The sequence below is a fragment of the Sporobolomyces salmoneus genome (assembly GCF_050403485.1).
Source record: "Sporobolomyces salmoneus JCM6883 DNA, S_salmoneus_JCM6883_v1_ctg30, whole genome shotgun sequence".
In the NCBI taxonomy this organism is placed as follows: Eukaryota; Fungi; Basidiomycota; class Microbotryomycetes; order Sporidiobolales; family Sporidiobolaceae; genus Sporobolomyces; species Sporobolomyces salmoneus.
Genome location: NW_027481133.1, coordinates 1 through 240,989, shown reverse-complemented (window position 1 = coordinate 240,989; position 240,989 = coordinate 1). Strand labels below are relative to the sequence as shown.

At 51.4% G+C, this 240,989-nt stretch overlaps 92 protein-coding genes across 92 annotated transcripts; 50 read left to right on the top strand and 42 right to left on the bottom strand.

Moving 5' to 3' along the window:
• Positions 1-982: 982 nt before the first annotated feature.
• JCM6883_001246 (uncharacterized protein) lies at positions 983-2,316 on the top strand (the record flags this gene model as incomplete). Its single annotated transcript, XM_076632831.1, has 2 exons — positions 983-1,052; positions 1,121-2,316. The coding sequence occupies 2 exons, from the start codon at positions 983-985 to the stop codon at positions 2,314-2,316; spliced, it is 1,266 nt and encodes a 421-aa protein (XP_076487277.1).
• A 986-nt stretch (positions 2,317-3,302) lies between these two features.
• On the bottom strand, positions 3,303-5,083 carry JCM6883_001245 (uncharacterized protein; the record flags this gene model as incomplete). Its single annotated transcript, XM_076632830.1, has 4 exons — positions 3,303-3,596; positions 3,662-4,531; positions 4,602-4,979; positions 5,051-5,083. 4 exons carry the CDS (start codon positions 5,081-5,083, stop codon positions 3,303-3,305), a joined length of 1,575 nt encoding a protein of 524 aa, XP_076487276.1.
• Positions 5,084-5,287: 204 nt separating this feature from the next.
• On the top strand, positions 5,288-10,282 carry PMC1 (calcium-transporting ATPase PMC1; the record flags this gene model as incomplete). The annotated part of the gene is made up of 12 exons (XM_076632829.1): positions 5,288-5,563; positions 5,714-6,555; positions 6,629-6,975; positions 7,045-7,297; positions 7,363-7,453; positions 7,522-8,420; positions 8,484-8,750; positions 8,823-9,343; positions 9,410-9,502; positions 9,565-9,942; positions 10,009-10,142; positions 10,205-10,282. The coding sequence occupies 12 exons, from the start codon at positions 5,288-5,290 to the stop codon at positions 10,280-10,282; spliced, it is 4,179 nt and encodes a 1,392-aa protein (XP_076487275.1).
• Positions 10,283-11,442: 1,160 nt separating this feature from the next.
• Positions 11,443-13,140, bottom strand: JCM6883_001243 (type-X family DNA polymerase; the record flags this gene model as incomplete). The annotated part of the gene is made up of 9 exons (XM_076632828.1): positions 11,443-11,471; positions 11,545-11,651; positions 11,713-11,980; positions 12,038-12,153; positions 12,220-12,424; positions 12,489-12,551; positions 12,607-12,670; positions 12,742-12,842; positions 12,909-13,140. 9 exons carry the CDS (start codon positions 13,138-13,140, stop codon positions 11,443-11,445), a joined length of 1,185 nt encoding a protein of 394 aa, XP_076487274.1.
• Positions 13,141-13,449: 309 nt separating this feature from the next.
• JCM6883_001242 (DUF1764 domain-containing protein) lies at positions 13,450-14,223 on the bottom strand (the record flags this gene model as incomplete). Its single annotated transcript, XM_076632827.1, has 4 exons — positions 13,450-13,457; positions 13,547-13,579; positions 13,651-13,716; positions 13,803-14,223. The coding sequence occupies 4 exons, from the start codon at positions 14,221-14,223 to the stop codon at positions 13,450-13,452; spliced, it is 528 nt and encodes a 175-aa protein (XP_076487273.1).
• Positions 14,224-14,705: 482 nt separating this feature from the next.
• JCM6883_001241 (uncharacterized protein) lies at positions 14,706-17,978 on the top strand (the record flags this gene model as incomplete). The annotated part of the gene is made up of 5 exons (XM_076632826.1): positions 14,706-15,007; positions 15,080-15,182; positions 15,245-16,779; positions 16,845-16,911; positions 16,980-17,978. 5 exons carry the CDS (start codon positions 14,706-14,708, stop codon positions 17,976-17,978), a joined length of 3,006 nt encoding a protein of 1,001 aa, XP_076487272.1.
• Positions 17,979-19,913: 1,935 nt separating this feature from the next.
• Positions 19,914-22,041, top strand: JCM6883_001240 (uncharacterized protein; the record flags this gene model as incomplete). Its single annotated transcript, XM_076632825.1, has 4 exons — positions 19,914-19,949; positions 20,041-21,602; positions 21,669-21,775; positions 21,839-22,041. The coding sequence occupies 4 exons, from the start codon at positions 19,914-19,916 to the stop codon at positions 22,039-22,041; spliced, it is 1,908 nt and encodes a 635-aa protein (XP_076487271.1).
• Positions 22,042-22,411: 370 nt separating this feature from the next.
• Positions 22,412-23,791, top strand: JCM6883_001239 (uncharacterized protein; the record flags this gene model as incomplete). Its single annotated transcript, XM_076632824.1, has 6 exons — positions 22,412-22,583; positions 22,675-22,770; positions 22,826-22,874; positions 22,949-23,439; positions 23,540-23,643; positions 23,726-23,791. The coding sequence occupies 6 exons, from the start codon at positions 22,412-22,414 to the stop codon at positions 23,789-23,791; spliced, it is 978 nt and encodes a 325-aa protein (XP_076487270.1).
• Positions 23,792-24,292: 501 nt separating this feature from the next.
• Positions 24,293-25,333, top strand: JCM6883_001238 (uncharacterized protein; the record flags this gene model as incomplete). Its single annotated transcript, XM_076632823.1, has 4 exons — positions 24,293-24,442; positions 24,595-24,927; positions 24,992-25,119; positions 25,189-25,333. 4 exons carry the CDS (start codon positions 24,293-24,295, stop codon positions 25,331-25,333), a joined length of 756 nt encoding a protein of 251 aa, XP_076487269.1.
• A 603-nt stretch (positions 25,334-25,936) lies between these two features.
• JCM6883_001237 (uncharacterized protein) lies at positions 25,937-29,002 on the top strand (the record flags this gene model as incomplete). The annotated part of the gene is made up of 5 exons (XM_076632822.1): positions 25,937-26,119; positions 26,201-26,209; positions 26,266-27,232; positions 27,289-27,860; positions 27,929-29,002. 5 exons carry the CDS (start codon positions 25,937-25,939, stop codon positions 29,000-29,002), a joined length of 2,805 nt encoding a protein of 934 aa, XP_076487268.1.
• Positions 29,003-30,165: 1,163 nt separating this feature from the next.
• JCM6883_001236 (uncharacterized protein) lies at positions 30,166-32,267 on the top strand (the record flags this gene model as incomplete). Its single annotated transcript, XM_076632821.1, has 2 exons — positions 30,166-31,363; positions 31,429-32,267. 2 exons carry the CDS (start codon positions 30,166-30,168, stop codon positions 32,265-32,267), a joined length of 2,037 nt encoding a protein of 678 aa, XP_076487267.1.
• A 454-nt stretch (positions 32,268-32,721) lies between these two features.
• JCM6883_001235 (DNA-directed RNA polymerase III subunit RPC4) lies at positions 32,722-35,032 on the top strand (the record flags this gene model as incomplete). Its single annotated transcript, XM_076632820.1, has 6 exons — positions 32,722-33,179; positions 33,260-33,272; positions 33,341-33,446; positions 33,515-33,835; positions 33,926-34,173; positions 34,241-35,032. The coding sequence occupies 6 exons, from the start codon at positions 32,722-32,724 to the stop codon at positions 35,030-35,032; spliced, it is 1,938 nt and encodes a 645-aa protein (XP_076487266.1).
• A 208-nt stretch (positions 35,033-35,240) lies between these two features.
• TAF10 (Taf10p) lies at positions 35,241-35,966 on the bottom strand (the record flags this gene model as incomplete). The annotated part of the gene is made up of 4 exons (XM_076632819.1): positions 35,241-35,333; positions 35,414-35,549; positions 35,620-35,684; positions 35,748-35,966. 4 exons carry the CDS (start codon positions 35,964-35,966, stop codon positions 35,241-35,243), a joined length of 513 nt encoding a protein of 170 aa, XP_076487265.1.
• Positions 35,967-36,320: 354 nt separating this feature from the next.
• On the top strand, positions 36,321-36,880 carry RPL30 (60S ribosomal protein eL30 RPL30; the record flags this gene model as incomplete). The annotated part of the gene is made up of 3 exons (XM_076632818.1): positions 36,321-36,597; positions 36,671-36,736; positions 36,807-36,880. 3 exons carry the CDS (start codon positions 36,321-36,323, stop codon positions 36,878-36,880), a joined length of 417 nt encoding a protein of 138 aa, XP_076487264.1.
• A 1,093-nt stretch (positions 36,881-37,973) lies between these two features.
• Positions 37,974-42,951, top strand: JCM6883_001232 (uncharacterized protein; the record flags this gene model as incomplete). Its single annotated transcript, XM_076632817.1, has 6 exons — positions 37,974-38,351; positions 38,425-38,491; positions 38,562-38,895; positions 38,957-41,082; positions 41,153-41,819; positions 41,877-42,951. 6 exons carry the CDS (start codon positions 37,974-37,976, stop codon positions 42,949-42,951), a joined length of 4,647 nt encoding a protein of 1,548 aa, XP_076487263.1.
• A 692-nt stretch (positions 42,952-43,643) lies between these two features.
• RRP4 (exosome non-catalytic core subunit RRP4) lies at positions 43,644-45,081 on the bottom strand (the record flags this gene model as incomplete). Its single annotated transcript, XM_076632816.1, has 7 exons — positions 43,644-43,862; positions 43,929-44,141; positions 44,214-44,348; positions 44,427-44,516; positions 44,594-44,639; positions 44,709-44,810; positions 44,885-45,081. The coding sequence occupies 7 exons, from the start codon at positions 45,079-45,081 to the stop codon at positions 43,644-43,646; spliced, it is 1,002 nt and encodes a 333-aa protein (XP_076487262.1).
• Positions 45,082-45,431: 350 nt separating this feature from the next.
• On the bottom strand, positions 45,432-46,609 carry JCM6883_001230 (wax synthase family protein; the record flags this gene model as incomplete). The annotated part of the gene is made up of 2 exons (XM_076632815.1): positions 45,432-45,795; positions 45,864-46,609. 2 exons carry the CDS (start codon positions 46,607-46,609, stop codon positions 45,432-45,434), a joined length of 1,110 nt encoding a protein of 369 aa, XP_076487261.1.
• A 138-nt stretch (positions 46,610-46,747) lies between these two features.
• On the top strand, positions 46,748-48,789 carry JCM6883_001229 (uridine kinase family protein; the record flags this gene model as incomplete). The annotated part of the gene is made up of 7 exons (XM_076632814.1): positions 46,748-46,815; positions 46,884-46,906; positions 46,977-47,035; positions 47,119-47,398; positions 47,464-47,987; positions 48,044-48,649; positions 48,730-48,789. The coding sequence occupies 7 exons, from the start codon at positions 46,748-46,750 to the stop codon at positions 48,787-48,789; spliced, it is 1,620 nt and encodes a 539-aa protein (XP_076487260.1).
• Positions 48,790-49,036: 247 nt separating this feature from the next.
• JCM6883_001228 (uncharacterized protein) lies at positions 49,037-49,635 on the bottom strand (the record flags this gene model as incomplete). The annotated part of the gene is made up of 3 exons (XM_076632813.1): positions 49,037-49,134; positions 49,208-49,502; positions 49,609-49,635. 3 exons carry the CDS (start codon positions 49,633-49,635, stop codon positions 49,037-49,039), a joined length of 420 nt encoding a protein of 139 aa, XP_076487259.1.
• A 271-nt stretch (positions 49,636-49,906) lies between these two features.
• JCM6883_001227 (uncharacterized protein) lies at positions 49,907-51,355 on the bottom strand (the record flags this gene model as incomplete). The annotated part of the gene is made up of 7 exons (XM_076632812.1): positions 49,907-50,053; positions 50,156-50,251; positions 50,322-50,519; positions 50,602-50,663; positions 50,729-50,880; positions 50,971-51,110; positions 51,236-51,355. The coding sequence occupies 7 exons, from the start codon at positions 51,353-51,355 to the stop codon at positions 49,907-49,909; spliced, it is 915 nt and encodes a 304-aa protein (XP_076487258.1).
• A 1,509-nt stretch (positions 51,356-52,864) lies between these two features.
• JCM6883_001226 (cyclin family protein) lies at positions 52,865-54,526 on the bottom strand (the record flags this gene model as incomplete). Its single annotated transcript, XM_076632811.1, has 4 exons — positions 52,865-53,413; positions 53,475-53,573; positions 53,645-54,193; positions 54,293-54,526. The coding sequence occupies 4 exons, from the start codon at positions 54,524-54,526 to the stop codon at positions 52,865-52,867; spliced, it is 1,431 nt and encodes a 476-aa protein (XP_076487257.1).
• Positions 54,527-56,927: 2,401 nt separating this feature from the next.
• On the bottom strand, positions 56,928-58,755 carry THR1 (homoserine kinase; the record flags this gene model as incomplete). Its single annotated transcript, XM_076632810.1, has 4 exons — positions 56,928-57,248; positions 57,729-57,848; positions 57,943-58,650; positions 58,720-58,755. 4 exons carry the CDS (start codon positions 58,753-58,755, stop codon positions 56,928-56,930), a joined length of 1,185 nt encoding a protein of 394 aa, XP_076487256.1.
• Positions 58,756-59,327: 572 nt separating this feature from the next.
• On the top strand, positions 59,328-60,989 carry JCM6883_001224 (uncharacterized protein; the record flags this gene model as incomplete). The annotated part of the gene is made up of 4 exons (XM_076632809.1): positions 59,328-59,505; positions 59,562-60,002; positions 60,066-60,173; positions 60,256-60,989. The coding sequence occupies 4 exons, from the start codon at positions 59,328-59,330 to the stop codon at positions 60,987-60,989; spliced, it is 1,461 nt and encodes a 486-aa protein (XP_076487255.1).
• A 196-nt stretch (positions 60,990-61,185) lies between these two features.
• Positions 61,186-64,372, top strand: JCM6883_001223 (GRAM and VASt domain-containing protein; the record flags this gene model as incomplete). Its single annotated transcript, XM_076632808.1, has 10 exons — positions 61,186-61,634; positions 61,720-62,009; positions 62,088-62,413; positions 62,678-62,718; positions 62,790-63,328; positions 63,394-63,545; positions 63,604-63,623; positions 63,724-63,751; positions 63,810-64,055; positions 64,106-64,372. The coding sequence occupies 10 exons, from the start codon at positions 61,186-61,188 to the stop codon at positions 64,370-64,372; spliced, it is 2,358 nt and encodes a 785-aa protein (XP_076487254.1).
• Positions 64,373-64,860: 488 nt separating this feature from the next.
• JCM6883_001222 (histone H3) lies at positions 64,861-65,409 on the bottom strand (the record flags this gene model as incomplete). The annotated part of the gene is made up of 3 exons (XM_076632807.1): positions 64,861-64,904; positions 64,975-65,141; positions 65,210-65,409. The coding sequence occupies 3 exons, from the start codon at positions 65,407-65,409 to the stop codon at positions 64,861-64,863; spliced, it is 411 nt and encodes a 136-aa protein (XP_076487253.1).
• A 354-nt stretch (positions 65,410-65,763) lies between these two features.
• JCM6883_001221 (histone H4) lies at positions 65,764-66,265 on the top strand (the record flags this gene model as incomplete). Its single annotated transcript, XM_076632806.1, has 4 exons — positions 65,764-65,829; positions 65,892-66,018; positions 66,085-66,183; positions 66,246-66,265. 4 exons carry the CDS (start codon positions 65,764-65,766, stop codon positions 66,263-66,265), a joined length of 312 nt encoding a protein of 103 aa, XP_076487252.1.
• Positions 66,266-66,949: 684 nt separating this feature from the next.
• Positions 66,950-68,102, top strand: JCM6883_001220 (uncharacterized protein; the record flags this gene model as incomplete). The annotated part of the gene is made up of 2 exons (XM_076632805.1): positions 66,950-67,343; positions 67,420-68,102. The coding sequence occupies 2 exons, from the start codon at positions 66,950-66,952 to the stop codon at positions 68,100-68,102; spliced, it is 1,077 nt and encodes a 358-aa protein (XP_076487251.1).
• A 2,846-nt stretch (positions 68,103-70,948) lies between these two features.
• Positions 70,949-75,591, bottom strand: JCM6883_001219 (uncharacterized protein; the record flags this gene model as incomplete). Its single annotated transcript, XM_076632804.1, has 14 exons — positions 70,949-71,296; positions 71,369-71,698; positions 71,795-72,030; positions 72,094-72,190; positions 72,264-72,389; positions 72,466-72,610; positions 72,695-72,900; positions 73,003-73,229; positions 73,304-73,541; positions 73,611-74,279; positions 74,348-74,688; positions 74,761-74,881; positions 74,947-75,499; positions 75,569-75,591. The coding sequence occupies 14 exons, from the start codon at positions 75,589-75,591 to the stop codon at positions 70,949-70,951; spliced, it is 3,660 nt and encodes a 1,219-aa protein (XP_076487250.1).
• Positions 75,592-75,777: 186 nt separating this feature from the next.
• UBC7 (E2 ubiquitin-conjugating protein UBC7) lies at positions 75,778-76,733 on the bottom strand (the record flags this gene model as incomplete). The annotated part of the gene is made up of 6 exons (XM_076632803.1): positions 75,778-75,852; positions 75,930-76,108; positions 76,212-76,322; positions 76,401-76,454; positions 76,544-76,592; positions 76,686-76,733. The coding sequence occupies 6 exons, from the start codon at positions 76,731-76,733 to the stop codon at positions 75,778-75,780; spliced, it is 516 nt and encodes a 171-aa protein (XP_076487249.1).
• Positions 76,734-76,836: 103 nt separating this feature from the next.
• Positions 76,837-81,297, top strand: MET18 (Met18p; the record flags this gene model as incomplete). Its single annotated transcript, XM_076632802.1, has 15 exons — positions 76,837-76,936; positions 77,016-77,105; positions 77,175-77,237; positions 77,307-77,439; positions 77,501-77,735; positions 77,837-77,937; positions 78,002-78,089; positions 78,159-78,510; positions 78,588-79,584; positions 79,667-79,787; positions 79,881-80,219; positions 80,310-80,483; positions 80,568-80,762; positions 80,847-81,041; positions 81,118-81,297. 15 exons carry the CDS (start codon positions 76,837-76,839, stop codon positions 81,295-81,297), a joined length of 3,363 nt encoding a protein of 1,120 aa, XP_076487248.1.
• A 3,106-nt stretch (positions 81,298-84,403) lies between these two features.
• On the bottom strand, positions 84,404-85,539 carry JCM6883_001216 (uncharacterized protein; the record flags this gene model as incomplete). Its single annotated transcript, XM_076632801.1, has 3 exons — positions 84,404-84,548; positions 84,627-85,089; positions 85,161-85,539. 3 exons carry the CDS (start codon positions 85,537-85,539, stop codon positions 84,404-84,406), a joined length of 987 nt encoding a protein of 328 aa, XP_076487247.1.
• A 416-nt stretch (positions 85,540-85,955) lies between these two features.
• On the bottom strand, positions 85,956-89,013 carry JCM6883_001215 (uncharacterized protein; the record flags this gene model as incomplete). Its single annotated transcript, XM_076632800.1, has 2 exons — positions 85,956-87,503; positions 87,592-89,013. The coding sequence occupies 2 exons, from the start codon at positions 89,011-89,013 to the stop codon at positions 85,956-85,958; spliced, it is 2,970 nt and encodes a 989-aa protein (XP_076487246.1).
• A 338-nt stretch (positions 89,014-89,351) lies between these two features.
• JCM6883_001214 (uncharacterized protein) lies at positions 89,352-90,254 on the top strand (the record flags this gene model as incomplete). The annotated part of the gene is made up of 3 exons (XM_076632799.1): positions 89,352-89,433; positions 89,507-89,986; positions 90,043-90,254. 3 exons carry the CDS (start codon positions 89,352-89,354, stop codon positions 90,252-90,254), a joined length of 774 nt encoding a protein of 257 aa, XP_076487245.1.
• Positions 90,255-90,777: 523 nt separating this feature from the next.
• JCM6883_001213 (uncharacterized protein) lies at positions 90,778-92,272 on the bottom strand (the record flags this gene model as incomplete). Its single annotated transcript, XM_076632798.1, has 4 exons — positions 90,778-91,406; positions 91,485-91,833; positions 91,891-92,010; positions 92,087-92,272. The coding sequence occupies 4 exons, from the start codon at positions 92,270-92,272 to the stop codon at positions 90,778-90,780; spliced, it is 1,284 nt and encodes a 427-aa protein (XP_076487244.1).
• A 279-nt stretch (positions 92,273-92,551) lies between these two features.
• On the top strand, positions 92,552-94,592 carry JCM6883_001212 (type-X family DNA polymerase; the record flags this gene model as incomplete). Its single annotated transcript, XM_076632797.1, has 11 exons — positions 92,552-92,774; positions 92,855-92,955; positions 93,034-93,097; positions 93,181-93,243; positions 93,317-93,428; positions 93,502-93,600; positions 93,709-93,768; positions 93,912-93,967; positions 94,031-94,292; positions 94,386-94,492; positions 94,564-94,592. 11 exons carry the CDS (start codon positions 92,552-92,554, stop codon positions 94,590-94,592), a joined length of 1,176 nt encoding a protein of 391 aa, XP_076487243.1.
• Positions 94,593-94,938: 346 nt separating this feature from the next.
• JCM6883_001211 (PX and BAR domain-containing protein) lies at positions 94,939-97,113 on the top strand (the record flags this gene model as incomplete). The annotated part of the gene is made up of 6 exons (XM_076632796.1): positions 94,939-95,310; positions 95,440-95,508; positions 95,572-96,249; positions 96,319-96,768; positions 96,842-96,994; positions 97,057-97,113. 6 exons carry the CDS (start codon positions 94,939-94,941, stop codon positions 97,111-97,113), a joined length of 1,779 nt encoding a protein of 592 aa, XP_076487242.1.
• Positions 97,114-97,632: 519 nt separating this feature from the next.
• On the top strand, positions 97,633-98,784 carry JCM6883_001210 (F-box protein; the record flags this gene model as incomplete). The annotated part of the gene is made up of 2 exons (XM_076632795.1): positions 97,633-98,038; positions 98,099-98,784. 2 exons carry the CDS (start codon positions 97,633-97,635, stop codon positions 98,782-98,784), a joined length of 1,092 nt encoding a protein of 363 aa, XP_076487241.1.
• Positions 98,785-99,296: 512 nt separating this feature from the next.
• On the top strand, positions 99,297-101,959 carry JCM6883_001209 (uncharacterized protein; the record flags this gene model as incomplete). Its single annotated transcript, XM_076632794.1, has 5 exons — positions 99,297-100,361; positions 100,431-100,593; positions 100,660-101,511; positions 101,584-101,844; positions 101,907-101,959. 5 exons carry the CDS (start codon positions 99,297-99,299, stop codon positions 101,957-101,959), a joined length of 2,394 nt encoding a protein of 797 aa, XP_076487240.1.
• An 833-nt stretch (positions 101,960-102,792) lies between these two features.
• Positions 102,793-104,885, top strand: JCM6883_001208 (NUDIX hydrolase; the record flags this gene model as incomplete). Its single annotated transcript, XM_076632793.1, has 8 exons — positions 102,793-102,931; positions 103,055-103,403; positions 103,519-103,610; positions 103,687-103,797; positions 103,866-104,070; positions 104,139-104,233; positions 104,301-104,500; positions 104,586-104,885. The coding sequence occupies 8 exons, from the start codon at positions 102,793-102,795 to the stop codon at positions 104,883-104,885; spliced, it is 1,491 nt and encodes a 496-aa protein (XP_076487239.1).
• A 326-nt stretch (positions 104,886-105,211) lies between these two features.
• Positions 105,212-106,538, bottom strand: JCM6883_001207 (uncharacterized protein; the record flags this gene model as incomplete). The annotated part of the gene is made up of 5 exons (XM_076632792.1): positions 105,212-105,507; positions 105,572-105,716; positions 105,793-106,133; positions 106,197-106,392; positions 106,482-106,538. 5 exons carry the CDS (start codon positions 106,536-106,538, stop codon positions 105,212-105,214), a joined length of 1,035 nt encoding a protein of 344 aa, XP_076487238.1.
• A 438-nt stretch (positions 106,539-106,976) lies between these two features.
• JCM6883_001206 (uncharacterized protein) lies at positions 106,977-109,464 on the bottom strand (the record flags this gene model as incomplete). The annotated part of the gene is made up of 2 exons (XM_076632791.1): positions 106,977-109,042; positions 109,122-109,464. The coding sequence occupies 2 exons, from the start codon at positions 109,462-109,464 to the stop codon at positions 106,977-106,979; spliced, it is 2,409 nt and encodes an 802-aa protein (XP_076487237.1).
• A 265-nt stretch (positions 109,465-109,729) lies between these two features.
• Positions 109,730-110,463, top strand: RPB4 (DNA-directed RNA polymerase II subunit RPB4; the record flags this gene model as incomplete). The annotated part of the gene is made up of 5 exons (XM_076632790.1): positions 109,730-109,796; positions 109,866-109,962; positions 110,059-110,136; positions 110,206-110,301; positions 110,391-110,463. 5 exons carry the CDS (start codon positions 109,730-109,732, stop codon positions 110,461-110,463), a joined length of 411 nt encoding a protein of 136 aa, XP_076487236.1.
• Positions 110,464-110,664: 201 nt separating this feature from the next.
• Positions 110,665-111,700, bottom strand: JCM6883_001204 (TMEM199/VMA12 family protein; the record flags this gene model as incomplete). Its single annotated transcript, XM_076632789.1, has 4 exons — positions 110,665-110,832; positions 110,905-111,168; positions 111,297-111,367; positions 111,442-111,700. 4 exons carry the CDS (start codon positions 111,698-111,700, stop codon positions 110,665-110,667), a joined length of 762 nt encoding a protein of 253 aa, XP_076487235.1.
• Positions 111,701-111,865: 165 nt separating this feature from the next.
• JCM6883_001203 (uncharacterized protein) lies at positions 111,866-113,451 on the top strand (the record flags this gene model as incomplete). The annotated part of the gene is made up of 3 exons (XM_076632788.1): positions 111,866-111,929; positions 112,113-112,184; positions 112,253-113,451. The coding sequence occupies 3 exons, from the start codon at positions 111,866-111,868 to the stop codon at positions 113,449-113,451; spliced, it is 1,335 nt and encodes a 444-aa protein (XP_076487234.1).
• A 496-nt stretch (positions 113,452-113,947) lies between these two features.
• Positions 113,948-115,196, bottom strand: JCM6883_001202 (uncharacterized protein; the record flags this gene model as incomplete). Its single annotated transcript, XM_076632787.1, has 6 exons — positions 113,948-114,062; positions 114,142-114,312; positions 114,399-114,677; positions 114,751-114,942; positions 115,010-115,066; positions 115,138-115,196. The coding sequence occupies 6 exons, from the start codon at positions 115,194-115,196 to the stop codon at positions 113,948-113,950; spliced, it is 873 nt and encodes a 290-aa protein (XP_076487233.1).
• Positions 115,197-115,684: 488 nt separating this feature from the next.
• On the bottom strand, positions 115,685-116,314 carry JCM6883_001201 (uncharacterized protein; the record flags this gene model as incomplete). The annotated part of the gene is made up of 4 exons (XM_076632786.1): positions 115,685-115,787; positions 115,926-116,100; positions 116,172-116,232; positions 116,297-116,314. 4 exons carry the CDS (start codon positions 116,312-116,314, stop codon positions 115,685-115,687), a joined length of 357 nt encoding a protein of 118 aa, XP_076487232.1.
• Positions 116,315-117,208: 894 nt separating this feature from the next.
• On the top strand, positions 117,209-119,069 carry VMA5 (H(+)-transporting V1 sector ATPase subunit C; the record flags this gene model as incomplete). Its single annotated transcript, XM_076632785.1, has 8 exons — positions 117,209-117,343; positions 117,530-117,966; positions 118,043-118,147; positions 118,208-118,276; positions 118,342-118,434; positions 118,497-118,590; positions 118,659-118,796; positions 118,872-119,069. The coding sequence occupies 8 exons, from the start codon at positions 117,209-117,211 to the stop codon at positions 119,067-119,069; spliced, it is 1,269 nt and encodes a 422-aa protein (XP_076487231.1).
• A 328-nt stretch (positions 119,070-119,397) lies between these two features.
• JCM6883_001199 (uncharacterized protein) lies at positions 119,398-123,816 on the bottom strand (the record flags this gene model as incomplete). The annotated part of the gene is made up of 12 exons (XM_076632784.1): positions 119,398-119,494; positions 119,554-119,822; positions 119,885-120,150; positions 120,229-120,428; positions 120,490-120,668; positions 120,733-120,858; positions 120,926-121,066; positions 121,134-121,210; positions 121,279-121,438; positions 121,502-123,047; positions 123,109-123,473; positions 123,532-123,816. The coding sequence occupies 12 exons, from the start codon at positions 123,814-123,816 to the stop codon at positions 119,398-119,400; spliced, it is 3,711 nt and encodes a 1,236-aa protein (XP_076487230.1).
• A 362-nt stretch (positions 123,817-124,178) lies between these two features.
• On the top strand, positions 124,179-125,718 carry CYT1 (ubiquinol--cytochrome-c reductase catalytic subunit CYT1; the record flags this gene model as incomplete). Its single annotated transcript, XM_076632783.1, has 6 exons — positions 124,179-124,271; positions 124,552-124,757; positions 124,829-125,126; positions 125,194-125,470; positions 125,548-125,607; positions 125,693-125,718. The coding sequence occupies 6 exons, from the start codon at positions 124,179-124,181 to the stop codon at positions 125,716-125,718; spliced, it is 960 nt and encodes a 319-aa protein (XP_076487229.1).
• Positions 125,719-126,179: 461 nt separating this feature from the next.
• Positions 126,180-131,071, top strand: JCM6883_001197 (uncharacterized protein; the record flags this gene model as incomplete). The annotated part of the gene is made up of 14 exons (XM_076632782.1): positions 126,180-126,693; positions 126,753-126,914; positions 127,030-127,298; positions 127,356-127,764; positions 127,827-128,445; positions 128,509-128,967; positions 129,043-129,112; positions 129,179-129,350; positions 129,423-129,693; positions 129,760-129,911; positions 129,981-130,430; positions 130,553-130,770; positions 130,836-130,853; positions 130,928-131,071. The coding sequence occupies 14 exons, from the start codon at positions 126,180-126,182 to the stop codon at positions 131,069-131,071; spliced, it is 3,927 nt and encodes a 1,308-aa protein (XP_076487228.1).
• Positions 131,072-131,213: 142 nt separating this feature from the next.
• Positions 131,214-133,059, bottom strand: JCM6883_001196 (uncharacterized protein; the record flags this gene model as incomplete). Its single annotated transcript, XM_076632781.1, has 9 exons — positions 131,214-131,526; positions 131,617-131,661; positions 131,729-131,927; positions 132,006-132,032; positions 132,094-132,233; positions 132,301-132,340; positions 132,432-132,449; positions 132,518-132,627; positions 132,704-133,059. The coding sequence occupies 9 exons, from the start codon at positions 133,057-133,059 to the stop codon at positions 131,214-131,216; spliced, it is 1,248 nt and encodes a 415-aa protein (XP_076487227.1).
• Positions 133,060-134,635: 1,576 nt separating this feature from the next.
• BUD20 (Bud20p) lies at positions 134,636-135,213 on the bottom strand (the record flags this gene model as incomplete). Its single annotated transcript, XM_076632780.1, has 3 exons — positions 134,636-134,886; positions 134,957-135,093; positions 135,176-135,213. The coding sequence occupies 3 exons, from the start codon at positions 135,211-135,213 to the stop codon at positions 134,636-134,638; spliced, it is 426 nt and encodes a 141-aa protein (XP_076487226.1).
• A 136-nt stretch (positions 135,214-135,349) lies between these two features.
• On the top strand, positions 135,350-136,368 carry JCM6883_001194 (uncharacterized protein; the record flags this gene model as incomplete). Its single annotated transcript, XM_076632779.1, has 5 exons — positions 135,350-135,388; positions 135,598-135,620; positions 135,724-135,760; positions 135,930-136,002; positions 136,085-136,368. The coding sequence occupies 5 exons, from the start codon at positions 135,350-135,352 to the stop codon at positions 136,366-136,368; spliced, it is 456 nt and encodes a 151-aa protein (XP_076487225.1).
• A 494-nt stretch (positions 136,369-136,862) lies between these two features.
• Positions 136,863-138,326, top strand: JCM6883_001193 (uncharacterized protein; the record flags this gene model as incomplete). The annotated part of the gene is made up of 3 exons (XM_076632778.1): positions 136,863-136,930; positions 137,025-137,104; positions 137,167-138,326. 3 exons carry the CDS (start codon positions 136,863-136,865, stop codon positions 138,324-138,326), a joined length of 1,308 nt encoding a protein of 435 aa, XP_076487224.1.
• A 384-nt stretch (positions 138,327-138,710) lies between these two features.
• On the bottom strand, positions 138,711-139,262 carry JCM6883_001192 (uncharacterized protein; the record flags this gene model as incomplete). The annotated part of the gene is made up of 4 exons (XM_076632777.1): positions 138,711-138,736; positions 138,817-139,011; positions 139,075-139,135; positions 139,215-139,262. The coding sequence occupies 4 exons, from the start codon at positions 139,260-139,262 to the stop codon at positions 138,711-138,713; spliced, it is 330 nt and encodes a 109-aa protein (XP_076487223.1).
• A 391-nt stretch (positions 139,263-139,653) lies between these two features.
• On the top strand, positions 139,654-142,230 carry JCM6883_001191 (uncharacterized protein; the record flags this gene model as incomplete). The annotated part of the gene is made up of 11 exons (XM_076632776.1): positions 139,654-140,223; positions 140,290-140,431; positions 140,495-140,716; positions 140,779-140,852; positions 140,914-140,971; positions 141,036-141,463; positions 141,528-141,649; positions 141,729-141,788; positions 141,862-141,937; positions 141,995-142,119; positions 142,185-142,230. 11 exons carry the CDS (start codon positions 139,654-139,656, stop codon positions 142,228-142,230), a joined length of 1,923 nt encoding a protein of 640 aa, XP_076487222.1.
• Positions 142,231-142,490: 260 nt separating this feature from the next.
• Positions 142,491-144,744, bottom strand: JCM6883_001190 (MDR family MFS transporter; the record flags this gene model as incomplete). Its single annotated transcript, XM_076632775.1, has 7 exons — positions 142,491-142,686; positions 142,760-142,926; positions 143,034-143,127; positions 143,185-143,422; positions 143,487-143,734; positions 143,798-144,302; positions 144,366-144,744. The coding sequence occupies 7 exons, from the start codon at positions 144,742-144,744 to the stop codon at positions 142,491-142,493; spliced, it is 1,827 nt and encodes a 608-aa protein (XP_076487221.1).
• Positions 144,745-145,233: 489 nt separating this feature from the next.
• Positions 145,234-146,723, bottom strand: DCC1 (Dcc1p; the record flags this gene model as incomplete). Its single annotated transcript, XM_076632774.1, has 4 exons — positions 145,234-145,491; positions 145,552-145,641; positions 145,708-146,148; positions 146,214-146,723. The coding sequence occupies 4 exons, from the start codon at positions 146,721-146,723 to the stop codon at positions 145,234-145,236; spliced, it is 1,299 nt and encodes a 432-aa protein (XP_076487220.1).
• A 511-nt stretch (positions 146,724-147,234) lies between these two features.
• On the top strand, positions 147,235-148,592 carry JCM6883_001188 (uncharacterized protein; the record flags this gene model as incomplete). The annotated part of the gene is made up of 2 exons (XM_076632773.1): positions 147,235-147,322; positions 147,394-148,592. 2 exons carry the CDS (start codon positions 147,235-147,237, stop codon positions 148,590-148,592), a joined length of 1,287 nt encoding a protein of 428 aa, XP_076487219.1.
• A 309-nt stretch (positions 148,593-148,901) lies between these two features.
• Positions 148,902-150,849, bottom strand: JCM6883_001187 (uncharacterized protein; the record flags this gene model as incomplete). Its single annotated transcript, XM_076632772.1, has 6 exons — positions 148,902-148,964; positions 149,042-149,077; positions 149,151-149,344; positions 149,417-150,417; positions 150,478-150,674; positions 150,751-150,849. The coding sequence occupies 6 exons, from the start codon at positions 150,847-150,849 to the stop codon at positions 148,902-148,904; spliced, it is 1,590 nt and encodes a 529-aa protein (XP_076487218.1).
• Positions 150,850-151,015: 166 nt separating this feature from the next.
• Positions 151,016-154,241, top strand: ERG7 (lanosterol synthase ERG7; the record flags this gene model as incomplete). The annotated part of the gene is made up of 16 exons (XM_076632771.1): positions 151,016-151,286; positions 151,345-151,404; positions 151,480-151,624; positions 151,693-151,814; positions 151,872-151,893; positions 151,960-152,170; positions 152,230-152,480; positions 152,545-152,615; positions 152,689-152,995; positions 153,058-153,206; positions 153,291-153,335; positions 153,397-153,536; positions 153,611-153,754; positions 153,821-153,881; positions 153,945-154,064; positions 154,138-154,241. 16 exons carry the CDS (start codon positions 151,016-151,018, stop codon positions 154,239-154,241), a joined length of 2,223 nt encoding a protein of 740 aa, XP_076487217.1.
• Positions 154,242-154,421: 180 nt separating this feature from the next.
• SEC53 (phosphomannomutase SEC53) lies at positions 154,422-155,748 on the top strand (the record flags this gene model as incomplete). Its single annotated transcript, XM_076632770.1, has 9 exons — positions 154,422-154,476; positions 154,555-154,586; positions 154,684-154,804; positions 154,872-155,040; positions 155,098-155,133; positions 155,195-155,221; positions 155,288-155,324; positions 155,385-155,485; positions 155,553-155,748. The coding sequence occupies 9 exons, from the start codon at positions 154,422-154,424 to the stop codon at positions 155,746-155,748; spliced, it is 774 nt and encodes a 257-aa protein (XP_076487216.1).
• A 394-nt stretch (positions 155,749-156,142) lies between these two features.
• JCM6883_001184 (tetratricopeptide repeat protein) lies at positions 156,143-157,273 on the bottom strand (the record flags this gene model as incomplete). The annotated part of the gene is made up of 6 exons (XM_076632769.1): positions 156,143-156,205; positions 156,303-156,419; positions 156,509-156,758; positions 156,825-156,849; positions 156,921-157,082; positions 157,156-157,273. The coding sequence occupies 6 exons, from the start codon at positions 157,271-157,273 to the stop codon at positions 156,143-156,145; spliced, it is 735 nt and encodes a 244-aa protein (XP_076487215.1).
• A 99-nt stretch (positions 157,274-157,372) lies between these two features.
• GRX5 (monothiol glutaredoxin GRX5) lies at positions 157,373-158,061 on the top strand (the record flags this gene model as incomplete). The annotated part of the gene is made up of 3 exons (XM_076632768.1): positions 157,373-157,534; positions 157,645-157,820; positions 157,914-158,061. 3 exons carry the CDS (start codon positions 157,373-157,375, stop codon positions 158,059-158,061), a joined length of 486 nt encoding a protein of 161 aa, XP_076487214.1.
• Positions 158,062-158,198: 137 nt separating this feature from the next.
• JCM6883_001182 (uncharacterized protein) lies at positions 158,199-159,387 on the bottom strand (the record flags this gene model as incomplete). Its single annotated transcript, XM_076632767.1, has 6 exons — positions 158,199-158,240; positions 158,314-158,349; positions 158,409-158,664; positions 158,732-158,823; positions 158,891-159,167; positions 159,242-159,387. 6 exons carry the CDS (start codon positions 159,385-159,387, stop codon positions 158,199-158,201), a joined length of 849 nt encoding a protein of 282 aa, XP_076487213.1.
• Positions 159,388-160,087: 700 nt separating this feature from the next.
• Positions 160,088-161,236, top strand: JCM6883_001181 (uncharacterized protein; the record flags this gene model as incomplete). The annotated part of the gene is made up of 2 exons (XM_076632766.1): positions 160,088-160,548; positions 160,624-161,236. The coding sequence occupies 2 exons, from the start codon at positions 160,088-160,090 to the stop codon at positions 161,234-161,236; spliced, it is 1,074 nt and encodes a 357-aa protein (XP_076487212.1).
• A 1,750-nt stretch (positions 161,237-162,986) lies between these two features.
• Positions 162,987-165,050, top strand: JCM6883_001180 (uncharacterized protein; the record flags this gene model as incomplete). The annotated part of the gene is made up of 1 exon (XM_076632765.1): positions 162,987-165,050. One exon carries the CDS (start codon positions 162,987-162,989, stop codon positions 165,048-165,050), a length of 2,064 nt encoding a protein of 687 aa, XP_076487211.1.
• A 532-nt stretch (positions 165,051-165,582) lies between these two features.
• JCM6883_001179 (uncharacterized protein) lies at positions 165,583-167,455 on the bottom strand (the record flags this gene model as incomplete). Its single annotated transcript, XM_076632764.1, has 5 exons — positions 165,583-166,008; positions 166,078-166,620; positions 166,691-166,786; positions 166,847-166,912; positions 166,973-167,455. 5 exons carry the CDS (start codon positions 167,453-167,455, stop codon positions 165,583-165,585), a joined length of 1,614 nt encoding a protein of 537 aa, XP_076487210.1.
• Positions 167,456-168,625: 1,170 nt separating this feature from the next.
• Positions 168,626-171,798, bottom strand: JCM6883_001178 (cation diffusion facilitator family transporter; the record flags this gene model as incomplete). Its single annotated transcript, XM_076632763.1, has 13 exons — positions 168,626-168,880; positions 168,939-169,154; positions 169,218-169,433; positions 169,503-169,577; positions 169,632-169,887; positions 169,948-170,041; positions 170,105-170,365; positions 170,431-170,716; positions 170,783-170,964; positions 171,029-171,183; positions 171,241-171,326; positions 171,430-171,640; positions 171,713-171,798. 13 exons carry the CDS (start codon positions 171,796-171,798, stop codon positions 168,626-168,628), a joined length of 2,379 nt encoding a protein of 792 aa, XP_076487209.1.
• Positions 171,799-172,099: 301 nt separating this feature from the next.
• On the bottom strand, positions 172,100-176,259 carry JCM6883_001177 (uncharacterized protein; the record flags this gene model as incomplete). Its single annotated transcript, XM_076632762.1, has 14 exons — positions 172,100-172,214; positions 172,282-172,904; positions 172,970-173,233; positions 173,295-173,417; positions 173,478-173,563; positions 173,630-173,870; positions 173,931-174,005; positions 174,066-174,380; positions 174,448-174,722; positions 174,783-174,827; positions 174,890-175,019; positions 175,082-175,531; positions 175,586-175,681; positions 175,738-176,259. The coding sequence occupies 14 exons, from the start codon at positions 176,257-176,259 to the stop codon at positions 172,100-172,102; spliced, it is 3,360 nt and encodes a 1,119-aa protein (XP_076487208.1).
• A 276-nt stretch (positions 176,260-176,535) lies between these two features.
• On the bottom strand, positions 176,536-178,206 carry TSR4 (small subunit rRNA maturation protein TSR4; the record flags this gene model as incomplete). The annotated part of the gene is made up of 3 exons (XM_076632761.1): positions 176,536-176,911; positions 176,988-177,820; positions 177,985-178,206. 3 exons carry the CDS (start codon positions 178,204-178,206, stop codon positions 176,536-176,538), a joined length of 1,431 nt encoding a protein of 476 aa, XP_076487207.1.
• Positions 178,207-178,761: 555 nt separating this feature from the next.
• Positions 178,762-181,576, top strand: CDC45 (DNA replication initiation factor CDC45; the record flags this gene model as incomplete). Its single annotated transcript, XM_076632760.1, has 9 exons — positions 178,762-179,001; positions 179,091-179,465; positions 179,530-179,652; positions 179,715-179,863; positions 179,926-180,246; positions 180,332-180,865; positions 180,927-181,271; positions 181,342-181,456; positions 181,562-181,576. 9 exons carry the CDS (start codon positions 178,762-178,764, stop codon positions 181,574-181,576), a joined length of 2,217 nt encoding a protein of 738 aa, XP_076487206.1.
• A 226-nt stretch (positions 181,577-181,802) lies between these two features.
• JCM6883_001174 (uncharacterized protein) lies at positions 181,803-183,083 on the top strand (the record flags this gene model as incomplete). Its single annotated transcript, XM_076632759.1, has 4 exons — positions 181,803-181,908; positions 181,988-182,100; positions 182,163-182,347; positions 182,432-183,083. 4 exons carry the CDS (start codon positions 181,803-181,805, stop codon positions 183,081-183,083), a joined length of 1,056 nt encoding a protein of 351 aa, XP_076487205.1.
• Positions 183,084-183,379: 296 nt separating this feature from the next.
• On the top strand, positions 183,380-184,347 carry JCM6883_001173 (zinc finger HIT domain-containing protein; the record flags this gene model as incomplete). Its single annotated transcript, XM_076632758.1, has 4 exons — positions 183,380-183,465; positions 183,558-183,658; positions 183,727-183,873; positions 183,959-184,347. 4 exons carry the CDS (start codon positions 183,380-183,382, stop codon positions 184,345-184,347), a joined length of 723 nt encoding a protein of 240 aa, XP_076487204.1.
• Positions 184,348-184,600: 253 nt separating this feature from the next.
• On the bottom strand, positions 184,601-187,145 carry JCM6883_001172 (uncharacterized protein; the record flags this gene model as incomplete). Its single annotated transcript, XM_076632757.1, has 7 exons — positions 184,601-185,190; positions 185,277-185,392; positions 185,470-185,671; positions 185,761-186,018; positions 186,090-186,245; positions 186,321-186,610; positions 186,703-187,145. 7 exons carry the CDS (start codon positions 187,143-187,145, stop codon positions 184,601-184,603), a joined length of 2,055 nt encoding a protein of 684 aa, XP_076487203.1.
• Positions 187,146-187,598: 453 nt separating this feature from the next.
• Positions 187,599-191,073, bottom strand: JCM6883_001171 (uncharacterized protein; the record flags this gene model as incomplete). The annotated part of the gene is made up of 8 exons (XM_076632756.1): positions 187,599-188,251; positions 188,312-188,589; positions 188,692-188,787; positions 188,857-189,245; positions 189,349-189,702; positions 189,773-190,248; positions 190,325-190,805; positions 190,873-191,073. The coding sequence occupies 8 exons, from the start codon at positions 191,071-191,073 to the stop codon at positions 187,599-187,601; spliced, it is 2,928 nt and encodes a 975-aa protein (XP_076487202.1).
• Positions 191,074-191,224: 151 nt separating this feature from the next.
• On the top strand, positions 191,225-193,872 carry JCM6883_001170 (uncharacterized protein; the record flags this gene model as incomplete). The annotated part of the gene is made up of 6 exons (XM_076632755.1): positions 191,225-192,106; positions 192,183-192,469; positions 192,553-192,759; positions 192,831-192,853; positions 192,940-192,960; positions 193,034-193,872. The coding sequence occupies 6 exons, from the start codon at positions 191,225-191,227 to the stop codon at positions 193,870-193,872; spliced, it is 2,259 nt and encodes a 752-aa protein (XP_076487201.1).
• Positions 193,873-194,870: 998 nt separating this feature from the next.
• Positions 194,871-197,869, bottom strand: JCM6883_001169 (uncharacterized protein; the record flags this gene model as incomplete). Its single annotated transcript, XM_076632754.1, has 12 exons — positions 194,871-195,506; positions 195,583-195,857; positions 195,916-196,014; positions 196,127-196,199; positions 196,281-196,490; positions 196,580-196,915; positions 196,983-197,032; positions 197,100-197,220; positions 197,297-197,395; positions 197,470-197,545; positions 197,648-197,735; positions 197,830-197,869. 12 exons carry the CDS (start codon positions 197,867-197,869, stop codon positions 194,871-194,873), a joined length of 2,103 nt encoding a protein of 700 aa, XP_076487200.1.
• Positions 197,870-198,296: 427 nt separating this feature from the next.
• JCM6883_001168 (uncharacterized protein) lies at positions 198,297-202,437 on the top strand (the record flags this gene model as incomplete). The annotated part of the gene is made up of 14 exons (XM_076632753.1): positions 198,297-198,583; positions 198,669-198,743; positions 198,819-198,960; positions 199,041-199,103; positions 199,189-199,275; positions 199,339-199,430; positions 199,505-199,538; positions 199,618-199,716; positions 199,778-199,874; positions 199,948-201,950; positions 202,030-202,116; positions 202,190-202,254; positions 202,338-202,347; positions 202,426-202,437. 14 exons carry the CDS (start codon positions 198,297-198,299, stop codon positions 202,435-202,437), a joined length of 3,153 nt encoding a protein of 1,050 aa, XP_076487199.1.
• A 357-nt stretch (positions 202,438-202,794) lies between these two features.
• On the top strand, positions 202,795-212,214 carry JCM6883_001167 (SGNH/GDSL hydrolase family protein; the record flags this gene model as incomplete). The annotated part of the gene is made up of 18 exons (XM_076632752.1): positions 202,795-203,266; positions 203,347-203,542; positions 203,619-203,789; positions 203,856-203,943; positions 204,012-204,197; positions 204,263-204,675; positions 204,742-204,780; positions 204,842-204,912; positions 206,099-206,111; positions 206,197-206,399; positions 208,437-209,274; positions 209,339-210,062; positions 210,127-210,253; positions 210,327-211,138; positions 211,210-211,317; positions 211,391-211,606; positions 211,673-211,895; positions 211,958-212,214. 18 exons carry the CDS (start codon positions 202,795-202,797, stop codon positions 212,212-212,214), a joined length of 5,157 nt encoding a protein of 1,718 aa, XP_076487198.1.
• Positions 212,215-212,629: 415 nt separating this feature from the next.
• JCM6883_001166 (uncharacterized protein) lies at positions 212,630-213,844 on the top strand (the record flags this gene model as incomplete). The annotated part of the gene is made up of 2 exons (XM_076632751.1): positions 212,630-212,777; positions 212,853-213,844. 2 exons carry the CDS (start codon positions 212,630-212,632, stop codon positions 213,842-213,844), a joined length of 1,140 nt encoding a protein of 379 aa, XP_076487197.1.
• A 371-nt stretch (positions 213,845-214,215) lies between these two features.
• Positions 214,216-215,849, bottom strand: JCM6883_001165 (cation diffusion facilitator family transporter; the record flags this gene model as incomplete). Its single annotated transcript, XM_076632750.1, has 5 exons — positions 214,216-214,625; positions 214,700-214,915; positions 214,981-215,190; positions 215,250-215,312; positions 215,381-215,849. The coding sequence occupies 5 exons, from the start codon at positions 215,847-215,849 to the stop codon at positions 214,216-214,218; spliced, it is 1,368 nt and encodes a 455-aa protein (XP_076487196.1).
• A 258-nt stretch (positions 215,850-216,107) lies between these two features.
• Positions 216,108-218,767, top strand: SEC6 (SNARE-binding exocyst subunit SEC6; the record flags this gene model as incomplete). The annotated part of the gene is made up of 5 exons (XM_076632749.1): positions 216,108-216,305; positions 216,379-217,158; positions 217,231-217,244; positions 217,398-218,508; positions 218,573-218,767. 5 exons carry the CDS (start codon positions 216,108-216,110, stop codon positions 218,765-218,767), a joined length of 2,298 nt encoding a protein of 765 aa, XP_076487195.1.
• Positions 218,768-219,035: 268 nt separating this feature from the next.
• JCM6883_001163 (PQ-loop repeat-containing protein) lies at positions 219,036-220,568 on the top strand (the record flags this gene model as incomplete). The annotated part of the gene is made up of 9 exons (XM_076632748.1): positions 219,036-219,087; positions 219,160-219,225; positions 219,287-219,413; positions 219,481-219,702; positions 219,771-219,891; positions 219,952-220,096; positions 220,166-220,275; positions 220,346-220,442; positions 220,507-220,568. 9 exons carry the CDS (start codon positions 219,036-219,038, stop codon positions 220,566-220,568), a joined length of 1,002 nt encoding a protein of 333 aa, XP_076487194.1.
• An 847-nt stretch (positions 220,569-221,415) lies between these two features.
• SSN3 (cyclin-dependent serine/threonine protein kinase SSN3) lies at positions 221,416-223,257 on the bottom strand (the record flags this gene model as incomplete). The annotated part of the gene is made up of 8 exons (XM_076632747.1): positions 221,416-221,578; positions 221,646-221,819; positions 221,885-221,945; positions 222,008-222,236; positions 222,308-222,541; positions 222,610-222,714; positions 222,781-223,045; positions 223,169-223,257. The coding sequence occupies 8 exons, from the start codon at positions 223,255-223,257 to the stop codon at positions 221,416-221,418; spliced, it is 1,320 nt and encodes a 439-aa protein (XP_076487193.1).
• A 767-nt stretch (positions 223,258-224,024) lies between these two features.
• Positions 224,025-226,525, bottom strand: MET13 (methylenetetrahydrofolate reductase (NAD(P)H) MET13; the record flags this gene model as incomplete). The annotated part of the gene is made up of 11 exons (XM_076632746.1): positions 224,025-224,161; positions 224,236-224,554; positions 224,615-224,701; positions 224,763-225,023; positions 225,086-225,197; positions 225,267-225,345; positions 225,409-225,669; positions 225,734-226,013; positions 226,079-226,214; positions 226,285-226,368; positions 226,452-226,525. 11 exons carry the CDS (start codon positions 226,523-226,525, stop codon positions 224,025-224,027), a joined length of 1,830 nt encoding a protein of 609 aa, XP_076487192.1.
• Positions 226,526-227,018: 493 nt separating this feature from the next.
• Positions 227,019-229,704, top strand: JCM6883_001160 (uncharacterized protein; the record flags this gene model as incomplete). The annotated part of the gene is made up of 7 exons (XM_076632745.1): positions 227,019-227,275; positions 227,342-227,444; positions 227,507-227,810; positions 227,877-228,946; positions 229,011-229,159; positions 229,221-229,376; positions 229,434-229,704. The coding sequence occupies 7 exons, from the start codon at positions 227,019-227,021 to the stop codon at positions 229,702-229,704; spliced, it is 2,310 nt and encodes a 769-aa protein (XP_076487191.1).
• Positions 229,705-229,880: 176 nt separating this feature from the next.
• On the bottom strand, positions 229,881-231,874 carry JCM6883_001159 (T6SS phospholipase effector Tle1-like catalytic domain-containing protein; the record flags this gene model as incomplete). Its single annotated transcript, XM_076632744.1, has 7 exons — positions 229,881-230,076; positions 230,150-230,686; positions 230,748-230,978; positions 231,100-231,260; positions 231,315-231,401; positions 231,463-231,654; positions 231,728-231,874. 7 exons carry the CDS (start codon positions 231,872-231,874, stop codon positions 229,881-229,883), a joined length of 1,551 nt encoding a protein of 516 aa, XP_076487190.1.
• A 179-nt stretch (positions 231,875-232,053) lies between these two features.
• On the bottom strand, positions 232,054-234,115 carry JCM6883_001158 (uncharacterized protein; the record flags this gene model as incomplete). Its single annotated transcript, XM_076632743.1, has 5 exons — positions 232,054-232,651; positions 232,723-232,796; positions 232,862-233,701; positions 233,769-233,922; positions 234,075-234,115. 5 exons carry the CDS (start codon positions 234,113-234,115, stop codon positions 232,054-232,056), a joined length of 1,707 nt encoding a protein of 568 aa, XP_076487189.1.
• A 401-nt stretch (positions 234,116-234,516) lies between these two features.
• On the top strand, positions 234,517-235,739 carry JCM6883_001157 (uncharacterized protein; the record flags this gene model as incomplete). The annotated part of the gene is made up of 5 exons (XM_076632742.1): positions 234,517-234,882; positions 234,968-235,097; positions 235,171-235,397; positions 235,467-235,567; positions 235,631-235,739. The coding sequence occupies 5 exons, from the start codon at positions 234,517-234,519 to the stop codon at positions 235,737-235,739; spliced, it is 933 nt and encodes a 310-aa protein (XP_076487188.1).
• A 528-nt stretch (positions 235,740-236,267) lies between these two features.
• JCM6883_001156 (uncharacterized protein) lies at positions 236,268-238,861 on the top strand (the record flags this gene model as incomplete). Its single annotated transcript, XM_076632741.1, has 14 exons — positions 236,268-236,580; positions 236,651-236,910; positions 236,971-237,037; positions 237,108-237,122; positions 237,182-237,308; positions 237,378-237,498; positions 237,570-237,651; positions 237,722-237,921; positions 238,004-238,140; positions 238,206-238,281; positions 238,343-238,400; positions 238,464-238,529; positions 238,586-238,747; positions 238,815-238,861. 14 exons carry the CDS (start codon positions 236,268-236,270, stop codon positions 238,859-238,861), a joined length of 1,731 nt encoding a protein of 576 aa, XP_076487187.1.
• Positions 238,862-239,135: 274 nt separating this feature from the next.
• Positions 239,136-240,989, top strand: JCM6883_001155 (carbonic anhydrase; the record flags this gene model as incomplete). The annotated part of the gene is made up of 5 exons (XM_076632740.1): positions 239,136-239,393; positions 239,457-240,101; positions 240,162-240,296; positions 240,355-240,543; positions 240,611-240,989. Coding segments are annotated over 5 exons (1,606 nt in total), but the record flags the coding sequence as incomplete, so codon positions are not given.

Below are 240,989 nucleotides of genomic sequence, written 5' to 3'. Positions count from 1 at the left end.
CCCCCCCCCCCCCCCCCCCCCCCCCCCCCCCCCCCCCCCCCCCCCCCCCCCCCCCCCCCCCCCCCCCCCCCCCCCCCCCCCCCCCCCCCCCCCCCCCCCCCCCCCCCCCCCCCCCCCGGAGTAGCAGAAAGGAAGGGAGAGACAGAAAGAGTGGTTGATGCTCACCTTTTCGCAAGGTTTTAACGGCAGGGCATGGACTTGGGTTAGCTTCAGTAGGCTTGCGAGACGGTACTGGTCTGTATCAAACGGATAGGTTCCATGTCAGCTTCTCACAGACCAGGAACAGCGGCAGAAAGGGGAAAGAACGAACCTCTACAAACATTCGACTTCTCCTCAACTCGGCTTCCATTCTCTCGGACCCACTGAGCTACTTTGACTAGTACTCTATGATCCACTATCTTCTCCTCTTTAAAAGGCCCGTTCTCCTTCGAGCTGGATCGTTCTTTCTTCTCCAGTGACGACGCCGAGTCCGAATGAAAGTCGATAAGCTGCAGTAGCTCGGAAGGCAAAAGAGACTTCAGCGATTCGAGTCTCGTCGATAATGCTGGCGTAAAAGATAGTAGGACCATCGTTGGAGTGAATGATTCGAATGAGAAAGTTGTATGAACTCTTTCCTTCCTCACCCTCACTTGGACTAGCTATTTCCGCTCGATCCGACTGAACAAGTCAAACAGCAACCCACAAGATCGCGAGGTGAGTCTTCTGCCGCCTTGGGCTCGTGAAGGGCAGGGAAACAACCGGAAGAGATGAAACGCCGCAACTCCATCAATTTCAGGACAAGATGGCTTAAAGAGCTTGTAGGTATCAGTGAGAGTATCTACAATGACTGATAGGGCAGAAGAGGCGAGAGGAGCGGCGTGACGAATAGAACGGGTTATCTCACCTCTGACGGTCTCTCTCGCACGGCGGTGGGAGCTTCATCCAGCTGTTGACCTCACAAAGATCAAGATAGCTCACCACTCAATGTATCGCTCGTGCAGTGATGCATCTTCCCGACGAATTACTCGAATCGATTTTCTCCTACATTCACGAGAAGAGTGCCGAGCCTAGTCGTAAGTTCTCCCTCTGTTCCTCTGCGATGTTCGCAAGCAGCTGATCATCACGACTCACTCCCCTGCAGCCGAATCGCAACAAACTTTCGCCGCTCTTGCTCTCACTTCGAAACGATTCCTCCCCCTCGCGCGCTCCTATCTCTACTATCGTCCCGTTCCTAAAGCCTCGACGGCAACTTGGGATCAAGCTCTAGCTCTCTACTCAGCCTTATCATCACATCTCGGTCAACTCGTCGTCTCGCTCGAAGGAATCGTCGAATACACCGCGAAAATCGGGACCTTCGAAGAACCTGGTCCGCTGTCCTTCCAGCTTCGAGGATTCACCAAGACGTTCTCTTTCTATCACGCGATCGTTGATCAGTGTCCGCGCCTCGTCATCATCGAACTCTCGTTCAAATCGAGACAGAATGGGAGGAAGCTCTTCAAAGCTGTCGCCAAGTCGAAATCGACACTAGAGACTGTCGTGTTCGAGGACGCGAGTACGAAGAGCCACGATCTCATCGCCCCAGAACTCATCGTATGGGCTTTAGAGCAGGATGCGCTTCAGCGAGTCGAAAATGTCATCGTTGGCAACGTCGAATTTGGACTTCAAAGTTATCGACCACCATCGACGGGTCTCGATGTCAAGTCTTTCATCAGCACCTACACCTTCCTCGATAATCTCACGGAGTTTCTCCCACGAGATCCGACTTCTCTAAGGGACGTCTCGATTGAAAGCGAAGTGCTCGATCAGGATGATGTAGAGTGGATCCTCCGCTACATTCCGAACGCGCTCAAGAAGCTACGCCTTCATTCCAGTGCTTACGATGGAGCGCACCCGTCCAGCTTTGACAAGTACCTCGGAACCTTTTACGCCTCCATTCCACCCTCCGATTTCGTCCGCTTCACTTCTCTCACGCATCTCTCGCTCCGATACTTCGAGGGTCCATCTCTCGACCTCCTCGATGTTCTTTCCTCGTCCTGCGGCTCTACTCTCCTCCTCCTCGATCTCTCGCATTGCAAGTGGATTCCGTCTCGAATCGCTACAAGCGCCGTTCCTATCGTCAAAACATCCTTGATCTCCTGCATCGTCGATCCGGACGACCTCCTCGACCGCTTGCGCGAATTCCAGAAACTTCTACGTGTTCATTTGGGTTTCTTACCCACTTTGGAGAGGGAAACTTATGCGAACTTGAACGTTCTAACGGAGGAAAAGGGAATTGAATTGGAGTGGGATTTATGCACGAGGTATGGAGTCTGTCCTGATTGTGGCGGGACGCATTAGAAGATCAGGGTCAAACAAGACGGAAAAAGAGAGGCGGATCCGGCAGAAGAGAAAGGGAATTAGGAAAAGAAGTGAACAAGGTAGAAATTGATGCGTGATCTCGAACGGCAAAAGAGAGGAGGAGAGAATTCGCACAAGTTTCGCACAAGTTTTGCAATTGTACACTCTGTAGTAATCTCAGTGATTCCTCGCGAGGACGAGAGAATGCACAGTCTCTTGTTTCTTTGGGCGGAGACTGCACTTTGTGCTTGTACAACAACAGACGAGTTGACGACAAAGCCTAGTAGCCCCTCGTGAAGTGCCGAATCGGTGACTTGCGGCAGAAATCAGGTCCGAACGAAACACTCAGTTTCGAGCTATAATTCTTATCCTTTGCTCCTCTCTCCGTATCTCTTTCGAGCTCTCGCATGTTTTCCGTCATTTCTCAAATTTTGACCCTGACGGGAGCTCGTTGCCGTAAGATTGTGCTCGGAGGACTGAGAGATAACGATGGACAGCAATCCATTTCTAAGACGAATCTAAAACTGCTGACGAGAGACGAGGACCCGGAGAGCGACGATGCCGCGAAAGAAGGCAGGCGAGGCTGAGTGATCGAAAGAGGGAGTGTTGGTGTTGGCGAAGAGAAGAAAACGAGTTGGTCCGAAGTGACTCGCACCTTTCTTCACTGTTAAGCGCGTGCGAAGCGGTTCGTATAGCGTCTGAGATTGCAAGAGTGGACCTCAGGACGCTTAGTGCGCATATCACACGAAGACGGCTGCGTCAGGAGCCCTCGCCGGGAGGAGATGATTAAGTTCGGATTTGGTTCGGAAATTGCCCACTGGACTGGTTCATGCATTGGCCATCGCGACCAGAGCCACAAAGCATCATCTCTGAGCCTACAATAGGTTCAGACACAGCGAGAGGGACCCCACGGGCTTCGAGCTTTCGTCTACGAAGTCACTGGTACTCGAGATGTTTTCAGAGGTCAAAGCTCATACTCTTCCCGTCTACTCCAATTCTCCGACTTGCCAACTCTCAATCCCCTTCTCTGCTGGCCAAACCGCGTCGACCTTATCGACTCCGAGCAACTCTTGCAACCCGCACGGGCGATATATCCAAATCTCTCCCGTCGAAAACGCTGAGAGATCATAGGTTCGTTGGGTTGGTGCTTGTCCCAGTGACTGCTCGACGACGGTAAGGGATTCGAGAGAGGTCGGAGAGTACGTAGCTGGCGACGATAACGAGTGTGAGGGTTCGGGGAGCGATGAAGGAGTGCCAGTTCCGACGAAAATGGCCGTATGCTATAAGGAGACATAGACGATGATCAGTTCAGGTCAATGCTGCGAGGACGAGACAAACGGCTCACATCAGGATCTCCCAACATCGAATAAGAATTCCGATCCATTCCCACCTCCCGAATCTTGACCGATCTCCATTCGACAACGTCTCCTTCACGCACGTATAAGTCACCTCCATACCATTTCCCATTCTCCCTATCCTCCGCATTCGCCCAGAAGAGCAACTGACCATGAGTCCTTCCGATCGAGATGAAAGGTTTCTCATGACTCGATGCGTTCGAGATCTCCGCTAACCCCTCATGCGCCAAATCCCAACATTCTCCTCTCCCAATCGGTCTTCCTCCCTCGACAGCTCGACGAGCGTACTCTGCGAGTCTCGGTCCATACCTCGAATGAGCTTCATACAATTTCTGACCATCCCAAGGACTCGGTCTTGGTCTATACCGAGCTTCCCGTTGGATCCGTTCGAGTAAGAGAGAAGGGTTCGATTCGAGCGAAACGTCCCACGAAATTCGATACCACACGACCGAGGCGTCGCCGAAAACACTCATTCCGATGAACTGTTTCGACGAGTTACGCTGTTGCCACGAGAAGGAAGATTGGTGGTCTGAACGAGATTGGAGCGGAGGAGGCATTGGATTCGAAGGGTTCGAGAACCAGGGAGTTGTGAATGAGTCGGAGAGGATGTAGTGGGAAATCGTGAGAGCTGAGGAAGAATAGGGTTCGGGAGGAGGATAAGATGCACCAGGGGAGGTTCGAGATTGGATGTAAGAGGACGTAGACGAGGGTAGTTGAGGTCGAGTCGAGAGAGGCGCTGAAGGGGGGATTGGAGCAGCGACAGGCGAATTCGAGATTGATGGAGGCTGCGGCGAGCTCGTTGCACGATACGATGGTTCTACAGCTCGAGTGGCTGTTGTCGGGATACGAGAGCCGAAGAACTGTTCGAGGAACGCAGACGAATTGAGCTTTCCAGAAACGAAAACGAAAATTGCGAACGACGTTACTCACCAGATCGAGTGCGGCAAACATGTTCTGCTTGTCATCTGCATCATACTGACTGAAAGGCTTCTCTGACCTCGATTGTGCTGTCGCACGAGTAGACCAAGAGGGATTGCGAGAGCTGGAGATTGGCAGAGAGGGAGGTGGTGGAGTCGCTCGAACGGTTGACTGATACGGCGGTGCAGGTACATGTACAGCCCTCGACGTGCTTGACGACGCAGAGGAGCTCGAAACGTTGCGGCTAGGAGGGGGAGGAGGCCTGATCGAAGTGGTAGAAAGCGAAGGAGGTTTCGTGGCAGGGGATGGTGACGGTCTAGCAGGGGCGTACTTGGTCGAGGATTGTGAGAATGACTGAGTCTTTTCCTTTGCCGTCGAGGCAGCTGCTTCCTGTGAGAATGCGGTGAAGCTGAGTTCAGTGAATGAGCAAGGGCGAAGCGAGAGGGGGAAGAGGGGCGCACCGCTTTCGCTCGAAGTTCGGCGAACGTAGGCATCGTTGAGAGCTGTTTCGAGTTGAGTGAGTGAGTGCTGACGACAATCGAGAATGAATTTCGAAAGAGTGCACCGCCCTCTTTCGAGAACCCAAGACTTTCTCCGGCCTCGCCTCGTCGACCGTTCGCTCCTCTCTTCTCCTTCCTTCCTTCCACCGCTTTCTCTCTTCCCTTCAATCTCTATACGAAGTTAGAACAGAGAGGAACATGGACCACAACCATCTACCGCCGCCGATCCCTTCGATCAATTTCAGTCCCGCCGACTCTTCAAATACACGATCGGATTCAACTACTCTCGACTCTCGCCACCCTTCAGAAGTAGCCCCTACTCCTTCGAGACAGACTACGACACAGACGTTCCTCACTTCCTACTCTACCCAACCTCCAGTCGATTCGAACGAAGCTAGTCCGCCTTCTCCCGCTCCTTCGACTCAACCACTCGTCGGGAACAAGACCTCGACCGCCCTACGAGACAACCTCGATGTAAGTCACTCACTTTCCCGTGCCATTCCTCCTACAAAGACGGGCCTATCTGTTAGCCCACGCGGATACACCAATCTAGCTTTCCTTGGCGTTTTATAAACCCCCTTTCGAAATTCATACTGATTGTACCGTTTTGTTTGTGCTCTATAGCCCGAAGGAACTCGCAAAGAGATGGAACGACGACATGGCAGGAGGCCCTCGCAATCCCCTTCGTTCGCCTCGACGATCCCCGATTCCTCATCTTCTTCAGACTCTTCGAACGATCAGCACGCAACGACAAGAGCCCCGATCGACCTCGAAAAGGGTATCAGGTCACCCGGAGAGAACCGCAAAGAGGAGAAAGAAGCCGGTATCACGGAAACTGAAGTCGACCTCAACCTCGCCGGTCAACGCAAGAAGTTCCTCGGGATCCCCCTACCATGGACCGGCAAGAACAAGGGTTCATCGGAAGAAGACGATGCAGCGCAGGCCGCCGCATCGATGAAGATTATCGACCCTTCTCCTGAACAAATGGCTCCTTTCTCCTCTGCATTCGTCCCTTCCTCCCTCTACAACCTCATCGACCCTAAATCCCTCTCCCACTTGGAATCCCTCGGTGGAACTTCGGGTCTCTTGGAAGGATTACGTACGAACCCGAAGACTGGATTAGACGGAAGTGACGAAGCTGATCGCAAACGAGCGTTCGGAGAGAACCGAGTTCCAACCAAGAAACCGAAATCGTTCCTTCAACTCTGTTGGGCCGCCTACACCGACAAAGTCCTCATCATTCTATCCGTCGCCGCTGTCGTTTCCCTCGCTCTCGGTCTCTATCAAGATCTCGGTACTCCTCCTCACACTTTCCCTTCGAACTCGTGTCCCGAAACTCCTGGAGTCTGCACCCTCCCTCAAGTCGATTGGGTCGAAGGTGTCGCTATTACTATCGCTATTCTCGTCGTCGTCCTCATCGGTTCCCTCAATGATTGGCAAAAAGAACGTCAGTTCCAGAAACTAAAGTGAGTGTCAGCGGGACGACTACTCACTCAGGGCGAAACCACTGACACGTTAGCTGTTCTTCCTTTCTCACAGCGCTCAAAAAGAAGCACGTAACGTCAAGGTCATTCGCGATGGTTCCGAGAAGCTCATGTCAGTTTACGATGTTCTCGTCGGAGACATTCTCTCGCTCGAACCTGGAGAAATCATTCCCGTCGATGGAGTCTACCTCTCGGGTCACAATATCCGCTGCGACGAATCTGGAGCGACTGGAGAGTCCGACGCCGTCAGGAAGGCCTCCTTCGAAGAGATTCGTGAAGGTGGAGAGAGCATGAAGAAAGTCGATCCGTTCCTCATTTCGGGAAGTAAAGTTCTCGAGGGAGTCGGAAAATACGTCGTTACTTGTGTCGGAAGGAACTCGTTCCATGGTCGAATCATGATGTGTCAGTCTTCTCTCTCTCTCGCAGTCTCCTCTCTTTCCCTTGCTGACTTTCTCGCCTCTCGACGGATAGCTCTCCAAGGAGACGCTCAAGATACTCCTCTCCAGATCAAGCTCAACCATCTCGCGGAACTCATCGCGAAACTCGGTTCAGCGGCTGGTCTCGTCCTCTTCGCTGCCCTCATGATTCGATTCTTCGTTGGACTTCGACAAGACCCTGATCGCACCCCGAACGACAAGGCACAAAACTTCATCCAGATCCTCATTATCTCGGTTACCGTTGTTGTCGTCGCTGTTCCCGAAGGTCTTCCCCTCGCCGTCACTCTGTCAGTGCTCCCTCTTCGCCCGCTTCTCTCCGGAATTTTTCAACTGACCTGATTCTCACTCACAGTGCACTTGCGTTCGCGACTCGTCGTATGACTAAGATGAACCTCCTCGTTCGTGTCCTCGGAGCCTGTGAAACGATGGCAAATGCTACTTGCGTGAGTTTTCTTCTCCTTCTTCCGCCGAATCCGGCAGAGTTCTGACGCTTCTCCGATCCGCCTTTCAGGTCTGCACGGACAAGACCGGTACTCTTACGACAAACAAGATGACCGTTGTCGCCGGTTCAATCGGAGTTCACCTCAAATTCGCCGATCGTCTCGCCGAAAACTCGAAGCGCACGAACGCGAACGACGACCGAGATCCCGAAACGATTACGAACGGAGACGATTCCGACACTACGGTTAACGCTCCTCAACCTACTTCTTCCCGCAAAGGCCGACTCGACTTCTCCACCGAAATGAACGACATCAACTCTCACCTCACTCCTTCCCTCGTCAAGCTCCTCAACGACTCGATCGTGATCAACTCGACCGCTTTCGAAGGTACGGACGAAACTGGCGCCGAAGGAGGTTTCGTCGGATCCAAGACTGAAACGGCTCTCATGGCATTTGGACAAAAGATGGAATGGGCTCACTACAAGGAGGTTCGAGAGAACGCCAAGATCGTACAAATGATCCCGTTCTCGTCGGAACGTAAATCGATGGGAGTCGTCGTCGAACTCGAAGGTGGAAAAGGTTACCGATTGATGCTCAAGGGAGCTTCCGAAGTTCTCGCGAAAGCGTCTACTCGTCACGTCGTCGTTGAAGAGAATGGTTCCTCCGCCTCGAACTCGACTGAAATCGCCACGGCCGACTTCAACGACGAAACTCGATCGAACATCTCTCGCACCATCATCTTCTACGCCTGTCAATCTCTCCGTACGATCGCTCTCTGCTCGAAAGATTTCCCCTCTTGGCCTCCCAAGGGAGCTTCGCTCAACGAAGATGGAGAAGTTGAATTCGACGATCTTTTCCACGATTTGACTTTGATCGCCATCACCGCCATCGAGGATCCTCTTCGTGAGGGAGTAGCTCAAGCCGTCGCGACGTGCCAAAAGGCTGGTGTGATGGTCAAGATGTGCACTGGGTAAGTTCAGTCCCCTCTGTTCTCGATTGAAAGTCGCTAACTCTTTCTTTCTCTTCCTAACAGTGACAACGTTCTCACTGCTCGATCGATTGCTACTCAATGTGGTATCTTCTCGAAAGGAGGAATCATCATGGAAGGACCGGTCTTCCGGAAATTGACTCAACAACAACGTCTCGAAATCGTTCAAAACCTTCAAGTTCTCGCTCGTTCCTCGCCCGAAGACAAGAAAGTTCTCGTTGAAACCCTTCAGAGTCTCGGGGAAGTCGTCGGTGTTACTGGTGACGGTACGAACGACGGACCTGCTCTCAAAACTGCCAACGTCGGATTCTCGTGAGTTTTCCTTCTCCTTCTTCAGTCACGACCGCTTTGGCTTCAGCTCATCGCTCTTGTTCTTTTCGACAGGATGGGTATCGCTGGTACCGAAGTCGCAAAGGAGGCGTCCGACATTATCGTCATGGACGACAACTTCGCTTCGCTCGTTTCCGCTATCATGTGGGGACGATGTGTCAACGACGCCGTTCGCAAGTTCCTTCAATTCCAACTTTCGGTCAACATTTGCGCCGTCGTCATCACCTTCGTTACCGCCGTCGCCTCTTCCGACGAATCTTCGGTTCTCACCGCCGTTCAACTTCTCTGGGTCAACCTTATCATGGATACCTTCGCCGCTCTCGCTCTCGCTACCGACCCTGCCGATCCCGAATCCCTCGACCGCAAGCCCGATCGCAAGAGTGCACCTTTGATCAACATGGAAATGTGGAAAATGATCATCGGTCAAGCGATTTACAAGACGGTTCCCGCTCTTGTCCTTCACTTTGCCGGTCACAAGATCCTCGGTTTGAACGCGACCGACGAGGCTACTCAAATCGAACAGACGAACGAGTTGAACACTCTCGTCTTTAATGCTTTCGTTTTCTCGCAAATCTGTGAGTGTTTCCTCTCTTCGCTTTCGTACGGAGAATTCTGACTGACCTCGTGTTGTGCCGCTATAGTCAACATGATCAATTGTCGTCGTCTTGACCGTCACTTTAACATCTTTACTCGAATGTGGCGCAACCCTTACCTTCTCGTCATTCTCGCCATCAGTGAGTCTCTCCTTCGTGTCTGATACCCCGAATGTCCGCTGATCATCCCCTTTGCTCGACAGTGATCGGAGGTCAAGCGATTATCATCAACTTCGGAGGTGCCGCGTTCCAAGTTACTCGAATCAACGGACGTGACTGGGCGATCAGTATCATCATCGGTTTGATCGCGATTCCATGGGGAGCGTTGATCCGTTGCATCCCTACCGAACCTCTCGAACGTTGGGCGATCAAGGCTCGAATCTACCCCGATCCCAACCGAGAACTTCCCGTCGTACTTACCCCTGCCGAAGAGAAGAAATGGGGAGGAGGAATTCAAAAGACGATCGACAACTTGCAAACCTACTCGACGATTCGTGGTGGACGTCTTCGCGCTTCTTCGATCATTCGTAAATCCCGAACTCGTCAACTTCGCGATGCTAACATCTCACCGACTCATCTCAGTAAGCTATTCACTCTTCTATGCGTCTTCTGCATTAGTACTGATTCGTTCTCGTTTCTTCTCGTAGTGGCCATGGTTCCTTCCCTCGTTCTCGGATCTGTCGGAGGTGGATGGAGACCCGAAGGTTCGCTCAACGATCCCGCCGCTCACGATCCGAGTGCCTCGTCGATGCACCTCTACGAGAATGGTCAAGGTCAAATGGTGAGCCCCGCTTTTCCCAATTCAACTTCGGACTCGATAACTGACCTTGTTTCGTCTCTCAGGCCGCGAGTCACTCTCGCTCGCCATCTATGACCAAATCCCTTCCCACGATCACGCAAGGCCAGGAGCTGAAGCAATAGAAATCGAAAAACTCAATCTCTCAACCTTTTCCCTCTCTTCATTCCCCCATCGTTTCAATGAACTGTCTCTACTATCCTCTCCACCTCAGTCGTGATCTGTATGACTATCACCCACATCTCGTAGCTGTTCTGTTTCTGGCAGCTGTTGTTTTCACTATCTCGATTCGTTTTCTTCGTCAATCGTTCTTTCTTCTCTCTTTTTTGTCAACTACTACTCCTATCCCTCTAGTCCCCTTTTCTGTCAATAATGAGCATCTGTCTCTTGCGGTAGGAACTGAACTACCACGACAATCGTACTTCAGCTCGGTTTTCATTGGAGAGCTTATTGAGTTTCTCAATACCCACGTTTCGTGTTTGGGCCCATTTGCCTCCAGTCCATGACGCATCGCAGGTCTGAGCGAATGAACTGAGAGTCAAGACCATTGTTCGCACGAGTTGATGCTCTTTCCCTTTCTTTCACTTTCGTCTTCCTCCGCTTTCTCACACATCAACAAACATGCCCAGTAAGCTTCCCACCGTCTCAGAACCGTCGTCTGACACCGACTAACGATGTCCTCGCAGCCGACAACTACGGACAAAAGTACGAGTACACCTCCTCCGGCGAGAACTCGTAAGGGAACCACTACTGTTCCCGCGACTACGGATCCGATGCTTCGAACTCGAACTCGTACCACTGTAAGCTGGACCTCATCGCGCCTAGTCCTCGCGTGCACGTTCCCGCTGACGCTGATCAAGACGAACTTCGTTGAACGATTCTCTTGTGGGAAGACTCGAACAACGATGGTTCGTACGACTACAGTAACCCTCACGGTAGCACTTGTGAGTATTGCCCCTCTCAATCGAGCCTAGCCCCGGAGAACGAACTCCTCACTCAATCGAATTCATGCAGACTACAACTCGGGAGACGGCTACGCGTCCTACACCAAGAGCGACGGAAGTGGCTGGACTGAGAACACCTCGTCGAAGTAGACTTCACGGTCGAAGGAGGTGAGTTGATCCAGCTAGCTCCTCGAGTCTTGTGTCGCACAAAGAGCTTGACTTAAAGTTGTTCGGTATTCCTCACAGAGTTGTCGAGGTCTACTCTGGCTAGAGTCGGATTGGTAGCGCGTAAGGTAGTGAATCGGTTGTGTACTCGCCGAACTGAAAGAAAGGATTGGTTTCTAGGGATCCGTGTTTCGACCCTCTGGTGCTGCGATACCGTGTTCCAGAGTGTCAACACAGCAGGTCGACGTTCTGAGAGGCTAACGAGAGCAGGCGCTTACGAATCCAATCGAGTTCGAGTGCTCGAAAGACGTCTTTCTCGGTCATCGTGCGCACAATCTCTCCTGTTGTGCGATTACGCAAGGCGCCCGAATCGAACTTGTAGCCACTACCGATCAGAAGTTGTCTCGATCAGTACGCGCAAACGAGGGAGAGAGCTATTGACTCACAGTCTCTCTGCATGGATTCGTAAATCTCGTTCAAACTGCGTTCCTCCGCTCCAACCGACCAACGCGGCGCCGTAATTCTCCCACGCCGCGACGATAAGATCAACACGACGATAGAAGTCTCGAGGTCGAGTCGTGCCATTTGCGGGGTGCTTGAAAATAACCAACGCCTTGTCGAGCGAATCGAACGACGATGCTCTTTTATTAGCTCGCGTTGTGCGGAGGGTCGCAGGTTGCGAGAATGATAAGACGCCATCAGGAGGTATCAGGCCTATGCAGATCTTTGTCAGTAATGGGGCAAATGCGAGGACCGAAATGAAAAACTCACCTTTCGCCTCCAATCTTAGCACGAGTTTGCGCAATATTCCCCGCTCCTTTCCATCTTGGTGCGGGTATGTGATAAGGACGTCGACATCGTTCGACATCGTCTTGCCTCGACGATAGCTATACGTGGTGTTATCAGCTAACGTCTCGCGGAAAAAGGTGCATCGGAGGGAACGGGACACTTACCCTCCGCAGAGGACAGTATGAGCACCTGGCTCGATCCGCGCCAATTGTATCCGTACGAACTCTTGGATACTTTCGACTTCGCTGCGAGGGATCTTCTCTTGGATATCTTCGTGATATTGAAACTCTTTATCCCATTGACCCGTCTTTCGCAAGTCTTCTGCCGAGCGATAGCCTTGCAAATACAGTTCTTTTGCTCGATGATGACCTAGAACAGCCCGAGTGATTTAGCGGCGACCGACGCTATGTCGAGGAAGAAGCCGCGCACGAACCTACTCCGTGGACGGTCATTAACGAAGAGAGCGCGATGAAGCGGTCGTTCTCGAGCACGTCGACTGTTAAGCAGAGAGTTAGTGAAACAGGAACGTCAAGCTCAAGAAGTAAACGCACCGGAATCTTGGATTTTGCCTGTGCGAACGAATTCGTCGATTTTAATAGCGAGCTTCTCTCCTATCTTTGGGACAAACGCAATCGCATCAGTATGTGTGACACATTGTGATACGTCCAAGCCGGTACCGGACTCACCTTATTGATCTTTCTCGCTTCCGCTCCTGATTCGATTTTGAACGGAGTACCGATAATCGCTGAGAGTGCCGTCGAGTACGAGATCGATTCGGGAGCGCCCGCTGTAACACGCATTGTTCGTGTCAGTAGGAACGTCAGGGAAGAGTGCATGTCAAAGAGGAACTCACAGCCAAATTCGGCGAATCGATAATCTCGAAGCGGTTTCAACGCGTCTACAAGAGCTTGATTGACGCAGGGTCGAGGAGAATATCTCATACATGACAGTGGTGGTACAGCGGGTCGCTCAACGGTACTTCCGGTCGAGTTCTCCTTCGATGGTGATCTAAATGTCACATGAGTCGGAGATCGAGTTTCCGATGCGAGCGAAGGTGAGGATGCTAGGGATTTGTGTTGATACATACATACATAAGCGAGAGCGACGAAGCGAACGGAGGAGTAGCGAAGGGGTGTTGGAAAGAGAAGAGCTCGAGAGAGCGACTCCGGCGCAATATCTAGTCATTTCGGGCCCTCACACACTCGTGTCTACTGCTGCACGCCGTCGTGTCACTTGTCGTATCTCCCCGACGGAGATTGAGGTCTCCGGAAAGCAGATCAACGCTTGGGAAACAGGAGAATGTAAAGAGTTTATTGCGAAATAGATACAACAAGCGGGATTGAAGCCGAGTACAACTCGACCGCAGACGAAGCGAGACATATGAGACGGAGAGATCAGAAGCCTGCGTGTGGCGTCAGTAGCACCCAACGTCAGCGAGATTTTCGGGCCCCGACAAGATCGGAAGCTATCGAGAGTGAAAGGGGAGCTTACAACACTCGCAATCGAATGGACAGAGTTCGGTGTCTAACTTAGCCAAGTCGAGACATTCAGTTTGCTTCCGAGAGGAAGAAGAGGCGTGAATAAGCAGTACTCACCTCCTCCAAGACCGATTTTGAGTTCTGAAGTATCGTAAATGGGCAGCCCGTCCTCAGTCTTCTTCCCTAGAGAGCATAGAGCAGGCCATGGGCGATGGTAGTCAGTATGCGAGACAACGGAACGAGACAATTAGACCGAAAGAACGACTGACTCGTTCCGCGACTATCCCTGAACCGCTGTTCTTCCTCTGCAGCTTTCTTCTCTTCCTCCGTCATATCTTTCGCCTTCTTCGTCGTTTGCGCAGCTGCAGGTTTATACGACTCGATCACCTTCGAAGTATCGACTACCGTCTCCGGAACCTTTTTCTGAGGTTGAGCGATCAAGTCCTCCTCTTTCGCTACCGGTTCTTGCGCCGCCTTGTCCTCTTGCTTCTTCTGTTTCTTCTTCTTCGTCGCTCCTCCAGTCGCAGCTACAGTGCCTTCGCCCGCAGTGGTCGACTTTGTCGAGGTTGTTCTTTTCGAAGCAAAGATGTCGTCGATCTCGCTAGCTGCCGGGCGCTTCTTTGTGTTGGGCGGATCGGATTTCGCTGAATCTCTGCGCGCGGCTGCGGCAGTTGAGGGTTTCGGTGCCATGTTGAACGAAAGAGGGAAAGCAGGAAACAGATCAAAAAAGGCTGGTCCACGACAACGACCTGCGGAAGCTGAAGCAGCTGCACAGCAAAATATACTATCCTGTCATACGCTGCCTCCTGGGGTGCCAGAATTCACTGTAAAAACATCCTTCGTTGAGGGGAAAGAGCGCTCTCCCACATTGGCCTCTCTCGAGCGTACCTCCATCCTGCCGACCCTAGACGACAGAGACCTATAGGAGCTATAGAGTGTATATAAAGGCGTAGCTAGACGGTCGAACGTCTTTATCGCTCCTTGTACAAGTCGGAGCTTGTAAGTTCGCTCCTCTTCCTTCATCTCCCCGAGATCGAGCTTAGCTGGGGACCCTGACCCTGTTGTGGGCATCAATAGCACCTGAACGGAAACCCCCACGACTGATCTCATCTCCCTCACCTCCCCATTGTCTTCTTTTCTGCGTCATTCTTCCCCTCTTTCCTCAAGAGACGATGAACAACTCTTACCCACACACCAGAGGTTTGCTCAACTACCTCTTCACAACTTATACCAAAGCGAAATCGACCAGTAGTCCCCCTCAACCTCTCCCGCCTTCGAGCTCGATCTCGCTCCTCGAATCAAGCGTTCGCAAATTAGCTCTCGCACAGAGTCGGGCCGCATCAGCTAGTTCTTCGTCAAAGGCACCAAGTGAAGTCAGTAGCTCGACGGATGATGAAGATGGAACCGGAGGAGGAGGGAGCAAGAGTGGAACGTCAACTTCGTCCGCTGCAGATGAGCTCTCCGACGACGAAAAGTGAGTTCGCATCGTCCTCTGTGTCAATGAAGACCCGAGGACGAGATCTGATCATCCTTCTTCTTCGCTCAGAACCCGCATCGTGTTGGAGAAGCTCGGAGATTCCGACATCGACGAGGACGACATGCCCGATGCTTTGAAGGAAACTCTCTCAGACTTGCTCTACCTTCCCGAAGTGAGTTTCGCATATGCTTTTACCCACTTGGACAGTCTCCTGATTAGGTTTCTCGCAAACAGAATGAACATGTGAACCTGGATTCCCACATTCTCAACCTCTTGCACCGATTCCGAGAAGACAATTATCCTTCCGGCAATCCACTCCCTCCTCTCCCGAATCACGGTTCGACAACACCTGGATCTCGACCCTCCGTTTCTCGCTCTTCCTCCTTCCGACGTCACGGCACACCCGGAGCTCTTACGCCTGGAAGTCGAACTCCCTCGAACAACCCGAACTTGTCGTCGGGAATCAGCAATACGTCGTCTCGCTCTCCTGCTGGATCCCCTTGGTCGTCACCGAAACCTGCATCGCTCGCACTCAATCCGAGCTCTTCCGCATTCAAATTCTCAGTCGGCGCTAGTGAATTCCGACCAGGAGGAGGAGGAAGTGTCGGAGGCGGTTCGGCGAGTGGACACGCTTCACCCTCGACTCCTGGAACACCCAATCGAATTCGCAGTCCGATGCCGATGACAGCTCAACAAGCTCAGCAAAATTGGGCACTTCACCACTCTCCTCTCGGTACTCCGAAACATTCGGTTCCTCCTTCGGCTCCCGGTTCCGCCGTCTCCTCTCCTAGCTACTTCCCTCGACAACTCGACGTCAAGGCCGCCCTCGCAGCGAACAAGACCAAGGCACCCCGTTTACCTTGGGGAGACGTCTCGGATTCGAGCGGTGCAGATCAAGAAGGATCGATCGATGAGGACTTCACCTCTTCGGCTCGAATCGATGAAGCTCCCCTCCCTCTCGACGTAAACGGCGGGTACGGGAGCGGGGCCGCAAGTCCCTTCTATCCTCCTCCTGCTCCACCAGGTCTCGGAGGCGAACCTCAATGGCCGCAAGAAAGTGCCTACCTTCCTCAACACCCTCAATACCCACCCGTTCACATCAATGAATATGGAGAATACGTTGGAGGATCAGGATACGAGTCGCCGTTTTACCCTCCTCAAGACGGAACTCACACTCCGACTCACGGAGGTCTTCGTCCAGTTCCTTCCGCACCTGGACCCGCGTTCATCACTCTCCCCGGTCCGGCGCCTGGCGAAATGCCCTCGATCGACTTTGCAAATCAATTGACGGGATCTTCGGGACTAGGCGAAATCGGAGCTTACGCCATGACTCCCTTCGACCACCTTCATTCGATCTTTGCCGATTCGGACGTATCGGAAGAGCTCCTCGAGGAAGCCCTCGCCGCAACTGGATTCGACGTCGACCAATCGATTGAATACATTATTGATCGACAAATCGGTAGTCGACCTCCTCCTCCTCCTCCCGGTCTCGTCATGCTCGATCCTTCAGCTTCACTCCTCGATGGACTTCCTCAGAACCGCATGATCGCGAGTTCAGGATCCCGACCCCTGGTTGTATCGCGGGATTCATTCGATGGATTCGGAAGAGGAGATGGCGGACGAGGTGTAGCAAGGTTCGGTTCGAGACCTCAGACTCCCACTGGAGATGGTCGCGGAGTTGGAGGAAGGGTCTGTCGGTTCTACCTCGCAGGGAACTGCTTGAGGAGTGATTGCAAGTTTTCGCACGATGTCGGAAAAGCCGTCTGCAAGTAAGTCATTCGTTCTTCTTTCTTCCCCGAAGCTATCCTATCACTGATACGAGTCGTCTCTACAGATTCTGGTTACGAGGTCACTGTTTGAAAGGCGACGGAAGATGTGACTTTTTGCATACGATCCCTCCGGTAAGTTCAGTTTCCGTGTGATCTCGCACGACTCTGACCACCGTGCTGACGAACATTCCCCGTCACAGGTCATGAGAGCCGACTACGAAGCTCGTACTCGAGAACGTCAACTTCAAATGCAAGGTCCTCCTCCCAGTGCACCCGACGAAGGTCCCGAGCTCGATTTCCCTACTCTCGGAGACGCTCCTCGTTCCTATCGACCCATCGGTGTTCCGACTACGAACCGTGTCGTACAACTTGATCCAGCTCGCACTCGATTTTCGGGAGCAGTCAAATTTGGTCAAAAAGTTCAAGTTCCCATCCCTACGAGTCGACCTCCTACTTCCGCCGCCGTCGAACGAAATGGACTCCCGCAAGCTCGGAAGTCCGCTCGAATCACTCTTCGTCCTCCCGCGCTTCTCCCGACTCTCCCTACTGGTCAATCTCTTGCGAATCTATACATTCGATACCGACAGACGTTCCTCGAACTCGGTGCAAACCGCAACAAGTGTCTCGCAAAGGCGGCGGAATGTTTCAAACGGGGAGATGGGGCGGGAGCTAGGAAATGGAGTCGAGAAGCGCAAGATTGGAGTCGACAGGTTGCGATCGAAGGGAGGGATTCGGCTCTACGAATTGTCGAAGAGAGGAAACGGGTACTTCAGGAGGCGATTGAACGAAACGAAGGAAGATCGGGATCGACAGACGACGTGCCAGATCGAAAAGCGAAAGGACAAGAACGAGGAGGAGGAATCTGTCTTGGAGTCGTCAGCTCCTCGATGTTGTCGAGCACCGATCGTCACGCTACCGAGGACGAACGAACCGAAGTCGCGCTCGATCTTCACGCGCTTCACACGGATGAGGCGATCAGTTTCATGGGCGATTTCCTCCTCAAACTCGAAGCTCAACAATTCCGCGGGATCGCCTACGTCGTTATCGGTCAACAGAGACACAGTGGATCTTCGGCACCCGATAAAGGAGAAGCTGCCGGTCGATTGAGGCTCGAACAAGCTACGACCGAATTCCTCTCGGATCAAGGGTGGGCTTGGCAGAATTATGGAGGTATCCTCGCGATCGATTGTCTGCGCTAGGTAGAAGGTGCGAGGCTAGAGGGGGGAGTAACTGGAATCAAGGAAACGGAAATGGAAACAGAAGTCTAAAGTATGAATAGAACAGTAAAATCAGTTATTAGCTGCAAAAGAACAGCCCTCCACCATCTCCACCCGTTCGTACGACTGTATCTCGTCTCTGCCCCCGAAAGATGTGAGTGTCTGCGTCGACATCCCTTCAAAGGAGGAAAGAAAATCAGCTGTGTTTTCCGTTTCGACTCGTTTTCTTTGTCTCTCTCGCGTCGAAAAGTGAGTGCTTGCCCGGTCGAAGCCCTCGTGGAGTAATAGCTGCGATAACGTCTATACTTTGCGCGGGATGCTTGTAGTCTATCAGATCTATAACGAGATTTTACAACAAAACGACTCTAAGGTGCTCGTCTATTCCTCCTGAACCCTCTTTCTCGTCCCCGCTTCTGTCATACTCCGATTTGAACTGCTTCGTCGTCCGGGATCCTCGAGTGCTTCTGTTCCTCCCAACGATATCGCGGGCCACCTTCCGGTTCAACAAATTGAGGTAGCGGAGTGTGAGGTGTGCAGGCGCAGAGTTCCTCGGCCGGTACTTCCCCGATAATCGCCTTAGTGTGTAAGCCGCATCCGAACTGTTCAGGAGGCAGAGGAGGGAGTGTCAGCGAAAAGTTGAGTGAAGGCGGTGCACTTTCGAGAGAAAAAGGTGCAGTTGTCGAGTCGAACCAATGGAGAGGCGCTGAGACTTGCCCAAGTTTTCCTTCGACAGCTAACCGACCGAGTAAGAGGTCAGTCAAGCCCGGAGAAAGAGGGGCAGAAGATAGTACTATTGCGTGCTGAAGAAAAGATGATGAAAGGTTTGGAGGAAGGAACTCACTCAAGGTTGGCGCAATAGGCTGTCCGACACATGTCCGCCTCTCCTTCCGTCACTGGCCCGCGGTTATGTGCGAGGCGAGGCGAGTGGTGAAGGGGAAGAGGCAACGAGCGAAGTCACACTTTCGGAGTCAAGTTGGGGTTCAAAAACGGGGCGAGGAGTGGCTAGAAGGGAGGCCTAGCGCAGTTGGAAGTACTGCATGTTCTCGCCGTCCAATGCAGGGCGGAGGAGAACGAATTTGTACGAGATTGACATTTCGCAAAGAGAATGACTTCGAAACCTTCGACAGATGCTTGAGTTCGCGTCGAGCAACGGCACCAACAGCTGGGCGCCTACGTGACGCTCTCGGCTCAATTCTGCAAACAATATAGGCTTACAACGACAACCCGATGGAATGCTCTCTACTACCCTCCGGATTACTCCTCTCCCGAGAATTCGCAACCTCGTTCGTCCTTCCTCCACCTCCGTCACAATAACCTCATCGTCGAGCGGCATTCAATCGAGTTTACCAAGGGAAAGGAGCTCCTCCTTCGGGTTCTTGGCCGGGAGTGAGAGCGTTGTGAGGGTCGCAAGTGCAAGCTTCCTTCTCGGGGACATCCGTCATGACGGAAGGAATGTGTTGTCCGCAACCCCACTGCAAACGCGACGACGAAACGAGTTAGCAAGAGAACGGAGGATTCGTGGAAACTACCTAGGGAGAGGCCCTGAGACTCGCCCATGTCTTTTTAGCGCAGCTGTACGGGGATCAACCGATGTCAGTTCACTTCTAAACTTCTATCCCACTCTGATATGTTCATTTCTATCCTCCGAAGGAGAAGGAGGCGAAAGCATGCCAAACAACGGGTCGAACGACCAAGAAGTTGAAGGAGGAAGAGGGGAGAGGGGAAATCACGAGGAAAGACTCACTCAGAGTTGGCACAGTAAGCGGGTTTGCACATCTTGAATAGCTTTGAGGTAGATTTTGCTGTTTGGGCGATGCGGGAGAAGGAAGAGGAGAGGGAACTCTCTCAGAACTTCTGAAGTTCTTTTGGCTCTCGAACCGTCTCATCATCCGACTCCTTCAGTACGAACGCGGAGAAATGGCTACCGAGCCTACTACGCAAGAAGTCATCCAAGTAGGTTCAGCTACATCTCCCGTCTTTCCCGCTCTCTTCTCCCTATGAGCTCATCGAACTTTATCTCGACCTTGTACTCCCTCTCGATCAGCGCGACTTCCCCCAATTAGACCCGGCATTAGTCTACGCCATTCTCTCCGACTTTTCCCTCCCTCTCTCTCGTCAAGATGAAGATTCGGTCAGGGAAACTTTGGAATCTCTCGCAAATTCGGCGGAAATCGAAGGAGACGCTCAAGATCGACCAGTCTCTACCAACACAGAAGAGGGAAGGAACGACGACGTGAGCGAAATGAGCAGCGCGCTCGAAGAATCGAACTTGACCGATGCTCGCGGATCGGAAAGTGATGCCATCGCTGGAATCGGCGAGGCTGGCAAGAGACGGGCAGGGCAAAGGTTCTGGGATCAGAGTGCAGCGAGTAACACGAGTGAAGAAGGAGGAGGAGGAGCTGCGGCTTCGCCAGACAACTGTTCACCTCAACCTCGCACGATCGATCCTTTCGACTTTGACCCTACGATCGATGGATTCGACGACCCTCTCGCCTTCTTGGCTTCAGTATTCCCCGACATTGATGTATCCGTTCTCGAATCGAAGATCTCGACAGCTCGTAGGCAATCGGATAGGAAAACACCCTTTCCATCTCAAGATCTCGAATCCCTCATCGAAGAACTCCTTTCCCAAGATCTTATCACTTCCCTCATCGATGACGACTCGAATGCAGCACTCCTCGCGAACCCTCCTCCCAATTTCGAAGCCGAAGCTCAAATGGTCCTCTCAAAGAATCAGAAACGTCGACTGAAACAAGAGCAGAAATCGAAAACTTCCTTCTCCCTCACGGCGAATCCTGGAATCCCTTCATCGCCGGCATATCAACAACTAGATCCCATGATCGCGGCAGCTCGAGGAGTGACGACCTCCGCTTTGTCGAAAGCGCCTTCGACTTCGAATGCCTGGGCTTCGATCTCCTCTCACGCTTCTCACCTCTCGTCCCTCCTTCATGTTCCCGCGACTCGAATTTCCTCTCTTTACTACAAAAATTCGGCCTCTCTACCACTCACCCTCGCCGTCCTCCTCAAACAACTCTCGCACGAACGACCGTTCGAAGCCATTCCTTTCTCGACCGAACTCAGCGCTCAATTTCGTCTCATCGTACCTCGCGCTACCTCGGAAGACGAGATTCAAGTACTCCTTTCGGCTACGGACGGAGACTTGAGTGACGCGATCGATCTGAAACGATTCATCTCCGACATCGAAGAGGATCAAGGCAAAGTTCTCGCTTACAACGAAATGGTCGCTCCTTTCGATCCCTCGTTGGCGCTCGCATCGGAAGGTGGACACTCTCGAAATTCTTCGGCTGGTTCAATCGAATTCTCTCTTGTCGGTACGAGCCGAAACGGAACCCCCGCTCTCGGCTCGAGGAACACCCCTTTGGCCTCTTCGACGAAACCTTACACGTCGGAGGAATGTTACGCTTTGTCGGACGAGTATCTCGAGAAGCGAAACAATGCGTTCAGAACCGCCGCGAGGTCTTTCCAGAGAGGAGGTGCTGGAGAACGAGGTGCAGCTGGCTATTGGGCCGAAGTCGGTCGGGAGCACGAGATTGAAAGGAGGAAATGGGCTGAAAGAGCCGCGAAAGCTGTTGTCACCGAGAGACGGTCAGTATTTTCATCTTTCCTTCTGTCTATTATGTATGGGGGACTGACAAGTCTCTCCCCGAACAGTGTCAAACACGACTCGAACACTGTCGATCTTCACGGTATGACTTTGGCGCATTCTCTCAAGATTGTCGACGAAAATGTAAATAGTTGGTGGGCCAACTCTCGAGATGGTGAGCTTCGCAGGTCTCTTTCGGACGTGCTGCCAGAGCTGACGATTGCTTCTTCGCTTGCAGTCATCTCCCCTGAACCTCTTCGAATCATCACGGGAATCGGTCGTCACTCTCGCAACCAGACTCCGATTCTACTTCCAGCTGTCACGAAGCACCTCGACAAGAATGGATGGAGATGGAAATACGACGACTCGCCTTACGTCGTCGGTGCGTTAGGTCCTTCGAAAGACGCTCGAGGTGCGGTAAAGGTTATCGGGGTCAAGTGAACGCCACGACGGAGCGAACGAAACTAGAGACCAGTCTTAGATAGCTCCCGGATTTGCCTCGTATAACCGGTTTTGTGCTTTTTATTTGTTGTTCAGCAATTACGCAACTTACGAAAGACCTTTGATCCCTTTTCGCGAGACTTTGAGCTTGGTGTGAGATGGGTTGTAAGCAAAAGAGTCCGATTCCAGATGATCGGCGAAGGAAAAACCTTGTTCGGTCGACGACTTGGGCGAGCGATCGATAGCGAGAAAAAGCTTTGACGTGTCGACCGTGTCGATGATGCAGTTTTCAGCGAGCAAACGAGAAAAGTTTCGTTTCTCACCGCCCTCGCTCTGGTTCTCTCTCTCTTCCTTCCTCTCTCACTACTTTATGCAATCAGCAGTCGACGCCCTCAAATCCGTCATGTCTACTTCAACTTCCTCCGACAACCAAAAGGCCCCGGCTCAATTCGAGAAGGGATGGCACCCCGATCCCGACGCAGGCAAAGAAGCTCAAGGTGGTGACGACTCCCGACCTCCCGGAAAGCAACACGTTATGCCTGGTGAGCTAGATTGTCTTTGGGGAGGTTTCCCGACAAAGTTGAATGAACGTCGCTGATGACATCTTTTGTCGTTGTTCGTCGCGCTTTATAGAAACTCCTATCGACGATATTTACGCCGATGGAACTCCCTACCGTGGGGCTGACAAACTCAAGGGAAAGGTCTGCTTGACGACCGGAGGTGACTCTGGTAAGTTCGGCCCCCTCTCATCTTGCGAGTGAGACTGACCTCATGTTCCGCATAGGTATCGGACGTGCCTTTGCTATCCTTGCGGCCATCGAAGGTGCCGAGAAGTGAGTTCTCGGAAGATCACAGCTCGTTTGAGACGATTTTTTGACCCGTCGTTTTTTAACTCATCTTTTTCCAGCGCGATCGTTTACCTCCCTCAAGAAGAAAAGGACGCCAAGGATACTCAAGCCTACATCAAGGAGAAGACCGGCAAAGAAATTCTCCTCCTCCCTTACGACATCAAGGTCGACGCGAACTGCAAGCAAGCCGTCGAGGACACCGTCGCCAAATTTGGACGTCTCGACGTCCTCTTCAACAACGCCGCCCAACAGCTACAGAACGACGACATCCTTACGCTCGACATGCAGCAAGTTCGAGATTGCTTCGCAGTAAACTATTTTGCGACCGTAGCTTTCTGTCAGGCGGCGATTCCGCATCTCAAGAAGAACAAGGGCTCTTCAATCGCTATTAACAGTTCGATCAACGCTTTTATCGGGCGACAAGATCTACTGGACTACACTTCCAGTAAGGGGGCGCTCGTGTCTTTCACTCGAGGACTTTCGAATCAAATCGTCGGCTCTACGGGAATTCGGGTGAATGCGGTCTGCCCTGGCCCGATTCTGACGCCATGTAAGTCCTCTGCTGATGTCGTCGAAGATTTAAAGCGTTTAGACGAGCAGAACTGACAAAATTTTGCTTTCTGTGATTTTCTCCCATTCCCGCGAGTTAGTGGTCACCTCGACATTCTCGAGGGAGAACATCGGACAGACGGATGGTACGCCTATCGGTCGAATTGGACAACCCATTGAAGTCGCGACCTGTGTCATCTTCCTCGTAAGAACGAGCCCGTTCTTCTCTCTTCCTGGTCCCTTTCGCTGACCCGGACTGTCTCTTCCTCTATCTCTCGCACGCGCAGGCTTCTCAAGACGCTTCTTTTGTCACTGGACAAATGATTCACTGCAATGGTGGAACTCCCTGTTAGATAGGGGAGGTGGAGAACTTCGCAGAGGGTCGGAGAAAGGTCATTGTTGTCTCATGTTGATGCAACTGAGGCTTTGTAAATAGTCTAGTACTCTCTTCAGTTACCCAGGAGTGCTTACTAAGAAAAGAGAGACGCAACGTGGTCGAACAGAGCTACGAAGCACCGGTTTTCACTTTTCGCAAGTCTGAGCGCAAACTCAGAAATGCTTCGAGGCCCGCGACGCAACGTCGACGCGCCCTCTGAACCATGAGCAGTGAGCTACAGTACTGACTGACCGGTATACGCAAAAAAGTCCGAGGGATTGAACTCGGTTAGTTCCCCTCGCGAGATTACCGGGTGAATTCGCAAACTCGTTCTTCCTTTCCTCCACCTCTCATCTCGGCTTCAAGTTCTCAACTCCAGAACCCTTCCGACACCTCTCCTCGACTCCTCCCGCCAGTTCGTTCCACGGCAACGACTCCCGCTCAACACACCCCACGTCCTGAATCTAGATCTATAAACATGACTGTCTCGCTCTCCTCGACGAAAGCTGCCAAGATTCCTCCCTACCTCCCCGATCGCAACAACTACAAAGCTACTCACCCCGGTCTCGTCCACGTAGAGTTTGGCAAAGAAGGGGAAGAGTTCAACTCTTGCTTGAAGACTGACCGAGTGAGTACTCCCTCCCCTCCATGTTCCTTCCGAGTACCCCGTCCCGCCCGAACGCTCGCAGTCTCGTTGGAGTAGCGGCGGCGAGGATGCCTCGACTCCCTTCCGCTTCCCCCACTTTACCTAAATCGATGACTGACTCCCTCTGTTGTTAGGCCTTCAAAGCAGGTGAAACACTCTGCACGATCTGCAACACCTTGTCAGGAGAAAAGGCATACTCCTCCGTACAAGTTCTACCTGATCCCGCCCTCCCTCAATCTTTCGCTCCTTCCTCCCCTTCGCTCCCTCCCACCTACTACTCGCAATCTCCCGAACCTCGCCGACACATCGAACTCAATTCCGACTTGCTCTACGTGAACCACTCCTGTGACCCGAATGTCATGTTTGACGTAAATGGTCGAGAGGCAGAAAAGGGAGAGGACGATGAAACAGGTCGATGGGAGGGTAGATGGAGGGTGAGGGCTATCAAGGATATCGCTGAAGGAGAGGTGAGTCTCTCAAGGGTCTCAGTCGCGACAGACTGCGGGAGCTGATCCAACTGATTTTGCCCAGATTCTCACTTTCGCATACTTCTCGACCGAATGGGACATGGATCAACCCTTCGCTTGCCTCTGCAACACCTCTAGGTGTCTTGGTACTATTCGAGGCGCAAAAGATATCCCTTCCGAGACACTGAACGGGTACGTTTCCCCTTTTTCGACGTCCTTTCCTCCTACGTCCTAAGGCCTGACGCTTTGCTCGCCGGTTAGATACTTTGTCAACGACCACATCAAAGCTATGAAAGCGCAGCAAAGTAGCGGCACGAAAAGCGGTCAAAAACTCGCAACGGGATCTACTAGCGTCTCTTCCCCTCCCTCGTCCGAAGCTCGATCACCTCAAGCGGTCAAAGCCTAGACAATATAATATTAAACGCATTTTTGCCATTGCAGTTCTTGTAGGGATTCGCTCGCCACGCTTGGCTTGTCACGACTCGAAGAAATAAAAACTTGTATCAACTTACAGAGGCCACTCTATCTCGTGCTGTTCGTGTGTTCGACCATGACGCGATATGGTACATCGGCGAGTGCGTCACTGGAGGTCAGAGAGTCCGTCAGAGAGCAGACCGTCGAGGATCGCAGGGAAATCTGTAACGGAAAAAATGCACACCTCGTCTTTGCCAATGACGATCTTGGATCCACCTCGGAGGTCGACCGCACACATCGCTTCTTCTCGACGATGACGATGAAGGTGAGCACGAGTGGTCTCCAAAGAGAGAAAGCCGGACAAATCAAATCTTGCGAAAGTTGTCCGCGTCGAACGAACGAAACTTTCTCGAAAATAACAAGCTCGGTAGAGTCATCGCTAGACGCTCGCCAGAGAGCTGGAATACGATCATCATATGTTAGAGAGTGCTCACCGCGAGGAAGTCATGACGCTCGAATCGCTCTCATCGCGAAAATCATTCCCATTCTCTCGCTCTGCTACGACCTCACCTTATCGCCGGCCATCCGACCAAGCATGCCGCCTCGCAAATCAACGGGCGGAAATTCCCCTGGGAAAGCTACCAAGGGAGCCGAACTAGATCAAAGTAGAGCGAGGTTTGATCTCCCACTCGAGGCGGACGACGAAAAGCTAGCTCTAGCACCGATAGATCAGAAGAAGAAGGATGCGTATCAACCTGGAGCACCTATCAAGTTCTATGTAAGCACATTCTCGTGCTCTACTGAAAGCGACCGTTGCAGAAACTGATCTCATCTCCCATCTCTCAACTCTCATCTCCAGGACGACGAGGTGAGCTCCGAGAAGACTCGTTCAATCCAGAACGAATACTGAATTAGATTGTACAGGTCAAACGAATGCATTCAGCCATCGACGAACAAGCAGAATCTGATCGTCGAACAGCTCGTCGTTCCCTCCGCCAACCTCCCCGACGTCGCAAAGGAGTAACGCTTACCGGTTTCGTCATGCGAGTTGGTCTCTTATACCTCGCCATCGCCTACTTCGTCGTGTGCCCGAACGATACTTCCCGAGAACGAGCTGTCTGTCGCAAAATCGACACTTTCTCCTCGACTCTTCGCTCCTATGAACCCTCTATTCGACCTTATTATCGCCGAGCACAGAGAAGGATTGATCCTTACGTTCGCCAAGGGAGGAGGATCGCTCAACCTTGGTTCGATCAGGCAAAACCGTACTACACTCCCGTCGAAAAGACCGTCTCTCCTCGGATCAAGCAAGTCTCCCGATTCTATTCCGAACGAATCTACCCGAAACTCGTATCGGCTGTCAAGACCGTTCGATCAAGGACGAGACCCTTCGCACTCAAGGTCGAGAGAGAATACAAGAAGACTCTCGCCCCCTCGGTCGATTGGTATTCAAAGTCACTCCGCAAATGGTACACCTCTCAAATCGAGCCCTCGACCAATCAGTTCGATCTCGCTACTCGAAGATACCTTAAAACGATTGTCGAAACCGTCTCACCTCTCTACACTCGAGGAGTTCCACTCGTCAAGCACCACTACCGCTCCCACCTCGTTCCCTTCACTCGTTCCACGTACTCGACTACTCACAGAGTCTACTTCTCTCACGTTCATCCTCAACTCGCGACCGTCTCATCCCATCTTCAAGGCTTCTACGCCTCGAAAATCTCCCCTTCGCTTCTTCGTTTCTGGAGCAAGTTCATCGCCCCTCAACTGGACAAGATTAGGGAAAGGATATTCGAGTTCAAGGCGAAAGAGGCTAGGGTTGCGGCGTTGAAACGAGTCGAAAAAGTTTCGGATGAAATCGCTCATCAGCATGGCGAAGAAGATTTCGAAGGTACGCTTTGCTCTTCTTGCTCTCTGGATCACAACTAACATGATTTCGCCATCTAGACTTCGTGAAGGAGCTACGGGACGACACCTACGTTGGAGAAACCGCCTCTCCCGTCGTGATCGAAGCCGAAGAAACCGAAGTTACCCCGCCGTCCTACTCTGCCTCCGTTCCTCCTCCGCCTCCCTCGCCCGAAGAACAAGCAGCGATTACTGCCGAGAAACGCACGGCCCTCGAACTTCTCCAGTCAACTTACGAACGAGAAATCGCTTCTCTTGGTCAAACCGAACAACGCTTGCTCATCGAACGACTTGCCGACATTCGTCAAAAAGCTCTCGACGACATCCCTTGTCGATTCGATAGCGTTCTCGAGACCCTCGACGAGGAAGGGGACAAGATGGTAGGGAAATTAGGCAAATACTTCAACAAGGTCTCGGGAGACGACAGTGCGAGCATCGAGAAGAAGGTGGATGACTCGGAGACACTGAGTTCGAAGGCTCTACGTCGGGTCGAGAAGATGAAACAAAAAGTCGATGCCGAGATCGAGCAGTACAGGCTCGATTTGGTTTCGAAGGAGGAGGCCGCTGTCGAAGAGGCAAAGAAGTCAATTACTACTCTGGTCGCGAAAGCGCAGGTGCGCCTCTATCCCTTCCTCTCATCGCCAAGAGTTAAGCTGACTCGAGACTTTTTCTGGTCGAACAGGAGGAACTCGGATTCGGTTGGACTTGGTTAGACGATGTTACGCACAAGGATTGGCAGAGGTATCACGGTCTACGTAAGGCGGAGGAGAACCTTCACACGAGCTTCTCGAATCTTCAAACCGGCGACATTCGTGACTCGACCCTTTCCACTCTCGATCCGAACACTCTCCTCGACAAATACGCCAAACAATCTGACGCTCTCGTCTCGGCGTTTACCTCAATCCTCGACAAGATCAAGATTAAAGGACAGCGGGAGATCAAGGGCGAATGGACTGGAGTCGCGAACGAGGCACAAAAAGCCTACGAGGTCGTCGGAGACAAGGTCGCGAACGTCGTCGATCACGTCAAGGACCAAGCAGCTTCAGCTATCGGAGTTGAACATGAAACGACGCCCACGAATATCCGACAATCGATGGCTTCTCTCGCATCTGCCGCTCAATCTTCCGCCAGTTCCCTCGTTAACGCTCTCCCTACCGTCAAGACTCCTCACTCGGCTTCAAATCTCCGACAATCCGCTGGATACGTCGTCAACGAGGTCCAGTATCGCGCCGCCGAGGCAATCGCTCGCGCATCCCAAGATGGACTTCGAGCTGTCGGAATCGAACCTTCACCGACCGATCTTCAACAATCGGCCACGAGTCTCGTCGGTTTCGTATCTAGCGCCCTTTCGAGTGTCGGCGATGTGGCTTCTTCCCTCGCTCAACCTCATACCGACTTTTCGAAGACGGTCTCGAAAGCCTTACCTACGGTCAGAGGAGGAGGAGGAGGAGGAGAAAGGATCAAAGCATCTCTCGACTCGCTCGCTCGTTCGGCTTCTTCAGCTCTTCATGACGCAACGAGAACGACGGCCGAAGGAATCGTGGAGACCGCTTCGTCGCTAGTCGAAGTCGCGAGAAACTCGCTCAATTCATTCGCCTCGCCTCATCCATCGTACTCGAAATCGACAGCAGCGGCATCAGTCAAAAGTATCGTCGACGAAGTAACCGGGTCTCTTGCGAGCGCGACGGTTAAGGTGAAGAGCGTCGCTCACGAAGCAACGGGAGGAATCAAAACTGCTCTTCACGTCGAGCTGTAAGGACTCGACTCCGACCTCTGAACCATTCATTCCTCCTCACTCGACATCACCTTCTCCTTCCGTTCGCCCTTCGCCCGACCCATATCCCCCTCTCCGTCATTCATCATCTCGAAACCCTTTAGAAAAAACCTCGCAAGTGTGTCTCGGAGCTCCATCACCGAAACGAGTTCTCCGAAACTGCATTCGCTTCCTCGCCTACAACTCGTCTGTCTCCTCTACAGTACCGACTTGACTGTCGAGTACGAGTTAACCTCAAAAGTCGCCGTCATCGTTTTCTCACCTTCCTTCTCGACGTTCTCTCCTCCTTCCTTTTTGGCTTTCGTTTCCCATCAGTTTTTTTCCCACTGCCTGTATACCCCCTCTTCGACCTTCTATTCTGTGTTCTTTGCCTTCTATACCCCCTTTTGTGTGCTGGTTTGGAATCACCCTTTCGACCTTTTTTTCATTAATAATAGCTGCTTAATGAATTTAATGTAACCTGACGATTAAACTTCGGACAGAAAGAAAGTCGAATGGTTTATCCGTGACCAACCCAGCTACGGTACAGTGCAATGCAGCGTAACCGGTGCGAAGGGAGGATGAGGCCAGCTGTGACAACCCAAAAGAGGGAAAATTATTTCGCTCGAAAGAAGAGATTCCGCGCTAGTGACTTCCTTTCACCCCCCCCGCTCTCGAGTGTACGACACATCCAAACGAGTCTAAGGATCAATCTTTTTCTCACGACATCAGGAACGGGGGAAACAACCTCTACCCGTGTTCCCATCGCTCTCGCCTTGTCTCCCCCACCAGCCTTCCGCGCAAAACGTTCTTCAATCTCGACACCTTTCGGACTCTATTCTCGGTAACTTACAGTAGCGCGAGACTTCGGCCAGATACACAAAGTTGCGCCATCGATTGACTCTAGCCTAGCACGTGAGTGACTTCTCTCTCTCTCTCTGAGTTCCCTCGCACACCAGTTCCGGATCGTTCCTTTCCCTCCCCTCTTCCTCCTTTGCCGACTCAACATCCGACTCGACCTTCTGAGTGCAGCTTTCAAGATCTGACACTGTCTCGTTCCACCTTCAATGACCAGCGTCGCCGAGTCTATTCATCTATTCGATTTCTCCGCTTCAAACAATCATTTCCTCCACTTTACCTCGTCTTCCGACTCTCCCTTACTGCACATGACCGACACCTTTGCGTACCATCCTCCTGGGTTGTCACCCGCTCGCTACCCTCCGACAGTTTCGAATCAATCTTCGACTTCTTCTACCCCTCATCCTCAAACTCACAGCCCTCTCTTCTCTCACTCTCGACCCTCATCTTCAGCGGGACCGTACGGTCTAGCCTCTCTTCAAGAACACCCGAATGACCACGAGGGAGACGGAGGACAGGATAGACCAAAGTTAGTTGGGTTTGAGCAACTCGCGGGAGAATCGGATGCCTCAGGTGGGCTAGACGATTCAGCGAGGAGGAGCACGAGTAGTCACGGAGGAGGAGGAGGAATCGTGAATTATGGGGGAGTAAATCCATCGCCCGCCTTTCACAACCCGTTTCAACGACCACTCTCGCCAACTTCGCAGAATCCCTCTTCCGCCACTTTCCCGTCTCATCCCTCGACGTTCCCCGTCGTTCCTCCTTCAGCCCATCATGCATTCTTCAATCCCCTTCCTACAGTCAACACCCGAAACACTCGTCCGATGACAGCTCCGTCAGGTCCAGGATATTTCCACAATTCGGCGGGTTACTCGGCTGCTCCTTCCGCATTCTACGCCCCTCAGCAACAAGCTTCGACGATCTACGATTCGCTGCACCACAGTCCGAATTTCCAGTATCACTACGACCCTCATACCGCCTCCGGTTCACAATTCCGCCCTGGAACAGCCGGAGAGGCTTCGTCGTTCGCGAGTGTCGATGGAGGAAGTCCTAGCAGTTCTACTCCATTCTTCTACGCCCCTCCCCCCGCAAGCACTTCGGCCGCGACGATCGGTCCTACTCAATTGATCGGAGCTGGAGCGATTCGAACGAATTCGGGAACTCAGTATTACCCAGCGGGAGCGATTCTCGACCCTTCCACTTCTCCAGGGCAGTCGGGCGCGATACCGGATTCGTTACATCGACCGAATACCGGAGACTCCTCTGTCGGACCGTTAGGGCTGAACTCGAACTCGACTCGACGAAGATCTTCGACCGGTTCGGGCAAAACTTACAACTTTGTACAACAAGCTGGTCAAACGACGAAACGACCGCGGCGGAGGTTTGACGAGATTGAGCGATTGTACAACTGCGATTATCCGGGATGTACGAAATCTTACGGAACTCTCAATCACCTCAACTCGCACAAGACGATGCAAAAACATGGTCCGAAATCGACCCCTGCTCGTGAGTTTTCTTCCCGATTTGACAGTGCCAATGCTCTTAGCTGACAATCTTTACGACGTTTGTAGAATTCAAGGAGATGAGGAAAGCATGGCGAGAGAGGAAAAAGGCCGAAGCGGCTGCAGCGGCGAAAGCTCGAGCTTCCGAACCTCCGAATCCAGCGAATCTCCCAACAACGACAGATCCGCTCGGTGGTGGTGCCGTACCGGGTTCAAGCAATTCCGATCGACCTAGACCGTCTACGAGCGCGGGCGAATACAGTTTCATCATGCCGGCTCCATTCGTCGTCCCGCCGTCATTTGGAGGAGCTCCTACGTCTCACTCCGGTCCAATTCCGACTGCACTCTCATCACACCCTTACGGCGCTCCCGATAACAATCCTTATCAAACTCATTTCCCTTCTCCGCTTCACAACGCTTTCACCGATCCTTACTCGACTCGCCCAGTTACGGCACCTTCTCACTTCTTTCCCCCCGTATTCGGTCAACCTCTCAACTCTGCTCCATTGAACGGCACAGGAGGAGGAGGAACAGGGATCGGACTCGGTTCTCCTCATACTTTCCACTCTCCTACTTTCAACTATCCTCAATCTTCACCTCGCTTCAACGGAGGAGGCGGAGGTCACGATCGAAGGTTCTCTCTTCCCGCTCCGACCCTTCAAAACTCCTTCCCGTCGCCAGAGTCCAAAATCCTCATGCCTCAACCAGTTCTCGGATACAATCCTTCCGCCCTCCTCAATGGATCGACTGGTTCTAACCCGCTCGGTTTCGGACTCGGACTCAACAACGGCAAATTGTCAAGTCATGGTGGAGCCGCCGAAGATGGAACGTTCGGAGCGATCAAGGAGGACGTTGAAGGGGAAGATCATCACTCGTCAAATCTCGACGACAAACAGCCGCATCTCTAGGATACCTTCATCTGTCTCGCATCTCGCATACTCCTGTTTTCCCATTCGTCATCGCATTACATTCTTTCTCTCTACGCACTCGATCGAAATCGACCAGAGCTCATACGTTGAAACGAAAACTTGTTTCCATTACTCATATCTTTTTCTCCTCTCTCGCTAGTCTCATACTCTCCTTGTATACTGCAGGACCTGCACTCTTCGTTCGGCCTTTCTACTCTCACTCTAGTTGTAGATTCATACTTCCATCCCTTCATTGTCGAATCGATCAATACTGTTTTTTCCGAGAATGCAAAATCGCTTTACGCTTTTTCCAGTGTCTTGCCCCGAAGAGTTGAATCTTGGAGTCAACGACTTGACTATTCACGTCTGACTGCGAGAGAGCGCAAAATAATGTAGAGCTGAGTTCGGCGAAAGTTGAGGGACTTTTTTCTCGTTTGCATACCAACAACTCGACATGTCGGATTCGACCGCACCTCGCGGGAGAGGTAGAGGACGAGGAAGGCGTGTGATCGGAGGCGTAGCTCTCACGACGACTAGCAACTCCCCTTCTCCGGCACCTTCGAACGGAACTGTCGAACCTACGAGTCGTTCTCGAACCACGACCGCCTCGGCAACTCCAGCTCCAGTAGATCAAGACCAAGATGTCGCTATGCAAGACGCACCTGAACAGCCTCGACCGGTTCAACGCTCGTCGAGTATTCGAAGAGTTCCTTCTGTCGGAGTCGCGAGCTCGAGGGCGCCCAGTATCGGCAGAGAGAGACAAGTAGGTGGATTACTAGGGAGTCAGAGTCAGTTCAAGGGAGCAAGTGGATCGGGATCAGCACCGGGAGGAAAACCGAAATTTCGACCAAACGTAGCTGCTGCTGCCGCGCGAAAGAAGGAGAAAGAACAGCAGTACAGTGACGATGAAGAGTGAGTCGAAGCCTCCCTTCAGCTATCTAGAATTCACAGCTAACAAGTCGCGGAACTTTTGAATCGAAAACTTTCTGTAGCGATGTCAAAATGGTGAGCTTTTCTTGCTTGATTCGCTGTCGGAGAGTCTGTCGTGCTGATCCATCCGAATCATACAATAGGAAGACGATGCGGCATGGAAGAAACGAGGTCCTCGACCAGCTCGAACTCGACAAGAACTTGAAATGACTGCGAGTGGACCGATGGCTCAAGGACCTGGAGGTGCTCGTACGCTTTGTCTCTCTTTCTAAACTTTATCCTAAGCTGGAGCTGACCTCTTTCCGTTTTGCCTTCAGCGCGAACTTGGGGAGCTCGACCTGCGACAGCGTCTGGAGCCGCAGTCATGGCCGCTTCTCGGGAAGGAACTCTCAACGCTCAATTAAACCAAGACGAAGATGCTTCGGACCTCGAAGGCGGAGACGATTCGGATGGAGGAGCAGAAAGGAGAATGAAAATTCGAGCGACGGATCTGAACGATATCGGGTTGAGCGACGGAGCGAGCGACGACGGGGAAGGTCGAGGCGTACCTCCTTTGGTACTACCGAGGGATCCGAAAGTGTTGAGGACAAAGATTAGGCGTTTGCAGGAGAGGAAAACGGAACGGCTCAAGAAAGAAGGTGAGTGGGCGATTCGGTTCTTTCTCGGTGCGTTGTCGAGTCCGAGAAACGCTGACACGTTGTCGATTGTACTACCTCGCGGCAATACAGCTCTCAAAGCTTCGTCGAACGGAGATCAAGCTCAGGTCAAAGCGGAACCGAGGGACGACTCGATGTCTATCGAGGGAACTCCGAATGCGACGCCCGGACCCAGTGAAGCGAGATCAGTCGCGACGTTCGATTCGAAAGAGAGCACGTTCGCAGGATTCGATGCGGACGAGAAGGAAGCGAAGGATCTGAAGGACCTTGAGGAAGAAGAGAAGAAGGAGATCAATCTGAGTGAGGCGTTTGATCTCAAGGTATGCCAAGCCCTCTCCTTACCTTCTGCGTCCTTCTGGATGCTCACATCTTTCCCGCTCGCAAAAGGACACGAACCGACTCGACCTGTACATGTTCCAGTTCCCTCGAAAGTTCCCGGCTTTCGTTCCGAAGCAAGCTGCGCCTCCCGACGAACTCAAGGATGAGGAAGCTGACGGAAACTCCGACTCGGACAAGAGGAAGAAGAAGACTAAGGAGAAGGCAATCAAAGCCGAAACCGACGACGCTGCTGGAGGAGGATCCCAGACCGCGACGGCGGCAGTACGAAAACCCGTTCCTCCCGATTGGGGTCGCAGTGGAACTCGAGTGCAGAAGGCGGCTAGGTGGAGCGAGGAAGCGGGAAAGATTGGGAAATTGAGGGTACACAAGAGTGGGAAAGTTACGTTGAAACTGCACGGCGATCTCAAGTACGAAGTTCTGCCGGCTGCGCAACCTTCGTTCTTACAAGAGATCGCAGTGTTGGATCATCCTATGAGGGTTAAGAAGAAGGAGGACGAGACGGACGGGAAGGGGAAGAGCAAGGGGAAGGCTTTCAAAAAGAAGAAATCGAAGAAGGCGAAAGCGGGTTCTTCCGACGACGACGACGATTCCTCCGACAGTTCAGGATCCGACTCGAACGAAAGCGGTAGCGAGTCTGACGATGACCAACCTCGATGGAACAAGAAGGATCCACCTCCCGAATCACTCGTTTGTATCGGTCAAACCTCGAAGAAGTTTATCGTCGTACCGGAGATCACGGATCTGCTGAAAAAGGTCGCGATGCAGGAAGATGCAGAGAAGAAAGCAGAAAGGCAGGCGAAGGGGATCAAGCCCAAAGCGGGAGTGAAGAAGGAGAAGTAGGTCGTGACTAGCTCGCAACTCGATTCGTTTGTACTCCCTTTGCAATATCGCACTTCAGCTCGTTCTCACACTCGATCTCGAGATTCGAAAGGAGAGTTGCAGAGAGAATCGAAAACCATGCGCGAGAAGTACAACTAGAGTGAGCACAACTGTACAAACTAAAATCGGAGGAGAGACACGAGATCGAGGAAGAGGTAGAAGACAGAATTCAGAGGTAGTAAGCGGCTCGGCCTGCGTCGACACCGTACTCCTTCAGCGCGGCCGATAGATCGTCCATTGTCAATACCGTTCGTTGTCGACCCTGTCGTTGCAAATCCGTCAGTCTCGTCAAGAACTACCTTGCAACATTTCAGAGCGAAGAAGAGGCCCTTCGACACTCACCTTGGCTGTAGTTGTATTCGAGGCTGTGGCAGAGTTCTTCGTGCTGTTGCCTCCAGTTCTCGCTCGAGCGTGCTGGAACGCATCTTGCGAGATTGAGGCGATGAACTTTTGTGCTGCGAGTGCTAGTAGTCGTTTACTGTTCGCAGGAAGGACAGAGTGAGCGATCAAGCAGAATCGCGAGAGGAAGAGGGAAAGGAGAAACGAACACTCTGACATCGTTCGTATCGAAACCGGATCGCTGCAAGTAATAGTCTGTCACTTCATCAGGAATCTGCATCGACAAGAGGGTCAGATGAGATCCGAGGGAGCCGAAGAGTGGGAGAGAGAAACTGACGACGGGTTTGTACTCGTCCATCTGTTCCAACAGTTGAGCGAGTTCGATGTCTCGCTGATCTTGTTCTGTTTCCTTCTTCGACTTGGGTGGATCCATAGCAGCTGAGGATGAGCCGGGGAACGCGGTTGGTTGAGATGAAGTTGCAGTCGAAGTCGATCGTTGCAACTGACTCGTCGAGGCGACTGGTTGTTGGGGTAGGTGTAAATCTTGAGGGTTCATCGCGTCTAGAGAGCTGAATAGAGATGGGATGAGGCGAGGTAGATCGGGAGAGATTCCCTCGCCGGCGATTCCTCCTCTCTCTCTTTTCTTCACCTTCGCGTCAACCCCTCAACTTCGACTCAGTAGAAAGTAAGCCCAAGTCGTCCATATACCTACCACTATCCCTCCAGTCTGCCTCCATTCCACCCGGCGCCCTCGTCCGCCCCGACTTCGGTTTTTTCACTTCATCGGAAAAACGCCCTCTCGCCCGCCTCATCCGTTGTAACCAGTATAGAAGTCGTCCGAGTTGCCAAGAGGGCATACGTGACGAAGTCGGAGGTATCAGGAGGAGAGCAGAGGCGGAATCGACGAGGAATGCAGGATGAATTTACGGGAACTACACCATCCTGCTTTGCAGCCATACTGACTCAAGCTTCCCTATCTTCATTGCTTGTAGTGGCCCCCGCTACCCAAAAGAAGGTCAAAAAGTCGGCTGACAACATCAACTCGAAGCTCGCGCTCGTCATCAAGTCGGGTAAATACGCTTTGGGATACAAGTCGACCCTCAAGGCCATGCGCGCTGGAAAGTCCAAGCTCGTCCTCATCTCCGGAAACACTCCCCCTCTCCGTCGTTCCGAGCTCGAGTACTACGGTGAGTTATCTCCCATTTGGAGATTTTCTCGCAATCTAGAAACTGATCGAGTTCTTCTTGCCCGCCGCTCCAGCCATGCTTTCCAAGACCCCCGTTCACCTTTACCAAGGATCGAACGTCGCTCTCGGAACTGCTGCCGGTAAGTCATCTGCAACTTATCTCCAAACGAGCGAAAATGAAAACTGACATTCTTTTCTCCTTCCCTTCAGGTAAACTTTTCCGTGTCGGTGTCCTCAGTATCCAAGATGCTGGTGACTCTGACCTCCTCTCCGTCACCAACTAAGCGGAGTGCGAGATCGAGTCGGGAAGAAGAAAGGGGTTATAAAACATGCAAAAAACCTGGGTCAAGGGAATTCAAGGGGAGAGGTGGACGGCTTAATTGAAATGGTTACACACCCCTTGGGACTTTGTTCCCCCAACCTCTGAGAAGGGCTTCAAGCCTGGAGAGATTGTGTTTGGTTTCGTGCTGGGTCTGTTCCCTTTTCGCTCCTGTATGCTTTTTTCACAGTTTTCTCGTTCTTTTCCTTCGAGGATTGCGCTGCACGACATCGCCGTCGCTTTTTCGAGGTTGGTTCAGCAAGTCTTTCACCGGTATATCGCCTCGTCGCATGTCGCCGACCTCACCAGCTCAGAACATTCGAATTTCTCGATATTTCTCAGCTTCCGTTCACTGTCGAGCACAGTGCCTTTTGCAGTATGTATGTAATCATTCCATTACACTGTCGTCTTTTCTGCGTGTGAATCCGAGAGCCGCAAGCGAGAACAAGCGATATTCGCGAAAGAGTTGAACTCGGATTGCGAAATCTCGATTTCGATTCACGCGCAACTTCTGGGGACCTGTGGTTCGCGAGAGCGGCATCCCTGCCGGAGTCAAACGCTGCACACGAAGGATCACTGTGCCGTTTGAACAATCGAACGTGAGAGAACGAAACGTTCCGAGGATTTTCACCTTTCGGTTCATCGCCACTGATCGCCTTCCTTCGCTTAACTCGATTCGCACCCGAAGAGCTCCCATAGATTCAGCAGCATCAATCTTGTCTAAGAGCCCCCGTCACCCAGCTGCAAACTTGGTTACCCTTCCGTCACTTCCTCGATCTCCTTTTCGATCAACCTCGACTCAAGCTACCCTTGGAGCCCCCGAAACCACATAGAACACTCAATACTCCTACTCAGATCTCTGCCACTTGAAAGGATTTCTATCAGACGACAACCGCCCACCCACGTTCTCACTCGACTCTCGATCTCCCTCGACTCCTCCCTACTCTCTCCTTCGTTGTCCTCGACCTTCTCTGCAAGTTCGAGCATTCAACGAAGAACGCTAGATAAGAGTACCCGATCCCGTCGGCACTCTTTTCCAGCGTAAACCTCTCCAGTTTATGAGCAACACCGACCTTCACGCTCTTTACTACTCAAGAGCGATCGCAAAGGCTCGCGCCTTTGTCAATCGAGGTGGAGCCGCGAGTTCCAGTGGGAACAACTCGAGCGCGAATGGAGCGGGAGGAGGAAATGGATTGTCGAAAAGTCCTGGAGCGGCCGGATTCGCAGTGGGAGGTAGTCTAGAGAAGCAGGCGGTTTACTCAGAGGTCAATAGGAGGGATTATCTTGGAAGGACGGTGCTGCATCTCGCAGTGATGGAAAAGGAGAGTTGGGCGTTGGATTGGGTCGAAATTCTCTTGAAAGTTCCGGGTTTGCAAGTCAACCTCCCAGATCTCGAGTCGGGATGGACTGCTTTACATCGAGCGTTGTATTCAGGCGTACGTAGACACCGTCTTTCTCGCTCCTTTAGCTCTACCGCGACTGACTTTTCCCTTGCACCCCTTTTTGCAGAATATCGCTGCGGCCAAGATGCTACTGGCTCGGGACGACATCGACAGCAGGGCGAAAGATAGCGAAGGTAAGTCGAGCGAGTGATCAGCAAGACGCTTTCGAATGCGAAAGCTGACTATCCTCTTTTCGGTTTGCAGGTCTCTCACCTTTCGACGTCTTCAACTCGACCGTCGATGGCACAAATCCGTCCGATCACTTCTCCGCCGCGTCTCACCCGAACCCAGGTCGTCTCGAGTTGTTCAGTTGGGGTTCAAACAGGAACTACGTGCTCGGATTCCCAAGCGATAGTGAACGGCAGTTTCCGGAACGAGTACAATTGAAACGGGAGGACCTCAAGAGGGACGAAGATGGTTTAGCGAGCTTCGAGCCGTGTAGGGTGAAAGATGTTAGCATGGCGAGGCTGCATACGGGAATCGTGACGGACGAGAAGAGAGGAAACGTCAAACTCTGTGGTTACGGTACTGGAGGACGGTGAGCTCTGAACGATAGTCTTCACTTTTGCCCTTCGCTGAATCGACTTGCCCGTCTTCAGACTCGGTCCGACTACACAAACTCAGTTCACTTTCGCTCCAATCAAAGATTTCGCTCATCAAGTATCGTCAATCGTTCTCTCTCCCGATCACACCGTTCTCGTCACAACAGCCGGAGATGTCTACACTTTCGGTCTCAATCGATTCCAGCAACTTGGTTACCCTCTCGATTCTGCCCCTCCGACAACACCGTCCTCTTCCTCGTTTAAGAACACTTCTTCCTCGGATGAACCGATTCAATCGAACCCTCGACGAGTCGTTGGCGCCTTGAAGAAGGAGGTTGTACTTGGAGCAGCCGCTTCTCGTACCCACACCGCCGTGTTCACCGCCGATTCTCTCTACACCTGGGGAACTAATCGAGGTCAGCTCGGTTATCCCGCCGCAGGCACTCCCGTTCAAGTCCTCCCTCGCAAGGTCACCCTCGTTAGTCAACCAGTCATTCAATTGACAGCGACAGAGAATGCGACCGCGTGTCTACTCGAGAGTAGAGACGTAGTCGTTCTCTATCACGAGGCTTACCTCAAGATCGCCTTTCCTCTCACGCCGTTCCCGTCGAAGATGCAAACCTATCGTCCCCCTCGAGTCGGTGCGAAACCCAACATTCGGAAAGTCGCTTCTTGTGGAAACACTTTCGCCGCCCTCAGTTCTCTCGGAGACGTCTTCACTTTTACTCTCGACTCTGGATCTTCGACATCTTCCGCCGCCAATACCTTTAACGGAGGAGGAGGCAGTTCTGTCCCTTTCTTCTCTTCTCCAGACGGCACCTCGTCTCCTGGCTCGGCCCTCGCTCGACTCACCCCGCGACCTCAGCGAATCTGGAACCTGAGGAGGAAGTTCACGGCGGTTACGGACGTTGGAGTGGGTCTCGACGGTTCAATCATCCTCTGCACCGTTTCGGGACACGTTTTCCTTCGATCGAAGAAGTACGAATCTAGCTCGACGAAAGCCTCAGGAGCGATGACACCTTCCGGTTCTTCGTCAGGAGGAGGAGGAGGTGGATACAAGTTCTCTCGAGTACCGTACCTTCAACGAGTCATCAAGGTGGCCGCGAACTCGACCGGAGGTTTCGCAGCCCTACGCGCCGATGTTCCGCTTCGATTCATCGAGATCGAGGGAGCGACACTCGCGAAGGACTTCCTCTCGATCCTGCCTCATTGGAAACGAATCGGGCCCGTTGCAATCGGAAGGAAACCGGAAAAGAAATTAACAGGCGGAGACGAGGATGGGGAGGGTTCAGACGGGGAAGAAGACTCGGATTTGGCCATTGAGCGAGATATCGAGGTAGCAAAGAAATTACTCGAAGTCTCGACGAAGTGGGATTTGACTTGGGAAGTTCTCTCGAACGGGACAGACGCTGTTGTCAAAGTCGGACTCAAATCGATCCCAGTGCATAAGGCCGTCGTTGCTTCTCGCTCTCGAGTCCTCGCGGACCACCTCTCGTCAAGCCGTACCCTCGACCTCGATTGCTCCGACTACACGGCTCTCCTCTTCGTCCATTACCTCTATTCGGACGAATTTCCGGCAATCTGGGACTCTCGGATAGGACTCCCTCTTCGCAGTCATCTCTCGTCGGAGCACAAGCTCGACTATGGTGTCATCAAGACGGAACTGCGACGACTCGCTCTCGACTTCGATCTGCGTGCTCTCGCCGAATCACTCGAACGACAAGTCAAGAACCCTCCTTCTCCGACTCTCGCATCTCACCTCGCATCTCTCCTTCAGGAATATCCGCCAGTCAAGTCGGTTACTCCCTCTCCCGCTCTGCGCCCCGACATTATCCTCGTTCTAGCCGACAGGGAGGTCACCGTCCATTCAGCCATCCTTCGTGCACGCTGTCCCTTCTTCTCGACCTTCTTCGACGATCCGGTTTGGAGCGAGAGGAGGAAGGAGGATGCGAAGATCTCTCGAACCGGAACTTTCGAGCTCAAACTCAAACACCTCGATGGAGAAGTGATGGATGTAGTTCTCGAACACATCTATCGAGATGCTGGGATGAGTTTATTCCAGTCTGTTCGTCGACCGACGACTGAGGAATTTATCGATTTCACTGTTCGAGTCCTCGCTGCTGCGAACGAGCTTCTGCTCGACAAGCTCAAGCAAGTCTGTTCGGCTGTTCTGCGCAGTTTCGGTAAGTCTTCGCCTCTCTGCACTCGCGATTGAACGGGATGGGCAACTGATCGTCCTCTCGAAATGCGTAGTAACACTCAACAACGTCTGTTCGATTCTCTGCGACGCCGCCTTCTACGAAGCCAACGACCTCGTCCGAGCATGCATGTACTTCCTGACGACATCGATGGAGACCGTCCTCGAGTCGTATCTCCTCGAAGACCTCCCGACCGATCTTCTCGTCGCCCTCACAGCCTTCGTTCAGGAGCGTCAAGGCGCAAAGTCTCCGATCTCGCGTTCCGGCCTCCTTCTACAAGAACTTCTTGCTAAGCACGCCGAGTATGTTAGCGATCTTGACGTCGGACGACCCACAGGTGGACATCGCAAATTCAGACCAAACATCCCGTCGTCGAACTCGAGACCTTCACCTTCACTCCTCTCTCCTGGTCCTTCTCCGCAACTTGCCCCGACTCTTTCGAAATCGCCGAGAATGCGACCGACAGGGTCGCCGAACGCAAGCCCGTCCCTCCCCGCCGTCCGAGAAGATGACGAGCCGTTCGCGCTCGACGAAGATTTCCTCCTCGATCAAACAACATCGCCGAAACCTGCTTCGTCCTCGACCTCTGTCTCTACAGCGAAGAGGCGACAGTCTTACGTACCCTTGTCCGCTTCTCCGTCTCAACCCTCGTTCATGCCTCTCGGTTCCCCTCCGCCCTCGAGATTGCAACCTTGGGCGCAAGTCACTCCTGAAGCAACTCGGTACGTTTTCTCTGCTCCTCATAATGCTATTGCTTGTCTGACTCGTAGCTTCCGCAGATCTCCCCTGGACCTCCGCAGCATTATGGCGAGCGAAAGTTCAGCAACACCGAAACGCTCCGCGACGGCGGCAAAGACTCCTCTCTCACCTCCATCGGTCACCTCGTCTCCCTTCCAGAGCAATCTTCCTTCGGCTTCCACCAGTAATTGGAGACCTGTAGCCGCAACTCGTGCTCCTTCCCTCGCCGAAATTCAACAGTCGCAGGCGGCCTCGACTCCTCGTCGCCCGTCGATCCCTCACAACTCTGCTTCGACGCCTCCTGTACCTTCAGTGAGTCGACCTGCTCGACCGTCCCCGTCTCCTTCGACGTCCTCGCCCGTCGCGCGTCCTTCGGATCCGGCAAACGCTTCTGGACCCGTCTACACCCCTTCTCGACTCGTTTCTCGCTCGTCCTCTTCCTCACAACGGCTTCCAAAGTCCAGCTTTGGTGGATCCGACACACCCTGGCAAAACTTCGATCGAATCACGACCTCTCCTCCGCCACCGATTCCTTCTCCTTCTTCCTCTTTCGATCCTTTCGCGCCAGCTCCAACTTTCTCTCTCGCTTCCATCATGTCGGAACAGAAAGCTCAAGTCGAAGCTGTCAAAGATCACAAGGCTCCACGAAGTTTCGCCGACGTGATGGCACAAGAACAAGCAGCGGCGAGAAGAAAGGAGGAGGAGGATCGTGAAGCGCGAGAATTCGAGAAGTGGTTCGCAGAGGAAGCGAAGCGCGTTCAAGCGGAGGAAGCCGCGATTCGAGCTGCCGTTACAGGTGGTTCTGGAGGAGGAGGAGGTAAAACGAAAAAAGGCGGGAAATCGTCGAAACCCTCGACAGGAGGAGGACCTGCGGGGCAGCAGAAAGGAGGCAAGAAACAAGCCGTGAACAATAATGGATCGCCTAGTATTCGTGGGACCTCGGGAGCAACGACGGCGGAAAAGGGCAAGAAGACTTCGAAAGGGGGAAAACCGAACGTCGCGGGAGTCGAGTCGAGAGCGCCGGTCGCCGGAGTCAACGGTGGACCGAAAGGTAAAGGAAAGAGTACGATCGGAGGAGCCGAGTCTGTGCCGTTCACTCCATCTTTCCCAGTGTAGCTTTATTAGATCATTCTCCTTCTCGTGGTAGTTCGTCTCATAAACTGGTTGTTGTCGGAAATAGAAGATTGCCTTATTGCACAAACAGTACGTACTACCCGCGAGATTATACGCTTTGGCGAACTCGACCGTCTCAGAACCACTTCAGCGAGAGACTCAGTCGAGTCGTTCGTTTTCTTTCCTCGCCAGCGTTTCTCGGATTCCTCGCTCGCAGAGTATTTCTCCGGGCCGCCCTGAGATGCTCGCGGCTCTGTAGGTAGCTGTCCTCGAACGGCATCGTGTGAACGTTTAGCAGAGGTCGAGCTCAGATGCTGGTGCGTTCGTTCATCCTGTTCGCTTCGGCACAGCCCGCTCTGTCAACCTTAATACGACTGGCCACGTCTTCTCGAGCGCAGAGCGAATACACCGTCTCACACCTGCAGGTTCTGCATCGTCAAGGCCGTTCACACATTGCGACCTCGAGCCGCTCGAAGCTTTGTGACAGCGAGCTGCAGTTTCATCAACCAGTCGAGGCTGTGACTACGCTTGTTACAGTTGCCGTATGGTTCACGAGCGTCCGAGATGAAAGTTCGTTCAATCTCGAGCCGAGTGTCGCCCGCTTGACTCGACTAGACTCGCATCGCGATTGGGCAAAGCCGCTCTCAATGTCTCGGAGTAGCGATAGGATGCTCGATAACATGTGAGAGCAGTTACTAGGCTTCTCTGCCCAAAGCGAGCGCTCTGAGGACTTCTACACCAACTTCCGGTCTCGATAGTTTCCTCAAGCCTTGTTGCCCATCTCCTGCGATCCGTAATGCTGTATCGTGAGCTTCTACGACGAGCTCTGCCGATATCGGGATACAGTGCTTCGCGAACAACGTAAGAAGCATTGATGTTCTCGTAATCGATTGTCGGATCTCAGCAGAGATGTCCTAGTTCAGGTTTCAAACGAGAGTCAATCCGATGTCGACACATATAGGGAAAGAGGTGAAATGTACCTCGTTCTCTCCAGAGTAGACTCCCTCTCCGCTCTCTTCCCCGAATCCAGCTTCTTCTCCATCCCGCCTCAATTCTTTCTTGATCGCTTTGCTCACCCAAATGTATCCGTTCAAACCGACGATGAGGTCGACTCCGTACGGTAGGGAATGGAAGTGAGACTTGGATCGGACAACGAGAGCTGGAGGAACTGTCACTAGTTGCCCATTTTTCAACTGAATTATGAAAGTCAAAGAGCGTTAGATTGAGCGCGAACGGAGGTTGCGTTGTGAGGAACGTCAACGTACCTTTCCGTATTTGAGAGACCGTGTATGTAAACTCATCGCGCCATCTGCAAAGAACGCTTGAACTTCTGCGACGAGAAGATCCCCTTCTTGGAAGAATGATCTCATCTGTAGCTCATCCGACTCGACTTTCCGTCTCTACATGATTTGAAGAACGAAAAATCAGCGTACTATTCACTGTCGCTGCACTCGGAGAAGGAAGGGAAAGAGACTAACTTGAACTCCTCCCGGCAAATTGATCGACGACAACATGAGTACTGCGTTCTGGGATGCATTGGTTTCGACCTTCCACCTTTTCGGACCACACTGTGAGCAGAGACAAGACCAGGTCAGCACGGAGACAAGCAGAGGAGGAAAGGGGAGGAAACGGCAAAGAGCCTCACCTCTACGATCCGGCCGACTACGAGATCTCCCACCTCTCCTCGGTATCTGACGAAGTAGACGATTCAGTTCAGACTCTCTCTGTAACGCCAGAGAGGGGCAAGGGAGAAGACTGACTTTGTGCGAAGAGGTTTGACGCTGACTAGCTTGTTAACCCGCTCTAACGTGCCTGCTACACTTGCCAATACTTCGTCATCCTGTACATATGTGCCGTGACCCCTATAGCAGCCACAAAGGAGGGGATAAGCGCTCAAGAGATCAAGGTCGAAAAGTCAATCGGATCTAGCACTGACCTCATCCATCGAGTAGCATCCGCGATGACCTCACCCGGTCCAGTCACTCGAGTAGAGTTGGCTTGGGCGAATGAACTAGCTTGTGTTGGGTCGTTGTCGGCGAGGAGGAGATCGATCTTCATGTCTTCATCCCCTTGTTTTGAAGGTCCAGGATCCGAATAGGCATCCTTGATTTGAGGTGTGATGATGCGGAACATGTGGCTGCGTGGCGAGACAGTCGAGGGAAAAGTAGAGGATTGAACAAGCTGAACCGAAAAGGCTGTGACTTCGTAAACTTCGCAATTCGCTTCTTTGGCCAAATTGACGTGTAACATGTAGCTAACTTGCATAGGTGCACAGGATTCGCGGTACAGAGAGCAAGAGCATAGTGAAGTTACAGAGCTCATCGTGACAGATTGTTTCTAAACCTGAAGCCATTGGCCTTTCCACAGCCCTCGGATCACACTCAGCGGCGCAGGATCCACCTCCCAAAGCCCTGCCTAGTTCATCGAGGGAGCGACAGCAAAGCGAGCGAATCAGCGACTTCCATGAGACGAGAAGACGAAAATTAGTTGCTCACTTGTACTGCCTCGTCAAAGAACCAAGGCCAAAACCAGAGTAGCCAACTCGCGGTCCAAACATATCCAACCATGATCTTCGTCCGTCTCCAGCCTATACCCTGTAGATTGCGGCACAAGTGACTAACGACCGTTTCGAAGACGATCCCGAAAGGTTGAACGAGGAAAAATCTGAGGGAGCCCGAACCAGTACGGGCCATTGCGAACGAGGAGAAGGCATGTACCAGGGCCGAGAGTGAGAAGGCCCCGAAGATGTTCAAGATTGGGCGGAGTGAAGAGCGAGGAGAGGAAGGGCATAGTTTTGCGACGACAAAGGTTGGGATCGAGGTGAACGGACGACGAAAAGATTGATGCCTAGAGACGACCCTCAACCGATACTCAGCTCGAGTAAACAGGCTAGACTGATTGCTGGGATGACTGACCAGGTTTTACCCCAAAATCCTGCGAGAGATTTAGCATCTCGTAAGCTACCGAACAAATCGACACACTCGTCGGGATGCCAAATATGTGAAGCCACACAGACGATACAGACTAGCTGATACGCTGTGTTCAGAGCCAGGGCGGCGGCGGCGCAGGCTGCTAGCATGTTGAAGATCGATTCAGTCGGAGGAAGACTCGAAAGCGGTACGGCACGGCGGAAGTAAGGCCGTGATTGCATATAAGTCGAAGTGACGTCCAATGCGAGGTATGTAAGACACAGTTTCGCCAATCTGCGCCGAAGGTACTGTTGTCGAGACAGCGAGTTTTGTCCTCCCGAGTCTTTCGGGATGACTTGCCATTCCCAACCTGCTCCTCTCATTGTCGTAATCCATTTCAGGGCCCATCCCAGTCGTTTCATGCTCCATGGCGTCGGCACCTCCTCCTCCTTTGATCGTTTGAAAGCGAGTTCGAACGAAGGTTTCGACAGGAGGAAAGCGTCGATTGCTCGGAGCACAAAGGTGAATGACAATGAGGCTCGCGCATAGTCGTCTGCAGCTGAACCGGTAGTGTATCGAAGGGAAGTAAAGATGGCAGAGAAGATGAAGAGAGGGAGGATGGTCGACTTAAGAAATCGAGACGGGTGTGAGAGGAGGAGAGTGAGGAGTAGTAGCGGGGGCGAGACAGCTGAAATGAGCCCAAGAGGTTCGAGTTGGTCCCTCGGAGGTATCAGCCGCTCCAGTGAAAGCATATGTCGAGTTGAGTTGAGTGAAGAGGAGAAACCAACCCAGCTTGTCTCCTCTTCCTCCCCTCGGAACCGATACTTCAGTCACGATCATTCAGTGAAGAAACCCGAAGACCCGCAATCATTCTGAAGACCCGCGCCGTAATGGTTCATCATGCTCCTTCCGCCTCGACTTCGAAACTCCCTAAAAACACTGTCCTCACCGAAGCGGGGTACGTAACTTCTGATCTGCGGCACTGTACGAGCTTTGACTGATCTAGGATCGCTTCCCACCTCTCAGTCGAAGCCCCTGGTACGGCAAAGGTGAGTTCTACTTCCTTGCTAAAAGTTTCCCCTCCTTTCGGCTGACCCGTTTGCTTCGCTGCCTCTGTAGATGGCAAGCCTGTGCCGGCGTACATCATTGGGATCGGAGGAGGGTCTGCTTCAGGCAAGGTGAGTCCCTCAGAGGTTCTTTCTCTGCGCTCTCGTTTCAAAGCTTTGTCTCGCTCACCTTCTCTCTTTGTTCTCGGCCGTAGACTCGCGTAGCTCTCGAGGTCCTCAAATCTTTGGGAGTCCCCTGGGTACTGGTCATCTCGCAGGACAACTTCTACAAGTCGTTATCGGCGAAAGAGAAAGAAGCGGCATTTCGCGCCGAACACGACTTTGATTCGCCCGGCTCTTTCGACTACGACGTCCTTACTCAATGTATCCAAGATCTCAAGGACTGTCGTGCGGTCCAGATTCCGAATTACTCGTTCGTTCATCATTCGAGGACGGAGGAAACGACGTATCTTTACGGAGCCGCTATCGTAATCGGTAAGTCATGCGGTCTCGCTTCCCTAACAGCTCGATAGATGACTCACGACGCTCTCGAGTTGCAGTCGAAGGCATCTTCGTCCTTCACGATGAGAAATTGCGTGAAGTGCTCGATCTGAAGGTGTTCGTTCAATGTGACTCGGATCTCATGCTCGCTCGTCGACTCCGGCGGGACTTGGTCGAACGTGGACGTCAAGCAGACGGAGTACTGGATCAGTACCTACGTTTCGTCAAACCTTCTTTCGATTCTTTCATCGCCCCGACCGCTCGATTCGCCGATATCATTGTACCCGGTATGAACAACGAACGGTCAATCGACTTGATCGCAAGTCATATCGACCGCAAGCTGAAGGAGAGGAAAAGGGAACTACGAGGAGAATTATTCAAGGAAACGACGGAACAGACTACGAGGTCGAGAGCTCCTTCCGTCGTAGACAGGATGGGGACCTACAGCCGACCAGGGACGCCCGGGATGGAGAAGGTAGAGGCAGAAGCAGGACTGAAGGCACTCAAGGAAGAGGTCGGCGCGGAAGAAGATGCTGGTTTACCGGATTCGGTTCACGTCATGAAGGAGACGTCTCAGCTCAAGGTACGCCTCGAAATCTTTCCTGCCGGACGTTCGTACTCATTCGGTAACGCGGACAGGGCATTCACACCATTCTCCGAGCCACCGACACTCCCGCTGAAGACTGGATCTTCTTCGCGAATCGCTTGTCAACTCTCGTCGCGGAGCACGCTCTGTCTCTCCTTCCTTACCAAGTGAAGGACGTGATGACCCGTTCGGGTTCATCGTACAACGGTCAAGAACTCGCCGTCCCTTCCGACCGTCTTTGCGGCGTTTCGATTCTTCGATCGGGAGGATCTCTCGAGAAAGGCCTGAGGAGGGTAGTGAGGGATATTCCAGTCGGTAGTGTACTCATCCAGAGTGACGCCGAGACCGGAGAACCCTTTTTATACTCTTGCGACCTCCCCTCGTGCCTTACGACCTCCCGGGACGCCGCCGCCGAATCCCACGTGATCCTGCTCGACTCTCAGATCGGCACGGGTGCGGCCGCTCTTATGGCTGTCAGAATCTGCCTCGATCACGGAGTCCTCGAGGAAAACATCATCATCTGTTGCATCCTCGTCAGTCGAGTCGGTGGAGTTTGGGCACTCAAGAGGGCGTTCCCGAAAGTCAAGATCGCTTGCTCGGCCGCCGACGAGGGACTGGAAGAGAGGATTGAGACGACACAAGATGGAAAGAAGAAAAAGGTAAGAGTATTTGATCCGCTCTTTCCGCTGTCTCGTCGATTTCGAGCCCAAACTGATCCTCCCCGCCTCCTCTCATTCAGATCTTCACCATTCTACCCGGACTCGGCTCTTTCGGCGACAGATACTTCCTTCATATTTAAACGCTCTCTTCCTCTCAAGTTTTTTTCCCCTTCGACTCCTCTTTCTTCCAGACTGCTTAACATTTTCCTCGTTCCCCGCCTCTTCTCCCGCATTTTCGCATCTGTTCGCATCTGCATCATCCGTTTCCTGCATCTCACCTATGTGTCTCGCGCTTCTTGTAATCTTGAGTCGTTCAATTCGATTTTCTGTTACAACAAGTAGAATCTATTCTCCCCTTCACCCAGCCGACACTCCCTGATAGTACGATCAATCCTCTGCTCCTTCTGTCGGTGGCAGAGCCTTGCCTGCCTCTGTTTGAACCGGAGCAACTCCATGCTCCTGCAACCATTCCTCGTTTGCCCAAACTGTTGATTTCAAAGGTCGTACGGGTCAGCTTCGCGCTCGCTCTTTCGTCACGATACCGAAAGAGAGACTCACTCGGTTTGTTCGATGCTCCTCCCTTCTGATTACCCTTCTGAGGTTTCGCCCGATTCACCTTTAACGGTTTCCCCTTGTTTGTCACTCCCGGCAGAATGTTTCGGTGCATGTTATCGATCGCGTCTAGAGTAGCTTCTGGATTGGAATACGTAACGAACGCGAACCCTCTGTGTCGAGATTTCGAAGTTGGATCAGGCGGGAGTTGGAGTTCGAGGATCTCTCCGAAGGGGTGGAAAGCGGCGTGGATCGCTGCACTGGTGGTCTCTTCGCTGAATCCCCCGACGTAGATAGTAGTCTGTGATAGATACGAGCCGAGGGATGAGAATTTAGATGAAGAGATGAAAGGGCAACAAGGCTCGTCAGCGGTCGTCCGCGCCGAGCTGTACTGAGGGCGTACTCACTGAGGCATCCTTGCTCGCGGTGGACATGCTGTGCGAAGTTGGCGAGGTGAGGTGGAGGAGGGAGAAGTTCTGAGGTCAACGCGCCAGTTCGACTCTCAAGTCGACGGTCTCGCAACAATCGCGATTTGTCTCTTTCTTCGACCAGATGACAGCTACATCGGTGGGGCGGATCGCTTCCCCTGCGAGAGCGAATCAGCGTTCGGAAGTTCTCCACTAAACAACGACTCGTGTCTCGAGTCGGACAGCTCGGAAGGAGTAAATCGAGTTTGACAATTACAGGTTGCGAAGAGAGGGAGAATTAGACTTGGTGACTCGTAGACTCGTCGTTGGTGTGCGCACTCGCGAGTTCGATGTCGTATTGCAATTCGAACGCAATTTCTTCGTCGTGTTCTCCTCCCTTCGGCGGCGTTGCTTTCACCGGAACGAAATCAACTACGAGTTTGTCCTGCAAAGAAACATCGGATAGAGTCGCTGTCAGCTTGTCTGTCTCGAGCGACGATTCACCACATGGAGCGAATTCGTCGGATAGAGCGGAATTGAGTATCACCTTGACCGCAAAAACGGCATCATCATCGAGGTACTTCGAATCTCTGTCGAAGATTTGCGTAACGAGAGTTTTGCATCCTGGCGCTTCGACATAGAACTGAAAGAGAGCGAAAGTCAGACTTTCTGCGACGAATCCAGCGTTCAGAAGACGTGCACAGCTAGCTTACGTGAATGTGAGCGGGTCGGTAGGGGTGTCTATCCATGATGGTGAGAAGCTTTCCAGCGGCCGAGTCGTACGGAATCGGGTAAGGCGTCGGTTTGAGGCAAATCAAGCTGTAACGACCTTGTTCATCGGTTTCGAACCTTCCGCGACAGTGATATTCCGGCTTTTGGGGAGACTGAGAGTCGTAGAAACCGTCTGGAGCCTACGGAGAGAAATCAGGGATGCTAGATCAGCGTTGAACGAGACGGCGCAAGAGAAGCAGGCACGGCCCTCGCGCGACTTACATCATGCCAAACGTCGACAATCGCTCCTTTGATAGGTTCTCCGTTGAAGTCGGTAACGGTTCCTGATACCGACGAGTTGAGAATCAGTCTCGAACCGAAACCCTTTCGCAGGAAGTCGCAAACGTACCGAATAGGTGAACGAACGGCGCTCCGGGCTCTTTCATCCTGATGATACTCGATCCGTTGGGCTCGACGGGAACACCTTTGCGATAGAACGGACCAAGAATCGCAGATTGGGTCGATTCTCGGGCGTTGTTCGCGAAACGTGCATGTTCCAACCTGATCCGAGCGAAAAAGCGAAGGCGGTTCGCAAAGTTCCGTCAGCTCTGCTCCTGCCTACGTGAACGAGGAGAAGAAGAAGAAGCTCACATGTCGACGAGAGTTTCCACGCCGAGCACATCAGAGACGAGGACCATCTCGTTTCTCTTGTCTGAACTGATCTTGCCCGCCTCGATCAGAAGATCACAGCTCTCCAACCACTCTTCCGTCGTCAAGCCGAGTTCAATGACCTGCACGAAAAACATTCAGCATCAGCAGGAAAGACGAAGACTCCTTGCTCTCTTCGCTCCTGGTTCCTCCGAAGCCAGCGCAGCAGCTCAAGGTAAGACTGAGAGAGCTTGGGATCTGAACGTACAGCAGCATGGAGGTGTTTGATCAAGACTGGTAAGGCTGACTTGACTCTTGGAGAAGCTTTGGATCCTATCGCTGCGATGACCGATTCGGTGTAGGCGGAGTAGTCTGGAGAGCTCGGCATTGGATGTAACGAGTGTAGTTGGAACTCGGTAGTGAAAGAAGAAGAATGAGAAGAAGGAGAAGGAAAATAAACTCTCTGATTTGGTAATCCAAAGAGGAGAAGTGGGGCCGAAAGAAGAAATCCGCCAGAGCTTCCGAGAACTCGACTCTTTACGATTGGTCGAGCGGAAAGGAAGATCCCGGCGCCGCCTTCTAGTGACTCCAGCTTCCTTACTTCCAACGTTTGGAGAGAGAGCAATAGCATCGAGATACAATGGTCGAATGAAAAGTTCGTCGAGTCGTTCTAGCTCAAACTCGCAGGTCCAAGCTCTGCACGCACCTCGTCGAATTCCGAAGCTTCGCGGAATTTCGAAGGATACACGATTGATCGTTTGAGCTGTCGATGTGGAAGAGAGAATGTAGCAGGTAGCGGGACAGTCCGAACTGTCGGCCTTAGACGGACATCAGCTCGTCGGCGAGAGACGATTCGATTTCGCATTTTGTGCCACGCGAGCCAAATACTTTTCGTCGTTTCTGTGTCTCTGATCGATCACCCTCCTCTTGCCCATGTGCCAGTGCACCTCTGTTTTGAGAGGTCGAGGCTGTATGGGGTGCGACCCTCGAGGCGAAGGAAGCGATTTTGCGAAGAGTGGCACATTCTCGACAGCAGTTGTGCACTACTGTAGACCGTTTCGCTCGATGCCGCCTCGAAACGGAAAAGACGTTAAAACAGCTCGAGGCTGTGAGGACTCGTAGGCTCGGTCGCAGCTAAAGGGGTCTGTACAGCCCCGAGCTCGAGGGAAGGAGGGGCGCATGTCTCGAGTTCGACGCCGTACTCTCGATCAGATACATTCCTTGCACATTCACAATCGAATGTATAGACGGGCAGCTGTCCGATTGCCGACTAGATAACCTTCCAATCGAATCGAATAGCCCGAGTCGTTGCCCTGGCGCTTACAATTGTTTTCTGTCACATCCACATCAAATTCGAAATCTCCCCTTGCTAAGCTCACTGTTCCGGAAATCCAGACAGCGGACGTCGACCAAGTGGTGCTCGCAACTTTGATTCGCGGAAAGGGAGGCATGCGAGAGAAAGTAGAATCGCGCGACTCGGTCTTCGATCTGATTGAGCTATAACTTTTCGTGACATTTTCAATGGTCTCAGTTTTTGGACATATCGTGCAAAGAAAGGAGAAGGGAATATATAGATAAGAAACGAGGAGAGGGTTCAGTGAAAACGTCAAAGTGAAGAAGTCGAGGCAGAGAAAGTCAACGTTTGATTGAAACGAGAGACTAGGTGAAGGAACGAGAAGTGTGGTATCGAGATGACTGGGTATCGGAAAGTGCTGGGTGTAAATGCGAGAACGAGTGGGAGGGCTGAAGAAAAAGGAATGACTGTAAAGGGCGAGAGAGTGCTTCGAAGAAATGATGAAAGTTGCGAGAGGAAAGAACGACGAGAACAGCAGAGACCGAGGGGGATCGTACGAATACTGATGAGAAAGCTGGGTAAAGTTGAAGAAACTGAAGTGATCTAGACGCGATAATTTGGTGCAGTTGGCGAAGAAGAATCGATCATGGTCGTTGTCGGACCGAGAGCGTGACGTCGAGAAGCGTCTTGATTCATCTCCCACTTGGCACGATTGAGCGGCGGTCGATGCGAGGGTAAATGAGATTCGCGGTTGAGCGATTTTTGGTATTGTTGAGGACCGTGATTTTCCTTGCCGGCGGCGAGACGAGCGGCGAGGTGATCGACGAGGAAAGGATCTGATGCCGCATAGGCAGGTAGTGGTGTAGCCGGAGTGAGTGGTTCTTCGTCGTCTTCCTCGCACGAATCGTCCGACGAGAACGACGTATCCATGCTCGAGTGTGAAGGAGTCGAGCCTAGCATCGAAGATGACGAGTCGAAAGTCGATGAAGACGAATCCATCGAAGAGGAGGATGAACGAGTGAGGAAAGGACGGGAAGGAGTGGAAGGAGTCGGAGAAGGGCAAGGGGAAGTTTCGCGGAAAGCGAAGCGGCGACCGGAGAGGTACCATTGTTGGGAGAAGATGGAAGCGCGAGAGTATTCGGGAATCGAGTACTATAGGCGCGATGTGTTAGGGGATTGTGTCTGGAAGAGCGCAAGGAAGAATAGAACGAACCTTGGTAATGACAATGTGCGAGACGTCTTCGAGATGTTCGGCAAGGTACTCGTCGAGCATGAGAACAAGTCGCAACACGGTCTCGGACTCTTCGAGAATCTAGGAGAGAGCAAGGTCAAGTCAGAAACCGCGAACTGGAGAAGAGCGAAGACGATTCGAGAGAAACTCACTCGACGAGGTTTGCCTAGCATGTGACGAGCGAGAACGAGAGAGGCAGCGGCGATGTCGGAAGCGTAGAAGCTGATGAATTCTCGGTGGAAGAGGGTCAACTCCATGATGAATCGAGAGACGTGTTGAGTGCGAGAATCTTCGAGAGGACCGGTCGTGCAGGCGAGACGGAGCCAGGCTTCGGCGGTAGGGTGACCGATGACCCAGTGAATCGTAGCGAGAACGTGACCTTCCATCTGAATGAACGCCTTCTCGTCGTAAGCGTTGCAACACATCTCGACGAGTTCCGGAAGAGTTGGAACGCGATCCTTTCCCTCCTCGAATTTGGCGGCGATCCATAGCGCGGCGCACCCTACGAGCTGGTAGTGCTTCTTGAAGACGATTCGTTTCGATACGTAACGGTCGACAATGTTCAGAGCGAGGTAGAGGGTTTCGGGACGTAGTCGGTTTTGGAGATGAATTTCGATGAGAAAGTCGACGAGGTAAGATCGCATGTACCACCTCAACTCGGGTTGTTGATCGATGAGTTCGGCATTGGCCATCGTCTTGCTCTGCGAGAGAAACGAGAACGAGGGTAGTCGTTAGCAATCGCGTCCGAAAGAAACGCGTTGCGCTGCGGGAGAGAGGAAGAGAGAAAAAGTTCGGCTCACCTGCATCTCATACATGTAACCCTTGACATCCTCGCGGTAATCCTTCTCGAGTAGAGGTTGTAGTTGTCGTTCAGCGGGAGACATGCGAGCGTGCCGTTGCATCTCGACCGAGACGGGAGAACTCCTCTTTGAAACGGGAGAAGGTCGTCTAGAGCCCATCACGTTCGGGGATCGTTTCTTCGGGTAGGCTGTCGCTCGAGGTGCAGGGAGAGGGAGGGCGGAGGGAACCTTCATGTCGAGAAAGAGGAGAGGAAGAGAGGAAACGGATCGAGGAATGTTGCGGAGGGAACCGAACTAAGATCGAGTCGTGTGAACGACGACGGGAGAGAGATCGAGGACGAGACGGAGAGGATGCAGTGTGACGGTGGTAAAGCTAGAGGCTGTATGGGTTCGAGAGTGAGGAACGAAACGAGAGTCGGGAAAGTTGGAAATGTATGTGGAGAGAAGAAACGGCGAGGACGAGAAGAAGAAGGATGAGGCGCAAAGAGAAAGTAGATTCGATAGGTCGTCAACGTTGAAAGCGAGTCGGAAAGTTTTGTGATGGGAGAGGAGAGACGAGATGAGATGTGAAGCGCGAGAAGGATTTTTGGAGTTTGGAGACAGCGAGAACGAAATTTCGAAACACAGCGATCAGCGCGGTGTTGATCCCGAGTACGCGAAGTTGAACCGCCTTTGTTCGAGAAGCGTGAAATGTGACGCACCTTAAAAACGAGGGGTTCCAAAGGAAAAGAAAAACAACACGTTTTCAGGTTCGAGATTCTAGAGACTGGCTGCGATCAATCGAAAACCGAGATTCGCGCTCGAAACAAATGTCAGTTCCTGCACGCTTGTTTGGAATTTGCGAGAGCGCGAGCACTCCGACTAGAGGGTGATAGGAGACCGGTCAGAATTGAGCCTTCAATAGCTCACTGTCTCGTGCCGCTCGCACTCCGTTTGCAGTGTTACGGTATCGTACCTTTTGATCGAAAGAACCGAGTCCAGGGGATCCGTCGAGGACTGTAAAGGTGGAATGCGATTCGTCGAATACGAAACGACGACGACGACGACGAAACGCAGGAGAGTGTGCGCAAACAGAGACTGTCGATGTGTATGCGACGCTCGTCAGTGTCATGTTCCGGCGAAGGACGAGAGAAGAGAGGATGAAAATGTCAAAAGCTCGTACCACAATCAAAATTCGCTCTGTTCGCAACACGAAACCAAGGATTCACGTCAGCCTGCTCGTCAACATAAGCTTCTAGTTTGCTCGTTTCCCATGATTCCGTCGCCCAGTGATCCTACGGAAGCTCTGGGGAGAAGGTCTTGCGCTCGCTTCATCCCTCCCGAAGACGAGGAAGAAAGAACGGTCACGACGATCAAGGAGAACCTCGAGGCGACGACGACGAAGCGTGCGGCTCGGAACCCCCTGATCGTCGCTTCGTACTGTACGAGAATCCTGTCCTCTTTATTCAGACCCGATTTGGGAGGAGCACCTCGGAGAAGGGTTCCACTTCCCTTCTATCACTCATCTTCCCTCCGAGATAGAAAAAGATCGAAGATACGATCTGCTTGCACTCACCGGAAAGACAACCTTCTCTCGCGGCGAACGGGGTTCAAAGGGAAAGCGACTTTTCTTCGAAAACCTGTCACCATCGTAGAAAACGCAATTCGATCAGCATGCCTTCCTTCGTTCTCGATTCCGCTCCTACTCTCTCCCCTCTCTAATTGCAAAGCTCCCGATCGATTGTACTGTACTCGGCCTTTTCCACACAGACAAAAGAGAAACAGAGAGCTCACCTTCTTTCGCACTATGCTCCAAGCTATTCAATCAAGTTGAGAGTTTTCGAACGAACCGTTGCAAATGTGCTCTCGAAATTCAATGAGCTCTGGCTGATTCTAACTCAACTCAGTACAGTTCTCTGGGTGATTAGTCTGATCTGATCGCCGTGAGGAGTGAAGGAAAAGTTTGACGAACTTTGCTGTAGGGTAAGCGCTCGAACGGTCGCGGGGTTGAGCGAGAGGGTTTGGATGGGCGAAACTTGTTGCTCTTGAGAGTGTGGTGCTCTCGAAGGTCAAACCTGAAGGGATCGAAGAGCTATGTGAGAGCTAAGAGACGGTACGGACCTCGATTCTCGTTGCCGACTTTTCTGACGAGAGAAGTGAAAGGTGGAGTAAAGCAGGCGCCTCGCGCTCGGTCCCTCACTTCTCCTGAATGACGAAGAGGGAGGGAGCTCTCGACTGGAAACGACTACACTCAGGTTCATTCCAAGCCTCAGAAGGTACAACGTACTTTGAACGGGCTTTGGAGACGCAAAAAGTATAGCGCTGCGACCCTCACTTCCTCCCATTCATGGGCCGGGTGCAAACGCCGTCACGATTCATCGAAGGCGGTGCTCGCATGTACTTGGAAGTTCTACTTCCCGTAGCTTCTCGCTCGGATCACCTTGAGTGAAAAGGGGACTTTCGCTTTTTCGCCATGAGACGAGCGGTAAGCATTGTGCTGGCCTTGAGGATTCAGTTTCGAGCAAGCGACCAGGCGCCTGGGGGAAAAGTAGGGACCGTCGAGCGGGATCTTTGCTCTTCCTCGCTCTTCCGTCTGGAAACCCACTTGACCTTTTCTCTATTGCATCGAACCCTGTTATCTAGATACCGATCTCGTCTACTTGATCTCCATTAAGGTAGCTCCCTCGTTGTCAACCTCCAATGCAAGCCACTCGACTTCGATTCCGTCTTGTTTCCAAAGTTCCTTGATTGCCTCTCCTACCGCCTTCATCTGAGGCGTAGCTTGTCCAGCAGCCGAGTTGTCGCCGAGAGTGATTTCGGACGTGTCGGTAGAGATCGTACCTTGCTCCTCGGACGAATTCGACTCGTTCGAAACGAGAGCGAGAATCGTAGGTCCAGCTCCCGAGAGGCAGATACCTAGAAGGCCCGGATGTGTCGCGGGCGTCATCGAGTTGACGATTTTCGAGAGTCCAGGAATCTATAGAGCGAAGAGAGTAAAGATTGAGGAAGATGAAAGAAGGCGACACGGAAGAAGGGAAGAAAAAAAGCAGAACGAAATGTCAGTGTTTGAGCTTTTCTCGCAAAGTCTGTAATGAGAAGCGATGTATGCGAAGTTTCGGTCCGAGTTAGAGAAGATAGGGATGAGGACGAAAATGAATTCGGAGAGGGGGACTCCAGTTCGCCGACTACCGCACACCGTTGAGCGAGTCAATGCGTCCGAAAGTCGAGAGAGAGTATGCAGTATGCTCGAGTGATGTCGGGGGAAAGAGAAGAAAGGTAGAGGAAAATCCTTCTCGGCCAAGGTGAGAAGAAAGGAAGTCGAGTCGCGGGGCGAGAGAGGGCACCGGGCGAACTTGACCGTAGCGTGTAAGAGGAGCGTCGTGGAAGAAGGTGACCGGAAAGAAAGCAAAATCGCATCGCGGAGACAGCAGACGAGTGAGAGAGACAAGTAACGTACCAACCCTTCCCTCTGAGGTTGATGAACCTTGTCTCGCATCGCTTCCCAAATTACTGCCGGATCCAAAGGTGACGACGAAAGTGACGCCGTCAAAACAGCGAGTCGTTGAAGGTTGAATACCTATCGTCGTAGAAGAGAGAAAGACAGCGTGAGTGGGTGGAGAGGTGGAGATGTTGAGAAGGAGAAGGAAAAAGAAGGCGGCAAGACAACTCACGACGTCGCTACGAGCGTAGCTGTCTGGTAGAGCTCCTCGCGCCTTGGCTGTCTCGACCTCGAACTTGGGGACGGCGACGACGACTCCGATATCTTTCGAAAATCCATAACTGACATGTCGTCCGACGTTTTTCGGAGGTTGAGGAGGTTCTTCTTGTCCAGGTTTGGGAGGACCTGCGTTTGCAGGGTAGGCAGGGAGAACTTCGGCGAGAGGGATCGAGGAAGGAGCGAGTTCGGAAGGGTCGAGCATGCGAAGGAATGAACCAGTGAAACCTCCACAGAGAGCGGCGGTAACGTTGTCCGGGTGACGTTCGACCATGAGGGCGTAGTCCTTTACTCGCTCTTGAGGGAGTTTGAGGTCACCTAGCGCGTCGCCGAGGAGCACACCTGCGACGACGGCCGCCGCAGAAGAACCGAGTCCTCGACCGAATGGAACTTGATTGTCGATGTTGACCTTGACGACGGCAGCGGGGAAAGAGAGGTGATGAGAGAGTAGGACGTAGAGGGCGACTCGAGTGATCAAGTTCTTGTAGGGATCGAGAGGAGCTTCAGAAGCACCCTCACCCGAGTACGAAAGGATGACCTTGCTGTCGGATTCGGCGCAGGGAACGAGCGAGACGTCGAGCGTAAGGTGTCGCGAGAGGGCAAGACCGAGTACGTCGAATCCAGGACCGATGTTAGCCGACGAAGCTGGAACTCGAATCTTCCACTGCGAAGAACATGAGCGGATGAGCGAAAGTCAGCGAGAGGAAACCGAATCGAGCTGCGAAACGCTTACTCTGCGTTCACCGTGGGTGGGAGCTGGAGGAGTCATGCTTGTGCTTTGATCTGGCGAGTTGGATCGCTCGAGAAGAAGTTGGAAGAAGAACGAGGTCCGAAAGAAGCTGTTCAAGGAAAGACGAGGCAGCCGGCAGTCAGTCATTGTCACATCTTGATCTGTAACGTGTCGCATCCGGTCTGTACACCATCTCGAGCTGCCGAAAGCCTCGTTCATCCCTGAGTCAACATTCCCTCAACCGAAAGCTCCCACGCTTCTCGCCGTGAGGTTGTGCTAACCGCGAGTCGTACTAGAGACCGATCATATTGTATTGGTGGGGATTCGACGTACGTTGAGCGACTCGCCGGGTTGAACGGCAGAGAGCGAGATGTAGAAGGGACGGCGCCGAGTAAAGGCTGTGGAAGTCGAAGTAATCAGCTTACTGAATCTCAAGACCTACTAGTACGCTATCAAGCGATGGTAAGGACGTTTCCTGACCTGTTGACCGATGTCGCGAGTTGTTTGAAGGAGAAGTTGGTCGAACGCTCTTTCCCCTCTTCATTCTCTCGCCCGATCGTCACAATACTCGCTCACTAGCTACGACAGCTACGACAGTACGATATCTCGACATGGGCGGTCCCTCAAACCCGCCTCTTCTCTCGAAACGAACTCGAGAAGCTCTCGAACGGGGGGCAGACTCTCCTCTTTCCACAGCACTCTTCAAGACGTTCGGGAATCAGTGGAGTCCAGACAATCCAGAGGGAGTAATCAATGCTGGGCTCGCGGAGAATAGCTTGATGAACAAGTGTGAGCCGATCGACTCCTCCGAACTGTAAATCTCGCTCATCCCTCCACATCCACAGGGTTGCAAGAATTCTGGGCACGCCCTGGTTCGATGAAGCTCAAAGACACCGACTTGACGTACGGAACCTCGATCCTTGGATCGGAACGACTCTTCCTCGCCTTGTCTTCCTATTACTCTCGGTATTTCTCGCCTATCGTCCCAGTCGAGCCTTTGCACATCGCTACTTCGAACGGAATGTCACCTATGTTGGAACACCTGGCTACTGTCATATCGGACGAGGGAGACTGCTGGGTGCTGCCCGCCCCGTGGTACAATGGATTCAGAGGAGACCTCGAAGCTACGGCGAAAGTTCGAATAGTCAGCGTTGAAGTCGAAATGGGGAAAGAAGGAGAGATTGAAGAAGTCGAGGCAATGGAACGCGAGATGCAGAGAAGGAAAGATGCCGGCAATGAGGCGAAAGTTACGGCCGTTTTGCTCACAAACCCTTCTAATCCTCTCGGTGCGCCTGAGTCCTCTAAGACTGGTGTCCATTTCTAGCTGACCACTCTCTCAACATACACAGGATTCTGCTACAAACCGGAAACCCTGCTCGAATACGCTCGTTTCGCAGAGAAGTGGGGAATTTTCCTCGTTTGCGACGAAATCTACGCTCTTTCCGTCTTTCAAACCGGTTCGTCTAGAATCATAATCCTCTATTATCTCCAGACAACGATGGGAACGATGTATACGTGAGCTGATCGCGCATACTACAGAATCTTCGACTTGGCGACCTTTCACGTCTATCCTCTCCCTCGACGTTCTGAAGGAAGCAGAATGTTCTCCAAGTCGAATCATCCAAACATACGGACTTTCGAAAGACTTCGGTGCCAACGGACTTCGAGGCGCTAATCTGGTCTGTCAACACAATCCTTCGGTTCTTCAAGGCCTCACTACCACAGCGATGATGATGCGAATCGGAAGCCCGACTGACGTTCTCTGGTCCAACTTGATCAACTCGGAAGACCTCGATTATTACCTCAAGGAGAATCAGCGCCGGTTAGGCGAAGGATACAAGTTTCTATCGACTTGGCTGAAGCACCAGAATCTTCCCTTCCGGGAGAGCCACGCGGGACATTTCTTGCTCGCAGACTTTTCGAACGTCATCAAGAGCATGGTCCCCAAGTCAGAAGGTGAAAACGAGGAGGTAACGACACAGCGGGAAGTGGCACTGCTGAATCGGTTAGTCGAGGGAGGAGTCTTCATCAATCCAGGTGCGTCTCTCCTTGCTCTCGCCGTAGCCACTCTCAAACTGTGCACTGACGAGCCGACAATTCCAGGATATTCCTACTGCGTGTCGAGACCGGGATGGTTTCGCATGACTTTCTCGATTCAGCCTCGAGAACTTGTCCTCGCCTTGAGTCGGATCGAGAAAGTCTGCGAGCTCGACGAACGAGTGCTCGAGATGTCGCAGCAAAGTCAATTCTCAGCGTACGGCAGTCGAACTTAACTTAGCGACGATGTTGTTGAATATAATGTTCGTTTTTTGTGGCCTGTATTTCGGCAAGATTTTGGCATCTCATTCGACAGAATCTACGTTCTCGTCTATCCTAGAGAGAGAAAGTATACGAAATTCGATGACGGAGTAAGATCGGGAGGAAGTTGACCTTTCCTTCTTCCTACTCTTACCTTCAGCACACTCGACCATGAATTCCACAACTCCTCCTGCCCCCATGTCTCAAGCCAACCCCGTCGAGCTCATGCGATTCACGCAAGAAACGATCAGAAGACGAATCGACGAACAACTGTCACCTTCAGATCGCTTGATCGCCCATTCCGCCGAGGACATCACGATGCGATATGCGAGAACTGGGTTCTGGATCGGTACTCTCGCTGGAGGCATGTTGGCGTTTAGGAGCAGGCTCATCGCGGGGAGGAGGGCGATGCAAGCCGGAAACCTTCCGAGATTATTCTTTCCCTCGAAACCGGGACAAGCAGGGAAGCTGGAAGAAGAGCTAGCGAAGAATGCCGCGAAGGCGGACGGGGCGGCGTTTAAAGAGAAGATTAAAGAGAAGAGCGCCGACGAAATTAGAAGAAGTAAAGCAGTTTTCTTCGGTAAGGCGATTGGGTACGGTATTCTAGGTTCATTCATTGGGTAAGGGTTCCTGTGCTTTCCCTTTCGTCCCCCTTCCTCGAGAAGGATGCGGTGTCTTTGAGCTCATCCGTTTCGTTTCGGTCAGAACTCAATCCGGCGTGTACTTCGGAAAAGGCGCAGCAGATCGAATGCTCAAGAAATCGGGGCGTATTGAAGCGATTCAAGCAGCTCAACAACGCGGAGTCGCACTCGCAGCTCAGGAAATCTCACAAAAGACGGGAGGTAAAGTCGTGATGGAACAAGTCAGAGGTATAGCCGGAGGTTCTGGCTTAGGCGGTAGTAGGGAGGATCTCGAAGACGGTATCGGATATCAAGAACCTGGGAGAGAGCTGAGTCACGAGACCATGTCTCAAGGCATCGGTTACTCTGATCGAGGCGAGTTTTCTGTTTTCCTCCGCGCTTTTCTTTCTCTCGCGGTAGTTCTGACTCGGAGCTCCTTGCTTTCATGAACAGCACCACCACAAGAGAATTTCCCGGAAAACCTATCTGGTGCAGCGCCTTCAGGCTCGACTCTCCCCGGCTCTCCTTCAAGCTCAAACGACCAAAGTTCGCGATGGGATCAACTTCGACGTTCTCGAGCGAATCCACCTTCGTCTTGGGACGTCCTCCGCGAAGCCAACAACCCATCTCGAGACTCTCAACGACAGAATGTTTCCGAAGGAGTCGAGGACAGCTCCGCAAGAGAATCGCGATTAGATAAGGAGCGCAGGAAGAAGGAGTTCGAGGCACTATTCGATCAAGAAGCGAAAGGAGGAGATGATGGTCTGGGAGATAAAGAGGTTCGGGTCTGGAGATAGACTTCGTCGCATCTCGGTGTACTGCAATTCGCATGTGAGCTCATTCTCTGTCGAAACCCGTCGCATCGTTCGAGAGGGAGAGAACGAGCAAAGCAAGAGGCTTAACGACCGGGGGTGGAAGGGGTGGATCACGTAAGGAGGGGACGACGAAAGTTGAATGGACGAAGGTGAGAGATCGCCTCTTTCTCGTAGCGCTCTCTTCGAATGACTGACTCGATCTGACCCCTGTATCGACGAATCTGACAGACGAATCTGCCGATCCCCGGTAGGAAATCGCCTCGATTTGAGTGAGTCGCGACGGGCTCAAGTCATTGCTCCCCACAATCTGACTGCTAACTCGTATTGTTCGCGCTCACAGGAAACGCATGACGGCGAAAGTCATCCCAAACGCCATCGAAGTCACGACTCTTCACGCTTCACACACTTTTTCCTCTTTCCTCGCTCGCGACGCCGCTTTCAAGCTCATCGTCGAAATCTGTCAACACGTTCACCCAGGCGAGAATCTCGCTCCCGACGGCGACTCTACCTCGACCCCGTATGCCGCCGAACCCGACGTCGATGTCAAGAGTCAAATCTCGTTCGAAGACGAAAAGGGGGAAAAGAAATCTCACAAGTTCAAGACTGGTATCGCCGCGATCAAGAATCATATTCGCTCAGCTTCTATCGATACTCGTAAAACATCTTCGTCACCTACCGAAGCGGAGAAGGTTAAACGACAAGCTCAAGCCGGAGGAGGAGGTTCAGGAGGTCATGCGGCGACGGTTTATGACGGACCGGAATACAAGAACGAGGCACTTGATTGCATCTTGCCGACGAGTCCGGATAAGGCTTACGAGTTGTTCTTTGCGAACGAGGAGTTTTTGAAGAAATTCCTCGAGGAAAAGGAGAATCTGAAAGGTACGTCCACGGAGTCGTTAGTCGACTATTCACTCGGCTAATATCTCCTTTATGTGCGTACTTAGGGGTGGACATCGGTCCATGGAAAGCCGTCGACGGCGACGCTGCCGCAAAGGACGACGATCATGCTTTGAAAGAGCGGGACATGTCGTACCTCAAACCCCTCAACGCCCCCGTCGGTCCTAAACAAACTCATTGCATCATCTACGACAAGAATGCGAGTCTTTCTCACTATGGTGATCTGCCCATGGAAGCTGACGATCAGATGAAAACAGGATCAAATGGATCCCGAAACGTGCATTTCGAACTTGACGACGACGAAGACGCCCGATGTGCCGAGTGGTGACAATTCGCTCAACGTTCACATGGGCTGAAGGAGGTGGAACGCACGTCAGAGTCACGACCGAGGTCGAGTGGACAAAGGTGAGCTAATTCGCACTCGTTCGAGATTAGCGCTCGCGACTGACTCATCCGCTCACAGGTGAATCGCATGCTACGAGGAGTTATCGAGAGAGGAGCGATCGACGGACAAAAGACATACCACAAAGACCTTGAAGAAGCCGTTCGAGCTAACATCGAAGCGAACAAGGATGAATACGGAGTCGAAACTTCTGGAGAACCCCCTGCGCCGAGATGCGCAGCGACGTCTTCCTCCTCCTCTTCCGATTCCGGCAGTTTCCTCGACATGCTCCCTGTCTCTCCAACTGCACTCTTACTCGGTCTCGTCGTTCTTCCGCGATCACGAATTTCTTCACCCTCCTCTCTCTTCGTCACCAGGCCACCGCAGCTCGTTCAGCTCGAATCGGTCACCCCGCAGAAGTCGCAAACGCCGTCTCTCGAGTACTCGGAGATTTCAACTCGCTTCATCAACAACGCGTGGCAGGAGCTTCGGGACAAGGAGTCGCGGGAGAAGTTGAACATCTCAAGAAAGTGTTGGCTGGGCTCGAATCGCATATCTCGAACATCGCGGAACAAGTATCGAAGGCGGTAGGACAAGTGAAGGAAGCTTCGGATCGAATGGAAGGAGTTAGAGCTATGCTTTAGATTGTATTGTCGAAAGTTGACTTATTCTATCTCGTCGCATCGCAACGTGAGAGTATTGAGATCGGATTCGTACAGGGAGCGGCATGAGATTGAGTGCTCCGAGGCGAAGTCTCCCTCGTTATCGAGCTTCGACCGGCTTGACAGACCGTTGATTCTTCTCGAGTAAGCTTTCGTCGAATTGGGAGGGAGAAAATGAAGAGTCAAAAGCAGTGACTCGAGGGACCCGATTCAATCGAAATCGACTGTCTTCAGAAAAGGTGTTCTCTCGTCTCGGCGAAGAGCAGTATTGTATTATTCTTCGTTCGGGACGACAAGAGCTCGATCAAGAGGCGCTCTCAACTATGTGCTCGCAAAGGGAGAATGAGAATGAGTGAAAGAGTAAGCGCATGAGTTGCAGCTCAATAAGGTGTCAGATAGAAAGAGCAAGAAACAACAAGATAAGGATTGAAAAGCGAAGGGAAGGGGGATCAAGCAGAGGGAGAAAGAGTTTATTGACGCTCTCCTCGGAGACGACGAGCGAGTTGGATGTCCTCTGAAGAGAGAAATTTGGGTCAGATCAAAAGCTTCGAGACAGAAGATCAATATGTAGAGAGTAAACGTACTGGGTTGGATCGTGACTCGCTTGGCGTGGATAGCGGCCAAGTTGGTGTCTTCGAAGAGCGAAACCAAGTACGCCTCAGCGGCTTCTTGAAGGGCCATTACGGCGGAGGATTGGAATCGAAGATCGGTCTTGAAGTCTTGAGCGATTTCACGAACGAGACGTTGGAAGCTACGAGGGTGAGACAGAGTGTCAGTCTAAAGCAAAGAGAGACAGTGAGAGAGAGAGAGGAGACATACGGAAGTTTACGAATCAAAAGCTCGGTCGATTTTTGGTATCGACGAATCTCACGAAGAGCGACGGTTCCAGGACGGTAACGGTGAGGCTTCTTGACACCTCCAGCGGCGGGGGCGGATTTACGAGCAGCCTTGGCGGCAAGTTGCTTACGAGGAGCCTTTCCTCCGGTAGATTTACGAGCGGTTTGCTTGGTACGGGCCATTGTGTTGTTGGAGAGTTTGGGGTGAAAGTTGATCGAGAATGTAGTGGGTGATGAAGGGGAAAGAAGGAGACGATCAATTCAGCCCTCGGAGTTGAAGAGAGGCGCGTGCGTTGTTTGTCGGGAACTAGGTCGAGGCAGAGTTTTTCGAGAATGCGTACTTTGAATTCGACCTCCGCCTAGTTCCTACTTCGGTAGCGGAACAAACAAACACTTTTCAGAAGCGCGTTCCTCCTTCAAAAGTTCAGCTCCCTCTCTGATCTCCCCTCTTCTCTTCACTTCACACACTTTCGACTTTTAGTCAACTCTACTCTCTTCTCTCTCAAACCCCAACCACTCAACACACTCTACTCAATCATGTCTGGACGAGGAAAAGGAGGAAAAGGACTCGGAAAGGGAGGAGCCAAGCGTCACCGAAAGATCGTTAGTCTCAAGAGTCTCTCCTCTTGTCGCGACTGTTGACTGATTTGCTCGCGTTCATTCAGTTGCGTGACAACATCCAAGGTATCACCAAGCCCGCGATCCGTCGTCTCGCTCGTCGTGGAGGAGTCAAGCGTATCTCTGGTTTGATTTACGAAGAAACTCGTGGTGTACTCAAGATCTTCCTCGAGAGTGAGTTCATCTCTGCTCTATCCACCTCTCAAGCGTGTTTATTGACTCGCTTTCGACGATCATTAGACATCATCCGTGACTCTGTTACCTACACTGAACACGCCAAACGCAAGACTGTCACTTCCCTCGACGTTGTCTACGCTCTCAAGCGAGCAGGCAAGACCTGTAAGTCACTCTTTACTCCTGACGATCAAGACGTTGATACTGACTGGAGTTTCGCGACGCAGTGTACGGTTTCGGAAACTAAGATCTTCGTCGTCGCTTTCTCCTCTCTTCGCTTTTTCTACATCCCCTTCGTTGTCGTTACTACTACCTTCCAGTGTGCTGCAATGTCTCTGCGCCACTTTCCTCTACCGCTCGCGAGTCTGTTCATACTGGCGAGAAACGGAGAGACAAATTTGGCATTCGCGAAGCCAGCAAGCGACCGGCTTGTTCTCGATGTCGCAGCAAGCCATACGAGCCTCATCGCTCCACTCTCGCCCTTCAACATTGCGAGCAGATCAATTTTGACGGACGAAGTAGTGCGAAACGTTCTCAGTGAGTCTCTCCGTTCTTCCTCTTCTTCCTATGCGCTCGACTGATGCGGTTGGCTAGTAGTCGTAGATCACAGCTTTGCGTCTCCAGTGTTGGTGAGTTGCTCAAAGCGATGAGCTACAAGCCCGATGGATTTCCGCGGTGCTCGAGCCTGCGAAACCCCTCGCAAACGCCCCCTCCATCTTCGCTTCCTTTCTTCCTCTGCTAACTTGTTCCCTTTCGCTCTCCTCGACAGCGAGAACGTCGAACAGAGGAGACTGACGGTTACTCGGTTCATAACGAGCAAGGTTCGCTTCTTTCTTCCCGTGATGTCTCTTTTCTCCTCTCTTCCTTTTCCTTCTTGCTTCTCCCGTCTTGCCGCTGATCTCAATATCAATCACTTGATTAGCGCCTCACAATGCCCCATCTCCCCGACGAACTCCTCCTCGACCTCTTCGAACTCGTCCCTTCCCGAAACGATCTCACCCAAGTCTCGTATTCGTGCAAAACGTTCGCAACTGTTGTCAAACCGTTACTCTACTCCCACGTCATGATTGAGAACAAACAGCAACGCAAAAGATTACGCAATACGAACAAGGAGAATGGCGAATTCGTGAAAAAGGTGACAATCACGGGAGATTATGATCCTGCTTGGCAAATTATATTGCACTACTTCAACGAGTTTATTACGGACAGCTGGAGCGACTCGGGAAAAGCGGACGATGGGGAGGCGGAAGAGAGGGACAAATTTGCGCCAGTCGGTTGTGGATGCGTGAGGGAACTGGTCGAGGGGAAGCTCTTCAACGTTCAGTGTAAGTTATTCCTCTTCCTGCTGTTGCTGCTGCACCAAAACACCAGACCGCTCACATGAACGCCTTGTGGCGATAGCTGTCGAACAACTCCTCGTGAAAAACCTGGTCGAGAACCCTCGGGTCGAGCTCCACCAACCTCCGGTACTCCCTTCGATCTTCCGAAACCTTCGCGCCATTTTGATTTATATTCATAGCGGAGGTTCGACAGTGTGGGAGGCTGTCCTCCGAAAGAGATATCTCCCCTCTCTCCGTCATCTCGCGATTCACGGCTTATCGGTCTACATTCCCAACCCTTCTGGAGAAGGAAACGTTCGTACCTGTGTGGTCACAGGTGGAGTGCTCTCGAAGTCGGATCTGCTCGACCAACTCGAAATTCTTGTTTCTCCTCATTACCCCTTCCTTTCGAACTGCCCGCAACTTGTTCATCTCGCCACCGTCTCCCCACCACCTATTCCCTCACATACAAGCTATGCCATCGTCATTGTCGGAAGCCAGGACCTCAGTGATGGGAACGTTGTCCAGAAAATGGCTCGACACATCAGGTTGGTCCTCGCTCGGCCGGAGATGGGGCTAAAGTATCTTTCGGTGGAAACTCGCTTCAATGAAGCCTGCGAGCTCTTCAGGGAAACGATGGATCTTGCAATCGAGAAGGGAGTGAAGGTTTGCTACGACAGTCGAGACGACGGGCTCATCCCTCAAAGTTTCCTGGATTTTCTTGAGGAGAAGAAGAAGAGGGAGGAAGAGGCGCAAGGGAATTAAAGATGTGACAAGGTGGTAGTAAGTCGGATGGAAGCTGGTGTGAGCTGAGGAAGAGGAATGTCTGAAGTTTCGCAATCGAGCTAGAGTACAGTTTCCCGTTCGATTCTTTTCGGCCTCACGTTTCACGCCTTTGTCTCGCTTGATTGGAGACTTCAACCCGTGTCGAGACCGAGCTTGTCCTGCTCCGTTCCGAGCTGATTGCGAATGAGAGAAAACGAAGACTGAGCGAAATTTGCAGCTTCCTCGTCGCAAATTTTCCTCGCTTCCGACCAAAACCTGGCGAGATGTCAGAGTGCTGTTGGCACCGCTTCATTAGCGAAGGATTCAGCACAAACTGGCCCAGCCGATTCCTGCGAAATCGAGAACTCGTCCTCAGCGCTTTCTCTCTTGCATTCGACCCTCGAATCAGCAACACGACAGCTCTTTTACGGAAACACACACCTAGCTCAGTCCTCGATCAAATTCCAGCGCTTCTCCAGTCTCTGCTCTTCCCTTCCGCCTGATCAAACCGGATGATCATCTTCTCTCACTCGCCCTCTCGTCGCTGCGGTACCAGACTCAGTCACGACTATCGACTACGAAGTAGCACCGCACAATGAACTCATCTCATCCTCTATAGCAGGCTTACGGAGAAAGATGACGAGTCTCGATGTTTACTCCCCTCCTCCAACGCTTTACAACGGCCAGCAGATGGGAGCGAACTCCGCCGTCGTTATTCTCGAAGTAGTAGATTGAATTACCGGTCGCACAAGATGGAGAACAGGCCAAGAAGTTCAGTCGATGAGATGGGTGTGCCTTAGTCTGACTCTCTCGGGAAGTTCTTGTCTGCTGTGAGTAATCGTACCGTTAGCTTGTCGTTAGTCCACGTCTACTTCCGACAGATGAGGCGGCTTCGACCAATGAGGAAGGAGGAGAGACAACTCCGGTCGTCTTCCGCGGTGGTCGAGCCTCGTTAAAAATCGAGCAAACGCCCTCTCTTCTCTCTCTCTCTCTCTCCTTCCTCTTCCCTCGTCTCAACGAATCATCGTCACCGGTTCCCTCCATATTTTGATAGGTGAGTGAGTTCGATTCGCAGCTGAAAACTAAGAATCGCTGTGACCGAGTCTTCTACTCGCAGAACTTCGCTCGCGCCTCTCGTTTCCCACTCCTCCCTTGCCAACCGCTATCCCCCGCCTTCCTCCTCCACACTCTGTCGCTCAAGCGCTCATCGATTCAAGGGTCTTGCTGGCATTGGTGGAGACTGGACGTACGATCCAGTCTGTGACCCAGAGGCGATCGATCCTCGCGCTCTGGGACTCGACTTCGTCTCGTACGTTCGTTCTTGACCGTCGACAGCAAGCCCTTTCTTTCGGTACCGCTCGAAAGACGCGCACTCCGAGGAAACGTCGTAAATCATCCCTCCTTTTCTCCTCTCTTTTCTTCGATTCTCAAGAGCTGATCAGCTCTGATTTCGCGCAGTATCACTCGAGGGTCTCCGTCGTCTCTGCCGTTGATCTCGAAGCCGTCTTGCGTCTCGAATCGATCGCAAAGCTCAGCAGCGAGGGGCACCGGCTCGTGGAGGACACGCAGGAGCTCATCCTGTTCAGTGCTCGCGAACCGGTGCCGGCTGAGCTCTGCGAGCGATACGTGGCGCAGAAAGGCCCAAGATCCACGTTCGACAGACGAGACAATCCTCGATCTCTCCTCGACGTTTTCCTATTCGCGACTTCACCTTGACGGATCAGATCAGTATCGTGAGACGTCCTTTTAGGAAGTCGCAGCCTCGCCCGCTGTGACTGCTTCGAGGACCTCTGCGACGCTGATTTGATCAAGCAAGGTGAGGTCTCGAGTAGGTCGTCCTTTTTTCTTCGACCCTTCCTTCCTCCCGTTCGACCTCGACTCGCCGTAGCGTTCCTCTTCCATTTCCTCTTTCCTTACGGTTCAAACGCTTATCGATTCAAAGGTTTTGCTGAGACCGAGCCATCCGTGCGTCGGCTCGAGTTGATTCCGCAAAGCTTCGAAACGTCGCTTTGAAATCCTTCCATCTTGGGCCGACGCCCGAATGGCTCGTATTCCAGCAATGCCTTTGAGTGGAACGCGCTTCGATTGTCGATCTTGCCCCAACACGATCCTTCGTGAGTTTTCACCTGGTTTTTCCTCTTCTCTCTCTCTCGGATCTCGAGTACTGACAACTCATGGATCGTTATCTCTTCCAGCACAGTGGATCATCGCAACGAATCGACTCTCGCTCGAGAACCTTCTACTTCCTCGTCTCGCAATTGATCAAGTTAACCGATTCGTCTCAAACCCATTTTTTTTCCTATCCGAGATCCCGCCTTGGCGGTTCGGGACAGTACGTATGTCACTCGGTTCCCATGTCGCGAGAGCGGGTGATTCAAGGTGAGGCAATCACCCGCGGGTAAACCACCCGCTCTCGCGGCTTGGTAGGGCGTGTACATCGACTGATCCGTTCTTTCAAGGAGACGTCTCGGATAGCTCGCTTTCTTCTCCGTTGTAGTCGACCTTTATTGATCTGAAAGTCGTTACTGTTCTACCTCATTCCACTGGCGCTGCAGGGAGAGAGGGTACGCTGCGCTGAGTGCTGAACTTGCTTGAGAATTCTCAATGAATACGAGACCGAGCTCAAGAGAAACGAATCAAAACTACTCCTCGGTATCGCATTCAGTGACTCGCGACCCTCGTGACTCGTCGCTCAAAGACTTCCTCACGACAAGGTTGCTCAACAGACGTCGAGAGGAGAGAGAGGACGAGATATTCAGAAACTAGTTCGAAGAAGAAATGATTTTATCGCAACAACAAGAATCGAGCAAACTACCTCTTTCCAGACCCCTCAGACCAACCCTCTTTCACCTCAAATCCGGTTCGACCGCGTCCTCCAAGCTCATCCCCGACGGAGGAGGGTTCACCACGACGATTTCTTTCTCCCTTTCCACCTCTCGATCTCCCTTCTCTCCTTCACCCAGCTTCTCTCCCTCCATTCCTTTCTCTCCCTTCCTCCCACTCCCTCGTTCAATCGTAGGCCCGAATCGTTCCTGTACCTTGAACAACTTCTCGGAAACGCCCAAATTCTGACGACTCGCCAAATTCTTGAGGATCGAAGCTTCCTGTTGCTCATGCAGGGATCTCCTGATCGAACGGGAGAGGAACGAAGCGAGGAGATCTAGAGGGAATTGGTCGGGTATCGAGGGGAGAACCTATCGACGGATTTGAGAGATTGAGGGTCAGTTACGTGCTGGAGAAAGGGAGGAGAGGGAGAGGGGACTGACGGAAACGGTATCGAGGTTGATAGCTTGGGTTTCTAGGATTCTCGCTATTTGCGCCTCTCCCTTCACATTCCCTTCCCCTCCCGTCGTTGAGGACGAGGAGAGACACATCTCGACCAATATTCTCGCGAGAGTTTCTTTCCTTCTCGTTCCCTCTTCCCTCTTCTGATGTCTCTTATGGACTCGTTTGAGAGGTATCTGGAGTAGAGAGACGAGTTGACTGATTTCGAACGAGGAGAGAGGGTCACCTGATTGGAGGGAATAAGTTTCGGATGATGGGAGATCGTGAAGGGTGTGAAGGAGGAGGGAGAGGGCAGGTCTATCGAGTTTCAACTGGGATCATCACACACAAGGTGATCAGCATCAGCGAGGGAGTTTGCCGGAAGGAAAGGGAAGAGAGGAGAGGGGAAGCAGGAAAGCAGAACGTACTTTCCCATAAACTATTACTCGTTCTAAAGTTAATCCTTTCAATCCTTTCATCTCCATCTCTTCGAGAGCATTCTTAGTTTCGGATAAATCGTATTTCGATGAAGTAGAGAGGAAGAGAATCGTTTTGAGACGGATTCGATCGAGTTTAGCGAATCGAGAAGAGGGGGAATAGAGAGAGGTTAGATGCGAAAGGAAAGTGGTTGGGATCGAGGAGTCGAGTTGAAGGAAGGAAGTTTCTGTGTAATGCAAGGTCAAGTGAGCTGAGAACTTTGGACAGAGAGTTCGTCGCTCGGTCTTACCTTGTTCCCTCAAATGAGCTTTCGCCTCAGCATCACCCAGTAACTCGGTCAATATCCCGAGGTATCGCTTGACGAGATCCGCATGCAGAGTCGAGTCCTATCGACAAGCGATAACGTTAGCCTCATCTGATCGCCAACACTCGAAATGGGAGAAACGAAGAGAAACTAACCGTATCCCTCTCCTGCAGCACCGCTCCCTCAAGAAAAGTATCCGCCGCATCCTGATCTACCTCTTTCATCTTCTCATACAATCGTCTCGTCTCGAAGGTCATCGTTTGTTTAGGATCATTGAACAACTGAAAAGAAGTTGTTCGTCAGCTCCTGGCTCATCGACCTAGAGAGTCAAATCGCTAGACCGAACGGAGAACTGACCTTGAGTCCTAGTTCTCGATCATACCGAAGTAACCAAATCCCATACTCTTCAACGAGTTTCCGATCCTTCAAAGTCCAAAGTAAATCGAAAATCTGTCTCGTCCCATTCTCAGACGAATCATCCTTATACTCTCCCTCAACAATCCTGTCCACTCTCACAGATCTCATCAGTCCCTTTTCACCCTCCCAACACAAAAGAAGAGAGAGAGAGACTGAGTATGAGCCTTACTTTGTCCAAACCTCCAATACCCTCTCCCACCTCCCCTTCCTTCCCGCCAATTCCGCGACCAAACCCCACAACCCATTCTCTTCCAAAGACGGTTCAATAGCACTCACTACGACGTCGTTTGGAGAAGCTAAGAGGATTCGAATATCTTCTAGACGTGGACGGGTCGCAGCAGAGGCAAGGAGGGAGACTAGGGAAGTATCCACCACCTACAAGCACTCACGAGTACACTCCCTTCAAGTCAGCGGGAACGAACCTGAGAACGAAGGGAGAGACAGAGGGAAGAGAGAGAGAGAAAGGAAAAGACGGACGATATCAGTTTTTCTCGAATCGTTACTCCTTCTCCCATTTCTCTCACTCCTCCCAGCTTGACTACCGCTGCCACCTTCTCGACGTTGGATACGCCATTTCATGAGAAAACTAGTTAGTTCTTCTTTAGCGGATTCGACGAGTTTTTGTCGTAGTTCGAGAGTTGAAGGAGCGAGTGCGACCGAGGGGAGAAGGTGAGGTGAGTAGTTGTGGTTGAGATTATCCATGACTGTTCACCCGTTCTCCCCCTATCAGTCACCGAGCGGGTTGCGCTGGGAGAGAAAGAGAGAAGAGGGAGCGCACTGTAAGAATCGATAGTTTTTCCAGACTCGATTTCCCGTTTCACTCCTTTCGGCACCTCAACCAGATCGTCCACTGAGATCAAATCGTCGATCCCGTGGATTGAAAGACCGGTGAAGAGGGAGATTACGATTCGAGGATCACAATTAGAGGAGAGGAAGTGAAGGAAGGAATCTTTGAAATTCAACTCGGTTAACGAGGTGTAGGCGAGGAGGAGGTAAATGTAATTGAGTTCGGGAGTCTACGTACGTTCATTCCCGCTTCTACAAAGTCAGTTTCGACCTGTAACGGAAAGAGAGGGACCACGCACAGGTGAAGAAGAACTCGAGTTCTCCTCGTATCTTCTCACGAGTTCCAAACATTCTCCGACCATTCCCTTCCCAATCAATTCCTCCGCGTCCAATACCCAATTCCTCTCTGTCAATCCCCATAGTTGATTATCCCCAACGACCAAAACCTGCGTCCGTGTTTTCGTCCTCATCCCTCCTCCATTCCCTCCTTGTTTCCTCTGTCTCGGTGGGGGAGTCGATGGAGCTCCTCCTCCCCTCCTGAGAGGTACTTTCACACCCTCGAGTTCCCCAATACGGACTTCCAATCCCCCTCTGACTGAGATTCCCTTCAGACTCCTAACACTTCTTCCAACTTCGAGTCGTTGTACGAGTTCCTGAGTATTTAAATCATGTACTTCCACTATCCCACCTTCCAATAACCCTACTCCCAATTCCCTTGTTCCCTTGCCCTCAGAAGGAGAAGGAAGGGCAACAAAGGAGAGCAGGGTTGAGGACCATTCCAAAGTTCCACGACAAGGTTCCCCGAAAGAATTGATAAAGACTCCGAGCGTCGAAGTAGAGGTATGTGACGCTAGAAGGAATTCGGAGGAACCTATCGAAGTAATCAAAGGGCGGTGTTTTGAGTTGCTCGACGAAGGGGAGGGAGAAGGAGATTCTGGATCGGGGGAATCAGGTGGAGAGTTTGGAGCCTATCGAAGCAAATCCATCAGCGAAGGTAGCAGGGAGGAGAAAAGGAAGAGGAGAAGAGAGGACGGACCTGAGAGATCGGTAGTAAAGGTAAAGCTTCAGCTCTCTCCAAATCAATAATCAAATAATTCTCTTGATCCGCCAAACACAACTTCTTTCCTTTCAATACAACTAATTGGATCGTTTGAGAGTCTGGAGGGAGGGGGAGTTCTTTCAGGGATTCGAGACCAGAAGGGAGGAGTTGGAAATGATGGATTGTTCGTCGTTTAATGACGATCAATGAGAGAGAGGATGAGGATGAGGAGGAGGGAGAATGGTCGATGGAGAAGGAAACGACGCCTCGGACGGAAGGGAATTGATGCACGTTTAGAGGAGTGAGGTGTGGGAGGGAATGGAATGTGAGGATTCCGTCTGTAAACCAGAATCTTGTGCATCAGTTACGTCTCCTCGACTTGACGGATGTAAAGTAAAAGAGAGGGGTACCTGATAGTATTATAGCCATGTTCTCGAACGGTTCCGGTAAGAATTCGAACCGATCCAGTAGTTTCTTCGAAGACAAAATGGGGGAAAGTTGAATCGTTTCAACTAGTTTCAACGCACTGACCTGTATTTCGTACGACGCTTATCGGTTCTATATTCTCTCGTGAGTAGTAGTAGAAAGAGTCGTACCTTCTTCAACACCCTCGAGCTGGGAGATCTCGTCGGAGGCGAATCCGATAAATCCATTAAATCCCTTTCCTCCCCCTGCTCATCTCCCTCTTCTACGTTCGCCGAGGAATAAACCTTTACTAGGTTCTCCCTCGAACTCGCTACATAGACTCTATCTCTGGTCGTTTCAATCCCCTTGACCACCGATCCTCTCGTTCCTTTTCCTGCTCCTCCTCTTCTGGCGGGTGAACCTGTTGAGGTAGTTGAGTCAACTACACTACTGACTAGTGAATTGAGTACTGATCGTGCATTCGGTGGTGAGAGAGGTCGAGGAGTAGAAGGAGAGGGAGATGAGAGTGATGAGGAAGTGGGGTCGATTGGATCTAGGAGAGTCGAGAGCTGGAATAGAGCTGTTGCTGATGGGGAGGAGTCATGGTCGGAGGTAGCCACGATGGGCAGATGACGCGGGAGAGAGTGTTGAGTGATGGAAAGAGGAGAGAAAGGATGAAACTGTGAAGTGATGTGTCCGATGACAAGGACGAATTTCTTTCGAAAGTTTCGAGTGTAAGGGTATCTTACGACAAGGACGAGGTTTGTTAAGCGAAGCGTGAAACAATTCTGTAGAAAAAATGCATTTCGCAACGAGGTCGATCGATGATCCAACATTCTCTCCTCTGCTAGCCCAGGGTGAGACACGATGGCGGTATCAAAAGAAGGAACGTAAAGAAAGAATATAGAAAGGTACGAAGTAAAGAAAGAACGTGAAATGCAAAGAAGGAGAGGAAGAAAATCAAAACTGAAAACTGAGGAGGTTTGTGTTTCGCTGTTTGTTCGTCGTTTCCGACGAGTCGATTATAGATCCAATTGTTGTCTAACGTGCGCTCTAATCGTCTCATCATACTCTTCCCTCTGATCCCTGTACATCTTCTGTACAACCCTCTCCCAACCCATTTCATCATCAGCTCTCTCTCGCTTCCTCCTTAGTAGAGAGTGAGGATACTCACACAAGCATCAATATTTGCCCCCGACTCTAAATTAGGTTCCGCCAACATTGAAATCACGCTCAAAAGAATCTTTTCTACGCTTTGTACGGGAGACCAACGTTCGGAAGCCGATTCGTAAGAGTTTGGATCGTCCCCTGGAGCGTGAAGGATCGAGATACAAACTTCTCCATTCGAATAGACTAAGACACTCTCTCATTCCTCGTCAGTGGGCGCTAGGAGGAGAAGGGAAAGAGAGGGAGGGAGGAGAAGGGGAAGGGGAGGGAGGAGATGGGAAAACGCAACTGTTTGGATGGAATAAAGGAGGATCGAATCGCATTTTAGGAGGAGATAAAGGATAATCTCGTGGGAAAGTTAGGGTCGCTTGGAAGACTCCTCCTTCGAAAGGCGTATCCTCTAGAGAGAGAACGCACGAAAGAGGGGGTCAGGTTTGAAATGCGGGAGATTTTGTGTGAGGGAAAAGGAGGGGGTTACCGGGACCGGAGATTAGACAGGACCAAGTAAAGAAATCGTCTTCACTGACGGGACCTACGATTCACCCCAAACACGAAAGCGAATTAGCCGGGGAGGAAACACGCGAAGAGGTTGAAGTAATGAGAGAGGGGGAGAGGACTTACCGGCAGTGAACATCGAATCTTCATTCTCGGCTGCTGTCAACTGCTTATACTGTTCCAACGCACACAAGTCGACAGAGAGAGAAAGTTGTGATGAGTTGTGTGTTGAATGAGATGAGAAAAAGGAGAATCAAGTGTGTTTTACCTCAGTCATGAGTCGTTTCAAAGCCGTGTTCATTGCTCCACGAGACATCTTCTTATCGATCGTATCCGGTTATCAGGTCGAGGGTGAGTGAGATGAAAGAGAGAGAGAGAAAGTATGATTCACTCTCTTTCGCTCTCCGCTCATCAACCCAATGTCGATTCCCTCTAAACTAGTACCCCTACTGAGGGGTTACACAGCACTCGATGATACACAACTACCAGATTCGACTGTTCCATCCGAGATCGCTCAAGGTTCTGTCGCCTCTCTCTCTCTACTTTCCTCCACTCTTTATCTCCCTGTCTGACACTGTTCGGTGCATGGTTGGAACAGGTCTGGAATCGAAGGAATGGAAATTAATTGATATAGTGAAAGGGTTACAGGATAACCTCACGAGTGAGAATGATAAAGTTCGATCAAGAGGTTCGTCTCTCTTTACTCTCTCTCCAGTCTGCGTTGTTCGCGTTCACTGAGCACATTGGAGTTGAACAGGTGTCGGATTATTATCCCGTACAGTCGAGGAGATGGATAAATCCCTCCTAGACCGACAATCCAGTCCGTTCTCTCTTTCTCTCTCTTTCGCTAGCCCCCTCTGTAGAGCTGATATCGACTCGCTATGAGTAGCACAAGTCTTGACGACATTCTTCACGACAAAGTTATCCGACTATCATTCGCTCGTCTCGTGCGCCTCTGCCTTGATCAAATTAACCCAAGCCCCAAATTTCGGTACCGGAGAAGGGATCCAAGTCACTCGCGGGTTCGTCCCTTATCCTCCCCCTGCTCCTCTTCTCCCACTCACTCCCTCTCTAACGTCATAGGATTTTCTCCTCCGTAACTCTCAAAAATCACGCTCAATCAACCCGATACAAACTGTACCTCCTCCTCGATTCCCTCATGCATCACTCCCGACCCGCGCTCAAACGACTCGGGAAAGAGTTCCTCAAAGGATATTGTTCATTGGTGGAAGGAGAAAAGGATCCAAGGAATTTAATGATCAGTTTTGGATTGATTAGAGTCATGGTATTGGAATTTGAATTGGATGGGTGCGTTGAAGTAAGTCTCCTCAATCACTCACTCACTCCTTTCTTTCTTTCAGACTGTGGGATGGGAAGGAACTGATCAAGTGGTGAGATTGGGTGGGATGAATTGAATAGGAGTTGTTCGATATCAGTTTTTGTTATTTCCCAATCACTTTCACTCCCCCAAAAGATGATCCGTACGGAATCACTTCTCAAGATCTCATTGAAGCTCTTCGGTCAGTCTCCCTCTCACCCTCTATCCGTGAGTGCCTAAGCTGACTCGGTTTCGTTCTGATACAGAGCTTGTCTCTCCGCAACTCCCCTCTTTGGACCTCTCGCCTTACCTCTCTTCCTCGATAAGCTTCAAGCCGCCTCTGAGAAAGCCAAAGTACGTAATTTCCCCTCTGCCTCCTCTTTCCTCTACTGACCAACCGCGTTCGTTTACGATGTTAAATAGAGACAAACTCTCGAAGCCCTAATCGCGTGTTTCCCAATCTACGGTGCCCGTCTCTGCGGTGACTGGGCCCTGAAATTCTCCGAAGCCCTCTCTTTGGAAGTATTTCACGCTACAGAAGAACGAATTCAAAGATTAGCTTTAGAAGCTTTTCATTCGTTGTTTCGAACTCTGTACCCGGATCGAGTGAGCGACTCGGAAGGAGGAGATACAGAGATGAAAGAGAGCGAGGGCAACGGGGAGAAAGGAATTGTAGAACAGGTGGTAGGGAATAGTTTACAAGAATTGGAGGAACCAGAGAAAAGGGATTCGAAAGCTGCTATGAGAATCTTGATCACTCTCGCCGCTTGCTCCCGTGCGTTTATGTTTCTCCCCTCTTATTCATCTCCGTCTCTCCAGCACTGACTCGGATTTCGATTGTGTGATGAGTAGATCGATTAACGAGATACGTCCTGAACGAAACTCTTCCTCCTTTACTAGAACTCGCGCAAAACCCCGAAGAAGTCGCATCAAGACCTTCTATCCTCTCCCATCTCTCCATTCTCATCTCCTCCTTCTCCTCCTCAGCGAACGATCCCAGCGAAGGAGGTCTACCTTCCTCCCTCCTTCACTCGACTTCCTCCTCCTCTTCACTCGATTTCTCGCAAACACCTCTAGAGAACCATAAAGATACTCTCCTTTCCCTGTTCACGTCTTCTACGAAAGGAACGACTGCAACGAACAGGCTACCGGCGTTGAAAGGGTTGATCGGATTGGTTAGAATACCGAATCGATTCCTTGATGGAAAAGAAATCGAATTCATCGTTTCGACTTTCAACGATCTCGTTATCCCTTCCTCCTCAAGTACAGGTTCAACGACGAAGATGATGGGGGAGGAGACAGTGGAAGATGAAGTGTATGATCTCGCCCTAGAAAACTTAATCATCGTTTCAGAACTTCATCCGAAAATTATCGAATCGACGACTCTACCCCTCTTATTCTCCCAATTACCCATTACAACTCCTTCGGCAAGTCGCGGTTACACGAAGATTCTGTCGGCGTTAGCGGCTTTATCGTTACCGGCGGATTTGTTCGAATTCTTTTCCCTCAGGATTCTCTCCCGATTAGAGGAACTCCTCTCTTCCTCGAGTTCAACTTCGACGACGGGAGATTCGCTCTACGCTCATCATTTATTAGTGACACTCAAGAGTGTGATCGAAGCGAAGATCAGGAAGAAGGTCGATGAGGATCTGAAGAAGTATTTAGAGAATGGATTCATCAAGAACCTCCTTGGATTCTTTATCTTACCTACTCTACCCGCCTCGAACTCGAATGCGATGGACATGGAGGAGGCTGGCCAGGAGAAGAAGGTGACGACGGCGACGGATTTGAGGTTATTGGTGGATGTTGGGAAGATTTTGGGGTTGGTTTTGACGAGAGTTGAAGTCGAGTAAGTTACCCTCCCCTCACACTCACTTAGTTGAGCACGTCCGGGCCGAGGAGCTGACTAGCGCTCGTTTGGATGACGATAGGAGTCAGACAACGTTTTATCAATCAATCGACGAAGCGTTTCAAACTGGGAACCTCGCGGGCTTATTAGGAACCAACGCGGTACCGAAAGATCTCTCGTCGAGTTCATTCGCTCCATTCTCCGTAAGTCCTCTTCTTTCCTCCGCTCAAAATCCCAGCTCAAAAAGAGACTAATTCCTCTCTCTCTCTCTCTGTCTCTCTCGCTCTCGCGATTAGTCCTCCTCACCGATCTCTCAGCAGAACCTCCTCACGCTCTATACCTCTTCTCTCCTCTCCCTCCGTCCTATCGTCCCTCTCTCCTCCTCCCATCTCCTCTCGCTCCTGAACCTTCTTCTAACGAAATCGCTACAAGTCAAGAATGAGTTACAACTCCAAGCGGTTTGTTACGGATTAGCTAGTTTGGTCAATAAACGAGTTGGGTCCACTGGAGGGACGGTTGAGGGATGGTTAGAGGGGGTTGAAATGAGGGAATACTGGGAGAGAAACCTTGGGACGACGAATCGAGAACGAGGCGAGGTGGGAAGGAGGAGGAAAGCCCTGAGAGTTTGGACCTGGGTACGTCTCCCATCTCTCCCTTCCTCGCGTCCTTTCCCCGAGGGAGGGGAGACGTACTGAGTTTCGTGACTGAGATTGTTGGTGGAACAGATCGCGAAAGCTTTGATCGTTCGTTCGGATCCGAGGGGTTACAAGATGGTTGAATCCCTTCTTGGATTGTTCTCGGATCCTGAATTAGGGAGGGATGCTGCGAAGGGATTGGGAGTGATTGCGGATGAGGAGAAGGAGAAGGTTTTAACGAAGGAGAACTTCTCGGTTATTCGCGTAAGTAGCTCTCCCTTCCTTTCTTTCTCATCGCTCGATGAACAGAAGAAGCTGACATGACCTTGCTGTGTGTCCGGTCGACAGTTGTTGTATAAACAAAGATTCTTCACGTTTTTACTACCGAAACTCGTCGATGCTCACGAACAACAACGCCAACAACAACAACAAAGCGACTCTCCCTCGACAACGACAACGACAGATCAAGCCGTCTATTTGATCGCTCTATCGAGTCTGTTACAACATATTCCGAAACAATTAACGCTAACGGAATTACCCAAAGTACGTTTCTCTCTCTCTCTCTCTGTCTCTCCTTCCCTCCTCCCTCTCTCCGCTCGCGACTAACTCGCTCGGAACGTTCCCTAGCTCCTACCGCTCCTGATCACTTCCCTAGAACTACCCGACCCAATCCTTCGAGCGAACGTGATCGATACCCTCGGAATTCTCGTACTCGAGATCCCCCAACTCCTAGAACCCAATATTTCTTCAATCGTCTCGAAAACTATTCGATCCGCTATTCCTAGCGCTTCTGATCCTGATTCTCGTGCTCCTGGTTCAATCGTTCGTTCTTCCCTCTCCTCCTTTCCCTTCTCTCTCTCGTTCGACTTGCTGACCCTGAGATTGTGACGTCGAGTAGAAACTCCGTATAGCCTCCCTAGAGTTCCTCGCCCTCCTACCTAACCATATCCCGTACCTAACCTTACATCCTCAGAAAACGATGGTGTTGAAGGAATTGGGGAAAGCGATCGATGATCCGAGGAAGGAGGTTAGGAGGGTCGCGGTTGAATGTAGGAGTGCGTGGTTTGGATATAACTAGAAGTGCGGTGCGTGTGAATAGACCGGGGAGAGGAGGCCTGGTTGAAATGAACGAAAGAGAAAGTCCTGAAGATTTGAGAGAAGAAGAGAGAAAGAGACTCGTAAGAGATGGTCAAGGATCAGACAGTCGCGTATTCGCGCAGAGGCTGTACATTTGGGTCTGATACGGTAATTGAGAGATAGAAGGGGACAGTAGGGGACAGACTGAACTGAGTTTAGATCGAATCGAGCTCAGACGCAGTTCTCTTTTCCCGATCTCCTTCATTTCGAGTCGTTCTGACCTTGCTCTCCTCCTCTTTTCTTCCTCCCCCTTGCCACTACAAGAGAGTCTCAGAGGGGAGAGTCATCGTTCGGCCGTGTCATTCGCAAGCAGAGAAGACTGCGAGTTGCGTTCTCGCGAGCTTGGTCCAACATTCGCTCGTTTGTAAACCTCGCAGGACTCGCGAGCAAGACTCTCATCGAGACAGACTCTCACACACATCAGGCAAGTCAACAGAACAAGCGGCAGGTTACAGAGTGACCGTACTACAAGGACAAGGGACAAAAGAGTATCCGAAACCCCTCCTTCATGGAACAAGCCGATGTATGTGCATGGCCTCGAAGCGACGAGAGCGGGCAGTGATGTCGTCTCGTCGCTGCGAACGAGTACATGGACATTAGTTGGTTTGTTCCGTGAAGGTGAAATTTCGGATAGAAAACAAGTTGAAGCTGGATTGAGGTACGAGGATCCACCGGGTCTTGATCCTTCTACGTCCCAGTTCTCTTGCAGCATTCGGGGGCACCGATCTGCTTGAGAGGACTCAGGAAACCCTAAAGCTTCATCAACAGATCGGCAATTTCCGCTGAGTGTTGCGAGCGAACGAAGACGCAAAAGGTTCTCGAGCGAACCGATTAGTTGCCATGAGCCCCTCTGCTGAGGAGATAACGATCATGAATTGTCAGTGCTCAAGTTGCGACCGAAAGGAAGGGGGAAAACTGAGGGATGACTCACGTCGGTTCGAGTTGGGCGAGGATGACGATCGAAGCGCTTTCCACTCAAAGGCATTGCTGGGATACGAGCCATTCGGGCGTCGGCCCAAGATGGAAGAATTTCAAAGCGACGTTTCGAAGCTTTGCGGAATCAACTCGAGCCGACGCACGCGGATGGCTCGTTTTCAGCAAAACCTTTGAGTCGATCAGCGTTCAAACCGTGAGGACGAGGAAATGGAAGAGGGTCGATACGGCGAGTCGAGGTCGAACGAGAGGAAGAAAGGGTCGAGGAGAGAGGAGAGAGGATAACCTACTCGAGACCTCACCTTGCTTGACTCGATTCCATACCTACACCCGCGATCCCAGAGCAAAAGAAATCGTCGTCTGAGAGTCTCGAGTATAGGTACAAGTTGACCCAGTCGAGCAGGGTGAAATCGCGAATAGGAAAACGTCGAGGATGAGTCGATGACTGTCTGGTCTGTCGAACCTGGACCTTGAGCCGTTCTGCGCCCCGTATCGCTCGCAGAGCTCAGCCGGCACCGGTTCGCGAGCACTGAACAGGATGAGCTCCTGCGTGTCCTCCACGAGCCGGTGCCCCTCGCTGCTGAGCTTTGCGATCGATTCGAGACGCAAGACGGCTTCGAGATCAACGGCAGAGACGACGGAGACCCTCGAGCGATACTGTGCGAATTCAGAGCTGATCAGCTCTTGAGAAACGAAGGAAAAGGTGGAGAAAACGACGTGTGACTTACGGTGCTTCCTCGCGACGCGCGGCCGGCGTTCGTAGCGCTTGCGACACAAAGGGCTTGCTGACCGAGATCGAGGTCCGAACGTGCGCGTCGAATTTGAGTCCCAGAGCGCGAGGATCAAACGCGTCTGGGTTACAAGTGGAACGCGCGCGATCAGTCCCGGTCGATGCCAGCAAGACCCTTTAATCGATGAGCGCTCGAGCGACTGATCGAGGAGGTAGCTGGGGGACAGAGGAGGTCGGAAAGGGTGGAGTGAAAGACGAGAGGCGCGAGCGAGCGAAAAAAGAGGGAAGGGAGTTCTGTTGCGAGAGAACGTTCAAGGGAAAGTTTACAGCTTCCAGTCGAACGCACTCACCTACAAAGAGATCTGCGACTGACGACGAAGATTGGGAGAAGGAAGGAGAGAGGAAGAGAGGAAAGAGAGGGCGTTTGCTCGGTTTTTGACGAGGCTCGACCACCGCGGAATACGACCGGACTTGTCTTTCGTCCTTCCTCATTGGTCGAACTTGCCTCGTCTGAGAGCGAGAGTTCAACAACCACAAGCTATCGATGCGATTACTCACAGCAGACAAGAACTTCCCGAGAGAGTCAGACTAGGGCACACACGTCTCATCGACTGATCTTCCTGTTCCCCATCTTCTGCGACCGGTACTTCGACCTGTTACTTCAAGAATAACGACGGCGGAGGTCGCTCCCATGTGCTGGCCGTCGTCAAGCATTCGAGGAGGGGAGTAAGAATCGAGACTCATCGTCTTCCCCGGCTATTCCTGCTGTAGATGATTGGGTGACTGCAATGGAGGGTCCTGCTTCGTAGTCGATAGCCGTGACTGAGTCTGGTACCGCAGCGAGGAGAGGACGAGCGAAAGAAGATGATCATCCATTTCGATGTGACGGGAGCACGGGTAGGCACTTGGGAAGCGCTGAGGCTTGATTGAGAGGGTGAGCTAGGTGAGCGTCGCTGTGAGAAAGCTGTTGTGTGGCTGATTCGAGGTCGAGTGCAAGTGAGAAAGCGCTGGCCCGGGACGAGTTCTCGATTTCGTAGGAATCGGATGGGCCAGTTTGTGCTATCCTTCGCTAATGAAGCGGTACCAACAGCACTCTGACATTGAGCCAGGTTCTGATCGGACGCGAGAAAAAATCGCAACGGGGAAGTCGCAATTTTCGCACAATCTTCGCTTTCTCCCAGTCGCAACGAGCTCAGAAAGGAGCAGGACGAGCTCACTTTGTACGATAGTCAGAATCTCTCGTAGGAAAGGGGAGGAGATTGAACGTGAAGCGGGAACCCTTCGAACGGAAAACTCGACTCTAGCTCGATTGCGAAGTTTCAGGCATTCCTCCTCCTCAGCTCACACCAGCTTCCATCTCACGCACTACCACCTTGTCCGTTCTTCACTTCTCCTCTTCCTCCTCCTTTCTCTTCTTCTTCTCCGCGAGGAAATCGATGAAACTCTGAGGAATGAGTCCATCCTCTCGACGGTCATAGCAAACCTTCACTCCCTTCTCCACTGCAAGTTCCATCGTTTCCTCAAAGGGCCTGCAGGTGCGACTGAAGCGAGCTTCCACCGAAAGATACTCGAGCTTGAGCTTCACCTCCAAACAAGCGAGAACCCACCTGACGAACTGAGCCATATCCTCAACAGCAGGCCCTACACCGTTATTTATAAGAATGATGGCGTATTCTGTGCTAGAAGAGAGATGGCAGTGTTGTGGCGAGACGGTGGCGAGATGAATGAATTGCGGGTAGTTAGAAAGGAAGAGGTAACGAGGAGAAGCGAGGATTTCGAGTTGGTCGAGTAGATCCGTCTTCGAGAGGAGGCAGTCGCTTACGTCCTCGTTGTATATAGATCCTCGGTGCCTATGATACCTCGACGTGTCGTCGCATACGGCGAGATGTCGTAGGGAAGGGAGAAATTTCTTTTGGAGTACGACCTCCCAAATTTGAGAACTTGAACTTCCGCGATGGCACCAGATAGAGATAGTGCGAAGGTTCACGAGAATTGAAGGGACTACCGGAGGTCGTTGGAGCTCGATACGAGGTTCCTCCGTCAGATTCTTCACGACGATTCGTTCGAGAGCTATCGACACGAAGATTCCACGTGAGTCACTCATGGTTCTGCACTCATCATGAGGAACAGGGAAAACTCACTTTGAACGTTGAAGAGCTTTCCCTCGACCAATTCCTGAACAAGGCCAGTCCCCAATCGTCCAGTCTCTTCTATTCCTTCATCCACTTCGCCCCATTTCCACAAATATCTCTTGTACTTGTCCTTGCTGAGCGCTCTGTACTCTCGAGTAGAACCCCAGTCTCCCGTGATGGTGACCTTTTTAACGAATTCGCCGTCCTCTCTCCTGACACGGCGTAGCCTGTTGCGTTGGTCCATGTCTTCGATCCGGTTGTGGGAGTAGAGGACAGGTTTCACGACGTTCGCGAACGTTTTGCACGAGTAGGTGATCTGAGCGAGATCATGGCGAGAAGGGATGAGTTCGAAGATGTCGAGAAGGAGTTCGTCGGGGAGATGGGGCATTGTGGAAAGATTGAACGGGTGCGGAGTGCGTTGAGACGCGAGTAGCGAGAGGAAGAGAGATCGAAAAAAAGGAATCAATGCAAGACGAAAAAAGCGAACCCTACTCATCGAAAAAAGGAGGTCCAACCACCTCCAACGACGGAAATTCCGACCTTTTTCTGACCGTGACAGTAGTTTTAGTATCGAGGGAAGCTCACTGTACTGCCGCTGAGGCGGAGTGACACTAGTGACGAAATTTTCGGCCAGATTCGCTGAAAAACAGAGTCTTGCGATGAATCGCTCGTCTGAGATCCTACGAGAAGAAAATGAATGTTGAACAACGACAATATGTATTCCTTCAGCTCAGATCTTCCACAACAGATAAAGAGTTCCAAGAAAAAGATACTATACAAACTTTTGACCTTCGCTCTTCGTCTTCAGCCCATCATCATCAATTCGTCCTCTTCTTCCCCCTCTTCGACTACTGGAGCCTCCTCAAGAATAACCGTTCCACTTCGTTTTCCTCTACTACTCGGAGAGGGAGTGACAGAATTCAGACGAGGACTTCGACGAGGTTTCCGGATCGGAGTTCGATCTTTCGCTTTCGCGGACTCGACAGGCATAGAGGGAGGTCGCTGTCGAGGCGGTTCCATGACTTTGCTGACAAGGGAGGAGTTTCGCGTCTTCCTGGATCTGGAAGGGGTCGGAGGAGCTGGAGTCGAAATTGAGAATTCATCGTCTTCCTCCTCCTCCTCCTCCTCCTTCTCCTGTTTCTCTGGAGTGGAAGCCGTCTGAAATGACGATTGAGATCGAGGACGTCTAGGTTTCGCTGTCGACGACGGCGACGAGGTCGAAGCGTTGACCGAAGGAGAAGACCGAGCTCGAATGTAATCAGCGAGGGAAGAAGTCGGGGATTTATGAGGAGTCGGAGTCGAGGATGCCGAGATGCGGGAACGAGAGGAAGATGGAGTGGTAGTAGATTGACAACGAGAGGGAGTCGTCGAGGGAGTGGAAGGTGAAGAAGAGGGTAGAGTCGATCGTTTCTTCTTTCCCGAAGACGTCGAAGGAAGTGCTGGGATCTTGAACGTCTCGAGGGTCGGGGGAGTATCGGTAGAAGGTTTCCCTTTCGAAAATGGCGGAGTCGCTAACCCATAACTCTTCCTCTGCTTCCTCTCCTCCTCTTCTCGTTGTACTCTATCGCTCTCCTCATAGTCGAGTTCCATCCGTTCCTGCTTCTCGGGCTTCTTGGCCGGAGACGAAGGTAACGAGAAACAATCCAATTCATCCTCCATCTCCATCCTCTCCTCTGCCTTGCTCTTCCCCTTGCTCTTCCCCTCCTTCCGCGTCGACGAGTCTACTGACTTGACCGGCGTAGTTGAGGCCGTTCGATCCGTTCGTCGAGATGAGGAAGGAGGAGCTGGACCAGGAATACGAATCTCGAAAGTACTCTCACTTCTCCTCTTCTTGCTTTCGCTTTTGGTCGATTTCGCCGAGCTGGGAGGGAGACCGAAAGGCATGAAGGTCGAACTTGATGGAGCTGGAATCGGAGTAGGTTTAGGGTTAGTTCGTTTCGCTCTCTCTTCGACGGGCTTCGAGGGATTCGTTCGTCCTCCTGAGTCGGTCGGTGAACGACGAGATGATGATGAAGTGGAAGGAGGAGGAGTCGCTTCGGGAGTAGGTCGCTGTTGAACTCTTTTGTCTCGTTTCCCTTTCCCTGATTCTTTTTCTCCCTCGACTCCTGCAGGATCCCGTCTTTCGTGATCACCGAAGATCCGTTTCGCTTTTACGGAGACTGAAGACTTTGAGGTAGAGACGGTCGAACCTTTCGAGTTTGGTGGTGAGGGAGGTAGTGCGAAGTAAGTTTGGGGTTGGGATTCGACGGCTGGAGATTCTCGTTCGAGTTCGAATTCTCCTTCTTCCGATTCGGATTCGGAACCCGAGTTTGCCGAGATCGAATGTCGGAGAGGTGAGAGGTTCTTCTTCGCCTGATACATTTCACCAAGATCAGACTCGTTTCAAAACACGAATCGAAAATCTCGTTCGAGAAACGAGGTAAGGAACTGAAAGACTTACGACCTTTGAAAGTTCCGACGCAACTGCATCTGGAGGTGGAGGAGCTGAGTCTCTGGAGAAGATCGATCTCCTATCTCCCGGGAAACGTGAAGGTGAAGACGATAGGACTTTCTTCGAGGCGGGCGAAATTGTCGTTTTCCAGGTGGAAGATTTCGAGAGAGTCGTCGATGATTTCGATGAAGCAGGATTGCTACTCAGGGTCGGAGATGAGGGAGATGGTGAGGACGTGGAAGGGAAAGAAGCGGAAGTCGTAGGTGGAGGGGAAGTTGAGAGATCGATCGTTTCGATCTTCCGTCGAATTGTCGAAGTAGTCGATTGTGTCAGTACTGAACGAGGAGAAGGTGTCGAGGTAGTAAATGGTTTCGTGGAACCCGACTTCGGTAGTGAGAACGGGGAATGGTCGAGAGGAATTGGGGCAGTTTCGGGAGTGACTGAAAAACTCGTCAAGTTCATCTCGTCGTCGCTCTCCTCCTCCTCCACCGTTGCCGGATACCGTTTCGAGGTTGTCGAGCTTGGTATCGGCCGCGTACTTTGGGAACGCAAGACAGGTCTCGGTGTACACGATTTCAACCATTCCCTCCTAAACTCTTCTCTCGATTGAGGCGCCTGAACCGGTTCATCCAATACCTCATTCTCCCTCCCATCCTTCTCCTTTCCTCTTCCCGTCTTATCCTCTCTCGTCTCGTTTTCATTCGTATCCCAAGCAGATTTCCCGGTCCATTCCAATTCTTGTTCCCAAAAACTCCTCAATTCCCTCTTCCTCTCGTCGAGTTTTCTCCGTTCTTCGCGATACTTGAGAGAAGGGAGAGATTCGAGGTCGTCGAATTCGGCGAATTCGTCTTCACTGTCCTCTGAATTGACCGAAGGTTCTTCCCATAAATCCGATTCCGAATTCTCATCTTCCCAATCTCCCTGCTCGTCTCCCTCTCCCTGTCCTTCTGTTGTAGGTTCGTCCTCGTCATCATCGATGATCTGAAATCCAGTATCCTTGCCCTCTTTCGCCTCTTGTCCAGTCGAAGAGGAATAGCCTCCAATCGAGAAGATCCCTTTCCTACTATTCCTCAACATCCCTCGATCCTGTACGATCGTCAAACTCCTCAAGTCGATGATATCGTCCTCCTCCACCGGGATCGCTCTCGTTCTTCCCGTTGGTCGATGTTTCCTCCCCTCCCTTCCGCTCGAATTCGTCGGCTCATTTCGTAGAGAATGTCGACGAGCAATGTCGGACCAGATATCGCGTAACTTGAGAGTAGAGTTCAAGCGTGAAGTGAGCAGTGAATCATCCGGTTGTTTGGTAGAGGTTGATGATGAGACGCGTCGTTTCTTCGAGGGAGAAGGAGAATCTGTTTGTCGTTGCTGTTGCTGTAGGGTCGTAGATGGATAATCTTCTAGTTTTAATGGTGTAGGGAAGAACTTTGTCATTCCTCTTTGGGGTCGAGGGTCAAAACGAGAGAGAAGTTCAGTGTCGTTCGGTGATTCTCTTTTCTCTCTCTCTCTCTCTCCCTCATCACTCTCGTTCGGCCTTATTCATCGTGGCTTCCCCCGGTTCTCCCCACCTGTTACATCTCCTCCTCTCGCTCTCTACCCTAACCTATCTCCTAACCCTTCATTCCTACCTCCTCTCCCCTCTCTCGCTTCAAATCCTCCTCCTCCGTCTAATCTCCCAAATCCAATTCTCGACTCCTCGTAAATCCCATCCCCACAGATCATTACGGTTCTTTGTCGCATTGTGGATTGGGGAGAATGCGGTGATTATGGGAATGGATTGGGCGTGGGGAAGTAGGGGAACGAAAGGAACTGGATGGGCTCAGAGGGGGGTGTTGATTGATTGGATTGGACAAGGTGAGCAACTCTCTCTCTCACACACACGAGCGTAAAAAGAAGGGAGCTGATTGGGATGCGAGGGAGGAGATAGTTTCAACTCCTTCGAAATTCCATTTATTGGCGTTGGACGCTTTGATCGCATTGTTTCAGCTGTTGACGTTACTGGTATCGTTCGCTATTACTTTACCTTCCGACCTTGACGCCTCGACAACCACGACGGGAGCGACGGGGACGAGGAGTGTAACGGTTTTGGATCAAGAGGGAGTTCAAGTGACGGTCACTGCTGAATCAACCGCGCACACTCCGCTCGCAGAAGCCGGAACGAATGGAGAGGAGGCAAGCGAAGCAGCCAGGGATTATTTTGGGTTATTGGGATTACACGAAGAAGACGAATTCAACGAGGAAGACGGATTCGATGAGTTTGAACTCGCTAGCGAAGAAGAAGAAGATGAAGAGGTGACGACGAGGAGGAGGAAAGGGAAACGGAAAAGAGGGTATGAGTCCATTTCGGGTCATACAGACGACGGTGAGTTTGCATTATCGGAAGATTACGACGAAGATTCTTTATACGGTCCGTCATTTTCAATCTATCTTCTTGCCTCTCAAGCTCACTCTCTTCTCGATTAGGTCCCTCCTCTCCGAGATCTATTACATCGGCGATCCCTACGAGGGAACGAATCCCCTTGAAACCGATCGCGAAACTTCGCTTTCGACATATTTGGAACGAGATCAAACCGGGAAGTTTTCGGAATAGTTTCGAGAGGGTACAGGAGGAGGGGTTGAGGGTACAGGAGGAAGGGAGAATCGGAGGAAGAGGGAGAGCGAGAGGGGAATCGTGATTTTCAATTTGTACGCTCCTTCCGGTTCTCTGTCTGCCGGATATTTCAAACGACGCTGACGGGAGCTGAGGGAGAATACAGTGTTGTAGCAGCTCTCTCGACGCAAAAGTCGGACGCAATGTAACACTCTCCGCGACCGCTCTTCCTCGTTCCGTCCACGTACTCCGGCTTGCGAGAGACGGTGCGTTTCGATTTGGCCCGCACTGAGCCAAGGTGCTCATTCTCTCGGGTTCATACTGTTCGTTGGGTGTAGTGAGAAACGGGCAGAGTTCGATTTGACAGCTAAACAACGAAAACGGGACGTGCGAGAAAGAGAAATCGACAATCACCGAACGAAAACGAATCAACGACGAAGAAAAGAAACAATCAGCAGAAATCTGAAATATCACCAGCCTACAAGCAACCGATCCAGGCTCGAAGAATCAACGAAACACCAACCGAGACTTATCCACTTCCTTGGAACTTCACAACTTTTCATTCTCCCTTCCTTCCCCCTGACTCATGCATTCATTCATTCATTCATTCATTCCTCCTCCTCAGCCGATTCCGATACGCTCAACCTACTCTTTCCCCTCTTCAACGAACTCGTAGGACTTCCCTTCTCCCTCCTCCCTCCCGTTTCCCCTTCCTTTTCTTTCGATTCTAATTCGAACCCAGCCAAAGTCGGTGGATTCCAAGGCGCCATAGTTCCTTCTGATCCTTCTCGTTTGTTTTGGAGATTCTCTAATTCTTGATCGGATAACATGACTCCTCCTTTACCCGCTCCGGATCCTTCTCCTGAGATAGGGAGGGGTAACGAATCCGCCGAGGAAGTCAAAGCGACGATTTGACCCGATTCAGTGGAGACTGAGGCGAATGGAAGTAGGGAACCGAATCGAAGATGGAGGAGACAAGGGAGAGAAGTCAAAGTCGTGTGAATGTAAAGTTGGAGGAGATCAGAACGGGATTCATGTTTGGGCGAGTTCGAGGGGGAGGGAGTACGGGCGAGTGAGTAGGGGTTCGGAGTAGAGGATCCGGAACCAGAGGGTGAAGAAGAAGGGTGAGTATTGGAGAGGAGTGAACGGAGGAGATTGAGTGGGGTCGAGGAAGTGTTTAGGTGTAGGGAGGAGAGGGAGGAGATTGATGATGAGGATTTCGAACGGGATGGATGACCTACACCAGTCAGGGAAGGGAAGGAAATGTCAGTTTCAAGCGGCAAAGAAGGGGAAGAAAAGTCGTTTGTTGCTTTACCTCTCTTCTCACTAGCTCCCTGATCGAACCAAACCCTCCCCTCTTCATCTTCCCTCCAAACCCCTCTTCTCCCGGCCACTTTCAACCCAAACTTTTTCCTTCCCTCATCTCTCACTTCCCAATAACCTCCAAGAACTCTCTGGACGACTTCCCTCGAATCTTTTTCGGTCAAGATCCCACTGAGACGCAACGAGAGAAGGTAGAGGAGGAAAGAGAGTTCGTGACCGGTTCCGTAGTCGAGTCGGGAGGTTGAACCGAAGGAACGGAGGACATGGAATTGAAGTTCGGGCAGGAGGACGTCGGCGTGTCGGAAGGAAGGGAGCAATTGGAGATGCAATCCGGTGGCGAGCTACGAGAGAGAGAAGGGCGTTGGTGAGATGGAAAGAGGAGGGAGGAGGCGACGTACGACAGCGAGTTTCGAGCGGAATGAAGTAAAAGTTTGAGCTTGATCTGAAGGGGGAACGGTTGGAGTCGATTCGACCAAGAGTGAAACCTTCGTGAGGAACTTGCACAACTCTTCCACGACCTGCATCCGTGATACCGGTGAGAGGGAGAGGTGAGTTTCGAGTCGGTGCTACGAAATCGAGACGGACAGAACTCACTGGACTGGGCCTCTCGGGTGCTATTTCAGCGAGTGGATCAGTGCTATCGATCATCTCTTTGAGGTACTCTTGAACCCATTCAAAAGGGAGAGAGCGTTTGAATTGTTCGACGTCGGATTCCGAAAGGATCTTGCGGTCGAGAGAAGTAGAGGGCGTGAGATTCGAGAGGTCGAGTTGAGGGAGCATCGTGCTCTGCTCCGGTGAATTGGGGAGAGAAAAGGGAGAGAGAAGGGGGAGAATAGAGAGGCTTCGCAGCTTTTGGAAGATTCGCGAAGGTCTGAGCGTTCCCCTTCACTTTCTCTCTTCTTCTTCGCCCGCCGCTTGATCAAATCTACCGCTTCAGAGTGAGCGAGACAGTGACGTCCGAGCAGAGAGCGTCCGCACGGACGTCCACATCGATCATCCAACATTCTCCATCTTCCTCTCCTTCTCTCCACCACCGCCTCAGCTCGAACGACCACTCGCATGCCACCACCCCAGAACACTACTTCACCACCTTCCACTCGCTGTCGTTCTCCATCTCCCACGGCCTCATCTTGGAGGAGTCCCTCTTCAACCTCCGAGTCCGATCCCTTCTCCCTCGTCCCTCCTTACGCCTGCAAACGTCCTTCGCCCTACCCATGTCCTAATCAAGCTCTCGTAGATGCCCTCACTCCTCTCCGAGAGTATCGATTCGTTCTGTACGGTAGTACGTCTCTCGCTTCTTCCTACCTCTTCTCTCTTTCTGGGCAACTCTGAGATACGAAGAGGGGCTCGATGTACATGCAGCGGCCGAACCGGAGAGTATCAGTTATGCGACGGCGATTTCAACGATTATTGGATGTCCTGTCAAGATTGAAACGATTGAACAGGCGAGGAGGTTACCCAAAGTACGTTCGCTTCACTCTCTCTCTCGGTGTCTCTCTGTGAGTACAGTGGAGACGGGAGAACTGATGAGGGATGAGTAGGTTGGAGAGAAGATCAGTTTAAAGATTAAAGAGTTTTTGGAAACGGGGAAAATTCAGGATGCTAGTGAGGCTCAAGCTCTCGCATCTGCTTTCCGCTTGGTTCGATATCAACGAGGCTGATGCCGTAGAAGCTCGAGTTTCTCACAGTCGATTTGAAGACGAACGAAGAATTCCTCGCTTTGAAAGAGTTACAGACTGTTCATGGAATCGGTGAATCTCCTCCCCCCTTTCCCCTCCCTCCCTTTCATTCGCCTCAACGAGCTGAACTCTACGTTCTTCATAGGTCACACGACCTCCCTGAGTCTGTACGAACAAGGCTATCGTTCGATCCGTGATCTTCGGGCCGCGAAACTTTACTCAACCCAACTCGAATACTACGAAGATTCTCAAGAAAAGTCCGTCGAGACGTTCTTCATCCTGTACCTCGAGAGAGTATGAGAAGCTGATGTAGATAATCTCATTCGACAGGATTCCGAGAGAAGAGGTAGAGTTGATCGCGGAATTTGTAAAGATTCAGATTGCGAGATGTAGGCCGAATGAGGAGGCGATTGTAGAGATTTGCGGTGGGTGAGTGATCTTGCCCACGATACAACACATTCCAGTTCGACGCTCGGAAGCTCTTGCGAGAAAAAAAGGACGAAGCTGACAGTTTTCGTTCGTTTCGATTCGAGTTAGGTATCGTCGCGGGAAACAGTTCTCAAACGATGTCGACCTCTTGATCACTTATCCACATCAGTGAGTCGGCGGCGAGTTGCACGAGCGAACTCGTCCCCAAACGTGGAGTGAGAAGCTGATCGAGCTTCCACCTGCACCCTTCCCTCTCCCGCTTGCTTGTTCGCACTTGCGTTCGTTCGTGCAATCTTCTTATCGGCTCACAGGGAAGGAATTGAAAGGGGCCTACTAGGCGAATTGCTCGAGAGGCTACAGAAGAAAGGTCAGTCTCTCCCCTCTCTTCACCACAACCTCAAGCTCAATTCACGACACTGCTTCGATGCAGGCTTCATCGCTCAACTTCATTCCTCTCAATCCCCCGCCTCTCTCCGTTCCACCTCATCGAACAAGCGTTCCTCTCGCCTCGACTGCCTCGACCGCGCTTTCATCACGTTCTGTCTCCCTTCCAACGGAACAACCCGCCTCAAGCCCAAATATAGGAGGTTGGATTTGATCGTGGTGAATTGGAAGACGTGGGGAACGGCATTACAGAGTTGGACGGGGAGTACTCAGGTTAATCGGGATTTGAGGAGGTGGGCTGATAAAAAGTAGGTGATCCCTTGCTCCCTCTCCCTTCTTTCGGTTTTCGAGTGGGAGAGGTAGTCGAGAGAGAGAGGCTGATGAAGAGATGGAGTGAACAGGGGCTATAGCTTGGATGCAGGTGGGTTGAGGAATAAAACGACGGATCAGGTCCTCGAGATCTCGTCGGAAAAGGAATTGTATAGGATCCTCGAGTTGGAGTATATCCGTACGTCCTCGTCTTCCTCAGTCTTCTCCAGAGGCATGGAGTGAGTAGCTCAAGAGATCGTAGAAGTACAGCTCCGACATTGCGAAGAGCGGATCCTTGAAAGTTCGCGAATTCGAGGTCGAGGGATTGCTGTACTCCTTCGCCTATCCTGTCATCGAGCCACTCAGCCTTTGTTCGATGAGTACTTAGTAGGCTCTCCTCAAGTGGGCCCCCTGGACTGCCAATTTGCGAGGAGTACAAGAGAAAAATTCGTTTTTGAAAACTAGTCATTTTGCATTCCATTTCTCCCTATTTTTCGGCCGCATCCTCTGCGCATCAGTGATTTCAGTTACATCGAACATCACGCGCTGTCAGGGCTGAAACTCTTCGAGAAATCAGACAACGCACTCTCCACAATCTAGCGTCGTCGTCGCTTTGTCCCTCTTACTTCTCTTCGCCTATCAATCATGTCGTCCCCTCCAAACGTGACCGACGACTCGAACCCTTTCTCTTCCGACCCATCGCCATTCTCCTCCTCTCCCTCTCCCACAACCGATGATCAACTCCCCTCAAGTTCATCAACTGATCAACTCCCACGCGACAACGACGATGACGACGATGCACCCTTACAAGCTACGAGTGCTTACCCATTCTCAGCTGATCCGTACGCTCAACACGCACGACAAGAGTCAGCAGGAGAAGACGGAGAGGGAGAAGGAGAAGATGGGGAGAGAGTGACGATGAACAACGCGACTAGTCCTCCGTTACCTTTGACACCGAGGGAGAGGGAGAGGGAGAGGAGTGAGAGTTGGAAGAAGACGACGGATGATGTGATACAAGTGAGTACGGTACTCTGTTCGTGTCGAGGATGGCAGAACGGGGAGATGAGCTAGTCGACTTTCCTCAGTCTCTCTGCCGGCGAAGGGTACGGAGTGTACTGACGAGACGAGTGAGTGACTGTTGAGTAGATTGTAGATGCGTTGAAAACGAGTGAGGGAGCTAGTGCGCCTTATATCGTTTATTGCATCCGATACGAGGTCAGTCCTCTCTCCTACCCTCTCTATCTGGGCTCCTCATTGACACCTTCGATCACGCGACAGGGACGAGAAGTCCGACGACGTTACTCTGACTTCGTTTCCCTCCGAGCGGCTCTCGCAACTCTGCACCCATGTTTCGTTGTCCCTCCTCTCCCACCCAAAAACACCCTCTCATCCTACGCTATTGCCGGCACGAACCCCTCAAAAGCGAAAGAAGATGTTGCTCTCATCGCTCGTCGTCGTCGAATGCTCTCTACGTTCCTGAACCGAACTCATTCTCACAAAGTTCTCGGATCAGATCGAGTATTCCAACGATTCCTCGACCCGGAAACCCCTTGGTTAGACGTCTTACATTCCCCACCCGTCACTCTCGTCCCGAAGAACCCACTCCGAGCCGCCGCTTCAGATCCTACCGATCCCGATTTACTCGCCTTGTTCGCGAACCTCCCTCTGCCCACTTCAAGTTCGGCTTCGTTACAACATCCAGATCAGAGGTTTTTGGATTCAGAGAGTTTCACGAACAAGTTTTCGTCGCATTTGAGTGGGAACATGGAGAAAGTGAACAAGAGACTCATGAAACGATGGACGGATGCCGCTGGGGATTGGTCGGAAATGGGAGGAGGGATGAATGGATTTGCGTTGAGAATGGGGGAGGAGGATGGAGGGAATGGGGGGTTGGATGAAGCGACGGAAAAAGTTGGGATGGCAGTTGATGCGGGTTATACTCTGACGAATTCAATGGTACGTCTCGGACTTTACAGTCTCTCTCAATCCCTCGAAGCTGACTGTAATTGTTCCCCTGACGGACAGCTATCGCGTTGGGAACAAGAATGGACTGAACCTTTACAAGAATACACTCAATTCTCTTCAATCATCAAAACCCTCTTGAAGTATCGACATCAAAAACACCTTCAATACGAATCGGCGCGGGAATTACTCGAATCGAAGAGATCGACGTTGGAAGAATTGGAGAGGAGTGAATTGGAAGCTCAACGATTGGCGAAAGCTCTCGAGAGAGTCAGAGTAGTTGGAGACGATGGTAGTACGCAAGGGGCGATGGAGGGAAGTGAGACGACAGCGGGGACGGAGGGACAACATCAACCGTTACCGCCGCTACCGCCGACGAGCCCGACAGGAGGAAGGAAGAGTGGTGGTGGATTACTCTCCGCTTTGAGTCATTCGGTGAAAGGGTTCGTCGATTCGGATCCGGAGGCATCGAGAAGAAACACTATCTCGAAAACTCGAGAACAAATCAATCAGGTCCGTCGTGACTCTCTCCATCCATCTACTCTTCCTCGAGACTGAGCTGATGCAAGGCGTGCGAAACGAACAGCTGGATGACGCGATCAAAGCCTTGACGAGTGATCTGAGATGGGCCTCGAGTACGATTCAAGCTGATTTGGATAGGTTTCAGAGACAGAAAGTTGGGGATTTGAGAGAGATGTGTTTGGATTTCTCGACTTTCCACAAGGAATGGGCGGAAAAGGTACGCGCCTCTCTCCTGTTACCGACCACAGAATGGCGCTGATTGAGTTGGCGACTGAGTAGAATCTGGCAATGTGGGAAGAAGCAGCTCAAGCGATTGACGCAATCTCCGTCGACTAAAGCCTCCCTCCTTCTCCCCGGTTCTCTCGTGCTGTATCAATCTGTCGGATCTCCTCCATCTCTTCTTGTGTACGCTCTCGTCTCTCCGCCTTTCCTCATCAAGCAGTTTCTTGTGTTCTTTTTCTCTCCCGTGTTTGCATTACTACCCAAAAACATCGTATGTTCTTTCTCCTATCCCTGTATCGCTTCTGTTTCGCTCGTTATGTCGTATACGCTTCGAGCGGAAGAAGCAAGTGTCGAGATGGTGCACGGATCTCGTTTATCGATGAGTAGGGTTCGCTTTTTTCACATCGCATTGATCGTTTTTTTCGCCCTCTCTTCCTCTCCTTACTTGATTCACCTTCGCTCTCGTCGACAGTTAGGAGTATTGGAGGTATCGACGAGCGGGAATTCGTCGCACAACGAACCAGGTTCGCTTCTTTCTTCCTTTGATCTTTCTTTTCCCCCTCTCTTGCCTTTCCTCTTCTTTCTCCAGTCTCGTCTCTGACTCTCCGACAGCCACGTAGATAACACCCCACGATGCCTCATCTCCCCGACGAACTCCTTCTCGACATCTTCGAACTCGTCCCATCTCAACACGATCTCGCCCGACTCTCGTACTCGTCCAAGACATGCGCGGCCGTCGTCAAACCTCTCCTATACTCCCATATCAGGATCGGAAACAAAAAGCAGTGCCCAAAGTTACGTGCGATCAACGAAGAGGACGCCAAACTCGTCAGAACGGTTTCAATCCTGGGAGATTTCGCGCAAGTTTGGAACGAAGACGTTGAGGACCTTGCCAAATTGTTTGAAGATGCTGCCTTCATGGAGGAATTCGAGGAAGAGGGGGGATCCGAGCAAGGGGGGAAATACCAAGTATTAGTCTGTGAGGTAGGCGCCGGCACGGTGCAGGAGTTCTTCGAGGGCAAGCTCTTCAACCCCGAATGTAAGTCATCAATCCTGTCAGAGTGTCAACGCGTGGCTGATCCAGCGCTAGCATCGATAGACGTCACAAAGGTTCTCGCGAGAAATATTCACGAAAGGCCTTTCGTCGAGCTTCGAAACCCCGCAATCATTCCCTGCGTCCTGAAGAACCTTCGAGATCTCTCCATCTCCATTCATCGAGGAGCGGCTCGACTCTGGACGGCTATACTCCGCAAAAGGTACCTCCCTTCGCTTCGCCGCCGTGGAATCTGGGATGTCACGGTATACAGTATCGAGCGCCGAGGAGGAGGAGGACTCACGGAAGTCGACGCGGCGAAGTCTGTCCTGGAGAAGACGGATTTACTAGATCAACTCGACATCCTCGCTTCGTACGAATACCCCGTCCTTCGGCTCTACCCTCAGCTTGTACACCTCGCCATCGTAGCAGGAGAAACTAGTCTCTCCCATACCACAAAATACGCCACTGTCATGGGAGGGGGAAGGTTTATGGTCTTAAACGAGTCAGTTGTTCGCCATCTTGACTTGTTCATCGCTCAGTCAGGAAGGACCGTCAGTCTCGAATATGTCTGGGTGGAATCCTGCTTGGCGCGTTGTCAAGTTAGTCTTCAGCAGATATTGGATGCTGCAGTCGAGAAGGGAGTGAAGGTTCATTACGACGGGGACCGAGACGAAGGACTTATCCCTCAGAATTTCGTCGATTTCCTTGAGGAGAAAAAGAAGAGAAAAGACGCGGAAGAGGAGAAGTAAAGATTGTGCAGGGGGATAGTGCGAAGGTGTGATCGTACGCAGTGGTTTGGATCGAGGAGGAGGAATTGCTGAATATTTCGCAATAGAGCTCAGCCTGAAAGTTTTCCGTTCGCGAGTGCTTGTCCGCTTCTCTGCGACCTCTCCCATTCCGCCATCAGAGACCTTGATTCACTCACGAAGTGAGCTAGATATGCTCCATTGAGGTTTTTGCGACCGGGAGACTGTTGCGAAGACTGAGCGAAGACTGCAGCTCGCCCGTCAAAATTCTCCGTGCTTGTAACTCGACCCTGGAGAGATATCATCAAGCGGTAAGCACGTCTGAGCATGTCGAAGGATCTAGGATAAATGAACTTCACTGATTCGCGAGCCTGCGAATTACTCTTTCCTTCCCACTTTTCAGCTACGGCACACGAACGCGACACAAGCAAAGAGAAGACACGCACCTATACCACTCTTCGACCAAGCCTCAGCGCTTCCTCAATCTCTTTCTTCCTTTCCCTCGTCACATCAAAATGGAACTCGCCGAATCATCCTCTTCTCTCCCCTCCTTCCCCGCAGTGCCAGAATCGGCCATGACAATCGACTATGATGCGGAACCATCGAATGAGGCGATCCCAACGACAATAGGAGGAGGAGGAGGAGGAGATGAAGAAATGGGAGATGATGAATCAAATCTCGAGCCGTCTTCCGTCCCGACGGAAGGAGTAGCAGAGGTAGAGGAAGCAGAAATGGCAGACGATGAAGCTAGTACCTGGGAAAAGGACGCTATGATTGAAGAAGCGGCAGCAGGAGGAGGAACCGAATCGATCTCAGCCGAAGTTCCCACGACGACTTTGGAGCGAGAGGAGGATGTCGAGACGTTACCTGCAGTATCTGCTAGTACCTCACTGGTCGAAGAACCAATCGCTCCGATCGAACCGGAAGTCGTCTCGGATCTTCCTCTTCCAACCGCTTCCACTTCCCTCGATGCACCTTCTACCATCGTGGAAACCACCTCGACTACAACTCAACTTGAACCTGCCCTCTCCACGGAAGTAGCGCTCAGTGAAGGCGAACAAGCCGACGCTGAACAAAGCGATTTCCCCTCGAATCCCCTCGAATCTGCCGATGTCCTCACGACGACCTCAGCAACGACGAAGGAAGTCACGACCACAATGGACGACGGCACGAGTGTTCCTTTCCTCCGTCCGAATGTCGACAAAGCTCTTCTCCTCGGAATCGAAGTTCCCTTTCCTCTCGACGAATCCTCCCCTTCTTCCTCTTCACAGTCTCTCGCTCCCGCAGTCCTCTTCAACTACGACAACGCGACGTACTCCCTCTTCCGCTCCCACAAGCCCGTCCCTCAAACGGCTCATTCGGGAGACGATTCTTCGCCGACCGGAACCGTCGAAGGCGACAACGAAGCTCAAGAGGAAGAAGAACCTCAAGCATTGTTGACGGAGATCGAAGATCAACAACTCTACTTTGGAACGCTCGAGCATTTGTTCTCGAAACTCCACGATCAATTCCCAGAACTGCAAAGTCGGGAAGATGAACTCGTTCTCGATTTCGACGAGATTGGAGTTGCTTTGACCGAGGTGAGTCTCCACTCGATACCTTCCGCTTTTCGTGCTTGTTGACTGATTCTCGCGCTTTGTCGTTCACAGGATAACGTTTACTCTCGACAAGTCTCTCTACACGATTTCGACCGAATCCACCTCGGTTGCGGCTTGCCCGGTCGACTCCACGCTCGTCTGTACGCTCAATCGAGGTTCTCGAGTGGGTTCAACGCACTAGCTCAACATGTTGCGAATACTCTAAACGGAAACAGTGAGTATCTCTTCTCGTCACTTTCTCTCGCTCGGAACGGGACTGACGATCCGAGTTTGCGATCAGATGCTACGGAAGAAGGAAACGATAGTGAAGCGACTTATGAAGCCGAAGACGGTACGGTCAACGGAGACGAGGAAAACGAAGAAACGAATTTCGGAGAAGAATCTTTCGTCACGGTTGGAGAACCAGAAGATCACGACGCCGATGGACCCGACTCAGAGCTACCCACGATCGACCAGCAACAAGAAGAAGGAGAACCTGGTGTCGAGGGAGAAGGAGGGGAAGAAGAAGAGTTTGATCTCGAAAGCGCGTTGGCTCAATTGGATGGGGACGATATCGCTGCGTACGTTGAAGGGGCGGCCGAAGATTACATCTTGTCGGAAGGTGGCGAGAGAGCGGAAGAGGTCGAGGCAGAAAACAAGGGCGGTGAGAACGAGGAGCGAATAGTAGGAGACGGAAACGAAGGAGAAACGACAGTAGAGGAAGAGCAACAACCTCTAGTCGAGGCGAATCAAGGAGAAACGGAAAGTACAGAAAAGGTCGACGAGTCTGCTCAGCCTCCAGAACCGACGGAGGAACCTCAGATCCAAGAGCAAACGATCGAAATCGTCAACCCCGAATCGGATCAAGTCGAATCGACGACGATCGGTGAAGTAGCTTCGACTAACTCCACCGAGCAAGTTCCTCCTGAGAACAGTATCAACCAGGAGATCAACGTGGGAGACAACGTTCAAGCGGAAGAACCGTCTTCCTCGAATTTGGATCCGAGCACCGTCGACTCGACACTGCCGGACGAGGCTGCTACTCTCGAAAGTACTGTACCAGAAGTGTCTATCGATACGGCTTCTGAGCCGAATGGCCACGATCACCCTGCCGAAGTTGCTGAGAATGGGACCGAGAACGAGATTTCGAAGGGTGAGCTTTCGTTTGTCCTCTCGTTCATCGTTTCGCGCTCTCTGACTAAACAAGATCTCATTGTTTTTGCAGAACTCCCTGCTGCTGAAGATACTGTCGACCCGAACGATGTCGTGATCGATTACGATGAAGCGTTCGACGGTTCGACTCCCGCCGCGATTCCTCCTCTCGATCTTCCTGAAGCGCCCGAGAACGAGACAGCTACGGTACCGCTCGAGCAATCCCCTGCGAAAGAAGAAGCTCCGGTTGTTGCGCCGCATAGCCCGAAGAGGAGACATGATTCTCTCGATGCTGACGAGGCGGATGGACTTGCCGAAGCCGCGACTGATGGTAGTGAGTCATGACCCTTCTTTTTCCCTCACAGCTATCGGTGCTGACTCGTTTGTTTTCTGCAGATGACGCGAAACGACCTCGACTCGAAGAATCGAACGCAGTCACCAGTTCTTAATCAGAGTTCTCCTCTCGATCCTTCACGCAGAACCGTCTCGTTATTCACTCGCACAGCCTTTCTCGCTCGCCTCATACCCCTACTCGTTTCTCGATACCCCTTCTTTCGTTCTTCCTCGCTGTCGATAGCTCGTTCTCTTTCTCTCCGTTCCGTCCTCGCTCGTTCAAGGAGGATCAGGTTCCATTCCTATTCTACTCTTCACCTCTCCCCTACTCTATCTGTCCTCTCTACACTTCTCGGATTCGTTCTCGTTTCTCCCGCAAATCGCAACATACAAACAACTAACGAATTCTTTACGAACCAAAAGAAAAGGAGGAAACGTCACTCAATAGCTCGTCGAAGTCACAAGTATCGCAAGGAAATAATACACAGGTGAACGAATTCCTCTCTCTCTGCGTCTGGACTGATCTTCGTCTGTCTCTCTACTTTCAGCAAAGCTCGACCAAAGGTACCATTTACGAGAATTTTCTCGAACGACTCCCGTAGTATGACCCCCTCTCTATTCTCCCTTACTGCCCTCCTCTTTCTCCCTCACGTAGTATACCAGTTCGTGGATAGTGGCAGAGCCTAGCGTCGCGACGAGGAGAGGAAATGAAGGTGAACTTGAAAAACTTTTCTCGTTACTGTCCGCTGTCCGCTTGCGAGCTTTTCGTAGAGCCGCTACCTCCGAGCTTGTTCGCTCGTGACTCTCCGTACTTCCGAGAACACCCGCTTCGATCGAGGTTGAACTTGGTCCTCCGAAAACGAGCTCTGAATCCTTGCGATCACCTCACTCGACCTTTCACGCCCCCGCTTTCGCCTCTCGACAACGCAACCCTCGTTACGGTGATAGGATGACATCGTCCGGTCCAGCCACGATCGCTCGACTGCACAGAGCATTAGCGAACATTTCGCTGACTCCGGCACGTCTAATCGCGTCTCCTCCCGTCGCCCCTGGGGGAGGACCAGCTCGAAGGGCTAGTGTAGCTATAAGTGAGTCCTCTCGTTCGTGTCCGGGTCGCCAGGAGGTTGTAGCGAAGGAGAGAGATCGTTACATCTCTCGAGTCCCACAGTCGCTCTAACGAGGCTCGAGGCTGACTGAGATCGCTTGTATAGTCATCCGATTGAGACCTGAACATTCACCTTCCTCTAGCGCGGCTTCCTCGCCTCGTACTTCGAGTTCTTCTCCCCTCTCTCCTCCTCCCACTTCGGCTCCAGCTCTCCCACTCGATCCATCTTCCCCCTCCTCTAGTAGATCTCCAGCTTCTTTCTCTCCACCTCCTCCGGCTTCTCCGACTCAACCCTCCGCCTCCTTACCGATCAACCAGAACGAGAATGGAGGAACTGGGGGAGGAGTTCAAACGGTTTTGAATCAGTTGGAAGAGTTCTTCAAGCTTGATTGGGTCAATTCTCCGGGGACTACGATAGAAGTGTTGTATATCAAACGAGCATCGAGAGCTAGCGAGTGAGTTCCAGATCATTCCGTCTTGAATTGAACATTTGAGCTTCTCTCCCCGTCGTTGCGAAAAGACTGACGAAGTGTGCTCGGTGTTACGCCGGAAATTTGATTGGGAACTCAGTAAATGGAGTGGACATGTAGCTTTCCCAGGAGGTAGATCCGAACCGGATGATGAATCGGCAGAGTTTACGGCGATGAGAGAAACTTGGGAGGGTCAGTGCTTCCTCTCTCCTCTCTCTTCTCGAGTCACTCCCGCTGGAACTAATTAAGCTGGTTTGAGCTGTCGTAGAGGTAGGACTGGATCTAGCGGAACGGGATTGGATCTCGATTGGACAATTAGACGATCGAGAAATCACTTCTTCACTCGGGAAACGGCTTCTAATGATCCTCTCTCCCTTTGGTGCGTGATTCTTCTCGTCAGAAACCAAGTACCTTGACTCTGAGCTGACGAATAAGATCGTGTCACAGTCTTCCTTCACACATCACCTCACGCCCCAATTCCAGAACTTCAAGAAACCGAAGTGGCTTCAGCTCATTGGATCCCGCTTGAACTGCTACATGCTCCGACAGCGAGGTACGGCGCGGTGGATATCGATATTGCTAGTAGACTCGCACCGAAGAACAAGGTTGCGAGAGCGGCACTGAAAATGTTGGTGGGGCAAATGAGTTTCAAGTGAGTCGATCTCTCTCTCCGCGCATTGACTCTGCACGAGCTCAATGCGGGGGAGTTTGATTCCACAGATGCATACTGCTACCGAACGACCCTATTTCGTTACTACCGGGCGTTCCTCGCGGTGACAAGTTGCCCGATTTAAGGCTATGGGGTTTGACGCTTGGTTCGCATTCTCTCCCTCCCTCTATCACACCAGTCGCTCGAGCTGATACTCCTCAAACGTGACGCAGGAATGACACTCGATCTCCTCTCGCACATGACTCTCTCCCGTTCCGCTTCCGATCTCTCAACTTATCCCTACGCGATTGCCGCTCTCGATAAACCTCTCGACAATCAATCAGAGTTTCCACTCGAATCAACAAAGAAGACGAGGGAAGGAACGTTGAACCCGTTCGCAAGTAGTAGCGAAGCGAGTATTTTCCCTAGATTCGTTAGTCCTTTTCCTCTCCGCCCTTCTTCCTGGTCAAACTCGCCTCGACTAACCTTGATCTCCTCGTCGGCTCGTGTGATGATAGTCATATCCGGATATCAACCTCTTAATCTGGATCTTCGGCTGGCGCTACCGTCGACTCCTCCGTTCCCACCCTTCCTCCGGTCGCGCTCCCTTAACTCCCCGAACTCCCTCAACAATCCCGACCTACCGAGTGAATTGGGCGGGAATGTCCCTCAATGCGTATTACGCAGCAGTGAGGAGAGCGCTCGTGGTCGCTGTGTTGATGAGGGCTTGTTTGGCGGTTGGAACGGTTGTGGGAGTCGGGTGGTGGGTGGGCGGATGGTGGAGAGGGAAGAAGAGACTTAGGGTGATCGGGAAATGAGAGGAGAGGAAAGCATGTAGCATTCAGTTAGCGATTTCTAGGGTTTAAGCTTGTAGCGCATTGTCCCATCACTCTCGCGTCGAGTTTGAACTCTCTCGCACGTAAGCTCAGTAAGGAGAGAAAAGAGACTGATTGACAAGTTGCAGAGTTCCAGTTTGAACAACAAACAGACTCTCTCGCACGTAAGCTCAGTAAGGAGAGAAAAGAGACTGATTGACAAGTTGCAGAGTTCCAGTTTGAACAACAAACAGACAGCAAGGTAGAAACGGAACTACTCAAACGAAACGAGACAAAACATCGAAACTACAGACGTAATTAGATCATTCTCAAGCGAAAGGAGCGACGTTCTGTTCAATCGCTTTCTCAAGAGGAGTCCATCCATCTTGACCCAACTCTTTCAATACTTTCTCCGAGTTCTCCAAATCGAAGACCTGGTACGCGGGGTTTGGCTCCTTGACGTCCTCGGGGAATTGCTTGTTGGGGTATTTCGAGCGGAAAATCGAGAGGATATCGTTCCAGTTTGCGGCGTACGGGGCGGCGAAAAGTCGTTGAGATTTGACATCGGGGAGGAGGAGAGCTCCGACGTGAAGAGCGGCGATATCAACAACGGGGACGATCGCGACTAGAGAGAGGGTTGGGCGTTAGTGAGAGGCGATGGAGAGAGAAGAAGGGGCAGAGTAACGAACCATCGGGGAGAAGATGAAGGACTAGGTCGGACTTTCCGGTGAACAAGTCACGAAGGAACCCAGCGGTCGAACCACGTTGAGAATCGGCATCGAGGATTTCTCCGACACAGAACGCGGGTTGAACGGCAGAGAACTCGAAAGAGGGCTGAGAAGCAAATTCGAATCGAAATGAGCTCTGATCTTTTTCTCGAGAGAACGAAAGGAAGGGGAGAAGGACTAACCTTGTTCTCTTTGATCCATTTCCACGCAGCCAATTCACCTTCCGTCTTACTCGCTCCGTAGACGTAAGCACCCTTCGAAGGATCATCGTCAGGAAGAGATTTCGCAATTTCGATCGTCTTGTGGTTGTAATCCTTCTCGGTGAGCTTGAGGTCCTTCTCGCGAGAACGATCACCGGTCGCGACGGCTACGACGGAAGAAGTGAGGACGAAACGTTTGACCGTAGGTTCCTTGTGAGCCGAGTTGAGAGCAGAGAGGGTTCCGTCGACGGCATCTTTGACGACTTCGTCGTAGTTCGAGGAGAAGGAAACGTTTGAAGCGACGTGAGCTACTCCAGAGACACCTACTCGACTCGAATGACTCGTCAGCGAGGGAGTTCAGATGCAATGGAGACGTTTGAGCTCACCTTTGACGGCGTCGTCGAAAGCACCATCAACCGTGATATCGGGAACTTCAGCGATTTCGAACTGGCCAGGATACTTTGCATCCCACTTCTTCTTGAGGTTCGAGAGTTTGGAAGCAGAACGAGTAGTTCCGCGAACTTTGTACCCAAAAGGCAAAAGTTGTTCGACAAGGTGAGAAGCGATGAAACCGTTTGCGCCCTGTACAGACCGACAGAGGTCAGCGACTCAGTATCGCAGAAAGTTGAAGGACTCGGAGAGTGGAGGCGAGAACGAGAGAGGAAACGTACAGTGACGAGGATAGTCGAGCCTTTGGGGAGAACTGGGTTTTGAACTTGAAGAACCATTGCAGAGTGTGGGTCGAGTGAGAGGTGAAGAAGGAAGAGAGAAGAGAGAGCTCGCGGAGGTTTCTTTTGAACGCGCGCGAAATGATTAATCATCATTCTGCTTACTTCATTCAACTAGGTTCCTTTTGTGCTGACTAAGTCCGTATTGAGGATCGTGCTCATTTGCTGATTAGCGCAATTTCACCATACAATCTCGGAGAGAGGTTTCGCAAGCGCTGAACGGGTTCGAGAGCCCGAGCGCCCCTTGCTCAGCAGCTAGACCTCGCGGAGTGTACAGTCAGCTAAGCTCACGAGTGACGAGAGTGCTCAAGAGCGAGGCCGCACTCCGCAAGAGGTCGAAAAGGGCGCGGTTGTCACTCAGAACCCCGAGACTCTGTCGAATTCTCACGACTCCCTGCGAATGTAACGACGGAACATCCTACAATCCCATCGCGCACACTAGCATACCGATTCCCACGCTTCGAGTCCCTTCGCGATGATCTTGAGTCCCTCCAACGCTCCGAACAACTCGTCCCTTTCCCTCACCGCAGCATTCACGACGTGTTCGTATCCCGTCTGACTCGCCTTGTACGCCGTTGTCGCCTCGAGTAGAGCTAAGTCGAGTCGACTACCTTTTGTCGATTCGAGTATTGAGATCGCTGTTTCGAATTCCCGTTTCTCGAGTTCCCATTCTTTCCTCTTTTCCTCCATTTCCGACTCGAATCGCTCAGACGTTTCCCGTTGAGTTTGAGCGACGGCTTCTTCTTGCTCCTTCTTGACGTCCTCAAGTTGTCGGGACAAGGCTTCTTTCTCTTTTCTCAATTCCTCCAATTCCTCCTCGTCGACTCTCTGTAACACCAAAATCTCCCTACTCATTTCCGCTCCCTCGACTCCCTCCCGTCCGTCCGTTTCCTCTCGGGGATCCATCTCGAACGATAAGTCACCTCCTCCTCCTGCTGCCGCTCGAGTCGGAGTCGTCCCGTTCCCACTCGCGCTCATACTCAAACTGACGACTCTACCTCTCCAAGGTGTTCCCGTTCCTCCTCCTCCACCGCTAGAATTGATTTCCTCCATCATGACTCTGCTTACTTCTTCATCCATCAGGAATTCGAAATCGTTCGCGGTTCCTCCTCCTCCTCCTCCGGATTTCGTAGCTCCAGGCGTCGCAAACGAAGGGGAAGAGAACAACCCATTCTGCAAGAGTTCTTCGAGCGTAGTAGAGCCCCGCGGTTGACGTCGTCGAGGGGTTTTGCCAGTTGGACCTGGGGTCGAAGAAGTGGAAGAACGAAGGAGAGATAATTGTCGATTCTCGATCGGGAGAGTCGGATGAGAGCCTGAAGTGGCAGTGGAAGCGTCGGTTCGTGGAGGTGATAAGAGTACGGCGTTGAAACGAGGAGTCGCAGTCGAGGCTGAGAGGGAAGTATTGACGGACGAGGAAGAGAGCGATTTCGAAGGAGTCGAGAAAGGGTTCTGTCTTTCTGAGAGCGAGTCATCGAGCGTCGAAGAAGGGAGTCGTTGAGTTGTGGAGATTGTTGAAGTTGTGGAAGTCGATCTAGATCTCGTTCGATCGTGGTTACTTCCAACGGTTTCCCAGGATTCTCGTCGATTGTGACTGGTTCTTCTATTTTCGTCCTCGTTCTCCTCGAGAGTTCTGTCTTGATTACGTAGCGTTGAGCCGCGTCGAGGTGTACCGCTTCGACTCGCGGAAAGAGGTCTGGAGGTGGCTCCTCCTCCTCCAAGTCGAGCATTCGCGACGGAGACTCGTCTCGCTCCGCCGATCGGTGGCTGTCCCAACCCGATTCGATTCTTCGATTGTGTACGCGGCTCTGACGTCGAGGTTGAAGCTGTTGCGTTCGATGAGGAGGAAGAGAAGATTGGAATCGAGGAAGACGAGCCAGAAGACGAAGGAAGCGGAATACGTCGAGCAGGAGGTCGTGATACTGCCGTTGTTGTGGAAGTGGGAGGTCGCATGAGAGAGGTAGAAGAGGCAGGATTGGGAAGTCGACTAATCGTCGTCGATCTTTTCAGAGGTGATTCTCGTTTGATGCTGCCGTTCGTCGTCGAGCGTCGAAGAGAAGTAGATTGATCGAGAGAGGTGTTCGACGATAAGGAGGGTTTGCGAGTCGATGAAGAGGAGGAAGAAGGGACTCGTTCTTTTCCTTTCCTTGGTGAATCCACTGCGTCTGTTTGTGAAGGACGTCCTCCTCGAGCGGACGATGAGGAAACTAGTCTTCTAGCCGTGCTTAATGTCCTGGGACTCGCTCGAGCAGACCCAGTCGAATCGAGGTTGGGTTTCGTCGTTGTAGGGACTCTGCGTTCTTTCGCTCGAATCGTTGCCGGAGTTTCCGAGACGTTCAAGCCGGTTCTCGAAGACGTCGATCTGGATAGCTGAGAGCGTTGCAAAGGGGTCGCTGTCGTCGTTTGGGCTGATCGGGAGGGAGCTTGGAGGGAAGAAGAGGTTGAATGTGATTGAGCTGAAGGAGGTCGAATCGATCGAGTAGCCACAGGCTTGCTCCCTGCTGCAGCTAGATATCGTGTGTCGGGTGCAGACTTGTTAGCTTTCTTCAGCACCGCTGAGAGCTAGAGAAAGGAGAGATCTCGTACCTCCCGCATCTATATTTCCGCTCGTAGAACTCTGCACGTTCTCCTGCACGCTCTGTAAGATCCTCCTAGGTTTCTTGACAGTAGTCTCGCCTGTTTCCCCGCTGGTAGAGCCGGCGAGAGATCGGTTGTTTGGTTGACTGACTCTTCTAGCTCCTCCTCCCGCTCCACTTGTGATATCCCTTCTTGACAGAGTACCTTGTTTGGTTGTGCTGGCTGTGAGCGGTCTCGTGAGCCGTGAGGAGGTGAGAGAAGTGGGTTGAGGGAGGTTCGTGTTTGTTGATTGATTTCGTGGGAGCGTCGACGTCGAGGCTGAAGGCGCCAGACCTGAGGCCGTACGCTCCATCTGAACGTATAGCTTCGCCTCCGCGATAGACTGCTCGACGGCGCGGAGGGCTGTCGACACGGGTCGCTCAGAGAGTCGAAGTATCGAATATCGAGGGGTCGGAACGGTTCCCGGGTTGTACTGGCTAGCCGTAGGCTGCTAGGAGTTACCTTGCTGTTGTGCGAGGTCGTCAGGAGGTGCAAGGTAGTGGAACAAGTCAGAAAGTCGATTCGCTCCTTCTCTCCCATCTTTATCTCACTCGACCGCGTCCAAACTCCGCCAAAACATGTCCCGAATCACATCAAGAGTCAAGCCAGAAGACGAAGACGCTTCCCAACTGAAATTCGGTCCAGGTAAGTCCTCAACCCGTTCTCATCTTTCAACTTGTCTTTCTCACCCAACTCTCCCTTGCGTACGCGCAGAGTTCGAGCAGAGATCAGTACAGGAGAAGACTTTGACTATCAGTGAAGTGAAGGTTATTCTGGATACGATTGACCAGGAGAAACAACCCGATAATGCGTGAGAGGCCTTTCCTCTCCCTTCTCCCGGTCCATTGGCGATACACAGGCGGAGGCTATAATGACTGACGAACCTTGATATTCGCCCGCCGTACAGCGTGTTCAAAAAGACTCAAGATTACGTCGACACTTTTGCGAGGTTTCCAAATCCCGAAGTTGCAGACGCCGTCCGAACGTAAGCTCTCTCTTCTTGCAACAAGCTCGTGCATGGGAGGGCAGTGCTTACGTCCTGTGATTGGTGCAGATCACTACCGGAAGAGCAATTGAAGTTCTACGAAATCGCTCAATTAATCAACCTGTGTCCTGCCGATGCTGAAGAAGCCAAAGCTCTCATTCCTTCGTGAGTCACACCTCCTGTGTCCTCTTTACCCGCTCAAGCGTTCCTTCCCCGTGTCGGAACTGATTCTTCTTCCTTCGGCCCGGAATCAGAATCAAACTTGACGACGAAGTGCTGCAAGGCTACCTCAACGACCTCGCTATGATCAGGAAGAACCAAGCATGATGATACATTGGGCTTAGTGTGCTGTCCCTGCTTGAGGAGGTTTCGTTTCCCGGTTTTGTCGTGAAAATCTGTTGTAACACTAGACGACGTTCCCGTCGATTTCTCTCTGGCCTCGTTGTGCTCGCGCTCAGATCGAGGGAGCTCTTCAGACGACCACATATGGGAGGTTCTTGCTTGCTAAATGCCTGATACAGGCTCGTTCTACTCGAATTTCAAGACTTTCCCACGACCTGGACCTCCCTCGCTTCCTCCACTTCTCCATTTCTCTGCCTCTTTTTTGCCTTGTTCGACTCTGTTGAAAACTCTCCAATAAAGCCATCCTTCGATAGCAGCGATGGTCACAGCTCCCAACAGACTCAATCCCAATCTCTGAATTGTGTGGAAACGAGTCCAGGTTAATGGCGGAGGCCAATCTGAGAGAAAAGCGAGAGGAAGACTCACGATAGGATGCGAATACCCAAAACCGACATACCAAACTCCTGTGAATACCGCCGCCATACTAACCAGAACATTCACGATCGCGCTCAGTTCTTTCTTGATCTGTCCCCATTCTTCCGCGACGGTTTTCGGGTTCTTGGACTCGTGGATGTCGGTGAGAGGGAGGACGGAACGGTAGGAAGGTTGGTTGAGAGAAGTGAGGGATGAATAGTGGATTCGATCTTGGGAGAGTTGGATCGAGGAGAGAATTGAGAGTAATTCGGGAGACTGCAACCATGCGATTCGACGAAGAGGTTAGAACCTCGCAGTTCAGTGCAGGCGATAAGAGCAGAGAGAGAGAAAGTGATGGAGAGATGGAGAGGGAGGCAGAGACGGAAAGAGAGGTTGATGCTAACCTTTTCGCGAGGTTTCAGCGGAGGGGCGTGTACTTGGGTAAGCTTCAGTAGGCTTGCGAGACGGTACTGATCTGTATCAAACGGATAGGCTCAAATTCAGCTTCTCACAGACCAGGAACAGCGGCAGAAAAGGGAAAGAACGAACCTCTAGAAACATTCAACTTCTCTTCCACTCGATCTCCATTCTCTCGGGTCCACTGAGCTACTTTGACTAGGACTCTGTGATCCACTGCCTTCTCCTCCACAAGAGACCCGTCCTCCTTCGAGTCGGATTGTTCTTTCTTCTCCAGTGACGACGCCGAGTCCGCGTGCAAGTCGATAAGTCGAAGTAGCTCGTCTGGTAGAAGCGACTTGAGTGAGTCGAGTCGAGCTGATAACGCGGGCGTAAACGAGAGTAGGACCATCGTTGGAGTGAATGATCCGGAGGAGAAAGTTGCGTGAACCCTTTCCTTCCTCACCCTTCACTCGGACTAGCTACTTTCGCTCATCTCGACGAAGGAAGTCATACAGCAACTCGTAAGATCGCTAGGTGAGTCTTCTGCCGCCTTGGGCTCGTGTAGGACGAGGAAATGTCGGGCAGAGATGAAACGTTCCAATTCGCTCATCTCGAAGGCAGGACGGCTGGAAGACCTCGTAGGTATCAGTGAGAGTGTCGAACATGATTGGTAGGGCAGACTAGCCGAAAAGAACGGTATATCCGTCAGAACGGGTTATCTCACCTCTGATGGTCTCTCTCGCACTGCGACGGAGGATCTATGCAGCTGTAAACGTCACCAAGATCAAGATAGCTGACATCTCGCTTCGTCGCTTGTGCAGAAATGCATCTTCCCGACGAGTTACTCGAATCGATTTTTTCCTACATTCACGAGAAAAGTACCGAGCCTACTCGTAAGTTCTCCCTCTGTTTCTCTGCGATCTTCTCAAGCAGCTGATCATCACGACTCACTCCCCTGCAGCCGAATCGCAACAAACTTTCGCCGCTCTCGCTCTCACTTCGAAACGATTCCTTCCCCTCGCGCGTTCCTATCTCTACTATCGTCCGATCCCCCGCGCCTCAGCCGCAACGTGGGCTCAAGCTCTCGCTCTTTACTCCTCTCTGTCCACTCCCCTAGGTCAACTCGTCCTCTCGCTCGAAGGAATCATCGACTACGTCGCGGAAATCGGGACCCTGGCAGAACCCGGTCGATTGGCGTTCCAGCTTCGAGGATTTACCAAGGCATTCTCTTTCTACCACGCAATCATCGATTCGTGTCCACAACTTGTCAAAGTCGAGCTCATTTTCAATTCGCAACAACACGGTTCGAAACTCATGAAAGCGCTCGCAAAGTCGCAATCGACGCTTAAAACTGTACGATTCGCGAACCCGAGTAATACGACTACATACCGAATCACCGCCGCCCTCATCCGATGGTCCATAGGAAAGTCACAGCTCAACAGAGTCGAGAACCTCATCGTCGACAACATTCACGTCGACCTTGAAACTTCCGCTCAACCCTCGACGAATCTTGCGCTCAAGTCCTGCACCATCATCGACGTCTCTTCCAGTACGATTAAGGGACTTCTACCACAAGATCCGACTTCTCTCGAATCGGTCTCGTTTGGAACTTGGGCGCTCAAGCTGTCGGATGTAACCTGGCTCCTCAAGTACCTTCCAAACTCTCTCAAGAAGTTCAATTTAGGCCTTTACGACTACAGAACATACTTACCATCCTTTGACGACTATCTTCGAACGAACCCCTTGATAACGCCCGCTGATTTCGCACACTTCACTTCCCTTACGCATCTCTCGCTCCAATCTTTGGACGGTCCTTCCCTCGACTTGCTCGATGTTCTCGCCTCTTCCTCCGGCTCCACTCTCGCTGTCCTCGATCTTCGCGGGAGCAAATGGATTCCTTCTCGATCGGCTTCAAACGTCGTTCCGGTCATGAAGAAATCGTTCATCTCCTTCATCGTCGACCCAGAGGATCTCCTCGAGCACCTGCGTCAATTCCAGAAACTGCAGCGAGTCCACTTGGGCTTCCTACCTACCCTTCAGAGACAAACTTATGCGAATTTGGCAGAATTGAAGGAGGAAAAGGGCATCGAAATCGACTGGGAGTGCAGCGCGAGGTACAGCATTTGTGTTGACTGTGGGTCGAGACACCCTCTGTGGTAGGTTGCTCGGAGACGAAAGAAGGTGGATAACAAACGCGAATCTAGGAGAAGAGAGTGGGAAAAAGGATAAGAAGAAAGTTGGAAGAAACGAATGCATGATGTGACTCGGCCAAAGAATCTGAACAATCAAAGTTTTGCAATCAGTACAATTTGTAGTAACCTAGAAGGCGATCCGAGAACTTCGAGAGAGTTTGCCTCGTTCGTTCTCAGCCGGAGAAGTCAGAACCAATATACGAATATTCAACGGCGACGACATTCGAATCGCATGCTGAACTGTCTCACGAGCTGATCTCGCAAGATCTGCTTACGCGATCCCCCTCCCGCAAGCAAACTTGCCAGTAAAGCGGGAGAAGCAGAACGCGAACGACTTTAACGAAAGAGGACTGAAATTACTGCTTTATCCTAGGTCAAGTTACGAGATTTCACTACTTTAAGATCATTGAATACAAGTCGAAGCCGAACAGGGTGAGTGGCTGAGTCAAAAGACGACAGAAGAACTAGTAATCGTTGTCGCGACGGTTGTTCGAAGATCCATAGCTGTCACCTCCGCCCGATCCATAGCTGTCTCCAGTGTTGGACGATCCATAGTTGTCCGAAGATTGACCGTACGAGCTACAGAGCAGACGAAAGCAGAATCAGTGACCTGCGCAAAACTGGAGCACAGATCACAGAAAAAGGAAAAAGGACTCACGAATCATTGTTGCCTCCATACGACGACGAGTCACCTCGGTCGAAGCCAGCCGAAGTCGTCGATGAGTTCTTGTTGTAGTCGTTAGATCCGCCGAAATCGTTTTGACCGGAACCGTAAGAATCTCCTCCTCCGGCTGCGGCACCGGTATCGAATCGGTCACCTCCGTACGAGCTGGAAGGACGAGGAACGTTCAAACAGAGAGAAACGTTAGCTTTGGGTCGTCGGTCAAGACAGGGTGAAAGATGGTGACAACTTACGAATCTCCGCGATCCTCGGACGACGAGAACTGCCCACGACTCTCGTTATCTCCGAATTGTCCACCTCGGTTTGAAGTCGAAGATCCGTATCCCTCTCCCCTTCCTCCCGACGAGTAATCGTTCGAGGAGGAGTTACCGTACGAAGTCGAATCTTGTCCGGAGGTTCCGTAAGACGAGTCATCATTGCGACTGTTGAACGACGAGTCTTGTCCTCCGCTGCCGTAGGAAGAATCGTTGTTTCCACTACCTACTCCTCCTGCGTACGATCCGTCTCGCATACTGTCAAGAGACCACGTGACGGACCAAAATCAGTCGAATCTCCCGAGCAAGGTCTTTCACAAGATCCGCTTACTTGTTGTTCGAATCATTATCGTAGCTGGACGAGCTCGTAGGGTTCCTCGAGTTGTACGTCGAATCCTGGTTCCCGAATCCACTGCTTGAAGACTCACGATCTCCGTATGAAGTCGAGTCTTGTTGACGTCCATAGGTGGAATCTGAGGATCGGTAATCCGAACCTCGTTGATCGAAGGAAGGATCGGTGTTACTATCAAGGAACGAGAGGTATTAGCTTAAAACCGATGACGAGGAGGAGGAGGAAAGGGACGACGGACCCGTATCCCGAGGATGAGGAAGTGTTGTTGTTGTTGTCGTAGTCGTTATCATCCCTGCTGCTCACAACGAGAAAGAGTTCGTTAGCGTGAAAGGGAGAGGGAAAAAAAGGACGAGGGTTTGGACGTACTTTCCACCCTTGTGGAGCTTGTCTTGGGCGAACTCTTTGGCTTTGTCAAGGATAGTCATGTTTGGCGTTCTACTCTGTGTGTGTGAAATGGAGGGAATAGGAAGAGAGAGAGAAAGAGCGAGAAGAGAGAGGGACAACGTCAGACGGTCAGAGGATGTGGGGAGAAAGGAGGCTGTGTAACTAGTTGACTGACGAGTGTGAGTGAAGTCAGGTGAGACGAAGTGAAGTGAGGAAGAGAGAGAGATGAGGTGGAGAAGTGCAACGTTTCGAGAAAGTGAAAAGTGACGAAAGTTGCGAAAACGGTTTCAGACTCGCAGCTCGTTCACACGTCGCAAATTAGTTCAGCTGACACCGCATGATCGATTACACCGTTCGCACAGAGTGACTCAACCCTCGAAGGGTCATGGGCGGGCACGTCACAGGGAGGCTAGACCCCTCTCGACTCGCAATCAAGCTCAAACATTACGCGCTGAGGAACGTTCGAGCTACCTGCGCCCCTCACAGGTCGAAGTAAGGGAAGACCGTTTATTTACAGTATTGAGTCCATCTATTGTTTCCCAGGAAGTTCACCAGCTCCAAGGTTCAGGATGTCTTCGTTTGCGCCTCCAGAGAAAGTTCCCGTCGAATCCCTTCCTGTTGCGCTATAAGGCCTGTACACGCATGTAGCCATCATCAGAAGGATTGTTGATAGTTGATAGTGGAAGGGAGGAGTAAGGGGAAAAGAGGAGAGGAGGAGGGGCCGTCAACGTTGCATTCTCGCGAAAACGAAAACTGAAACGAAGACGTACAAGTATCCGCCAGTAGTGTCATCGTTCGTTCCGCTTTGTCGCTCGATGTCTCCACTCAAAGGAGCATCTCCTCTATCCGTCGCGAGCAAGGTTTGTCCAGAAGTAACGCCTAATAGGTCGTCTGAAGGTGAACTCGAACTGGTCGTCGTTGAGGATTGGTTGTTCGTTGTTGACGCTATCGTCCAGAGTGTATGTTTCTGAGTCAGTCTCTCCTCGCGGAGACGCAGAGCAGGGGTCAGAACTAACGAGCGGAAGCATTCGATTCAGAAGTGAGGGAAGTGAGGAGATCTTTGGTCGAATCGACGATCTGTTCGTTCCGACGGTCGTCAGTACAATATGTACCGCTCGGAGTTCTGGTAGGTCAGACTCACCTTGTGAACTGATTCCATCGTTGAATGAGAGTGGGTCGAAGTGAGTAGGAGGAAGAGAAAGCTGTAGCGCTGAACGAGTGTCAGTCCGGATTGAGTGAGTAGGAGCTTGAGATAAGGCCTTGCACAGGGAGCTGAGATGTGTGGATGAAGAGGAGGAGAGAGAAAGCAGAGATAAAGCGAGAGAGATTAAAGGAGAGAACTCTGGATGAGGTCATAGCCTTCGCAACCTTCCTGAGGGAAAAAGAGTCCAAGTTACAGTCGAGTACTATAGCGAAGCAGTTGAGGACAGTCTGCGCAGACAGTACTGTTGTATCGACGATACAGAAAAGGAGGTGGAAATTCCCCGAAAAAAGCTTTGATCATTTTTGATGTCAGGACGATCCAGAGACGGCGTCAACTGTGCTACGAGTCTTGGCGAGGGACGGAAGCCGTGTACCGCCGACAGAGAGCCGTACAGCGTTGAAATGCTTCACGAGCGCGACGTTGCTTCAAGTTGCACTTCGAGTCCGCCCTGTTGCACTTGTCCGGCCGGGGGTATAGTTTTGCCGCCTTCTGCTGGACATACGCTGAGCAAGTATCTAGACAGGGCTAGCGAGGCGAAGATCTTCCGAGAGAGCGTCGACAGAGCGAGATATCGATCATCGAAACAGGTTGAGCGAAAGCAGGGAGCGAAAATTGAGAGCGTCAAGTCGGCGTAGATGTGCTCAGTACTGCAGCGAGTATATGGGAGCAAAAGCAACCCATTTGAGTGATTGGAGAGGAGCGGCTCGAGTGGTAAGAGGGCAAGAGAAGCTTGTGAGCTAACTCTTCCTCTCGTCATCGCTCGACATCTCCCGATACCTCCGCCAGCTCGTCAAATCTCTTCAGAACCGCCTCTACGACCGATAGAAACACCTTAGACGATCAGAGAAGATGAAAGATTCGTCACTTTGGCTCGTGTCATCGCCAGCCGATTCGGATCCCCATGAACGACTCGAGGACTTGAGACAAGCATTAGGGAATGGAAAACTAGGTCATGCTAGCTTGGTCGAGTTCCCAGAGTTCAAGGTACGTCTCTACTCGCACCGTTTCAAAGTGTCATCTCCCCTCCTCTGCACCCTCCTCTCTCGAGAACAAGGAGTACTGCCGGGAGACTCCGGACGTCCCACAGTACCTGAGATGTCTGTACCAGCGCGATCGCCCTTCAAAGGAGCACGGGAAAGCTAACACCTCCCTCTTCGTTTCCCCCACTAGACTGGAACTCTCTCTTCCCTCCTCACCCTGTCCGAAACTCTCGGTAAACAAGATCCTACCGTCACAACCGCAGTCCAGAAAACCGTCGACACGATCCGTTCCCTCACATCCCCTTCTTCTTCGTCTTCCGGTTCCTCCTCTTCTTCTTCCTCCGCAAACCCTCAAATCGGCGACTCCTCCCGAGCTTCCCCCCTCTCCTCCCACCTAGTCCTCGACGACGGTCGACCATACCTATCCTACGTCTTCCCCGAAGAAGGACAAAGCGAACACACCTGGACTTGGGATAAATCGAAGTTCCGAACAGAGAGTCGAAGCTTGAATGAGGTCGTAGAGGCGATTATGAAGGAAGTTCAGAGTATCGAGAACAGTCAGAGGAATAAGAATCAGGAGTATGCGGTGGTTAAAGGTCAATTGACGCAAGCGTTGAGGAAGAAATCGTATGTTTTCTTGTTCTCTCGTTCGTGTCGAGTTTCCAGCTCTTAGTGCTTACGTAGTCTTTGTCTCCTCGCTCAGTGGTAACTTGTCGATGAGATCCCTGGCAGATGTTGTCTCGGCATCAGATTTCGCAGGAACGAATGAATCTGAATACCTCGAAACTGTCCTCGTTGCCGTACCAAAGTGAGTTTTGCCCCCCTCGTCAACGTTCTATCTCCATTACTGACTATGGATGCGCGATAGAAACTTGACGAAAGAATGGGATGCGTCTTATGAGCGATTAACTCAAATGGTCGTGCCTCGTTCATCAGTGTCAGTTCTCACGTCTCTCTACCTTTCTGTAGAGGGAATCGAGACTGACGAATACCTAACAACAGGAAATTGGCAGAAGATGAAGAGTACGTATTGTTCTCCGTGACGATTTTCCGTAGGATCAAGGATGAATTCTCGCAGAAAGCCCGGGAAAAGAAGTGCGTTTCTCTCAATTACACACACTCTCTCGAGCGTTGTTATTGATCGTTACGGACTACAGGTTTATCGCGAGGGACTTCACATACGACGAAGAAGCGATTCAGAAAGGGAAACGAGAACTCGAGGATCTCATCGCACAGGAGAAACAACTTTGGGTCAGTCTCGCACTCTCTCTCGCTATTGACTACACAGGCACTCATACTATCTTCCCACACTACTCTAGGGTGACCTCCTACGATTATCGAGAATCAACTTCTCCGAACTTTTCCAACTGCTCGTGCACCTCAAAGTCGTCAGAACTTACGTCGAGAGTGTCTTAAGGTATGGTCTACCGGCAGCTTACTTCGGTGCCGTCATCAAGGTGCGTCTACCTCTCCATATCCTCTAAAAGAGCTCTTTCTGACTCGCTTACTCACTCTCTTTCTCCCCTTCGCAGCCTGAACACAAACAACATGCGAAGCTCATTTCGACCCTATCCGATTTCCTCGTACCCGACAAAGCATCTCGCAAAAAGGACAACAAGAAGAAAGACAAATCTGGAACGAACGACGAGGCGATGGGAGAATATGCGAGCGTGATGGAGGGAGAATATTACGAGTTCGTTGTGTTTGAGATTGAGAAAGTCGATGAATAGTAGACCTCTTCTCTTCTCTTCGCTTCGTTTATTGTATGCTGTCGTTTCTGTGTTCATTTCTGTGGTATTGTTTCGTATCATCTGTTCCCCCCTCTCTCGGCTTTCGATCTCTTCTCACTCAGTTGCAAAGCTTCTCACACGTATCACATGTCTAAAGTTTCTATTCATTAGCAAGTTGAGAAACTTGATGATATGGAGAATCATGAATGACAAAACGAAATCAAGAAGGGGGGAAAGATTATTCAACAGAGAGAGCAAAGAAAGACGAAGAGTGTTGAGTAGAATGGGGAGACCTAGGGGTATACTATGAGAAATGAGGATGAGGAGTCTATACAGCGATCGCGCAAACTTCTTCTCCAGCCTGGAGAGCCGCCAACAGACCCTCACAATCGTTTAAACGTTCGTTGATCGCCAGTCCGGCCGATCTGCAGAACACAACGTTTGTCAGCATCTCGCTACCACCTGAGGAGGTTAGAAGACTCACCCAATATTTCCACCGAACTTAACTTGTATTTCCGCACTGAGGTGTTCAGCCCACTTCGACTTGTGGTCGTCGGTCGACACATCCAGTTCGATCTCCGACATGGGTATACTGACGAGGAAAGCTTTACGAGCTTTCGAGGAATAGATTTCGAGCTCGAGAGTTTGAGTAGTCGGGCTGAAATGGATCGGGTAGGAGAGTGATGCGAGGGAGATCTCATGCCGGATCTGACGGAGTACGAGGGTTTGAGACGAGATCAGTTGAAGGAGAACCTGCGAGACCAGAATTCGGAATCAGTTAACGCAACGAGAAGCAGGCGAGAAGATGCGCGAACCCTCGGATCTCGATTCCTGGATTTGAGCTCCTCATTGACATGCTCAGCGATCCTGCCGACGAGGTACGCCGTAACGTCGAAAGCGAGAGGGTTTGACCATTTCTTCGTTTCGACAAGTCCGAATTCGGCGTTCGCGACGTTGAGACTGGAGGACGAATCGAGTTCGAACGCGACTTCGAGCTCGTCAAAGTGTCGCAATTGGATTATACTGGAGTCGAATCGAGTGAGGGTCCAGCCGTGAAGTTGTTGCAGGGTCTCGAATTCGGCTAGAAAGAGAAAAGTGTAGCTTTGTTAGCAGTCGCAACGTCTCGGGAGATAAGGCTGAGATTGCTGAGTGAGCTTACTCTTCATTCGAGTCAGATCGGCCTTCGTTCGCTTGTCCTTAAGAGCAGCTTCGAGTTCGACAATTCTCTCCTTCGTAGCGACCTCCTTTTCCTTCTCGTTCTCGAGAACAGTTCGATCCTTCTGAAGTTGCTGTTCGACCCTCTCGAATTGAGGTCGAGCACCAGGAATACCTTTTGAGCGGTTACCGTTGATTTGCTCCCTATAGTCTCGAGTCAGTGGTATCGCTCTTTGACGGTTCGAGATGCAAAAGAAGGACGTACTCTTGTTCCTCGATGTCGGCGTGAAGCTGAGCGAGTTCTTCCTTCTGATCAGCCGTGTAGCTTGAGAGCTCTGCGTCGAGAGTTTGTTCCGCCAATAGTTCGGCTTGAAGAGCAGCGTGTCGTTCTTCGAGGGAAGGGAGAACCGATTCAAGCTCGAATTGTTCGAGTTCCGCACGATCCTATTGAGGAGTGGTACATCAGATCGCGCAAGAAGATCACGACAGTGTGGGAAATACGACTCACGTGCCTCAGCTCATCGAGACGTTGCTCCATTGCGTTGACGATTTGTTGCATGTTTTCGTTTCGAGTGGCTTTCCATTCGACCGCTCCATTAACGAGGAAATGTAGCTTCATTTGAGCGAATCGATTCTGTGCAATGCAACGTCGAATCAGCATCAGAACGGCGGAGAAAAGTGAAGCATGAGAACAAGCGAACCTTGAGATTGATCTTCTCCTCGTCAGTCGCTTGTGCCCAATCTCGGAACACGGCAGGGGTCTCTCCAGCTTGAACGTATTCGTCGATGTAGTTGTATTCGCCTTGAGTTTCTTGCAACCTTTCGAGGAGGAGTCGTTGATCCTGTCAAAACGGGTCGTCAGGAGGGTGTCCAAGCTTGAAGTCTGAGGAAAGAGCAGTAGCGACTCACGTTACGGTAGAGATCGTGCATGAGAAGTTGGCATGCTCCAGCGACAACCTTGTCGGCGAACGTAGGCGGAGCTCGATCTGTGACGGAATTAAGAAAGACTAGTCAGCTTGCACTCTGAGGGCGACTCTGATCTGCACTCAATTACCTTTGCTGTCGTCACCAAACGCTGAGGCGGCCAAACTCTTTCTCCTCACTCGCGAAGAGTTCAAATCGAAACCTCCAGATCTTCCAACGAAATCGCTGACGAATTCTGTTCCAGTCGCAGCGAAGAACTCTTGAATCGAAGCCGGGGGTTGAGGACCATCCTAGTCAGAAGTTCTCCCATCAGCTTCTAGATCGAATCGTGAGAAGAAGCAGAGAGAACTAACAGGAGTAGCGTCAAAGCTGGCATCGAATTCGCTTCCAGTATGATTCAAATCGGGTTCAGCACCAGTCGCGACGTGATCAATGGGCTGAGGTTGAGGTTGCGAAATCGTTTGTTGTTGGGCCATCAATCCTTTCAACGACAGGCTACCTCCGGGAGAACGACCAGCTGCGAATGAAGGTCGCGGACGGTTGTTCATCGTTCTCGGGGCGGACTTGACGGGAGAGGCTGAAGAGCGGTTTCCAGCGGGAGGAGGAGTTTGAGCGACTTTGTGAGTCGATTTACCCGCGAGGGAAGAAGGAGGAAGGAAAGGACCTTGTTTGACGGGAGAAGCGGAACGGGATCGAGCTCGAGCGGGACTCTTCTGGGGAACTGGGGCGGAGACGGGTGCGATAACTCGTCGTGGAGATGGTAGAGCCGACATGCGACGACCTGATGAAGGAGTTCCATAGCCTCCACTGCGACGGAAGGGCGATTTCGAAGGCGTACCGAGAGGAGCAGCACCGCCGAGAGGAGGAACGGATTGAGCTCTGCTGACGATGGGAGATTCTGACGATCGAGCGAGAGGAGCGGCAGGAGATTTCGGAGGAGAAGCTGTACGAGCTCGAAGAGGGGAACTGAGTCGTGGAGCGGGAGCGAGCGAAGGTCGAGGTAAAGGCGCTGAGAGGATCGAGCCGTAAGATGCCGTTGCTTCGACCATATCCATCGATTCGTCGTTCGAATTGTTCGAATTTCCTCCGATGAGTTGCATCGAGACCTCGGCAGATTCGGCTTCTTCGTCTTCGGAATCTTCCGTGGCTACAGGCTGCTGTTGCGAGATGATCCCCCCGACTGCCGTCGTCATTTCCATCGCTTGCGTTCCATCTTCGTCGGCGTCCATATCGCTACCTTCTCCCTCTTCCTCCTCCATGTCCTCCTCGTCCTCTCCTTCTTCCTCGACGTCGCCGAGTCCCATGAGGCCAACTCGAGACTTCCTCGGTTTCCCTCCTTTTGCGAAACCGAGCGATCGCATAATCTCCTCATCTTCATCGTCTTCTTCTCGAACGATCGTCGAGAAACGTGGTCGATTCGGTTTAGGAGCTCTCGATTCCTCCTCCTGTTGTTGCTCTGCCGGCTGTTCGAGTTGAGTCTGTTGTTGAAGGAGGTTCTGACTTGTGAAATCGTTCGTAACTTCATCCATCGCCTGAGTACCATCTTCGTCCGCTTCTCCTCCAACAGCCGGTGCCGGAGGCTCGACCTCGTCTTCTTCTTGTTCGTCTTCCGGTTGTAAAGCCGAGACGGGGAGTTGAGTACCGGCGAAATGACCTTTGAATGCGAGAGTGACTTCGTCTCCAGCGATTTCCATCGAAGGTTCACTCTCGATCGCGTCTTCGTCCTCCTCCTCCTCCTCTTCTGCATCTGATAAATCGGCGGCGCTGATCCCAGACGTGTTGGAGAGGAAGGAAGTATCGCCAGTTCGCTCCGCGAGTTCGAGAGCGGCTCGTTCGGCAGCTTCTCTTGCCGCTTGAGCGTTTTGTGCTTCAGCAGTCGGCTTATCGGGAGTGAAGTGTCTGAAACATCCATAGTGGGGTCAGGCATAGGTCGATGAGAGAGGGAAGAACGGAGACTTACCGAACATTCGCAGAAGGAGCGAAACTGACTCGTCGACTGTGACTAGCTCGGTGAGCCCTCCTGCTCTGCTCGTCGTACGCGACCGTGTGATCCATCCTTGTGATGTCCATATCGAGACTTCCATTCGGATCATCGTCGTCTTCCTCTTCGTCCTGATCCGAATCATCGTAGCGCTCTACTGGATTTTCGAGGGGCTTGATCGAGGAACGACGGCGAGTCGATTTCTTCTGGAACGCGGATAATGCGGAGAGGTCTGTAGTGTTCGACGTCGGATCGAGTGAAGGGCGACGAGCAGAACTACCGAAATTGACCGTATTGTTGTCGAAAACTACTCCGACTGATTTCAAGATCGAGCGTCGAGGAGCCTACACATCGTAACTTCAGCAGGTGTTCTCTATATGCTTGAGTGACGGAGGGACTCACTGCTTTCCTGCGGTCCGCCTTGTTTGGACTCAATTCAAAGTTCATAGTTGCTTCCGCCCTCAGAGTTTCTAGCTTGGTACGCTTTCTGAGTCCTTCCAACGCATCTCCTCCGAGACTCTGTGCTCTCTTTTTGCGTGTCGGGTTCGTTGTAGACGCCGAGAGGGTCGAAGTTGATTCACGATTCTCATTGTTTGGGAAGAGCGGATTCGACGTGGAAGCGCTCGGGAAGGCGGATAAGGATGCCCTGGTGCGGTTTGGTCGAAAGGCTGGCCTCTCACTAGCCATCCTGGAGTCGAGCGAGAGTAGTGGAGGGAGAGAGAGAATCGACAACAAGCTCGGAATATCGAGTTCCCGCGTCTCTCGCGCTGGGGATCCAGAGCGTGTTCAGAGAGCATACGAGGCTAATTGACACGCGTAGACATCGGTACCAGGGCTCTGAGCTAGGGAAGAGTTACGAATTAGGATCACGTTGAGTGCGTCTCGCACGGTAGTACCTCATTCGTTCGGGATGCGACCTTGATAGGATGAACCGCATAATATTTCAGACCAGTCTGACGGTCTCAGAGAGCCAAAAGAGAGGGTTGCGAGAAACAAAGTGAACTCACGAAAGTCGAACTCGCTCTTTCCCTCACTCTCCCAAGTCAACCATGGCCGGCCGCTTCTCCTTCCTCCGATCGAGCCTCAAGGCTGCGAACCCTTCCGCCCCCTTCGCCCGATCTCACTCTACCGCCGCTTCTCCCGTGAGTTTCTCTCAATTTCCATCTCCCGCCTCCGAGAACGATTCCCCATTCCCTCGCAATCGACGCATCCGAGTCGCTCTAGCGCATCTCGAAGCAGTTGGGAGCTCTCTATATATCCTTACTGACCGCTCGTCTCCTCCCTCTTGCCGTTGTTTCCTTCCCTTGACGCCCAATCGTTGTCGACCCTTTTCTCCATCTCATCTCTTCCTTCAACTCGATCGCCTACTCGATTCCGACCCACCCAAATCAACCATGTACTCTCGATTGAACTATGTGACAGTCGGCCTTCTCCCGCGCCGCCACCTCGAACCGCACCGCTGCTGGATTCGCGGCAGTTTCGGTTGGAACTCTCGCATGGTACACTTCGCTGTACGGTAACCCTCTGTTACCTGAAGCCAAGGCCGAATCTCCCGCCGATCACGGTCTCCACCCTCCTGAATACCCTTGGGCTCACAAAGGTCCTTTCGACACTTTCGATCACGCTGCGTGAGTCCTTTTTCCCCTTTCGTGTACGCGGTCCAGGTTAGCTGAGACTTACTCCCTTTATCGGTGTGCAGCATTCGTCGTGGATACCAAGTCTACCGTGAAGTTTGCGCCGCTTGCCATTCCCTCGACCGTATCGCCTGGCGTAACCTCGTCGGTGTCTCGCACACCGTCGACGAAGTCAAGACGATGGCTGAAGAAGTTGAATACGAAGACGGACCCGATTCCGAAGGATCCATGTTCCAACGACCCGGTAAACTCTCGGATTACATGCCCGCTCCTTACGCCAACGAGGAAGCTGCCCGTGCTGGAAACGCTGGTGCCCTCCCTCCCGATCTTTCTCTCATCACCAAGGCTCGTCACGGAGGAGCTGTAAGTCTCGATCAACTTTCTTTTTGCTAATTTTCGAAAACTCATGTTTTTTCGTCTCTCCCTTCAGGATTATGTTTACTCGTTGATCACTGGATACGTCGACCCTCCCCCTGGTGTCGAGATCCGTGAAGGTCTCAACTACAACCCTTACTTCCCCGGAGGAGCTATCGGAATGGCTCGAGTACTTTACGATGGACTCGTCGACTACGAGGATGGAACCCCTGCGACCACCTCGCAAATGGCAAAGGATGTCACAACTTTCTTGGCTTGGTCTTCGGAACCCGAATTGGATGAGAGGAAAAAGATGGGTATGCAAGCGACGATCATTCTCACTTCCCTTCTCGGTAAGTTCTCCCTCCTTCCAGTGTCTTGTTCGTGGCGTATCTTCGACTGACTCCTAATATACCTCGGCATTGTGTAGCTCTTTCCATCTGGACCAAGAAGTTCAAGTGGGGACCTCTCAAGGCCCGAAAGATTGTCTGTAAGTACCAGTTTCGCATCGTTGTCATCTCACACAGGAATACACCGTTCGCATACCGGATCCTGACGCATCGATTCACCCGCAGACAACCCTCCTTCGGCCAAGAACTAAATGAGTTAAACGGATGAGAGAGAGTCAGAGAGTTGAACGGGTTATCGAAATGAGGGCGAGGCGGAGCTGGCGAGGATAGGAGACAGTGAAGAGTGTGGAGGAGCAGTGTATGATGCGCACGGAGAGAGTAATGAGCGCATCGTCGTCGAGGTTATTTTGATTTATGTGTTTTTCTTCCCTTTTTTGCCAACTAAAATCTTGCCATTTGCTTTTACAATTTCATTCCAATGTGTTTCGCTTCCCTTAATTCATCGAATCTTTGCGGGCGAGATCGCTGTAAACGAAGAATTCGTGAACGTGACTGACTTTCGAAAATTTCTCGATCGGATTTCGGAGTCAACACTTTCATCCACTCACCGATTCCTTACGACTCGCCAGCGACCCAGAGAAGCTCGTAAGCTTAGTCGTTTGATCTGAGCAGCACCAGACCGACGCTAGAGGTGTTCAAACCAACGAGTTGAATGACATCTTCAGACCGAAGAAACAAACCACAATTTGACCTCGACGACGACCGCGATGACGATTCAGAAGTAGAACAGTTGGAACAGAGGCTCCCTAGGATCATCGTTGACGAAGCAGTATCGCCGTCGAATCGGTCGAGCAGGAGAGGGAGTCGAGATGAAGAAGAACGGCATGTTGGTTTCGCAGCGGACCCGGAGACCGGTCGGGACAACGGTGGATGGACGAGTAGACATCATGAGGGAGATCAGGAGTTAGGACAAAGCCGGAACTCGCAGGAGAAACACACTTACCCTCCGTCTTCGACAACTGAGGAACCTTCGCCAACCTCTTCCAACAGCGGTACAGGCGACTCGGGAAAGAATACAGCGTCGAAGAAGAGTTGGTCAAAGAGGCTCGGAGGTCATTCACCTTCAATCCCTGAATCGCTCGCGTGGGTACCGTCAAAACTCAACTGGAAAGGCCTACGACCAGTTCTTCGGTCGACTATCGCTTCCTGGTGTGGCTTAGTACTCAGTGAGTCAACACAATGACGTTGTGATCCTCTAGCTGACCGTGAACTGCTTCTGGAACAGTCCTCGCACATCCGAGTCAAGTCGCAATGGGACGAGCTGGATTCCTCGTTCTCGTCGTTTCCGTCATTTCACCCGCGGCTCTCCCAATCGCGAATCAACTCGAACAGACCTTCTTCCAGTTCCTCCTCGTCTCGATCTCGTGGGCCTGGGCGACTCTAGCTCGTGAGTTCGCACAGCTTTCTCTTCTTCACCTCCATGCGGTTTTTGGCCTCCGCGAGGTGTTTTCGTTCTCTCTCGCCGAGATTCAGGGAGCTGACTTGTACTCGTCTCTCGGTAGTCGCAATCGCTCATGCCGCCCGTAGTCGATATCACTGGACTCAAGCTGAATTCTCGACTCTCTCAGCACAACCTTACCTCAATCAAGGCTACTCGGCAGCTGAGATCTCGGACCTAGTCACGAACGATCTCTACAGCGGCAAATTCCTCGAACCAGCAAGCAGCGCAGTCTGCGGAGTATTCCTAGGAGTAGCCTGTGGATTCTTCCTTTGGCTTCGAGGTTATCTCGGTCCCGGTCCCGCCCTCTTTGGGTGCATTTTCGCGATCATCGTGAGTTCAATTCGTTTTTCTGTTCGCTCTCTCGATACTGACTCGGCCGCACTGCAGCTCCAAGTCATCTCGTTGACGCTCGGAGTCCTCTTTCCTTACGCCTACTATTCAATCGGTCTCACATTCTTCATCCCTTTCGCCTGCCAACACGCGATTATCATTCTTTGCTCCCTCTTCGTCTTCCCTGAAACCCTCGCTCACCAATTCTCGGATCGAACGATCGCAACTCTCACCCCTCTCCGTCAAGTAATTCAACGACAACGGGAGATGTTGAAAGCGAACCCGAGAACGGCAGATTGGCTCGAATTTGCAGAGATCAAGGAGGTGACGGGACAAGCGATGGCTAGTCTGGCGTTGATGAATACGGCGGAAGCGAATTTGACGAGGGAGATCAATTTCGCGAGGGTAAACGGGAAAGATTTGACGGGGGTCTTGCAGAAGATGCGAATATTGACGGCTCGAACCAGTGAGTCTCTCTTCATCTCTACCGTGCTGAGCTCGCGATCCTGAACCTCGGGTCGTTCTTAGCCGGTTTCGTTCGTTTCTACGACGTTGTCAGCAAACACCTTCATCGCGACTTCTCAGATTCGAAAGGAGGAGTAGTCGCTGATCAACTCACGATTCACTTGGGTCGTTCGGGACCGCCTTCGACTGTCGCATCACCTGACGACACTCCTGCTTCGACTCGACCATCTTCCCCGGCTCGCAGTCCTGCTCTGCAAGAATCGAAGGATGCTGCGAACTCGAAAGCTCTGGCCGAAGCTCTCGACAACGAGAAGAGGAAGCAACAATCAGATCGATCTCGACGAGGCAGTCAACCCGATTCTATTCGAGGCTCGCCTCTTTCGCCTCCTTCACCTCTTAAGACTCCCGCATATCGCCGAAGTCGCTCGAATCCGATTGTCGGCAGCAGTTCCGAATCTCACCACTCTCGTTCCTCGCTCGAACTGCGTCGAGAAAAGACCGTTCAATCGCTCAAGGAGATGAAACCTCGTTCTCGTTCCCGACATCGTCATCGAGATCGTTCGAGTCACGTCAGTCTATCGTCTCTCCTCCACGACGTTCTTCACCCTCACGTCGACATCAAACCGGTCGGCCTCGTCGCCTCGATGAGGTACGCAGATCTCGAAGATTTCCTGTCAAATCCGTAGGCCGTTTCTCCTCAGTCACTGATTCAGTTTGAGTGTGCTGACTCGGTCCGCTGATCTAGTCGCGACGAAGAACACATCGAGGAAATCGTTCGACTTCTCAGCACGACGTCCGAAGAACTTCTGTCGACGAATGACCGCGTCGTCGGTCACCTTATTGAAACGATCCACCGCGTCAAGTCGACGGAGAATACTTGGAGTTACCTCTTCCGTCAAGACGACAAACTCGTCGACGAACAAATCCGGAAATCGGAGCAACAACTCGAAGAACTCAAATCTGCACTACATGCCTATCGAAACGAGAAACGACTCGACGTCATCCGACCCTTCGCGAAACTGTTCGATCCCTACGGAGCCGGACTCGAACCGCCGAACCCTCACGACGAAGATTTCCTGACCCCCAGTCATCGAGGATTGTTCTGGGCGTTCTCCTATCAGTCGTCGTTACTTGGATGGTCGGAGGCTCTCGTCGATGTATTCGAATCGGTGTTGCGTATCGAGAAGAAGAGGAGAAGACCTCGGTGAGCATCTCGACCTTTTGATTAACGTTCGAGCGAAAGAAGAGCTGACGTGAATTCTTCCCGGCTGTTGATTAGAATCTGGTTCCCGGATTGGTCCAAAGCTCGATTCGACAAGACGAGTGCACAAGAAGGAGCCGACGACGAGGTAAGGTTTCAGAGAATGTCTGACCACAAGAAGCTTCAACTAAATCTCTTGAGTTCACTTTTGCAGGATCCCGATTCGACTGGAGACCTCGACATTCGATCATTCTCAGCAGGTCGACATCCCGATTATCGACCTCCGAAGACGGCTTGGCAGTTAGCTGGAGTCAGAATAGCGAACTTTGGCGAGAGAATTACCAGGAAAGATGTACTTTTCGGATTGAAAGCTGCGGTTCTAATGGGTAAGCGGTCTCGTTCGTCTGGATTGTCTCTTTTTCCGGCGTGACTGACCCTGATTGGATCGAATGGCTTAGGTATTTGCACGATGCCAGCTTACTTCCCTTCGACATCGATGTTTTTCCAACGAGAACGAGGGGTCTGGGTAGTCATCATGATTGCGCTCACGACTACTCAATGGGTCGGGGACACTGTGTTCGGCTTCATCTTGCGTGTCTTCGGCACGTTTGGAGGAGCGGTCTACGGATTGCTGATTTGGTCGATCGCGGCTCAACGAGGGAAAGGAAATCCTTACGCCGTCGCAGTCGTCTTCGCTTTCGGTCTCTTTCCGATCTTCTTCTGGCGGATGTGAGTCGTCGCAGTCGTCTTCTTCCGCCCTTCTCTGAGTTGTACTGACCCTTTATCCTCAAACAGTCACGTTATGCCCCCTATGAAGGGTATTTTACCCGCCGTCACGAGTGTCTTGATCATCGGTTACAGCTGGCAGAATGCTCACAATCCGGCGCCGTCGTCTGTCGGGTGGGGATGGCCCATTGCTTGGAGACGAATGGTGTGTGTTCTCATCGGTAGGCTTTCTTTCCCTTTCCAATCTCCCTTCGCTGCATGGAGAACTGACGCTGCTCTTCTTCCGACAGGTATCAGCATCGCTTTCGTCTGGACTTACGTCCCTCCGGTAGCGACTCAGAAGATTTCGATTCGCAAAACCTACGCGAAAGTAATCGATCGACTCGGGGCATGTTTCGCTCAAATCGTCAGTTTCGCAAACGTCAAGCATGGAGCTTCGAAACCTCCGAAAGCGATTATCAAGAATATCGGAACTCTTCGGGCTCGACTCGCGAAATCGACTCAAGCCGCGACGATGACTCGCTACGAATTATCGCTTCAAGGTCCTTGGCCCGCCGAACACTACACTGCTCTGCAAACACTTCAGATGGAAATCCTCGATCTATACGGAGAACTCTGTGGTACCGTTTCAGCCCTCGATGACAAATGGACGACCGCTCTCCTCCATCGTTCGCAACTTTCGAACCCGTATTTCCTTCAAGATCTGTTTACGACCTTTCAACTGTTATCCTCCGCTCTTTGTGAGTTTTCTCCTACTCCTTCGTGCGTTTATGGTTGATGGCGAGAAGAGCGCATCTTTCGGTTGTCGCGCAATCGCCGACGCTTTTCGTGACCCAGCTGACGAGTTGCCCTGTCCTCGCAGATGACGGTGCTCCTCTACCGATGGTCTACAATCCTCTTCTCGAACGATTCTTGAATCCTCCGGAGGTACACGAAGCTGGACGACCTTACGCTTACGAGTTGACCCTCGGAGACGACGACATCGAAGGTCTGCCCCAACATGTCACACTCGAAGTGATTTGCTCGATCGACTACATGCGATTCTCAACGGGTGTATCAGCTGTCTACGCCATCGTCAACGTGAGCGCTTTCTCTCTTTCAGACTGAACGAGAGCTGTGCTTACTCGACATTGTTCGCCGAATAGCGTCTCGATCGTTTGATGGTAACTTACTTCTCGGTCCCTTCCGCGCTTGTTCCGACCGAATCATTGTTGACGATTCTCTGACATTCTCGCAGTTTGTGACAAAGTCTCTCGTCGGAGAAACATACCTTCTGTACGGTCTAGATCTTTCGAGTCCTCATCATCTGCATGGAGGGGACGATCGACGTTTCAGCTTCTCTGCCTCGAGGAGAACCAGCGTCGACAACTCTCCGATGTAACTGTATATCTATTTCCCGCATGTCGTTCGAATTGAAACATCCTGTTGTCACTCACAACTCTACAAGCTGCAAAACGACCGAAATCTTCCATAGCCAGAGTCAACGACCACGCCCTTCAGCCCAGCTCTCAGTTACCTCCTCCTCACGCATCCTCCTTTCCCCAATTCCCGTACTGGTTATCCTCGATCAAGCTCTTTCTCCGCCTTCTGCCATTCTCGCGCTCGTTCACCTTTTCGGTTTCCGTGTCCGTCGAGGTTTCATCCGATTCCGTGGATGGAGTAGGCGAAGGGGACGGCGTGCGACGTCGGCGGTGGCGGACCCTCGATTTTGAGCGGGAACGAATGTGTTGTCGACCGCTTGAAGTTCCCGTTCGCCGCTCCGGCTCATCGTCGTGAAGGGTGATCTGTACTGACTTTCTCTGCGGCGAACCACCTCGTCGCTTGCAGCACATCGTACTATGATTAGGTGAGGAGGACGTCAGTCATTTCAAGTGAATCGCCAACACAGTCTGCAGCACATTGACCTGCTCGAGTGAGTCGACTTACAAGAGTAGAATCGTAGCGAGACTGATCACAACGATTGCGGCCATACTGTAGGGTTCAAGCCAAGGTAAGCTCTGTCTCATTCGCTGAAAACTGGAGAGTGAGTTGAACTCACATGAGTGCGAGTGCAGTACCGTTCGACATTCCACCAATGACATCTCCTACCACGGCCCCGTTCGCCGTTCCATTTCCCGTCGCTCCTCCTATCTCGACCTTTGGAGCTTCTCCACCAGCGAAAGTCGCTTTCGAACAACATCCATCCCATTCATGGCTCGACCAAGGTACTTGCGTTTTGTTCGTCGTATAGCGAAGACCTGTACAAGCATCGATTGAAGAGACGAGCCGGCGATCAGTAGCTCGAGCGAAATCGAGAAGAACCCAGAGCCACGAACCCGTGAAATACGCCTTCTTCGGGTCAACTACCCAACGTCCAGATTGTCAGCAGCTACAGGTGTAGCGTAGAACAGGGAAGGGGCTCACCTGGGCTGTTGACCAGTCGAACTGTGTGTTCGCTATAGCCAAGTCCGTTCATGAAACAGCTTCCCGCGTAAGCGTTCGTCGCGGTCGCACCTCCAGAGGCGTCCCACCATTCCGTCGCGTTCCACTGAGGAGTCGTCACGCTGATATCGTGCGGAATGAGTCAAGAGAGAAATGACAGAATCGACAATTAACGACGTCAAAGCTCACAAGCAACCAAAGATCCCTGCTTCCGTTCCAGTCGTACCGTCTGTCACCCTCGTCGAAGTTATCAAACAGAGTCCCCACTTGGTTGATTGTGGGGAGGACTTGGTTGATTGTGAGGAGGGAACGCAGCTCACAGATTTGTATGCTGTCTCCTGTATTTTGCCGATGCGAGCCCCTCGTCAGCATCTGGCTTCTGCGACCTCGCTTTCTGGAAGCTTACCGGTAAAGACGTATTCCATGTAACATCCTGCTCCTTCCGCATATTTCGCCTGCAGCTCGGTTCCGAGCGTTACATCTTTCCAACTATCGCCCGCTTTGGGACATTCGAAACTGAACGCTCATCATTCCATACTCCTCTCTTCAGCGAGCTGAGACGATGGCCCTCGAGTCAGAGGGAGAGACGTACGTGAATCCACTCGAAACGCCAACCACCTTGACCGTCGTTTGATCGTCTGAGAACGGTTGCATCGAACCTGGACGAGCACTCGCCCATGGCACGTCACTAGACGTACTCTTCGTCTCTGTCTCTGTCTCTGTCTCTGAGCTGCTGGTAGCCGTCAGAGTCGGTGTCGGGGAGTCTTTCGAGGAGTCTGATTTCGTCGCATCGGGTTTACTTGCTGATTTCGTTTCACTTTGTTCTTCGTCTGGCTTGTCGGTCGCGTCGGATGAAGGCGAAGTCGAGTCTCCTTCTTCCCGGTTCTGACGCTTGATGACGGTGAGAGAGTTCGTTTCGAGTGTCGTTGGCATCGAGAGGGACGACATGAGCGTAATCCTTGGGCAGATACCGCTGAGCTGTTCTCTCCTTCCTTGTAGCTCGAACGAAGAGTAGAGGTGGAGCAAAAGAAAAGACCAGAGGAAGCGAGCACCCTCATGCAAAGCGCACGGATCCCAACTGTCATCCGGAATTGTCCTCGGAGACTAAAAGGCGAGCCGAGCGTTTGAGATTTCATCCTTCGCCTTATCCTGGCTCATTCCCACCACTGCTATCAACAAGACCGCCGTGTCCATAGATCCTCTCGCTCTCGCTTCATCGACTATGAACTCAACTGTTTCTTCTCGCCCTCTCTCGAACCCCTCGCAAGCAGATCTCACGTATACCGTCACAACGATACATCCTACTCGCCTCGGCGACGTTGGGCCGTCGTCGTCTCCAGCACGGTTGTCCAACGAGCACCCGATCTCGACTACCACAATCTTCGCGATCATCTACCCACCTCCCTCTGACCGTCCGCCGGCAGTCTCTTCCGCCTCATCAACCCTAGCGCTAGCTTCGACATCGTCAAACTCGACGCTGGAACAATACGCGTCGGGAAACGAATACTCGAGGAATTCCTTCGTCGGACTCGGTGAGCGTTTCTTCTTCCCCTCCGAACTCTGTCGATTGTCGCTTGATGCGAGGAGAGCAGCCATTCCGACTGTCTATGAATCGCTATTGATACACGCTCGACCTTGTCCCTACAGCTGCGATCGCATTTTCGACGATTTTCACCCTCCTCATTCTCGTTACCGCCTTCGCCTGTGTCCTTATGCAGTCGTCGCGAATGAAAAGGGCCTTGAGAGAGGAAGAAGACGATAGCGGTGGTGAGAGTGATCAGGAGATGGAGTTGCTGTTTTCGGGAAGTGAGGTCTCGCGAAGAGATCGACGAGGGGATGGAGGAAGAAGAAAGCAGAGGAGCGAGAACGACGGGCTGTTGTCGAGACAAGGTAAGCGATAAGCAACTCGTGGACAGATGAGCAAGACTTACAAGGTGTTGTAAGCTGATGTTGCATCGTTTGAGACCACGTTGCAGAAAGAAGAATTTCGTTTTCGATAGTGACTCTTCCCTCGATAGGCCCGGCACACCTTCAACACGTCAAGATAGGAAGAAGTACTCACGCTAAAACCTTGGACCGGGTGAGAAAGGGTTCCAGAAGAGGTTGCGCGTTGTTATACAAGCTGATTCAGAAAAAACAAACCAAAATAGAAACATCTAGGAGAAACTATGCGAGATTGGAACAGAACGAGAAAAGTGTGTCAACGCGAAAGTACAACCGTAAAGAGCGAGAGAAAAAGCGCGGCGAAACGAGCGAAAGAATGCGAGAAGTCGGATGGAAGAAGGGTGTCGTTGAACGAGAACGGATAGTCGAGGAGGGAGTAACTGGCGAGGGTATTGGAGTAGCGAGGGAAAGGGTCGAGCTCGATGCGAAGAGGAGGCTGTGGAAGAGAGAGGGGATGAGGGAATCGAGTCGATGGGAGAAAATCGAAATCGAAATCGAAAATGCTTGATGGCCGCCTCCTGACTGGACCCCTGAGCCTCTGTGCTCCAGTGCTCCCTCACTCTTCTATCATTCGGACCGTCTACTCTGTCATAACTGCTTCTCCCTGCTTCTGTCTCTCCTCTTCCTCTTTCGCTTCTTTCTCTTTCCTCTTTCCGTATTCTCCCTTGTCCACTCCTACTCCTGCTGCCCTTAAACTCTCTTCGATCGTGTAGGGTTCCTCCTCCAACTTCTTCAGTTGTCGCTTATGAGGTTTACCCCGGTTGTGAGTCTCGAGAGCGATCGCATCTGCGAAATACCTCGAACACGAAACGCAACCGAATTTACCGAGACCTGCGCGCAATCACAGTCTGTTAGCTCACTTGTGCAGCGTCTCGCGTTCCAGGAGGAGAAAGGGGCTCACCAGGTAGATCTTCGAGATCCTTTTTAGCTAAATCTTCCAAGAACTTCTGCTTCCCGCCGTCTTTGATGTCATCGTGGATCTGATCTATATCCCTGCGATACCTCTTTGTCTTCTGTGTAGTTGCCTGATTCTTCTTCCTGTTGTTTCGGAGACGAGGGAGATGAGGCGGTGGAATCCGATCAGTTTCATCTCCGAACAAGACCAGGGAAGGCTACTCACGGATTTGAATGAGTACGGGATCTACGGTTACGTCCCATCTTGTCTGATCAGTCGAGTCTAGTCGGGTTGAAGGGTGAGAGACAAGTTTGCCCAAATTTTTCACCGACTCTTCTTTCCTTTCTCTCTTCTCTCCAGCGATCAGGCCAATCCTCCGCGTCCCTTCGATCCTCAATAATGGCACCCAAAAAAGTCTCCGCCCCTGCTGTTGCTACCGTAAGCACCCGCTCGCTTCTTACCTGTCTTCCCTCATCTCCCCCTCCCTTTCGCTCCCTCCTCCGTCTCTTCGGGCGATGCTGGTACACGGGATAGCTTGATGCACTCTTGGTGCTCTAGCGATGGTGTCTGCATCCCCTCAACCTCGTTGCTCTTCTCCGTTTCATCGTTTCAATCAGACGGCTAACTCTCCTCTTCTCGCCCTGTAGAACACCTCCCTCGGCCCTAACGCGTGAGTACATCGCTTTGTCGTTGTCACAGCTGAAATCAGCGCGAAAAACGGCTAAAAAGCTTTGCTTTACTGACGTTTCTGACCATTTCTGACCATTTTACAGCAAAGAGGGTGAGCTTGTCTTCGGAGTTGCGCACATTGTGAGTTCCGCGATCAGCGTCTTCATCGGGACGAGAAGGAGCTACACACGTAATCTGGGCCGCAGAACTCTCGTAGAAGAGGAGTTTTGTCCAGTTTTCTTTTGCCTAGCTCTTTCTCCCGCCCTCTTTCTTCTGACGTCTGTACTGACGCAGCTCTTCTCTTACGTAGTTCGCTTCCTTCAACGACACCTTCGTTCACGTCACCGATCTCTCCGGAAAGGAGACCATCGCTCGTGTTACCGGTAAGTTTTCATTTTTTGCTTTTCTGTCGTCTCGCTTCTCGATGGCTACGCTAGACAAACTGACATCTTACGTCGCGCACAGGTGGTATGAAGGTCAAGGCCGATCGTGACGAGTCTTCGCCCTACGCTGCCATGTTGGCCGCTCAAGATGTCGCCGTCCGATGCAAGGAAATCGGTATCACCGCTCTCCACATCAAGATCCGTGCCACTGGTGGTGTTGGAACGAAGACCCCTGGTCCTGGTGCCCAAGCCGCCCTCCGTGCCCTCGCCCGTGCCGGTATGAGGATCGGAAGGATCGAGGATGTCACTCCCGTTCCTACCGATTCTACCCGCCGAAAGGGTGGTCGTCGTGGTCGTCGTCTCTAAGCGCCTCATCAAGCAATCGTTACTCGTTCGTTCGACGTATCGGTTCGGTGGGATGTTCAGAGAAGGGGAATTACGGAAACGATATCTTTCTTTTGTTTGGAAGGGTGGATTTTCACTTTTTTGGGTATCTGTCTTTGCGAGATGGGGTTCATTCCCTCTCGTCTCGACAATTTTAAGATCTTCTTTCGTTCATTCTTCGAGTCGAGACTCAGTCTTGATCGTTGCGAGATGAGAGAGTCACGTTGCAGAACGAGAAAGAAAAAACTCGGTCCCTCGATTTCATCCTCTCATGCTGTCTTTACACAGAGAGTAAATACATACGAGGCTCAACTACTGTACATTCCCAGGTAACCCAGGCAATCGTCATCGAAAGAATGACGCAATGTTATTCTCTTCCGGAGACTCGGAGTCGCGCCTCGACGGTGTCAGCTCTCTTCCCTTCCTCCCTCTCCACGACAGCCACGCTCAAGCGAGCACACGGATCATCAATTAATATGCCGCGCTCGAACACTCGCGTCAGGGTCTCAGACAACTCGAGCGACCCCGAACTTTCGAAATCAAAGTAAGTCTTCTCTCGCGGATGCTGACGACTGAGCGGGACCTAGACCATTGAATACGTAAAGCTGACGAGCCATTGGCCCTCCTCTTTCCGCTAGACCATCGCTCGTGACGCTCCCGGTCCTCGTCCTCGACCTCATCGCTTTTCAAGTTGCCAACGATGACAAGTACCCGAACGGTATGTTCATATCGACGAGTCTATTCACTCGAAGCTGATCTCGATGTCCGTACGTGTCGCAGTTGTCGACTTCTCGAGTCTCTCCAAACTTTGCCTCGTTTGTCGCAAACTTCTCCCTTCCGCTCGTCGAGCTCTGTACTACAGCCCATTCGCCTTCGCTAAGGACGACATGCTACCGATGTCTTTCAACATCCGACAAGCGACCGGCTTGCGACTTCTCTACGCCCTTAACTTTCACGGGGGTCTCGTTCGAACGACGAGTGGAATGCCCAAATGGTTCGAAGACTTCATCTTCGAGGAAGGACCGATGGAAGGCGCTCAAGGACGAACGGAGACGGAGGAATGGTACCTCGGAGTACTCGGTCTTTGCCCGTTGCTTCAACATGTCGATTACAACGTCGCGACTCAATCAATCATTCGTGCCGTCGCTCGAGCAATCAAACCCTCCCTTCCGACGATCACCTCGGTTCTAGTCTTCAACGAAACGAATTCGGAAGGGTCGAAAGCCACCTTCGCGACCGTCTTCAAGCTTCTCGCGACGATCTTCAAGCAACCCCTTCGTGAAGTCATTCTCAATTGCTTCAACATGAAGAAAGGACCTCGTACTACCGGACTCTGCTTCCCTCTCGCGGTCGATCGTCTGAGTATCAGCATGGAAAGGCATACGTTCTGCGACGCTGCTTACCTTCCCTCGCCTGCGGCGTCGCATCCTCTTCGACACCTCTCGTACTCGTTCGGACCTCCACCAGAGTCGAGCAAACTCTCCACCCTCGCCGATCGAGTAGGATCGCAACTCGAATCACTCGAAATCGGAGCCGCCGCCAGTCTGGACCCCATTCGCCTCTCCTCTTACGGTCTCGAACACGACGGAATGTCCCTCCCGCTCGACTCGTTCCCACTCTTCCCCCAGCTCAAACTCCTCATTCTCCACAACTGTCGCGGTCCTTCCCTCGTCTTCCTCGAAATGCACCTCTCGAAATCTCCTCTCCTCGAAGAACTCTCCTTCGAAGACTCCTGTTGGATCTCGGACTCGGACCGCAAGTCGACCGATCCCGACGAAATCTTCCCTGACCGCGAAATCCTCGACTGCTTCTACAAGTTCAAACACCTTCGTAAGGTTCATCTCGGTACACTTCCTACGACTGATCGTTCAACGTGCCAACTCATTCAAGATGGATCCGAGGAAATGGGAGTCGTCGTCAAGTTTGATATCTGTGAATAGTGCATGAACACAAGGGTTGATCTTTGTAAATAGCGAACAAGCAAGAGGGAGAACTGTCAATAGCTGGAAAGGAAAGATTCGGTTTTTGTTTATGTTTCTGTTCCTCTGTATCGCTCGTCTCGGAATGTATCTCCCTTCTCTCTTCTGCAAAATATAATATCTGCCTTTATACACTTTGCCTGAGAGCGTTCGTCCTTGCGACCAGGTCGCGTCCTCTTACATCGATTCTGACAGCTCGAAGCACTACGTTCTCTCTTCCTCGAGCTCTAGTCTCGGTAAAGTGAGAAACGGAGATTAGATTGTGATGTTAAGGAATGACATATTGATATAGGACTGCAACAGGAGAGAGAGCGAGAAGAAAGAGGAGGAAGATGAATGATTCGGTTAATGAGGTTGCATCGGTTGTTGCGCTGGAACTCGAGAAAGACCGTAGTCAGCGGACGTGGCGCGCTGAGTCAAACGGGACACGATCCAAGAGAAGCGAGCTTACGGTATCCCATCGGAGCTTGGCCACCATAACCACCGCCTCCGTATCCACCGCCTTGTGGAGGCATGCCTTGCTGATTCGCTGGAGGAGGAGCGAGTCCTTTCTGACTCGCTTGCCACTGACAGATCGAGCACATCCAGATGTGGGAGGAACCGAGAGGTACGAGAGGAATGCAACAGATTTCGAGACAGTTCCGTTCTTTCGAAATGTAAAATCGTCAGTTATTCTCCAGGCATACCAAGATCCAGCTCACTGACTCACCTTTGACAGCGTAGACTTGAGGATTTGAACAGCGTGGACACCAGTGTGCTCCTCCTCCTTCCTGTAAAGCGAGCCGAGCGAATTGAGATCAGTCACTTTCCGATTCTACATGACGGGTACCAGATCGATTAGCGCCTTACCTGGGAGTATTGCTTCGAGCAACCGAAGCTGAGGCAGATGAAGTCCATGGCAGAAGGGACTGAGCGAAACTAAGCTGGCGGTGTGGGAAGAGATCGAATCGAGGGTGTCGAGTTTACCTTCGGCGGCTTGTGTGTATAGCTATCGCTTGGTCGTTCGGTGCTGCTGTGTGAGAAGAGTGGCAGAGGGAGAACAAGCATGAGCTCACCGATCTGCATCAAATCGTCGAATGTCTCATCATTTTTTCAACTTTCTTAAAACCTCTACGAAAGCGTACGCACTGTAGCTATCTTCGTACGCATAGAGTAGATCGCAACAGGTGTTTGATAGGTGGAATTCTCCGCAAAGCGATACAGCGCGATATCGCTCAAGGCCAAGAAATTCCTCGCGGGTTCAACCTTTCTCCTTCCTTCTTCTCACTCTCCTCACTCCCTCCAACGCATGGTCAACCCTACTGCACCCATCACTCAGTCAGAAGAATCTACAGCCCCGGCGGAACCGGGTATATTGGGGTTAACTCAGCACAATCAGTCTTTCAACCACTCCACTCAGCAGCATGATTCGATTCCCACCTCCGAGTTGAATCCCAACGCATTACACAAACGCTTACTACAAGTTATATCCCCTGCGACGACCACCTCCGCCACCGGTAGCAACCCAAACTTGCGCACGTCGTCGTCAGCCCCAGATCTCACAAGGTCGGATTCGCTTGGCGCCTCGTCAGTCTCGCACGCTCACACCGATAACGGAGCGACGCCCAAGTTCCATCGTCATGGTACTGATCTAACCGTTCTCACCGTCGGAAACGGCGGAGAAGGAGGCGATGGAGGAGGAATCAACTCTTCGGGACTCCATGGCGGTGCAACGACTCCGAACGCTCCTCGACCGCCACTCTTGTCGAAGAAACTTCTCGAACCAAAGGTACCAGTTGGCAAGAACCCCACCTTCAAGGAATGTCTCCGCAATACCGTGAAATACTCGTGGTTGAACGTCCTCTTGATCGCCGTTCCCGTCAGTTTTCGAATTTCAATCTCTCAAGTCTCCTCTGAAGACTGACGACTCCTTCGCTTTGATCAGGTCGCATGGGCAATGGATCTCAGTCATCAATCGTCTACGGTCGTTTTCGTCTGTTCCTTCTTCGCCATCATTCCTCTCGCCGCTCTCCTCGGATTCGCAACCGAAGAACTCGCCCTTCGAGTCGGAGATGCTTTCGGTGGTTGTAAGCTTCCCTCGCCTTCGATGTTGTATCATCTCCGTCGCTGATCCTCTCCCTCGAATCTAGTGCTGAATGCTACTTTCGGTAACGCGGTCGAACTCATCATTGCGATCCTCGCTTTGATCAAAGGAGAACTCAACGTCGTCAGATCTTCGATGCTTGGTTCAATCTTGTCGAACTGTCTCCTCGTCATGGGCGGTGCATTCTTCGCTGGTGGACTACGATTTCACGAACAGGGATACTCGATTCGAGCTGCGCAATTGAACATCAATTTGCTCGGCATTTCTGGTTCGTCTCTTCTCCCTTCGTCGAGCTTGGTCGACATCGAGCTCACATGTAAGATTCTACAGTTGTCGCCATCGTCGTTCCTACCGCTTTCCACTCGTTCCTCGAATGGGGAAGAACTCAAAGTCTTGATCAAACCGTCAGTTCTTTCCAACTTGTTTGTCTCACAGCTCAACCTGACAACGTCTTTTCTTCTACAGGATGACGACGTACTTCAGCTCTCACGAGGAATCTGTTTCATACTACTCTTCACTTACGGTACGTCATCGCCGTCTTCCCCTCTCCCGCGACCTCGAGCTGATCTCACCCGAGCTCCGAACAGCCTCGTACCTCGTCTTCCAACTCTGGACTCACTCTTACCTCTACGTACCCGCTACGACGACGACTTCGAACGGTGAAGCGCTCTCTCCCGCCGCGATGCTCCTTCAATACGAAGGACCTCAACCTCCCACTCAAGGTCGAGTTTTCCGCATTCCCTCGTGGGGTTCCTCGACGAATTCCTCGCAAACGAGTCACAGTATCAGGAGTCGAGCTTCTTCGATCAATCACCAAGACGTCGAAGCTGGAATGCCCGGCGAAGGAGGAGAGGCAGAAGGACCGTTACCTTCTTCGACCCATCTCGTCAACGTCTCGAGTCACGACCCCGAGAAGGGAGGTTACGTCAATGGCTTGCCTCCTCGTCACGTCGAGAGTCCCAAATTGAGCATCTATTTCGCGCTTGGATTGCTCGTTGTCGTCACCGTTCTCACTGTGAGTTTAACATCCTTTGTCTCGATCTTGTACTCTGACTGACAGTTCGTTTCGATGAATTCAGGGTGTCACTGCCGAGTTCCTCGTCTCGTCCATTAGTGGTCTGACGGCCACCGGAAACATTTCGACCGAATTCGTCGCCCTCATCTTGCTGCCAGTCGTCGGTAATGCCGCTGAGCACGTTACGTACGTTCAGCTGTACCCTGCTTTCCCGCGTGGCCTTCGAGCGCTCAAACTAACGATCTGTTGCGCATCTCTTCTGTAGCGCAATCACAGTCGCGACGAAGAACAAGCTCGATCTTTCGCTCGCCGTAGCTGTCGGAAGGTGTGCCTCTTCTCTCTTTGCGACGGTTCGTCACATCGCTCCTGCTTACTGACGCTGCTCTCCGCTCGTACAGTTCAATCCAAATCGCCTTGTTTGTCGTACCGATCCTCGTACTTCTAGGTTGGTGCATCGGACAACCTCTCGATCTCGTGGGTCCCAGTTCTCCTTCCGAAGTCTGAGCTCCGTTCTAATTCATTTTTCCTCAGTTCTTTGATCCTTTCGAAACTCTACTCCTGTTCCTCTGTATCTGCGGAGTCAACTGGGCGATCGCCGATGGACGCACGAATTGGCTCGAAGGTCTCACGCTCATGGTCGTTTACTTGATAATCGCGTAAGTCTCATCAAGTAAGCGCTTCATTCTGACCTTTGGACTGACAATTTCTTGCCCCGCTATAGCTTGACGACGTGGTACTACCCTGGTCTCCCCGCCAACCTCTCGTAATCGCGTCTCATCGTCGTCAAGTCTCCAGTGATTTTACCTTGTCTCGTTTCCTCGATCTCGGTTTCTGTCATCAACTATTCCAACCCTCTCTTCCTCATGCGACTCTTCCTGTGCTTACTCTCTCCTCACTCTCGTCGGACTTTTGGACCATCTCTCTGAATCAGTAACACCCAATGAATTGAAACACGTTTCAACAATCCCGACAATTTAGTTCCCAATTCTACAGCGGAGTCGCTACAATCTACAGAATACAGACCGCCTTATACAGGGTTCTTTTTCTCCTTCTTCGATGGTTCTTCGAGTCCCCAATTCTCGTCTCGTTCTTTCGTGAGCGGGATACTCTTGAGCGTTAACGAGAAGAGGAAAGCGACGCCGGCGACTCCGATCATGGCGTACCAGATCGTGCGAATCGAATCGGCGAAAGCTTCTCGGACTTGCGAGCGAAGAGGCTCAGGTCTAAGAGAAGCGAACGAGCGTCAGTTCTTGAGTATCACCGCGATCCGCCTGCTGAGGAGATGAAGAGACGTACAGAGTTTTGATGACGGGGATCGCAGCGAATGCGACGTCGCCTGAGCCACCGAGTTGTGCGAGAAGTTGAGGAGGGAGGGTGGAGTTCAATTTGTTCGATAGGATTGAAGATCCAATGCTAATACCGAACACCTGCCCTGCTGCTCGAATGAAGCCGTAGAAAGCGCTCTACGGAAAAAAAAAAGGAGTGGATCAGTTTTCGATGAAAGCTCAAGTACGAAGGAACACGATGACGCCTTCCTCGTGTCCTTCGAAGGGACAAAACGAAGACGAACGGCGTAAGGTTGCTGCGACGGTTTCAAAGGTGCGAGAACCGCAAAGTTCGTGCTCGAATAGAGAGCTCCAGCGCCTAAGCCAACGACGATCGGACTGCGCGAACGAGCAGGTCAGTCTGGAAGAAGTTGAAGGGTGAAAGGGAAGACTGACTACCCGATCCATGCCCCTTTGCTCGAATGTCCCGTCAAAAGAGTCATCAAACCCATTCCAACAATAACGAGAGCAAGTCCCAAGACAGTTTGTAACTTGTAGTGTCCCGTTTTCGCGATGCTGAAGCCAACCACCATCGCGGTCGGTGCGATTGTTAACGCCAGTGTCAGAGAATGGACTCCGGATTGAACAGCGCTGTCTCCGACGACGGATTGTAGGTAGACAGGGAAAAAGTAGACTGTGTGCGAGATTTCGTCAGTTCGACCGATTTTCGAGCGGACAAAGAGAGGGTCCAAACTCACGGACGGCGAGAACGAGGAGTGAATGCAAGAAACAGATAATATAACCCGCAACACTCGTGTAATGAGTCAAAATTTCGAAGGGTACCGTAGGGTGCTTCGAGAACCTCTCGAGGTAGATGAAGGCGACGATTCCGAGGAGCCCGAGGATGAGAGGAACGAGGGTATTGTACGAACTCCACGAGTAAGTGACTCCTCCCCAGGTGAGTCCGAGAATAGCTGAAGTGGCGGAAGCGACGAAGAGGAGGTTGCTGCGAGTTTCGAGCGATTCGATCAGCTCAAGTCTTCGCAGAATGAGAACAGAGATCGCTTACTACCAATCCATTTGCCGTAGCTTCTCGCGCCAAGTCGTCTGCGGCGTTTTGACCCGCAAAAAAGCGAGGACGAGGATCACTGCGACGGCGCAGAGAGGTAGATTGAGGTAGAAGATCCATCTCCACCCTCCTCGACCCGCAGAGGCGAGGGCTCCTCCGATAGGAGGACCTCCAGCACTCGCTGCCGCCCAGACGGCACCAAGCAATCCGAACCAGGGCCCTCTCTCAGCGATAGGCACGAGGTCGACGACGATGATGGCAGTCAGAGTTTGAATTCCGCCTCCTCCCATTCCCTGAATCGTACGTCCAGCAATGAGCATAGGTACATTTTGAGCTGCGCCGGTAAGAGCCGAACCGAGAGCGAAGACGAGAATCGATCCAACCATGACGGGACGACGACCGAAAATGTAGGCGAATCCTCCCATCCACGGAATTAACGCTGTCGACGCCAGGGTATAACTACTCGCGACCCACGAGTACTCTTGCGTCTCGAAGTCGGCAGCGACTGCAAAAACAGAAGCGGGCGTCAGTTGGAAAACGAAGAGGAAATGAAAAAGTGAAAACTCACTTGAGGGCAAAGCTGTTGAGACGGAGGTCAAATCGAGAGCTGAGAGGAAGATACTGCAACAGATCGACGCCATGACGAGGTAGAATCGAAGATCCCGCGGCTGAGAGGAGGTTGTCGGGGGGGTCGGAACAGCGAGAATCGCAGAAACCGTTCGATTCAGTTCATTCTCCTCCAAGTCGTGGCTCGTTTGCTTCTCCCTCAGGCTTTCTTTGCTGTTATGGTCGTGTAGGTTGACGTTGACGACCGTCGCTGCCGAAGAAGGTGTTTCGGTCGAACCTTGATCTTCTCGTTCAACCGGGGAAGAAGTAGCGGATCGAAAAGGTGGTAGAGATTCAATGTCGGTGCTCTCCGCTGTCGAAGACGTCGATGGTCGCGACATCGCTGTCGTTTGCGTCGAAGGCAGTGAGTGGTGGAGAGGGAAGAAGCAGCATCGATTCTTCCGAGCGAGTCGCGGCGACAGGGCTCTCTCGTTTCATTGACCCTAAAAACGTTTTTGATGAAACGAAGCTAAAAAAGACTGGAGTAATTCGGGTTCGGGTTCTCGCTTGGATCTCCTTTGGCTCGTTCCGTGTGAGAAAGCGAGTCGTGAAAAAGAGGGGTAAGGTTACGATCGAAAAGGAAAGCAAGAAGTTTCACAAAGCTTAACTTCAAGTTTTGTAGCGTGTGTTCCTGCAGGACATTGAGGACTGTACAGTCAATCGACGAGATCAATTGCGTCTTACCGTGCGGCACGAGTACGCAACGTTCTCCCACTCGAAGACCCGACGAGGGTGAAACCGACGAGAGCATTAATTTAGCGCCGTGGCTAACCGACCCTCGCTTCTGTGTATTGCTGATAGTGACAGGTGAGGTATCGTGATGTGATGGTCTACGTCCACAAGTTGCGAGGAGTCCAGAAAGTTTCGTCCTTCTCTTTCACTTTGCGAACGAATTTGAGCACGAGAGCGTCTCGCTTCTTCTTGTCGCCTGCCGTAAGATCGTCGATGAAAAGACCCATCTCGACTTCAGGCCATCGAGGTTTGAGCGAGAACAGCTCCGAGAATCGAGTCGCTGGGTCGGGGGAGAGGGAAGATGACGGGAGGTATTGAATCGAGTTGAGCGGAGACGGATGGAAGATGTGCACACCCTATCGAAGCGAGGATCAGAGTCAGCGACTCGGTCAATTTTGGAGGCAGATCGACCTTACGGAGAGGAGGGCAACTTCGCAAACTGGAGCGAAACCACCGCAAAGCTCTTTCCACTTGGCGAGGAAAGCGTCAAAGGGTTGTTTACCGAACTGCAGGACGAAAGTAGGTCAGCTGATGATGACTCGGCTCGAAGCGAAGGGAGGAACAGAGCTCACTCCTCCATCTGCGAGTAAAACGATTCCCAGCTCTCGCACAACTCTGTCCACCTCGAATTTCCATCGACCATCTCGCTGATCAACGCGTTCACCAAACCATCCTACGATCGCCAGTCCAACCAATCTTCCACAATCAACCGAATCGAGTGCGTCGACTAGTTCAGCTTCATCCGCTTCTGCGACCATCTTCTCCTTCTCTTTTGCGCTTGTAGTCGACGACGACTTGGATTTCTTGACTTTCGTGGTCGGATGAGCAAGAACGGCGGGAAGAGGGAGAGAGGAAAGAAGAGAGGGCAGGACTTGAAGGAGGAAAGAAGGCGGTATCGGTCGAAGGCTGTCGTCAAGATCTACGACTCGATGCTTGCTCAGGGCAGTCCGGACTTCTGCGTCTGAAGCAGGAAGTCGAGAGCGCAAGTCGTCGAAAGAGACACTTTTCGTCGGCTGAACGATCAAGACAGACGTGTGAGTCGGGCTTTTCGCGGGAACGAGAGAAGCGTCAAGCTTACTGGAGACTCTGCTTCGATTGATTCCCCTTTGTACTCGCACCCTTTCAAGAACTCCGCCAACTTGTCTGTCCTCGCGACTCCGACGACCGCTTCGAGAGTTTCGTGTAAGACTGCTTCGATTTCGATATCCTCCTTCACCCGTTTCCTCGGTCTCTCATCGCCATCCATCTCCTCGTCATCGCTCTCGAGTACATCCTCCTGAGCTTCGAGGGTCTGTCCTTGTTTGTTGAACCATTTCCCTCGACTTCCTCCTTGTTCACCGCTTGAGCAGATGCACAGCGAATTGCTGTTCTGAACTCCTCTCAAGGCGTAGGTCTGAGTCGGAGTGACCAAGGCTGCCGAATCTGTTGGATCACCGCGTATTTCGAGGGGTGTAGAGTCGAAAGAATCAGAAGAAGTGAGAAGGGAGAGAAGTGCAGGAGGAAGTGCTAGGAGTTGATAGGTCGATCGATCAGTCGGATGTGCAGATCCAGGTGTCTCCGAGAAGTGTAAGAGTCGCTGATGAGCCATGTTCCAGCTTCGAGAGTGAGATTGGGAAGCGCGACACGACGTGAATGGAAGCGGAAGTGAAAGGTGCGGGTCGTGTAGTCGGGCCGGTAGGGGCTAAGTGCAAGCTGTTTGTAGCGATTCTTGAGCTCGAAAGAAGGGGTCGAAGGGAGAGAGAGCTCGTCGCGAGATGTAACCAGTAGCTTCGATTCTGTCTCTTCACTCGCCCTCTCAAATCGACCTCGGAACACAGGAGGTTGTCCTGGAACTTGTGGAAACCGTCGTGGTGAGTCTACAGCCCCAATCATTGCGGTTCTGTCGCCAACTTCCCACGGTCCTCGCCGATTGATGATGAAACGCTCTCACTCGCTGAATCTCACAAACGGTGTATGGACGAAGCTAGTAATTTCACTTGTGAGTTCAAGGACTGGGTGTGGTCAATGTAAACCGAGTAGCTTCTCTCTGCGACGCAGTCCTCTTCACCTCTCTAGGGATTGTGCAACTGACTCTCTTCGCACCTCGCTGTGGCTAGATCATGTCGTTGAACTCGCTCCCGAATGAGCTGATCAGCGTGATCATTTCGCACATCAAGGATCGTGAGGAGTCGTGGTGGTACCGTCGAGGTGAGGCGAAAATCAATCGCCTCTTCCTTGCTTGAGGGCTTTCGAGCTCACATAGCTTGCTTCTCCATCAGGATCATCTCGTGCAGCAACACTCGCTCGCATTTCCTTGGTTTCGAGACGGTTCAGTCAAGTCGCGAGGAAATACCTCTACGATCGTCCGTTTCTGCTCAAGCTGCACAAGCTTATTTCCTGGGAGGTTGCGAGACAACTCGTCGATGGTCTCGGTCTCAATGGTCGTACTCGTGGAAAGGAGGTGTGGTGCCTCGCAGGGCTCAATAGCTGGGTCAGCACTCTTTTCCATCAAGACCTCGACGTCAAGCTTCCTTATCACGCTCGAGGTTGCACTCCCGCCTTCTCGTGGTACCTTCAAGTTCTTCGAATGTGCCCACGCGCCCAAATCGTCGAACTCTTGTTCGAAACACCTTCGGATTTGGCGAAAGTCCTCAAAGCAATCGGTCCGGCAGCTAGCAATACCCTCCTCAGCGTCAGCTTCGTCGGCTTCGAGATTCCGACGCTCCTGGGAACTAGAGGCATCCGCACCCCTTTCCCTCTCGTCCTGTCCGCCGTGGAAAGCCCAGAACTGTCCTGCGTTCAACAAGTTTACCTCGAGGGAGTATGGTTTGGGGATCCGCCCACGGAGTCGATGCCTCTCATTCCCCTTCCGCTCGACAAAATCGTCATCCAAGGTCCAAGACCCGTTGCGCTCAAAAGTTGTTACCTCGCTCTACCAGACGATCCGGACGACCTTGCCGAGCTCTTCCTGACCACCTCTTCTTCCTACTCCGACCCTTACTTCTCTCAGATCCTCGATTGGCTTACTCCAACCATCAAAGCGATCATTACTTTCTTCTCCCACGACGAGTCCGACGTCGAACTCGAAGAATATCCTCTTGCTCCTCGCGACTTTTCGTTTCCCCTTGCACCTTTCTCAACCTTTCAGAACCTCACCCAACTCCTTCTCGCAGGCATCACCGGTCCCTCGCTCGGTCTCCTCGCCCATATGTCTTCTTCCTGTCCACTTCTCGAGAACATTGAATTCCCACATTCGCACTGGATACCGAGCGATTCGAGCGTTCCATCGATTCGAACCGAGGCGTACTTCAAGTCTCTCTGCCCCGCCGACAAACTCCTCAATGAACTCATCAAGTTCCGACGTCTTGTGTACGTCGATCTCGGCGTTCTCCCGACCAGGAGGTTCGACGAAATCGAGGCAGTTCACGAAAAGTTGAAGGGAAAAGGCATTATAAGCACCGTGTCCCGTTGTTACTGATCGCCAGACTTCGAGCCACCTTGTCGCCGACGTAGGATCGAGGGCGGGAGGTTCGAAGCAAGGAGGAGAAGAAGAGAGGGGGAAAACTTTGAAGCGAATCTTTGTCAATGTACCGATTTACCTATTTCTCCAACGCCACTCTTTCCCTATTTGTGTATGTCTTTTGCTCACTCTCGCCGTGTCTCACTCTCAGACTCGAAAGAGCTCGCCTTTGTAATTTGGACCACTATCTTTTGACTTCATGATCATCTACGAGATTCGCACAGTCTCCGAGTTGATCTCCCTTCGTGACACGCCCGTGAATTGACCTCAGGTAATCAAATCCAGTTGTCTGTAATAAGCCGGCCCTTTTTGAGCGTAATCCGCTTTTGACTGGTCACGAAGAAACGAGCGCAGAGTCAGCTCATTGACGACACTCTCGCGTATATGCAGTAGAGAGAGAATCTCACCATAAACAATTTCGATTGTTGGTCCCCAATCAGTAACTACAAATGCTCGATATTCAGTCAGCTTGAAGTCGTAAACGGGAGGAGACCGCAGAATAGATAGAGTACTCACTTTACCCATGATACATTCCCCCAAGTAGACTGCCCAGTCTCCCCCATTCTTCTTGAAATTACTGAAATAGTCCGGAGTTCTCGCAAACTTCATCGCTAACTTGTTGTAAGTTGGGCCCCCCTCCGCGTACAGGTCGATGGAAATGGGAGATTGAACGTAAGGAGACAGGAGAGGCACCAGTGTTGTACCGAGAGCTGTTGACGAGGGTTCGATACAGGTCAGTCAAGTTCGGGAGCTAAAGAGAGATACGGTAAAGCAAGGCTCACCTTTGTTACAAGCTACTTTGCCAGAAGAGACGACGACGAGGTTCTCTGAGACAGCTTCCCTCACGTCCTTGTCCTCGATTTCGTTCAAGACAGTTCCGATCAACTCTTGAATCCCAGCATGAGGTACTTGGATACTCTCGAAATACGTCAATCCGATCTCCTTCGCTGCCTCGTTCCGACTCGAGAGATGAGTTGAGAGAACTTGGGGGAAGAAGAGAGGTTCGAGGTAAGAATGTCGAGAGGGACCGATCGAGAGATTCGCATGTTCGGGTATTTCAGGCGCGGGTATCGTTAGATCGACGGGAGGAGGCGGTGGAGGTGGAGAGAACGGATTCGGGATAGTAACGTAATCTCCTTCAGGTTTCGTTGTCGAATTTGATGCGTTCTTGCCCGTTTTCTTCTTGTTGACGATATCTGACACCTTTCCTTCCACTACTGCTTTCGCCACGTCGAATGAACCATCCTCTTCAGCCTCGATTGCCGTTCCCGACGCCGTTGATTGACTCGCTTTGTAATGTTTCGACTCGAATCCGATCAAATCCTGATTCTTGAGTTCTCCCACGACTCTCCTCACTCCATCCAATAGGTCTCCCTGACTTAGCTCCTGTCCATCCTTTGCCTTCCTGAACGCATCTAACAGATGTTCTCGATTCTCCTGCCAGATCTTGACCGCCGCGAAATCGTCCAAAACTCCTTCATCGACCCAACCTAATCTTGATCCGCCAGGTTGTTCGAAGACCTGATTCTCGTACACGACACTGATTTCGCATCCTTCTCCTCTCCAACCAATGTCGAGGACTAGCCCTGAAGTGATGCCTGCTGCACCGGCTGCGAAGAAAGGTCGGGAAGAAAGTAGGAGAGAAGGGACTAGAAGTCGTTCGAAGAGTAGTTGATGCAGTCTGTCGGTCGTGGAATGTGGTAGGGAAGGAGGGACGGAGAGTACTGTCGAATGAGCGAGCGGAGGACGAGCGAGTTGTAGTGAAGTGTGCAAAGCGTATCGACTGATTTGAACTCTTGGTCAGTTCGCCCACTCTCGACAAACTAGAAGGAGTCTTGCTTACAAGATTGCCTCTAGCCCAACCCAATCTGTCACGTTGAACCCGACTTTCGGATCCATTTCGAGAGGACAAACGATTTCGAACCCTTCCTCAGGAACGACTGCACCAGTCTCTGCTTGGCTCAAGTAATATCCAACTAGGTAGTCTTCTACTTGACTGCCTTTCGTTCCCTTCTTGCGTCCTATCCGCGTCGGGAGTTCCTGTCAACAAACGAGGCGATCGAGCGTGTCAACTTAGCGAGAAAGGAAAAGAACACTCTAGAGGGATAGTGCGTACCAGTAAGGGACCTCTGATCAGGTCAGTGACTCCCACTCCAGCCCTGAGAACGGTAGAAGTCAAATCCAAGATGACCAACAATTCTTCCCTCGGTGCCATCTCTGTGCGCGTATTGTTCTGACTCTAGACGCGTGACAGATTCTTGAGGGTGTGGGCGCGGTTGATCGTACGATTCGAGAGTATTGTCGTTATAGGTAGTGGGGAAAAAGGGAAGAGGAGTTCGGTTCAGTTTCCCTTCTTCCCATCTCCCGCGCTCAAAAGGAAGATGTCAGTCCCATCAAATTACCCTCCACCAGGTCCTCTAGGCCAGACAGATCCGACTCTATGGCGTTTAAGCTCTTCGGATCACGGACGGCACGTTTGGCACTACGCTTCTCCTTCTTCGGGACACGAAACAGTTTGGGGGAAAGACGACCAAGGAGCGAAAGAGGCAAACGAACAGACGGACGAAACAAAGTACTGGTTAGGATTAGATCTGGAAGATGAGAAACAGTTGAATGATCCGAAGGGGAATCCGTTCGAGAGTGCAAAGAATGGTGAGCACTATCGCTTCGTTTGAACTGTTATAATGATTGACAACAGAACAATATGTAGGGTTCGAGTTCTACAAGCGATTACAAAGTAAAGATGGGCATTGGTCCGGAGAATACGGAGGTAAGCTTCCTTGCTTCCCTTTCGTTCTCATTCTCCTCTCACCCCGCTCACTGACCTACACGTTGACGTCAACAGGTCCAATGTTCCTGCTGCCGGGTATCATCATCGCCATGTACATCACCAAGACTGCAATTCCGCAAGAATGGAAAATCGAGATCTCGCGATACTTGTCGAATCTGCAACGCAAAGGTCCTGGAGAAGCCGATCAAGGATGGGGAATGTAAGTCTAAGCATCTCTCTCTATTCGCTGTTCGTCGATATGAAGCTGACCCGAGAGAGACGTCGCAGACACTTTGAAGCGAAAAGTTCAGTTTTTGGGACTGGATTGAATTATGTCGTTCTAAGGCTGCTGGGAGTAGGTCCCGACGAACCTATGATGATCAGAGCCAGAGCTACTCTTCATGCTCTCGGTTAGTCATTCCCTCTCACAGAAGAACTTCGAAACTGACGAATCTGAGCTTCCGCAGGTGGTTGCGCTGGAATTCCTTCGTGAGCTTTCTTACCTTACGCTGACGCAATATTCGAATACTTATCAAGTGTATCGTGTTCGTCCAGATGGGGTAAATTTTGGCTCGCACTCCTCAACGTCCATTCTTGGAAAGGGTTGAATCCAACTCCTGCCGAATTGTGGTTGTTGCCCGACTCGTTACCGATTCATCCTTGGCGATGGTGGATCCATACAAGGAATGTCTACATTCCGATGGGCTACTTGAGCGGGAAAGGCTGGCAAGCAGATGAAGATGAAACTATTCTGAGTTTACGACAAGTAAGAATGCGACTTCTCTCTGGTACTCAACGATAGCACTGACGGGTTTGAGAGTACAGGAACTCTACACTCAACCGTACGAGTCCATCGATTGGCCCTCGTTCCGAAACAACGTCTCATCCGCCGATATCTACTCGCCTCATTCTCGAACAGCGAACCTATGTTTCTCCGTCTTGAACTTCTACGATCAATACGCGCCCAAATGGGTGAGGGACAAAGCTCTGAAGAAAGCTTACGATCTAGTGAGAATGGAAGACGAGAATACCTCGTATCAAACGATTGGTCCCGTCAGCAAAGCTATGAATATGGTGTAGGTCTCCTCTATCTCTACCTCTACATTATGCCTGGTCACTGATGGAAATACCCGTCTGTAGCTGTCGGTGGTTGGAAGAAGGTCCTGAGAGCGAAGCGTTCAAGTCTCATGTGGAAAAGATCAGAGATTTCCGTAAGCTTTCCTTCTCTCATGACTGTCTCCGTCCGAACGACACCTTCTGACTCGCCTCTTCCACCTTAACCAGTCTGGATGACAAAAGATGGGATGTTGATGTGCGGCACGAACGGTTCTCAACTATGGGACGCTTCGTTCATCGCTCAAGGCCTCTACGAATCAGACCTCACAACACTTCCTGAGAACGTCGAATCGTCTACGAAACTACTCGAATGGCTAGAAGACTGTCAAATCTTGGAGAATCCGAAATGGTTCGAGAAAGCTTATCGACATGAAACGAAAGGAGCTTGGCCATTCAGTACGAGGGAACAAGGATATACTGTCAGTGATTGCACAGCGGAAGGAATGAAGAGTGTCTTGCTCTTGCAGTCGTTACCGTGAGCTTCTACTCAGGACTCTCTCTCGAAGACGACGGACTAACCTCTCGAGTGCAAAACAGAAACATGCCAGAACTCGTCGGCTACGAGAGAATGTGTCGAGCAGTGGATGTCATCCTGTCGCTGCAGAACTCGGAAGGAGGTTTCGCGAGTTACGAGTTGATCCGAGGTAGTCCTCTCCTGGAACTTCTCAACCCTGCTGAGGTCTTCGGTACGTTCACTCTCCTTTCCTCTCTCCTGAGTTTCCACTCTGTCCGGCGAGACTGAATCTTCGTGTCGAATCACGCAACGATAGCGAATATCATGATCGAATATTCTTACGTCGAGTGCACAACAGCCGGTAAGTCTTCTCAGACTCGTCTAATTCAAGGTCGATCTGATTTCTATCTTCCCCCTCGTAGCCGTGACTGCACTCGCGACATTCCGCAAAAAGTATCCTTATTACCGTAAAGACGAGATCATTTCGACTAGCACTCGTGCGATCGAATGGATCAAACGCAAACAGCGTGCGGATGGTAGCTGGTATGGCTCTTGGGGTATTGTGAGCTTTCCCTTTCGTCGACTTCTGCTCTCGAGTTCGTCGCTCCAAAACTGACAGCTTTGATCTTCTTCCAGTGCTTCACCTACGCGACAATGTTCTCGATCGAATCGTTAGCACTAGCGGGCGAGACCTACGAGAACAGCGAATACGTCAGGAAAGCTTGCGGATTCTTGCTCTCGAAACAAATGGAAGACGGAGGTTGGGGAGAAAGTTACAAGGTAAAGCTCCGATCCCTTCTCTTCCTCACAGCGGAGATAGCTAACGACGGTGTTGATTCGATATAGTCTTGTGAGACTGAACAATACGTCCACAACGAGAAAAGTCAAGTCGTCAATACCGCTTGGGGTGAGTCTCTCTTCGACGCTCTCTCCCCTTGTGATGCCTCCTGACGAGAATTCTCCTCTGCAGCTGTCATCACTCTGCTCACAGCGAAGTACCCCGAAAGCGAGCCGATTCGTCGAGGTTGTCGTTTGATCATGTCTCGACAAAATCGAGATGGCAGTTGGCCTCAAGAATCGATCGAAGGAGGTGAGCGTCTCTTCTCTCTCAAGCATCGTGTGTCACAGAGACTGATGCGATCGTTTACCATGGCCTTGATCAGTGTTCAACAAGAACGCCGCGATCAGTTATCCGAATTTCAAGTTTTCATGGACGATCAATGCTCTCGGCCAAGCTTGGAAGAAATTACCGAGAGACGGGTGGTAGCGTCAGCGATGATTTGCAGTATAATATCGTTGGCTTCTCAAGAAGGAAAGAAGGAGAGAGAGATCGAGAGACAAGGCCAGCCATTTGCCATTTTCACTCGCGAGAGATGTTCAGAAATTTTGTCGAAGTCCCGCTTCCTCTCCTTCCCTCAACTCTCTCTCGACTCCTCTCGCATTCGCCATGTCTGTCGTTCCTTTCGCTCAACGTCCTCAAGGAGATGTCATCTGCCTCTTCGGTACGCGCTCTCCTCCTCTAGCTTGCGGTGGACTGCGATCTGAAGGACGATCTGATCGAACTTGTTTCTTCTCTCCAGATGTCGATGGTACTCTCACCCCTGCCCGTCGTGTAAGCTTCTCTTCAGCTTCAACAAACGCGTCTCTCCAAGAAGGAGAGGGCAGCAGGGCGAGCTGACACGTGTGTTTCAAACTCGATCTCTCAACAGACTGCTTCCCCCGAAATCCTCGAAGTCTTGAAGGCTGTTCGTCAAAAGGCAGTCATCGGATTCGTTGGTGGTTCCGATCTACCAAAGATCACTGAACAATTGGCTGTTCACGGTCAAGACAGTCAGTTCCCTTCTCCCCTGCTCCTCTCCCTCGCAGTACAACTAATCCTCGCTCGCGCTTAATGTAGTCCGAGATGATTTCGACTTCTGCTTCGCCGAGAACGGTTTGACCGCGATCAGGCTCGGACAAGATCTCGAATCGCAATCTTTCATTAAATTCTTGGGAGAAGACAACTACAAACGCCTCGTGAAGTTTGTCCTCCACTACATTGCTGATATGGACATCCCGATCAAGCGGTAAGTATCCTGTCACTCGGCTCTAGACGTCACACGAAGGCTCATGAGTCGTTTTAGTGGTACTTTCATGGAATTCCGTAACGGTATGGTCAAGTGAGTTCCTTTCTGCCATCCCGCGTCCGTCCTCGGTATTGATGCCTCGTTTTCTCTATAGCATCTCGCCGATCGGACGTAACGCCTCGTAAGTTCGCACGAGGAGCCTCTCCCTTACCTTATTCCGTCCCTAATTTCCTCTCTCTTTTTGTAGCGTCAAGGAGCGTGATGAATTTGAACAATACGACAAGGTATGTCTTCTTTTTGCCGTTCTGACCAGGGCAGCGCTCATGTCTGCTCTCTACAATCAGATCCACAAAGTTCGTGCCGCCTTCGTCGAAATCCTCAAGAAGGAGTTCGCCGATCTTGGATTGACCTACTCTATCGGTGGACAAATCTCTTTCGATGTCTTGTAAGCTAGCCTTCTCTCTGTCGATTCAAACTTTCCATTCGCTAACTTTCTGATTCTCGATCGATAGCCCTCAAGGATGGGACAAAACTTACGCTCTCCGACACGTCGAGAAGGAAGGATTCAAGACGATCCACTTCTTCGGAGATAAGACTTATGTCGGCGGAAATGATTACGAGATCTACGAGGATTCGAGGACTATCGGTCACCCCGTTCAAAGTCCCGCCGACACTATCCGAATTTTGAAGGAAATCTTCCAAGTCTAAACAAATCACCATTAGGAATGCATCCTCTGCGGATGTATACGCCCTTGCCAGAGGCATACATCCTTCGCGGAGGGCGAGCTGACGAGGTCTTCGGGGTTTTCTGATTTTCTTCGGGTTAACTTGTTCTTTCTAAACTCTTTCATTCATATTATAGATTCTCTCCTCTCCCGCTCTCTCTCCCTTGTGCAGTTCGCATTGACAATCAACGAAATGGACACTTTTTGCATCATTAATTTTTCGAGGCACAACCTCGCACTCGATCAGGCGTATCTCTTACGCTCAACTCAGGCAAGACAACACTCTCGAGTACATGGTACCTACGCAGAGGATCACCGGGTACTTTGCTGGCCTTCGATCTTTGATGTCTAAATAGCACGAATCTAGTTGCGAAGTTTTACTTTTTCTCCTGCTCCTTCTCGGCTTCCTCTCGCTTCTTGGCCAAGATCTTACCTCCGAGCTGCACGATCGAAGGAGATGAGAACGCGGCGAGCGAGAGAAACGATAGGAAGCATCAGCTCTGACTGTGGTTCCGCGAGAACCGAAACAGAACTCACGTTTCGGATGTTGATTTGTGCTCGCTCGATACCAAGCTTTTGTGCTCGCTCGAACGCAATCATCGCCTCGTCCAGTTCACCAGTCGCTTCGAGCACAGCAGCCAAGTTGTAGCAGACCTAGTCGGGGGAAGATGAGTCGTATCGTCAGTCACGACGCCTCCCTGACACGCGGGGACACACACCCTTGAAGAAAGCGGAAGACTGACCTCTCCATCATCAGGGTTGATCATCAAAGCCTTCTGTAGATGTTCGAGAGCTTTCTCCGGTCGAGGAGGTTTCGAGAGGATGTAAGCGGCTCCGAGGTTCGTGTGTGTATCGGCGAGGATGATTTGTGCAGGGGTGAGTTCGGGTAGAGGTGCGGCAGGGTCGGGGAGGGTGGGCTTGACGGAAGGATCGGTTAAAGAGAGAGATTTTTCGAATGAGGCGATTGAAGGAGGAAGTTGTTGGAGCTGATATCTACATAGGAGGGCGGCAAGAATCAGTGAGCATAGTAAAGGACTGCGATGTTACAGGAGAACGTACTGGACTACACCGAGGTTGTAATGGGCTAAATACGAGGGAAGACAAAGAAGATTAGCGGAATACGCACCGGGCGCCAGAGTAGAGGGCTCAGCTCACCAATGGCAGTCTCTTTGATCTCGATACTCTTCTTGTAGTGTGTGGCAGCTTTCTCAAAGTCGCCTTGCTCGAGGTAACGGGTTCCCTCGTCGAGTGCTTCTTGCGCTGAGACGGTCTGAGGGTCGAAAGAAGTAGAGGTCGGACTTGTAGGGGTGGCCATAACTAATCGTATCGGATGTACAACCTTTGTCAGCGCACTCAACGCGGCCAGGAAGACGATAGAGAATGAACAAACTTTGAGCTGAAGAGGTGGAACTGGCGGAAGGTACAGGCTTGGGGTAAGATCGAGTCAAGGTAGGTCGGGCAGCAGTTGCGGTAGGTCTGAGTGCTTGGAAGGCGAATCGGCGAAGCATTCCCTCGATGAAGTGGAAAGAAGCAACGAAAGAGATGAAATCGTTCCGATTCGCTCTCTTCTTCCGTCTCGATCCATACTTATCCCTATTCATCCGATCATGTCTGCATTCCGATCAGTAGCAACTGAACTCCTCCGCCCCAGCACTTTCACCTCGACTCGGGCGACTCCGACTCTCCGAACTCTCGGGAACCCAAACTCGCTTCGACTCATCCAACAACGTCGTCAACTATCAGATGAAGCCCGCAAAAAGATTGATGATGTGCGTACATGTCTCCTGTGCTAGTCTGGCAGCTTGATCTCACCCTCTTCCATCTGTTCCTCGCCGCTGACCTCATCTCTCTCCGACTCTCTCTTTCTCGCATTGATCAGGTCGTCAAAGAAAACCCTCTCGTACTCTTCATGAAGGGTACCCCCGATCTACCTCAGTGCGGTTTCTCGCGAGCGGTTTGTCAAATTCTCGAAGTTCAAGGAGTTTCGCTGGAGAAGATCGTTGCGTTCAACTGCCTCGAGGATCAGGAGTTGCGGGAAGGAATTAAGGAGTACTCGTGAGTGCAGTGCCCTTCACTCGTTTCTTGCCGCGATTCCGCTCGAAAGGCTGACCTCTCCAATTCTTGCGAATTCTCAATTTCGCTCTTCAGATCGTGGCCGACAATCCCTCAAGTCTACCTTCAAGGAGAGTTCGTCGGAGGATGCGACATCATGCTACAGATGCATCAATCGGGAGAGCTCGAGAAGATGTTGCTAGAGGCGAAATTGGTAGAAGCTGAACCCGGAGCAGAGGCATAGAGAAGTTAAACGGATCAACTTGTGGTAATAACAGGAAGTACAAAGTAAATGGGGAAGAGAACGCCAGTAGAGAATCATTTGCGCCAGTCCACGCCTCGCTCGTTTCGGTTTTTCAGTCGCCACGGTTCGATCAATCGCTACGTCGCAGGAGGTGGTATAAGGTTGCGTAGTCGAGGGTGCTACTCAAAGATCACAGTGGACAGAGTCAGCTGGAAGCGGACGATTTGCGTCTGAGGGAAGGAAATCACGAACCGAAACCGCGGGTTGCTGAGTTCCGGGGGGGAGGAGCTGAATTGAACGAAGCGGTGAGTTCCTGCCTGTATGAGACAGCTGAGGTCATGACTGACCCAAGAATTCGCAATTCCGAGTTCGAACAGAGCTTGGAAACCTTCATAACATATCGAATGTCGGAGTCCTCTCTTCGTCGGATCGGGCGCATCCTGATTGTCATTGTCATCGTGAACTCGGGAGGAGCATTCCCTCATGGCCAGCCTGATCACCCTCTTCGGGTTGTTATCGATCTCTTGTGGATATAACCGGAACAACAGAGTTTCGAGGTAGTCTGTCAATACGAACCGACCCTGATCGGTTCGCTTGCAATACCTGGAACCAGATACTCCCACGAGTGAGTGTTCGAGCTTGAACTCGTAGTGACGATTCTGGAACTTACAGGAACAGTTGATTGAGGAGAACTCGAGCATCGCTTGTCCTCTTGACGAGCGATTTGTGCGACCAATCCTGCCCGAAGACAAGTCCAGCTCTCTATCTCACAGGAGAATAAGCTCTGGGTATCTCTCATAGGAATCGGTCGACTCGCCTTGTATTCAACTACGACCAACGGGATTCGGATCGAAGGGTTGGCTGCGTCCTTTTGGGAATTCTCGACGAGCATGAGCACATGGTCCATGAAAGAAGCTACCGCAGGACTAGAGGTGAGACCCGTGTTCTTTTTCAAAGTGTCGGAGGTACTGAGCTCACCGCTTCGCTCTTCGGCAAAGGCCGCTTGGTTCGAGATTTCGATGAGAAGATGTTTTCGATACTTAGGATTCAGCATACTCGCAAGAGCAGTTCGGACCGGATTGAGTACGTTGACAAGGAACGAGTCTCTGCACGAACGAGATCCCGGAGTCGGCTCGATAAGTATCAGACTACCTCGACATCTCCGTCGAGAAAAACTTACGACACATCGCCTTCTGTATAGAGCGTCCTTGCCTCCTGAGTTGGGGGAGTGAGCTCTGGCGGGTGCTTTTCAATAGCTCCGAAATAGTCGTCGATTCTGACTTGTGGATGCGAGATCTCCCAAGGTTCGAACCGCAGAGTCTTCATATGGTAACCGGCTGATCTTGAGACTTTGTTGTCGGACGGGCCGTTAGCAGGTCTCCTCCAAGGACATGGTCTGAGCGATGCACCAAGGAGCTTGACGAGGGAAACTGCGGGAAAGACGATGGGAGTTTTGAAGAAAGAGTGTTTATGTGGTTGGAGAATCTGGATGGAATCAGTTGTAAGCCTCAGCTTTTCTCGTTCAATCGAGAGTCGGGCGAAGTCAGTCTTACCGGTCGCACAAGCTCTCCAGGGAACCTCTTACCCATCGCGCGATAAACATGCAACACTCTTTTTCCTTTCAACCTCTTCATCGGCTCGAAACATGACTGGCGTCGACTTTTCAAGCTCCTCCTACTCTCGATGAATCCCTCGATCTCGCCGTCAGATTCATAATCCGAGTCCGCGAGCGGTTGATGTCGGTCAGATCGGGGAACGGGCGAGAACGACAACGAAGTGTGCGACGGGACGGCTGCTCTTGACGTCCCGTAATGGCGCACCATGTCAGTTTCTGGCGAGTCGGCAGGAAGAGGAGAGGGAGAGAAGGATCAAGGGAAGAAAGGGAGGGCGTAGGAAAGGTCCGCGCAATTTTTCCGGACGAGGCTTGTGCGCAAACCTGAGGTCGTTCGCGGTCGTTGCTCACGTTCGTTCTTCTTTTCTCTCTCGCCTCATTGTTCTTCTATCTCCCCTCTCGCCAGCTAACCTCATGTTCGAAGAGGAACCAAGCCCAGAGGTGCTCGAGATTCGACGGATTCGCGAACTCGCCCTTCGAACTCCCCTTCGACGAAACGACACCTTGTCCTGGATTGGTCCTACTCACATCTCAACCTCTCTCCCGCCGGACAACTACCCACAACACCACTCTACTATCGCTCAGTCACCGCGTCCGGCTTTCGACAAGCTTCTCGACTCCCGCGGCCCGGCGAAATCTTCCTCGAATTGGGAAATGCGACTGGTAGAGCCGTTGCAGGTCGGAACAAATGAGCCGAACCATGCTGGACAGGTCTGGAGAATCAGAATCACGGATGAAGCGGGTATAGACGCGCTCGAAGGAGGGACGGTCGTCATCAAGCTGTATCACGAGGCCCTTTTTCCCGATCCGCTCTTCAATGACTGGGATCGTTCTACACCACAACAGCTCGAAGAGAAGGAGTCACAAGTGTACATGTAAGCAGCTTCACCTCTCGATCGTCAAGCCGTTGCAGCGTTTCAGCTGACACTCTTTTTTCGAGGTGGCACCAGTCACTGTCGTCAGCTGCAGGGTACGGTCATTCCTATCTGCTACGGCTTCTATACGTTCAAGCTTCCGTCGGGAGAATTGGTAAACGGAGTTGTTCTGGAGGACTTGACGGAAATCTCAGAAACGATGAAGGACTACGCTGATTGGCTTCGTCGAAACGGGAGATTGAGTAGTGAGATGGTTACAAATCTCGTGAGTTCTATCGATGACTACGTCTCCTCGCGATCCATCTCACCAAAATCGGTTGGAAAGGTTTCACAAACTTTCGCGATTTTGGAAAGGATCCACCAGCTCGACGTCAGCACCACTCCCCATCCGGACGACCTCTTCGTACTCCGTGAGAACAACGACACGGATCCTCGCGTTATGATGATTGATTTCTCCGAATCGACAACGAGGGCGGAGCTCGAAGAGGTTGTCGCATCCGAAACACCAGGGATTCAGGAAGATTTCCCCGGCGTCCCCGAGTCGAGATTGTGGATGAATTACGACCATTACGGGACGATGGTGGAGCTCTTCGAGACGATTGGTGAGGAGGTTCGAGAATGGCAAAGTAAGGAATCGAAAGAGAACAACTTGAATTTGGCTCTCGGCAAATATTTCTATGACAAGTAACGCTGTACTCTTAACTGTTAACTGTGTGCTGTATGGTTCAGAAAGGCTCTCCAAGACCAAGCGCTCGTGAAGTTACCCGGAACTTCACGGTCGATTGACCGTTGGCAGAAGAAACGGTCTGTGCGCGTTCGTTCTCGAGCCCTCAAAACCTCGAACCGGGCGCTATTTCCTTCCACTCTTCACTCACATCATGGCAGCCTCCGATCGCGATGGAGAGATCAACCCCGAGCTACAAGAGATCCATCGACTACGAGACCTCGCGCTTTCCTTCCCGCTACGTCGAGGCGACACGATCGATTGGCAAGGACCTACCCACTTACCTCACACGCTTCCTCTGAACGACTACTCGAACGACAATGTAGAGGCCAGTGGACATCGAAGGACGGCTAACCCCGAGTTACTCGGCGCCCATGGTCCTGCGAGGTCGAACACGCGATGGACTATCAGGCTCGTCGAACCTCTTCAAGTCGGGGCGAATACATGGCAGCAGAAAGGGCAAGTCTGGAGAGGAAGCGCTTCAAGAGAGGGCGATGCCAGCGTGCAAGGGATATCGATCGTCGTCAAAATCTATCAGGAAACGCTGTTTCCAGATCCGAGGGGAACCACGAAGCCTGAAGAGGGTGTGTACGCGAGGTTCACAGCGCATCAGACGGAAGACATCGAGGCGAGATCTTACAGGTGAGCCAAACTTTCAAAGCAAAGCCTTGAGTAGCCCGTCAAACGCTAATTTCTTCTCGCTTGCGAATACTCTCGAGCAGTCGACTTCAATCACTTCAGGGACGAGAGATACCTACCTGCTACGGCTTCTATCAATTCCGCTTACCCGACAATTCCGTATGGCCAGGAGTCGTCCTCGAGGATTTGAGCGAGATTGCAGACTCAGTCACCGATTTCGTCGAAAACCTGCGAAGAAGAGGCGAGTGTAATCTCGAAACGATTGATGCCTTGGTGAGTAGCGGAAGCTACACCCTCCTAAGCTTGAGCTCACGGACTATACTCTCGGTGCAGGCGTGCTCAGCCATCAGAACTTTGACCTTAATCAACCAGCACGAACTCACTCATTTGCCTGATGATCTCGACATCTTCGTAACCCGTTCATCAACGTCTATGGAGCCTCACCTCATCTACATCGACTTTTCGCAATGCCAAACTCGACAGGAGGTAGAGAAAGCTCAAAGTTTCTGGCCGCAATATTTCGACAATGTCCCGATGCGATTACGCCCTCGTATGTGGCTGTCCCCAAACCATTTCGCGCTCATCGCCACGCTTGACTATGTCATCGATGAGGGGTTTCGGGAATGGACACAGCGGGAGAGGAAAGAGAACAAACACAACCTTAATGGGCGAGCCGCATCGGTTCACCGAATAGTGTTGTTCTTATTTTGCTTCCCTCTTTTCTTTACTGTTATTGACTTGTGTTCACGTTGCGATGCTACTGATGTCAGGACGAGAAGCGAGTCGTGAGCGAGGTCGAGTCGCTTCGCAAAGATTTTCGCAGCGACGCCGACTCGAGCGTTTTCGAACACGAATTTCCGCTCTGTCGATCGCGCTCTTTGTAGGTCTGGTTTCTTAGACAGCTCGACGAGCGTCTGACGCTAACACTGGCCGCGTCTCAGCGCTGAAATCACCCTTCTTTCTTGATCCAATACAAAACAACGAATTCGAGATTTCAATTTTGAAAATCCAAAGTCATTGGAGAAGTTCACAAGAGCTGTTTCCATCATCCGATCAAACCGCCCTATGCAGCTAGATGCGCGTCAAGAGATGGCTTACTCCACCTTCGAGCAGGCCACCGGAGCGCAGTGTACCCCCTCGAGCTCCTCCTCGCTCTCCCCCTCCTCTTCCACTTTCTCGACTTTCATCTCCTCCTCCGTCGATCATCTCCGCTCGTCAATACGCACTACGAACTACTCTCTGGGGTCCTACGCCTCGCAAGGATCCTCAAGACTCCCTCTACAAAGTTCTACAGCGATTACCTCCAATCTCTCAAACACCTCGAACTTCGCTCCGCTCTCGAGAACAGCTCGAACGAGAACTCGCAGTATGGCGGAGAGCCTGTGCAGTTGCTCATGCAGCTTTGAGTGGACCTCTCAAGCCGCTACAGTACAAGTTTCGCAATTCGGTAGTGAGGGTCGTCGGACACACGATGAGGTTACTTCTGAGGTTGAATCATGTCGGGGCGGCAAAAGAGTTGGACAGGGCGTTCTTCACGACGAAGAGAACGGCTTCGAAGGGCGTCGAGGACAAGGGAAGAGAAGAAGGAGAGGAAGACGGAAAAGCGACGAAGTGGGACAGATCGAATGGTTACGCGGTTGGGAACGGGCTAGGACTCGAACGAGGCGAGTTGAGGATCGCATGGATGCAATCTCTCGCGGTCAGGCTCGAGGGAACTCGGTTAGAAGAAGAGAACCAAGCGAAGGAATTAGGAGATTTGTTATTCGAGATGCGGCGAGTGTACCGGGGACGGGGTCTCAACCCTTTGATCCTCGCGTTCATCGTGCGGAAATTGGAAGTCATACACTCGCAACTCGATGCAGGAGGAGGAGGAAAGGCGAAAAAGGCAGCGAAACGTCAACTTCGTCAAATCCTGGAATCGATCAAGCAAGCCGAAACGGACGGACAAAAAGTCGTTTCACTCGCCTTGTTAGACGGAGCGATCTCAAAGTTGGAGAAACAGGTGTCAAGGAAGGTCGATCGGGCGTTATACGGTCAGGTCGAGCGAGAAATGGAAAGATTGATCGGTACTCTCGACGGACCTCTCGACCCAGAAGTCCAAGTCTTGACCGAGTTACACCAGCGGATACCCGACCCTGAATCGATTGATCGTCACTCCCACATTCTCTACCTCGCAATCCGTTTTCTCCTTTTTCGCGCTCGACACACTGCCTCTTCCCCTTCTTCTCCTCGCAACTCGGCTTCGACCGCTTCATACCCACCGCGCAATACCCTCTCATCCGCTTCTCAACTATACACTCTCCTCCTCGATCTTTCTCCTGCCGTTGCGACTTCGCCTTTCGATCTCTCCAAATTGCGTCAACGTCAATCCTCAGCCTTGTTTCGACTTCTTTGGGCTCACCTCGGCGTGCTCGATACCCGTAACTCTTCCCTTGAACACCTCGACAACGAGGCGTCTTCGTCTTCCCCCGTCGACGACCATACCCTTTCTCTGATCACGGCCGGTTACGATCTCATTGACCTCACGCTTCAATCCACATCGGCTCTTCCACCTCCCGATCGCTCTACTCATCTCCCGCCGTCTCTTCCCTACGATCCTCGACTTGTTGGAGTCTCCACTCGCTTTCACCGCCACGCTCTTTACCTTCTCTCCCTTTCCTCCGCTCCATCCCGCCGCGCAGTCGATTCACCGTTTCCACCTTGGTCGATCTTCCAACGAGCTTTCAAGATTATCGATCAGCAGCGAACGAACGACTCGAAATGTCTTCGACCGGAAACTCGACTCGAATCTCGCGCGGAATGGGAGCAAGATCTAATCGTCCACCCCGCTCTCGCGATCCATCTCCTACGTGCTACCCTCCTCGGATCCGGTAATCCGACAGGCTCTATCCCGACTCGAACGACGGAACGAGAAGGGTCTCCGATGACGAGATTAGGAGAATTAGTCGAAATGATTACGAAACTTGAAACCGCAGGAGGAGGAAAGCGAAAGATGGAACGCAAGGCGAGAAAGTTGTTCAAAAAAGCGGTGAACGTCGTCGTTGAGGATGAGTGGAAAGGAGAAGGGGCGAGAATGTGGAAAGATTTGATCAAGAGCAAGATTGAAACATGGGCTGATGAGCAACCGAATCACGACTAAGGTACGTCTCGTCGATACGACGCTCTCGCTGATGGAAACTGACCAGACTCTGAACTGTACTCGCTTTAGGTTGATCCCTTCCCTCCCTCCTCTTACTCTCCTCGTCCCGCCGCTTTTCTCTCTCCCGCAACTCGCAATTCGCACGCAACTCGCAAATCAAGTTTATCGTTGATACCCTCGGACAGTCGCAGGATGATCGCAAACAGTACTATAAGCGTCTTTCTCCATACTTGTGTTTCTTCCTATCTTAGACGTTCTCTCCCTCAAAAGTGTTAGGCAATGCAGCGCGCAAGTCTTTCACATTCTCTTCCTCTCCATGACGCGACTCTCGAGTACAGGCAGAGTACGATTCAGATCGATTTGTCTAGGAATTGCGAATAGAGAGGGGTTTGCGAACGAGATAGAGAGACGAGCCGAGTGATATTTAACGCGAGGAGGAGGTATCGAGAGTAGCGTGCGACACGATAGAGATACATTCTGTTCCGAGAGAAAGAGAGAGAAAGAGTTACATTAGAGAGGGAAAGAGAGAGTTCTATCGTTGCGATTGACCGTAATCGTTTCCTCCTCCTCCTCCTCCTGAATTATACATGCGATGATGTTGCTGAGGTGCAGCTTGCATATGATTTCCAGGTTGCGATTGTTGTTGCATGTACATATCGGGAGGAGGAGGAGGACCACCGTGAGAACCCGGATGCATCATCATCTGAGGATCGTCGACGTATTGCATTCGATGATCTCCTCCTCCTCCTCCTCCGTAAGGATCTTGACCATTGTTGTTTGGTCCTGCGAGAGAACGAGGTGCGGCAGAAGAAGGAGGATAAGGATTCGATTGAGGTGCTTGGAGGTAACGAGAGCGAGGTTGCGGAGAAGAATTTGGAGAATTGTGCGATTGATGCAGATTTTGTTGCTGGTGATGCGGGTACGGGTCGAGAGGATGAGGTGGTCGATTAGGATTCGGCTACAGCGAGAAAAGTACGAAAGTCATGAGTGTCTCGCATGAAAGGAAGAAGAGATATTCTCTACTCACGACAGTATGAGTATAGCCGAGAGCTGGAGGCGGAGGATAATTCGAAGGAGGACCGTATTGAGGGATACCACCTCCGTGATTCATCGAAGAACGCTCCATCATCTCGTTGTAGTTGTTTCCGCTCTGCAAAACCGAAGGAGGATCTCGTTGACCGTTCGGACCTGGTGGATAACTCGGCGACGGAGGAGGGTAATCTCGCATCTGTTGCGGATGTTGTTGATGACCGGGAGAAGGTAAAGGTGCTTGATTGAGCGGATGTACGTGATGTGGTGAAGGAGGTATCGGAAGTCCGTCCAAAGTCGTATGAATCCCTGGTGTTGGAGGATGACTGCTGCGGCCCACGTTCGACGTCGACGGCGGAGGCACTATCGGAGCAGGTTTCTTTCGAGGTCGTTGCTGTTTCGTGCGAAGAGCGATTTGACCACCATGAATCGGAGAATTCGCTTCGAAAGGTCGTTTCTGAGCCGAAGGCGGTAGCGGAAGCAGAGGACCGTCTGGAGGCGGTGAGATGAAGTCCCCATCTGTATCCGAAGGGTCGACAGCCTGTTGAGAAAGTGGAAGAGAAGTGAGCTTGGGGAAGAATCAGGAGATGAGACAAGGTAATTTAACTCACGAGACACTTCTGGATGAGCCGTTGCCCTTCACTCGGTTGACCATTTTCTCCGGCTCCGACCAATGGCTGAAATTTCGTCGTCGTAAACGTGTAGACCTGTGCTCAAAGGATTTAGCTCAAGCTTTTCCTTCGCAGTAAATTTCGACACTAGCTCACGATTCCAGTCTCTGACACGACGAGTAACAGTACTTGAGTTCCAGTCAAAGTCGCCAACTCGTAGGCCTGAACACGGAAACTCTCCGTCAGCTTCAGACTGAGAAACCGTTCCGTCGACAAACTCACTTTTTTCATAATTCCCGCTTTACGCTTCGAGAACGTGATATGCCTCTTCTCCTTCTTCTGAATGTACTCGATCTCAATCTTCCTCCTACCCTTTTCATCTGCGTTCGCTCCGTTCCCTTCTGCTCCGCTGCCTTTCCCGTTCTTTGCGTTTGTTGCTCGTCTCTTCTTCCTAGGACTCCCAACCTCTTCCTCCTCGTCATCATCATCTGAAGCTGCATTTGGGTCGAAAGGGATGATAGGAGGCGGGAAGACTTGCGAAGAGGAGGCTTGCGGTCCCGAGTTGAGGGTCGCTTCGATGCCGACGGGGAGAGAGGGAAGGAGAGAGGACGAAGAGGAGGACTGATACGAAGTCGAAGTTGACGAGGAAGTGCTGTGGTGAGGACGAGAGGGCGGGAACCCAGCCGAGATGGGGGAGGGAGAGGGATGAAGAGGATTCGAGCCGGAAGGTAGTTGAGATCCACCGCTACTGTTAGACGGATCCATTGGGTCGAGTGGACGACGCGGATGAGAGGACATTCCTATAGATGGAAAGGCTTCCGAAGAGAGAGATTGAGACTTGAGTCGAGGGAGGTATTGTTTCGAGCGGGGCGGGTGGGCGAGAGAGGGAGAGGCGGGTTTTAACGAGTTATCGAAGAGACGCGACTTTGACGTGTCCTTGCTTTCCTGCCTCGTTTGGGAAGAGTGATCTCTCTCGAGAGGGAAAGGGAAGAGGGGAAAGCTGATAAAGGTGGATACGGAAAGTTCGAAAGAGTTGAAACTCGAAAGGAAACGAATGGGCAAAGAGAGCGGTAGAGAGACGAGGGGGATCCGCTAGAGTCGAGAGAGGAAAGAGTTCAAAGGTGATAGGTGGAAACAAGACTGGCTCCTGATCCTTCAAGGCAAGAATTTCGACGGTCGATTCGTTCGAAAGTTTGGGGCAAGGAAAAGGCGATTCGGGTCGTCCGGTTGCTCGTTTGGGTCGTAAACGGAACCCCCTACTCCGCTCACTGTACGTGTGTGTGGTCGTGTGCAAGCCTCCTCGAACGGTTTGAGAAAGAGATCTTCCCGCCTTCCTCTTCCACTTTCAAGTTTCCCCCCGGGGCTTGACGACGATTCCGCGATGGACCCTGATCGACGACAAACAAGCTCGAGACAACTTAAAATCGCTTCGTCCTGTCGTTTCTGTCGCTTCTGTCGGTGTCGGTGGTGAGAGACGGTGAAGAAGTGAAAGAGATGATCAAGTTCCGAAGAGGTTCGGCTCGATCTAATCACGTTATTCTGCGTTGAAAGGCTATTGGCGATAGAATACTGTAGCACAATACTATACAAGCGGGACGACGCACGCAGACCTCGGTCGACGCTCAACTCGGTCGCCGCTGTCTCTCCCGACTTTACACGATCAATGTTCTCTCTCGCGAATCGCTCTCTCTCACGCTGCGTCGGTCGACATGAAGTTGAGAAGCACAGAGAAGAAGAGTGAGAAGCTGCAGGAAGAAACAGAGCGAAGCGACAGAAGAGGAAAGATGTCCGGAAGCGGAAAAAAGCTCTCGTTTGCGAAGGGTACTGTAGTCATTTTTCGCAAGCAAGCCTCGCTCTCTCATTCTCTGCGCTAATGGTTAGCTAGTGTGTGAAAATAGTCTCCTGTTACTGTACTTAATATGCGAGAAACGAAGCTCAACCAGAACCACCTCCAGATCCTTCGACTTGTATCGTCAGTTCGTCGAGACCTCCTATGTGACTTCTCAGTGTCCTCCGTACCCTCGCTGTCACTTTCTCAATGTTTGCGAAATGTTCTGGTGCTCGAGAAGAGTCGAAAACGGATGAAGCTGACGGCGAAAGTTGGATGCAAATAGACCCGACGACGGACGAAGGATCTTTTTGCCAGAATCGAGGTCGAGTGAAAGACGAGACTTCCTCGAGTCGATGGACCTGACAGCAACCAAATCAGTGTCGGAGTCGGAAGCCAGACAGCAAGGAGAGAACTCACGGCGGTCAAGGCTTTTCTCACTTCCGCTTCTTTCTCTTCTCCTAGATCTAGCACGAGTAGCTTCCCTGAATCGACGACGAGCGGTACGACACTCGCAAAGATGAGAACGGCGATGAAGATCGATGCTAAAGGATCGAATCCAGTCCATCCGTAGCGATTGATCAGAAGAGTCGAAATGATGACTCCGACAGATCCAAGCGTATCAGCCAGGACATGCTGTTGGAAACCGCGGTCGTCAGTATCAGAGCGGAAACGAACTGACGCAGCGCTGAAACTCACAAGGAAAACTCCTTTCATGTTATGACTGTGACCCGAAGGAGCGACGTGCTCCTCTCCTACTCCGTCATCTTCCTCGTCGTCGTGGTCGCTAGTAGCGTGAGAGTGTGCATGCCCGTTCGTCGGTGTTGAGTGAGAATGAGGCTGAGAATGGGAATGAGAGTGCGAATGGGCCGGTTTTGAAGGTGTCGAAGCCGGAGAGTCCGAGTGCCCGTTGTGCTGAGAGCGCAGAATTCATCAGCGTCAGGCTGACGAACTAGTTGTGGTATCGGGGCCAGCAAGACTCACCGAATGTCCATTATGAGGTTTCTCTGCTTCTTTCTCATTCGTCAAAAACGGCGTCGAGTTCGATCGTACGGGAGCCTGCGAGTAGAACTTCAGTAAGAGGATTCGGTTCGCCGCAATCACTCGACTCACATGACTATGCCCGTGACCTGAATGACCTCCGCCTCCTCCTCCTCCTCCGTGCGAATGACCATGATGGCCGTGACCCGTAGCTACCATCCCAACGAGATTGACGGCGAGTCCAACCGCGCTCACGGTCAACAACTGTCCAGTGTTCATTTCGGGAGGGTCGAGTAGCCGTTGAATCGCTTCAAAGACGATAAAGATGGAGATGAGGCAGAGGAAGAGACCATTCGCGAATCCGGATAGGGTTTCGACTCGAGAATATCTGTAGATACACAAGCTGTAGTCAGTAGGACGCAAAGGAGGAGAGGGGGAGTAAGCTCACCCATAAGTGAAAACTTCGTTCGAAGGCCAATTCGCCATAACACTCGCAAAGAGACCCATCGCGAGCGCGAGACAATCGAAGAACATGTGAATCGCTGTGAAGGTCGCTCACACGGTTACTCGCACGGACGACGAAGTAAAAATGAGGGACGACTCACAATCAGAGATCAATCCCAAACTATTCGTCCAGATCCCGTACGCCATCTGAACGAACATGAACGCCAGGTTGAGACATAAGAAGTAATAGATCCTCCTCGATTCGGCAGATGCAAGGATCGTCTTGATCGTGGCTCGGAAATGTCGGTAAAAAGTGCCGACTCGAGTGAGGAAAGTCGGAGGTGCGGACGAGCCGGTTGCGAGACTTGAGGGTACGGCAACGGAGGAAGATCGAGGATCGGTAGAGGAGATGTGGGAGACACCTGCCGAGAGGAGAGCAAAGATTGAGTATTCTTCGTGCTAATTCGGGTAGAGGGAAAAGGCTAACCGTTCCAAGCGATGATAGCAACTGTGCCCTCTGCAAAACTGATTCCGTGTCCGAATCCGACGTATCCGACGAAGGCTGAACTGAGGACGGTGAGGGGCCAACCCGAGCCGACGAGTCGAGATGAAGGGAAATGAGAGAGAAGAGTTTTCGCAAGGAGGGGATCGATGACGACGAAGGACAGACCGAGGAGTGCAGCGGAGGGGAGATTTAGGGAGAGGGAAGATTCGGGAGCTCGGAATGGAGAAGTCGCATCGGTTTGTGCGACGAGTTTCGAGGAAGTCGTGGACTGCGAGAGGGTGAAGATGGTCAATTACGAGAGAGATACTGAAGCTCTGAGGATATGGTTACTGACGAAAGCTCCGTGCAAGAGATTCAAGCCGAATGCGATTGCGGCAGAGACGAGTACTCCATTGGCATGCATTTTCGCCTTGACCTGCTCGTCCCCGAACTGTGATGATAAGATCTCGCTTCGTTGACCGCACAGCAGTAAGTGAAGGAGTAGATAGAGGTATCCGCGACGAGGAATGCCACCGCCTGGGAGGAGAGAAGAAAAGCAAGTCAGTCATACACTCGGTCGAAAGTCCCGAGAGCCACGAACCTGAAACGGTGGAATCGATGAAGTACGAAATAACGACCATGCCGACAGTGGTGAGAAGAGCGTTGCTGCTTCCGACAGCTTTTTTGCTACTTGTTCGAGCGAGAAATGGAAGTCCTCGAGCCCACAAAGGTGCGAATGAGGTTAATAGGATGAAGCTGCGACAGCAAGAAGTCAGCACGATACGTATAACAGTCGACTGAAGGAGAACTGACCGAAATACGCTGAGTCTATAGATAGCGAAAAGAGCGAAGAGAACTTCGAATGCGAAGAGTACAGGATAGAGTAGACTTGGAGAGCTCTACACGACAACAATATCATCAGTATCCTGCTCGGGTCATCACATGGTAGCCTCTGGTAGAGGGAAGGCGTGGCGGGATCGAGAAGCGAAAATGAAAACTCACCGCTCTCCGTTTAGCTCCCCTCGGAGGTTCCCACGATTTCTCCCACAGTGCTAGCCCAGCTCCACCAACTCCTAGTGCTATCGTGTTGAGAGTCCATGTCGGATAACCTTGCACGAGAAGCCAATCTCTCGAGATGTGGAGGGAGAGAGCGAGGAGCGATTTCGAGAGTAAGATTGAAAACAGTAGATCTGACGGCAGAGAGCCAGATATACTACAGAACGCTCCTCAGGGTCAGCTCACTGCTCGACTTGCTACGAGCGGAAGGGAGAGAGGGACAACTCACTTCCGAAGTTGAGGTCCGATAGAAGTAAGGGAAACCCTGCCTGACCGCCTTGGGTCATAAGCCTCTACGTAATCACCTTTACTCATGGCTCCTCCACCGAGCGCGCCTTGTCCCCGTTAGGTCGAGAGATGAGAAGAAAGAGATGAACTTTGTCAACGATGCGGTCCTCCTTTTCGCGTGCAGAGGCTTGGAAGCGTGTCTTCTTATGTACAAGCTTGAGGCGGTCGATCGCGGAGGTGAGGGAGAACGCGAGGTGAGCGTAGGAAGCGCAAGAAGATGACTGAACTTTCGCACGAAGAAACGTTCTTTGAACAGAGTTCGATCGAAAGCAAAGTGTAGTCAAACAGATAAATATATGAAAATACGAAGGGCAGGCGTGGGAGGAAACTAGAAGATAGAGCGAGAGGAAGAAGAAGAAATCGGTTTTCGCAAAGGAGTGACCGGAGTTTCAGCTGCGCCTTCGATAGCTTCCGCGTCAAAGGTACGCTTAGCTCCGAGGTGACTGTGGATTGATGTTCCGATAAGCCTCGGCATCGTGCAATCAGCGCCTAAGGGAGACATCGACTCACCGTTTCTTCTTTCCAGATTTGCTGCTCGAGATGATCAGACTCTTGTCTTCGTTGTAGTCGAACTCGTCGGCTTCTCGAGAAGGACCGTCCTCCATCTTTGTCGGTACAACGTTCTCCTTCTCCTTCTCGTGCGGAGTCGGGGTTTGCAGAACCGATTGAGTTGTCAAGCGGATGGGAGATTGTTCGTCCTCGTCCGCTTCAGGTGCTTCATCCCCGTCGTAATCTTCCTCGTCGTCATCGTCCGCGTCGTCTTCATCTTCATCAGAATCTCCCTCTTCCTCCTCCGTAGCCGTGGTGGTGTCAGCGAAACTCTGGCTTAGATTTTCTTCGCCGTCTTTCGTGACCCAACTGAGCTGTCCCACCGTTCCTTCCTCGACACTGACGTCGGTTTCAGTGTTGATTGTCTCTGACCCTAACATTTCGGCTGTCGTGTTGACCTCTTCGGATTGAGCTTCGCTGTCAATCGAATCACGAGAAACATCTTCCTCCTCTTCTGATCCTTCCTCTTCTCCTTCTTCCTCGCGAGACATGTCGAGAGAGTCGACTTCAGAATGCGCCAATGGCTCGGGTGAAGTGATCTTGACGTTGACGTTGACACGAGCCGCGAGGGGTGACATCGAATCCTGCTCGATAGCAGCGGACATTCAGCATGAGTTCATTCCGAACGAAAGAGATATCGAGTGCTCACTCTGCCTTGATCCCTATGATCTGCAAGCAACATTTTCTCGACTTCGCCCGAATCTCCCTCCGTCTCTTCTTCCTCGTCCTCTCCGTTCCTCGTATCTTCCCGTTCCGTTTCTTCATCCTCATCCGAGTCGTCGTAGCTTGGTGAAAGAGTCAGTTCCGAGGAAGGACTGAGGGAAGCAGAAACTCCACGTCGAGGAGTTTTCGCAGCTTGTAAACGAGTCAGAATGTCGAGTTTCGCGTTCATTCTCATCTCGGATTCGATTGCCTACGATACTCGGCGTCAGCACTCAGCTCTTCGCCTGAAGGTAGACAGAGGTTGCGCTCACCTCCTCTCGAATTCGATCTTGATATTTGCGTTCCATCTCGAGCATTTTCAGTTCGTACTCTCGAACAGTCCGAGCACGAGCAGTCGATTCAGCGAGCAGAGTAGCCATTTGAGATTCGTACAACTGCGCATCGTAAGGATTAGCTGTCGAGCCCAAAGATGTAGGAGACAAGAAGAGACTCACGGCAGTTCGAAGAGTGCTCAATTCGTCGAGTAGAGCATTCACAAACTCGTCTTCTTCCGCATCGTCATCTTCTTCGACGTCTTCTTCTGAGCGTGCCGTCCAATCGACGTAGTCAGTTCTGGCCGACTAAGCGCCGAAGTAAAATGGCGCACCTTCATAGATCACTTCCTCTTCTTCAGCGCCTTCCGCCAAAGATACCCTTACGACTCTCGGTTCACTCTTCTTCTTTTGAGTTTCCTCCTCGATGATGGAAGGTCGCGAGAGATTCGGCACGACAAGATGAGTGAGGTCTTTCTTGACGGTCATGACTCCTTTCGCGACGGCCGAGAACTTCATGACGTGAGTGTTTTCGTCGTATCCAGTCTCGTAAGGGTTGACGTTGACAATCATTACCTGCGTTCGTCCCGCAAATTGTGAGTGAGAGCAAATCGAAAGCTGCCAACGAAGACTTACAGCTTTGCCGTCCCCGACGAAGAAAGATTGGAACATCTCCGTAAGCTTGCTGTGTCGGAAAGGGACAATAGCGGGCTATGCGTTCACGCCTTCGTCAGTACAGGTTAGACACAGCTCGAAAGCGAAATCGCTCACCTTTCTCCCCTTTTCTCGTTCCTGGTTCTTTCTCAACACTTCCATACATTGTCCCAATACCATCAGACTCTTATTGATGTTTCCTGCTTCCTTCAACCGTTCTCCGGTCGTTTGAGTGTTGACGACTCGTTCAGATCCCGCTAAGTCGACGATGCTGAATTTACTCGTTCGTTCCGGTAATCCAGAGCCGGGATCTCGAGGAGTACGATGAACCTTGATCGTAAAGATCGAATGGGAACGAGAAGAGACGCGGTTTGCGAGAGTCGAGAAAACTCGTCGATTCGCTTGACCTCGAGAGAGAACCGATTGCGCTTCCTGTCCGGAAAAAACCACCATACATCAGTCCGGATGGCGTCTGATGAGGAGCAAGCCTTTCACGAACCTCGGCGCTATGAACTCTGATCTCTTTCATTCCCGCGACGACTTTGAAAGTTTGACCCATCGTCGATGAACCGGGAGTCGGTTTGTCTGCCTTCAAGCTCAAAGCACTACGTTTGACCGTCGGGAACTTGAACAGGTTCTTCGCGCCTTGCGAGAATCCCGAAAACATTCCTCCTCCCGAGGCGGCGGTCGAAGAGATCGAGGAAGTCGAAGGAGCGGGTCCGGGAATAGGAGACTCGAGGAGATCGTAGATCTTTTCGTTGTAGATCTCGGAATCTACGTCAATCGTATACTTAGTGTTTGTCGACCATTCGGGAGGTTAGAAGGTAGACTCACAGGAAACCCAAATCGAGTACTCGTAGTTTTCATCCACGTTTACAACTGTGTGACGTGGGATCGTTCAACAACTACCTTCCGTTGTTAAGAAAGAACCAACAACTCACTATCAGGTAGGTGATTCAGAGGTAAACTCTCTTTCACTCCCAGACCTCGTGCGCCTGGTTTCCTTCCGCCATTCGGAGGTGTCGAAGATCCTGGACCTCCTTGCACTTGTCTCGCGGCAGGATTCTCATCCTATCGTGACCATCCCAAACATCAGCGGCTGATATACGGTTGATGGAGAGAACGGAGCTCACTTTGGGTTCTTTTCCCTTCAAGGTCCTCCAAACGACATCCATCACTCTCGGCAACAATCCCGCATCATCACCCGTTCCACCTTGTACCGTATATGTCTTGCCACTACCCGAAGGTCCATACGCAAACAATAGACAGTTCTCTCCATTCTGCAAGAAATCTTCGACGAGGGGAAGGGTTGTCGAACGGAAGAAATCTGACTGTGAACTAGCGCCTTCGGAGAGAGGAGGGAAGCTCGGAGAAGTGGGAGAAGAGGAGGAGGAGGAGGGAAAGACAGAGGTGAATTTGTAGTAGGTACCGAAAGTCGAAGGATCGGGACCTTGAGGAAGAGTGAGGAGATCGTCGGGAGTTCCCGAAGGGTGAGATGAAGGGTTCAAGTTCAAGTTTGATGTTCGTAGGAGCGCGTTCGAGAAGAGGGAAGAAGAAGAAGACGATGGGTTGAGTCGATGATCCTGCGAGAAAAGGTCAGTTTTCGTTTCTGAGCGGAAACTTCATTCGGAACTTACTGAAGGAGGAACCATCAAGACTTGACTGTCACCAATGATTTGCATATAGCTCTCTGTTGATGCTCCGACAGGAGGCGGTCGAATCCTCAGATAAGCCTGAAGCGAAGAGAAGAATTAGCGAGAACCGGAAATAGAGAGAGGACTTTGCTCACTTTCATCGGCTCCCTCGGACCTTCATACGCCGCAATGATACTCTCCCTGTACGCCGGAGTATTCGGTACTGGAATCGAAGACCTCGCAGGTGTCTGAGGAGTCGGAGTCGCTGTCGGTCGAATCGAATCTCGACTCGTCATTTTCCTTAACAGTCCACCAGGTCCATTTCTCGCTTTCGGTACTGCCAACGAAGTTCTTTTCCCATTCGCGACAGTCGGACCAGCGGTAGAGGTCGAAGGAGGGGAGTTAGGGGGAATGTTGTTTCGAGATGAACTCCATAACGGTTTCGCCGCACTCGGTCTCGCTGGATTCGCAGACGCGCGGGAAACAGGTCGAGAAGGTGGGTTCGAGTCGGTTGCGGGAGTGCCTGCGCGACTAGAACGTGTGGTTCGGGTCGGAAGCCGATTTGTTGAGTTAGATTCAGAATTGATTGTCGAGGACGCTCGAGTCGTACGCGTGACGGGACCGCTGCTTGAGGCGGCTGCAGAGCTTCGTGTCGTTCGTGAGGGCCGTGTAGCCATAGTCGGGATGAAGGGAGAGAGAGAGTGAGAGAAAAACAAGAGGCCTCTTCGAAGAGCGATTTTCTCCATACTCCGGACCGAGAGTTCTAGGCGCTGATACGACGTTGTGTGGCCTATGAGACACCTCGAAGCCGAGGAAAATTACACCGGAAAAACAGCAAATTCGTTTTGTCGCTCGAGCTTTTCGCAACCCTCGCTCGCTCTCGGGGTTCGTTCCAAAGACGGTACCAGAGAGCTCGTGATGACAACAACATTCAATCCAGGACTCGCTCATATCTATTCCTCCCATTCGACCATGACTCTCTCCTCCTTCCAGCTCTCCTTTTCCCTATTCCCCCTCGAATCAACGCATTCTGCACCACAAGTGAACACCCACACGGTAGCCCAATCCAATCCTTCTTCTTTCTCTCCCTTCTTCCCGGTGTCGCCGTAAGCTGAAGTCCCGTTCAAGCCTTCTGTTCGATTCAAAACCGAGATCAAGTTTGGCATTAATTGATATTCGAACACTGAGCATTGTTGACAGGATCGACAGGTCGGTAGTCGGGAGGGTTTGAAGGCGCCGAGCTCATCGTGAGAGGAGGAGGAAGGGTAGAGAGTTTTGTAGGCTGAGGAAGAGGCGGAGAATGCGAGAGGTTGCGAATTGTGATCGTAGCTTCAGATCGATCGTGCGAGGACATGTCAGCAGCAGTCTGATAGTAATGCGCAGCGAAGGGAGAGTGCAAGCTCACCGAACGACCTGACTTCCTTCCCTCGAAACCCTCTCTTGGAACCTCAAGAAAACCTGATCGACACCCTTGACCCTCTGTACCTCGTACCCTTCCCCAGGTCCTGAGGTCGATCCTCCTGATCCCGCTCCGCCTGATTTACCTCCCGATCCATCGGCTCTTCCTTTCCCACCTCCAGACCCTTTCTTCGTTCGCCCTCCAGATCCTTTCCCTTCTTTGCGGGTATCGTATCGATCCTCTTCGTCTTCTTGAGCTTGAACGTTGTCAGAAATCGTCAGGGAGGATAGAGGAGGTAGAGATTTCGAGGAGATCTTGGGAGAAGAGGGTTCGTAGGAAGTTGTAATGTATTGAGAGGGGTAAGAAGGGCCGGAGGTCCATGTCGAGCTGACATCTCCTGTCGACAACGTCTCTACCTCTTCGACTAGAGGAGGAGGGGCGGCCGCTTGAACGGGTGCTGGCGGAGGAGTAGGTGCGAAGGGATTCGAAGAGGAAGAAGTGGGAGCGAAAGGGTGTGCCGACGGCTTCGCTGCAAACGGGTTCGATGTGGCCGCAAACGGATTCGACGACACCGAAGATGGAGCAGGAGTGCTCGCACCACCGAAGACCAATCCCCCTAAATCGACCGCGACAGGTTTCGGTTGATTCTCTTTCTTCTCTTCCTCGATCCTCGCTTTCTCTTCTGGCGATTCCTTCCAGATTTGATTCGCCCTGAACGCTCTGATACTTCCATCCTTCTTTCGACAGGCCGTTCGAGGACATGCGAAGACATAGACGACTCGTTCGAGCGAGGAAGATTCGAGAGGGCAGTAGATTTGGGTCAGGAGAGGCATTGAGTTCTGACATGAGTGACATGTCGTCGACGATGCTTGCTCAGGAGCGTGTGCGAGAGGGAAAGACTAGTCGCGCGAGAGGAACGGAGGCAAGAGAGATTCGAAAGAAGGTTTTGATTATTTTTCATTGCTACCAAAGGGGAAGAACTACGACGACAAGTTTGACGTACAGGCAAACCGCCAATTCGGCTCACCCTCCAGTCCAATGCTTCCTGCTCCCCTTGACCCAAGAAACCATCTGCGAATCCTAAAATCGTCGCATCACTCGAAGAAGCCCAAGTCGATCGACTCGATTGACTGTACTTGTCGTCTTCGTCGTCGTCGGAAAGGGTCGCTGGATCGTAACCTGATTTGTCGGTGTTGGCAAGGAAATTCGTTTGAGGAGCTGGCATCTATCGAGTTTGAGAAGAGAGAGAATAGGTCAATCTTCAATTCCTTCAAACTCGGTCGGTTGCTAGTGTATGTGTGTGTGGTAGAGAGCTATCATAGGTAGTTCAGCAGTAAAAATTAGGTAGCCTAGAGGGTGTCTAGCACGACACTGGGAGGGATTCCTTCTTAGGGGAACCGCCATCCTCCCAGCTCAGACTCGTCATCTAGAATCAGTTGTCATCAGGTTGCGGATAGCTTCTACCACACACACACGCACTTGCGCGGATGTTGAGTAGGAGACTTACGAGAAAAGTTGATAGAGGGAGGAGAGAAGAGGAGACAGCTGAGATTTTTCGCTTCTTGAAGTTTTCCAGCAGCTCTCCGTTGAAAAGCCTCCCCTGAATCACTCTCCTCCCCTCGCTCTCGTACGCGTCTCGAAATCTTCGTCGCGTTTCACCAACTCAACTTACAACCGACTTACCGACTATCCAAGAGCGAGTGGGAGCTCTTTCAATCCTTTCGACGCCCTGAACACGTCTCAAAACTCCCTCAGAACGACCTGAGTCGACTCTCTCTCAATGTTCATTCCATCTTACCTCTACCCATCCGCCTACGACCTCATCTTGGATCGAACTCGAGGTCACAACTCATGTAGTACCTACCTACTCGTCGCACCGGAAGTCGACGCTTTGTGTGCCGCGAGGTTGTTGTCGAGTTTGTTGAAGACCGACGATGTTCAACATTTAACGATTCCAGTCGGGAGTTGGGCGGAGTTGGACGTCGAAGCGAGGAAACTGAGAGAATTACCAGATGGAGATGTGAGTCAAAATCGATTTCGAACGCAGCGAGCGAGTGAGCTGGAATGAGTTTGATTCGAAAACTGAACAAAGATTCGCGACGGAAACAGGTTCGTAACTTGATCATGATTGGTTTCGGAGCCTCCGCCGACCTCTACGCACTCTTCGCCCCGCTCACCGACGACGGCTTGCACGACGACGAGGAAGAAGAGTCGACGAGCTTGCAATTCTCTCCAGAATGCATGATTCACGTTATCGACGCACATCGACCGATCAACCTTCGAAACTTGTTCGAACACGCTCCGCAAACGGAGACGTACTTTCAGCATGAGAAGAGGAGGTTGGCTGGAGGTGGAAGAGGACAGCAGAATGGGAAATGGAGGATGCAGGATGAGTTCAGTGTCGTCGTTTGGAACGAGGTGAGGCCGAGACAGGAGGAAGATGAAGCGTATACGAGAGAATTGGAGGCTTGGAGGGCATTGGAAGTGCGTCGCGACTGTCTCACTTAGGCGGTTCCAACGAAGCTGACGATTTTCGTTCGTGCGACAGTTCGAACCTGATTCCGATTCAGACGATTCGGAAGAAGAAGAGCCACCATCAGATACTGAAGACGATGATGGAGAAGAGTCGACACAAGGAGGTTCGAGAAGGAAACGACGGAGAACAAACTCTGTGAGCTTCGACCCTCTCCGGAGATCTCCTCTCGAGCGATCACTGACTTTTGCGCTTGACAGCCGAGTGGTTTGACGAGTAAACAGCGACATAAACATCGAGAAACACTAGCGAAGTACGAACAACGGGGAACTGAGTTTTCACAGAGCGTCGCTGGAATGATGTACGTTCTCGCTGAAGCAAAGGGACGATCAGATCCAGATGCCTTATGGTGAATCTCTCTCCTCTCTCCCTCGTTGATTGCGTCTCACTCAACTCGATTCTTCGTCCCAGGTTCGCGATTCTCGGTTTAACTCATCAATTCATGTCCTCAATAATCGAACATTCCGACTATCACGCCGTCGTCCGAGCCTACACCGATCAAGCCGCCCTCTTCTCCCCGAACGCGATCTCAACGGGGGACGTCTCGACGAGTTTCCCAGCTACTTCAGCGAGGGATCGTTCGATTCGACCGAATATGGAATGGAGGTTCTGTTTGTTTCGACATTGGACCCTATGGGATGCGATGATCAATTCGAGTTATATCGGAGGGAAATTCGCGTTGTGGTCGGATCGAGGGAACGGGAATTTGACGGCTTTGTTGGCTAAAATCGGGTAAGCCTTCCCTTCCTCTCTCCCTCTCTCTCTCTGTCTCTCTTCTGAAGGGCTTGAGCTGACAAATCGATGAGGGAGAGTAAAGTCTGTCACTGGCAGAAATCTCGGAAGATTACATCAACATGTCGATGGAATCTAAACAAACCCTCGCCTCGAAAATGCAAGAACAAACCCCTGCCCACTCTCTCTACGATCTCGCGTACCCATCCTTCATTCGTAAAGATGGATTCAAGACGGATTTCTCGGCGGCGGATTACGTCGATGTCATCTCTTCGATCCTTGAAGCTGGAACTGGGGTTCGATTGAATTTCGAACAGGTTAGAACGAGAAAGGGGGCGTTGGCGGCATTGTATGCGAAGAATAGAGGTGGGATGGTGGGTCAACATGATGCGGCTACTCAGAACAATGGGAGGGAGGTTTGGGAACCGAGATCGAGATTGGGGAGAGAAGATGAAGGGAAGGAGAATCGACGACCGGGGGAGGAAGGGAGAGGGAGAACAGAGGAGGAAGAGGAAGAGGGAATGACAGAGAAACAGAAGAGGGAGAGAAGGGAAGAGAAGGAGAGGGACTGGAGGAAAAAGAATTTTTGGTTAGCTTGGGATGCGCTCGAACCGACAGAGTCAGTCACTTCTCTCTCCTTTTCTTCCGTGTCTTTTCTCCGACTGACACTCGTCTTCCAGTACTCGACTGTTGCGAGATGCGCTCGAACTCTCGATGGCACTCAACACTTCAATCGTTTCAACCGGAATGATTCTCCTCGATCGCAACAACAAGCAAGTGATCAAAACACTCACTGGCTACCGACTCGCCGTCCTCCACACCGGTCCCGATTTGGACGTATTCCAACATCCGGGAACTTTACATCGACTCGCGAATTGGTTAGTCGACGAAGTTCGAATCGCTTCGGAACAAGCTGCTCGAATGAAGAACCTCCCCGTCGTTGTTGCGGCACTCAATGAGAAGAGTGATAAATATCTCGTGATTGGTGTTATGGGTGGAGACGATATGGACCATGTACAGAGAAAGTGAGTTCGACGGTCTCTTCAGCTTCGATTCGAAGACAGGAAACTGAACTGACGCCCGTTTCGCTCGCAGTATTTTCGGACAAGCGTTCGATAACGCAGCAGAACAATCGAAAGCGAAGGCTCAATCAAAGTACTTCGATGCGAGTATCGTTGAGGTTCGAAAAGGAGATTTACAAAAATTCCTCGTAAGCTCCCGTCTCTCTGTCTTCGCTCTTGGATCGCCCGCTCACTCTACGTCCTGCCTGTCTACAGAAATCGTTGTCACTAGAACGCGCTACTCTGTTCAATAGGTCTCGTTGAGCTGAGTGAGGTCTCTCGCAACCCGTCTCGTTTTTCGTATTTCGTTTATTTCAGTCCACTATTTCCGTTTTGGTTTTTCTTGCGCTTAGTCGTTCTCTCTCGTTCTCTTATACTCATGTTGCTGCATTGTCTACTCTATTCTCTCTCCAGAACATTGCGAACACGTGTTTCGATCCGATTCTTTCACGTTCCTTTCCTCTCTCTCTCTCTTCCGCCACTTTTCCTCGAACAATGTCCGCGATCTCTTCGAAACGTACAGCGTTCCAAATCCTTCAATTCCTCAAGGATTCTCTCCCCTCTCTCAAACAAGATGATCAAGAAGGGATTGAAGTTGCGAGTCAGTCCCTCTCATCTCACCTCCCATCAGTCTCGTCCTGGAGTAGGGTCACTGATCGATGATGATTCGAGGATTACAGGTCAGTGTATCGCAGAGGCGTTCGGAGTAGATTTGGACAAGCAAGAGGATCAAAGAGCTTATTCGATCAGTCCTCAAACTCTCTCGTCTTTACTCGATCAACATGCTTCTTCCGTACGTGTTCATGCTCCTCTGACTATCCGACGATAGCTCTGACGAGTCTGGATTACGTGCAGGCTCAATCTCAAGAAGCTTCGTCATCGGCACCGAAAGGAGTCTCTCCTGAAGATAAAGCCGCTGCCGAACAAGCGAAATCAAAGGGAAACCAATTGATGGCGCAGAAAGATTACCAAGGAGCGATTGAAGCGTACAGCGAAGCGATTGAGAAAGATTCTTCAAACGCAGTTTACTGGTCTAACCGGTTCGTCCATCTCCTCCTTCTCCTCCTCTCCCTTCTCTCTCTCCTGCAGGAGCTGACAAATTCGAGTTGGCTGTGACCCTGTAGCGCGGCGGCATACTCTCAAATCTCTGATTTCACCTCCTCAATTTCCGACGCTCGCAAAGCCCTCGAAATCGATCCTTCCTTCTCGAAAGCCTATTCCCGTCTAGGACACGCCTTGTTCTCGAACAAAGAATACGGAGAAGCTGTCGAAGCTTACGAGAAAGGTTTGGAGTTGGACCCGACGAATCAAACGATGAAATCTAGTTTAGCTACCGCTCGATCTCGTGCCCCTTCCTCCTCCACTTCTTCGGACTCACTCGCGAGGGGAACTCCCCCGACTGGAGGTGCTGGAGGTAACCCACTAGCTGGATTAGCGGGATTAATGGGAGGAGGAGGAGCTGGTGGAGGAGGAATGCCTTCAATGGCGGACATGATGAATAACCCTGCGTTGATGGGAATGGCTCAACAAATGATGGCGAATGGAGGACTCGAAAGGATGATGAATAACCCAATGATGAGACAAATGATGGAAGGAATGTCCGGAGGAGGAGGAGGAAATGGAGGAGGAATGCCGGATATTGGTGCGTTGATGAATGATCCAGAGATGAGGAGAATGGCGGAGAGCTTTGGAAGTATGATGGGTGGTGCGGGAGGAGCAGGAAGAGGTGGAAACTCGGGAGGAAACTCGGGCGGAAACGATAACATGTACTCTTAAATAAGACGAGAAACTTTCTTCCTACCGACTTCTAGTAATACTACATCAGTGATTTGTCCTTTGAATGAGCTGTATGAGAAAGGGAGACGCGACGGACGGCTGCGAGCTTCGCAAGAGAAACGATTTTCAGTTTTCAACCAGTGCTTCTGTTCACTGTTGTTCGAGCGCAGTTCAAGCGCGCTTTTCAGCAAGCTCCTCGGCGTAACGCTTCTACCGTACCCTGAGCATTGCAACGTTCAAGCTTCGACGACGTCGCGAACTTCTCTCAACTTGCTCTCTTTTCCATACTCAACTCGATGGCACCCTCGAAACTCCCGCCCTGCAAAGTCTGTCACAAGAAGGATGCTGGCAAATATCGTTGTCCCATCGACCACATTGACTAGTGCGTCCCCTCCCTCTCTCTTGCTCTTTTTTGATCAAGGCTGTGCTGACCCTCTCTTCCCTCTCTCCCTCTCCCTCTGATCGTGTGAGTAGTTGCTCAGTAGTATGTTTCAAACACCATAAAGAGAAAGACTGTAGATCCGAATCAACCTACGTTCCACCTCCTCTACCTTTACTCACTTCTTCTTCCACAAGTTCGCTCTTCCCCTCTCTCTCAGCGCTCTCTCCCCCTCTCGAGCTGATGTTGAGGTCTAGTGAACAGATGACGAGAAAGATGATCTAGATGATCGACCGACAAAGAGGTTGAAAGATTTACATTGGCCAGCTGAACCAAATCCATTATTATACGAAGACCCACTCCAACGAGACGACGTGAAACCTCTACGTCCATTCGAATTCGAAGCTATCGGTACTTAATCCCTCCTTTCCCTCTCTCTCCTCCCATCTCCCATCTCCTCCCAGTTCACTAACGCTCTCGTTCAAATGAAATTCAGCGACTTCCCCTTCCCTTCGTTCCCTCCTCTCCTCCCCCTCACTCCGTTCGACCCTAACTCGTCTCTCCTCAATCCCTCGTCATGCGAGAGAACCATCCCTTCGTCTTCTCTTAGGCTTACCACTCGAAGCACTACCGAAAGAGTACAGACCTGATCCGGGACGGAAATTCGAAACGGGTTTGATCACGCGGGAGGAAGAACGGGATAGACCGAGTCCGAATTATCGTGGGAGAGGGAGAGGCCGCGGAGCAGGAAGAGGAGGGTTTGGTGGCAGGGATGGAGGAGGACGGAGATTGATGGAGAGTTTGCCGGAGGAGAGGAAAGAGGTTGAGGGGTTTAGGGAAGAGGTTGGGAGGATATTGAGGGAGGCGAGGGAGAAGAAAGGCTAGAAGTGGTAATGAAGATCTCGTTCGCTTGTGTAGGGTAACTCTCACGAGATTGCGAGAAACGAGAGACTCGAGCTTTGAGCAAAGTTATAGACAAGTTGCGTTGGACCTTGAACAGCAAGGAATAGGGACAGAGGTAAAGCACGACAACAGCAAACACAAGCGCATCTTCAAAGAGAGACAGAGAGAGGGGGCGAAGTAAAGCAGGAATCGAAGAAAAGTAAAAACTATACAAACTCGTTTCTCGAGGACTCTTTCACTTCTCCTTCTCGTTCGCTTTCTCCTCCCGATCCTCAGCCGGCCCAGGCGTCTCCTCATTCTCCCTGTTCTCCTTCCCATCATCCTTCTCGTCCTCTCTGAAACGTACACTGCTCCCCGTCCCATTCGTCCCCGTACTCGCAACCGACAAATCCCTCCTTCTCCCCATCCCATTCATCCCAATCGGACTCGTCGGTGTACTCCCATTCCCGGTCCCATTCTCTCCGAAATCGAAACTAATGTTTCTTCGATGTCCCGTTCCCGTACCGCCTGAGAGACTCGATTGACTAGCTCTACTCGCGTCCCTTCTCCTCCCATATCCTCCCAACCCTACTCCTACTCCTACTAACGATCTCGAATCCCTCTCTCTTTGTTGCGTTGGTGACCCGGCTCCGGTTGAATCGAGGTTTGAGAAAGAACGAGAAGGGAGAGTATTGTAAGGAGAATTGGTCGTTGAAAACCCTGCGAATGGATCCATAGCCGTCGAGGTGGAAGAGGGTCGTCGAGCGGATAGAGGGGTCGAAGGTTGAGTGGGGGTGAAATCCCATGAAGCGATTGTTGAGGCGAGATCAAGGGAGTTTTTACGACCTGTTCATCGACGAAACGGACGAGGGTCAGTTGGGAGAAAGAGAAGGAGCTGGGAGAAAGAGAGAGAGGAAGAGAGGGGAACGTACGACGACTTTGACGATCTTGTAAAGGAGGGAGATCTTCCAGGATCGTTGAAACTAGATAACTCTTCTTTTTCGATGACTTGAAGAATGAATGTTGTAGTAACTTCTCTGCTGTAGGTCTGTTTGTCACAAACGCTCTTCATCAGTCTTTCGAAGAAAGGCTTCTTCCCTGATAAAGAGAGAGCGAGGACGAAACCTTTTCTTTGGATCTTTTTGTAAACACAAATCCACCATCTCTTTAAACTGTTTACTATACCTATATTTCCCACCCTCCCTATCCAATTCGGGAGGATCGTCTAGGATAGTTTTACTGAGTGCTTTTGCTGGAGGGTAGAGAGAGTTTGGAGCTCGACCAGAGGCGAGTTCGAGTGCGGTGATTCCGAAGGACCAGATATCAGCTGCGCTCGACCCATCCATGTCAGTGAGGGCTGTTCCGGAGTGAGAAGCAGGGAGAGACAGAGCGAAGAAAGAAGGCAGGGAGACAAACCTTTGGAATCATAATTCTTTCTCTCAACGACTTCCGGTGCCATCCAACAAGGAGTTCCAACGAAACTCTTTCTCGCCGCAAATGGTGAATCTCGATCTTCAATTTCCTCCTTCACGTGAGATTGTTTCTCATTCGAAGAGGAAGCAGAAGAAGAGGAAGAAGAAGATTTCGTTGAAGTTGCGTTTGTGGTTGGTGCTGAGGTTTCTTGGAAGAGAGAAGAGGAGACTCCGAAATCGGCTAAGAGGACGGTTCCATCATCTATACGGATCACACACGTATTAGTTCTGAGATGAAGGAGAGTTGTGAGGAAGAGAGAAAGAGAAACTGACCATCGACGAGTAGATTCGCAGCTTTGATATCCCTATGTAACCAACCATTCAAATGCAAATAAACCAATCCATTCAAAGTTTGTTGTAACACCGTCGCAATGACTGATTCCTCAAACCCATCCGGGAACGCATATCTCGAAATATCCAACAAACTACCTAATCAATCCACTCTCGCGAATTCATCAGTCCCCCACACTCCTTTCAGAGATGAACAGAGAAAGAGGGACGAACCATGAGTCATATACCTAACCGCGATAAACAATTGACTCCCATTGATCCATTCCCCTCTGACCCTCAACACGTTCGGGTGTTTACTCAACGCCATTAATTGAGTTTCTCTCCTCAATCGATCGATGTCCCCTACTGAAGACAACCTGTCGACATCGATAATCTTGACGGCGCAACGTAAGGGAGCCGAAGAGGATTGAGAGGAAAGAGAGGGTTTGAAGTTTGCGAGATGAACGACAGAAGAGGATCCGAATCCGATTGGTTCGAGAATCGTATAATCTTGCGCTCGACATCTACAACATTACGCTCTCTCATCGTCAATCCCAACTTCTCGCGGCGAGAGAGGGAGAAAGGGAGAGAAGGGAGAGAAAAGTGAAAAACTTACGAATACAAAGGCCATTCATCCTGTACCGCTCCAATAATCTTATTCGGTGACTTTGCCCAATTCTCATCCTCTTCTTTTACTGCCTGAGTCTGAGTCTGAGTAGTCTTTATCGTTAACTTCGGAGGAGGAGGAGGATTCGTTGAAGGAGTTGGTTTCTCTGGTCTAGAAGTCGAAAAACTAGCTCTCAAAGATCCATTCCTCTTTAATCCTCCACCTACTTTCGTAGTTGTGGATTCTGCTGTTGTCGAAGGAGCGGGGTTCGAGGAGGACTGAGAGGGGACACCGCCTCCTCCTCCCGATTGAGATGACGGTTGAGTAATCGACGCTTTGAGGTTCGCTTTCGCAGACGAGAACCATCCAGAGGTACGTTTCAATCGCGTAGTGGGAGCAGACGTAGGAGGGGGTGCTTGTCGAGTACTAGTCGAAGGGGCAGTCGAAGTCATGATTCAAAACACTCTCCGACCCTTGTCTGACTGGATAAGGTGTCGTATGCTTCTGTATTCGTGACTTGCGTTGAGCTTGTGGTGAGCGCGAGTAGTCGTGGGGGGAGATGAACGGGGAAGAAGAACGTTCGTCTGAATCGTTCGCTCATTGATTTCGGCTTGTTGAACGCGTTTCTCTGAAGCCGCGATGTTCAAGTTTGGTCCACCTTTTCGAGCGAGTGTGTCCTGCAGTCGTCTAATTCATTATACCCGGCTACCATAGTGTTTTCGGAATCGAGCCGGGAAAGAAAAACAGGCAAAACCTCCGACTCTCTTTCCACCGTCGGGTCTGAGCTCTCTCGCAACCAAAGTTTTCACCTACTAAGTAAGCTTCACCACATAAGTACTACTTACAACAGAACAGACAGAAGACCTCTCTTTCGAAGAAGGAACGACCAGCGTTTCCTCGTCGGTTCAAATGTATTCTCTATAATAAAACCTCTCCTCCTCACTCGGTACACACCTCACCATTCCCATCCCTCCCTTTCTCATTCCCTCTTCATCATCCTCTATATACTCTACCCCTCCACCATCCTGCCCCTCCAAATCGTCGTCGAAATCAAGTATTTCAATCCCTTCCCCCGTTAGATCCAATAATTTCACTTTCAATTCAATCTCGACGAGTTGAGTCACATACTCAAGCGTTTCTTTCGATGGAATCGAGGGAGCTTCAATGGAAATTTCGGGGTTGGAAGGTTGGAGGAGGAAGTAGAGGGAATCGAGTAACTCTGAATGGGTCGAAGAGGACTGGGTCGAAAATGTCACGGGAGGGGAAGAAGAGAGGTGGAGAGTTATCGAGTAAGAGGGAGTAGACGCGACGGATGTTTCGGAACGGGGAGGACGAGCTTGAGCTTGAGCAGCAGGAGAAGGAGGAACGAATGAGGATGTTGCACCGGTGCGGGAAGCGGCGAGATGAGAGGCAGTTCGACGATGAAGTTTCGAGGGTCCGGTTCGAGTCGCAGTGTTCGGTATCGTGACCGACGACGGAGCTGGCTCCGAGTGTTGCGAGTTCGACGAGGTGGAGGAAGAAGTTGAAGTGGTAATTTTCTGAATCGAAGAAAGCTCAACTATCACTCTCTCCCTTCGTCAGTTCCCTGCACCTCATGACGAAAACGAGATTTACTCACTTTTCCCGCTCCCCCCAAACCCAGCAAACCATTCCGTCCCACCTCTCTCCCTCGTCTCCAATTCAACCACCTCTTTCTCCTCCTTCGTCCCCACTTCAATCCAATTCAAACTCTTCCTAGTACTGCTACCCATCAACGATAACCTCAAGAACCTCCAACGAGCAGTAGTAGAGTCGTTGGTCGTGGTTGTTGTGACCCAAATGCCTTCGAGGAGAGAGTTTATGCGTTGTTGTTTGAGGAATTCGAAACATTCTCGATAGATTCGGGACCTTAATCGCCTGCACGACAATGCCGGAGACGAGAGGTTGTTTTCAGTATTTTGTGAGCGTGAGCGAGAGAAGCGATGAGAAAGAGATAGGAAGGGAAAGGAGGGAACGAACTGAATAGGTTTCTTGGAAAGGATTTCATCCCCTTGTTTCTCGAACTCTTCAATCTGTCGAGACCTGATCGATTTGTAATCACTCTTCTCGAACTCACTGCAAGTTCGACAAGTTCAACAAAGTTCAGTCGTCAATGGGACCGGCTGACGAATTTGTCGGACTTACGTTTCGATCTCTTGAAGCGTTTTCACCTTCGATCCCTCTCCTCCTTCGTTCTCTGCCGTTCCCACACTGAACTCGAATTGAGATTCAACAAGACTCTTGATCTTCTCCCATTCTCCCGCTCCCGTTCCATCTGAGTCGGCTTCAGCTCTTGCTTCGCCGCTGCTGTTGATCTCCCTCGATAGCTTGATCCAGAATTCCATGAGAATTCGATGCAGTTCCTTAAGCTCGAATAGCAGTGCAGTCGTCGTTGCGGTTGGGGATTGCGTCTTTGAGCTCGAGGCTGATGGGAGGAGGTTGAAGCGACGAGCTAGTAGACGAGTAATTTCGAATGAAACATAAGGGGTCGGGAGTCGCTTCTCGGAGCTTGTATTGACTTCTTCGCGAATCACCTACTCGAAAATACGACCGTCAGTACCTCAGACCCCTCGAGCTATCCTCTTTCGGGAATCGCCCCAAAATTTCAAGCGTTTCCAAGAGAGATTGGAGACTCACTCTCGCTATCCTTGTCTCGCCATCCACACCGTCGGTCTCTCTCGCCCATTCCACCAAGCTCTTCAACGCTTCCCTCCCTCCAGCTCCTCCATTCTCTCTCCAATACTCGCTCACCTCCTGCTCCGGGGTCTCGGTCTTCCATCCTATTCTCCTCCATTTCTCCTCGGCTTCCTGCTCAGGATCCAGCTTCGAAGCGGTCGGGAGTTCGTCGAGCCAGGAAGAGTCGATTTCTGGGGAGAAAGGGATAGAATAAGATGTTTGGAGGGATTGTTGGTAGGTTGAGAGGAAAGAATTCGCAAGGGAGAGAAGAGGGGACTCGGGTGTTGGAGTCGTGGTAGAAGGGTTGAGGATTGACTAATCGAGCGAACTTATAGCTTAGTCTTGACGAAGCAGAGTAAAAGGTAGATCGCAGAAAAGAACTTACAGCAACGATTCTGTACAATCCCAACCCCCTCAATTCATCCCTAAACTGTTCCAGTCCCATCAGTTCCCCCTTCGACTCGTCCTCACATCCGTCCCGTTGATGTAGTACAGTGAACCCTCGCAGTAACCCGTCAAGGAGAGCTAAGCTCGATTCACTGAATTCAGTATCGATCAAACTATTCGTCGTCGTTACGTTTCCACCTCCTGCTAGATTCGAATATTTCGACGATTTCCGCAGTTCTGATTGTTCTGTGCCGTTGATGTCGGAGTATGGGGAGGGGAGGTGAGAAATTAGGTTTGGGAGGAATTTCGACAATTCTTCTCCCTCCTCTGCTGGGTCGGTTCTTCGAGATGAGGAAACGATATGCGGGTGAATAAGAGAGAAGCCAGTTTCATGAGAGGAGGAGGAGGATTGATGGACTAGGTAGAGGAGGATCGAAGTAGCCGGTCTTGAAATATTGATCAACGGTTGAGTAGCTACAAACAAATCAAGTAGATCGTCAGACTTCGAGGTCCTTCTATCTTGAACAAATCTAGAGAGCCGAAGACTGACCAACAATCTCCACTAATCTCCTCCCGAACCCCCTCGAGAACTTCCTCCAAATCTCCAACCCTTGAATCCTCGTTAAATCCCTAACGACATTCAAAGCATACGCCAACGTATTCCCGTTCGTTCTCTCTACGACTCCCTCCAGTACATTGAACCCATCTCGTTTAAGGAACTCTTTCAAGAAATCTTCATCTTTTATCAGAGTTTTGAGGGAGAACGTCGCTAATTTCAATCCTTTCTGATCCCCTCCTCCACCACTCGTCGAAGAAGAGGAAGAGGATGAGGAGAGTTTATCGATAGTTTCGACGGCTTCGATAGTAGGGGATGAACACAAGGTGAAAACGTTTTTAGTACCGGTAGAGGAATGGGATAAGAGTAACGAATCGAGGTTTGAGGAAGTTACGAGTTGTCCGGTTTCTTTCACGCGAAGGGCGAAGAGGGCGGCGGGTTCGGTGATTTGGAGTTGACTTGATGCGGTAAGTTGCTACAGTCACACGAAGGAGAGGGTCAGCTAAGGTAGGGACAAGGGAGGGAGAGAGAAGGGAACGAACTCGAATGATTTCCTCGAGGGGTACTTGATGATCTATCCGGGCTTTGACGTGTCGAGCACCATAGTGAACGTAGATTGTTGGAGAAGTGATTGGAGTTGGAGTCGTCGCTAGAGAGGGAGAGTTGGGAGAGGGAGAGGTTTGATCATGAGAGGGGGAAGAAGAAGTGGGGTTGAAAGTAGGTGAACCTTGAACTGCACTCATCCCGAGCGCCGAATATACTGTGGTCAATTCCAATGACGCGTTCGAAATCGATCTGGCGAGTGAAGAGGGAGAAGAGAAGAGAAAGAGAGGAGGAACCCTCGCTCGCTTGATCTCTTTTCGTCTCTCGCACTCTCGGTCAAGGTCTGCATGGATGACCACACCTCTTGAACGATCCTATTTAATCCTCATAACCCTCTACGATCCTTCATTGTGCCCTTCCTCCCTCATCTCCCCACTCCTACCTCAAACTCCGTTCCGACTTCCTCGTCCACTCGACTCACGTCTCGAACAAACTATCGATCAACTAGTTCTACCTCCCACGAGGAGGAACTTTTGGAAGTTGGAATTACCGAAATCGAGGGAATTGGATACGGAAAACCCTTCGACTTTATCCCAAGCGGCAGTTTCGACCACCTCCTCTCCTTCGACTGATCCTGGTACTGCTTTTCAATCAACGAGTAATCGTATCTGGTCTCAACACTTCAATCTATCTTCCCCTCCACTCGCGACCGTTCAGACCTCTCAACTCTGGACTCCTTCACAACCTCTTCCTTCCTCGAACACTCCTTCTCCCTCTCCCTCTCTCGCTCCTTCGTCAGGCTCGAACCCAATCCTCGATTTCAGATTCGGTTCCCTCGAAATAGATTGGATCAAAATGTCAGATCCCGAACCAAGTAGCGGTACGACGAGTCTCTATTGGGGTTCGATTCATTTATATCGAGAATATGGGATTCCTTCTACCTACGAATCCAGTCTCGAGGATAAACAATCCGCCAAACAATCCGATGACGGTACAACCCTCGGATTGATCTCTGTCCCCGGTGTGTTGAATGCTGCAGCGATTCTCAAATTCCTCGCAGGATCAGGAGAAAACGAAGGAGGGATCAGGTTGAAAGAGGATATAGAACAAGTAAGAATGTTGAGGGATAGTACACCGGCTAGGAGTTTGGTATTGATCAAGTTTAGGCAAGTGGAGAAAGCTAGAGAGTTTAGGAGACAGTTTAATGGGAAAAAATATTATGATTCGAAAGATGTGAGTTTCTCCCTCTCTCTCTCTGTGTTTCTTCAGCGAGAGAGATGATCGCTAAGTAACAAGAGTGCGGTTCCAGTCAGAATTGTGTCACGTCGTTCCGATCTCTTCGATTCTGCTAAAACCGACTTCTCTTCCACCGTTCACGTTCCCTCAAACTCCTTCTCCCTCACTCAACCCTCCTACTTCTACGAAACCTGGTTCGAAGACGAAACCCAGTGCATCGGAAACAGCGATGAGGGGAACCGAAATCCCAACTTGTCCGATTTGTTTAGAGAGACTGGATTCGAAAGCGACTGGATTGGTCCAGATTCAATGTCAACATTCATATCATTGTAACTGTCTCTTACGATGGGGTGATTCCAGGTGCGGTCCCCCCCTCTATCTTCCCTCGAAAACTCATCTCGTCTCAGCAATCTAACGGAAATCTCTCGATTTTTCTTTCGCAGGTGTCCAGTCTGTCGAGCTACGAACCTCAAACCCTCCTCTCATTCCTCGACGAACTCGACAACGGAAGAAGAAGGAACCGAGGCATCGAATTGTACGGTTTGTACTTCACCGTCGAATCTTTGGATTTGTATCATTTGTGGAAATGTTGGGTGCGGGAGGTATCAGGGTGGTCATGCGCATTCTCATTACACTGAGACTGGTCATTCGTACGTCCTCATGCTTTCTCTCTCTCCTGAGGTGATGATTGACGCGGTTTTTGAGTTGGGCGGAAAAATAGGTATTCTCTCGAATTACAAACCGGTAAGCTCTCCCTCTCTGTTGCTCTCTCTCTGTCTGCTTCTTTCTCACTGACGACTCGATGTTCGATTGTGCCTGAGTGAGTGTAGGTCGCATCTGGTCTTACACCGGTCCGTGCTCTCCCTCTCTCCCTTTCTCTCTCTGCACAGCCCGAGCTCGAACTGACAACTCCCATCCTTGCAGACGATGAATACGTTCACCGACTCCTCCGACTCCCCTCCTCGACCCTCTCCAGCACCTCCCACCCCGTCTCGACTTCTCGTCTGATCGAACTCCCCTCTCTCGCGTCCCATCACAACCCGGAAGATCTTTCCTCCAAAATCGGTTCCTCCTACTCCCACGGCGGTCCCGATCGTTCCGCCGAAGAAGAACAAGATAAACTCGAACGAATCGCGATTGAATACTCGGGGTTGTTGCAAAGTAATTTGGAGCAACAGAGGGAATGGTTCGAGGATGAATTGGGGAGAGAAAAAGAATTGAGGAAGGGATGGGAAGTCCGTGTTGGGGAACTCGAGTCTGCCCTTGAAAGGGAGAGGAAGGAGAATGAGAGGTTGAGGAAAGAGGAGAGAATCGTTCGAGGGGAGAAAGAATCCGAGTTGGGCAAGATGGGGGAGAGACTAGAGGGACTAGAGAGGGAGTTGAAGAGGACGATGGAGGAACGAAAGAAGGAAAGATTAGACGCGGTGAGAATGAGGAAGAGTATTGAGAGGGAACTCGAACAAGAAAAATCTGTCACTTTATCCCTCTCTCAGAACCTTGGGTCAATGAGATCGGAAGTCGAGGAGAGGAAGAGGGAGACGGATCAAGTGAGGAGCGAGATGGAAGAGTTGAAGGAACAGGTGAATGATTTGATGGCGGCTTTGACGATGAGGGAGAGGATTGAACAGGAACCTGAAGGGAGTGAACTCAGAGGAGCGACGATTGGAGTAGCTCCGACAGGTGCGGCGGAGGGAGAGGGAGGGAAGACACCGAGTCAAGTACTGAGCGAGAAGAGGAAAAAGAAAACGAAGAAGAAGAAATGAAGAGACGGTTTCGTTTGTTTCTGTTGGAAGCTTTGTTGTAAGGAATACGCTTCGTCGCTCTCTCCCTTGAGAACTCGCTTGCGCACCTGCGAGTACAACTGCTTGCGAAGACGTACGACGAAGTTAAACCCGAAAAGCAAGACTTTCAAGCAGCGTGACGGAGGGAGAACACCAGCGTCAGCGGCGAGAATTGTTCGTTCTAGTGCCTCCCATAGCCATAGAGTCACGGAGCTCTTTTCGATGCGTTGACCTGCGAGCGAGACAGAGTATGGCGCGTGCGAGGAAGCGGTTGTAACAAAACACTGTGCAAAAGCACAGCGCTGGCTGGCCTTGTTGGCCCGAAGGATTTCGCGGCGACGGGCGAACACGCATAGGCGAGCGATGAAAGGACCCCAGTGAGAAGAACTGCAGACAGAGCATTAAACGGAAGATCTCGCAGTCTGTTCGCTCGCAAACTTGGCACCATGCACTCTCCCGTCACACGATAGTTCACCTATCCCCTAGCTCGACCTAGAGTGGTCACAAGGAGATCTGGACGAATACGAGAGATCGCGGTCGGAAACGCCGGAAAAGCGACCCAAGCTTTCTCGCAGCGAGATCGTTTAGCAAGCTCTTGTGGAGACAGTCGGCCGCTATCCGTCCGAGCCACGACGTGTAGTTTGACACAGATCCGAAGGTCCCCGAAGGAACGGTCCCCAACCCTTGTCGCAAGCTCAGGAGACCCTGAAAAAGCAGAGCAAACGTTGAATTCGCTCGGTTCGTCCCTCGCACCTCGTTCTACGATGGTTACCCGAGAGATAGACAGAGTCTTACAGATCATACGTGCGAGACTATCAAAAGACAGAAACTACCGTCCCGAAAACGAAAACCGAATCCAGCGATCCGTCCGAAAAGTAGACTTCGAACGCTCCTCCTCCTTCCTCATCTCGTTTCCAGCATTTCCCCATCCTCACAATTCCCGCATTCACTCAAGAGCGGCCGGCCCTTCCCTCACTGTCCTATCGACCCGCCCATTGTGCCTGCGCCGGATCCTCCCCTCCCCCCGCCGATCCTGGTGCAGTCTGATAATACCCTCCTCCCGCTCCTCCTGCCTGCGCTTGTCCGTGTCCCTGTGGAGGTCCATATCCACTCAATCCCATTCCCGCTACTCCATCCGCCAGATTCCCGATCGCGGAAGGTTGTGCCGTTCCGGGAGGGGAAGAATAAATCGCGGTATTCGGTAAAGGACTCACTACTCCTCCTCCTCCTCCAGTTCCCACTACGTGATGCGGCGGTACGGCTGCGAATTGATGGGTCGATATAGCTGGAGAATGAGCTGGAGATAGATTTTGACCTTGAGGAGGAGCGACCTGGGCTACGGAAGCTACTTGAGCTGGCCAAACCCACGCTTGTCCGTCCCACACCGGCTGAGGCTGAGGTTGAGCCTGAGATGAAGTAGTAGGAGGAGGAAGGGAATGATGGGAAGTTGAAGTTTGAGAGCGAGAGAGGGAAGGAACGGGAGAAGCTACGGAAGCGGGACGGGGATCGGAAGGATAAGGATGTGGTGAAGGGGAGGGATGGTGTGCAAAGGAGGGATCGTGAGGAGTCATGGAAGAAGAGGAAGAGGGAGGAGGGGCTTGTTGCTGCTGATAATACTGTAGGAAGCGCTTGCAAGGACTTATTCGTTAGTGACATTTCATTCAGCGAGAATAATTCCAAAAGTCTCCCTACCTGTTGATGAGCAGCCATTTGACGGTTGTATTCTTCCATTTGTCGTTCGTATTCAGCCCATTTTTGCTCGTATTCCCTTCTTTGTTGTTCCTCAATCGCTGGATCGATTCCTGGAGTCGATTGCTGTTGAGCTGAATACTGAGACTGAGACTGAGCCTGAGGAGGGAGACTTTGTCGATGAGGATCGCCGTGGATATGAGACGGAGGAGGAACACCTTGTTGAGGGTTTTGAGAGTGGTAACCGTTCATTTGAGGTTGAGATTGAGGGTATCCATCTGACAAAGGTTCGTGATCAGACATGCCCGATTGAGTGTGGGAGGGATGTGTACCCACGAGGTAGTGATTGAGGAGGAGGCTGAGTTCGTTGTTGCATCATTCCTTCGTAAATTCCTCGAGCTTGTTCAACTCTTTGTTTCATATTCTGCAAATCGGCTGTAGTATCGTCGATTCAACGTTCAATTGAGTTGAGGTCAGGAGGAGGAAGGAGCATGAGTTAGTTTATCGTTTCGAGTGGAGGGGAGAAAGAGAAGAGTTGAGAACTGACCTTGTTTCTGATCGTATTTCCTGATCAATTTAACCACTCTAGGTCTCAATCTCATACTAGAATTATACAGATCCTGTTGATCGCGGTTCCCAAGCACGTTCTCATCAGCCACGGTCACGAGCTTAACGAGTACGAGAAAGGGAACTCGACGAACCGTCAATTCATCGTTATCAGCAAAATCTTGTCCTTGTTCCCTCAATTGAGCCATTAACGCTAATAGACGATCTACGAGAGCTACTTGTGCGAATACTTCAGATTCGAGGTCTTCTTCCGTCGGTTGTTGACCTTGCGACGACTGCGATTGAGCTTGAGATTGAGATTGAGAATGAGATTGTCGTGGTTCAGGTTCTTCCGGTAGTGGTTGCTGTGACTCCATCCGGATCTCAAGTCAGTCAGAACGGCACGACCTCTCCCTCGTGTTTTGAAAGACCTGAAGTGGTCGCGAAAACTCACGACATGATTCCTCGGAAAGATCCCTACCCTACCCCTCAATTCACCTTTCCACCAATCCTCATACAAACATTCAACAACCCTCACAACGTCTCCTGTTCTGAATTCGAGCTCTTCGGGAGTTTGTCCGACGAAATCGTAGAGAGCTTGAACTCGGGTTGGTTTAGGTTCAGGTTCGGAGGGGAGAGATTTAGCTGGAGAGGAGGAGTCGTTCACGTTCGCGGGAGTGTGAGAAGAGGAAGTGGAGGGCTGATAGCCGCGAAGAGGGTTCGAGAGTGCGGCGGATTCGGCGAGTGCTCGTTGGAGATCTTCTTCTTCTTTTCGGAGGACGTCGTCGTTCTACGCAGTGTCATTCGAGGGGTCAGTCAGTCGAAGGAAGTGACCTGACGGTAGGGAGAGAGCTTACGATTCTAGGAGGAGAAGGATCCCTCGCGATTGAAGAAGGGAATTTATGATCTTTCGTGAAGGAAACCCGAGCATTAGCAGCGTTGACTAGCCGAATGATCGATGGTCCGTCACTCACTTTGTCGTTTCAACGCTTCGTAGGTGTCATTCATTAGATCGAAATCGGAATTGTTTGGGTGTTCTTTGACCCATTCTTCGATGGACTTCAGGGCTTCTTTCTTGACGCTTTCGTGGGTAGTCTGTGCGTACAACTTCTACTACCATCAGTCCATCGATTCTCCCTCGAGCTGAACTGGATGGAGAGAGGTGACGCACTCGATCGTTGATGAGTCGAGTGAGAGCTTGAGTAAAAGCTTTCCCTGAGATCTCTCGGTGCAGTGAAGGACCGCAGTTATTCACGAGTGCTCCAGCGAGCTCAATGTCGCAAGCAACCAACCACCTTCAGCTGACGAGTAAAGAAGACTCAGCAAAAGGTGGAAAGAGCTTACCGTAAGGGAGAATAACTGAACATTCGCCGAACGATGAGTTAATCGTTTCGTCAACGCATTAACCGAGTTTCTCGCCCTGTAGCACCCCATTCAACCCTATCCGTCAGCTTTCTCTCACTCTTCAGGGCAACAGAGAGCGACGGAGCAAGCGAGAGAGAGGGAAGAGAGAAGTGTTTACCCAGTTTCACCCTCCTCGTTCACTTTATCCCATACGGTCAATGCCAATTCCCAATTCATTTCAGTTTGTTTCTCATGCGTCGCTTTATCTACTCGTCGTCAAGAGAGGTAGAGATGAGTTCGGTTCGGCGGCGGGGGGAAAGAAAGGGAAAGAGAGGAGAAGGAGGGAAGAGGAAGACGTACTGATGATTTCATCGTAAGGGTTTGCTGGTCGGCCAAACATGATTGTCTACGGTACACTGATAGCCAGGGAGGAAGAGGAGAGGTCGAAGCGGTGTTTGATGACGAAACTCCCGAATTCTTGTTGGCTGTATTCGTTGACTTTGACTAGCTGTCGCTGTCGATGAGTCGTATCGTCCTCTAGTGAGCTTGTTTAAGGCGAATCCGGAAGTGGTCGAGAGGAGAAGAGAGCGAAAGCTGCGCAAAGTGTTGTCCATTCGCTTCTCCACCACGTCGACTTTCAGCTCTTACATTCGAATACGCTCTCCAGACTATACGAGACTCGGATCGACCGCGACTTACGACCCGATCGACCCTAGTGACACAGAGAACTCGATTGTTTGGCACGCACCCATTCCCTCCCCATCTCCCCTTCTCCTGCACCTCACACCTACCCAGGAGCCGAGCTCTCCAACTTATATCGTTAGAGGATGGCTCAACCGCGTTCGACCTCTCGCGGTCCCTCCTCCTCTCGCCCCAATTCGACTCATTCAACCCGTTCCGAAGGTGCCTACCTCCCCCCCTCCACCTTGCCCTCCGAAGCAGATTACGATTTCTGTAATTCTTTCTGGGTTACTCCACAACGATCGAGGAGAGACGGGAGGGATGAGGATAGTGAGGAGAAGGATTGGGGCAAGGAAGGGTATGAAACGGTTATGGGTAGAGTTAAGAGTGCAGGGAAAGTGTTGGAGGATTTGAAGGGGGTTTTCAAGGAGAGGTGAGTTCGATGGAAAACTGGAAACGAGGATTTGTGGGAATTTGAGCTCAAAAGGTTTCGTTCTTTTGGATCTCCGGTCTCACAGAGCGGCGCTTGAAGAGGATTATTCGAAACGATTAGGGAAGTTATCGAAATCTTCATTCGGGAACGGTGAGACTGGGTGAGTCTCCTATCGATTCTCTCTATCTTGCTTGCGAAACCAGCGACTCACGAGATATTCCTCTGTCTCCGATAGTCACATGGAACGAGCGATGATCACTCTCAAACAAGAACTTGAGACCTCTTCGAAGTCTCATCACGACCTCGCAAGTCTCCTGAAACAACAAGAAGCGATGGTGAACGATTTCATCGCGAAACGAGATGGGGCGAGAAAAACCGTATGTCTTCTTCCTCTTCGGCACTCACTCGAGACTGTTTCTAGAGTAGAGACTGAGTGATACTGAGCGGCGACATACAGCAACAAAGCGCGATTGAGAAAACTTGGAAGAATATGAATAATCAGAGGGAACACGTTTTAAAAGTCAGTTGCCCTTCCCTCTCCTCTCCTCCTTCCACTCTCGACTCTCTATCTACTATGCGTCAAGCTAACCCTCATCACTCTTCAGGCGAAAACAAAGTATGAGAACGATGCGATTCAGATCAATTCGTTACACGCTCAAGCTTCCCTCTTACAAGGTCGAGAACTAGACAAGGTAAGTTCTTAGCTCTTTCCGAACTTGTTCAAGTACAGCGGGTCGAAATTTCATTTCGAATAGGCTACGTTAAAGATGGATAAAGTACAACAAACCGTCGTCGTTAACGAAAGAGATTACAAGAATTTCGTTGGAGTTTTGAAAGAGACTACAGTGTAAGCCTTTTGATTACGTTCAGCTCTTCGCCGTGAAAGTCGAAGGAACTGAGTAATTCCGCACCTTGTTCTAGGAATTGGAATATGGCTTGGAAGACTTTTTGCGACGTAAGTTACAAATCGCTCCTCTTACAAACTTCGCTGCGACTGGAGGCTGACGACCTTGATACGCTCGATCAATTGATAGCTGGTTCAAGATCAAGAAGAAGAGAGGTTGGAATTCATCAAGGGGAGAATGTGGGATTGGGCAAACGCTCAATCGACGATCGCGATGGCAGAGGACGAGGTGAGCTAAGACGCTTCTATAGTCCACTCGGATTCGTACTGATAAGTTCTTTCGAGATTAGTCTGCCGAACGAACAAGAACAGCATTAGAGCAGTGCGAACCGAGATTGGATATCCGAATTTTCGTTCAGAGGTCTGCGACTGGAAATTGTATTCCCGGTGAGTCGTGCCTTTCGAATCAGTCGACTTTCGTTTCGAGACTGATCGAAGCTATCTTCCTCACACTTTGTAGATCCTCTACCGTTCGTCGATGCAGCTCGAACGACTCCTCACCCGAAACAAGGATACAAGATTGCGAAATTTTCCCGAAGTTCGACTCGAATCCCCGGAGTGAAACATTCTCCTAGTGCAGTGAACGATATCGCTCGAGCACTACACCAACAACCCACTTCCGCGACATCATCGATTCCTCCGTCCGCTTCGAATCCGACGAATTCAGCGAGATCTCCCGCTGCTGATGGTGGTGGAGGAGGACATCACAGAGGATCTTCCTCGACGAGCCTGGGAGGAGGAGGAGGGATCTCGAGACCTGCGAGTCGATCAGCTCAACATCCTTCGAACTCGAATTTATTAGTCGAATCCATTTCTTCTCAATCGATCCCCCCTTCAGCATCTCAGGAAACAACACCGACAAGACCTCCTCCTTCGAACGATCTCTCTTCGTCCTCTCGATTCGCTCCTTCCCCAAACGCTCTTCGACAATCTCACGGAACAGGCGAGAATCGATCAGTTTCCCCAACTCCGGGATCGACTCGACCCGGTCATATCAACGCTTCAGCATTCCAGAACCGACCTCCCGTCGCGTCGACTCAACCTCCCGCTCAATACTCTACTTCCCCTTCGACGAGTCCGAGAAAACCCCACGCGTTCTCATCTTCGGCAGCCCCCGCCTCAGCACCGACAGCGACAGATGACGATAACGATGATCCACTATTACAAGCTCTCAAAGTCTTGCAAAGTACCCCAGCTCCCGTCGCATCTCCACGGTCTTCTCGAATGTCCCCGAATCCAACTTCCGTCTCTTCTCACTCTCCCGCTCCTGCTCGACCTCTCTCTTCGATGGGTTCTCGTCCAGCGAATCATCGACCTCAATCTTCTCTCGGTCAAAACATCCCTCAACCTTCGAGATCTCGACCGACTTCTCCCGCTCCAGTAGCCGCGATGATGCAACCCAATTCGAATTCTCAACCTCCTCCATCACAATCTCACTCTCAATCAATGTCGGTTCCTTATGGTCAAGCGTTCCCTGGAGAAAGAGCCGGTCAATCAATCTCGAGACCCGGTTCGAGAGCTGGTTCGAACGTCTCTCAGAATCAATATCAACCGAATCGAAATTCTCTCGCTTCTCCTTCCTCGGTTCCAAACTTTCAACAACAACAAAGACCGACTTCACCCGGAGGAGAAGGAGGAGGAGGGTTTGCGGGAGTAGGAGCTCGAGGAAGAAGTCCAAGTCCTCAACCATTCATTCCTGAATCTTTGAGACCTCGGAGTCCGGCAGTCGCTCAACAAATGCAAGCTCAAGCTCAACAACAACAAACGAGACCTACGAGTGCATACGGTCATCGCCCACCTGTTCAGCAACAGCCAGTTCAACAATCGACACCGACGAATTATGGAACTCGACCCGTTTCGAATTACGGCGGACCTCCCCCTCCTCAGGGTTACCCTCAAGCTCAGCCGCCGCAAACTCATCCTTACGCTGCTGCAGCTCCTCAACCCTCTCCTTACGCTCGAACTGCTTCGCCAGCTCCTCCCGGAAATGGAGGTTACGTTCCCTCCCAACATCCTTACTCTTCCGTTCCTCCTCCTCCTCCTTCGACAACGACACCCAGTAACTCTCAACATTTCTCTCAACAACCTCACGCTTATTCTGCGAATCCACCTCCTTCTCTCGCTCATTCCCAGTCTCAAGCTCAAACGAATCCTTCTTACCCTTACCCGAGTCAAACCCCTTCTCATTCCCATCATTCACCTTACACCCCTGTCCCTGCTCCATCAAGTAACATAGTTCCCCAGCAGCAATACGTCTCTTCCGCTTCTCCGTCTGTTCAAAGAACTCCGTCGATTCACTCAGGAGTTGGAACCGCTTCGGTCGTCTCACAATCACCTTACCAACAACAGTCTCAACAGTCACATGTTCGAGCAACCTCAGTTGCTTCAGTACGAGCAGGTTCAGTCCCTCCACCTCCTCCGACAGGGCAGTATACCGAACAAGGTCAACCTATCATTTTCTACGTTAGTCCTCCCTCCCATCTCTCATCTCTTATCTCGGTGGACGTGAGAAGCTGATAAGAGGAAGGATGAGGATAAACAGGTAAACGCGTTGTTTGATTATCGAGCGGCTTCGAACGAAGAGTTCTCGTTCTCTCAAGGGGATGTAATCGCTGTGACTGCTACCGATGTAAGCTCCACCTCTTTCTCTTCTTGCTCTCGGAGGATTTTAGGCGATTAACTGATGTGAGTGGGAGTGGTAGCCGGATGGATGGTGGCAGGGATTGAGGGTCGGAGATCAAGGTCCTTCGAAATTATTCCCTTCAAAGTGAGTTTCGATCCCGCTCTTACTCTTCTGCTTCGATCGAGATTACTGACTGAGGCCGAGCTTTTCTCTCTCCTTGCGAATAGCTTCACTGAGGTAAGATCATCATTTATCTGTGCTTCTTTCGAAACGAAAACTGAAAACTGATTCCGTTCTCTCGTTGCGAAAACACAGCTTTTATCATAATCTACCACTAACGGAAACTGTTCTATCATACGACCCTCGCAAATCTCTAGCCCTTCTCTTCTCTCTCGTCTGTTTCATACTACATTTTGACATTCTTGTATTTCTCTCTCTCTCGCAAGGAAGAACCTGTTACTTCGTCGGATTCCAAACTCCTTACTTTGCTCTTGCGAGAAAAGTCTCGGATCCGAGTCGTGCTCTTCGGCTCACGGTCCAGCGAGACATGTGACGAAATGGGAAAGTTCGAAGCGAAACGCCGGGACCAAGAGAGAGAGAGATTTTGTTTCATGCACGCTCGGAGAGCTCTCTCTTGCGAAACTCTCTTTCTTCTCACTTCATCGACTCTCGCTCGTTCAACGGATGGTCCACCAGTATGAATCACTGGACAGCAACCACCACACGACCTTAACTCCTCTAGGCCTTCCTTCAACTTCTTCCTCTTCCTCCTCCTCCACATCTCCTTCACTCCGCCGAACTCGATTCCGACCCACCTTACCTACGCTCTCCCTCGCTTTGATTCATATCTCGTTCTTCCTTTGGTGGACTCACCAAGCTAGACCAACTCTCGATAAAGCGAATTCGATTCTCTCAACTTCCTCACATTTACAAAGTCACGAAGGAGGAGGATCAGTACCGGTCCCAGTAGCGGCGACGGGATCGTGTGAGGTTTGTGTGAATGAGCCGGGGAATGCGTTGTGCGAGTATGGAATGAATAGCGTTAGAATGTCGAGACAGTATGAAGGGAGTGGAGTTAGGGTTAGAAGAGCACTCGAGAAAGCTTTGAGAGGGGAAGAAATAGGGATTGGAATCCTGGGAGCATCCGTTACTGCCGGTGAGCTCATCCACTCCCACACTATCGCTTCCGAGCAGAAGGTTCTTTCGCTGAAACTTCGTTTCGCAACGCCCGATCAGGTCATTCAGTTCAACCAGGACAACAGAAATGGCAAGAAAAGTTCTACAACGACTTTTTGACCATGTTCCCGAACGCAAAGATGCACGTCGGAGCCGTTTCCGCGACGGATTCGAGGTTCTTTTCGTATTGTTATGAAGCGGTAGTTCCTACGAATCTCGATTTGTATATCGTAGAACTAGATATCAATAACAACCCGTGAGTTCTCATTCACCTCTACTTCCTGGAAGTACGTTGTAAGAGTTCAACTCACGTTTTTTCGATTTGAACGTAGAGGATTGGAAACTTTACGAGATGACGATGCGTTAATGAGGGGATTACTGCAGCTTCCTCAACAACCAGCAGTGATTCGAGTCAGTGCGATCGCGATCTTGTTTGAAGAACTTGCGAGAGGAGCAGTAAGCACTCTGATCACGAGTGAATTTTTCGATGTTCCGGTCATTGGGTCAGTTCTCTCGGCGTGTTAGCTATTGCGTGCTTGGAGCTAACTCACAGAGAGTTCTCGTTGTAGTATTCGGTTCTTGATCCCTCATCTGATCAAGCATCGAGAACCAGCAGAAGTTCTGTTCGGACTCGATCAATGGGGAAATCGTGATTACGTGCGTCCCATCTCTCCTCTCTTCACTCTCACTCTCACGAGTTTTCTGATGTATCGTCCACTCTGTAGCGTCACATGTCGAACATCGGTCACGCAGCATTAGCCGATATGCTCTCCCTCTACATCCGCAAAGAAGTTTGTGAAACGAAACGCTTAGAACTCGCCCCGATCCCTTCACGGTCTCCAGAAAGTCTCGCTCTATGGCCTCTCGAGGAAGATATGGGAGCCGTACCGGAGTTAGCACTCTGGAGTAAAGTGAGTCTCTCACTCTTTCGATCTGTCGAACAAAACGCCGAGCTGATTCCGCCCTCGTTCTGCAGTGGCTGAAACCTGAACCTTTGAAACCGATCACTCCTCTCTGTCGCACCGTCAACACTCCCCTTTCCCCCTTAACTCCGCTCTCTCATTCCCCTCTCTTCACTCTCATCTCCTGGAACGGTAAACACGCCTGGTCCTCTTCTTCTCCCGGTGCTCAAATCCGTTTCTCGTTCAAAGGTACAAAAGTTGGGATTTTCGTTTACACGACGAATGGGAAAGCATCTTATGAGAACCCTACCGCGGAGGAAGAAGGGACCGCCGAGGGGAAGAAGAAGAGACGGATGGAGGCGCCCGGAATGGCGGTTTGCTGGATTGAGGAAGTGGGAGGGAAGGAAACGCCGAGCGGTGGAAGGGTGATGGGGAACTCGTGGGAAGTTGAATCGCATTGGCCTGAAAGAGGACCGGCGGGAGCAGAGTCAGTTCCGACGATACTTCTCTCGTTCTGCCGTTGCGTGACGCTGACGAAGTAGTTCTTCTGTAGGTTCGTCGAGTTGACAGAAGGACTAGATCCGGGAGAGCAGTAAGCGCAATACTCCTCGTTTTGTTTTTTGCCTTCATGGCTGACCTTTATCTTCGCACAGTATTCTCGCATGCGAAGTATCTCGCAAGTCGACATCCGGAGGATACAAATGGCGTGTACAGGGTGTCGCAAGTCAGTAGACGGGCGAGTGACGACGCATTGTTATAGCATCGAGTCGTGTTTTTGTTGTAGTTTTTACTGTATCTTCACGCATCCCTTAACTTATTCACGCAATCAAGCATATCTGCATCACCATCCTACTGTGCGTTGCGTTGTCTCGTCTGCGAGAGCGATCTGCCGCGGAACGGGTTTCACAATTTTGGTTTTCGAATGTTCGCCCTTGAATCTGGATGATTTCTCTGACGGTCCCGGTAGCATTTCTAGCCAGGCGGCGATGTGTAGGTTATGTATTCAAGGGCATTTACAGTCATTCGAGAGAAACTGAGTACTGAGGGCAGTGAGGCGTAAAGTAAGGGATTAAGCGTGTTGTGGAAAAGTAGCTAATGGGCGGGGAGAAATGGGAATCAAATCGTTCGAATCTTCAGTGACATTGAGTCGTTGTGTTTGTCCTCGTTTAGTATTCTGTAAGGAAAGAGCGTCAGCATCATTTCGGGGTTTTGATCGAGACTATTTGGACGTCTCCGTCCAGTCGTTCGCTCGATGACGACGGAGTACGTGACTCGTATGAACAGGTAATGGAGAGCTCACTGAGGATGATGTAAAGGGCGTGAATGATACCCGGGATGTAACCGAGGATCGTAAGAAGAATCTGCTCGTCGTTTGCTTCCCAGCGTCAGCTTTGCGACGGTGTCAATAATGAGAGGGAATGGGAGACTTACGTTGATCCAGAAATCAGCGTTGCATCCACGCTCGAGGAATACTCCGAGAGGGGGCTGTGAGGAAAAACAATAGTTGCGTCATTAGTATTTGGGCGAGGAAAGGGGGTGCGTGAGTGTGTGTGAGCGGGATCATGAGGAACCGTAGGGTTCACTGAACGTCATGGGCGTTGGGAGAGAGGCTTAGGAGAGGCGAGCGAGGGAACCGGGGGGTGTTTTCGAAGTTTCCGAGTTCGAAGACGACAACGACGACGAGCTACTTACGACGAAGATAGCCAAGAAAATTTTGCACAGGTCTGAAGCCGTGAAGGGCATGTTGATGATTGAGTTTGGAAGTGAAGGGAGGTGTGAGGAAGAGAAAGAGCGCGGAAATTCCAAAGTCGGTCACTTCTCGCAGTCGAGTATATTTTCGCTTGGCTCACTGACGTACCCCCGCTCAGTTCGTTCGAGTAGTGCTCGTCTTGATCTATCGAGATTGACAGGTAAGGACAAGGGGTGAGCCAAAATAACGAGAAATTATAATTACACTCTCTCTCCCGCAAACTTTCGACTCGAGTCATCCTTGCTGCTCCTGCTATAGACGATACTTCCAGTACATCCTCGAGAACAACAGCTCCTCCCCGCGACCCTCAGCCGCTGCAGCAAGACCTTTTGCGATCATTCAACATTTCTCATCTCTCGTCACGAATTACCAGCCTCCGCTCAATCGCAAGGATGTAGGACTAGGCCTCCGTGATGTATTGGGATTGGTTCTGATGCATGGCAAGCTCGGCTTCTCCCTTGGTAAGTCTGAACGCTCCCATAATCCACACTGATTGATCAAAAACTCGACTTGGATCTATCGGCTTACGAACTGACGAATGCTTTCCTACGTACAGAGCACTAGTTCGGTCCTCTAGAGATGAGTCAGGACCTGATTTCGTTACTTCTTATCAATGTTCAAAGTGCGTTAATGTTCTCTCTCTTCTCTCTACAAGCTGGTGTCTGATGAAATTGAGTCCCGCTTCAACGATGACATTCCATGGCGTCAAAGGTTCAGCTCTGCGACTTCCCCCGAGTAAATCCCTCAAAGAGCGAAGAAATTTCGACAAGATGTCAACGAGACGATTTCTGCGCTCGCTCCGGCAAAGCTGTGAGCCTTTCGATCCCGATTCTCCCGCTTACCGTAAATCACTGACGCGCAAAGGTTCTACTCAAGTCGAAATCGCATCTCTCGCTATCCCCTTGTTCCCGATCTCTTTCGCTCTACCGTTCTCTTCGACTTTCCCTCCTGCCCGTCACTGCCGACATTGCCCTCACTCGATAGGTGGAATACAACTTTCTCGAATATGGATTGGCTATCCCGACTCGGCGCTCTTAGCCGAGCCCAGTCTATGAACTTCGATCATTCGACTTGCTGCTTTGGCGCTTCTTCCTCCTCTTCTTCGTACAAATCCCGGGACGTAGACTCAGTAACCATGCAATCGAATGTCTACGATCTACTCTCTCGGACGAAGCTGTTACTTCCGTCTCTTGAAACGAGGAGAACCCTACTTTTCGCTCAGCTTGACCTCAACCTATCCCGGCTTCTTGTTTTAGACACACTGAAAGCTTCCGTTCTGGTTTCCGGCGCTCAGAATATATATACTGCTTTGCGATGTTGCTCTCTGCAACTCTCGTTCAAAACGAGCGCTCGTTCTCGCTTTTTGGATCTCAGCTCCGCATTGATGCAGTTCTCGATGCACCATTCTCCTTATGGATCATCGCTACCGTCTACTCTGAAACCGATCGGTGGAATCGTCTGCAGCTCCTCGAACGTTAATACGACTTTCTGGTTTTCTCGAACGAAAATCCTTTCGCTCGTTCGTTTCCTCTGTCTGTCTCTAACCAACTTACTTGCCTGACGTCGCTGAAGTTTATGTCACAGTAGTAGACGAGGGATGCTAGTTCTGGGACCGATTCTACTTGTTCCTGCGTGACTTTTCGCTCGCCTCGAACGAAATCACTAGCAATGCCCTTCTCCCAAAGTGAGCACGCTGTCGCTTCTCTCTCTCCCTCTTTCTCTTGCTTTCGAAAAGGCGAAAGGTATGGACGACCTCGTCGTCACTACGAGCTGAAGCAAACTTTGCCCAAAGATGGTCGCGACTAACTTTAGACTAGCTTTTTCTTCGCCTGACTATCGAAGCTTCGCGCAGCTGTATCTCTCGAGCTCGCTTCGCGTAGAACTGCACCTCGCGAAAAGCCACACCTCATCGCAAGGCCAGTGTATCGTCAGGGAAGGCCTGAAACTCGAGGAAAGACTAAAGCTGAACGCAAATCTTCTTCTCTTCTTCGGTCGAGAAGTCTCGTGACTTTCACATCAGAGCGCGGAGTCCGCGCTGAGCTCTGTTCTCTCGACTCTCCTGAAGAGGAACCGAATGCTTTCTTCTCAATTCAGCGTTTTCATGGGAGATCTCCCTCGAGCAATCCTTGGTGCTACCTCTCTGATGCCTCGAGCAGCTCCCCGTTGGGAGAAGAATGTATGCAGTGGAGGAGAGTCGAGATGAGAGAATGAGAGGTCAGCTGAGGAAAAGAAGAAGCGCACGCACCTCTCAAACCGAAATGCTGCGCTTCAGTTTTTCGCTCTCCGAAGTTCCCCTCCTTTCCCCTCCCCTCTCCCCCCTCCTCACCACACCACACTACTCCAGACACACTACAGACTTCTACAGCGCTACACTCTCCAGATCTACCCTCTCCGACAGCTCCTCTCGAACTCGAGAGCGAGTCACTTCTCTCTCTCTCTCACCATACCCCCTCGGGCTTCCACCTCAAAGGAAGTCATCGAGATCTCCTCCTCCTCAGATAGTGATCTCGAAATCCTCGACTCCAAATCGTACGCCCAACAGCGAGCACAAGAACGCGCAAATTTCAAGTCACGATCCAAGTCGAATCCTTCCTCTTCTTCGAATCGACTCTCGCAATCCCCTTCGACTGATCTGAAATCATTCCTATCGATCTCGAAGGTCGGAAAGAAGAGAAAGGTGGAGGAAGAATTGGAAGAGGGAGAAATCGTCGAGAATCCAAAACCTCCCAAGAAGTTCAAGAAGAAGAAGGAGGAAGGAAAGAGCGGATCGAGTTCGAAGGAGGTAGAGACGGAAGATTCTGGTACGAAAGGAAAGGGGAAAGGGAAGGGGAAAGCGAAAGCGAAGGAGGAAGAATCCGAGGGAACTGAACAGATTGGAAGTATTGATCGAGAGGGCTGGAAAGCGAGGCAACCAAATCGCGCTCTACCGACCAGAGCTATGGCGCCTAGGGTCTCAAAGAACGGGAAAGGGAAAGCTCGGGATGGAGAGGAGGAGGAGGAAGAACGATACGACGACTCAACTTTGCTCGCGGAAAAACCCGGTTCACTTACGAATTGGGCTCTCAATCAAATCATCGACCCTTCCAACGAAGAACAACGTCCTCATCTACCTCTCTACGACGATCCAGACGAGAATGGCGATTACTTTGGCGAGAAGAAGGGAAGTAGGAAAGGGAAAGGAAAGGTAAAGACGATCAACAACTTGGGAGAAGGGATTTTAGATCTCGTTATGGCGGCGGAGTTATCACGAGAGCAGTTGGTCGATAGACGAAGGAAGGATCGAGATCTGAAGATCGAATTGGGAGAGGAGGAGGGAGACGATGAGCTCGAAGAATCGTCAGTTTTCCTTTCTTCTCTTCTCACTTCCTTCTCTCAACTGAATCGAACGATGTGTCTACAGCTACGAAGGAACTCCCTCGACTGATGAACAATCCCACCCCGATCCTTACCCTGTCGCTTCTTCGTCCTCTCATCAAATTCTCCCTTCTGAACCTTCTTCTTCTCCCGCTCCTCCTACGAATGAATCGACCCATCGAACCAATCAATTGGCTTCTTCCTCAGCATCCGGTCCCTCCTCCTCCTCCTCTCCTGCCAATTCTCCCCGATCTTCTTCTCCAGAAGCTGCTCCTCCCGCTCCTACTCCCTCGACTTCTTCACAATCAACCGACCAAGTCAGAGCAGCAGAAGATGCGGCTGGTACCGACCCTCTTACTACCTACTTCACTTCGCGACTCGACGGATCGGACAGGAATTTGGAGTTCGAAAGGTTTGTCGAGAAGATGCTCTTCGATCAGGATGTGCGTTTAGACAACGTAGACGCTGAGTGGGAACGATTCATGAAACCGAAACTGGAGGAAGCCGGACTCCCCTTCGATTCTTTACCATTCGATTCGATCCTCCAATACTTCCTCCCTCACATCCAATACCAACGAAATCATCCTGAAGACCCTATCAAGCTCGCTGTGCTCTTTCTCCTCGAATGTTCGCTCCCTGATAACGTCGAGTTGATGGATCGTTACCTCAATGGAACTCAAGAAGGAGAGTCGAGCACAGCCCAATTCGTGAGGTTCCTTCTCGACACGTATGGTCCGTTACTTAGTGACAACTTCCTCATCTTCGCCGACGTGAGTTCTTCTCTCCTTCCATACCGTCTCGTCGCTCACGCTCGGATCCTCTTCGTTTTTTCAGGACATTTTCCGTCGTTGTGTTGGAAGAAATCTTCGCACCGATTTCCGTAGGAGGTACGGCAGGGAGCCTAGTCAGAAGTTGAATCCGGGTGATCACTACTTCTCGTTCGCGTCCAATCTTCTCGCTTGTGAGCACTTTCCCTTAACCCCGATTTCTATTCTTTTGAAGACAAACTGACATTCGCTCATTCGCTTCGACAGTACTTTATGGACTTCTTGCAAAGGACCGAATCAAGGTCGAAATGGTCGTCGCGTCGGGAGCGTGGGCTCGACAAGGCGCCGGACTCATCTCGAAACCAACGAAACTCGCCGATCTCAACGGAACTTTCCCATTCGAGGCAACTGCCTTCCCCTACGAGTCCCTGCCTCCCTCCCTCCCAATCCATCACGCCACGATAATCATGAGGACGAAGAAATCTTCGGTCAAATCCATTCTCGTAGCTCGTTCGATTCTCCCTTTCGCGATCGCCGAACACTCTCAAGATCACGCTACCTCTCTCCCCTCTTTCGACACGAACGTCATCCGCGATTCGATGACGAAACCTTTCGCACTTGGAGGAGGAGGAGCAACTCCGCCGCTCGGCTATCTCAAATCGGCTTACGATCTCGCGAAAGCCGCTGACGGCGACTCTTCGACGTCGAAAGGTCTCAAAACCGAAGTACAAATCGCTTCTTTCGATTGGCTCGTATCGCGTGCGCATCTCTTCGCAACCGATACCTTTGAAGAACTTTGGGTCAAGTTAGGGATCGCGGAAGAAGATGAAACGGAGAAAGGGTTCGGAGTTCACGGAGTTGTTGAGAAGAAGGCGACGGTTTATCCCTGTCCTCCTGGTCATGGAGCTCTGATGAGGGAGGCAGCGATGCAGAAACGTTTACCGTCGATGCGACTCGTTTTCAAGAATTTACCTCCGGTCGCTCAGAAGTACCTCGAAGAGGCTCAAGTCTACGAGGATCTCAACGACGAAACTGAAATTGATGCTAGTTGGGTTTTATCGACCATTCGAAAACGATGGGTGAGTCAATTTTTCGACTCCCTTGTACGCTCGAATCGATGGCTGACTCACTCGCTGCTTCTCTCCATCAGTACAAACGAGACAAAGACACTCTACTCAAGGATGTCCCGAACGGTCTCGCTCGCGGTCTCCCTGCTCAATGCGCTCGTGATCTTGTTGACGTCTACATGTCTGTCAGGGTAAGCACCTCGTTTCTCCTTCCTTTCTTTCCTTCAAGTCGGTTCATTGATTCTTTCTCGGCATCGTCTGTAGCGAGATCCTCATTTCCATCTTCTCAAATGGCTTCCCCTCTTCTTCCCCATCGAACAAATTCATACTCTCCTCAAATACGGAAACTACAAACGTTCAACTTTCGGTCCTCTTATTTTCAATCGACTCCAGGACGTCCTTCCCGACAATTTGAAGATTCGTAGCCGGGATAAAAGAGTTCAACGTGAAGCTCCAAGCCCCGGGAATGCCCTCATCAAGGTATGTTCTTCTTCTCCTCCCACCCCTTTTTTCATCACTGAAGTCAACTTTGACCTGTCCATTCAGCCTCATGAGAACAGTATCGCTCTCTACGCCCTCAAGAAAGCTCAAGTCGCTCAAGTTTTCGTTCCCTCGATCTTCGACTCGTCGCTTCGCGCCGAAGGATTCGCAAACCTCTGGATCGATCAACAAGGTCCGCTCGGAGGTCCTCATTGGGTCGCAGGAAGTGGTCTCGGCTGGGCGATGGGAGGTGCAGCATCGGTCGGATTACGTCGATTCGCAGCACTTAGTTGGGATTCCGGAGCGATCCGTGGAAGAAACTCGAAAACGGCGATATTCACGAACCGCTAGGACCGGTACCTGAAACGAAACCGAAACTGAAGAAGGACAACGAGGAGGATCATTCGGATGTTAAAGGGAATGGAAAGGGGAAAGGGAAGGAGAAGGAAGTCGTAAAAGAAGAGGAAGAAGACGAGGAGGAAATCGTATACGATAGCGATAAATCGATGAGCGAGGAGGAAGGGCCTGTTAGCAACGGATACGACGATGGAGACGACGACGACGACGACAGCGAAGAAGAAGAGGTCGATCATGACCAGCTCGACTAAAATTTCGAACGGAACAATTCTACGTACTCTCGACTCCTTCCCCCTTCACGTTGTATCTCTTCGACTCTTCCTTTTCCTCTGCCTTTCGCTCTTCACGTCATCGTACTCTCTCTCTCTCTCTCGCTCGATAGCACACACAAGTTCGCATTTCACTTTACTCTGTTCTCGTCTTTGCCAGTTTTTTTCTCGTTGTTTCGCAATCTTCTCTGTTTCCTTTTGTCAAAGCAAGCGTTGTGTTCTCGATTCGTTCGGATCGCTCTCTCTCTCGCTGTATCGACGACTCCCTCGAGAGGAAAATGCGTTTCGCAACCTCGAAATGAAATGATTGCGAAAAACGCCAAGTGAGGCGACTCCAATCTTCTCCACTTCCCTTTCACTCCGGATCGACCACACCGACAGGAGAAGGTAGCAGGAGATGCTACTACCACGTCAAGAGTCTCCCGCACTCTATGGGAGTACGGGAACCGCCTCATCTCCGACTTCATCTCCAACTTCCGCCTCCGCCTCGTCAAGTTCCGCATCGAATGACAGTAGCGACATGAGGAATGCTCTATGGAAGTATGGTGAGTCACACACTTCCCTCACCCGCCTGCTTGAGCCAACTCGAAACTGAGCGTGGGTTTCTCTCTCTTCCACAGCGATCGTCGTGATTCTCGCTATCCTCGCCCTCTCTACCGTTTTTCGCATCCTATTCGTCCGTAGAGCTCGAAGGTTACACCGGGAGCAAAACCTAGGAGTTCGGAATCAGGTTTATAGAGGACGCCAACCTCATCCTCAAGACCTTCGAGACGACAGGGGGACGTATTCTACCGATACTGTCGACTTGCAGGAACGAGACTACGGTGCAAACCCGACAGAACTACCACCACCGGCTTACGACGCATCGTCGAACCCATTCCCTCCCCCAACTTCTGCTCCTCCCCCTCTTCCCGCGGTTTTGCGACCACCTCCAGTCGAATCTCGCCCTTCTTTCCTCTCCCGCTTTTCTTCTCGATTCAAAGTATCCTCTACATCCATCCCGACTACACCCGCCAACGACTCTCCCTCGAACTCAGAAGGCGCAATGAGTCAATCGACTCCCTCTCAACAAGCTACCGCACAAACCCTCGCAGCAGAAAACGAATCCCATCGTTGGCGCGGGGACGTAGCGATTCGACGAGCCCTTTCCGATGCCGGTCTGTTGACCTCTCCGTTCGGGAGGAATCGAGCTGGTAGTCGATCGAGTAACGTTAATGCGACTCAAGCTGCAGCGGAACAATTACAGAGGGAAAGAGAGGAACGAAGGAGAGTTAGAAGGGAACGAAGGAGGGAGAGAAGGAGGAGAGAGAGGGAGAGGGAGGAAGGATTGGGGTTGCCGGTTTATTCGAAGAAGAAAGCGGAGGGAGAAGAAGTTTTGCAGGTTGCGGATGGGGTCAAGGAGGATGAAACGGATAGTGAAGACGAGGAGGACGAGGAGAGCGAGATTGAGAACGAAAATGAGAACGCTCAACCTTCGACTTCGACACGAAACACACAGAACGTTGTTCCAGACTCGACACCGTCTTCAGCGCCGACGACGAATACGACACCTGCGAACGACTCGCAGGAATCTTCAGACCATAACGATCGACCTCAGCATCCACTTGCCTAAACCAAAATCCTCGCATCTCCGTCATTTTCTCTCCCTCATCTCTCCCAGCGCCATTACGAGCCTCACATGTAGCATATTCTCTCTCTTCTTACTTCGAGGTCTTTTTTTCCATATCATTTTTCCTGTTCTCAATATCTCTTTTTTTCTGTTGTTGCTCGTTGGAAAAACCTTACTTACCTCTCTCTGTAATCACTTCCTTCCCTCTCTATCCGCTTGACTCTCTCTGAACCGAGCCGACAGTCGTCTAGTGATTTGAGAGATAATAAAGATAGCATTCTAACGGGTATCACCCTTCAATACTTCGAATCCTTCTCCATCTAATTTACAGCGATTCATCTCCTCACACAGTTCTTCACGACAGAACTCCTCGCTCAATCCCCTCGTTTCTCTACCTCTCCCCCATTCCCAACCCTCACCACAACCTCTCTACATCGATCGCCAACAACCTCTTTAACCCTCTCACTGACTCCTCTGATCACTTTCTCCGTTTCCCTCATCGTTAGGTCGGCGGGGAGGTTAATCCAGATATCGACGAGGAGAGTTGGGCCTGAGGCGAAGAGTCGGATCGAGGGGATTGAGAGGATCGGGAAAGTTTGGGAGGGAGAGACGGGATCAACTGCGGGAGACGAGCCGGCAGGGTGAGAGTGAGAGTGCGAGTGAGAGGAGGAGGAAGATTCGGAGGGGACGAGAGAGAAAGGAGGTAGAGGTGGAAGGGAAGGATCTCGTAAAGAAGCGACAGTTTCATAGATTTTCGGTGGTAGCGAGGGATCATTCAATTTATCTACGTGTAGATCACCCTCAGGTTAGACTTTCACCAATTTATTTAATGCAGAGAGGCAGAGGGTGAGAGCTCACCGACTAATTCCCCAATCGCTTCTTTCCCAACGTCCCATCCTTGTTTCGCGATCATTCCACCAACGACCAATCCCCCAATCGGATCCAACATTGGGAACCCGATTCGAGCAGCCCCGATCGCGAGGAGTGCGACGAGAGATCCGAGGGAATCCGAACGGTGGTGATACGCGTTCGCGAGGAGTACGTTCGAATGAGTTTGTTTCGCTACTTTCAAGGCTACACTCACACGAGGGCTGTCAGTCTAGCTGGTGAGAGCGAGGGAGAAAAGGAAGATGATGGACTAGCTCGATATAACCATTCTTTTACGGCGATACTTCCCGCGGCGAACCACATCGCTCGAGCGTCAACTACTGCTGCGGAAACGGTTTCTGGATCTATTTCAGGTCCGTGAGAGTGACCGTGAGGGAGGAAATCGAGAGATGCGAGGAGGTCGGCGGGCATTTGAGGCAGAGTCGACAGGGAGAGGAGGAGGTGATGGTAGGAATGCAGACCTGAATGCGAGAGAAGCGAGTTAGCACATACACCAGAGTACGATGAAGGCAAGACTAACCGATTCCTGCAGCGGTTGCGAATAGGAGGAAAGAAACGACCAAAGAACCAAGAGATTCAAATTCTTTGAGGACGCAGCTCCGGACTCAGCTCTTGATCACCACTCGAGAGCTGATTCAGAGGAGTACTCACTGCCATAACCATAAGGATATTTCTCGGTAGGTTTCCATCTCCCCACTCTATAACTCGCCAGCGTGACTACATCCGCGATTAAATCACTCCCCGAGTGCGCCGCGTCTGCCAACAACGCCGAGGACGCCAACAAGTACCCTGCGACTCCTTTGAGTGCGGTTAAACCGACGTTCGAGAAGAGACCGATGAGAGTGATTCGAGAACCGGGATCGAGAGAGGAAGGCGAACGGAGGGAAGAGAACGCGGACGAAAGGACGGCGGTTTCTTCCGTGTGGGAACCGTGAGAATGAGAGTGACTGAGACCGTGGGAGTGCGTGTGCGGTGCTGAGGATGCTGAAGGGGAAGTAGACGAAGAGGAGGAACTCGAGGGAGTCGACCGCTGGCGGAGAGTTGAGGAGGAAGGGGAAGACATGATGATGGATCTCGATGCTAATAGTGTTCGTGGATTCACACTACGCAACAAGATCATAAAGCTAGAGAGCGGGCTCGAGTGAAGTCGTGAGAGAGAGGGCTAGTGGGGAGTCGAGGATTTGGGAAGGGTTTGCGCTTCTTGTTGGCTGTCCGATGAGGCTTTAGCCGTAGTCTACACGTCTGGATGTCGAAATGGATCAATGGGAGTGAAGGGAAGGGAAGGAAGAGCCAAACTCATTCTTCATCTCTAAACAACGACACGCGACCTAAACTCACTCGATACGACAAGCCTTGGAGGTCGTTAACGCGCTCTAGGATGGCTAGTGTGATCCCGAATCAGACTACGGCAGCATCGGCCATCGCAGAACACCTCTCGACTCCGCCAAGTTTAACTCGAGTTCCCTTGTTGCGTCAACGGATACAGAAGGAACGGACTCAGTTACAACAAACCCTCGCACAGAGAGCGAAAGAGCAAGTCGATCTAGTCAAGCAGGGTTTAACCGGATTGAGAGATGTCAGTTCTCCTCCTCTTCTTCCTCTCTTCCCACTTGGTCTCGAGAATTCACCCTCTTTCGCTTGAGGAGCAGGCTCGGAATGGGCTAGAGTCACTCCGGGAAGGCTTGAAAGAAGTCGAGCATCAAATGGGAGACCCACGTTCCCAAATCTCTGGATTCGGTAAACTCGTCGAAGTTTCAATCGTTCATCGTCGACTCACCTCAACCCTCGAAATGGTCAACTCCCTCCGTTCCATGTATTCTCGACTATCTCATCTCTCTTCTCTCCTCTCCCAAGATCGTTCCGATCCTCTAGGCCCTTCCCCAAACCTCCTACCGATTCATTACCACCTCACCGAACTCGAAACCTTCAGAAACGAAACCTTGGCTCAAGCGAACAAATCGGCTCTCACTCCGGAACGAGCGAAACAGACGGTAGACGTGTTGGAGAAATACTTCGAAAGGTTGGGGGAAACGATCGAAGCGTTCGAAGCTCATTACTTTCGACTCGCGAGGGAGCTGTTAGCGTTAACACGGAAGGGTAACTCGAGTGTCGCGGTGAAACTGTGCAAAATTGCAGAGGTCGAAGGAGCGAGGGATCAGAAAGCGATCGCGATTCGAATGGTTAAGAAATCGGGAAACTTGGACGTCGCTTCGAGGTTCAGATCGTTACATGCCGATGCGAGGACGATCAAACATTATAGGAGTAAAGTGTTGGAACAGATCAGGGAAGGGTGTAAGACGGAGATTGAGAAGAGCTTCAGAAGAGCCGGGGAAGATGGAGTCGCTTGGTTGGAGGAGTTGGAATGGATTTACGACGATCTAGATCTCGTACAGCAACATTTGGTCGACAAGTTTCCCGAAGATTGGAAGGTGAGCAGCTCGCGTGTCTCTTTGGTCGAAAGAAGCGAGTATTGATTCTGTTTCGTTTTCTCGATTCGGCAGATTCTTCAAGTCTAGTAGGCCCCGTCCCCTCTAGATCTCTCTTCGTTCCCCGCCGTCGGCTGCTGACTCTTATATCGTGTCCCCTTCGCTCCTCTTCCCTCGCTCTCTCACTTCGACTCCGGTTCCTCCGTCTCTCCCGTCGGCCCGTCGTCCATTCCGGTTCTCAGCGTGAAAGGGTATCACAAGGCACTCTACGACTTCCTCGCCTCCTACGTGAAAACCTCTCCCGATCCCGGTACCCTCCTCCGACTGTCTCAATTCACGAAAGAATATTCGAAAACGATGACGAAAGAACTCACGATCCCTCCCGAATGGTTGACCCCTCCTCTCCTCGACGGAAACGACTCGAACCTGATCGACAGTTACCTCTCCTTGATCTCGACTCGAATGGACGAATGGACTCAAAACTTGATGAAGACTGAATTGGAAGAATTTACGAAAAGAGAAGAACCTCCCGAAGTCGACGCCGATGGATATTACGGAATGCAAGGAGCGATCATCCTCTTCCAGATGTTGAACCAACAAGTCGACCTCGCGCTGGATTCGAATCAAGCTGCCGTATTATCGAGAGTCGTCGACGAGGCTCATCGAGTAATGAGGTCGGTACAGAGTCAATGGATCAAGACGCTCGATTCGGAATACAAGAAACAAGTTCAAGCGGGAGAAGGCAACACCTCGGTAGGAGTCGTACCTGGAGGACTCGTAGAATACGTTATGGCGCTCGCGAACGATCAGATCAAATCTGCCGATTTCACCGAAGCTCTCAACAATCGATTGGAACCTCTCGTTTCGACGAAATACAAGACGATCATTGCCGACAAACTGAACGACGCGATGGATGGATTCCTCGACGTCGCGAAACGTTGCGTTCAAGTTTTGATCGACGTCGTATTCAACGATATTCGACCCGCTACGAAAAACTTGTTCCAATCGAATTGGTATCAGGATAACGCCGAGGGAGGAGATCCGATGGGACAAATCGTCGAAACGCTGAGGGATTACATGGTCGAAGATTATCAAACTCATCTCAATCCGAACCTCTTCGACCTGTTGATTGAGGATCTGTTGGATACGTTCTTGATCACGTATTTGGTCAGCGTCAAGAAAGCGGGCAAGATCAAGATGCCGAAAGCGGTCGACAAGATGAGGAGCGATATCGATAAGAGCGTCGAATTCTTCTCGATTTACAAGAACAAGAAAGAGTTGGAAGGGTACTTTGACGTGTTGGAGAGTGTGTTAACGCTGTTGAGCGCTTCAAAGATGATGGTCTTCCTCGATGTGAGCTATTTCCTCTCTTTCTCGTTCCGATCGCTACTGACTCTCAACCTTTGCCTGTGTGTAGTACTGGCCGTTCCGAAGAAAGTATGGACCTCAGTTGGCGTTCACGGAAGCACTCATGAAGGCTCGAGACGATCTCGACAAGTCGGCAGTCAACGAAATCATGGAATCGGTCAAGAGAAAAGTGAAAGAAACGAAAGTGGTCGGAGACGGTATGGAGGAAGCGCCGAGCATCTTCGATCGAATGCCTCACAAGTAAGAGAACTCATCTAGTCAGGGAGTGACCGGGTGAGTCGCGTCAGAATTGTTGGATTCTCTTCGTTTCTGTTTCGTTCCATTTTACATTATTGCTTGTTGTAATCTTCGTTTGTGTGAGTATTTCAACTTCGTCACCGACAAGCTGCTGCGCGTTCGTGCTCTGACGTGCTCCGGTTCTACTCCGCTTCGAGGTCTGTGCTTTGGTATTCTGCGGCTCAGGCGCGCGCTCTTTGCTCTTTCTCCTCCCAGCAAGTCGGACTCTCTCAAGCATGCCGCTCTCGACGTTGGATCTAGTGTCCACGTGTTGTGGACGTTTATCGTGTGAGTCGCGTCTTTTTCTCGCTCTCGCACGACCAAAGTGAACTCCGCTGACAAACGCTCAATCCTTCGCAGTTGGTTTCTCGCTCTGGTACGCTTTGCCGCAGATCGGAAAGCTGTACGAGGAGAAGTCAGGACAAGGTGAGGAGATACGATCCCGCATGAGCTGAAGGATGAACGCTAACTTCAGGTTCGGCGACAGATGGTCCATCTTTCCAGTTCTTGACGATGTGGCTCGTCGGAGATATCGCACAAACGATAGGTCTTTTCGCTATCGGAGGACTCAGTACGCAGAAAGCGAGTGGGATCTGTTTCGCAGTGTCGAGTTTGTGAGCCTTTCTGTTCGTCTTTCTTTCACTCCGAAGGCGTAGCTGACGAGCGAATTTGGGCCTATAGAATCATCATGCTTCAACAACTCTACTACCGAGGCTATGTCCCTTTGACTGGCCGTTACAAGGCTCGAATTCGAAAACCTGTTATCAGTCAGCTCGTCACTACAACACACCGCGAACCGGCATACACGATTGACCCTCCCACAAACGATCCTGAACATACTCAATTCGTCAAGTCGTTGCTTAACCGAGCGAACGATCTGGAGAAGGGTCACAAAACCAGTCGGTCAGTTCCGTTCCTCTTCTCTCCTTGGCCAACGCTCGCTGACGTTCGCAGACAAGGCATCAAAGCAGTACCTATAAGCAGCGAAGTATTGAGAAGAAGGTACCTCGGGACAAGAAGCGGGTCAGGTCGAAGGCGAAGAAAGGTTGGATCAAGGCTGATGGCAAATCGTTCAATTTTACCGGGTTCTTCGTTGCGGCCTTTCTTCTACGTCCTACAAGTCGTGCCGTACTGACTCTCGTTTTCTGACAGCTAGTCACGGTAGTTATGATGATCGTTTGGTTCAAGGTCGATTTTGAGAATCGAAAGACCACAAACCTCGAACTCGCTCCTTTCCCCGGTACGCTGGCTGAGTGGGTAGGATGGGCGCTAGGATGGATTGGAACTGCTCTCTACAGTGAGTTCCCCTCAAGAACGCTCAGCTCTCCCTTATCTTCGTCCTGACACTTTCGTTCGTTGCGACTAGACTACCCTCGAGTTCATCAACTCATCGGTATTCAGCTCAGCAAGAGCGTCTCGTCCTTGGCAGCTTTCATGTTTGCGAGTCTCGTTCTTCAAAATATAACAATCTTGATCGTGAGTCTCTCTCTTTCTTTCAAGCGTCGACATACGAAATAATCCGAGCTTATACTCGATTGCTGCCCAGAGTATCGCTGCCGTTTCTCACACGCTGGAGACCGCACCAGCTCAAGCTCCATACTATACGAATCTCGCTTGTGCGCTCACGAGCGATGTGATCGCAAGTCAATATCTTCTTCGCTCATTCGAACCTTCAGCCCTTGCTGACTCTCGACTAGCTTCCTGCAGTTCCTCGTCCTATATCGTCTCTATCGCAACAACCCGAGCTCGAGAAAGCGACTTTGGAGTGACCCGAACTGGATGTATCAAGATGACAAATCACCTCTCAAGGCGAGTACCGGAGAGCGAGCGATCGTTCAGAACCATCAACAGGTTTTGCACACTTCTCTCATCCCCTCTATCCCTTCACACCTCTCCGACCTCCGCGGGGACCACAAGCTGCCGTCGAACCAAGCTCGACTTCGAAAAGAGGTCGAGGAAAACGCTCGTCGACAACTTCGTCGACAGCTCGATCTCGTCGAAAAGGAGGCGTTTGCCCTCGAGAGCCAGTGGACAGAAGAATCGAGTTCCCTGAGTTGGATGAACAAGCGTAGAGTCGCTTGGCAGAAGCTTGATCCGCTCGAGGCGAGAGAAGCGAAGTTGTGGAGTTCGTTCGAGGTGGCGATGAGGGACAAGATGAGTGAGCCGGAACGACAGGAGAATGAGAAGTGGATGACGAGCACTGAGCGAAGAAGGCGAGCGCTCGAGGTTTTGAGGAAGGAGAGACATCGAGAGATGGAGAGCTGGGGGAAAGCCGAATCGTCGTCAGAGACAGAACATGATGAGGGATCGGAGGACTCGAGCTCGACAGCATACTCTGAGAAGGAACATCGACGTCTCTATCGTCCGTCATCGGGTCGTCGCGCATCGGTCGGAAGAGGCAAAACCCATCCTCGACGAGGAGTCGGTACCCTTTCCAGCGAGAACGAGTCGTCGTCGAGCGGGTAGAGATATAGAGTGATGAGAGGTAGACGCCAATAGAGACTCGATATAGAAATGGACAAACAATGGACACTGCAGGAAGAGGTACGAAAATGAGAGAAATACAACAACACTCCTCGGAACACCCTCTGTACAGCCGAGAGACACCCGGGTCATCTAGCCTTCCAAACGTCGTTTCCTTCCTCCTGCACCACTCGCCGCAGGATAATTCGATCCTCCGTATTTTCCGAGCGTCGAATTCTGCATTTTCGGATCGGTATCATCGTGAGATACTCGTCGATTCGGGTACGAGATGCCTTGCGGTAGATCCAAGAAAGCGCTACAGTTGGTGTAACTGCGTGAGCTCCTGATTCGACGAGTCCGAGAGAAAAAAAGAGGAAACTCACTTGACGTGAGGTTTCGGATCTTGACCCCACCATTCGTGGCATAGACTAGCTCGAGCCGTCATTCGTTTCGTCGGATCGTAGATCAAGAGTTGTTGTAACAAGTCAAAAGCGTGGCTCGGAGGAGCGCCTCGGGGTAAACGAGAGTTGAACCAAGGTCCGAGAGTGTTCGGATACCTGCGAAGGAGGTCGAGGGTCAGCAATAATGGCGAGATGATGAGTGGAACACGAGCGTCACGCACTTGTCGAGCCTGGAGAGCTGCGGGTATTCAGGTAACTGAGTCACGCTCGGCCATTCTTTCGCTGCTCGCTCGAAACAGTAAGTCTTGGATACTCACACAGCCGTACCAATGTCAAAGACTTACGATCGACGCTTCCGAGTACTTCAATCACTCGACTCATCTGGTCTCTTTGAAACGGCACTCCTCCTTTCTTACTTCCCATCTCGATCTTGGCTTCTTCTCCTTTGAACATCGGTCTCAGTCCCAGCATTTCGCCATAGATACATCCGAGAGACCACACATCGATCGAGGGCGTGTAGTGACGAGCTCCGAGTAAAAGTTCAGGTGATCGATACCAAACCGTTACGACGATCTATAGTGTAAGTACACTACACCTCGGTCAGCAGAATCCTAGCGAGAACTGCTGACCCGGAGTTGACTCACCTTATCACTCGTGTAGAGACTCTGCAGCGGTTCTTGATACAACCTCGCCAAACCCAAATCTCCGATCTTGACTTGACCTTTCTCGTTGACGAGGATGTTTGCAGGTTTCAGATCTCGATGGATGATCCAATTGTCGTGGAGGTAAGAGACACCGTTGAAGAGTTGCCAGAGAAGGGATTTCAGGACTCCGAGAGGTAGTTGACTTCGGGTCGTCGAGTGGTGGTGAATGATTTGCTATATGGTCACGGGAGGGTCAGAGTCGTGAAGAGCTGACTGGATGAGAGCGAGACCGCTTTGCGTACGAGGAAGTCATGTTCGGCGTATTCGAAAACAAGATAAATGCTCTTCTCCTCAAGCATGACTTCCCTCAACGCCGTGACGTTCTCGTGCGAGATTTCTCGATTAATCTGGGCGTATGTAGTGATTGCCCTCAGCTTCTGACTGAACTGAGATGGAGAAAGAGCGAAACTGACCATGATTTCTCGACAAGCACTTTGACTGATTCCCGTATAAGTAACGACTTCTCCTTCCTTGTCTGGCTTGAACTTCTTGATCGCGACGAGTTCCCCTTCTTCTTCTCCATCTTCTCGCGCCAGCTTGAGTCGTTTGCCTGGGGTCGCAGCTGAAGGAGTTCCGAGTAAACCGGCTGGAGAGTCCAGCGACGAAGATTGTCGGATTCGAGCTTTGTAGACTCGACCGTATGTTCCAGAGGAGAGGAAGCCCAGGATCGCATATCGACTGGAAGGTAAGAGAGCGAGGACGGAGAGAGGAGAGAGGTGAAGAAGAGAAGTGGGGAGAATCAACGGGAAGAGTCGTCAGTCTGAGCCTAAGACCAGCTCACAACGCTATGAGAGAGCTCACCTGAGTACTGTAGGTCTCTGGAAGTCTCGCTTTTGCTTGTAGAGGTCGTGAGGGGAGGTGATCGCCGAAGGGAAAGGCGAGGGAGGCATCGACGGCGCTACGCTCGGAGAGGCGAGGTAGAGCTAGAGCTGATGTTCGAGATCTTATGCGCTGGCACGAAGGGTCGTAGCTGGTGTGTTGAGGCAAGTTGAAGCTCAAAAGTCGAGTGATGATCGATGATTCTTCCAATCTGCCCGACGTTTTGCTAGAGACGCTCAGGGTGCCGAATCGAGTCGTGACAAGCTTCAATCAGAGGTCAGTGTGAAGTTGAAAAGGGTTTGGCAGAGAGAGAGATTTCGAAAACTTCGCAGAGAAGTTCGACTGTTCGCGAAGTCCAGGGTGGACATCACGCACCTGCAAGACAACTTCCTCCGCCACGTTCGCTTGGCGCGAGGGTCGCTCGTCAAACAATGAGACAAGTGACCGAGAAGAGTGAAGTGGTTGACACTGTTTCGCAATTTCGCAAGGGGAGACAAGATGCGGAGGGGAGAAGGAACGAAATAAACAGGGTGACGAAGGAAGCTGCAGTTGATGCGATAGATAAAAGGACAATGGGAAGGGAGGAAATAGAATGAGAAGAGGGGTAAATTTTGCGTGTTGAGACGATTGAACAAGTTTTGGTGAGAGATAGAGTGATACTGCTGTTGAGAGAGGAAGAGAACGATACGACGATAATAGAGAAGAAGAAAAGCCTGTTGAAAGCAACAATAGAGAGTGTTGAGACTGCTGGAGAGAAAGGAAGATATTGATACATCCGAGACAGAAAGAAGAACGGATTCATTTTGATTTTGGTGGTGGTTGAAGGGGGATGACACATCTAGTCGGAATGACCGTTGACACCGTTCTCGACAGGGGCGAGTAGAGGCTTGAGTTGCTTCTCGTCCGCGAGTTCGAAGAAAGGTTTGAAAACGGCGTCTTCATCGGGATCTTTGAAGTCGTTGTAGACGATGTTCACTACCGACATAAGAAGCGAAGGCTGTGTGAGCACACATACGTAGGAGGGCAATAAAGTGACGTGGAAGTCTTACCGAGATGGAAATCGTCAAAGATTTCGCGGATGACCTTGTTCGTTTCGGGTGCCGTTTGACTGTAAAGCAACGCCCATTGTTGGCCGAGCTCGTACGCTTCATCTTTCCAAGCTTGGAATGCCGTCGAATCGACGATCGTAGGTTGAATGACTTCGGCTCCTGGGAAGACTCCCCAAGTGACAGCGTTGGGTCCTGGAACCGTGTTCGTACGGAAGTTGCCTGACTTGTCGACGCAGTGATACGTGATCGAGGGTGTTTTCGAGAGGATTGCGAGGAGAGGCTCGACGTGTTGAGGTGGGCAGAAGAATTCGAGGTAAGCCTGATCGCGAACGACGTCAGCAAAAGCTCTCAGACGAGACGAAGGAAGGAAACGAATCACCTTCTGATAGACGTAACCGTTCATAGGTCCCCATCCAAGAGCAGGATCTTCAGACTTCGCGCCGTCGACACTAGGTTGAGAGTTGATCTGAATCAGAGAAGTTACGCGTCAACTATCGATCAGACTGAAGCACCAAATGTCAACTCACGGTCAAAAAGCCCAACTGATTGATCTTTGCGAGTTGGTTCGAGATCCTGCCCGTTTCCTTGGCCGCAGGTTGATCACTCCAAGGCAAACTCTTCAATTGACCTTTACAGAACCTCGCGAACAATTCAGCGACGTCTCCAATCGATTTCGGGGTACCCCAGAGTGCGATTGCATCTTGAGGTTTTTGAGGGAGCGAGAGAACGAGAGCATCGAGATCTCCGAAGGCGGGAGAAGCTTGATTTCCCCATCGACCGTTAGGGAACTAGCCAAAGGTAAATGACATCAGTCTCAGTGTCGAAGATGAAATAACGGCGAAGTGTTCACCTCGTCCCAATCAGAGGTTCGACTAAGGTAAGATTTTTGTCGGTTCGACCAGAAAATCGGACGAGTTGTTTCGGTACGTCGTTTCGAAGTGAGGGAGACGCGCCAAGGAAGACTGCAAGAATCAAATCATGAAAGTCAGTCTCAACGAACAGAAAACCGAGACCAGGTGGAAATAACTGACGGTTTGACGATGTCGGAATGAGGGACAAAGTTGAGCTCTTGTAACAACATTTCGGTACCTCGAGACAAGTTCATAGTGTCTAGAGAGCGCTATGATGCATCAGGGCGAGATCTCGAAGAGGGATCGAGAAGAAACGACTCACAGCAATGAACTCCGTGAATTCCCAAACCACTCGTCAAGATCTTCCTGCACATTTCCGCGACGTATTTCGTACCAGCCTCACGAACCTTCAAGTCATCATCCTTGATCGGTTCCAACAAGTCCCAAAGTTCTTGAGGAACGATCGTTTTCGCGAATGAAGTTCGACGTTTAAAGGCGGCGAAAGTTTGGATAGGCATGATACCGGGAACGATCGGGATCGTGATTCCGGCAGCTCGAAGTCGTCTACCCCAATCGATGAACACTAGGGAGAAAGCGCAGAGTGGGTAAGGTTTGAAGAAGAGAGAACAGTTCGCGAGAGGACTCACCATCTGCGCTGTAGAACATCTGAGTGAAGATCACGTTTGCGCCTGCGTCGACCTTTTGCTTCAAGTGTTTGATCTCGATCTCGGGACTCTCTGAACCCGGGTGACCCTCAGGGAATCCGGCAACTCCGATGTCGAAGTAATCTCCGTACTTCTTGCGGATGTGCTTGACGAGGTCGATCGCGTGGTTGAATCCTCCTTCGGTAGGCTTCCATTCTTCGACTCCTCGAGGCGGGTCACCTCGGAGGGCGAGAATGTTTCGACATCCTGAATCGTAAGCTTCCTGTTTTCGAGTGTCATGAGTCAGCGATGTCATAGTGGGCGGTCGAGAGAGTCAATGGCGCGTACTTTCAGAGCTGAATCGACCATTGCGATAGGCATATTGGTGCAAGTGAGATGCATGCAAGTCTCGAGACCCAAATCTTTGTGAGCAGTTTTGACAAAGTTCGTCGTTGCTTCCGAAGTGGATCCTCCAGCTCCCCAGCTAAGTACGCGGTCATCGTCAGCGGATTGTCGGCGGGAGCAAGTAAAAGGAGAGGCAGAAAAAGACGAACGTGATATCAACGAAAATCGGGCCCAATTCTTTCATTCGCTCAATGCGATCATACAAGTTGACCCATCCGTCGGGAGTCTTGGGACTGATCCGTGTGCAGAACGAGCGACAGAGGCATCAGTTAGTCGTGAAGAAGCAAGGGAAACAACGTTTAGGGAGGAAACTCACGGGAAGAACTCGAGTGACCACCAAGGTCTACCTTCACGTTCGGCCTTTTTGATCTTGTCACTGATCTTGACCATGATTCGTTGTCGGTGAAGCTCTGAGGTTTACGAGATGAGGAACTCGAACTGGGGGAACTTTTGGGGTTGAGGCGGCTCGGAATGAGCAGCTTTGCAGTTCGTGTTTGTCGAGGTTTCTGTGGACTGCGATGAGGAGTACAGCCGACTGGACAAATAGGAGGGAAGAGACAAGTCAAGCACGAATCTCAATCTCCCCAGTGGTCTCCAAGAAAATCGAAGCCAATTTGACTCAACATCTCTCCTGTACAGCGTCTTCAGGGAGGACCACGTATGTCTCAATCGGTTCAGAGTAGCTTCGAACGATTTGATCAGGGCCGACTGTGATTTTCGAAAAACGAGTGCAACTCGTCGCTTCCAACTCCTCCTGCCTTCGATATCCACTGATTCGACGGCGTCTCGGACCAACTATCGATAGCGCAGCTCACGAGCTCAACGAGGTGGTCCAGCTACGCCGTTTCCCACTGATTTCTCCCCACCTCTCGTCAATCCATCGATGCCGACTCCTCGAACCCGCAAGCTCTCGACAGCAAGCGCATGGCCTCAACTATCAATCTTGACCATCTACTCGTCGACCCCGATCCTCGATGAACCCAGTCCGTCGAAGAAACTATCAGATGAAGAACTTGAAGCCGCAAAGATCCTATACTTCTATGCTCCGGCTGGACGAGATGGCGATCAAGCAGAGACGATGACTCCGGAACGAAGGCGAAGGTTGCTGGGAACTGTAATGGGAGTAGCGGACTTCGCAAAGTCCGTCCATTCTCTCTTCTTTCTCTTCCCTCGCGACGTGAGCTAATCTTCTTGGAACACGTTCAGGATGATGACGAAATCGGGGAAAGATAACAAGATTCGAAGCGTGAAATCTAGCAGGAGGAGAATGTTTTGGATCGAGCCAGAAGATGGAATTCTCATTCATGCCGTGCGTCTTTCCCCGTTTAGCGCTCGGTTCACCTCCAGCTTACCGAAGGTCAAGTCGCACAGACTATTGCGCTACCCCGACATGCATCTTCAAGACGCCACGGCAGAGAAGCTTCGACCGCGACGACTTCCAGTTCTCGTTCAGTTCCGTCTGATTCGACTGCAGTTCTCCTTGACGATCAAGTCTTGATCTCTTCCCTTTCACTCGCCTATCAATCATATCGCTTACAGCGCGGCGGCATCTCGCGGAAGCTGGAGAGAGAGGGCAAAGAAGGAACGATGAAAAGCTTGAACGAGTTTTGGCAAGGATGGGTTCAGAGGTGGGACTTGTCGAATTCTGCGAACGCGGTGCAACAGGTACTAGGAGGTGAGTAGACTCTGCTCCGTTCGAACACGAATAACGCGGATTGACCTTGACGAATCTTGTAAGCAGGTTTTCCAATGTCTCCTCTATTAACTCCTTCGACTCTCGCTCAACTCGGACCTCTCCTCAGTCAACTCTCCGCTTCGAATCCTTCCATCTCTCCTATCCTTCTCCACGCCACTCACGTCCTTCATTTACCCCCGAACACTTCTTTCCTCGACTCTCGAACCCTCGAATCCCTGGTTCAACACCTCATCTCCCTCCAAGCTCTTCGCCTCCAGGCTCTACAGTCTCTCTCGGAACCCCAGGAACTGGCAAGCACCACCCAGATTCTTGACCAATCTTCGAATCCCGCGAACTGGACGACTTCAGCTCTTTCCTACCTCGATCCTCGAAACGTTCCTCTGCCTTCGTTCCCCTCCGCTGCCACCACTTCCTCCTTTCTCACGAATCCATTCAGCGCGGCTAGTCCACTTCCGACAGCGAATCAGGATTTGAGGAAAGATTTCGCTCAACTGAGGAAACAGAGTCGGAGATTGAGGACTGATTCGAGTGGATCTGTTGATTCGACCTCGGCTACCGGTACTCTGCGGAGCAAGAAAGAAGGCAGCTCACGACTACCAGGAGATGGACGCGAAGGTGGAGCGGAAGAGAAACAAGTGGAATCAGGAGCAGGAGGATGGGGTCTGAGAAGTGTCAGTAAGAGTTGGAGCAGGTTGGGAGCCGCGTTCTCGGGAGCGAGTACGAGTGGGAGTGATGCACCAGCCGTGCCGCCTCTGCCGTCAATAGAGACTGAAACTACGACTGAACCGGAAACCTCGTCTTCGGCGCAAGAAATCTCGAACGACTCGACCGATCAACCCGACTCCCTCAAGCTAAAACCGAACGGTGACGGAGCTGAGACACCTGGGACACCTACGGTCGAATTGGCTCCCGAGGTCAATGAGGAGGACTTGGTCGAGGCAATGAAAGGGATCGAGCTCGAGCAGGACGCCAAGACGATTGAGGATGGAGATGCGGGCGAAGCGATAGAAACAAAGTTGGAAGAGATTCGAACGAAGAAGATTCAGGAGGAGGATCGCGTTCTGAGACTGTTTGGAGGAGAGGAAGATGAGCCATTCGAGGTTCGACTCATTGAGGTGAGTCCTTTTGCATCTGTCAGTCTACTCTTCGAGTGCTTACTGATGTATACGGGGACAGCAGCGGGGATCACTCCTTCTGGCCTTGGCATCTCTCCCCACTGATCTCGACTCCGCCTCAATCGACCTCGAGTTCCTCACGAGTCGATCGTCCCGACTACTCGAAGCGGTAGAGACAATCCTAGAGGCCGCAAATCCGCCAACTTCCACCTCGTACGTTTCATCTGTTTCGTCGCCGACCGAATCCGCAAGCTAAACAATTTTGGTATCGTAGAGCGCTTCCTAGCTATACTATCAAAGCAGAGGAACTTCTGTATGGTTCAATGTCGCCTTCGATGGCCACGAGACCGTCAGCCGATTCCGAATCTTCGAAGGAAATCGAACTCGAGACGACCTGCGCGATGCTCGAAGCCAATCGTGCCCTGAACTCGTCAGTCCCCTGCCTCGTTGGTGAGTCACGACGCTCGCTGACACTTATCGCCTGCAGATCTCCTCAAATACTCGAATCTCTCACGCGACTACCAACTTCTTCGAACTGGTTATCCCTCACCCGTTCTTTCCACATCTTTCCCGATTCGCCTGCTTCCTCGACTCTCGCAACATCATCAACCGGCAATCTCGAGTCTGAGAAAACGATCGATGTGCTGTCGGTCTTACCGGCGAAAAATTCGAGAGGAAGGGAAACCACTCTCGTCGAAGCTGCAGAAGGAGCGAGGCGGATAGAGAGGAAATGGGTAGCTCAAAGATGTGGGCCTTGACCTGCTTGATCGCAATGCAGCTCATTCGAAGCTCACTCTCAAACGTGAGCTGGTCTTCGTGAGGTCGCTTTGCTGCAGCGAGCGTGCGATTTGAAACGGAGAACTAGTTGCGAACGTAAAGGTATAGAAAAAAAGGGGGGAATCTGGACAGCGAGAAGGAAAGTTCACGGCGGGAATTACTCGACAAACTTGACTCCGGCGAGGCTTTGTCCCGGTCTGAAACGAATGAGAGACTCGTACGCATTGCCCTCGGGAACATTCTCGTCGTTTCCATATCGACTAAAATCTCCTTTCGCCGCATCGAGGCGAGTCTTGACAGAGTAATGGAGAGAAGCGTTTGGAGGCAAAATTCTACCACGACCGCGGTTCGCGCTGGATAGAATGAAATCGAGGTGAACAGGCGGAATCTCGAGGGGATCCATTTGCGAAGAGATGGGACACTCACGCAAACCTCCAGCGTCTCGTCGCACCATCTACATCCCAGGTCACTTTGATCGTAGGACTGAGCTCGAGAGTCCACCATCCGAGAGCGACGAGCCTTTGCGTAATCCTTTCGATCAGAGCTTTGATCTTCGTCGTCAGTCCCTTCCCTTTCGTGTTCGAGGCTTGGATTGAGAGCGAGAGCCGATCACTTCGAAGTGCGAGAGCGTCTGCGGTTGCGAGTAGACCCGGCTTCGCCGCGATTGCGACGACTCCACAGGCGAGTTCGTCTATGTCTTTCGACTTGGATCGGCAAGACTCGATGAACTGAACGACAGCTTCGTCGTCTTCGGTCGTATTTCCTGATTGAATGCGATCGAGGAGACGCTGGGCGGAGGTGTAGAAGGGAGAGAAGATCGGTGAGGTAGAGAGGGCGTGATGATCGAGTTGGAGGCCGGCTTGAACCGCTTCACGCAACATCCACTTCAAGCTCAAGTTCGAGAGTGCTGGTGAGACGTCTCCATCGTAGGGGAAGACTCCACCTCCGACGTTTGAATGAGAGCTGGATCGTTGAACCGAAATTAGCTCATTTCGAATCAAGTCATAAAGGAAAAATCGCGAACCCTGCAAACCATACTTCTTTCACTGAACAAGTTGCCGTTGGGACAGCGAAGTAAGAACCCATGGCTTCACTGAAGGGCGGTTCCGTATTGTCGAAGATGTAAGGTTGTTCGGCGTATCGAGCTCTGCGTTCGTCGAGGGCGAGCGCTTGACGGAAATTTCTGATGTACTTGGATCCTTGCGAGAACGGTAAAGTCCTTGGGACCAAAGCTCCGACAGAAGATACCGTGTCCCTGTCGAGGGCCAGTGACGTGTCAGCGATGTGTCAGACCCTTCCTCTTTTCGCTAACGAGAGCGAGAGAGAGAAAACACAGTCGCAGCGAGATCACCGACGAGCTGACAGGATTCACTCACCAAACGCCGACAAAGTGAACGTAGACGTCTCTCGAGAAGGTACGCTTGAAGCCTTGAGCTAGCGTCTCCTTTCCAGGTACAAGGACCGTGTCGGCTTTGCGAGAGTAGACAGAATACGCCATCGCCACGCTTTCTTCGTTACCCGCCGGGAGCAAACCGACCTGTTAACGTGTTCTGATCAGTCCCATGCGATCCTTCGACAATGTCATACTCACTTGTTGTAACATTCCGGCTAGAGCTCGTCCCGTGAAAGCTCCCCTCGAAAACCCGAAAATGTAGATGCGATCTCCCGGCTTCCAGTGCTGTTCACGTGAGACGAAGAGGTCAGCATCCTCTGGAGATCTACCTATGCATGTGACTCACGTTCATCAGCCATTTATACGCATCCTGAACGTGGGTCGAGAGCGAAAAGGCGAAGGCGGAATCGAGGAGCTCTCTAGCTCGTTGGAAGACGGACCACGGACCGTAGTCGACTCCGATACCCGATTGGTAGTAAACTAGTTGGCCTTCAGGGTCTTGATTCGCGAGAGAAGATAGCTTGACGACGTTGGAGATCTAAACAAGTTGAATGAAGTCAAAGCGAGGACAGACGCTAGTGCCATCGCAGCGCGAGTGTCCAGAAGCTCACCTCCGAGTCGAACGTCTTCCCGGTGCCATCGAGGAAGAGGAGGAGGTTTCGAGCGGGATGAGCGTCGGAACTCGAGTCGGGATCGATTCGTTTGTATCTCTTCATTTGTGCGATGTTCATGAACGGGTTTCCTCTATCGCTAGACATAGTTGCTAGCGTATCGAGGGAGTGCAAAGGAGAGGGAAGAGAGAGAGATTCCCCACTTCGCACGAGTATCCGAGAGATTTTGAAGAATAAGGTTTCGCACGAACGCCGACTGGCCCGAAGAGGTCATGGGATCTCTAGGTCGAAGAATGATGATACAATACAAAGCAAAAAGACCGAATTTAAGTCTGCCGCCTTTCCAAGCTCGCAGGTTTCTCAAACTCGCCCCATTCCTCCTCTTCTTGATCATCATGCCGGGATCCTCCTCCATACTTGCTGAGACCGTCGACGTCGTCCAACTCTTCCGCATCGTTCCGCTCACTCGGAGGTTCGAGGACCGAATCCCCGTCATCCAACCTCTGCATTCCTTCTTGTCTCCGCCTCTGTTTCTGACTAGGCTCTCCTGGCCTCGCTCTCGCCGACGCCGACGAGTTCCCTCTCACTCTTCCTGCTCCTCCTGCTACGCTTCCTTCCGGTAATCCTCCAAATAGTTTCCCCAACAACCCTTGACCTCTCTTCATCTCTTTCGCCTGCTCCTCCCCGTCGACTGCTCCATTCTCGATATCTCCAGTCGTGGCCCTACTGGGTCCAGGTTTCGGAGAGTCTCCAGTCGGATCTAGTTCGACGTCGTTGAACGGATTGTCGAAATCTCGTTGCGAAACTGAAGATCCGGCTCGAGGTCGCTGAACTCGAGGTGGTTTCTTCAGTGCGAGCATTGCGACTCCGACGATGAGGACTGCGATCGAGAACCAAATCATCAAGAAAACCCAGAGTTTGTATCTGGCAACGAAGAGACAGAAAAGCGAGTGAGTCGAGAACTTTTCGCCTCGTTGTAGAGTGGAGGAACGCACAGGTGAGTCTCGTCAAGATATACGAGCGAGTTGATGAAGCCCGAGACGGTATAGACTGAGAAGAAGATTGGAACCTGCAGTGGAAAGCAAGGTGTTGATCAGGTTAAATCATAGACGACGAAGAAAAAACGATGCTTACTTGGAAAGTCGAATCGTAGCATTTCAACCCCATGTTGAGGCAGTAGACCTGTGCAACGGCACACACGACGAGAAGAATGATGATGATCCAAGTGAGGGGCGAGGTGAATTGATTCGCTTCGTTCGGATCCGTTTTGTGAATCGCCGAGGTAACGAGCTTGACTCCCGATTTGGCGAGGATGAGAGTTTCCCCGCTCAGTAAGCCTCCAGTTACTGCCCAGGCGAATCCTGCTGCTTTCCGAATGCTCGCGTCCGGCCTTGACTGACTCCATCTTTCGATCGACCTCTTCACGATCGCCCTCAACTTTCCTCTTCCTTCTACGAATCGGTCTCTTGTTGACTTGACGGTACCCATAAAACCTTCGCCCTCGTATGGGTTCGCGACCCTCCTTCCACCTCCTCCTCCGACCATCGCTTCGATTCCACTTCCATCTCGATCCGCGTCTCCTCTGTCGTCGGTGATCCGCGCCATGCACACTTCGTGCGTAATTCCACTGATCCACCAAGCGAGTACGATCGCAACCTCGAGACAGATAAAGTAGGCGATCCAATCGCTCCTTCCCCAAAGAACTTTAAGAGTCGAAAGTGAAAGATTCGCGTCGGCGTCGAAATCCGAAGGACGTTTCTGGTTTCCAAAGACGACGATACCGACGATACTGAGGACGATGATTGCTGTACCGATGATGTCGAGTTTAGCGATAGGAGTGCCGACGAGGAGATAGGCGAAGATGAAGTTGAAAATGAGCGAGGAGGAAGAGAGGGGAGCGACGTATTGAGCTGGAAGGAATGAGAGGGCGAGAGTCGATCCGACTACTTGTGACGCTATGTATAAGACCAGACCCTGCTCTCGATTTGGGGAAGAGTCAGCTTTGAAAGCGTTTCGAGAGGGATTTCGAGGGAAAACTAACGAGAAGCCAGAACGGCCTCAGGTAATCTGCTTTCCGCTGAGCTGCTGGAATCGCTTCTTGTCTCGATAAATCTAACTTGGTAATGTTGAGGGAAAGTGCTGTCGTGAGCGAAGCTCCAACCGTGATCAATAATCCGACGACAAAGTCGACGGCCCTTAAGCGGCAAGGAGGAGTAATCAGATTAGCGCTCAGTAGTCCTTCAGGCATTACTCGAGTCCATGCCGACCTCCGAACGAGGCCTGTTCCGTCTTGACCTCGTTCCTCCTTCAACCGTTTCCCCTAAAGCTACAGGATGATTCGACTTACGTGTACGTTGAAGGAGCATACAGGTCTGTCTGATTCTGCATTCTCGTTGCTTCACGTCTGTGTCCAGCAGTCAAAGTCCCGACGTCCGATCGAATTGATGACGAGTTTCGGACTTGGAGAGGCCGAAGTTGTCAAGGCTTCCGCGATAGAGACTACAGAGAAGTTGTTTGCCGGTTCTGGTTGGTTTTCCGAAGTGCTTGAAAGTAAGTTGTGAGGTAGGAGTCTGAGTCGGATCCAGGAAATGGATTCAGATTCGGACGTCAAGCTCGGGACTTTTCGAGCGCGCGTTGTATGCGTCTCGAGCTCTGACTTCGTCCTATGTGCTGAATGCCTCGGATTGTGCGGCCCAGATGAGCGGAAATGCTTGCGAGAGCGCTCAGCGGAATCACGTGCCAGTCCGAAAAGACGCGACCGATTCCTTCTTTCACTTGTACAACTCGCGATGACACCTCCTCCAGCTAAACGAGCGCGAACAACAACTCAAGCCTCACCTGAGACTGCCTCAAGAGCGATACAAGACGCAATAACGAGTCTAGCTTCCTCAAACTCAGACCTCTCTCCTGATCTCTACTCGAAACTACTCGGCTCTCTATCAACTGCACACACGAAAGCACTCGAACAGGAAAGGGAAGATACTGAAGTGAAGGTAGAGCAAGAGGAGAAGACACCAGCCCCATCAGCCTCAAATGGATCAAACAGTGTCTCTACGCCGAGGTCATGGATCACCACGATCCAAGGAGAGTTCAAAGATGTAGAGAGAAGGATTCTGGAAGATGTCGAAGCAGCAATGCCTAAACTAGACGAATTGGTTCGTGTTACTTGCTCTTCGCTTCGCAATCCGATTTTTCGAGCTGATTGAGCTGAGTTCCTCGCAATCCTTTGTTCTACCTCAGGGCTTTCTCATACGACCTCTTTGCGTCGATGGGAAAATCGACATCATGAACTGGACCTTTGCCATTCCAGGTCGAGCTGGAACTGAATGGGATGGATGCTTGTTTAAAGGCTCCCTTACGTTTCATTCTGGTGAGAAGCACGATCATGCTCTTTCTATCAATTGATGCCTCTTGAGCTGACTGATATAAAGTTGATTCTGCAGAGTATCCACAAATTCCCCCCAAGCTCAAGACGGAACCTCCTCTGTTTCACCCCAACGTTTATGCTTCCGGAACATTGCCACCAGCGTTCAATCCCGGAGATGAGTCATTCGACTGGCCTGCCAATGGCGAACATCCACTTTATACTGTGTGTTTGGGGAAGGGCGGTAACATTCAGATCTTTGCCAAAGCCTTTCCGACGTTCCACAGCTCGATCCGTCTTCCTCTGGTGAGTCGCTGGATCTCTTGCTGGATCAATCTTGAATTACAAGGCTGCTGACAGCTTCCTCGCTCGTAGCTCCTCAATGGTTGCCGACGACTCATTCACTTCCCTCAGCTCAATTCGCCGGCTTCACTCGAGGCTTACTCCCTAGCAAAGAAGGATCATACCGCTTACTCGTGAATTCTGTATCTTCATGTCCCAGGTACAATCGCTCATAGCATCCGTTCTACTGGTTTCAGAGCCCGCCAGCAAGAAGAAGCGAAGATTCATCGCCCGACTCACCGAGACATGGTCGACGTAGCAGAAGCTCAGAAGAGGGTTAAACTCAGGAAAAAGCAGCAAGTGTAGAATCTCCGGTACACTGTTCTTTGGGATCGGACAGAGATTACAGTAGATGTTTCGAGGTCTCAAAGCTTTCACGAAAGAAAATCGAACCATGTCTTCTCTTCTCTTCTCTCCTCTCTCGCGAGATTGAGACATCAATCGTTCGAGATTAGGTCGTTCTGCTGCAAGCTGGATTCGGATTCGGATTCGGATATCAAGCTCGGTACGCTTCGAACGCCGTACGCTTCTCCGGTCCTGCACTCGTCTTGTATGACTGACCGAGTCGATTTCTGCCGCCCAGATGTGCTCGCGACGCTCAGTCGCTACCTCGTGATTCGGTTCCTTGCTGTCCCTGTTGTCGACCTGCTCGCTCGAATCGCTCGAAGAATGTAGTGCTGGCTATTGTCGAAGATCAAGTCGAATTGAGGTGGAGAAGAGCAAGAGAAAGCGAGATTCTTTTCGCTCAGGTTCTCTCTCCTCTCCCTCTTCGCGGCCCTATTCTTCGACTCTCGAGAGCTTAGTACAGAACCCTCACGCCTTCGAGAAGGAATCATGTCGAAGAGCGCTTCGAGTGAAACGCCTCTCCTTCATCCCTCGACGACTTCGATCAACACATCATCATCATCAGCATCAACCTCCTCCCCAACAACAACGAAGATGCTGAATCGTTCTCAAGTGAGGGAGAAGAACGTACAAGACGAGATGGAACTAGTAGAGAATGGAACGAGAAACTCGAAACGTGAATTGGCGAGTGTCGCGATTGGAAACCCGGACAAGGTAGACCCACAGAAGGGTACGACGCCGAGTAGTAGTGGTGGACTATCATTGAGGGATCAGAGAGCTCTAGCTTTACTGGTCGCGTTATGTAAGTCACTTCCTTCCTTTTCTCTCGAATTCCTTTCGCTGATTCTTCCCCTCTCTCTCGCTGTCCGCAGACCTCCTTCAAGGTATTCCCGTCGGACTCGCGTTCGGTTCGATCCCTTTCCTCCTCCGAGCTAAACTCTCCTATTCTCAAATCGGAATCTTCACCCTCTGCACCTACCCATACTCTCTCAAACTCCTCTGGTCTCCAATCGTCGATTCAATCTTCTCTCCGAAATTGGGGAGGAGGAAATCTTGGATCGTACCGATTCAGACGATCGTTGGGATCATGTTTTGGTGGTTGGGGAGTAATGTACAGCAAATGATGGAGGTCGTGAGTTTTCGGATTACTCGCAGAGTTGTTGGATGTGCTGACCTTCACGCGTGAATTCAGGACGAACCCAATGTCAGAACTCTGACAGCTTTGTTCTTCACCCTTGTATTCTTTGCCGCTACTCAAGGTGAGCTCCCCTTCATCGAAGTCGTTCTCAGGCAAGACCTCGACTGACTGGTTTCTCACATCGTAAACAGATATCGCTGTTGACGGTCAGCCTCACATCTTTCTACAAACGTATCGAATCTTGCTGACCCGCTGCTATTCTCAGGTTGGGCTCTGACGCTCCTCTCGAAAGAGAACCTCTCCTACGCCTCAACCGCTCAAACAATCGGTCTCAACACGGGTTACTTCCTCTCCTTCACCGTGTTCCTCGCATTCAACAGTGTCGAATTCAGGTGACTCGTTTGTTCGCGAAAGTCCTCTCCTTCACAATAAGCTGACGTTTGCAACGTTCGACCACACAGTAACAAATATTTCCGTTCGACTCCACTCGAATACCCGCTCGTGACATTATCTGGATACCTACATTTCTGGGCCGTGGCATTCATCGTCGTGACGGCCTACTTGGCTTATTTCCAACCTGAAGTAAGTCGATTCTAACTCTGATCTCGAGGCGGGGAGCTCGAAAGCTGAACTCGTCTCTTGTGCCGTTGCAGGATCCGGTAGTCGCTACAGACGATGAAGATATGGACCTGAAACGTGTCTATTCAATCATGAAAGAGATTTGTAAACTCAAGCGTAAATCAAACTTCTTCCCTTCGCTGTTCTCATCCTTCCCCTCACTCACTCCGATGTTCAATCTTGACAGACGTTCAAAGTTTCATCATTGTCCACCTCGTAACGAAACTCGGTACCGCCGCGAACGATGCCGCGACTTCGCTCAAACTTTTAGAAAAAGGACTCAAGAAAGAAGATCTAGCATTAGCAGTTTTGATCGATTTCCCATTCCAAATCTTGTTTGGATACTTGGCGGCGAAATGGAGTGCTGGAGATAAACCTTTGAGACCCGTGAGCTCTCTCCTCTCCCTCCCTCTTGAGAGACTGAAAGAAAGCTGATTTTTTGAGTTTTCGGTTTTGGGTGGGTGGGTAGTGGTTACTCGCGATGTGGACTCGATTAGGATGGGCAACAGTCTCAATGTTGCTCATTTCGAATTTCCCAAAAGGGGATATCGGGACTTGGTATTTCTTACTCGTCGTTTTCTGTACCGTCGGTTCGAGTTTCTCTTCGTAAGTTCCGCCTCTTTCGCTCTCTCCCTCTCTGTCCGTCTCGCTGATGCGTTGTTAACGGGCAGGACGGTTCAATTTGTTGGGATCTCAGCGTTCCATACCCAAATCGCGGACCCTTTGATCGGTGGAACCTACATGACCGTGCGTTTCTTCGCTGTTCACCGTAATCGGGTGTGTCCGTTGAAGCGTTCTATTTGAGCAGCTCCTCAACACGGTCAGCAATCTCGGAGGCACTTGGCCGAAATTCTTCGTTCTCAAAGGTTCCTTCTTCTCTCTGCTTTCCTTCATGTCCGATGTGACTGATCCGAGCATTCGTTCGATAGGCATCGACAACTTCAGTGTCGCAGTATGTCACGTCAAAGAAGAAAACATGGATTTGATGGTTGCCAGTAAGCTTCTCCTTGTTTTCTCTCCTCTGCTCAGGTTCTGACCCCTTTTCGTACAGGCCGAGAATGTGTCTCTGATCACGGTAAAGCCGCCTGCGCCGACCTCGGAGGAGTTTGTCGAACAGAAAGAGACGGATACTATTGGGTTTCAACTCTTTGCATCCTTTCCGGAGCTTTCATCCTCTTATTCTACGTTCAACCCGCCGCGAGGAGATTACAATGTAAGCTTCCATTCTCTCTCTATCGCTCTATACACACTTTGCTGATGGAGGAAATCGATGCTTGCAGCTCTACCGAATTCAGCTTGGCGAGTGATGAAGAAATCTTCTCCTTAGAAGGCCTCTCCTTTCCTACCTCTGCTTTACCGATTAGTAGATACCATCACTGTCCTCTATTCCTGTTTGTTTGCATTTCCTCGCAGGTCACACCAAGAAATCTTTGCATCACTACCTACTTTCCTCCTCATCATCGTCGTCGTCGTCGTCGTTCTCGCACAGACCTCTCCGGAAATTCCGTGGAGGGCCTCTGCTTGGGGTTCGTTCGAGGTTCGGGAACTGCTCGAGCACCTTACTCGTTCTCTCTCTCGCTTCCTGACAGTACTCGCTCGAGATGCCTCGTTCGCAAAACGCCGGCGACAGCTCTTCAACTGATTCATCGAATGGCAATCTGCGTCGTCGCAGCCTGGCAAGGAACCGGGCGCAAGGTCTCGACTATCCTCGGGCGACGTCCGACATTGACTCAGAGACGGATGACAGCGAGAGCGAGTCGTCGGATAGTGCCAGACACGGAACGGGGAAGGAATCGAGGACGATGCGAAGTATCTCGAAATGGACGGGAGTACAACGTACGCAGATGAAACACCTACTCGTTAGTCTCCCCCTCCTACCCCTGTGCTCGAGCTGGAAATGACCGTTGAATCGAATCTCGAAGTCGCCCGGCAAAACTTCCTGGCCCTCTTCCTCGACTCTCCCAACTTTCGCCAACGACGACGAGAAACTCGACCCCGAGAGTCAGCCTACGACAGCCGAACTAAACCATCGCGAGAACGAAAAAGCCCTCTCGTGGAAACGCACGGTTTACATCGTCGGAACCGGACTCCTCATAATCGTTCTCATCGTCGTCGGGATCGTTCTCGGCAAGAAAGCCGTTCGGGAACGGGAAGAACTTGCGGCGGAGAAAGGGATGTCTCGAGAACTCGCGGCGGATCATGCTTTACTCGTTGCAAAGGGGGAGGATATGCAAGCTCAACTCGGAGGAGCGACCGTCGTCGATCATTCGAAGGACGAGGCTCATCAGATTGCGGAGTATGGAGTACTTAAAGATCACGACGATCTGAGGGAGCAAGAGGGCGAGGACGACTCGGAGGAAGACGTCGTCGCTGATTCCGACACGTCCGATTTCGCAAAGATTGCAATCCCGATCTCTGCGACTGCTGGAGTACCTCTGCCCTCTCCTTCCCCCTCTTCATCGCACGAGAAGACTCTCGTCGTCACCGCCACGGAGCCAGGTCTCGTACATCAGCTGTTCCCCGATTTGCAGAACCTTTTCGATGGGAACGAGCGATTCATCAACGACGTGAGCTCTCTCCCGCTTAACTCCTCTAGTTGGTCAAGTATTGATACGTACGCTCGATAGACGAACTCGGACTCTCCCGGTTTGTTGAGGAAGCTCGGACTCGGACAAACCCCAAGATTCGCAACTTTGGGTTGTTCCGACTCGAGAGTTTCAGAGACTCTCATCACCGGTTCAAAAGTCGGGGATCTCTTCGTCGTGAGTCCATTCTCATCCCTTCCACTCCTGCTCGCTTCGCTGACTCGGTTTCGAGCAGACTCGCAACATCGGCAACCAATTCCTTATCGATTCACTCTCGACTGAATCCGTCTTCTCCTATGCGATCTCTCACCTCGGCGTCTCGCATCTCATCGTATTGGGTCACACGAAATGTGGAGCTGTACTCGCCTCGATCGCTTCGGAGAGTAAAACGACCATGTCTGATATCGGTGAGAACAGGATCATGGTCAGTGGACTGCCTCTCTGAACTTTCTCCAGCTTGAGAATGTACTGAGATGCGGTTTTGTTGACAGACTTGGATTCGACCGATTCGTTCCCTCTATTCAACCTCGACACGTTCAGAAATCGTCGAATTTCGCGAATCGATGTCCAAACAGAAGAAGAAGGAAATTACAGCTGAAGATGTCACGAGTCAAGTCTGGAACGCTCTGATCGAGGAGAACGTCAAGCAGCAGGTGAAACAACTTTCGACGGATCCGAGCGTTTTGCAATCTTGGAAGATCTGGGGAGAGGGTCAACAATCCCCTGCGAGTGCGAACTCGACGGAGAAGGAGAAGGAGAAGGAGAAGGAGAAGGAGAAGGAGAAGGAGAAGGAGAAGGAGAAGGAGAAGGAGAAGGAGAAGGAGAAGGAGAAGGAGAAGGAGAAGGAGAAGGAGAAGGAGAAGGAGAACG